The sequence below is a fragment of the Uranotaenia lowii genome, chromosome 2, assembly GCF_029784155.1.
Source record: "Uranotaenia lowii strain MFRU-FL chromosome 2, ASM2978415v1, whole genome shotgun sequence".
Lineage (NCBI taxonomy): Eukaryota > Metazoa > Arthropoda > Insecta > Diptera > Culicidae > Uranotaenia > Uranotaenia lowii.
In genome coordinates this window covers 288,141,968-288,394,925 of record NC_073692.1, presented here as the reverse complement: position 1 = coordinate 288,394,925, position 252,958 = coordinate 288,141,968, and the positions used below count along the sequence as shown (strand labels likewise).

Genomic DNA, 252,958 nt, shown 5'->3' with positions numbered 1-252,958 from the left:
TAAAATGTATGAATTGATATTCAATACGTTTTGGAAATACTGCAAATATTGCTTCATTGTGTAGAAAAAATAATAGGTTTATATCCAATGGGGTTGTTTTCAAAAGCGAACAAAAACAGTCGCAAATGAGTGAATTCACGTCACAAAGAAGTAAACTTCTAATTTTACAAGAAAACTTTGCCATTTTAAAACTTAAAAAAAATATCTTCTTTGAAAATAATGAGACGATTCTGAAACACTAAATTTCATGGAAATCGGTTGGAATCCAGATGAGTTACGACAGCGCGAATGAATTAATTCACGTCACATAATTAGATTTTATGTAAAATTTTATAAGGAAAATATGCTCTGAAAGCTGTTTCGACACCCAGATAGTCTGATTTTTACAAATCGAACATAATTTAGTTAGTTTTTTGATAAGTTCTTTAAGGGTAAATAAAAAAAAATAAAAGTATTAAAATCAAAACAAAAAATTGGATAATCGTCGAATAAAGACTGTGAGAAAAGTAGTAATTTTGCCACTTCCATCTGTACCGTTGAGCCGTCAACACGTACGCCGGAGCATCGTATCGTTGCTGTGTACCTGCAGGAACATTTTACATTATTTATTTACCTGTTTTTCAATCAGCACTTTCAGTGCTAAAATTATTTTCATTTTCTTTTATTCATAATTTTCTCTTTTCTTTCCAGCATGGGGAAGTCATCGGCCGGCTCAAGAGCCGGAAGAAAACGGATTGCCGAAACTAATTCAGGTCCATCGCCCAAAAAAGTTGAAATTTCTAATTCATTTGATGTCCTTCATAACATCGGTGATGAGGAATTATTCATATTTAATTCTGATAAGAGTACTAAGAAACCTTCTTCTTCTTATACTCTTAAAAACAAAAAGGTTTCACCAATTACGGTCACGATTCCGGACTTCAATGCCTTTCGGAAAGAAATCGTCACTTCCGTCAAGGATGTGAAGATTTCTTTTCAGATCGGTCAAAGGGTAACTGCTCGTATATTGGCGGAATCTTTAAAAGATTTTCAACAAAATTTAAACTATTTGTATAAAAAAAAACATCAATTTTTCACTTACGACACTAAAAGTAATCGTCCTTTTAAAGTTGTACTTCGTGGTCTCACCGGCGATCAGACACCGGATGAGATAACAACTGAATTATTTATATTCTTTGTTAGGTTTTCTCCGATTCAAGTAATTCAAATGAGGAAAAAAAACCAACACGAATAATATTAGTAGTGTTGGTTTCGCTCCTGAGCATTATTTGATCCATTTTAAAAAGGATCAGGTGAATAATTTGCAAATTTTTGAAAACGCTCGTCTTAGTTATGTTTCATTGTCGAGTCAAATTTGAACCTTTTCGTCAATCTTCTACCAATTTTCTACAAAATATTACGCAATGTCGTCGTTGTCAAGCTTTTTGTTAAAGGGTGATATGGTCAAAAATTGGTCAATATCAACTTGTCGTATTTCTTTCAATTTTGCATTTAAAAAACCTGAACGCCCCTCATTTTGAAGGTGTGTGTGTGTGTTGCTCCTATTTTGAATTTGGAATTCACTCTTCAGTTGTCAAAATACCGCCCAAGAGAGCAGCGTATCAAAATTTTGCTCGCGCATCGCGAAAATCCGAGCTACTCGCACGCAAAGCTGGCAAAATCGCTGAAAGTTGCCAAATCAACCGTCACAAATGTAATTAAAGTGTTTGGGGAACGTTTGTCGACAGCCAGGAAGTCTGGATCGGGGGGAAATCGAAAACCGGAAGCCGCTGAGACGACAAAGAGAGTTGCCGGTAGTTTCAAGCGAAACCCTAACCTCTCTCTCCGAGATGCCGCAAATAAGCTTGGAGTATCGTCTACAACCGTGCATCGAGCCAAAAAACGAGCCGGACTATCGCCTAACAAGAAGGTAGTGACTCCAAATTGCGATGATAAACAAAATACGACGGCCAAAGCGCGATCCCGGAGGCTGTACACGACGATGCTGACGAAGTTTGGCTGCGTGGTAATAGACGACGAAACCTACGTCAAAGTCGACTACAAGCAGCTTCCGGGACAGGAGTTTTATACGGCAAAAGGAAGGGAAAAGGTAGCAGATGTTTTCAAGCACATGAAACTGTCAAAGTTCGCGAAGAAATATCTGGTTTGGCAAGCCATCTGTACCTGTGGCTTGAAAAGCAGCATTTTCATAGCTTCTGGGACTGTCAACCAAGAAATTTACGTGAAAGAGTGTTTGAATAAACTTCTGCTGCCATTCCTGAAGAAGAGCATTTAGCGTCGGAAGACGAGCAGTACACCACGACGTTCTGCGGGTCCCAAACACGAGAAATACAAATCCGAGCCTCGGGAGCAAGGTGGTAAGTGTGAATTGTTTTCAGTCATCAGGCCAGCTTCATGGAGGGACGGTTTATAACGGACCAGATTTTCACACTACGGCAAATGGTCCGAAAATGTCGTGAACCCCAAATCCCTAGCCATCTATTCATCGACTTCAAAGCCGCGTACCACACGACCGACCGTGACAAGCTATGGAAAATTATGGACGAGAACGGCTTTTCCGGGAAGCTGATCAGACTGATCAAGGCGACGCAGGGGGATTCCCCAAGGCGATGATCTATCCTAAATGATGTTCAACGCGGCGCTAGATGGTGTTATTCGGTGAGCGAAATGCAGGGCACGATTTTCAACAGATACAGTTAACTTATCTGCTTTGTGGATGACAGCGCTACAGTCGGAAGATCATTGGCGGCGATGGAGGAGATCTCTCGCAAACTGAAACGCGAAGCAGGACGGATTTGGTTAATGATTAATACGTCCAAGACTAATGCTGGCCTGCGGATACGAGACCGACCGAGCTTGCTTGTCCAATAATAACAAGGTTACGATCGGCGGCAACGAGCTGGTGATAGTCGAAGACTTTGTCTATTCCGGCTCACTGGTGACCGCAGCAATGACACCAGCCGTGAGATCTGGCGACGAGTTATCAGCGGAAGTCGTGCCTACTATGGACTCCCCAAGCAACTGCGGTCGAGAAGACTTAGCCCTCGCAAGAAGGGTAACTTTTACACTTGTAGACTTATTGAATATTGCTCGAGGACCTGCGTACACTCTGACTACTCGAGCGACGAGTATTAAGAACCTTCTTTGGCGGCGTATCAGGAGAACGGAATGTGGATGCGAAGGATGAACAACGAGCTCACGCAACTCTACGGCGAACCCAGTATCCCAGCTAACATGAAATTGTAATAGAAATGATAATCCAAATCGAATATTAACCCGATCAGGAGAGCATATCAAAATAATAACTCAAACGTATCTCACCAAGATATTTACATCTGATTCAGTTATAAATAAGTACTACAAATTTTCGATTTTAAGTTCTTCAATCTGAATTATATCTTATTCTGATTGACAGACATGAATGGGGTTAACCCCATGAGCTCAATTGAGCTCATTTTCAAGGATCAAATTTTTTTCGGATAGTCCTAAAATAAAATGATTATATCTTATTTTGATATACGTACAACTTTTTCTGAAACACGGACATCGAAGTCAACGGCCCAAACCGTACGTTTATGAGTTTCGCTCAACAGATTCATAAAATTGAATCCAAGTTTTGGGAAACCAAAAATGGGGCATGGTTTTAGCAAATAATGTGGTTTATTGACATATTCCACTAGAAAATTTTCTCGAGGCACTCATATCTTGATAAGTTATAATTGTGATAGGTTTTGTTCTGCCCAATATCAAACTATGCTATCTAAACGAGATATAATCTTGATAGGAGCATATCTAAAATTGATATAATTTAGCTATGATCGCATATATTTTTTAATATAATTTGAGATATTTTAACATCCTACGAGTACTGAATAATAACTCATTTAGATAGGAAAAATATTAGTATCAAAATATCTCATCTTGATATAATTTAGTTTTTCCCTCCTGATCGGGAAGACATTTTCAATAACTATCGTAAACATGTTGGTATTGAGTGATTTTCTATCATTCATTTACGACCAGCTTTGCTCGAAAAAAGTTGAATCGGATAGCAGTTTAGTCAACTCGTAAATATGTCTCCAAAAAGTTGAGAATAGACTAATTCGACATTTACGATTTGAGTGAACTGATTTACGATAAATGGGCGGTCCTTCAATTGACACTCTCTCCGGTTTCTTCCTTTGGCCGGTTCGTAAAAAGAAAATCTCACCTATAGAGCTATAGCGAGGACCATATCAACTGATCAGTTGGCATCGTGGTAAGATACCGGACTGTGAACTCGGAGGACTGAAGTTCAAATCTCGGTCGAGGAATTTTTTTTTCGCTTTTTGTTGGAAAATCGAATCGTTGGAATCTTGTCATTGTAGATATATCGCCTCCACTTTTGTAGCTATATGCTTATTTGGTAAGTTTAATACAATCTTTTTATCTGGTATATTTGTTTGAATAATTCTGTTGTTCCTGCGTTATACCTTCATAAATGGTTGTTGGGATCCAAAAGGTGGTGGGCAGGACATGTTGCGAAAATGTCGTGCGACTGTCCTACACTCAGAAAAATACTATTATGTATGCCATAAGATTCTCTTATGAAGTGGCGCCATAAGAAAAATTAATGAAATTCATAAGATTGTCTTATGACGCGAATGAATTCTGAAGATGAACGCCTACTTCAATGAGAGGTTGTTGCTTTTCATAAGAGATTCTTATGGAAACAGTAAATCACTTTCTAATAAGAAGAATTCTAGATATTTCATGCTGAAAACATTCACTTTATTGTTTGCCATTTTTTTTTAAAATTTAATCATCAAAGTATTTTTTTTGGCGCATCATCGACCTTTCGTTTTTTGCCGATCACCTTGCTGAAAAGTAAACAAATAATGTATTTTAGTTTACTAATACATTAAACGTTCACACCAAAAACATCAAATCGAACTTACCATTCCGGGGATAATAATAACATTTAACATTGAAGGAAAACTATAATAACTATGAACTGGCGATTGCTTCGTATTGTTAGATGATGAAAAAAAAACTGATGCTATGAATGAATGTGTTCATCATTTTTTCACAATGCCGTTTCTTCTATTTTTCATAAGAACTTCGTATGAAAATTGAAAGAATTTCATAAGACTCTTATGAAACATTATTTTACACTCTAAGAAGCGGTTTATACGATGCATCAGAGATGCCATTCTCTACCGAGAAAAACGGAGAACGGAGAAAAAAACACCCCCGTGCGATAGTTGCAAATCACCCGGGTAAGATTTTTCGATCCTCTCCACACATTATTCGCACCCCGGTTTCGAAAGCCACACACACCTAAGTTCAATAGCTCCGGCGTGCGACGATTTGTCACTGTAGAGCACCCCGGTGAAAACGCAGAACCGACTAGTTAAAGCCACCAAAAAGCAAAGACAAAAACAAACACGACGGTGTGCATAATAATAGCATCAACAAACGATGAATGTTTCGGGCGAGTGGTTCAGCTTCGTATGTGTTGGTAAACGCAACAAGCCAGGCCAGCTGCCGTCGCTGTCGCTCTCCTTGGTGAAAACATTTTTTCACTGTAGTGTGTGTTAGCTCTGTCGTGTTGATTTACAGATTCTCTACAGAGGTTCGGTTAAAAATCTCTGCGGTGCGTTTCAGAGAATCTCTACCGAGAATCGAAAACCGAGCACATCGGTGATTCTCGTTAGAGAAATTGCAAGCCTGCGATGCATCTTATGAAGATTATAATAAGAATTTGCCTGAGTGTACAAAACAGGTGTTAGCTACAAATCCGGTAGGAACGAGACGAGCACGGGCGCAATGAGCGAGGTGGTTAGACCAAATAGAGCGTGATCTGACTAATGTCTGACTAAGAAATTGAAGAACGGTTGCCAAGGACCGAGTGAATTTTAGGGATTATGTTCATCAAGTTGGGTTGTGAGATAACTTAATGAACAATACTATGAAAATAATTCAGTCTGTATTACAGTCTGAAACAAGTTGAGCACCACTGATTTCCAGTGTGTGCTGCACGGCTAACTTTACCCAAAACACAAACACTCAAAACCCAAAACTTTGTAGCAATAACCATAATTTACTCTTACGATATTCTCAAAACCTAAGCTAGCTAAACATAATTTCTACTCACGGGCCCGTCTTCTACCATAACACCCAAACAATAACAACAATCATATCACAGCTCGGACGCACAGGTTTATCACAGCTGAATATCACGGGAATTTCTGGCAACCCTGCCAGGTTGCACTGCTTCACGGGCACGCACCACTTGCCCGGAAGCACCTCCGCTGTCTGCTTCCGGCTGGTTCTGTTCCGACTGGTTCTGTTCTGGCTTGGCCAAAAGACTGAGCTGGTCACCATAGTGCGTTAAGCTCCCGAACAACGACATGTCGTTTGACAATCATGACTTAGCACTCCCTACTTTGCTGTTCAACAAATTGTTATTAATCCGTTGGGGTCGTTGCCTTCTTCCAACCAAAGCTTTCACCATCAGTGCAGTGGGATGCTGACCAGATAATATTTATGTTCCGGTACTTAAAGGTCAACACGATTTCGACGCAATTTGTTGGGGAAAAACTTTAACTCGATTCACTCACCCTTGCGTGCGATGTTTTCTTTCACTTTCTTATTCGATTCCCAGGAACAGCACTTTTGGTCCTCGCTCGTTCTGGCCTTTCTTGCTACTGGGATTCAATTGTGTCGCGAACGAGTCCCCATTGCCTGAGAGTGGAGGGAATTGGCATTTTAATCTAATGCAATTTAGGCCGCTGTGCTATCTCACCTTTGCATCAACCGATACGATAGATCCTCCTGTTTTGATGGCTCCATTTAACTACAAGTACTACATTATAATTTGTTTATTTACTATTTGTTTATTTTTTATTTTCATCAACAGATCACATATTGATCAAAATGATAGGTTAAAAATTAAAGAAATAATTACACGGAATTTACCCTATACTATACTTGAAGCACTAAGGATTCTTCTTTGGAATAATTATTGCACCAATTAGCGCTGTATTAGCTCCGTAGTTATTCTGTCGAATTGAAGCAAAGAGCTGAAGATCACGATTCCTAAAGCCTTGAGATCGTACGCTGAGTTGAAGTGCTTCTAGCAGTGCGGGGCAGTCGGTTCTCGACAAGCAGATCGGCGACAATAGATGCTCGTGTTGCGGTTCGGCAGGCCTGCAGCGTGTCGATGTCGATAAGGCGACAGCGGCTTTCGTAGCTGGGAAATCGGAACGGATCTTGCCAGTTCATGTTTCGGAGAGCGAAGCGCAAAAAACGTCTCTGGATGGCCTCGATACGCTCCGAGCCATTTTGATAGTAGGGGCACCATACGGCCGAGGCATATTCGAGGGACGATCGAACCAAGCTGCAGTAAAGACTCTTGAGACAATAAATATCCTTAAAGTCTTTTGTCATGCGGAATAAAAGACCCAGCCATCTGAAAGCTTTATCGACGATGTAGTTTGTGTGGATCTTGAAATCCACCTGTTTGTCCAGGATCACACCAAGGTCTTTCATATGTTCAACTCGTGCAACTGCCTCATGTGCCAGAAAATAGTCAGCCGATAGCGGGAGCCGCTTGCGTGAAAACGAAATCACCGTACATTTGTTGCGATTCAAGGGAAGGCAATAAACATCACACCAGGCGGCGAAGATGTTGAACTGGCTCTGCAAGACGTTGACATCTTCGGGGCTGTTGATGGTTGAAACAATTTCAAGTCGTCGGTATACGCCAGTTTTGGTCCATCGAGAAGCAGCAGCACGTCGTTGAAGTAGATCAGGAATATTATGGGTCCTAGGTGACTCCCTTGAGGTACCCCAGAAGAGGCAGGGAATTGATAGGAAAATGATTCACCTGATCGTACAATAAGTTTCCGTCCTACCAGGTAGCTATGTAACCATTCCAGTAAAGAGCCGCAAATACCGATACCGATGCTACAAGTAGTCAAAGACTCCAGAATAAAATAAAATAAAAATTTAAAAAAAATAAATTTAACTGTAAATATGTAAGATTTAAATTTTTTGTTCATATCGATATTCTTTGATGGTCACCAGAATGGCAATAGATGTATGGAAAAAATGGGCGATTTTCTAAATTCGTCATGACCCATTTGGCTGCCTTCTAGTGATTACTGTAGTTGCGACGCAAGGTAGTTTGCCCTATACTTCTAATGTGAAATCTGCTGAATTCAAAAGTAAGGTACCTAAGTACAATGGTTTTACTGAAAGACTAACAGTAACAGAAACAGTATGAGTAGCTTTAAATGTATTAGTTCATATTTTTACTTGGATTTGGAATTCTGATTCTCAATTGTTCTTTAAACTCACATTCAAGTATTCTAAATTTTCGTTTGCCGTTTGAAGTATGTGAGACGCTAACGGGTTCAAGTTATGGTCTACCAACAGCTTTAGGAATATTGTAGTACATTGGCAACACCGTTTATCCGGATGGAGCCCGACCCAGAGCGTCATCACCAAAACCGAACCTTAAAGCAACCGATTCCGAGTGGGGCCCGAAGCCGACCAAAACATTATTATCGGAGGACCGGAAACCCGGCAAAAGTGACGAACAAGAAAGCGACGACGCAAACACTTCAACCGTACGCCGCCATTCGTCGCCAAGAAAAACCGGCTGACGAGTGCCTTATGTTGTAGCCAAATTTTGGGGTGGAATGGGGCCTCACTGACTGACTGAATGTGCTCCACTCCACGAGAAGCGGAGGAGTAACGCGAAAATAATGAATGAAAATTTCCCGATAGCCCCGGCTGACTCGGGTGGCGGCGTACGGGTGTTTGTAAACCGGTCAGATAACATTCAATTCCACGGACCCAAGTTAGATATCAAAATGCCGAGGTGATAATGCTGGCACCGTATTTATATATAGGTACCATTCCCATTCCAACGGCCAACCGTACCAACTTCAGGAGCCCGAGCAACTAACTTTGAATGGGCAGCCAGCAGATGTTATCGTTTTGACGGGGACGCAGCATCATTCGTCCATGGTGGAGCTTGTCTTGTGTTGAGTTGAGTGTTATCTGTTTTGCATTTATTTGAGCGAATGAAAAACGTTCACCCACGCGAATGCAGCAGCAGGTGATTTTGTCTTCCATATGTTGCTGGAATATTCTTAACATAGGTCAAAGTATGAGGTTTGCACGTTCAAGTATTTAGCTTGAGGATGTAGAGCTCTTATATTCAATTGCTTTCAAATTTAATCACAGGTTAGAAATGCATTTGGAAAGTTTTAGGTTTCAAGTTATGGTTGGGTAGTTCAGGTTTTGGATTGAAAAAAAAATAGATTTATCCCATTTTCATCAGAACTTTACGCTAATGAAAAGCGTAGTTGATTTAAAGCTTTTATATGGCATTCCAAGACATCACCTAAATAAAAACGAAAGGAGTAGTCGAACGTAAGGCCCAAGAAATTGCTTTGGTTTTACATAAACCACTAGCTGACCCGGCAAATATTGTTGAGCCGTTGAATATTCACAACAAATATGTTCATGATAAATGATTATTTTTTGTTCATGAAACTGGATTGGTACCGTGAAGCGAGCTGAGTAGGAACAGTTATCTGTAGACTGTTTTTTTTTGTAATGTTTCTGTCTCATATTGCAATATTGCAATTGCAATGTTGAATCAAGTAGTCAAATCATATGAGTATAACGAAACTGAATCAAAGAAAAAAACTAATTGACCATTCCTAGTGCCCCTCAACCGGAGAACCGATTTTTATTTTTCATTATTCAGAAATAAGTTGCACAGCATTGAAAAGGGTATTTCTGGAGCTTCTTTTTCCATCGAAAAATATTCAGTTACCCTTTTTTTAGAATTGAGTATGTTGTCGTTGAAATTTAAAAATTTTAGTACACAAATAAACTGATTTAAACAATTATTCTTAATTTGAAACATAAATTGGTCAAAAATTAGCTACATAAAAAAAATTATTGAAAAATGATTGTTAAAAAGCCATTTTTTAGGCATAATATTAGATTAAAGGGTGAGTCAAAATTTGGTCAAGGGAAAACGCGTATAAATCGGTGAAATTGTTTATTTAAAAATCAAATTAAATTTTTTTTTCAAGTCTAATTAGTAGGTATAAAATTCAGGAAAAATATTCAGTTAGGCTTCCGCTTTCCCAAATCCGAATGGCCGGGCCTTACGCTTAACCTCTGCCATCAGATTTTTTACAGCCACCTTGTTCACCTTCTTCGCCACAGAAAGCCAGTTTGCCTTGAACTGCTGCTCGTCCTTAGCAGTTTTTTGGTCTTCTTTAGGTTCCGTTTGACAATAGCCCAGTATTTCTCAATTGGGCGGAGCTCTGATGTGTTGGGAGGGTTCTTGTCCTTGGGAACCATCTGCACGTTGTTGACGGCGTACCACTCCATGGCCTTTCTACCGTAATGGCAAGATGTACGGAACAACCGTGTTTTTTCAGGAAAGGCAGCAGACGCACTCTTTCTCGTAAATTTCTTGGTTGACAGTCCCGGAAGCTTTGAAAATGCTGCTTTTTAAGCTACAGGTACAGATGGCTTGCTAAACCAGATATTTCTTTGCGAACTTTGACAGTTTCATGTGCTTGAAAATATCTGCTACCTTTCCCCTTCCTTTTGCCGTATAAAACTCCTGTCCCGGAAGGTGCTTGTAGTCGGCTTTGACGTAGGTTTCGTCGTCCATTACCACGCAGTCAAACTTCGTCAGCATCGTCGTGTAAAGCCTCCGGGATCGCGCTTTGACCGTCGTATTTTGTTTATCATCGCGATTTGGAGTCACTACCTTCTTGTAAGTCGATAGTCCGGCTCGTTTTTTGGCTCGATGCACGGTTGTAGACGATACTCCAAGCTTATTTGCGGCATCTCGGAGAGAGAGGTTAGGGTTTCGCTTGAAACTACCGGCAACTCTCTTTGTAGTCTCAGCGGCTTCCGGTTTTCGATTTCCCCCCGATCCAGACTTCCTGGCTGTTGACAAACTTTCCCCAAACACTTTAATTACATTTGTAATGGTTGATTTGGCAACTTTTAGTGATTTTGCCAGCTTTGCGTACGAGAAGCTCGGATTTTCGCGACAACTGAAGAGTGAATTCCAAAATCAAAATAGGAGCAACATTCTTCACACACACACACACCTTCAAAATGAGGGGTGTTCAGGTTTTTTAAATGCAAAATTGAAAGAAATACGTCAAGTTGATATTGACCTAATTTTGACCGTTGACCTTTATTCCAAGAAATGTTAGTTGTGAAAACTATCTTTAAGGACAGAAATTATCGAAGAAATTACCAGTTTTTATTTCTTGATTTTCAGCGAAATTGAAAGCGAATACATATGTCTGTATTGAAAAAACTAAATGAAGGTTTTTTCATGCACGTAAATCGAGGTATTTTATCTAAAAACTTGACAATATCTAGGTATTTCAAATTTTTAATCCAATATCCGGACAATATCCGAGCAAATTACGAAAATCAAGAAGAAAAACACTTGAATACTTTTTTTTATAGAAAAGCATCAGCAGAGTATTGAATCGTATTCTAAGCTTCCAGAAACCTTCCAGGATTATTGTTGAAACTTGCTAAAAAATCGTTTTCATTCTCAAAAATCAAAACTGATAATATCAAAATTAGAGCTTTTGGCTTGATTTCGAAAATAAAGTTATTAAATCCAGTCAAAATCTGGTCTTTTTTTTTCATTACAATCCGGGCAACCAGGCTGGATCGGACCACAAAAATTTGTATTAAATATCCGGGCAAGTCCGTGTAAAACCGGACAATCTGGCTAGCTTTGGATAGATCAGCTTACAAAATATGAAAGTTGCCTTGATTCTGAAGCAAAAATGACTATTCTAGGCAAAATGCTCCTTTTCCAGCTAATAGCGTTTTTTCACCTCATAAGGAAGATAACAATCATACAATCGATTAGCTCCACAAGCTCGTTCATGGATGTTTTGGTTAAGTTCTTTACATAGGAGCCATGAACATCTCTGTCTATAGCATTCAATAAATATTACAGAATGTTTTTCCATTAGGCTTCATTCTTCTTAAAAAATCTTAACAGGCAGGGAAAATATAGGATAGAGTATTACTAAACCGTTTTCTACAAACTTCACACCGCTGAATTACTTGACGTATCAAGATTTTTTTTGTCATACAACACATTTTTATTTAGGTTTTAGAATTTGAATAAGGTTTTGAAATGTAGAGCTAACTCTGTTGAATGAATTTTTGATATTTTCATTAAATATTTCCGTGAAAATTGATCCGAGAAGGTATCAAATTTGCTAAATTGCTTATTGAAACATTTCACATTGTATTCAGTTTTTGATTTATCGATGAAAATGCGATTATTCCATTAAAAAATGAGAATGCTTTCCTTAGAAGGATCAGGCTAATATGTATGTAATTTGTATGAATATTTGAATTTGAATATCATTTTTGTTTTGTTCTAGCCAAAACTATAAACCGTTTTTTTGCGAATGGTTTTCATGGTCCAGAAACTTGGTAAAATCTTTCTAAAATGCTAGTTACTCGTATTGAATGCTATTAAAATCATATCTATGAGTTATTTTTCCATTATCATTAAAAAAAGTTAATTTTCCATTTACTTGATAAAGTACTGTGAAACAATGCAGAAATTCAACATTGGAAAACCACTCTCCACTGTTTTCCCTTTTTGAGAAACGTCAGTTTTTCTCATGATTAAAAATTGATAAAATAAACAGTTTATAAAGACACAAAATTAATTCTATGTAAATTTCAAGCAAAAATATACTGCAGTCATAAAATTTGATGTGAGTTACCCTTTAAAATGTGGTTCTATAAGATAATTTCGATCTTTAAAAGATCACCATGACACTCGCATTCAAACTTCATGGCAATCTAAGATAACTACCTGGAACCACCAATTTAGTCCTCTTCCAGAAACAATCGATATTTTCAAAGTCTGTCAGTCAACGCCTGAAAGTAGTACCAAGACAGATGAAGAAATATTTGACATAGTTCCAAAATTTGTTGTAGTGCACCCCTTAGAATATGGTTTCATAAGTAAATTTCAATATAAAAAAAATCACTTTGACACTGACTTTCTAATTATATGGCAATTGTTACACAGTAGCTCTAAGCATAACTCTCTGGAGCCACCAATTAAACCCAATTTCAGAAACTTTTTCTCATTGTCCAAGGCAGCAATAGAAATTTAAGGTAGTGCCACAATTCGATGTGGAACAGCCTTTAGAATATGATTTTATAAGTTAATTTCAATCTTTAACAAACTCTATGACACACTGCAGTTGCGAGTTCTATGGCAATAAATGGTTACTTTTTGGCTCCTGAGATAACTCTCTGGAGCCACCAATTAAGCTCAGAAACAATCTGTATTTTCAAAGCTGTTCTAATCGACAACAAATCGTTATAAAATGCACGAAAACGCTCGAACTTGTATGTTTGTTTGTTTGTTTGATTTATTCATAGAGGCTTTAAATATTCAGTCCATTTGTCACCTTTGAAAGGATAATAAATTGCTCTCGATCTCTTCTTTGTTCCTTAAGACTCCGACAGGCAGTTTATTAGCTGTACGCTGAGACTCATAAACTGGATATTCTGCTAGTATATGCTATATACTTTCTCATTCCGGTCGATGGTTTGGTCCTGTATAATGACTGTGAATTAATTTTGTTTGTATGACACACGCCATTCTTGAAAGTGCACGCTGCTAAATTCTTTCACCTCGGTCTTGCCATCTCGAAATTGACCCTTTAATTATCCTTAGGAATAAATTTCTCTTTTGATTCCTAGATGATTCCCAAAAATGCTTCACTACATTGTCTATCCATTTCTTCTCCAGAAATCATTTTCAACTGGAATTTTTATGTGTATTTCAGAATTATTATCAAACACTTACCTATCTGTCTCAAAGCTTTGCTTCTTAAATCGTACGGTTCCAATTGAGAATCATAAAAAATGTTGTGAGCCTTGCACTGATCTGAAGAAGCTCATGAAAAATGAATAACTTGAATAGTGTTAGCTCCATTTCCTTCTATAAACATCATAAGCTTTAAAAAGCTCATAAATTTATAATTTTTTAAATTCTTCAGTAACACACATCACGAAAATTTTCGTTTTCATTAACACTTGCTCGCTTGAAATGCTAAAGATTCGCAGATTGAAGTTGTATTAAAGGACAGCGAAATAAGAACGACTTAAAACAACAGAAAAGAACACAAAGCGGATGTATGTTCACTTGCAACGCTGCAGCACATGAATCCGCACGTTTATGACTTGTGCGTTTGGATGAAGTTCGTGTTGCTTTTGTGGTTAAGCACAAATCAACCCAACTGCGGTTTAAAGAATGAGTGATGGTGCAGGAAGTAGCGCTCTCTGGATACGGTGCTCTCCAGGAAGAAGCCTTGTGATATCGGGTAGACAAATACTAAGCAAATTGCGATCCTGTCATGCAATGTGCGTATAATCTTCACAGCCATCGTCTCTGCCCGGGCAGGAGGAAATAACCATCACATTTTCAACCGAATAGCTGCCGTATCCCACAGAGTTTGGTCTTTTTCCGCCTGCATGCTGTTTTCGTCCTTACAGATTGTATGGAGCAAAATTATCGTTACATTGTTGGTTGACTCCCCGTATGAAACAGAAGTTGGGTAATTTGTGGGTGACATTTGTATACATCCGATAACGAATGTCTACATCCAGCTGGGTGTCAAATGACGAAAATGCTGCCTCGAGAATGGCAATAATCACTTTAACGAACATGTCTCAGAAACTGTTGGATACATTTGAGACCTCAAAAAAACATAGGAGCATTGTGGAAATTCCGAATTGCTGATTTAGTGGAAATTTACATGAGCATTTGAAATAAAAAAAAACCTTTCCTGAATTATATACATAAAACAAAACTTGATAAACGTAAAAACCTGAACATGTTCATTCGAAAAAAATAAGTAAATAATAAAAAAGAAAATAAAAATAAATCTAAACTCCCACCTAGAGAGAACGGAATTTTCGGATTAAAAATTTTTGAACCCACTGAATTATTCTACTTTTCAATGTTTATTCACGTGAAGAACTTTTATATAATCAATTATTGTACAACTAAGATTGAAATTCTAGGATTAGTACGAACATTGTCTTTCACTTAAAAAAATATGGTAGGTAGGTACATACATGCTTTCACTGTCAATGATAAAAACACTCCTAACCAATGAAGTTAAATTAAGATTAAAAAAAAATAAGCTCGCATTCATATCCTGCAGCATGAGTTGGCAGTCGGTGGGTGAAACTTTTAACTGCTGAAGTTTTTGCAATAAAAGCTACCTTCTTCTGTGAGTAATGAGAATGTGGGGCGAAGGAAACGCAGAGTAATAGATTATCCTGTTGGTTCTTTCAACCGTAAGCGTTTTTTCTCACTTCTGAAATCTCTCAACTGACTGGGTTTGCATAGGTTCATTTGTGCTTCTAGATTCAACTTTATCATTGTTGCTTGCATTTGTTCTTCCTCCAAATAAGCACAAATAACTAAGTTCTGTGATGTTTTTACGTGCGCTATGCTAACTTTGGTTTGTAAGGCACTTTATTGTCATGCTTATACAACAAGTGTGTTTGTTATAGAATTGGAAAGAGATCAACTTTTAAGGTAAATTTTCAATTAATTCGATTTGTTTCAGATTGAGCTTATAATTTGTTACCGAGATTTCAGTAATTTAAGGATCCGCAGAGGAGTGAAAGTGACTAGACAGTAAGAATCTCAGCAACTCAGAAGCTTAATACTTTAGCTGATTTACTAATACCAATCATATCTATATCTTCTTTCGCAAGTTCAGAATTTGTTTCTACCGATTTGCATTCGATCTGTTGTACTGTTCTTCAAGTCTTTCGCGCATATCGGTATTCATAAGAAGTTGCGTTTCCGGCAATCGGAGATAGTTTCCGGAATAGGTCTGTCCAGTTTGGAATGCCGAATTTCGATCCCGTGCCGGTGGAGACGAATTGTACTCCACGAAGTGGGAATTTGGTGATCGCGCCCAAATGTTCGTAGTTGCTGATTGCGAACGTCTGGGAGTAAATTGTTGGGAGAAAATGGCCTTTGCGCAAACTTGTCGACCGCCTTGCCATTTGCGAACAATGAATTTCATACGTTCTATGGCGATAACAACAGTTACAACGGCACGAAAAGAATGCTTTCTAGAGGAACGTTGTTGCTTTGTTTGGTCACTGGATTTATAAAAATTTTCCGGCAGTTTACAGTCTTGCAAAGATAGTGGTGAGTTTTGAGCCAGCAGCTGAAGAGCTTTGGATTCATTCTCCTCGTAGGTATTGAGTACGATTTGGAGGTAACGCTTCTGATGAACTAGCGCTTTTCTATGACTTTCGGAACGAAGATATTTGCCGAAAAGATGGTTGGCTCGTTCTTCCAGATCGTCTCTGTTATAGTGACTATTATGGACGTTATAGCGCTCTAGCTCTTGAATACGTTTCTGAAGAGCTTTTCGTTCTTCGATCATCATCCGTAGCGTTTCAGCTTGACGTTGATTTTCCCTGGCATTGGATTCAAGCATGCTATTAAGGTCTCTCAATTTCACCAGAAATTGTTCAGGTACATTACCATCGACCGCAGAATTTTCCCTGCTTAATGCTTCAGTGAGTTTTGCCTCGCGAAGCTTTCTCCTGTCAACTTCCGCTTGAAGACTTTGAACTATTTCCTGCAGACGATTTCGTTCCTGCTCAACACTTTCTAATCGTAATCGCAACTCTTGGAACTCCAAAGAATTTTGACCGGAAGTTCTGCGCAATGAGCGCATAGATTCAGCCTCCTGCAGAGCACTGATCCGCTTTTCTAGACTTTCGATTTCCTTGTGAGCAAGGATTTGTTTTTCTTGTTCGTGATCCAACTCCACCTCCAAGCGATCTTTTTCTTTTGTTACTCTGAGCAACTCTTTCTTAACACGTTCGCTATGCTCATTACGATCGGCTATTTCTTTTTCGAAACGATTCCGTTCTCGTTCCAATACGCGTTGCAAATCAACTGCCCGTTCCCGTTCACGCTCGTTTTGAGCCGACAGGAATTTGATCTCCCCCTCATAACGAGCCACTACTTCCGACTCAAACTCGTTGCTTCGGTTCAATCTGCGCAGAGGTGATTCCTGAGGAGATTTTGTCGACATCAACAAATAGTTATCGAAGGATTTAGTTCTTTGAACGCCTGCCATCAACGTTGATAGGCGGTCGTTCTTATTTTTCTCTTCAGCCAAAAGTTTTTGTAGAGCACTTTCATTGTCTATTGCAGCTTCCAATCGCAAACGCATTGCCTCAATGATTTCTGCATCTTGCATTTGTATAGCATTGGAATTGTGTTTCTCTTGCTCGAGCATCTCATGCAATTTGCCATTATTATCAATCTCCATTTGAAGTTGTTGCTTGATGTCATCTAAATTTGAAGCACTCTTCTGTGCTTTTCCGTTCGATTTATTGAGCTCACCCTCGGAATTTACATCATCGCTTTCGATGGCTTTCATAATACTAGAATCTAGCTGAGCAGAATAATTAAGTTCCTTTTCTATTTGCTCAGCAATTTCTTCGACCGAAAAAGGTTTTGGACTCGAAGAGTTATCGCTTCGTTGTAACTGAATCTTCAATTTATTCACTTCCGATTGAAGCACAGCATTTCGCTCTTGTTCTTCTCGCAATTTCTTATTCAAACTAATATTGTTTTCTTGCATTTTATTCTGTATGCCGGACAAAGCTTCATGCAAATTGTTTCCATCAACACCAATCTGTTGAATCATGCTTTCTTTCTCCTTTAGCATACACCTTAAATCTTCAGCCTCCCGTTGACAAGCACTCAAATCGATCTTAACGCGCTCTAGCGCTAACATTTTTTCTGTCAACATTGCTTTCGTTTCATCAAGCTCTTCTTCAAATTTCTCACAGTTCTGTTTCAAGAACTGTACATAGGATGGATTGAAAGGCAAACTAGTTGACGAGCTTTTCGCAATCTCATTCTTAAGACGAGTAATGTCCTCATTCAAGAATCTATTGTCCTCGTTGAGGATATCGATTTCATGCAAACGATCTTTGTAGTTGCCCTGTAGAATTTTTAACTCGGTGTCCTTTGCGTCTAGTACCTTTAGCTGTTCAAGATACTTTTCTTCATTTTTGCTGTAATTTAGAATGTCTTTCTCCAACTTTGTCAACAGTTCGTCTTTATGGCTGATTGTTTTGTTCAACGATTCCACCTGCTGTTTTAAAGTATCCAATAAAAATTGAGACTTCTGATAATCTGATCTTAGTCCTTGCGATTCCACCAACTGCTGTTGCATCTCTTCCTTAATCTTAGAATTTGAATTATTAAAATCCTCTACTTCCCCTTCCTTTAAAGCTAACTTCTCTAGAGCGTCTTTCAACTCAACTTCCTTTTTCTCCAATTTCTCCGAAACTGACTCTAGTTCAACTAAGCTAGCCTTCACTTTTTTGAGCTCTTCTTTCAAATCTTTCTTTTCCTGCAACAAATCCTCGTATAACTGATTTCGTGCAGCCAATTCAACCTGCAGATCAGATATCCGATCTATCTTGTCTTGCACTTCACCCTGCAACCGCTCTAAAGCTTCGTTCTTTTCATTGGTAACCCTATCTAAACTCATTTTTAACGATTCCAGCTCGTTTTCCAATTTATCTCTGTCTTCTGCAGTCACATGTTCAGAAATGTCCGATAATCGCTTACCTTGCTCGGAAGAAGCTTTCAACACTTCCGCTCCTTCGTCGTCATAGATTTCTTCGATGAATGCAGGCTCCCGATAGCCAGCGCCCGATGAAGATGATTGTTCCACAAGGGAAAAGTTTATCTGCCTGGGAACGAATTCAGGCGAATTGACCGATCCCTGGGAAGGCGTTGGCCTCGGCTGTGACAGGAAACCACCACCCAGAACCGACGACAGGTCCGGGAAGAAATTGGGAGCTTCAAAGCTACCGGCACCACCGGTACAAGGGAATGGTGTGGGTTTCGGCAGAGGAGCCCCAGTATGAGGCTTCATCAGCGGCGTGAATCGGTTTTCTCCGGCTGCACTGTGACTAGCCCCAGTGACGTTGAATGTTTGAGCCGGTTCTTTCGAGAGCATGGATGTGTCCTGGAACCACACAAAAAGCAGTTTTAGCGAAACGATAAATTCAAATGGGAAGCAATTTATAACATAGCTAAAATGTTTAAAATAAAGACTTGAGGCGTGGGTTTCAGTCCATTTTTTAAACAAAAATTACAAGGAACACAAGTGTAGCATGCACGCAACGATAGAAAGTAAGGTTTGGCTAATATTATCTTAGTAAGTACTAGAAATATGTTTTTGAGCATGGTTTATTTGTATAAGCACTAAAACTACCAACAAACAACGTAGCTTCGAATCAAAGTTTTATTTAAACAAGCTTTGTTTTAACTGATAATATTAATTATTGGACTGTATGATAAATTTAAGTCCATTAAGCCTGATATTTTTCTATTTTCAATTCATAGTCAATCCAAAATGTTTTTTCTGCATCAAAATGCGGTTGAGTCGACCAATAACAGAAAAAATCATAAAATATAGAATTATTAGTTAATTTAAAAAAAAAGCTAATTCGATATAAGCCCAAAATAAACTACAATAAAATCCACAGACGCTAAGTTTTAACGAAAACTCCAAGACACCTTTATCGTAAGAACACACATATCGGTCCAGAACATCTGTATCGAGCGCGACGGAGGGAGAATATCTGGGTTAGTTGTGAGTTTGCGCGTAGGGAAAATAAATAAAACAAATCAAACTGTGTGTCTGTGTCTTGTTTGGTCTAGGGGGGGTTTGTGGTTTGGTTTTTTATTTCTTTCGGTTTTTGGTTAATCAAAACAAATCACAATCGCGTATGATGTGGCTATCTTGAAACTTACCATCGGTATGCTGTTGGCGGCTGCCAGAAGTCCGGAATCGGCCTGTCCCGGAGGCATTCGTCGCATCACCATGTCGGATTCATCACAGTCCGTTATCGAAACGATGTCACTTAAGGTTCGCGCATTGTCATCTTCTCTGCCATGCGCTGTTCCTGTTTGCGGTGGATGAGGTGGACTAGCTTGTTGCAGAATGATCAGTTTTTCTCGCAGCTGATCGATTTCTTCATTTTTATCAGCCAACATGGTTTCCATCAGATCAGGGAGAGCCACTTTGTTGATCATCTCATGCTGGATTTTATGTTTAAGCTGCTGTATTTCGTCGCATTTAGCCTTCAGATCGGCTTCCAGTTTCAGCTCATACTGGCTACGATCGTTGTTAGCCTGATTCATGGCTAGTTCTTTCTCTTGACGCTCGATCACCTGTTGGCTGTTTTCTAGGAAGTTTTTCAGATTCGTAATCTGCTTGTCCCGCGTTTGCAGAGTTTCCTTCAGATTAATCAACTCGTTCTGAAGATCGTGCACCTTGACTGTCAAGTGTGATGTGCCCTGCCGATGTAACTCTTCGGCACGCACTCGCTGTTCGTCCAGCTTCGATTGAAGCGTGGTAATTTTGAGCGATTGCTCCGACATGCGTTCTTGCAGCACATCGCGCTCATGTTGCAGTTCCTGGAAGAGAGAAGAAATTATAAGAAAAAATTAAAATTATGAATAACACAAACATTTTATTATGTGGTCTAATTCGCTAATATAAAAATAAATGTTTTTAGGTAATATAACCATTATGCTGAACCAGTTCAGCTGATAAATATCATCATAATTATTATGGTTCTTTTTAATCTTACATAAAATTAATGACGTTCAGATATACATCAGCATTTTTTTAAGTAAGAACCTACCTATTTCTTATAAGAGAAACCAGTAAATTGACTTTCAGCCTCAGATGATATGCACCTTGTCAAAATGGGACACGCTCAGTGTCCCAGTTTTTCCGAGAAGAAAAACGATGTGTTGGTCTGATTTTATCTTTTTCATGTGTCGGTTGGTTATTGTGAGCCAACAATTTGTTTACCCCTTCGAAACTGGAAGGGAAATGATGGTGTTTTCATTTCGTTTTACATTTTCGTTTGTTTGCTCTTTGTGTTGTGCATTATGAACTCAATCTTTCAAATAGTCTGATTGAGGACAAGTTCGTAGGAAAAATAACCAAGCGAATAGGAAGTCTTTCTAAACCACACCACAACTATTTTCGAAAAAGACGGAAAATTGTGACCACATTTAGATTCTAGGAACTTTCATCCGTGATTCACTGAAACAGCTATGGTATCTTAAACATTTAACACAAAAACATTTAAAAAATCATTAAGCGTTTAGCAATTAGGAGAAAAATTGGTTAATTTAAAAATAGTGTCAACAAATTTCACATTCAACTAACAAAGAAATATTTTCATTTCTTACGAATTCAGTTGAATAAGTGGCATTGAAATTCGGTAGAAATTGGTTCCAGTTTTCCTTCGAAGCTTTTAAACGTGATTTGTGATTCCGAAGCCAACTACAAATGGATAATTTTAGCACTAAATTGGGTGGAAGTTTACGAAGAAAAGATGTGCTTTGAACAGCAGGATACATTTCTCAGAATTCTGAGAAGTTCATTCGTCACATTTGTTTCTTTTAAGTGTTCTTAAAAGGAAGAGAACAACAATTCCGCCAAACTTCAGTTACGGGTGAGAAAATTAACCTTTTAAAATGGAAATGATTACAATTGTATGAACTTAAAGATAAAAATAAGATTAATTAAATCATTGTCAACAATCGGCAATCAACTATCACTTCAATCCATAGTGCAGGTGAGTCTGATAGCATATAGTTACGCGGGTTAAATACCACATTTTTTCCTGTAGACCTGATCGGCTACAGGAAAAAAATTATGAAGTTGAAATATGAACATGTTTATAGACATCTCACAGTTCAGAATTAAGTAATTTTCCTTAGGATGAGTTCAAAATTGAATTATTATATCAATAGATGAAAGATTTTTATAGTCAAGGATGCAAATTTTCATCCATTAATACCATAGCCTTTGTTTGTATTTTTTTTTTCATTTTTTCTCATATTTCTAGTTATAGAACAAACAAAATAGGAGACCCAAAATATCTCAATCTTCCCTACAGTTTTTGGAAATACTGTAAAAGAATGCCAAGATACTCAAAGTGCAGATTTAAAACAGTCATTGATTTTCTTGGAGACCGCGAGTAAATTTGACTTCGGAGAAAAAAGTTACAGACGTTTTCCTTTTGTTTATTCTTTCGCATTGTAGGTAAAATATGGAAATTATTCAGAATTTACAAAAGAATTTCAAAATCTTAGTTATTTGCAAAAATATTAGTCGAAACTGTCTGCCTAATAATTGGTAACGAGCCTCTATAAACAAAAGAGACGAAATGTCACGATTGGAATTTTCGATTTTTTGTCAGTGTCATTCCAATCGAGCAAAAGACTTGTCAAACTGGAAAATTTGGAATTGCGAAAGCGGCGGTAGCGAAAGTATTATCATTCATATCTGTAAACAAAGGGTCAAAACACAGTTTTCGAATGCTCTATTTTGATAACAAGCTAGATTCTCAAAGACTTATTTCTTGGTACTTAAATCGTAAGTTATGTTTTTAATGACAAATATGTAGGATATTTTTTTTATTTTGAGTTTTCACTGCCAGCACAAGATGTTGCCGGATCAGCGGAGTCGAAAGGGAAAGTTTACCAATAAAAGTTGCGAATTCCAGTACAGAATCCCACGAAAGGTGGCAAAATGCGAGCAATATCTCCCGTTTTTATAGTTCAACCAGAAACTGGAAAAAAAAATATTTTTAAATCCGGGGCAGGTTTTGTTAGAACAATTCTTTGCCAAACACTCCATGATTGCACTTTTTCTATTGATGACAATAACAAAAAACAACTTAGTTAAAACAGCAGACTAGACCAAAAACCACTTCCGAAAAAAAAATCAACGTGACCAAAATTGGAGTCATGTGAAGTTTGAAGCAAAGCAGTGCTGCACTCAAATGAAAGCGGGGTTGCTATATGATTTATTTTTAAAAGGATCAGATTGCGTCTCTTTTGTTTTTATTACAGGCTCTTTAATAATTGGGATCTAGAATTAGGGTGACCATATCCTTCAACGCCAAAAAGAGTACATCGAAATTATATTTTAAAATATTTAGAAGAAACAGAAGAGACCTGGAAATTTAAATTCAAATAGTGACACGTTATGTGTTAGTTATGTGATTTATCTGACAATTATGACATTTAAAAAAATACTTTTACAAATTGAGAGTTACCGTTTTTAGTTTTTGTTCATTTTCTTGCAGATTTTTATTGAAAAGTTAAAAGGTCGTTGGATTATTCAAGAGATAGGGATAAGAACATCGCAAACATGAGAAAATATAACATTTCAAAAAGTGTTGGAATTGCTGTTGTGCTCTTTGCCAACTGTTTGGGCGCTAATTGCATATTCAAAGAAGCTGATAGCCATTCATGAATTCATATCTCTCTTTTAACGTTCTATTAACATTAAATTTTTTTTTTACCAAATTAATACGATATTTTTGTCAGACTCTTCAAGATAACTCCCCCAGTTTAAATGTTTTTCACATTTTTTTCAAGTTTCGTTTCAGCATAACGTTTTTTTCTGAAAAAAAGCTGCTGATGCTGATTCGAACATCATCAATTCTGAATTAATGTATGATAATTCCAATTATAAGATAAGGTGTTAAGCTGAAATCTTAGTTTTCGAGATGTGGATTCGATCGAAACCTGTCTGATTTCAACGTATGAATTTAATCAGAACTTAAATGTCGTAGCATTTAGATTTAAAAAAAAATTCTTTCACTTAATTCTTTATTCAGGGTTCAAGGTCTATTTTTTACAGATATTCGTAAAGAAAGTGCACAACGCTACAACATTTTTAATTAATTAACTCTATAAAACTCTATAAACAGTGGTGAAAACTTTATTTAATTAAAAAAAATAATAAAAAAAATAAACTGCAGTGCACTGCAGTGCGTGAGCTAAGAAATAGCTGATAGTCGAGAAATTTTTCTACGATGATTTGGTTGACAAATGTATGCGCTGAGTTCAAAAATCAATTTTTTTAAATTAAATTTACGACTATTCTCGGCATTTTACTCATGAATATAATATCGCGATATTTTCCCGCTATTGCTTCACAATCCTGAAATAAACGACTATGGATTTGTAAAGTTTCAGAGAAAAAGTTTCGCATTCAATGAAAGAATTTCAGGGTTTCATCATAAATAATTTTCCGGTTTTGATTTGAAATTCCAGTTTTTTACCCGGTTTTCCCGGTCCTTTTTTAAATTCCCGGTTTTTTCCCGGTTTTCCATTTTTTCCCGGTTCGCTGGCCACCCTGGGGGAATAAATAAGTTCGAAGTATTTAAAGGAAATTTCGAAAAAAAATATCAAATATCCGAGCAAAACAAAAATTGTGGAAGATGAGTTTTATCACCTTTGATATTCTTGAATTTATTGAATTTTCCGATAAAATATTACTTGATTTATAGGTTTTGTGCAATGATATAGCTAGTATGCAATTTTGTTGCATACAAGTTTTCGGGCAGTTTATTCCAATTTATCAGGTTTTGTAATTATTTTTTATTATACACCCTCCCCTTGCGATGTTCCAAGTTTGTTCCGCAAAACCAAAGTAAGTTGCTTAGATTCAACTCAAGACTGATGAATTTTAGAATTTTGATGCGTAAAACCAGGGCACAATGATCCAGAACGAGAATCCAGAACAGAAACAGATTTAGACAAAAGGTATCTTCAGAGACGTTTTTTTTAAACTCGAGAAAAATCTCCAAAGTTTGTTGATTTTCAGTACAAAATAACTCTGCAACTCGAATGACGTGACTTACGAAATTACCCTTTTTTGTTCTGACTTCAAGAAGTGCTTCAGGAAAGAAATTTTCATTCGGATGAGATCTGAAGACCGATAGCAGCTCATCCGCACGAAAATTTCGAGGCTTAAATAGCCTATAAGCCAGCAAAATGATATGAAATTTCGTAAATCACGTCACTCGAGTCGTAGAATAAGCCCCTAAACATTAGACTGACCCTTCAAAGGAGAGTCCTCTCATTTTTCGTTAAAAAGTCGCCTTTTTATCGTACAATAATAATAACAGTTTAAAGCAATAAAATAGTAAAATAAGCGATTACGCCCCATTTGTTACCATTTTGGCCAACTTTAAACAATTGAATTTCAAAAAAGGGTCTTTTTCCTTGGAAATACATTTCATAATCATAATCACAGTGCAAATTTTAAGTGTTGCTCAAATTGTTAGCGGCTATTAAATAGTGTAACAGAGGGGGACAGGTCATTTAATGAACTTGATGACTGTAACTTATATTATAATTTTTTTCGCAATTGTTTCTACAAGACTTTCGGTAGAACTCAGGTCTGCAATGTCAATGTTTATGAGATCTGTGTAAAATTTCAGCTCAATCGGATATGATTCAGGGGTGCCTCAAAGCGCTCAAAGATCCGGTTTTTTTAACCTCAAAAATCATCCCAAGTAAATTCGAAAAATCTAAAATTTTAATTTTGGTGCCCAATGACTTAAAAATGCACGAAACGTCGAGATCTAGTACTATAGTGTTATCTCGAAAACAAATTTGGCCAAAAATCTACTTTCTGTGACCAAGTCGGTTTTCTGAAAAAAGAAAGAAGTATGTAGTCAGCTTTCAAAATTCGATCATATTTTTCTTCTCATACATCCATTGTATATGTTGAACACTGAATCATTTGACGTCAAAAACTAATACCGATTGTCGAAAACTACTAAGAGTAAGTTTACTGGTGTTGGGAAAAAGTGGTAGAAATTTTGACACTTACGACACATTTTGAAAATTTTGCCATGTAAAAACATTTTCAAGATCTTATGGCCTTCTAGTTTTTTTTACAACACGTGTTGTATTTTCGCATGCTGTGATACAAAAATAGTAATATTTCTATCACATACGGCTGAAATAGAAACAGTGTTGTAAAAAAATACAACGCCCCAAGATCTTGAAAACATTTTTGCATGGTTAAATTTTCAAAATGTCAAAATTTCTACCACTTTTTCCCAACACCAGTGAACTTGCTCTTAGATCACATAAAACGTTATAAAAAGGTGGTGTGCTTCTTAACCCTCATCCGCATTAGATTTCAGTACCCTAATCAGCACTAGGAGTGTCAATTTGACACTCCAAGCTAAAATCGCCATAACTCTTTTTATATCGAACCGATTACAATGAAACTTATATCACTAGAAACCTTGTAATGTCAGTAAAATATGTTTAGAACATTTTATATAGCTTTAGCTTATAGTTTTCTTGTTATTCAGCATGAAAGAAAAAAATCCGAAAAACATGCTTCAGGAAAAGTGCTGTAGTTCATATATTACACGTCCAAAAAATATTTGCTTTATGCATATGAAAGCTGAAGTGAATGTCAACATCATGAAGCCAAGAAATTTTTTTTAATTTTTTTTTAATTAAATGGTCACAAAAAGTTTAAAAAAGTGGTCTGAAAACCCCACTTTTCATTAGATTGCTAGTAAAAACTGTTTGAGCGGTGGTAGAGGTTTTGAAAAAATATCATTACAAATTTTATTCTAATTCTGACATTTTGTTGTCTTTAGATTTTTGATGCAACAAAAATTGTATTAACGGGAATTTTTCAAAGTTGACTACTTTACGCGATTTGTATACAAATTGAAATATCATTTGTTTTTGTGGTCCCCCGTCAGGTTGTACCCGAATTTTCAGTGCTTTTACTTTGTTTGGACCAATAAAAAGTATATTCATTGGAAAGCAAATTTAATCTACATTCTAGTGAGGTTCAACAATTCATGCTGTGAGATTTCACAAAAATATGAAAATTATAAACGTAATATCATTCCTGAATTTCTAGAACCACAAAAAACGTCCAGCAAAACGTGTTTGTTTGCTCTCCGAGCAGGTACGGTGGGTGGTGATTTGGGCAGAGAGCGAAGCCGACAGACGAAATAATGATGCGTGTCGTAGGTACGTTTCTTGGTTGGAAATTTTTGATTGATACTAGTTCGCGTTTGCTTGTCACGACACGCATCATTATTTCGTCTGTCGGCTTGGCTCTCTGCCCGAATCACCGCCCTACCTACTCGGAGAGCAAACAAACACGTTTTGCTGGACGTGCTGCTTGTGGTTCTAGAAATTCAGGAATCATATTATGTTTATAATTTTCATATTTTTGTGAAATCTCACAGCGTGAATTGTTGAACCTCTCTAGAATGTAGATTAAATTTGCTTTCCAATGAATATACTTTTTATTGGTCCAAGCATAGTAAAAGCACTGAAAATCCGGGTACAACCTGACGGTGGACCACAAAAACAGATGAAATTTCAACTTGTGAAAAAATCGCGCAAAGTAGTCAATTTTGCAAAATTCCAGTAAATTCAATTTTTGTTGCATCAAAAATCTAAAGACAACAAAATGTCAGAATTAGAATAAAATTTGTAATGATATTTTTACAAAAGCTCTACCACCGCTCAAACAGTTTTTACTAGCAATCTAATGAAAAGTAGGTTTTTCAGACCACTTTTTTGAACTTTTTGTGACCATTTAATTAAAAAAAAATAAAAAAAAAATTTCTTGGCTTCATGATGTTGACATTCACTTCAGCTTTCATATGCATAAAGCAAATATTTTTTGGACGTGTAATATATGAACTACAGCACTTTTCCTGAAGCATGTTTTTCGGATTTTTTTTTCTTTCATGCTGAATAACGAGAAAACTAGAAGCTTTAGCTATATATAATGTTCTAAACATATTTTACTGACATTACAAGGTTTCCATTGATATAAGTTTTATATGAAATTCATAATAATTCAAACGACTTAAATAGATTTTAATTTTGGAGTGTCAAAATGACACTCTAAGTCGGAAAAGGGAGTTTTTTTTTGTCCAGGCTTCCAGGGTTCGTCCATAAATAAAGTAAATATGCAATATTAAAGAACTTTTGAATTCATTTAGGGTACCCGAAGAAATTTTTGTATTTAGAAGCTTCTGAAAAAAGTTACAAGCCTTCAAACTTGCAATAGTGCCAAAATGACACTCTAATGCGGATGAGGGTTAAACCAAACCTGACAAGCGCGGTAAATCTTGTCTAAGTTCGTAACCGTGAGCAACCTGGTGTGGGAAATCCTTTCTCTTTTCCACCTCAAAAATTCATCCTTAATCTCCATCCCTTACTGTTTCACTAATGGCAGCAACGGAAAGGTTTTAAATTTAAGTACATTTCACATAAGTACACATACAACCCTGGAACTGTAACATTGTCTAGGAACCGTCATGAGTTTTTATAAACCTCTCCGGTCATAACCAAATAAAGAAAAAAAATCATAGTTTGTTGATCAATGAACGGAAAAAGATGATTATCAGTTAAAATAAGTTATGAGACTGTCGAAAACTACTCTTACATTGAGAAATTATTTTTATAATATTTATGAAATTCCGTTGAAAATTTCCATTAGATGATGTTGGGTGATGTTCTAAAATTCCCAGTTTTTTTTTCTTTACCGATGAGGCAATGTAATTGATTTAATTCCAAAGTTTTCGGCCAGTTATGTGTTGGAATTGAAAATCCTATTTCATACGGAAAATTTTCAATCCAGATCTCAATAATAACAGTCAATTTTCTAAACTCGTTATAAAAATAGTCCAAACAATATAATTTTCTTCTCTGAAATACAGTTTGAATTCGATAACAAATAAAATAACTGAACACCTTCTGTTTCCACGAATCAGCCTTCTCCGTGATGGTACTCCATCAATAGAGCTGGAATCTAGCTAGACACCCCGGAAAAGCGATAGCCATCTTTAACTTTCTTTGCTAGGGCAAGCAGTCAGCAGCAGAACGTTATCGTTCGTAGTAATTTTCACCCCCCTCTGGGGTAGCTACATTAACTTACCCCGAATGGTTCCGGAAGGAGTCTCTTGAATCCATTGGTAGTTGGACCGGTAGAAGTGGTGGCAGAAATGGCAGTGGCAGTTGCAGTGGCCGCGGTAAACATCTCGAATCGGAAGCACCGCCGGAGATTACCGCCGTTCGAGTGTTTGCTCTTTTCTTTCTTCTTTAAATTGAGGCACTTTGGGTCGTCTTCGCCTTGCTGCTGGGGCAAGGTGAAATAGTTCATCTAATTGCCAAGGTGAAAATTTACTTGCTTATTTTTCTCGGTTCGATGGAAAAGCTGGTTTTCTTTGCTATGTTTTTTTCACGGAATCGAATCAAGAACCTTGAAAATGTTTTATGAACTTGTACATGTTTGAAATCGATGCTTGTTAAGTATACATAACTATAAAATATTTGGCTACAATTTCACGTTTTTAAGTTTCACACTGTATTAAATCCAAGAATTGTCGACATAGATATCATATCTTAATTAGTGCAAAAGTAATGAAAAGGCTATATAAATTCTTTTTTTTATATAAGTAATTAGCTTGTTTTGTTGAAAATAATAAGAAAAAAAAACTATAATTTTGTAGGACTATAAAAAAGTTAATTTAAATGATAGATTTTGTTCACGCCAAAAACCATCAGCGAGAGCGAACGTATCAAGTACCGATAATTGCTCATCACTCAGCCACAAGTACCTACGATCGTTTGCTATATCTCTGCCACATGCATCTGCATTGATGACAACGATTAGTGCGTGTGTGCAGAAGTATAGGCAAAGGAATGACCGATAGCAATGGATCGATGGAAAAAGCTAATTTTCCGAGTGGAGTCGCCACTAGCGCTCAGAGCTGTCAAACCTCATGATCAAAGTAACAGAAAAACACAGAAAAATCAACAAAACATGGCACTGTGTTACTATAAGATCTCACGCGGACAAAAATCGGAAAAAAATTCCAATTAAAGTATATTGGGAAGAAGACACTTTGTAAAAAGCTCGTATTTTAGAACTCTTCCATTCTTAAGATATTGAAAAATGAGTAAAAATTTCAAAGATATATATGTTTGATAAAAACTAGACAAATTTATGATCACTGATTACAAAACAACTTCTACGTACAATGCATTGATGTAAACGTGAATCTCTATGGAAATACAGTGTTGAGATACTTCAGAGTCACTAATAAGAATATAAAGTATGAGAAAATAAAGGAAATCAGAAAAAAAAGAATCATTTAGATCCGGCTGATTTTTTTCATGTTTTACGTGGATATTTAACAAGTTCTGAAAAGTTCAGTTCCGATCTCAAGATTTGAAGCTTTTTTAGAATTTCACCAGTCTCAGTTTTTTTTACCTATCCTCTATGAAATGTAATTATGAAACGATCAGATCAGTTTTCCAGATCTCCAGGTCACCCGTCTTTGACTATTAAACTAGGTATCCTAACGGGCTACCTATATTGTTCGAATTTTTCAAACGTGTTTTTTTTTGCAATTTAGGGTTGGCTAGAAATGTTTAAAATATAAAAGGGCAGCCACTGAAAGGATAGGGGCCTGAGTTCCGCTCAAGTATCTACATGTATTATTTTTCCCATTTTTTCAAAAAAAAATCTTCAAATTTTATTATTTAATTTCCAAAATGTGATCGTGAAACATAACCTTTTGATCTCCGATCGTATTCAAAAGAATTGACAGTCAAATTGTTGAAAACATTTCAATACATGTTTGTATTTCGAAATTTTTCGATGAATTTTAATATAAATCAAACAAAAGCTACTCTTCGAGTTGCTCGAAACGTATATACAACTAGTAAATTTTGTTTGATTATTATTAAAACTAACCGGACGTCGTCGATAATTTCGAAGTACAAACAAAAGCGTTGATAAAACCAAAACTCCAATTAATATAAGTTTGTCCGCATGCATGTATGACAATCTCTCATAGTGCGTTACCATAGTTGCCACAGGAATTGTTTTATTTTCATAATAAACAAGAATGAGCGCCAAGGATAGGCATGAAGTAAACACGAAAAGTTAGGCTGGCAGATTTTATGAGGTTTTAATTCATATTGAAATGAATTTCTTTTTCAACAAAGTAAAAATAATTATCTTATCAAGCGATTCAATGTACGTGCTTGTCTTAATGAATCAAGTGCGAGTGGTGCGAAAAACAATGGAATTTTATGTTATGCTTTCCAGAACTTTTCAGCATGTTTTCGAGCTTGGCCATTTTTTTTTCAAAACGGGTGAAAAACCGTGCATTCCTTTTGAAATTTTCAAATACAAATCCGGGTATTATCCGGTCAAATCAGAGCAAAATTTTTCCATTATTCAAACAAAATCAGAAAAAGATAAAAGAAACTTGTACCATTATTAATTATGATGAAAATAATTATGAAATATCCGATTTCAGATCAGAAATTAAAACAAATCATTGTTTTTTTTGGTAAATTCAACAAATTATGTGAATACATGCTTACAAAATCCGGACCATTGTAATAAAATCCGGAAATCCGGGCTGATACAGACTCGCCTCGACATTTTCCTTGAATATTATGGCACGCCCGGATAAAACCGGGAAATCTAGAATGCTATACGTTCCAAAAACCGTCGGTGTTAGAAAATTTTGGAATCGATTAAGATTAAGAAATATATTAAATTGATTGATAAACATAAGAAAAAATAGCTAAATTGAAAATCGTTATCATTGTTTTGAAGGTAAAGGTAAAAATGGACACTTATTAAAAAAAAAAAGCATTTGAATAGATTAATCTCGCTTAATTTCAATATAGCTGAATGTCAGTTGGAACGTATGAGAAGTTTTTTTTTATATTATTAAAAATAACCTTTTTCATTCCATTGAAGTAATTCAAAGGTTTATGACGGTTTTCAACAGTTAAAGAATGAAAATGTTATGGCCAATCATTTGATCAATTTACTAGCATTCAATTTACAGTTGAGTTGATCTGATAGATGTAAATGATTTCATGTCACCCTAACCTAATTTGCTTCAGTACCGCCATCTGATAAAAATAGAAAGGTTTTTAATAAATACGACAGATAGCAGATTTGTTCTCCCTAGCGGAAAACTACGCAGGAGGTGCTTAAAGAAATCCATTGTATCAACCCATTATTGCAGAGCCCTGTTGGTTAGCAGCGAGACGAAAATACAGAACCAATAAAACACCCGTGTCAGTCGGTTGGAATTTAATACAGTCCACTATTGTTTTGTATCGTTGAGTTAAGTTCTTAAGAATAAACGTTCCCTCGTGATTTTATCACCAACTAAGTGCCGTGTTTAATTAACCTTCGAGCCCTCAAACGTCTGGGAACTTTGCTGTGATTCCGAACCAGTTATTTAACGGGAATTGGCCCTAACAGATTTTTTCATAAGAAATAATGCTGTTTATAAGCCTATTCAAATTTACTTTGGAGTTAAATTATTAAGTCGAAGAGGCGAAGTTCATTGAACCCAAGCGCTTAGACGAAACAACAGTGACAAAACGGGATATCACATCGAAGGTTACGCTTCATTTTTAGTACAACATCCTGACCCAAAGGGCTTTTAGAATTTTTGGGAAAAAAAGTCACTGTTAAGTCAGATGTGTCACTTAGGATTGTTTGATCTTCAGGAATAGATCGATCTTCAAGTTCGATTCATATGAACGGTCGTAGGATCGTCTTCCTTAAAAGGGCTTGTGATATAGCTCAGTTGGCAAGTCTGTTGTCTCCTGAGCCGATGTCCGTGAGTTCGAGCCCAAGAGTAAACATCGAACACGGTTGTACCGGATAGTTTTTCAATAACGATCCGCCAACTGTAACGTTAATAAAGTCGCGAATGCCATAAAGATGGTAAAACGACTATAATCGAAACAAAAAAAAAAAAAAAAAAAGTCTTCCTTAAAAATAAAGACTTGAAGATACAGTGAGCGAAATAAGAATAGCACCACTATGTGTTTTGCTTGTAAAAACATAAATGATTGAAAAATACGAAAATTTTCTTCCACTATTTGTTCTGAATTCCTTAACGGATAAATCAAACATAAGATTACTTTTTTTGGACGTGGCAATTGGCGTTGAGGACCAAAAATGTGAAAAAACGGGTGCGAAATAAGAATAGCACCACTTGAGTTTTTCAACATCAACAAGATTATTTTTGAAAAAAATACTGTATAAAAGTGAATAATAATGCTTCTACGAATTATTTGAATAGATAATTGCATTTTAAGGAGTTTTCCAGAATTTCAAAGGTTTTCAAAGGTATTAAAAGAGGGTTTTAAAAGATGCTCCTCTAGCGTTAAGGAATTTGATACTTAAGTCTTAAAACTTTATCAAACTGCTTGATTTCTTCATTCACATTCATAAGTATGATGCAAAATGCTGAAACATAGATTTGAGGCTGGGTTTCAATCCAAAAAGAATAGAATTCAAAAATACTAATATTTTTTAATAGTCAAACACTATTTCTCTAGTTTTAAGTCATAGATGGCAGCACTATCTTGCCATTCAACCCAATTTATGCCCATTTTCGAATATCCGGGATTAATTAGGCAGTGCTGGATGATTTTGGTCAAGAAATAAATACATGTACCGTGTGAACGCTTCGGAAATTATAAGATCACTAAATCCGCAAAAAAATCAGAATTGCATCAAGGTCACTCAAAGTGAATTTTTTGGACCGATTATCAGAAAAAAGTTATACTTTGCGATAGAGCTTGATGGACCAAACGGCTAGCAGTATTATTGGTATGATTTGCAATTGAATCGGAAGTTGAGATGAGCAGGAATTGGGGCGGTTGTACATTTTTGTGCTGTTGATTCTTCTGCAAATCCGGAAAAGCTTTCTGCAGCGTGAACTTCCACAAAACTGTGATGAGAAAATACCTCAAAATGATGAATATGGGCCTAAATAAACCTGGAAAATCAAAATTGAGACTAAATTTGGTTTTAACTGCAAGATAGTGCTGCCATCTACGACTTGAAACTAGAAAAAGTGTGGTTTACTGAACAAAATCAAAGTTTTTAATTTCCAACCTATTTTTTTCTGATTCAAAATTAATCCCGAATGTTTGTTTCATCATTTCACGTCATTTTAATGAAAAAAGTAAGTAGTTTGATAAAGAATTACAGCTAAAATATTAAATTCCTTAACGCTAGAGGAGCATCTTTTAAAACCCTCTTTAAAAACCTTTGAAAACCTTTGGAATTCTGGAAAACTCCTTAAAATGCAGTTATCTATTCAAATAATTCGTAGAAGCATTATTATTCACTTTACACAGTAATTATTTAATAATAATCTTGTTTTTGTAGAAAAACTCAAGTGGTGCTATTCTTATTTCGCACCCTTTTTTCACATTTTTGGTCCTCAACGCCAATTGCCACGTCCAAAAAAAGTAATTTTATGCTTGATTTATCCGTTAAGGAATTCAGAACAAACTGTGGAAGAAAATTTTCGTATTTTCAAGTATTCATATCTTAACAAGCAAAACACATAGTGGTGCTATTCTTATTTCGCTCACTGTAGATCTCTGATAGACCTATCTTTTCCATTTGAACAAATAGGAAATAGGTAAACTACTTTTTGTAAAAAAATATACACTGGAGTTCAAAGATGAATAAACACAAATTGAATCGGTAGGAAACCTGAAGTTCTTAATTAAAATATGCTCGTATGCTTTTGGTTTGGCAAACGCAATTTATTTGCAAATCATAGCTTAAGTGAAATCATAGGCTACATAATGTGAGGTTTCTTGGGCCACCTATAGTTTGGTGTTTGTACACAAATTCATAACTTTAAAAAAAAATCCTTTCTGTTAAGTATTCTTATGGAAAATGAAGAATTATGAAAACTATTCTATCAATTTTATTGAATGCGATAGAGACGAAAATAAAGCTTACATAAGAAATTTTCACAAACGATGGCCAACAATACCTCACAATTTTTCGAAAAAAAAAGAAATCCTTTTTTAAGCAGTCAAAACTCGGGGAAATTAAGAAAAATAAAATTATAAAATAAATTTTATTACTTATCAAATGTCAAATTTTGTAATAAAGGAGGTCAGCAATTGTTATTCACTTTTGCATTCCATTATCTAAAAATAGTAGAATTAAAATTTGATAGTGTTCTGTATCCGATTTACTATTCAGGAAAAATCTCATTTTTGCTTTTAATTGGAAATCATAACTAGATTTTAAATATATATATTTTTTTATTCATATATGTTTGTCGGTTTATTATTGCCAATTCATTGATTGATTAAGCTCAGAAATGTTTATTTTCGATGTTCAAACAATAAATGTATCACCAAAACTGGAGGAGAAATCCGACAAAAGATTCGAATTTAGATCGCCTGATTTCAACTGCTGAATTTGAATTACAGGACTTTGAATTCGGTCAAACTTCTCCCAATGCATAATGGGAAAAAAGTGTATAAACCGCGAAAAACATCAATATCTCCTAAACAAACCAAATCTATGAAAATATACTTTACTTTAGTGTAAATTCAATATTATTTTGTAAACAGTCCTGAAAACATTAATTTAGACTTAAAAATTTTGAAAAACAATAGACCAATTCAGTTTAATACGAACCTGTTTCAAAAATTTTGGAGCCGAAGCTTCAAACCGTATAATGTTAATATGTATATGCATATAGGGGTACAACCCCGAACTTGCCATGTTCAATCGATGAGTGTAGGGTTCCACACCACATTCTTTTGCAGCGATGGCTGGCTTCGATACTACGAAGCAAGCGGGAATATGTGAGATAATTTTGTAGTAAGTTTGAAAAAGGACGAACGCGCCAAATGTAAACAAACCTAGCGTAATATTTCATAAGGGCGAAACTATCAGTTATCTCAACAAAAAAACGCTTTTGAAATTTCGAAACATCTAATCAAATCCTATTTTAAAAATCGACGCTATCTGTTGGCCCTACTCGGATACATAAAAATCCCATTTTAAATAGGCGTAATTTCGCGTTCCAACGAAAATGCATCAACAAAAAGTTTCACCCAATTCAATTTTATTGACTGTTTTAAAGTTTAAAGTGATTTTTTTTGTACAGACGCGTTAATTTCAAGATGTTAAATTCCCTGGACTTTAAAGTATTGCTGATTTTAAACTTTATTTAAAAAAAAATCGGGTCCAATAGTGAGTTTCAGATTTCAGATTAAAATCCAAAAATTCAGATGCAATCCAGCGCTAAACGATTAACAAAACAAATTTACAAAACCGGCATAATTGACAAACATGTAAAAATAGTCAATTTTTAACAAAAATGACATAATCATTTAAATTTTCTTAAATTACAAAGTGGACCAAATTTACATAATTGATAAAATTGATAAAAATTACAAAATAAACAACATTCACAAACTTTTATCAAGTTTTAACAAACCTGACAAATTTCGCAAATATGGCAAAAATTGACAAAAATTTACCAAAACTGAGGAACTTTGAATGGCTTGACATAAATGATAACATGTACAAAATTGGCAAAACTGGATAGATAAAATGAATATAAATCATACAACTGGAAAAGTTTTCAAAATATGCTAAATTGACAGAATCAATATAGAAAAAAATTAAACAAATTTACAAAACTGACATAATTTACAAAAATTTCAAAATAGTCTATAATTACAAAAATGAAATGATTGTTAAAATCGTCATAAATTACAAGTTGGACCAAACTTGCATAGTTGACAAAATTGATAAAAAATACAAAAAAAAAAATTCACAAACTTGATAAATTTTACAAACCTGACAAATTTTGCAAATATGGCAAAAAATGTGCCCTTTTCAAAAATCGACCTTACGTTGCGCTTCATTCGTTGGCATACCCAGTATCCCAATATTTTCTTCCAATAAGATTCTATGTTCCCTACTCAGCATGAGAGCAGCAGTGGTATCATTTTTTTCAAAAGGGCATGCGGCCAAATGTTAACAAATCGAATTGTCAGCTGGGTGAAAATGTACCGTTTGAAGACCTACATTTTAAACCTAATTACTTTCAACGCGATTTTCTCGAAACAGCTTTCGCCCTTTACAAAAATGAATCAACATAGAAATCAAAGTTTTTAGCATACATAGGTATTCAGGGGCATTCTTACTTGTATACTAGAAAGAATGCCTCTGGAAGGTATGCTAAAATCTTGTCATTTCTGTCATTTTTGTAATTTATCTGTTATACATCTATAGTTAATTCGATCGATTATTATAATCTACGTTGAAGCATCGTATTTGAGTCAAGCAGTTGTAAATTTACTTGATTTTTTCCATTTATTCGCTTCCTTTACTCGTCGAGAGTTTGAATTATTTGAAACACATGGTTAGGCATCTTTTTTAAAAATTATACTCTTCATTTTTAGACCTCTTCTATTTTATACACGCAGAGAAAACTAGGCTTTTGAACCAAAACAAAAATGATTTTGTTTCAAAACATTCATTTTTTTTAATCAAACCCCTGTTTTATTTGAACCAAAAACTTTTGCTTTGATTCAAAAAAATATTTTTTGAAACAAAGAATTAATTCTTTGAACTAAATATTTTTGGATTTTGAATTTAAGCAAATACTTTGATTCTAAATAAATGTTAATTGAGCTTATTTCTTTTAAAACAAAGTTAACTTTTTTTGAACCAAAGGAAAATGTTTTTAACTTGAAGAAATTATTCCTTTAAATAAAAACTTCAGCCTTTGATTCAAAAGATATTTTGATTTGCCTTGCAAGAAGAATACAAAACCGAAAAATCGAATCAAGTTTGGCCGGTCGTGTGAAGATGTAGGTCAGAGTTCACTATATTAGAAGGATTCAGGATGAAGTATGGTAAGTATGTAAATTAAAGAGTGAATATTAAAGATTTGAAGATGATTGCGTTTTTACAAAACCAGAGCCGAAGGATGGTTTCCGTGGATGTCTCAACCGAGATGAAAGCTGCGCACGATGACACCGCTCCAAATCCAGCGGTCGGATCGACAAAAATTTGGACCGGATAGATTTTAGTGAACTAGTTTGTGGCCAAGAGTTTCATCTGTTGTAAATAAAAACAAATTTAACATATAGATTTCTTTCTTTTTATTTTTTGAAATTCCTAATAGGAATTTCAAAACAACAGGAAATATGTCCTCCAATTGGAATAAATGGAAAATGGTTCAATGAACCAATATTTTTAAATCTAAATCTAAATAACATTGTGGCGAACGAAAACAACTTTGTATCAAATGAAACTGTTTTTTGTTTCAAAGTATTAAGATTTTGATTCAAAGATTTTTCAAAAGAAAAATTCTTTGAAACAAAGGAAAATGCTTTTGAATCAAAAGAATTTTTATTTGTCCCAAAACCAAAGGAAAAAACCCTTTGTTTTTGCGGCACTTTCCTTTGAAATAAAAAAAACCTTTTCGCTGCGTGTAGATATAAAATCATAATGTCATATAAACGGGATCATACAAGATATCCCAGAATTCAATCATTCAAAAATTTTCAATTAGTTTACAGTTATGTTATTATTTATGTGAAAATTATAATTATTTCAAAATACCTTAATCTTACAAAAAATTTTGAATCTTATTTTCTTAAATTCATTTAGGATTTACTACGTCCGAAATATTTTAATCATTACTCAGAATTTATAAATCTATCATTTGTTTATTATTTTGTGTCATGTGTATCCAAATATAATTTTTAGACTGTAAGAAAGGCTACAATCCACTGTTAAGTGTATTAAATCGGGTTTTTTTTATTTTGGCACTTATACATACCCGGATACCCCTTTGTCTCCAAACACATGCACTTATTTATAACCCTTTGCCACCAAATAAATTCACTTATACCCCTTTGCCATCAACAAATTTCCACATTCAGGTGTTTTGATCTTGTTGAAATGGGTAAGAAAACATAAATATTTATTACTACAAGAGTCAATTACATTTTGTATAATTTTTTTTTTGCTGTTTTGATGGGAAATATACTCTGGTACAGTAAGTTAACAGATTTGATGTCTGAAGATCAACCTGGTCTTGTCATTTCTAATCAATCTATCCAAACAATGAATTTTCATCAAAATAACTTTCTATGATAATTCGTGAAAGACATTTTTCCACTATTATGCATGTTTTGTGCGATTCGCCTGATCAATTGGGCATTGGAAGGAACTAGCAGTCACTATGAGTTGGTTTTCAAAACTGAATTTCCGAAAGGCGCTTCAATATTAACCCAATTATTTCGTACAAATATAGTAAGGCTTTTTTTCACGCGGTTTTTTTGCCTGGTTTAGCGTTTTTTTTTAAACGGCTTATTAATTAACGCGGTATTTGAGAGAAAATAGAGTCCATTTCAAAGGAAAACACTTAGAATCTTTTTGAGCCCTGAGTCCTGAGATTTGAAACTTGAGACCTGAGATACGAGACCTGAGACAAGAGACATGAGACTTGAGACCTGAGACCTGAAACATAAGACATGAGACATGAGACGTGAGACGTGATACATGATACATGTCATGTCTCAGGTGTCATGTCTCAGGTCTCATGTATCAGGTCTCATGTATCAGGTCTCAGGTCTCAAGTCTTATGTGTCATGTTTCACGTCTCACGTCTCGGGCCTCATGTCTTAGGTCTCATGTCATTGTCAATGTCATATCATGCCATTCATGTCAGGTCCTCCCTGTCTCAGCTTTAATTTTTTTACACGGTTTTCAATAGACCTATTCAGTGTAATTTTTTCCGAGAAATCGAATGAAGACTATTTGACCGAAGACTTTGGTGGCTACGCTTCAGAAGTTGGAGTTATGGCTGATTTTACCCTCTTTCCCCTAAATTTTTCAATTAATTATGAAAAAAGTAAGTGCGGACTTGAACATTATGAACTAAATGACACTTATTTTGTGTGATTTTTTACAAGAAATCTAATTCAGGCTGTTTGAACCATCGCACGCATTGGAAACTGGAGTTATGGCTCCGAATTCCACAACATTTTTAATACAGTTCAGGAAAAACATGTTCGGACTTAAAAAAAATGAATCAAATGAGACCTATCTTATGTTTTTTTTTTCGAGGAATCAAATGAAGGCTATTTGAGCTACCACACGCTTCGGAAAATGGAGTTATGGCTGAATTTACCTTCGATTTTACTATGTTTTAATATTAATTATGAACAAAGTGGGTTGGACTTGAAAATTTTAAACCAAATGAGACTTATCTTGTGTAATTTTTTCCAATAAACATAATGAAGGCTGTTTGAGCCACGGCGCGCATCGTAAATGTAGTTATGGCTGTTTTTACCCTCAAAGAGAGGATTAAGGTTGAATTGCATGGAGTAATCACGGAGGAAGGGAAAGCAGTTGCCGATGCGTTCAACCATTACTTTTGTAGCATTGGAACTCAACTCGCAGCTACGATTCCTCGAAATATCCAGAGTAGTGTAGAACATACCGCTAGCAGTAGCAGTATATTCCTTCGACCAGCAACTGAGCAAGAAGTTATAATTAAAATCGGAAAACTAGATCCTTCAAAAAGGCCAGGATGGGATGGAATTCCAGCTCAGTTTGTTAAAACCAACCATATAATTTTCGCACCATTAAAATGCGACATTTTCAACCAATGTATTCAAAACGCAGAATTTCCGGAGCATAGCACGAGTTATACCTATCTTCAAAGCAGGAAATAAAACCGACAGTAGTAACTACCGCCCCATATCAATACTGTCGGTTTTCAGCAAGATTTTGGAACAGCTAATAGCAGATCGTGTCTTGAAATTTTTGAAACACCATAGAATACTGTATAGTTACCAATACGGGTTCCGTGAAGGGTCGAGTACTCTGACAGCGGCAACTGAGCTGGTCGATACCATCCACGAAGCCCTTGACAATCGAAAGTTTCTAGGAGTCTTGTTTCTGGACTTTAAAAAAATTTTCTTATGCTCCGAATTGGATTGAATAAAATGAAGATATCTTCCAGGATTTTATCAACTCCAAAAAAACCATTTTTGTATAAGGGTCTACGAAGCGAAGGAAGAAGTCCAATATCTCAGTCGGAACCAGAACTACAGCCAAGGAAATTGCGAACAGTGATAGAAAAAAAAACCGAAAAACGAACAAGAAAAATATCAAGTTTAAGAAAGGAAAATCCAAATAATGTTAAACGTTTTTAACTATCAGTTTTTTTTTATAGAATAAGGATAAGTTTTAAAAAATTTAGGTTTCGAGAAAATTGTTTTTTTTTTGACAAATTAATATCAGCAAGGACCGGCGTGAGGGAACATCAGAAAGGCCCATCCATATATATACCACGTTAATAAATTGTTACAGAAAGCACATATTTACCAGCAATTCAAATAAAAATGCAATAGATTGAATGAATAGCCTCGGTCGAAGTAAAGGAACTGACTGATTAATATTTATTGATCAGCATTATATGAAACTGTGAACCGAAATCCATGACAGATGAAATTTTTACCCACTACGAGATCTTTCTTCACTTAAACATGTGGATTCATTTTTTTTAATTGTTGATAAGATATTTTCTTAAATCAGGCAATTATTACAAAGGTGGTCCATAGTCATCCCCTCTGAGGGGTGGGAATGGGCCAATTTTCTTTGTCTTGTAACTTTTTCAAAAAAAACAAGGTTTTTTAACCAAATTTTGTGTAATTGTATTTAATAACATTTAAGAACAAATTTGTTTTCATTTCTTTTTTAAATAAGCTTAATTACAATAGTTATTCAGAAAATACCTCAAACGCTACCATTTTTGGCCCATTCTCACCCCGCACGACGGTAATTCAGAAAAAAGCATGTTCGAACTTCAAATTTTTAAACCAAATGAGACCTATCTTGTGTTTTTTTTTTCGAGGTGCGGTGGCTGCTCAAACAGCCTTCACTTGATTCTTCGAAATAAACACACAAGATAAGTCTCATTCGGTTTCAAATTTTCTTGTCCGAACATGCTTTTTTCTAAATCAATTGAAACATGTAGGGGAATTGAGGGTAAAAACAGCCATAACTCCATACCACAATGCGTGCGGTTGCTCAAATAGCCTTTATTCGATCCCTCCGAAAAAATCACATAAGGTGAGTATAATTTGGTTCAAAATTTTCATGTCCGAACTTAAAAATAAAAAAATAATAAAAATAAGTAAAAAAAAATAAATAAAATAAAAAATAAATAAAATAAAAAATAAATAAACTAAAAAATATATAAAATAAAAAATAAATAAAATAAAAAATATAATATGAAATAAGGAATAAATTAATCATAAAAAATTTAAAAAAAAATTAAAAAAATTTAAAAAAAAAAATAAAAAAAAATATATAAAATAAATATTTTTTTCATAATTAATTAAAAAATATGGGGGAGTTCAGGGTAAAATCAACCATAACTTCATTTTCCGAAGCGTGTGGTAGCTCCAATAGCCTTCATTCGATTCCTCGACAAAAACAACACAAGATAGGTCTATTTTTGTTTAAAATATTTCAGTCGAAAAAAGTGTTCCTCTGTATTGTTTACAAAATATAGGGGAATCTGGGGCTAAAAAGGCACTGCAAGTTGATTTCATGAATGTTCCTCCACAATTTATCATTTTATGTTTATTTATTATATTGCCATTGAAAAAAAGGCGTTTACATCTTTTCTCGGGGTTTTATGTGATAAATTATGAAAAAGGGTAAAAAATACGCAAAAAAAAGTTTATCCAACCTCAAATGGATACTACGATTTAAGTGTATTTTACAAAGTTTTAGTGTGTAGCCTGCAGCTTTCTTGAATGTAAACATTCTGTCTAGCTGTCATTTAGCGCTCTTGAAGTTTTCGTTTCGTGTTCAAAATTGGAAGTAATTGGTTGCAAAATGCCCAAAAAAGCACACATTCCGATCAGCATCCGAAATTTGAATGTTAAACATCACAAAACCGGCAAAAGCTACCGTAATATTGCCGATATTGTCCAGTTAATAAAGATACGGTTGCTAGGATTGTTCAGAGGTACAAACAGCGTGGTTCAATCTCACCAGTTAAGCGATCGGGGCGTCCTTCAAAGACTACAGGCCGAATTGACAGAGCTATCGTGAAGAAGACAGAGCTAGACCGGGGACTATCAGCTCCGAAAATTGCGAAACAGATTGAAAGCGAACTTTCCATTCAACTGACATCACAATTCGTGCGAAATCGTCTTCATAAGAAAGGTCTTAAGGGCAGAGTAGCGCTTAAAAAGCCATGGTTGTCCGCAAAAAATATCAAAAAAAGATTGAAGTGGGCCCTGGACCACATTTCATGGACCAGTGATGACTGGAATAAGGTGATTTGGTCAGATGAGTCGAAAGTAATGCTATTTGGGTCTGTTGGTATCACAAGAAAATGGCGGCGAACCGGTGAAAGTTTGAAAAAGGAGTGTTTGCGGCCTACAGTCAAGCATGGCGGAGATGCGTTACTTACATACATACATTGATTTTTCAGCCAACTTAGCATAACTTTGATTTCCATTGGCAGGTAGAGTCATGGTGTGGGGATCTATGGCTACATCCAGCGTTGGAGAACTTGAATTCATCGATGGAATCACGACCAAGGAGGTTTATTTAGATATTTTGAAGCGGAAACTACCAGCGTCTGCACAAAAGCTAAAGTTGGGGCGCAGATATACGTTCCAACAAGACGGAGATCCGAAACACACCTCAAAGCTGGTTTAGCAATGGTTCAAAGAAAAGCGTATCAAGGTTATGGAGTGGCCAGCACAGTCTCCCGACCTTAATCCGATCGAGCATCTCTGGTCAATTTTGAAAATTAAGGTTCAGGAGCAAAAACCAACAAGCATCCAGCAATTGCGGCAGGTAATCTCAACTGAATGGGACAAAATCACCCCGGAAACAACTGATAAGCTTGTTGGATCGATGCCACGACGTTGTCAAGCAGTTATTGAAGCCAAAGGAGGTCACATGAAGTACTAAAGCTATGTGAGCCAGAGGGGTGGATAAACCTTTTTTGCGTTATTTTTTATCTTTTTTTTAACATCATATCTCAAATGCAACAGAATATGTTTTTTGACTTTGTTTTAACATAAACAATAATAAGCTGAACAACAATTAACTGCGTTTTAATTTTCCGTAGGGTTTTTTGGAATAAATCTAGTTTTTCGCTGGGGGTGGATAAACTTTTTTTGCATACTGTATGTCCAATCGATTTTCCGGACAATTTTACTAAACGAAAGTATATTTTCATAGATTCCCGATCAGAAGAGCATATCAAAATAATAACTCAAACGTATTTCACCAAGATATTTACATCTGATTTAGTTATAATTAAGTACTCCAAATTTTCGATTTTAAGTTTCTCTAATCTGAATAATATCTTATTCTGATTGACAAACTTGAATGGGGTTGAGCTCATATTCAATGATCAAGATTTTTTTCAGATTGTCCTTAAAATAAAATGATTATATCTTATTTTGATATACGTACAACTTTTTCTGAAACACGGACATCGAAGTCAACCCGATCAGAAGAGAAAAACTAAATTATATCAAGATGAGATATTTTGATATTCAATTTTTTCCTATCTGGATGAGTTATAATTTAGTACTCGTAGGATGTTAAAATATCTCAAATTATATCAAAAAATCTATACGATCATAGCTAAATTATATCAGTTTTTGATATGCTCCTATCAAGATTATATCTCGTTCAGATAGCATAGTTTGATATTGGACAGAACAAATTATATCAAAATTATAACTTATCAAGATATGAGTGCTTCGAGAAAATTTTCTAATAGAAGGTCAATAAACCACATTATTTGATAAAACCATGCCCCATTTTTGGTTTCCCAAAAATTTGATTCAATTTTATGAATCTGTTGAGCGGAACACGTTTATGTACGGTTTGAGCCGTTGACTTCGATGTCCGTGTTTCAGAAAATGTTGAACGTATATCAAAATAAGATATAATCATTTTATTTTAGCACAATCCGAAAAAAATCTTGATCAATGAATATGAGCTCAACCCCATTCAAGTTTGTCAATCAGAATAAGATATAATTCAGATTGGAGAAACTTAAATTCGAAAATTTGGAGTACTTAATTATAACTGAATCATATGTAAATATCTTGGTGAGATACGTTTGAGTTATTATTTTGATATGCTCTCCTGATCGGGAACGGCTCAAACCTTACATTAACGAGTTTCGCTCAACAGATTCATAAAATTGAATCAAATTTTTGGAAAACCAAAAATGGGGCATGGTTTTATCAAATAATGTGGTTTATTGACCTTCCACTAGAAAATTTTCTCGAAGCACTCATATCTTGATAAGTTATAATTTTGATATAATTTGTTCTGTCCAATATCAAACTATGCTATCTGAACCAGATATAATCTTGATAGGAGCATATCTAAAACTGATATAATTTAGCTATGATCGTATAGATTTTTTGATATAATTTGAGATATTTTAACATCCTACGAGTACTGAATTATAACTCATTTAGATAGAAAAAAATAAGTATCAAAATATCTCATTTTGATATAATTTTGTTTTTCCCTCCTGATCGGGTTTGGTTCGTTAAGGAAGGAGGATATTGAATTTCTTCGCCGTTTATACACTTTTTTCCCCATTGACTGGGCAAATGGTGTAATTGTACTTAATACAAAATGAGTAAACATTGAAGTCTATTTTGTGACTAATTGTATAGATTCCTTTCATGAGGAATATTGTAGATTATAATACATTGAATCCTTTGAAAGTTCTAACCCTACGTACGGATTAATTGCAGTATTTTTTTTTCCAAGTATCACATTTTCTAGCTCTACTACAAACATGTACAAATTCAAATAAATTTTTTACTCGTGTCGTTTTACGGGGTCACCACACATTTCTTTCGTCCCCCATACTTTCTCCTTGAGGTATCAATCAGAAGCAGCAACGCGGAAGTTCTTGTTTTCTAGAGCATCACCCCTCTCTGATGCCAGCATGGCACCGCTAAATTCACACTTTACACTTTACATCATCTTCACAATTTTCTCGTCCCACCACTCAAAAGCGTATGCAAAGTAAATAAACAACATAAGCAGCAATAGATTAAAGCCAGACGTGTTAGCAGTAAACGCTGCTCATAATTCTACGCTCCCAGCTTACATGAAGGGAATGTTTCCCTTTATGCTTCGTCTGCGATGAACTATGGGATCCAATTATGCGCTGCCGCATAGATATTTAGATCATCGCATATTTGTACTAAAATCACGAACATTATTTTCAGCTTGTGTCCTCAACTCTCGCCTGTCATGTACGAATAGAAGCACTATTTATAATTTTATTACGAATCTCCTATGACGCACGTTATGAATGAACTTCCTTCCCAAGCACCGAAATTCAACTTATTCCGAGATCATTCATCATCAACTTTAAACAGAATATGTACATTAAATTCGTCTTCCTCAATCGATAAATTATCTCCACTGATAAACTACGTAGGTATGTAGATCGATAAACGAACTTGGATCAGACTTTCGTTAATATCTTCCAAGCTCAAGAACTCTGGACACTTCCTGCGCGGTCAAAAGTCAACGACTAAACACAGCATACACAAATTCATGAACAGACTGAGGATCGCCTGAGCAAACCCGCCGCCAGTCAGTTAATCGTCTCGTTGATTTGGTTCTCTAAAATGCGCCTGCGCATCCGCTTTAACAAGTCACTCACTCACAGTTGGTAAATTACGTCTGCTATACACACAAACCAAATTGAGATTCATGATTCCATGGAGTAATGTCACATGTTGGCAAACGATTTCTGGGAGAGTTGGGAATAATTTTAACATGTTCAAGTAAAATATGATAGTCTTATTCATATACTTGTAAAATAACAGTAATCTAAACAAAAGGTGCTGATATTCCTCACAATTATAAAAATATCAAATGGAAAATAAAAACTATTACTTAGAATGAGAGCCTCTAAAACCCGTTTGTCTATTATTTAAAAAAAACAGCATTTAGATTGGGCACTAGACTGAGTCAATTTTGGGTCTTTTCTGAATTGTTGAACCAACACGAAGCCTTTTAGACCCCAGGGTTTGATAAATTCAAAAATGACCCAAAATCGACTCAGTCTATTGGGCACCCTAGATATTTATATACATATAATTACGCTTAGCTGTTTAACGACGACTAAATAAAATATTGAATGGAATCAAAGCAATCGAAAGATTGCCTTCAATTCAACCACGATATAAGAAAAGTTCAGATACCGGTATTTCGATAGCAAATAAATAACTATCGGCTTCAGTGAGCATTTTCGATTCGTATCAATCGAAAACACTCACCGAAGAAGAATGTAAGCTGCTATCGAAATATCGGTATGTGAACTTTTCTTATACCGTGATTGAATTAAAAGAAATCTTTCGATTCAGTAGAATAATTCAACCAAGTAGACTCACAACACGTATTCGAGAAAAAAATGAACATAAAAGGTTATATTGGAGTTATAAGTTTTAATGTGTAAGCTGAAGTTCCATCGGACAAAATCAAGAATTATTTATTGGCCGGTAAAATTGTCAAACAATGAAATTTTCTGCATTTTCAGTTTAACGTCCAATTAAAATCGGATTATATAAGTTCAAACAAGAAAACAGAACAGCGAATAAATGATGACATGGTCTCATTATCAACACTTTTGACCCATTGAATTTCGGTTGGCTCTTATCAATGTTTTAGTAAACTGATTGAAAAAAACAGTAGAATGAATGAATGAAATCATGGGCTCAGAATTCGCTCAATTTTTTTTTTTTCAAAATTGTCTGATTGTCTCTTTTGTAGGTAGAAAATCAATCCCAGATATCCTATTTTCTTACATTCCAAAATGACATATCAACATCAAAACTCTCTTCACATATGTGTTCAGATTCGGATTGTCTCTTCAGTGTCAATATAACACTATTGAAAATTTGTAGGCTTATTCGAGTGAATCCAAATAAAAATATTTATTTAGTTACCCCCAATTAATTCTTGAAATTTTTAATTTTGCATTATTACTTTTTTTATGGACGCACCCTGCGTCCATTTCCTTTCTGATGAATATAAATTTATTTTGCATAAATATACTCTTAATTCAGTGCAAAGTTGAATTTAAGTGCAAGAAAATCTGAAAAATTTCGAATTTTGAAAATGTGAAATTGACAAATATGTCAAATTACGTCAACTTTTAAATCCTCTTATCAAAATTTATCTGGTGTGATAAAAACAATTTTGACGATTCATTAATTAAAATTAATTACCACTTTTTTTACATTTTTTGTGGTGATGATCTTAAAAAATTTCTTGGCTTTGTTGGAAACTAAGTGAATTTTTTTTAGCATTCCATAGCTGATCTACAGTCTTTTTTCCAAAGCATGTTTTTTCGGATTTTTTCTTAGACTTTGAACAATCGAAAACTAAGGTGTCGTAGCTGAAAAATGTGTGAGAAACATATTTGAGTTACATTACGAGGTTACCAAAACTATAAATTTCCAAAACTATAGAAGTTTCCAAAACTAAAAACACTCCAGGGACTGTAACGGGTAACAATTTCAGGGAGAGATAGGAGTTCATATTCAAAATTCATATAGCATTCGATATTTAACTAATAATTAGCACTTAGTATAAAAAAATATTCAAAACGAAGAAGTTTTTGTTTCACATTTCAATGCGCAGTTCTTATCCCTATTTCTGATGCAGAATTCAAACATTTAAAATCATTATAATGATGGTCCAGAATTGAAAATCAGAATCAGATCCATCTTCCGGAATTTTCATCCAGACTCACAAGATGGATTGGAAACAAAAATACGAAAATCGTGAACCAATTCTAAATTCAGATTTTGGATTCATGCTCATTATTAAGATTTCAAGTTAGAATACAAAATTCAGATTCAGCTCGTAGATTTGTTTCACAAACAAGATAAGAATATCAATGTGAAGTTTTCGTTAAGAAATTCTAATCGCAGACTCATAATTCCTTGTTGATTCATAATCCAAATTTTGTATAGTCACGAACGCTACGCCAGTGTCATAAATAAACCAAAAAAAACCCAATTTTGAAGATATTTTTTTCTCAAGGGATTTTAGGCGACACTGGCTTATATTCATCCCAAGAAGATCAAATTAAAGTCAGTTTAGATGGACAATCAGCTGAACGTCACAAATTTAAAATAAGACGTAAGTTTATTATTATTTTAATTATTAAATCACCTTTAACGAAAATCTTTGTTGATAAAGAACATGCTATCTTCAATCAAAAGTTCCGCTGGAAATAATTTCAAGTAGTTTGTTGTAGGGTGGTCTAACCGGTTTTACCGAAACCGGTAAAACAGGTAAAACCGTCCATTTTCCAATACCGGAAATACCGACTATTGAGACGGTAAAAAACCAATATTTCCGGTAAATTTTTCATTATTTTTTTGCTTTGAAATAAAATGGACACAGCTAAATGTTTTTTTTTTTTTTTTTCAAATATGTATGAGTGCAAATACTCAAATTTTGTTCAATCAGCTTCAAAATCTAAGCTCAATAAACCTTACTACAAGGTTTATGTGAGATTGGATTATTGCTAAAACTTGTCGATATAACTTTTGTATGAAAGCTATAGTGGCATTCAAAAGAGCATTGCCAAGGTGCCATCTCTCTCTTAGAAGATATTTTTTCATGAAACTTTACACATTTCAGTTCAGCTATCGAACTAACGCTCCACAACATTTAAAGATTGTTCAAGTGTACATACAATGACTGAATAAAAGATAAACATACAAGAAATTTAAGATTACTTCACAATAATCACTGTATTTTTCATTGAAAAACTGGAATTTGGTCAAAAGATGTAAAAATGAGTAATCTATAAACAGGCCAAGTTTATCAAGTTCATCAAGTTTCATGCGGTTATCAAGTGGTGCCGGACTTTCACAAATTTAAAATTTAAAACCGAAAATATTGAAAACTGATTAGAAACTTCATACTTTGTTTCAAAACATTAAATTTTCCAACAGAAACAGCAGTTAAACACATGTTAAAATGATTGTAAGAAATTTTTCTGTCAATATTTTCAAGGTAATTAATGAAATTCTGTTGTTTTTATTTTTAGCTCTGTTGAAGCATTTCCTTTTTCCAGCCAAAGCAGTAACAAAGTTTTTATAAATTTGCAACAGTATTATAATAAAATACGTATGGATCAGATCGAAACAACTATATTTATTGCTGAACTTTGACTGGATTTTGAAAAGATTTTTATTTCTATTTATTCGTTTTAATGTTAGAAAGGCAAACTGAATGCGATCACGACCTATGTTACGGGGAGTCAACCAGAAACTTTGTCTTTTTGTATATCAAAATATATATATTTTGTATATCATTTTCTAAAGACGTTTTAAAACTGTTCCCAAATCTGTAAAATCTGTTCTTTCCCCAGCTGCGATAAATATAAGATGATAAAATCTGTTATTAAATCTGAATACTGTACAACAGAGTACGGGACAAAAATTCGTTAAAAATTATATGAAACTTCTATAATCTCTGCAACCTCACAGCGAAATTATAATAGTGAAATTAAGATGATAAATATTATGATTATCATGAGGATGATGATAGATTTATGACAAAAGGATAATTCGAAGACACAATACCATATTTTTCAATCGAAAATGTTGCTAAATCTATTGCGTTATAAATTCTGAGCATTTTATGCCATTACTACTGTAATTAGACGGAGCTTTTTCATGAATTCGATATTATTTGAAAAATACCGGTTTTACCGGTTTTATCGGTTTTATAAATTACGAATACCGAAATACCGGATTTGAAAAAAAAAACGGTAAATCCGACCACCCTAGTTTGTTGTAAGTCCTTCTTTAGAGCTTCACAGTACAAATTTGTGAAGGAATATTTGAAAAAAAAGTCATGTCTCAAAACAATTATGTTTTTAATGGACAAAAACTCAAACATCAATCAGATAGTATCACAAATTATATTTTTACCAGTTTACCTAATGCTTGCATTGTTAAATCAAAATATCACAGAAAAAATTCATTCACGAAAACCAAAAGTAAAATTTATCTTTATCATAAATTAATTTACAGAACAAATTTCTGATACTATTTCATTTCTCCTGCAGATTTACAAATGCAAAAATATAGATAGAATGACACAAAAACATGTAAACCGGAATTATTTTTTCCTAAAGAGATCTTAAATTGTCATATTTCTTCAAACCAAAATTATCCATTCTCAGATACTGAAACATTCATATTTTTCGTTGAAAATACATTTTATGCATGTCTGATGTCCATGAACTGGCCACGGTTGAAATTCGAAAAACTATCATATAACATGATTTCGGCCATACACATATTCTTTTACATCCATCACTTTCTGTCTGCTTCAACCAAATCCAAGAGTAAGACATTCTGACTCGGAATCAGTCTAAGGCTATGGTCATTTAGAATCCGAACATCGAACATTTAGAATCCAGTTACAAACGTGTGTATTTTAAAAACTATTCATTTGAACGAAAAACTTTCGATGGAGGAAATAAAGGTGTTAATATGATATTCAATGTAAAAATATATAAAAAAAATTATCACTGATTGCGAGAAATACTCTCACTTTATCATAAAATATCTTTTTTTTTTATCTTTGCACACTTTTTTTAGACATGTATTGCTCTATTATTTTTACCACAGAAGCAAAACCTTTGCAAAATCATGATATTTTACACAAATTGATCTGGAAATACCAATTGGAATCTGGTTGGAACCTTTGGTGAGTAGGCATCTCGAAGAATTTGACCTCTTAAATTCGGTTTTGTCCATCAGTGAGAAAGTGGCTTCTTATACATCTTAACCATTTAAGCCAAAAAAAAATTCAGAAAAAAATCAACAGTTCATGAGTTTTCAAATCAAAAATGAAAAAGTTCCAAGGCGATTGTGCAATATTATTTTTATCATATCTTTTTGCATCGTAAATAGCTCAAACATACGTAAATTCAAAAATTTAAAAAAAAATAGGCAAGATAGTAATTTTTATAACTAACACAACACTGCTAAAGTTTTGCATATCCGAGCTCTAGTCACGTAGCTGTCTGTCACCGAAATAAAGTTCCCGGATACTAAATGATCATAGCTTTATTAGCCTCTTTAACGTTTCCCAGTTTGCAACAAAGAGTTCTAAATACAAAGTTTAAATGTAACTCACTTGTTTTTATATGATTGATGGTTTTTTAATCATTTTGTAATGACATACTATCCATGAAAAAATTTTAAGTGTATTTCTTACCTCGTCCTTCGAGACAGTTTTGAACTGTGGGTTCCGGTAAAAATTGAGTTTTTTTTTTCAATTCAAAGGTAATCTAAGAGAGATCAGGGTAGTTTTAAAATTCAAAACTTAGGATTGTGAAACTTATACCTACATATGATTTTTTTTATGTTTGAGTAAGTAAATTCATTAAAAAATACATTGAAAGGATATGTTGTTTTGTCAGATTTTTTGCCAAACGGCTTTTGGGTCACCAAGTATCATTGCTAAATACGAGATGATTTGTTTGATTCCTGAATTAGCGCACCAATGAAAATTCAAACAGGATGTAAAATGTCCAAAAACACTTACCGAATATTCAGCTCGCACACCAGCTATTTGCATCTCCAGATCGTTAATGCGTTTGATGGCAACCTCTTCGATGCGCGAGTGCCGATGAAGTTTATCAAATATTCGTTGCACTTCATCGACAGGCAGCGGAGGCGGATTTTGTTTTTCGCCAACCAACGAACTGGCTTCACTAGATTTCTTTCTATGCAGCGGACTTTCCTGGTTCATGGATATGTCTTCCGAAGGACTGCTACACACGAGCGAAGCAGCCGAGTTGGAATGCAGGGTTTCGAGATTCTTAGTTTTGCGCTCCAACGTTTCCTCGATGTCGCGTAATTGAACCGTCAAAGCTTCGAGCACCATGCTTTGCTCGAGACTTGGCCGCGACAGCCGAAGTTCTTCCTCGAGCTTCGCGATTTTTTCCTCGTAGCCTCGATCTGCCTTGAGACTTTCCATCTCTTGATGCAAAGATTCCTTCTGACGGTCTTGCGCATCGATGTAGATCTCAAGCTCCTATTTGCGATAAAAGATAAACAGCAAAATTGACAAATTTTAGAACACTAACTCAACTTAAATTTTCATCAAATCCAACCTTTATTTTGGCTTCCTGGACATGCTCGTTGATCGATTTGCCTTCGACGTGGGTTTCTAGTTCAGTAATGATTTCTCGAAGCGTGAATCCTTTGTCGATGGAATCTTTGAGGTCCGATTCTAGCTTCCGGATTCGATCATCGCGGTCGGAAATCTGAACGCTCAGTTCCTTGTACTGTTGCTCGGCCGCTTCCAGCTGTTCAATATATATTCATACAATTCAGGATTTAATTTTTTTTACAAATTCCGGTCTAGGGTGCTACAATCAATCATTTACGATTCATTTGCGTTCTGGTCATGCACGTATGGGAGCACTAAGTTCAAATTTGGTGGAATAAAAATGGGTTTTCATTGTTCTTACAAAATACCGGAGAATGTTACATTCTCCTGATTTTTAACAAGTGCAGCGGCATATTTAACAGCATCGGTATTGCGAAGCGAAGTGTACACAACAAATAAACGATCCTTTAAGGATTATCATAGTAAATGCAACATAAAGAAGGCTACCAGGCATCGACAGTCGTTGGCGATTCAGAACTGAGAGTATTCTACAATAAAATAAAAAAGAGAAAAGTTCGGGAGGAATGTAGCTCTAGATTTCACCTGAGTTGTACCGAAACCGTATGTGCCAAATATTACTTTATACGAGTTAAGTGAACAGTTTTCCTTTTCCCAAAATTTACAACTTCATAAATTAAAACGCTGTTAAATATATTCACAACCTTTCCAACGCAAACATATATATTATTATATTTATTTATTTATACAAATTATGTATATTTTACATGGGTTTAAAAAGATTTCAGTTCATTTTACTAAATCCGTTAAAGCAAATGGCGATGCAAGACAAGCAGTAAAGTTCAAACATTTCAAGCAACAGAATTCCTATTTTAAGCTCAAAAGACCACAGTTTTGAGTAAAAAAAAACAAATTATTGCAACTCTATCAAAATTTGTTTTCTTTTTTTTTTGTACGGGATTTCCATACTCTGGGATGATTCATTCCTAGAAATATCAAGATTGATTTATGCGGTTTAGCTTAGTTTATGCAAGTTAAGATTTCAGTTTCTTTTAATTTTTTTTAATAAAAAAAAAGTCTAAAATGATGAATTCTTACGTTCACACTTAAAAGAGCGCCTACCCACAAAATATTCCTATTTTTTAGTTAACAAATTTAACTTTTTTTTTAAATATAACTCCCCATGATGGTCCAAAAATGCCAAGAAAAATGTTCTTCTCAAACCAAAAAATTCCAAATTCCAAATAAAACTTTGATGAACGATTAAAACTATTCAATAGTAACAATCTCCACTCAGTCCAAAGTCCAAACTTCGAAATTTTATCCCAAATTAGATTCTACTACAGTTTTTCAAAATAAGTTCTAAATCTTCGATAAAAAATTTAGTCCGGAATATCGAATTCCAATAAGATTACCTTTCCAAATCGCCTAGATTTTGCCCGAATTTTTGTATTTCATTTGCAAAATCCAACAAAAGTTTTAATTAGTCATTTAAATTATTTTTTGCCGTCTAAATTTTTTGAATAAATTATACAAAATTATTGTGAACAATTTTTCGAAAATTTAAAAAAGGATTTTAAATTGTATTTTATGTATTTCGATAAAAAGCCAAGTGTTTTTCTTCATGACTTTTATTTAATAGTTTTGGTATCGGCGGATATTGGAAAAAACATCCAGAATTTCCACGGCCCGGAGACCTGGGGAAAAATATCTGGAAAGGAAAGGCTAGAATAATTCCGGATTTTGTGGTTCCAATTTTGCTAAAAACCATTAAAATTCGAAGTCTGTGGTAAGAATTCGGATTCTGTATTCCGTTCATTGTAACTGAACTTCAGTTTGGATCATCATTGGGAAGAAAATCCTTATTTGGATTTCGTTTCTGCTTTTCAAACTTTCATGTTCGAAACTCAACCTTTCGGAATACGAAAGTTAAATTTCGAATGTATAACTGAAGAAAGAATTCACATTGAAAGCCAACAATTCAGAGCTTAAATATGAAATTTTTGGTTAATAATTCTGATCCAAATTTCGCAATTATTTGGCTTATAATTAGTAAGAATTATTAACTAGAACTTAGATTAGGGAATCGTTTTCGAATTCGGAATTCAGATTAAGAACTCAGGATAAAAAGGCAGTACTTAGATTCCGAATTAAGTAAAGTTAATCAAGATTAAAATATCAATGTGAGAGTTTTCACCAGGGATTCAAATTACAGGCGATCATAAATTCATAATTTTGAATCTGGATTCAAAATTAAAATTTGAATATTCAATCAATTACAAACCAGAAGAAAATCACAAATGAATAATAAAATTTGGATTTTTGGGAAACCTACTGAAAACATACTTTACTGTTTTTTTTTAACATTATTTAAATATATTGCAGATTCTTCTTTAACAATGTTTCAAACTTGAATATTTAATTTTGCCCAGTTTTCAAGAGTAGAAAATAAATCTGATTTAAACCGTAAACTTAATCCCTTACTTTTATTTCTAAATATTTGAAAAATGATTACCAACGCCTCCAATGTTCATGCTTGTGGATGAAACGAACTAGCTTACTTCTTTCTTATTAAAGTAAATATAAAAAGTTTTACCTTTAAATGAAAGCTTAAAAATCCTAATTTATTTTTTAAAACTTTTTGAAAAAAATGGCAACTTCTAGGACATATTTTTGAAAGTTAGAATTAAAAAAAATTTGTTTACTCTTCTTTACGTATGGCGTTCAAGCAAAAATGTTATAGGAAAAAAATTGTCAGGATCATGATTACCACGATAATATTTCTGCCTTGGTAAAATGAACGACAAGAAGTTTTATTAGATTTTCAAATGAAATAATAATCACTCTGATTGCGACATTAGCGCTCTTTTTCCTTAATTCGTTTCACTGTTATGTCTTCGACAAAGTTGTAGCTGGGGAATTTTACTATTAGATCATGTAATTGACATATGGAGTTGGAATAACGCTAAAGATAAGGTAAGTGTTTTAACAGTGAGTAGTATGGTTTTGCCTTCGAATAAACCATTAAAAAATCTTCAAAAAAAAAAGATGTTCTAGACCACGCGACGGATTATTTCAAATTTGGGCTCAAAAGAAAGGGAAAAGGCCCAGCTTTCGAATGTTGCAAAAATTAGCGATGTTAATTTTAGAAGAATACAGTATTTATCCAGCCAGAGACACCGTGTATTCTAATCTTCGATCCGTCTATAACCTTTTAATTCTTAAATATTCTTTCTCAAAGAATATAACATTTCACCGATATAACCGATAAACAAATTTCAAAATTAGCATTAAAAATACTGAAATCTAGGTTTAGGATTTAGGTTTAGGAGAATAAGAATACCGAGTAATGGATTCAAATCCCAAGTAACACAGATCAAGCCAATTGGCTTTTTTGAGTTTTAATATTGTTTTATGAAGACTTTTCGATGGCATCCCATTTTTAAAACGGTTTTGTTGTAACATAGGAAATGCTTTATTTATCGTGTGTTTTAAAAGAGCCCTGAAAGTTTTGCTAAAACTTGAATAAAACACTATCTTAAGAGTGTTGTAAAAAAGTTGCAAAAGTATTGCTAAAGATTCAATAAAACACATACTTTCCTGTTTTTATTAGAGCTTTGGTAAAGGTTTTAATAATGTGCTCAATGCGCTTTTAAAACTAGCGTTCAAGCCAAGTTGAAAAACTGATTTATTGGAACATTGGATGTAGGCATGATAAAACTAAGTGACAGATGATTTGACAATCGAGAAGAACGTATACACGCTTAAACTTGTTAACCTCTTTTTGAGATAGCATAACCTGTTTTGAAAGGATTATCACTCAAAATTGAGAAAAACGTGCTATCAAAATGATATAAATTAACACAGCTAAATTCATCTTAAAAATAAAAACAACTTTGTTGTATCCGCATTCAAATTTCAAAACAACCGCAAATCAGTCCACATCATTATTCGCTCAATTTTCAGGGTTCGAATAAAAGCCCACTGAATAAACGGTTTTTGTGATTCGATAAGAATAAATGTGTTAGAAAATTCATTTACAAGTACGCCTATTAAACTACTTGTTTTATTTATCCATCTCTGTCTCTCAATGCGAAGTTGATCTTTATTTACGTCATCCAATCCAGAACTAACCAAATTATTTTCAGATAAACCGTCCTTGAAAATTTCTGGAAGACTGCAGAAACCGGCTTCAACTCAGCAAAGACGGAGAAATTGAGTTTCATCACAAGCGAAAATGCTCATTCTAAATCAGCCTCAACAAGTTTCAGATGATGTATTCAGAATGAAGACCACTAGCATTGGCCGATCATTGAAAATAACGATTTATTTAAGGCGTAAGGCAGTTCTGGTAATAGTAAGCGAAACATCCGAAAGCATAGAAGCCTTGTATTCAAAGAAGTTTTATCGCTTCCAATTGTTTTCCCATACAACTGTTTTTACAGTTTTTAACTGTTTTACATAACCTAACTACAAAATAAAAATTTTATCATTTCGGAATTCACGATTCAGGCAATGTTTTTAAAATTTCAATTATCGTTTGCTAAACGTTTTATTACGCTTCGAAAATCATTTGGTTATAATCCTCATTTATGCGGGTTATTATTTAGCTTTGAGGCCAGGGTTTTGATGACAGAAAATGTTCTATTCCAAAATAGTTTGAGATTATTTGATAGCAATATCTATTTGTTATGAGAGAGATGATTGACCATCCTCATAGTCAAAAGGAAACAAACAAAAAGTTGCATGAATGCCTTTTGCCAAGCAACAAATCGAAATGTTTTCATTTATTGCGAAAAACTTCTCTTTCTCAAAAATGGATAAATCCATCATGAGCGTGTATTCCATTTAGAGAAACGTCAAACGAAGCTGTGATTCAAGGTCTCTTAAAACCATTTAAAAACTGTTTATTGAAATTGTTTTATTACCACATTTTTCTAACCGTCATAAAACCATCTTAACACTGTTTTACAACTGCCTTAAGATTTTCAATATTAATTTACTGAACGCCATGTTGATTGTGAAATTGAATCGAAATTACTGACGCCATGTTGCTGTAAATAATACTTTAATACTAAAAACTAGACATTTTCATCAATTTGACAATGTTGACGGTACTATTTGTTGTATAGGTGATGAATTTCAATGTAAAACAAAAATTGCATCATTTGAGCCAATTTATATTTTCCTTTAATTATATTTTTTTTATTTAAAAAATGCTTAAAATATGGTCAACTTTGATTTTATTTGAGGCGCGCTTAAGTTTTGATGCTATTTCGTATATACTTCACCAGAAATCTGAGGTTGCAGGAAGTTTCTTGCTTAGATATATTGAAAAGGAGAATGAGAATATTTTTAAAATATTTTAAATGGAATCTTTACCTATCATCAAATGCTTGGGAGAGTAAGTGATAAAACGAGAAAAAACGGAACAGAAAGCTCCCACAGTAAAATTTCTATTAAATTCCACAGCTGCCACAGTAAAATTCCTATCAGATTTCACAGATCCCACAGTAAAATTCCTATCAGATTCCACGACGTAGTTTTAAAAGAGCTGTGGATAGTCTGAACAGGGCTCTGAAAGGTTTCTTAAAGCTATGTCTATAAGGTCGAAGCTTTAAAAACGTTAACAAAATGGTCCCTTTTGGCCATATGTTAACTTTAAAGTAGTTGTGCTAATAGCGTAGAATGCGCTTTGGCTTATAAAGTAGCTTTAGGAAATAGTCTTAAGCGACCTGTTAAGGTTGGAATAAAACTTAAATTGTTACTTGGGATATGTTTGGTCTCAAGTATCTGAATCAGAAATCACAGTGTTTCAATGTGATTTCTGATTCAGATACTTGAGACAAAATATGAAGAAATAGAAAAAACATAAGAAAGAATAAAATTAAAGAAAACAGTAAGTATATTGGTAAAAAAAATCAAAAACTAAAATTCAATTTAAAGTTCAAAATTTGTGTTTCGGGATAAGTTTATAAAATGTAAATTAAATGGGAGAACTCGAAATCTCGTTTCCTAGTTCAGAAACAATATCACATAAAACAGAAATTAAAATTCATAAATTTACATTCAAAATTCAGCAATCCTAATCAACGAAATTAACTTTTTGTCAAATTTTTTTTTTTCCCGGTTTTTGAATTCGATTGGAAATTACTAAAAATAAGTATAATCAAAATAAGAAGAATTATAAGAAAGAATCGAAATTAGAAGAATAATAAGAAAAAAATCCAAATTAGAAGAAAAATACTTGAAACCCTAAATTTATAATAAAAACTGAACGTAGTCAGCCAATTTTGCTCTCGATTCTTCCAAATCAGTGCGACTCAAAGTGGTCCCTACCGCCCCCTAGGGGCGTTGAGAGCCTCCAGGGGGGCGGTGAGCTCAATTATGAAATTTGGGGGGCGTTGGAAGGGCTGAGAGGGCGGTGAGGTCGAAATTCACATTTTTACAAATCACGAAACAACGTAGCTTCGAAATAACAACGAGTAAATTCCATTCGAAATATTGAAATTACGTTACTGTTGTATCTGCAAGCAAATTTTTGTTCCAGTATCTTAATTTTGTTTCTAAGAATATATATAAAAGATTATTTTATATTGTCTCAGATTTTGTATACGCTCTACATGTTGATCTTATTGTGTAAGATTATTTTGGGTAATACTAAAAAGGATTAATTTCAAATGGCAATGTTGGACAATTTTGAAATGTATTGCCTCAAAACATCTGCAAAACAGAAAAACCTTCGAAAAAAATCTTTTTAAAAAGGTGTCATCTGTGAATTAGTGATAGTTTTAGGAAAGAACATATGAATGATTTTTTTTAGGCAAGAGAATTTCTTTTGAGTTCTTAGTTGTTCATTTTTATCTAAACCGGTTAAAAAATTCAAATGTGCCTTTTGTAATGGATAAACTTTCAATCTATTCGGTTGTCGCAACATTTTAGGAATTCAGTTATTAGAATCTAATTTAAACTTATATATTTTTACGTTATTTCACCAGATGGACAGTAATTAGTTTGTTTTCTATAAATCAAATTAATAGTCAATATAGAATTTTGTTTATAAAAATTAAAAAAATATTATTTTAATCCAAATCAAACTAAGAAATCAGTTTAAGTGATTGCCCAGAAAACTATATCTACAAAGAATTAAGTGTTTACTGTAAGTTTAAAGCAATATAAGGCCCTTTGTGCGAAAAGAATATAAGAGAATAAAAGCAAATTCGAGAAAACACGCTTTTAAGTTTTCACGTTTGGTCATTTTTCATATATTTTTCGAAAGTATGAATTTTTCTTTAGGACCTAATGGTATGTAAAAAAAATTCTAAAAATCTGAAGAATCACGAAATATAGTTTGAAATATGAAAAATCGTTTGACATTGTTAAATCGAAATCGACCATTTTTAAACCACCCCCTACCCCTTTGGCTCTGAGGGCCTCATATAAATTGGAATGAATTTTAAGTTTAGTCTAACTACAACATAAAGCCAAAAGCTATTGGTTTTTCAACAATCCAGATAATATTTTTCTTAATTTTTTTTTATTTTTCCAGGGGGACGTTGAGCTCGAAAATTTTGCAAAAGGGGGCGGTGAGTGAGTGAAAACCACTGTTCCAAATGAATCATCTGATTTTTAACAATTTGATTGCACTGCTAGTCGCAGAGAGAACAACTAGGTTGTTTTCTCACTTGAATCCCACGCGGGAGAACAAATTTAGTTTAGTTTATTTTATTAGAGAGGCTTGCTTGGTAGATTCGCCTCTACAGAACAAATTTAAAAACATGGCGGACTTTTTATAATAGCCAATTTATACCGAATTTAAGTAGCCATTTTTACGATCGTTCACGTTATCAACGACTAAAGCTATCATTTTTAATGCGATTTTATGTTCGCTGGGAAATAACAAAAAGGCGCATTTTAGGACGATGTTAAAACAATCTAGTATCCTGGTTTTTCAGTCTGAGATGAGAATTTTAGAAGTTAGAAAGGAATTAAGCAATTTAGGAAAGAATCAAACAATATTAGCACACAACATACATTAAATTGCTGATTTCGTATCAATTGGGGTTCTAAACTCGAACCTGGGGTCATTTTTTTTTTTCTAGAAAAGCATGGGGTGTATTAGAGTCTCTAATTCCACCCAGGTTTTTCTAGGATAAAAATGACATGATTTTATCAAATTTTCACCCATAATTCTCAAAAAGTTGAACCTGTAATAATCAACAAGTAAGAGATAAAATTTGGAAAAAAATTGTAATATTTATTGTGTGTACTCAGCACACCCCTGGGTAGATGATGACGTGTGTCATGCATCAACAGTATAAATACGTCATGACAGTATAAGTATGTCATGAAAGTATTGTCAGTCTGGACAAAAAGGAGGGATTTCCTTTCGCAAGCAAATTGACAGATATGTACGATAAGGTCTACAGAACCCGGTAGATGACGTGTGAAGTACAGAAAAAAAAAGCATCGTGAGAGTATTTACAAGACTACATGTGAGCTGTTAGTGGGTCTTGATGTAACTTATCAATTACGAATATTATGAAAGTGTGTAATATCGATATGAATTATGAGATTTCGAAACAAGTATTCTAATATAAATCTTTTCATTCTTGGGACGGGAAGGGAGATGTGTGTACTCAGCACACCCCTGGGTAGATGATGACGTGTGTCATGCATCAACAGTATAAATACGTCATGACAGTATAAGTATGTCATGACAGCTAACAAGCGTGAGCTCCGAGGTGGTTCATGCTCTTTCGTATTCCAGCCGCCGAACCGTGTGGACGCATAAAGCTACTGGCCGATCTGCACATTTATGACACAACAAAAGTAGCTTAGTGAAGAGAGTTTTAATCATATTTATAAAAAGCCTTTGAAATCCCGGATCAAAATTTTATGAACCTACCGTGAAGGACCCAATGGCCGTGCATTTAAGCTATGATGAATGTTCTCTGTGCCGTACAAAAATCGTTTTTTGTGCGATTCCGAAAAGAAAAGCACTGACACCTAGTAAAACTTACGTTCTTTCAGGGAAAAATTTTGAAGTGAGGGATTTTTCATTGTAACGTCACAAAAAACGCGAATTTATAAAAAGTGTTGGTGTACCAATGGCCGCGCACGCTTATGATGCTTGTTCCAATCGCCGCTCACAAGTGTACCAATGGCCGCGCGCTTCTTAATTTGGTTTAAACAGTGAATAAGCTTAGCTTAGCTTAGCTTAGCTTGATTGACTACTCACATCCACCTGAATGATTGTACCCGAAATGCTCTGTTAATTTTTTTACAAAATGGAATTCATTGAAATGGTTTTTCCTGATTCTGATTGTTATTTAATGATATGAACTTTGTTAATTGTTTTTTTTTAAATAAATGCATTTCGAGCACCATGATCGCAGGCGTGGCTCAGTAGAAAGAATTCCACATCGCCAATGGTTGCTACTCCGTGATTGACCGAGGCTATCAATTTTGCGCAAAGGTCAAAAGAACGATGCTTGGGATTAGCGACTCACTCTCAATACACAAAACTGATACTCTCTCTTTAACCATCAATAACGGCGCCGGCCACGTCCTAGTAGTCAATTGATAGGTAGGAAAAATATAGAAAGGGATGAAAGAATCAAATTTGTGCTTTAGGACCGAGGTTACCTCTGCATCCTAGCAAAAAAAAAGTGTTTTGGGAGTGTGGGATAAAGGATATGATCAGGAAACACTTTTGACAAGTGCGATGTAGTATATTTATTACCTGCTAAAACTGAAAGCCATATTTGTTGTCATTATTTTTAATTTTTTCATTTTCTAACACGGCTCTTTTTTAAAGTAAAATATCTAAAAAAAATTTTGCTTAGATTTCCTAGAACTATCTCGTATTTCCATCCATATATACATATAAAGATTATGTGGTGCTTAATTTTAATACATTAACTCCTCTGACCAAACTAGCTAGCTTTTCTGATTGTTTCATAAAACAATAATAAATTTCTACAACGACTTTATATTAAAGTTCCAGAATCAGTTAGAATGTTAAAGAAATAAAAGAACAAGAAAAGGACAAATTTAAAACCTGATATAAGAAGAATTAACATCATAGTCATTCTAACAACTTCTCAATGATTCTCTAATTTTGGCCTTTTGTTAGTTTACTCATTTGAAATTGAAGTTGTTTGATTGGATAAACAAACGTAATAAAATCATTGTACGCGGCGCCAAGTGCTAGAAGCACATACAAATTTGAGTATTTCTATCGAACCAGTTATTTCATGAGTTCTTTAACATAATAGAACTTTTAATGAGTGAAATTCTCAATACATACATGTAAGGAATTCAAAACAATTTAGTTATGCTTCCAAGAAAAACGAAGTTTGAAGTTATGTTCAGAATACTTGAATATAGCTATCTCTGCATAACAGAAAAAAAGACCTTTAATAAATGTATTCTTTCATCGCTCTTTTTTATTGCTTTCGAAGGTACCAACCCTAAACACAAATTCACATTATTTTCTTAATTTGGTTTAAACAGTGAATAAGGTATAAAAACAGTTTAAAATGCAGTTTACATGGCTCTCAGGCTCATTGCGATTATTAACAGGTAAGGATTTTCAAGATTCCCTCATCAAATACCGATTTGTCGTCATTGTTTTGTGAAACTAGTCTAGTGCAAAATAAGTTTGAGGCGCCATTTTTACAAAGCATTATTTTGCCGAAATATATATTCGAACAATGTTTTCGGTCCCGATTTCGATAAATCATCACAAATTCGGCGAGCTATCTGAAAATCCACGAGGAAACTGACCAACTAAAACTAAACAGATCCGAATCGCTATCTAACCTCAAATTTCCAACACTTTGTAGCAATTTTTTTTAGATAATCGTTTCTTCTGACACTGTTTCAAAAATTGTGTTTTTTCAGCCGGTTATGTGAAGGAAAACATTGATTGGAAAACTTGCTTGTGAATCTTATGTAACCTTTGTAAAATTCCGAAGAAGTTCTCTAAGTTTCACTGCTGATAAATACTAGAATACTTTCCGTGCGCGGCAATAGAAACATTCAAAAATCAAGTGTACCAATGGCCGTGCACAACAAAATTGTCATCTGTTCCGCAACAGAACCTTATATAAACCTTATATAAAGAACCTTATATAAATAAAAATTTAGAATGAGGAGTACTTGAAGAGTTAATGAATGTCTAAATACTACCTACCTACACCAATAAAATTTTAAAGAACATGAGCAAGGGCTCGTATATACCTAACAGAGCCTTTTTTCCCACAAACTTTCATAAAGATTATTTTCGTGAAAAATTTATGGCGGACAGATTGAAATATTCAGAATTTAAACACTCCTAAAATGTAATTTAACCTTTAAATAGACGTATCAAATCAAAATCATTTGTTCAGTTCAAAGAGATCTGCACAGTACGGTTAACTCGCAATGATATTTATACCACAGATAATTTATACCATCAACAAAATAACATAAACCTATGCCCCCATATGTGCAAACACCATAGCGTAGCTAATTAATCCTTTAGAAGCACAGCACGCAGCAATAAATCGTAATAATCTACAAAGCCAACCAACAACTACGAAAAAAAAGTATACGAAAAGCAATAAAATCAAAATAAAAACAAAGTCTACACTTACTTTTCCGATAATCGCCTGTACATCTCTATCACAACTACAATTGTCACACAAAAATCCATCCTAATAATACAAGAAACAGGTGTATTTATAATAGAGTTTCAAATGATAACCAGCGGCAAAATGGTTGTGTACAATAATGATGATGATGATGGTAGGTGTTGGGGTGCGGGTTGCGTAAAAATGACATGTGATAATGAACGAAGATTGATTTCCGTTTGCAGTATTTGCGGATATGCGGAAAGTATTTGGAAGTATACAGCCGAAAAGCCGAGGTGAGGTAAAAGTTGGTACACATTTGCGGTCGTTGTTGCAAGGTGCGTCGGTTATTCCATACGGTGCATGAAAAGTGAAAGCATTTATTGGAGAAAGAAAGGATATCAAATTTGTTAGTTTTCAGAATTTACTACACCTGAGCCGGTTTTCCCAAGTTTAGTTGTACAGGGAATTTGGTTTCCACATTTTGTATTTTATTGTAATAATGGAAAATTTTATTTGAAAATTCAAGAAAAAAAGAAAATAATTTCCCTAGAAAATAAGTAATCTAAAATGAGGAAACCAAAACTATTGAGATTGAGTCTGTAAGAGGCAATTACTTGTGTCGTTTGAATCTACTGAGTTTCCATACGTTAGTGCGTGGTTCTGAGAAAGGTGTTGTTCAAATTATTGAGAAGAAAAGCTGTACATATGAAAACCGTGTCATGTGCCGTCGTGAGTATTACTGATTCAATCGATTTGCATTGCTCACATACCTCTTTCGTAACTCGTTCAAAGTTCACTTTATCCTTATCCTTTTCACGTAGTTGCACCTTGAGCTTCTCAATCTCCTTCACAAACTCGTCACGTTCCTGTTCACGTTCGACGGCCTGTTCATCCAGGAACTGGCGTGTCATTTTGAGTTGCTTGTCAGCGGCATCAATCTGCAGTGGACACATTCGCCCCCCGGGAAGGATTTGTTTTGTCGTTGCAAGGGTATGAAGCGTTTATTTTTATTTGCAAGCACGGGTTTAACGGTGAGATAAATGATGGTACGCAACGAGAGAAAGCGTTAGGATGAAGGTCCAGCGGTCGGATTGAAAGGTAAATGGAAAGAAGGAAATATGTTTTTAAAGTCAGTTAATGTATGTTTTATAAAATCATGTTCAGAGTTAAAATTATTTGAATTACATATGTGTCTCTGACCACGGGTATAATTAAAAAAGGAAAGGACGACACAATTCATATTATACAATCATTGTTGTCAAACAATAAAAGCACACAAACAATAAAAGCTAACAAAGCTGGAGAACCTGAGTTCTTTCTTAAACGAAAAAATAGGTTGACTCAAGATTTCTCAAATGACGATAATTCAAAATCTCAATGTACAAATTTAAAATTAAAAAAAAAAGTTTGATCTACAGTATGTACGACGAATAAAAAAATCTACTTGCCTGTGCCTGCAGGTCCATCTTGTCTCGTTTTCCATCCTCCAGGTACCGTTCGCCCTCCCGGCAGAAGTCCTCTACCAGTTGCAGCAAATTTGCACTGTGGTCCAGGGTGTTATCGGGGGAAACGCTTTCCAGAAATGCTTTCGCCTTATCTTGCAGTTCGATAAAGCTATTGGGAGGTTTCTGGGCACAAGGAAGCAGTGCGTTTGTGCCGTACCCTTCCCTAAATTCAACCCGCTGGCTGTTGATTTCCAACAAATGATTTTTTGTCTTGTTAAGCTCAACCACCAAGTTGTTATGTTTACTTAAGGTATCAGCCAGTTTGTTCTCCAGCAGCTGCTTTTCATTTCTAAGCTCGTGTATCAAAATGTGCAGCTCACCGCTGGATTGCACCGCGGCCAGATCCGTTGGAAGACTAGTGGTACTATTTTGATTATTCTCTGAAGCAGAATTTTTACGCCCCATGGCGTGGTCCAGTGATCGGGTGCTAGCGTTCTCTTTCTTAACGGTTCCACGTTTCAGACCGTCTTCTTCTTCGCAGCTATCACTTTTCTCGGAAACTTTGTCCAGATCTTCGTCCTTAGATTCCGGCTTTTTCACGAGTCGTTCAGATAGTTTCAAAATCTGTACCGCCTCACATCGTAATTTGTCCAAACACTCTTCAAGATTGAGAGACTGATTAAATTTTTCGTGTTGTCCAGCATCCTTGGACACAAACTCCACAAACGAAGGATCTTCAATGATGGAAATTAAACCAGACACATCCGGTGTGAATTTAAGGAACTTTCTTGTCGAAAACGTTGACACATCCGATACGTTTAAATCTAACGTCGATACATCCGGCAGTTCACTTTCCGGAAGAATTCCATGCTTTTGAAGCTCATCGAACACTGTGTTATTCAAATCATCCTCACATATCGAAACATATTTAACCAGCTCACCGAGCACATTGCGCAAAGTCGACGAAAGCTCCCGTAAATTATCACGCTCGCTAATGATTTGATCAAAGTCCCGCGTGGAGTCGAACGTAGTTTGACGTTTCAGCTTCCACTGCAATTGCTTTTCGAAATCAGTTTTCAAGCGAGCCATCTGTGGGAGGAGAAAAAAGTGAATTATTTTCGTTCCGACACATACATAAACAAAACACCTACTTCCTGTTCATGTTTTATTTCTATCTGAGCAATCTCCAGTTGACTTTTAGCGGTAAACTTTTCCCGGAGAAGAATCAACTCCGGCGGCCAGTGGCTATCTTCGGTGATTCCGTCCGTAAGCAATGCCTGAAACGAAAAAAAAAAGAATTGCATTCAAAACTCTACCCACGTGTATTATTAGTTGCACATTATTATAGTTAAAATGGGTGTTACAAAACATATAAATAATATACTGTTATACATTTAAGTTAAATTTAAATTTATTGAACTGAAACTCCTGAAGGCATGTGCCCTTTTCCGTACTCTATGGAGCCACTGGGGAAGCATAATGTTCTTTGATAATTTGAGGCCTTTAGATACACATTTCAAACTAAATTCGGTTAACTTTTCAGATTTTTAGCATTCAATTTTCATACGAATATGTTCAGTACAAGTTTCGAAAAATATATGGAAAACAGAGAAACACGGAAACTTAACAACAAATCAAGAAAGTAACTTTGAACAGAAAGAAAAAAAAATCATATGATCTCATTTTTTCAATATTAATTAAAAAAGTGTATGAACATATTCACAGCACCCGTGTTTTAGATCTTCTGAACCAGTGAAGTTTCGAAGATTCAATGTTTAAGGTAATTGTTGAAAACAATTACTAGACAAGACAAGAAAGAATCTATTTTCGACAACCCAAACGGAAGCAGTATTTCATACTCGTCAACTGAAATGATTAAAGCGGCAAAGTCTTGTCTGAATAATATGCTACAACTTTGACAAGCACGCGCGTCAACATGTCTCTTCTCCGTCCGTGTATGATTATGCTACTGTTCTGTGCGTATCTTATTTATGTTCGGTGTTTTGTTTTATCCTCCAATTCTAGCAAGAGGAAATACCTACCACTACATTGCATTGCTGCTCTACACCACATGGTGTACTAAAGTAAGAAGAAGCTTTCCTCTGCTCTTGCCAGAATGCAATGCAACATGATGGCGACGCCTCGGGATAAACAAAGATTAATTCGGTAATAGGTACATCTTTTCTCGCGATCTCTATCCATGCAAAGGATGCTCTTGCTGTAGCATAGATATTGTGCTGTACCAGGCTATAAATAGATTAATCAACATAGGCGTGCGGGTTAGCCCAGCCGATGATCTTTGGTTTGGATGCAACGACGCAGCCAACGAACGGATGCGTGTTGTTTTATATTTTAGAATATAAATAGAGATGCACATTGCGAATCGCAGGATTTACCTTTTGCTTCTTGTTTTCTCATAATTAAAGAATATCCCCTTAGAAGTTTCAAGTGGGCTGATGAATTTGAATTTGCATGTCTGTATTCCAGGCAAATTAAGCAGAGTATTCGATAAAAATTAAACACTTCGTTTTGTAAATAACTTTTGGATGCAAATTTCAGGGAAGCTAGTAGTGTAATGTAAACGTGTGAATAATTTAATTATAATCAAGTGGTTTTTGAGATAGCGTTGATTACAGAAGTCCCAGTGGGAGACCCAAAAACAGCTAGAAATCAGCTATTCCACCTTCATATAGCAATTTATTTAAAGAGTTCTAGCGGATCTAACAGTTAGCTTTAATTTGAATAAAAGTGAAGATGATTGATCCCATGAAGTTCAGGAATGTTAGAGGTTTCATAGAGTACAATAAAAAAAATTTAATGGGGGAAGTGAAAAAAAATTGGCTTGATTTTTATTCTAGAAGATAGAAAAGCTCCTACCGAATAAATGAATGAAATACGGTGGTCATACCGTGCGCAAAATATTTGGACCGCTAGAGGGGCGATATTTAAAAAAATCGTTATGGACAGCAAAACGAACGTTTTAGCGGGCACCTGGCAGGTTTCGTTGACAAGTCTTGCCTGTATTTTCCGGAGAAACACAAGGAAAACAATTGAAAAAAAATTATTTCTAGTACTCGAAGAGGCTGAAAACCTGTGGAAGCTGGCAATCAGTCAATCTTTCATAATGATTGACACGATGAATGGCCTAATTTGGATTGGGAGGGTATTCGTGTACGAAAGATGCTCAGTTGGTAAGTCAGTTGCTTCCTGATCCGATGTCCGTGAGTTCGAGCCCAAGAGTAAACATCGATCACAGTTGTACCGTAAAGTTTTTAAATGACTGTCCGCCAACTACATCGTTGATATAAGTCGCCGCGAATGACATAAAGATGTTAAAACGACTATCATCGAAACAAAAAAAAAAGTGGTGGAGTGATAGGAAGTCAAATTGTTGTTTTGTTCCGAAGGTGGGCAATCGGCTAAGTTAGTCATAACTTCGACAGAATAAAAAAATTGAGTTATTTTAAGCTCCAGGAAAAAGAAAACGTAATCAAAAATAGTCTTGATTCAGAAAAAAAGTAGTTCATAGTACATTATAGATGACGCGAGTTGTGCCCAAAAATAAATGTTGAACAACTTCTTTATGGGATGCCATCTCGAAAACCACTTGAGAGAACGTCACAAAAATTTGTGCAAGTAAACATTACATTAAAAGACCGCTTTGCTGAAATTTCCATTCAAATTTCCATTCATGCATTGAACATTTATTCACAAAATATACACTCCTCACACAAGGAATATTTAAAAAAGATAGTGCCAAGGCAGCCTTGCTCTAGTATTGGTACAGGCTGAGACGTCACAATCACGAAAAATCTTTTAATTTACTAGAAAACTTTTCTTTTTCGATGATAATTCGAAGAATCTGCTTGAGATTTTCCATTTTGAAAACATGTTTTTTTAGAAGGATTCTTGCTCTTCAAGATGGGTTCAAAAAAAGTTGCATTTTCGAAAATCTATATATATAAAAATGAATGTTTGTCTGTCTGTCTGTTCCCTATAGACTCGGAAACTACTGAACCGATCATCGTCAAAACTGGCATCTGAGGGTTTTTGAGGCCGGGGATGGTTTCTGTTATAGTCAAAACTCCATCCGACTTAAGGAAGGAGAAGCTTCCATACAAAATTTGTAGTTTTTCGAAACAAATTAAAGTCATGACATCCATTTTCTTGAGATTTTTTTTTCCTTTGGGCGGTTTGTTTTTCGTCTCTATGGTCGAGGCGTCGCGGCCAACGTCGCAAAAGGATAGTAACCCAGGCATAGCATACTGATCAGTAGGAATATTTTGGCGCGTATTTCTCAACCAAGCATATTTTCTTTGAGGGGTTTGTTTTTCGTCTCCATGGACGAGCAAACGTCGTCGCAACCTAGATGTGTTTTTTTCTTGCTTATTTGATTTGTACACAGCACGTGGTAATAAATGACGCCTAGATGTGACACGGTTTGGTATGTTATCAATAGAATCAAAACCAATTGAAAGATTTGCAAAAATACTTCCATATTCAGTTCGTGTTAATGTAGGTAGCATTCGACTTTTCATTCAAGGAACATTAGAACATGTTCAAACGTTCAACTTTTTCTGTAAAAAAAAAATTAAAAATTATGTTTTCTTCTAGAAATTTTTACTTCGGCCCAAATACACAACTGAAACGAATTTAGAAATGAAAATGGGAGCTTTTTATTTTAATTAACTCTGAAAAAACCATCGTACTTTTTGCTTACATATGAATTCAAGTACGTACTTAACATGAAAAGTGTTTTTGTGTTACATGGCTGCATAAAAGAGACTTTTTATCCGCTTCGTTTTTGAAAAGCGAGACTTTAGAACAGATATTCAACTGGACGCAAAATTTTTAAGAGAAATTTTTAGTTTACCCTTAAAGTGTTAAAAACAATATTCCCTTCTGTTAACTTACACGGTGGGGCAAGGGCAAACGTCGAACTTTTAAGAAATTCATCTTCAAAATGATTCAATATGTTGGAAAGACCAGAAGGGGTATTCAGAATGTTAAAATTGCAGCGGATATTGAAAATTCTTAAATGTCTTTGTAAATGAAGGTCATTCCCTTTGAACAGCATTCGATTTTAAAGCCATTACTCTGACGCATCTGTAAATAAGCTTTGCATTGACACTTGCCCCAATATACGGGACCAATGTAAACTTAGAAATTTGTTTTTGCCTACATTTTTGAATATTTGACTTTCAAAGAGAAAATAAAAAAAAAACGCTGAGAACTTATTTAGTGATGCAACTGATATTTTTTTAAATATTTATATGTTTACCGTAGTAAATTTATTTAAAAAAAAAGAAATTTGCACTGTATTTGATACATAACTAATTTAATATTTTTTTCATTACCACGATAAGTGCTGTTTGGGTATCGAGCCGGTTAAATTTGCCTACCTTCTTCAAGCAGTGGGGGAAAAAACTGAAAAATGGGAGAGCTCCCATGTAAATTTAAGATAAAGAGCTTTTCAAAGAAGGGACCATATTTAAAAAGGTTTTTTTGGGTACAGAGTACAAATTTCAGATCTTGAAAAACGAGTTTAGAGATCAAGTTTCAGTAAATAATATACCATCTTTGAATTGCAATTCAGGACTGCAGTTGCAGCTCTCATTTCAAAGTTGTTGGTTCTGAAGTATGATGAGGTTTGATTTAAAAAAATGCTCTCTAAAATCTAAATTTGAATAAATTTTTACAAATTACATTTATTTCCGGAAGGTGTAGCAAAGCACAACGGGTCAGCTAGTTTTTCTATAAAATAGACCATCGAAGTTCGAAAAAAGAATGAATTTTCACCACTGAAATTTGCAAAACTTTAAAATTAGTTCAAAGTCTACCATGAAAATGTTCAAGTCAGTGCAGTTAAGGCTCCTCTTTACAAAAAAAATATCAAAACACAATTTTATATACAAAACCACCATCTTTTATTAGCATTTTAGTAAACTGAGTAAACTATCACGAATTGGTGTTAATTGTTCTTCATAAGAATTGTATATGGTAAACCGGTTGGATTAAGATCATGACAATCAGTTGAACACTCAATATCGACTCGCTAGACCTTTTTGAAGCTGATATTTTCTTCATTTTTGCTCGTTTAAGCTTCAATGCGACATTGCAGCATTTCTTAATAAATTAAGAAAAAAAAACATTATGCAATCTTCAAAGGACCAAAAAACCTCATAACATAGTGAAATAGAGGCCTTACAACAAAATCAAAATGAAATTGGAATTCGATTTAGTTCTAAAACGTGTTTTTCTTTGAAATTCCTACCATTCTCACATACATTTTCGATACAATCGTTTTAGTGACGTCTAAAAAAAAAAATCCAACATGGCTCTCGGCACTACCTTATTTAAAAAATCCTTGCTCCTCACTCCTCACATACGAATACACTCCTTGGAAAAAAAAGAGCACAGAGAAAAATAAAAGAATAAAATAAGACTTGGGCAAAAATGTATGAAAAGTATTTTCTCGGATTTCCCAATTGAGATTCAAAGATTTTTCCTGTTCCAAAATGCGCTAATAAATATGTTTATCTTTTTTTTACCAACAGTGAAGATATTTTTATGAAAGTTGAATGTAAAAGTGTGAGAGGACTTGAAAATTTTCAGTAATTTAATCTTGAAACTCAAAGCTTCAGATTACGGTGATGATAATACGCTAAGAAAATAATTCTAGTAAATTTCCACCTTATTTTCAATCTTTCACGCCATCTACGATTAAATACAGGTAAATGCTTTATTTTTTTATAATGAGCGGTGCATTTCAGATTGATTAAACGATTCATAAATCAATTTAATTCCAAGTTTGGGTTCATAATTTAATTTTTAATTTTAATTTCTGTCGCTTATTTTATTTTCGGACTGCGTTTTAAAAGTCTGAGTTCTAGATACTCTGTGTTTATCAATAAACCAAATAAAATTATGACATCCTTATTTAATTTTTTCCCGCATTTTTCCTCACATGGATCAATTCCCGATTCTCAAGTTAAAATTGAGCTGAATAATACAAAAACATTTTTTAAACTAAATAAGATAAGTGTCTCGAGGTTATGTTGTTTGTCAGAAATTTGATGTTTGATTTCGAACTTATGTTTTGATGTTTTAGACCATTTTTAGCTTTTCAGTACATATAACACAAACAAAGAAATTTGAATATTTTTTAAGGATATTCAATATTTTATTAATCTAATGAAAACTTGAAGTATCGTTATGATTATTTTTGATTTATGATGAAGGTTAGAAGGTATCGTAAACTTAATATAGCTAAAAATAAATAAAGTCGCATTAAAACTTCTCATTGTTCAATTTATATTAAAACAACTATTGATCATAAGATCTTGTAAAACTTAGCTTTTGAAAAAGTTCGTTGACCTACAGATGAATAAGGACTTTATGAATGAATTACAGGATTCATATCTCTCTTTTAACGGTCTATTATGTTAAATTTTTATCATTTTTATCAAATTAATTTGTTATTTTAATCGGATTCTTCAAAATATTTCCCTTATTTTAAATGTCGTTGTTAGATTCCCGCCAATTTTTTCATGTTTCGTATCAGCATAACGTGTTTTTCTGAAAAAAAAAGAGCTCCTGATGCAGATTTCTAAATTATCAATTCTGACCTAGTGTGATATAGTTCCAGTTATAAAATAGATGTTTAACATGAGTGTTTAGTTTTCGAGGCGTGGATTCAGTCAGTGTGAATTCAACGTATGAGTTTAAGGTCTATTTTTACCAGATATTTGTAAAGAAAGTGCACAACGGTACAAAAAATAAATATCCTTGGTTAATTATTCTAGAAAAGTTGATTAAGAATTTAAGGTCTATTTTTAACCAGATATTTGTAAAAAAGTGCACAACAATACAAAAAATAAAAATCCATGATTAATTACCGCTATAAAAGTTGATTACCAGAACTTAATGTATTTTAAAACGTTATGAAAAAGAAACCTATTAATTTCAAACTTTTTTCATGGTCGAGTCAATGACGTTTTTTTTTGCTCGACAAAGGCATGGTGAGGTAAGCTCCAAAATCTCATTTAAAAAAAAAAAATCCCGACTTTTCCCGGCATTGCATTGTACTGAAATGAACGACTACAGATTGTAAAGTTTATGAGAAAAAGTATTGCCATAATCGAAATTCCAGGATTTTCCCGGTTTTCTCGGTACCGCGGGAGAAAAACGTTATTAAACATAGAAGTTGTTTTCAGTTTAAATCAGTACAAGTTTTGAAAATTTGGCCAGAATGGGAAATTTTGTTTTCTGATGTACACGGATGAGCAGTATACGGTTTGAAAGATCTTGACGAGACTAGAAAAGTTACTATGAGGTCAAGAAAAATCTGCCGTGGGAGAAAAAAAATTACTGAATTGACGAAGTTGTATTATTTCGATGAAAATAGTAGCAGAAGCGATAACTGAACATGTTTTCCACTTTTTTCTTCGAAATAATAATCAATTTCCATGCACTGCTTATTGACGATGACTCCTGGCACGACTTGGAACTTGTGTGGACCCGCATCGATCTTGGCAACCGAAAACTCTATAATCGATTTCCATGCACTGCTTATTGACGATGACTCCTGGCACGACTTGAAACTTGTGTGGACCCGCATCGATCTTGGCAACCGAAAACTCTACGTATGCGTGCTGTACCTGCCCCCTGATCGCACACGAGATGTCGCCCTGGCGGAGTCTCTTTCTCGCTGCATATCCAAAGTGAGTTCTCTCTGCGCCCCCGAAGACGATATTCTCGTCATTGGTGACTTCAATATGCCCGGTTTGAAGTGGTGCTCAAACCATGGTAGCTTTTTGTACCCGGATCCTGTGCGCTCTACATTCTCGGCGCCTTCAAACATCATACTAGACTCCCTGAGTACGGCAACCTTGCGTCAAATTAACAGAGTTACTAACGAAAACGGCCGTATGTTGGATCTCTGCTTTGCTAGCGATGGGTCTCGCGTTCCGACCATTGAATCGGCTCCTGCTCCGTTCGTTAAGGCAGTTCAGCATCATCCAGCTCTAATGGTTTCGCTCGAGGTCACCGGATTGCATGCTTCTGTCGAAAAATCAGCACCCTTCTATCTCGACTTCAAGAAAGCGGATTTCGATGCTATCTCCCATATCCTGGTCACCATCGACTGGGAATCTGAACTCAATCTATTGAATCCCAATGAATTTGCGGACTCCTTGGTTTACGAAGGAACTGCGTCGACTGAAGACGGCGAAGAGATGTGCTCTTAGAAATTACCATAAGCTCAAATCCTCCCAAACCAAGGATGCATATCGAAGACTGAACTCCGCTTATAAAAAAGCTAGTAAGCGTTGTTACCAAAATTATCTTTTTCGAGTACAACGTAACCTCAAGTCCAACCCAAAATCGTTCTGGAAGCATGTCAAAAGTCAGCGGAATGAACCTGGTATTCCAACTCAAATGTTTCTGGATGGCAACACTGCGAACTCTGATGGCGGAATCTGTGCTCTCTTTGCTCAAAAATTCTCGAGTACCTTTGCTACTGCTTCAACATCCCGAGAACACGTGGAGAATGCTGTTAGGAATGTTTCGCCACTCGGCTTCAGCATGAGCACGATTGTTGTAGAGGATGCGGTCATATCTAAAGCAGCGGCAAAGCTCAAAAATTCCCTCTCTACTGGCCCGGACGGCATACCATCTATCTTTTTAAAACGATTTATTCCTGTTTTACTGACACCGGTTAGACTCATCTTCCAAGCCTCTCTTGACAGAGCCACCTACCCTTCACTGTGGAAGGAAGCCTACATGTTTCCAGTCCATAAAAAGGGGGACCGAAGAGATATCAACAACTATAGAGGAATTTCTGCTTTATGTGCAATCTCCAAACTATTCGAATTAGTCGTCATGGATCCGATTTTCTCGTACTGTAAGCAAAATTTTTCAATCGATCAGCACGGTTTTATGCCCAAACGCTGTACGACAACTAACCTGTTGACATTCACCTCCTATGTACACGAAAGTTTTGCTGCTAAGTCTCAAACTGACGCCATTTATACCGATTTGTCAGCAGCGTTTGATAAGGTGAACCACGATATCACCATTGGTAAGCTTGGGCGCTTAGGATTTTGCGGACCTTTACTTGGCTGGTTCCGCAGTTACTTAACTGGACGCAAATTGACAGTTCGCACTGGAGACACTCTCTCCAGCCAGTTCTCTGCTTCCTCTGGTGTGCCCCAAGGTAGTCACTTAGGACCGATTATCTTCTTAATCTATTTTAACGATGTGCTCACACTCCTTAACGGCCCGAAACTTTGTTATGCTGACGATCTTAAACTGTTTTACGCCATAAACGGTCAGGACGACATTGATTTTCTGCAAAACCAGTTTAATCTTTTCGCAAAGTGGTGCGACATCAACTGCCTGCCTTTGAATCGCAGTAAATGTGCAGTCATCAGTTTCTCACGAAGACGGCAGCCTTTTTGCGCGGAGTACTTCTTAGGAGATGAGTCCATTGCGCGGGTGGACCACATCAATGATTTGGGCGTAATACTCGACCGTAAGCTGGAATTCAAAACACATACGAACTACGTCGTCGATAAAGCTTCTAGAAGCCTCGGATTTTTATTCCGAGTGGCCAAGGAATTCAAGGACGTGTATTGCCTGAAGAGCCTGTATTGCAGCATACTTCGATCCATCCTCGAATACGCCTCAGCTGTCTGGTGTCCTTACTACCAGAACGGTAATGAGCGGCTCGAGGCCATCCAGAGGCGCTTTTTGCGTTATGCCCTCAGACACCTTAACTGGCAAGACCCATTCCACATGCCAAGCTACGAACATCGATGTCGTCTTATTGACATGGATACTCTTCAAGCCCGAAGAAATGCAACACGAGCTTCTTTTGTCGCCGATCTACTGACATCGCGTATCGATTGTCCTACGCTACTAGAAGCTATTCCTCTTAGTGTGAGACCTCATGGACTGAGAAACCAGGACCTTCAACTGTATGTTCCCATTCGATTGAACAACTATGGAGCCAATAGTGCATTCATCGGTGTGATGAAAACGTTCAACCGCTTTTCCGAACTCTTCGACTTCGACGATTCGCGGAATGTTTTTCGAAGAAGTGTTTTAAGATTATCAAGAAATCATTAATTAGATGTAAATTTTATGTAACTTTAACTTTAAGTCGTCATTTGGACCTATACTTGGTCCGTTGATTGAATAAACAAACAAACAATCAATCCATAATTTCTTTTGTTCCACAGTCGATTTTCTTGACTTATAGCTACTTTTTCTCGTCAAAATCTTCCGAACCAAATGTAACTTATACGTGTACATCGGAAAACCAAATGGCCCATTCTCCTTTACCAACTTACTGGGGTAAATTTCGAGGTAAATTTTACCTTTTTTTTTCATTCACCTAGGAAACAGGTGAATAAAAATAATCCTTGAATTCCTCAACCCTGGTAAAAGCTAAAATATCCCGGAAATTCCTGAAGCCAATAAAAAGTGCCTAAATACTATAATTTTAAACGTTCTAAATTGGAAAAAATGGATCAGATTGATAAAAAACGATAGTAGTTCCTTGATACATGGTTTAGATTTAAACATTTTTTTTCTTTAAGTTGATTAATGCATTGAATTTGATAAAAAAAAAAGTTTTTACGTTCGAAAACTTAATATGAAGTGAAAAACGGCCAAGAATCTATAAAACCAAACAATAGTGTTGTTTTTGACATTTCTTACGCACACTTGCTTAGCGATTACAGATGAGTCGAGATAATTAACCTCAAAAACTCTCGGTATAATGAACGGGCACCCGATCGACAAACATGATCGTTTTTTATGTTGATTTTCCTAAAACTGAAAAGTGTTGGTTAACTAACCAGCAAAATTTCACGAACACTTACAGCGAAAAATAGGACTATTCCAATAAAGAAATGCTACGAAATGAATCTGAATGTTCTATTTTAAAACACTCATCACACTTTAAACCTCCCGTTTCGCAAACTTTTGACAGTAGAGCAAAATTCTCGACAAATAAATGTCATATTTTGAAACACGCTCCTTTATTTTTCAAACACAAAATTAAGTTGTTTTGGTTCGAAACAGCGCTTCAGTTGCAGCCCTCAACTTTGAGTTCGACTGAGCTATCGCTAAACTAAGTTCGGTAGCCGAACTGAAATTTATCATTTTTGTTCGAGGGCTGTCAATTTTCAAGGAGTTAAAGGATGGTTAATTTTTTTTTGTAGCCAGATGTTGCTGTTCCGGTACATTGCATTGCTATTAACTAACTTTTAAACTTTTAAATTAAAAAACGGTCAAAACTACAAAGGAAAATTTCGGATGTTACTTCCCACGGGTAGCATATAACATTCGGAAGTTTCCGGAAATTCCAAGCCACTCGCCATATGATGACAATTACGGACACATTTGCACGCTGACAACGGCGAACATTCCATTATAACGTTCTTTCATAGTCTTCCGGTAATTGATCAAGAATGACCAAATTTTGCTACGTGTTCGTTGGTTGCTGTTCCGGTTCGAAACGAACTCGCTAAGTATTTTCAGTCCAACAAAGAAAGTTCAATTTTTAGTTCATGAGGTCGAACTCAGCTTTGCTCCCTCGCCGAAGTAAACAAAAAGGGATCGGTTTTGAGTAAGCAGTTCGAACTCCGTTTTGAACCATCGCAAGGGGGAAAAAGGGAACTTAACTTTGAGTTCATAGAATCGAACTATGTTTTGAACCTCGGTCAAACTTATTCTTGAGTTTAAAAAAGAAGCGTGTAGTTATCTGAAAATTTACGAGATTTGATGAATAACCTGAAGTCTAGCTAACCAACTTCGATAGTGAAAAATCTTTCTACATTATTTCAAAATTTTGCTACAGGAATCAGTTAAGTTTGACGGTTTAAGTTCTTAGTTTTAGGGTCATGCGTTTAATAATTGCCAATTGATTGTTAAAAGCATAAAAAGTTTGAAATGTTTTGCAATACTACTACCTCAAAATTCAAAAATATCATATTTTGTATGCAGTAGAGTGTTAAAATCTTCATTTTCATTTTTTTCCCGGGATCCCAAGAACTCTCGGGAAAAGTATCGTCAGATTTCCTGATTCCCGGGAACGCTAAACTGGCCAGAAAATGGACACTCTATTCCGGTCAGGTGGCGTTTAACGTTGACTATGCTGCAGCTTTTCCGGAACGATGTGGAAAAAATCTGCAAGCTCACTTCGGCTACCCTTTTTCTTGGTGAATTATAGCTTTTTTCAGGGTTGCTAGCGATTTTTCGTTTCATAATTCCAAAGTTTTTCCCGGTTTTTGTCAGGTTATAAATGATGATTTTCTTATTTACTATACTCGTTTTTTTTTAAATATAAAATCATGGTGAGTAAAAAATTTATTAAAAAAGGATTAGATTGCAGGGAAATACTAAGTTATTTTCTGAATGCAGTTATGTATATTTTTTTTGTACAAAGACATGTTTAGAAAAAAAAATGGTTTTTTTTTCAATACTAAACAATAAATAACTTTAGTAGTCATTTTAACTCAAGATTCGTGAGAATATAGAAAATCGTGTATAAGACAGGGCTGAACTTTAATCGTAAGATGTTATTTTGTATCAGGGTAAAAACCTTATATTCCGACAGGAGCTTGTTTTCGATACAATTTTCACGTATATTCCAGCTTCCAGCGATCACTTTAATGCATTTGTATGTTGCTGGCGCTCTATAAAAGAAAAGCTGGTTAAGTTAGAAACCTCTTTAAGCGAGGAAAAAATGTTCAGTCCTGTGAACTCTCACTTATCCAAGCTCGACTGTAGTTAGTTTTGTGTTTAGTTTTGTTGATAATAGTTTCATTATTAAATTTACAATATTTGGGTTATACTTGTAAGTATAGCACACTTGCTGAGAGCGAAAAAATGAGATCTCATATTTTCATATTTTTCCGCAATTTGTTAAAAAGCAATTCGAACTTCGTTTGTTTACTCAAGAACGAAAATAAGCGTTTATGAGATAAACCTTTATCAAGACTGCCAAAAACTATTCTTAAAATTAGAAATAATTTTGAAAATATTTTTGAAATTCCGTGACAAAATCTCAAGCATGACAATTTTCCCGTTGAGATGCCAGAATTCCCGGTTTTTCCCGGTTTCCCGGTAACGAGATGAAATTCCAAAGTTTTTCCCGGTATTCCCGGTTTTCCCGGTTCGCTAGCAACCCTGTTTTTTTTTATCTTGATTCAAGTAGAATGTACATCGTTTTGAGGTGAATTTTTAACTCGAAGAGGTAGAAGTTACCTTTTTGGTAATTTTATTATTTTACATTGGGTGTTCAAACGTTGAAGTTTCACAAATACTGGTGTATGAATTGAAACTTATAGAAAATTATGAACACTTTATCAAATAATCCATTCATCATATCGCATTCCCTAATTACAAAATGTATGCACGTAGTTTGCCAGATGCCTAACGTTGTATAAAAAGATAAACAGTTAGTTGGGAAAATGTTTTAAAGAAGACATCTTTAGTTTGTATTGATACGCTTTTGGGAGCTCTAAATTCAACGACCCGCGTCTGGGTGGATTAGAATTTTCGACTGCCTGTGTAAATAGTTTCACTTGAATGTACACTGCCGGCCAAAAGTTTGGGATCACCCGCTAAAAAACATGCAAATTTTGATCGTTCATATCTCAGCCGTCTTAGGACATATAGCAAATCTTCTGAACTCATTTGAAAGATAATGAGCAATAGCTATTTCGGAGTTATTTTGCCCAGAAATAATGTTTTAGTTTTGCACCTAAAACTTAACCTAAAGTTAGAGCATTTTCAAAAAAACGCACTTAATATTCAAAGCCGTGCCGTGGACCAAATTTCAAAATTTGAGTTGCATTAGAATCCTTATTCTATACTTCTCAAAACACAATCAAAAAATTTTGTGCAAAAATTTAAGAATGTACTATTAATTAATAAAATAGACACTTAAGTTATCGTCCAAAAGCTTGGGATCACCCCTAGTATGGTGTATCGACCAAAAGTTTGGGATCATTTTTTCAAAAACATGCAAATTTATCTCATTCATATCTTTCTCATCTAACATCGTATTGCAGATCTGAAGGGTGCATTTGAAAGCTTAGAAATTGTTGTTTTTTCATAAATTTATTAAAAAATTATATTTTAAATCCATAACCATAAAAAATTCACAATCATAAGTGTGAATTTTCAAAAAACAATTAATTTCAAGTAAATTGTTTATGGTTATCACTTTAAAATATAATTTTTGTATGAATTTATGGAAAAACAACAATTCCTAAGCTTTCTAATGCGCCCTTCCGATCTACAATACGATGTTAGATGAGAAAGATATGAATGAGATAAATTTGCATGTTTTTGGCCGATACACCATACTGAGGGGTGATCCCAAACTTTTGGACGATAACTTAAGTGTCTATTTTATTAATTAATAGTACATACTTAAATTTTTGCACAAAATTTTTTGATTGTATTTTGAGAAGTATTCTAATGCAACTCAAATTTTAAAATTTGGTCCACCCTATCGCGAGATGATCGGCTTTGAATATTGAGTGCGTTTTTTTGAAAATGCTCTAACTTTAGGTTAAGTTTTAGGTGCAAAACTAAAACATTATTTCTGGGCAAAATACCTCCGAAATAGCTATTGCTCATTATCTTTCAAATGAGATCAGAAGATTTGCAATATGTCCTAAGACGGCTGAGATATGAACTATCAAAATTTGCATGTTTTTAGGCGGGTGATCCCAAACTTTTGGCCGGCAGTGTACACATCAGCAACAACAGCAAGAGCGAACAACAAGTAGAAAGATTCCAACGAGAACGGTCTCGGTGAAGGATTTTCCTTATGTTGTATGTAAATAGGAATGTACTTGCGGTGCATTAACATTAGAATGGGGCCAAGCACAGGTACGGCTTCGATTATGGGTTGACTGAAAGATTTTCCAAATCTGAATATGTTGTAGATGTAGGTATGTATGTAGCAAAATGTTGGACAACATGGCATTTCAGAATGATTATAAATTTTTAATTTCTGCAAGTTTAAAAGAACAAAATTGACGAGTACTACAAAGAACAACAATCCTCGTTTGCACTATGCAACGAAACTTTCAATACACTTTCAAAAATACATTAAGTACTATTTATTCAACTAAAAAAAAGAGTTTTTTGCTGTTTAACCTTCCACAGCTCTGCCGTGATATGACGAAGTGACGAACATCCATTTTTGACGATTTTGACTTTTTGACATAATTTTATTCAGGTTTTTAATAGCTTTCAAATGCTTCAAATGCTGAAATACCGAATAGTTGTTGAGTAAATTAAGAAAAACGAAGTGACTAATGTGCCATTTTGAAGCCGATGTGACTAATATCCATCCATCCATGAAAAAGTTACGGAAAATCTTCAGCAGTTCTTACAATTTCAAAGCGATTTTCTTAAATTTGAAACATACATATGTATGCTTTTCTCGATATGATGATACTACTTTTTTTTTCAAATAAAATGAGACCCTTCCTGCCTCAGAAAATGAGGGAGCCCTTTTCCAAATAATTGTTGAATTTATTATGTTGATAATTTTAATTTTAGAAAATTTAATACAAAAATATGCAACGTCCTTCAAAACAACAATGAAGGAGTTTTGCTTCCTTAACGGCTTAATTTCACATTTAATGTAGGTACTTTAATGCGAAGTTTTGCAGCGTATTGCTGTATGTTACCAGGTATATACCACGATAAATCTACACATTTAAAGAAATGCTCACTATTTCATACCTTGATTTTTGTTCCCAACAACTCTTTTAATTTGTCCGGTATCTTCAAAAAGATCTTTCCCCTCGCTCAAATATGCTTGAATAAGTTTCAACGTCCTGACTATTTTAATAAAACAGCAACAATGATTCATTTCTTTGATTCGAATACTTACACAAGCCTACTAACTACCATAATTTGTAGGACATTAGTCACTTCGTCGTAGAATCTTTAAGAGAAGATATACGTTTTTTCGCCGAAGTGATTAATGTGTATTTGAAGCTAATGAAGGCAAAGTAAGGAGTTTTAAAACGAAAGGCTTAATTTAAGATACATTTTTCAAGTCGCGAAGTTATGAATAATAGAGAAAAAGTGAAAAACGCTTTTATTGTCAAAAACCTAAAATGGTTTATTCGTCACTTCGTCATAACAGCTGCTGTTCGGGTCAATATGTCCCAAAGCGCACATTCAAATCATCATAACTCTTCGAAAAAAAATCGCAAAAAATTGATTTTAAAAACCTCCCTGGTGAATCATAAAATACACTATCAAAGCAGCGATGAGCAACCCGCGGCCCTCGAGACATGTTTGTGCGGCCCACGAAGCTTATCTCAAATTAAATTTATTCCACGATTTTTTTTTTCTAAGATAGATTGTTAATTATCATTAAATAGCAGTCCATACTGAACCAAAAATAATGTATTAATTACTTGATCAAATACAACGTTGCTTATTTGCAGTTGCATTGGCCCCAGAATCATCCAGACTGTTGACTTTTTTGTAGGATTTCTCGACAAAAACAATATCTTTAATTCTGTGATTCGACCCAATAAGCTTGTAATGATTACTCAGGGAAACAGCATTTCTGGAGCCTTTGTTTCAATAACCGATTTTGTTTGATTTTGGCGTCCTGAATTTAAATTTTGTTTACAGATTTTGTCTATCACTTCTGGTTTCGGTGATATAGCGTGTTAATTTTTTTTTTTTAATTTATCAGTTTTTGGTAAAATAGATCTTTTATAAGTGATAAACTAATAAACCTTCCTAAAAACCAAAAGCTGATTTAAAATCAATTTACTATCATTCATTCAATCAAGGATTCAGATATTGCCATGATATTCTTGTATAAGAGATACAACGCTTTCAAAAAATTAATTTCTATAATTTTTAGAAATTCCAAAGAATAAGATTACATCTTCCTCTGACATCATTTCAGAAAGTCATTAAATGATGGATATTAAAGATTTTTACTCATTCAACAACTTTGTTGTCTTAATATATCGAAGATTCAATTTAGATTAATTTTTCCTTGAAATTACGTCAAAACTCCCGTTTTTGCAGGTTTGGAAAAATAACAAAAAGAAAACTTCCCAAGTAACACAGATTAAGCCAACTAGCATGAGGAAGTTTTATTATGGTTTAATTATGGCATTTTTTTGTGCAGCTCCTTTTATGACTGTTTTATTATGGTCATGCAGAATGCTTATATTTTTTTCGACCGTATGTTTTCAGATGGTTTTGAAAACGCTAATAAAACTTTTATAAAACATACTGTTTTAATTATTTTGAAAGAGTTATGAATGCTCTTTTTAAACTATAATAAAACACAAACTTAGAAGTTTGCTCCAAGCTTTCTTTTGCATGTTCTATAATAGCACTCAGTGCATGATTATTAAACCGCCATAAAACTTAGGGACAGTTCTCGATCAAGATGTCAAAACAGGACACGCTCAGATTAGATAGCACATAATTGAATTAGAACTCCCATTTTTACACATTTTTGGTAAGTTATGCGTGTTGGTTTTGAGCTAAAATAAAAAAAAAACATCTTTGAAAACTTGAAATCAACGAAAGTGGTATGAATATCTTTACAATATGAGTATTGAGTGAAAAGGTTCAAATAGAAGGAAAAAAATTGTTGCTTGACGCCATCATTAATTCAAGATGGCGGCTTCCGCTTTTATTTTCAAAGCTGTAAATTACTGAAAATATCGTGAAACCTTCACAATATGGTTATAAGGTAAAAGTAATAAACAAGTAGAAGTCAAATTTCGTTGCCCGTAGCCATCTTAAATCCAAGATGGCTGCTACCACTCAACTTGAAAATACTGTAAATGACTGAAAATCGCATAAAACCCATATTATAGGGGTATAAGTTGAAAGAGATCAACCGGTAGAAGTTGAATTTCGCTATCTGACGCCATCTTGAAATCCAAGATGGCGGCTTCCGCTAACTTTAAAATGTAGTAAATGACTTAAAATGGCATGAAACCCAAATTGGTATTGGGTGAAAGAGCTTAACGAGTAGAAGTCGAATATTGCTATCTTGCGCCATCTTGAAATCCAAGATAGCAGCTTTCGATAAACTTTAAAAATGCTCTAAATCATTGAATATCGCATGAAACCTCCAAAATACGGGTATTTGTCAATTGGGATAAGCTATAAAACGTTTATTTTTGCATTCTGACGCTATCTTGAAATCCAGGATGGTGGCTTCAGCTGAACTTAAAAATACTGTAAATGAATGAAAATAGCATGAAACTCGCAAATAGATTGCATTTGGTGCTAAGGCTAAACGATATAAGTCAAATATCTCTTTTCGCGTTTCTCTGAAAATCTGTAAGTGACTAAAAATCCCACAAAAACCACCACAATACAGACCCCGTTCGTTTTTGGCAACATTCGATTTTGATAACATCGAATTTGGCACTTGTGCCTAAATCAGACGGTTAACACAAACAACATAACCTTATAGTTTTCCTTAGAATAAGACCAATACAATTTAGACATAATAGCATGATAGGAATAATAGAATGACATAAATGGCAAAAAAAATCAAAAACTATAAACAAAACAAGAAAAGTTCTAAATGCATTAGAAACATAATGAAAAAATAATAAAGGTCTGGTTCTTCTTGTTTAGCCCTGTCACTTAATACCATTATTGTAAAGCTTTCGAGCGATTTTAAATCATTTACAGTTCAGTGGAAGCCGCCATCTTGAATTTCAAGATGAAGTAAAAAAGAGGATTTCAACTTCTACTGGTTTCGCCCTTGAACCCAAAACAAATATTGTCGGCGTTTGATGCGATTTTTAGCGAATAACAGTATATAACAGCTAAGCGGAAGCCGCCATATTGTATTTCAAGATGAAGTTTGGTAGCGAAATTTGTCTTCTCTTGCGGAGAAGGTTCAGCGGAAACCGCTATCTTCGCATTTAAGATGGCGTCAGATAGTTAAATTCTACTTCTACTCGTTGATCGCTTTGAAGTAATACCCATATGGTGGGGTTTTATGCGATTATCAGTCATTTATAGTATTTTAAAGTTGAGCGGCAGCCGCCATCTTGGCTTTCATGATGGCGTCGGACAACGATTTTCGACTTTTATTTGTATAGCCCTTTCACCCAATACCCAGTATTGTGGATGTATCATGAGATTTTCAGTTATTCACAGCTTTGAAAAGAATAGCAAAAGCCACCAGGCGTCAGATAGCGAAATTCGACTTCTTATAGTTGAGTCGTTTCACTCAATACCCATAATGTGGTGATTTCATGCGGTTTTCAGTGATTTAAATCATTTTTAATTTCAGGAGAAGTCGCCATATTGGATTTCAAGATGACGTTTGATAGTAAATTTGGACTTCTACTCGTTTGGTCTTTTCACCCAATACCCATATTGTGGTAGTTTCATGCGATTTTCATTGATTAACAGCATTTTAAAGTTCAGTGGAAGCTGCCATCTTGGATTCCAAGATGGCGTCGGAAAGAAAGAAAATCGACATCATCTAGCCTTTTCATTCAATACCAGTATAGTGGTGGTTTAATGCGACTTTTTGTCAGCATTAAAGCATCAAAAGTTGAGCGGATGCCGCCATCTTGGATTTCAAGATGGCGTTTGATAGCGAAATTCGACTTCTACTCGTTTAGCCCTTTCACCCGATACCCATTTTGTTGGGGTTTCATGCGATTTCAAGTCATTTACACCATTTTGAAGTTCAGCGGAAGCCGCCATCTTGGATTTCAGAATGGCGTCATACAACGAAATTTGACTTCAACTCATGATTTATTTCACGGGTCATTCACAACCAATCAATTTTCATTCAAAAAGTCTGTCCTCATTTACTGTACTAATGATTAACAACCCAGAAATGAGGAACTTATTCTTGGCGTGTAATTGGTTGGCTTGCGAGAGAAACGTCAAATCGTAGCTTTTTTGGGGTCATCATCAAACCATAATAAAACTATTAATTGACTCACGCCATGTTGGTAAAATCGAAGGGCACAAAATGACGTCATGTTGATGGATTCACAATGCAAGCATTGGAAAATATTTTTTCAGGCCTTTTTTCCATCAATTCCATCATGATTGACCATCAGATTTGACGAGGCGCATTTATTTTAAGATACTATTTCATACACATTTTACCTAAAATCTTGACTGGCAGTAGAAAAGACGCTCATTATATGGTTAAAACATTGGTTTTTTAGCTATTAATTTTACCAGATCATATCTGAATAATGCAATCATCATTCATCAACCATTATGGTTGCTGGAAAAAATAAAAAAAAAACTCCAAGAACTCACAGAATCGGAAAAAACAAAAATTCCTAACATGTTTAATAATAGCTTTTTAAAAGCTTTGGCGACCAACATTGATGACCAACAATGATATGTCATGATGACGTTTCTAGGGTAGGGCCAAATAGCCTAATTTTGGCTTTATTAGAGTCCAGGTGATGTTATAGAATGCGCTTTAGCTTTTCATGAAGATTAATGCTATAGTCCAAACGAAATTTTGCTGACCATAATAAAGCTAAAATTGTTTCTTGGGTTCCATTACATTTTTCTCAGAATTCAAAATTACTCGCGGTTTTGGGAAAGTTAATCATTGAGTCAATAAGTTTTTTTTACAGTTTTGTCAAATAAGTACAGAAATTGAATCACTTATTTTTTACCTATTTTTTTAAGTTATTTCGAAAACTATAGAGCTGACGAAAAAGAAACTCATTAAATATTTTGATTCAGCGCCTCCGCATAAGTCAAAATAAATTCTGAGATTCCTTGGTTCTTGGAAAATGTGAATATCTGAGTGTTATCTGAGATGCTAATTTCAGAAATTTCTTTGGCAAATAATGCCAAACATCGATTGAATTGAGTCATTTTACATATCCTTTAGTTACATATTTAAATTAAATTATCTAAGAAAATTTATTAAATCTGTAAAAAACTTCTTGAATCGAAAATTTAAACGGTAACATTGACTAACAAATCTGGATTACAATTTGTGAAATTATGAATTTTTTCATGATTTTTAAACCTTGCTCAATATCTCAATGCAATGAACTCATACGGAGCTTCTAATGAAAAATAATCAACGTTTCTAGAAAAAAAATTAGGCTTCACGACAAAAAATCACTATGGTTAAGCTCTATGAAACATTCAAATGGAAGTGATGACGAAAAATGCCATCGCATTTGTTCGAACAAAAACGGGGTATTCTAAGAAAACGATTCAAATTTTTTACGAACCATAGGAAGACTTTCAAAATTTTTCGTTTTGAATAAATAAAAGGGAAGCAAATGATGTTTCCCTTTCGTCAAAAAGAATATTCGCTTAACATTGTAAATCAATTTAAACAATTTAATTAAAATTTAGTGGTTATTTTATTTTGGCTGGTTTAATCACCTTACAAACATTTTTATGCAAGTACATGAATTCGTTTGTTTATCCTTTTTCAGTTTTTTTTTTTTAAATTTGTCGTTATACAAAAATACGTAAAGCTCTGCAAACTAGTTTTACCTAAATGTTGTTTTTAATGCGGCCCGCCGAACGAATTTCAAATCAAATGTGGACCGTTGCTGCAAAAGGTTGCTCACCCCTGATCTAAAGAAACCAGGCAACTTCCTGTGACCATCGGAAATGCTCCGTAATTAGGCTGTTTGGGTCAATATGACCCGAGAGAGTTTGCGTGAGTTCCCCTGGCCGAAAATCTTGACGGATTTCGATGATTATCGTACAAACTTAAACTTAACAAGTGTATAAATAATTTTTTTCTTGTCTTAAATGATTAGTTGATGTTTTTAATAATTAGTGTACATTGTAAATAATCATCAGATTTGATCATTCAATGCATTTAGAGAAGTAGATAATCCTTAAACGAAGACAAAAAATTGCAAAGCAATTGCACGATTATTCCTCAAAGACAAAGCTTGCAGAATATTGATATGAAAATGTTCATCCGATGAGAGTGCACAATTTAGTGAGACAAAAAGTTTTTACGTTTTTGTGCCATTGGTGACAGTTTGGTGAAGTAATTCGTATTGTCCGGCCACCCAGCAAACATTTATGAAGGTATAACGCAGGAAAAACAGAATTATTCAAACAAATATACCAGATAAAAAGATTGTATTAAACTTACCAAAATAGCATATAGCTACAAAAGTGGAGGCGATATATCTACAATGACAAGATTCCAACGATTTGATTTTCCAACAAAAAGCAAAATAAATGAAAAAAAAATTTCCTCGACCGAGATTTGAACTTCAGTTCTCCGAGTTCGCAGTCCGGTATCTTACCACGATGCCAACTCATCACTTGATATTGCCCACGCTATAGCTCTATAGGTGAGATTTTCTATTTACGAACCGGTCAAAGGAAGAAACCGGAGAGAGTGTCAATTGAAGGACCGCCCATTTATCGTAAATCAGTTCACTCAAATCGTAAATGTCGAATTAGCATATTCTCAACTTTTTTGAGACATATTTACGAGTTTACTAAACTTCTATCCGATTCAACTTTTTTCGAGCAAAGCTTGTCGAATATGAATGATAGAAAATCACTCAATACCAACGTGTTTACGATAGTTATTGAAAATGTCTTAATATTCGATTTGGATTGTCATTTCTATTACGATTTCATGTTAGCTGGGCATAGACAACACTTTTGGAAATGAGTGAAAACTAACATGAAATGATTTGTCTTACCACATGAATATGTTGTAATTGTAATTTTTTTTTCTAATATAGTTAAGTGATCATAATATTGATTTTCTTCAAATCAGTAGAGGAACCAATATTTACAAAAATCTATTTTTGAAGTTATTGCTTAAAAACTTTAAGTGTCCGGTAGTAGACAACTTCCCCCTACTTGGAGATTCATTAGAACCTGCTCTTCTAATCAATATACTTTTTACGTAAATGTTCGGAAATTTGTAGTAACGTTTTTCGAATTTAATGAAAGCTGTCAGATTTGAACCAGTTTGGCCCACATTTTCAGCAAGTTGGTGTACAAATCTAACCCACAATTTAAAATAGGGAAAGATCATTTGACATAATTGAACCATACTTCTTGAATCTTTTTAGTCATTTTCACTTATCGTAATTTCTACAATTTTGAACCGATTTTCATTGCAGAAAAACTTCTTAATTTTTTTGATTTTTTGTTTTAACTCAAACAACAAAGGATTTTGAACTGTTGTAATTCATCTGACTTTTGAGTTGTTTGATTTTTACAAAAACGGCTTTGGAATTCACACAAAAAAAAATCCAAACCGCTAAACTTTTCAAGTATTGTTAATGTTTCGTATTGAATATAAGTGAAAACAGTAAAATATCTAAAAAAGAATGGGCGAGAGAAGTTTGAGAATGAAAATGATTCAAAAACCAACAACACCAATATATAAATGGACAAAAGTTAGACAAATATTTTTTCTAAAGTAAGGCAGTATCTTAACATTTCAAAACTCTGCAACCGACATCGGTATTTTTTTTTAATTGAAATTTTTGAAGAAAAAAGGACTATCCTGCTTTATCGTTGCATTACAAAACTATGATATCTTGAGACTTTCATTCGTTTCAACCCAAAAGAAAAATTTTTGGACTCCAGAGATTTAACAATAAAAAAGGGAAAATTTTACACCCTAAACTAAAGCTTAGTTCTTTTAGAAATGGGACACTTACGAATGCGTGTATCTCAAATACCATTTGTTTGATCGAAATGCTTTCTATGAAGGAAATGAGGGTAATTTTATGATTATTCAAAAAAAAATTTGAAAAAAATATTTATCGTTTTTTTGAAAGAAAAAAGTCTTCTTCAATACCTTCCTCCCATTGGCCGGCGCACACTTTTTTCAGTCATGATATCGATCAGTTTTTCAAACTTAGACCTCGTCTAATCTGTAGTTTAGATGACTTCATCCTCCTTCTTCAATTTCTGCTACTTTTTGGTCCAATAATACTCTATTAAAAGTAACAGAGAGCAATTTAGTGGATACAGCTGTTTCGAAATTAATAAAACTTAATTGTTTTTGAGTCATTTTAAAGCGTTTTTAGTGGAATTTCTGGAGGCAAAATCTGTCAATAACGAAGTAAAACCATCATGAGATTGAACTTAAAATATAATCGGTTAGTATAGATTGCAGGTTGCGAAGGGTACACACAAGATTACTCTTTTAAGGCCTTTAAAAACAGCGGAAACCATAGGTTTCGTTTTGAAAATTGTTGTTTTTTTTCCACAGGAGCAGATTTTTAGCAAATCATTATATTTTTTACAAAACAGCCACCAAACACATACTTTAATATGCTTAAGACCTTGCCACGAACAGACATGGTAAAGGATTCAAACGCTGGAATTTGTTTGAAAAGGGTTTTTCATAAGTTTTGTCGTTCATCAGAAATCATCTGTTGCATAGCCTCGATACCGGCTATAAAGATTACGAGTTCTGGAACTAGCAAAAAATTGTTGTTTGAAGTTAGGTTTGAATGACTCATGACTAGGCAACACTTTCAGCTTATCAAAGTTAAAAACAATTTGGACATTTCAGCGATCTACACTTAGATTTTCGCTTATTCAAAATTAAATATGCTGGTATTGGACTTGACTTCCCTGATGACACTTAATCGTAGTTGCCGATCCTGTACTTCACTCCAATGCTTGATTTGAACTTTGTGGACATGTTTGACAGTGTTTGCATACTTTTCCACTTATCACACATAATAACTTTTTGAACAATCAACGGTTTTGTCAGCTATCAATTTGATAATGACGGATTTTGAAGAAAACTGTGCAAAATATGTTTTTTTCTTTTTCTCTTACATCGTAAATATCTCAAAAACACGTAAATTTTAAATTTGGACAAAAATAGGTCTAAAAGTGCTTTTTACAGGCAGCAAAATACTGCCAAAATTTTGAATGTCCGATTATTAGTAAACGAGCTATAAGCAAAAGAAAGTATCCCATTTCTAAAAGAACTAAGCTTTAAGAACTTATGTTCATGTTTTTCAATTCCAAAACTATGGCAATTAATCTAACATTAATTTGCCAAGTCAAAATTTGCTATATTCCAGTTCATTAAATTCAACCAGAAGAAAACAACCACTTCAAAATAGGGGGAATGATCGGTTTTCAAGTTGGCAAAAATGGCCTCCATTAATGGTTGCTCTGGTTTTGCTCAAATCATATGGCAAAATGATAAATTGCGAATGAAAAGCTGCGGCTGTAGAAGAAAACCGCTTGAGATGCATTTGCCTATTCTGGTGCTTCCCATATGAAATGGTTGAAAAATGGTTTTCTTCCGCTGCATCACCGAAAAAAGAAGCGTTTTACATTCGTCGATGAAACATTTTACGACCATTGACCTTCGCTGATGTAAGTTTTCCCTACGGCTTACGAGAACGGCAGCAAAACATAAACTTTCTCGCATTTCCGTATTTTTGTGTTATTTTCGGTAACATTTGACCAAAATAAGCTCTCACCCCACCCACAGCACCGATTTCGATACGCTAAACGATGCGATGTTGAGTTGTTGTTGTTGTCGTTTATGGCACTCTTCCGAATAATGAAAACAGCAGCGTTACCCCTCGAGACGCCGAAAGAACCGACCCAAGAGGAGTTTGAGTATAAGGTGACAACGACGCGCATATGACGGACATCCTTGAAAATTGAGACTTTCTCTCAACCAACCGTATAGTAAGTGGGAGGGAAATTAACGAAGATTTTTAATGACTCTGCTTGGATGTGTTAGTCTTTTTCCAAGTTACTATTACTACCACCAAAAATCTACTGTGGATGATGGAAAATGTAAATTGTGCACGAAAAAAAAAAGAAACAGTGGAAGTTTTTATTTATCAACATGAACCACGCGAATTGAGTGGTGTTATGTCTTTAGTATTGCACAAATTTGCTTTCGAAAATTGTTTGTAAGTCGTGCCGTTTTTGTATAGTTTTATGGTGTAAGCGATAATGTTTCGAAGGTTGAAAATGTATCCATCACGTACGTATCAAAATATGGAAAACGCTTGAATAAATATCTTAATTTTATTTCTGAACCTAGAATCTGCATTATGAGTTATGCGCTGCAGACTAAAATTGATCCTAGACTTACTACAAGATCTCATTCCAAATTTGGGCCAGATCGGATCACGGGAAGGGGTCGCTTAACGAGCCTGAAATTTGTATGGGATTTTGAGACATTTTGTTCGGGAGAAACATGAAAAACCAGTTTTTCATCAATAACTTTAGTTCCCGTCGGCCGATTTCTTTCAGAAACGGTTTTTGTTACAGCCTAAACCATGAAAATTATTTCATCCGAAGACTACATTTCGATAAGAGTTAAGATAAAAAATTTATTAGGCTTCAAAAATGGGCTAACTTTTTTTGTACGGTAATATTCATCGCTGTTAATTAGGCGTCAATATGTTCGACCGCCCCGACTTATTAATAGTGATGAATACCATCCTTACAAAAGTTAGCCCATTATTGAAGCTTAATAACTTTTTTATCTCAACTCTTATCGACATGCAGTCTTCGGATGAAATATTTTTCATAATCTAGGCTTTAAGAAAAACCGTTTTCAAAAGAAATCGGCCTACGGAAACCAAAGTTATTGATGAAAAACTGGTTTTTCATGTTTCTACCGAACAAAATGTCTCAAAATCCCATACAAACTTCAGGCTCGTTGAGCGACCCCTTCCCGTTATCCGATCTGCAGGGTGGCCACTCAAAATCAATTTTTGATTTCCCGCATTTTTCCCGTTTTTTTCCCGCATGGTCTCACGAAATTCCCAGGTTTTATACAACAGGAAACCAAACAAAATTCCGAATATTCATTTTTGAAACCATATAAACGAAAATCGATTAAGCTTTCTTTTAGTGGTAAATGATCTTTGAATGGTTTTTGTTTCAGTTAGTTTACCAATTAACCTACATATCATTAGATTGATACGCAGGTTTTTTTCTTAATTTCTAAAACTCGATTCTAAAATGTTAAGCACTTAAGTGATGCTTGTCAACAAGTACTACTAAATACACACAGGTTTAAACGTTTTTTATTCAATATCTGGATAGTGTGCAATCACATCGGGATTAACGCACGATAAATATCGAGTAATTGGATAAGACAAGGGAGATCGTATAGCCATTTTTTTTAAATATTTCTGCTATTTCTGAATACAAGGATATCCTTGTCGGAAACATGACCAGACTCTTTTGCTTTCTTAATTGCCGATTCAGTTGAGAATCCAATTTACACGCTTCCAGGAGGTAAAAGATTTATTTCTGAGAGTTCAATTCCAATACGTGTTTTTGATTTTATGTAGTCTTTTAGGCTTTCCAACTTTCTCCATCAATGCTCTTACAAGCCCGGTTAAATCATCGAAGAGAAATGGCACCATCGGTGCTTCTGTCTGATATTCGCATAAAAAGGACTCAACAGTCGAAGCGGCCGTAACAAAAAAAAAACTCAATTTTGGTCCCAGCAAATTATCATCTACAACTTTAGCAACAATGTCGAATATCTTCGACCGGAAAATCGATGAAAAACTCCGCTTAAAATTTGGATGGTTTTCCTTAATCTTTTCTCCTCTTGTTTTTTTGCCTATTCGACAAACCGTTTGAGATACGGTAGCATTTTGGCAGCACGTTCTGCAACGCGTTCATTTTCCACCCAGCGAACGTCACCAAATTTTAACGGAAATGTAGTTGAACTGCAGTATAATCTGCCCTTCTAAGTGGAATGTTTTTGAACAGGCTAACGCCCTCAAAAATTCATCCAAATTCCATTCACTTTTGCTCAGCCCTCCTTAAACGAGTTATGAACAGTGTGAAGTCCACAGCTCTAAATGGTGAGAATATCGTACGCCGGATAAGAAGCAAGTTCTTGAACCCCGCTAGTTAGTTCCTTGAGCATTTTCCAATTTACTGCTGGACCATCCATGGAACACTAGATAACTCGTTTCAGTAGATCAGGATTCTTTGAATAACATAGTTCTACGCCATTCAGAAGATCATTCGAGCGCGTCAACGATAAGAATGTAAAACCAATATACCTTATTTAACTAGGTTTGTGTTTTGATTCCAGAAGCGCACACCAATATCCATTTGTTGCTTCTGCACAACCTTATTTAACGTTTCGTCAAACCCTAATGCGAACTCGCTGCAATTCTGTAGTAAATTGAAAATTTCATTCAAAAAAAATAGGGCATGTGTGGAATCAAATAGCTTATTTTTGTTTTTCCCATTTCCATTCGATTAGCAATCTGGCTGTCCGGGAACATCCTTTTGTTGTTCATTGAAACAAGTTCAAACTAATCGAACCGATCCAGTTCGTCAGGAGGATTCGTTTCGACCTGGTAGAAATCGGACGAAGTCAGTTGGAAGGAGATTGGTGATCAACTGTCAATCCATTTCCACATGTTTCAACCTATTTCGACAAAACTTCATTGAACAGACTTTCACTGAGCCAAAAATTCCCGACTTTTCGAAAATTTCCCGCTTTTTCCCGTTGGATTTCAAATCCCGTCTTTTTCCCGCTTATCCCGCTTTTCCCGAATGGGTGGCCACCCTGGATCTGGCCCAAATTTGGCATGAGATCTTGTACTAGGCCTAGGATCAATTTTAGTCTGCAGCGCATAACATTTTACAGGTTTTGAATTTCCCATAAAAATTTGGGGCAGTCTAGTGTACATGTATCCTTTTTTTATGCAGGTTTGAGTGTGTCGATTTTTTCGAATTCCAAAAAAACCTGTAACCTTAAAAGTTCCCTTTATGGTCAAAACGAACGACAGATTTTGTGCAGGTTTTTCAAATGATATTTAGGTACCCGGGTTTTGATTTGAAATTTTGTATGAAAAACGCGTAAATTTGTGCGGAGAAAAACATTTCTTTGATTTATCTTGAATATGTTGTTCTCACGCAATGCAAATGAAATTCCAATGTATGAAGCTTGCTGGAAAATTCTCTGGCTACAACTTTGCCGAAGATGGCAAAACGGTAGAAGTAGCGAGAAAATAGTTATAATGTCCCAAACAGTGTATTCTTTTTTTCATGAGAAGAGAACTAAATTTTCCGTCCTATTTTCAGAAATAATATTTTAAAATGAAGTTACTGATTTTCGAGCATTGATAGGTTCTGGTAAATAACCTCTATTTGATTATCTATTATTTGAAAAAAAAAAGTTAGGGTTACCTGAAATTTAGAATCAACAGATGCAATGGTTTGCAAAAATTAATCTAAAATTGGGTGGAGCTGTCTTTTCTTCTTCTTCTTCACCTATCCGCTACCTACTCCGTTCATCACACCATTCGCTGCGTCATGCTGCCATCGTACCCCTATGGCTCCCACGGCGTTTGATTACTACAATCCGGTAATGTATGGGCAATATAATTTTCTGCCCCAACGACGCGTGCCGATTTAGGTACTAGAACCTTTTCTTCCGCGGAAATATTAGTATATTGCCAGAATGTTAATCAAATGAAACTTCTGGCCTCGTCTTATAGAGTAATACTGTTTACTGAAACAAGCTGGGACGCTAGCGTACACAGAGAGGAAGTTTTTGGTTCAAATTTTAATGTTTTTCGCAAAGATAGAAATTTAGCATTGTCCAAAAAAAAGTCAGGTGGTGGCGTTCTCGTTGCCATCATAGACTCTTTTTCCCCTCAGAACAAATTGCAACGCAAACATGCACAGAATTTGATTATGTTTTCGATAAAACATCATTGGCAAAGGAAGTGCACATTTTCGCTTCCGTGTACTTCCCACCTGAATATGCCACTTCTCACTATTTGATTTATTTTTCCAAATTCTTAAAAATACAGTAGCTGAAAGGCTTGTGATATAGCTCAGTTGGCAAGTCAGTTGCTTTCTGAGCCGATGTCCGTGAGTTCGAGCCCAAGAGTAAACATCGATTACAGTTGTACCGGATAAGTTTTTCAATGACTTGTCCGCCAACTTCATCGTTGATATAAGTCGCGAATGACATGAAGATGTTAAAACGACTATAATCGAAACAAAAAAAAAAACAGTAGCTGAAAACCTGGAAGCAAAACTACACATTTAAAGCATGGATCACTACAAATCTGGACGCACTATTTATTTTATCATAGTGCTCCTAGTTGTCGGATCTGAAATGTTTTGGCAGCACTTTGTAGAGGAATGTTTCTTCTACCAGTGCTGAAAATTTCATTACGATTCGTTTTGTTTCAAAAAAGTTACACGTGATGGAAGCCGCGAGATGAGAATAAATTTTGAACACCCACGTCAAAAACCCGACGTCGTCGGGTTAAAAAATCGCGAAATCGTTAAAAATTGTCAAATCAACCGTGTGTAGCGTCCTCAAACGTCTCCGTGAGATGCGTACTATAGATCGGCAGGTTCATACCAAGCGTTATAGTGGACCTAAGAATCAGAAACTGCATTTGAAGGTGTTGAGAACGATCAAGGAAAACACAGGGTAGTCGGACTATGACATTGCCAAGAAATTCAACGCCGACCGGTGCACCGTCAGAAGGATTCGTCTACGCGAAGGAATACGATCCTATCGGACCAGTAAGCAACCAAACCGGACATTGAAGCAGAATTTAGTAGCCAAAGGACGTACCCGCAAGTTATACAAGAAGATTCCAACGAAGTTCGACGGATGCATCCTCATGGATGACGAAACGTACGTGGAGATGGATTTTGGGCAGCTTTCTGGCCAAAAATTATGTAAAGCCACTGCAGTGGTGCACTGCACTGGTCATGGTGATGTCCCCGGCAACTTCAAATTCGTTTTTGCTTATAAGTGTGCAAGAAAGTGTTTGATCTGGCAAGGTATTTGCAGCTGCGGACGGAAAATTCCGGTTTTTGTGAAAAACAAGACCATGGACTCCGAAATTTACGAGGAGGAATGCCTGAAAAACTTTTTTTTCTTACATTAGATCTCACAAAGGACTAGTTAAGTTTTCGCCAGATTTGGCAAGCTGCCACTACAGCTAGGAGGTTCTACAGTGGTATTGGGCCAACGGGTGGATTTTGTCGAAAAGGACATCAACCCACCCAACTGCCCTCAATTCCGCCCTATCGAAAAATTTTGGGCAATTGGGCAAGCAGAAGATGAAGAAGAATGGTAGGACGACTCGGGAAGCAACAGAGATGAAGAGATTGTGGAACAAAATGGCCGCTGAGGTCAGCGAATAGGGTGTTCAAACTATAATGAGTGATACTCAACCAAAAGTTCGAAAATTCATCAAAACAACATCGGAATAATTTTTTTATTATTTTTCCTTTAAAGTGCAATAAAAACCCTACATTTCAAGTACAAAACATTTTTATTTCGTTTACATAGCTCCGAGATAGACCTGTTTTAATGCGTCCAGATTTGTAGTGATCCATGCTTTATGGCGATTTCAATCAACGTAACGCTGACTTTATTTTGGATGATGAAAATGAAGCAATTTTACCCCCAGTTATAGGGGAGAACGAAACTTTACAACTAATTTTTGACAACGCTTCTATTTTAGGCTTTAACCAAGTAAATCATGTAAAGAATAGTAACAATACGTATCTTGATCTTTTATTTACAAACTGTACAGAAGACTTTTGTGTAAATGAATCGGCAGATCCACTATGGAAAAATGAAGTATTTCACACAGCGATCGAATATTCGCTCTTTATTCATAACTGTGACAAACCTCGCGACTGGGAGTACGAGGAAATGCCAGACTATCAAAATTCAAACTACGAACTTTTAAAACAAGAACTGAATAATATAGAGTGGTCAAGCATATTGAAAAATGAAGGAAATGTCGATACAGCAGTAGAAACCTTTTATAACATAATGATTAATCTCATAAACAGTTATGTACCTTCAAAATTCAAAATGAAGTGTCCATTACCAGGGGACTCAGTTGAGTTTTTTGGTGTGGGGGAGTGTGGCGGGCCATTAAAAAAAAAAAGAAAAAAAATTAAAAAGACGGTCCTACAACTCTAAACACCCTGTCTGGTATAACAAAGATTTGAAAAACTTACAAAATAGGAAGCAAAAAGCTCATAAAGTCTACAGAAGTGATAGAAGTGTTACAAATCATCAAAATTATATAAATTTATGCAACCAGCTTAATTCATGTGTAAAAAGTTCTCTTTGAAAATTACAATCAGAAAATTGAAAAAGAAATTAAACAAAACCCGAAAGCTTTCTTTGGCTATACTAAAACGCAGATGAAAAATTCAAACTTTCCTACTCAATTGACACTTGACGGAAGCATTGGAAATAATCCACTGGAAAACTTATTTGCAACTTTTTTCCAAGAAGTGTACACTTCTTTCACTGAGGTTGACCGAGATGGAGAGTACTTTTCAGTCATTCCAGATCTAGCGTGTGACATTCAGGTCAATGAAAATGATTACAATAATGTTTCCGAAGGACTTAGAAAACTTGATGCTTCCAAAGAAGCAGGGCCTGATGGACTTCCCCCATGTTTCCTCAAAAACTTGGCGGCCGAATTGACAGAGCCTCTTCTGATTCTTTTTAATATGTCATTAAATTATAGAAAAGTTCCCAAATTTTGGAAAAAATCTTTTTTAATTTCGATTTTCAAGTCCGGAAAAAAATCAGATGTTCGAAATTATAGAGGAATAGCTATTTTGTCTTGCATCCCAAAACTCTTTGAATCAATAATAAATCAAAAAAATTATCAACAAGTAAAAAATATTATAACGAGTAAACAACATGGTTTCTTCAAAGGACGCTCTACAGCATCAAATCTTCTCGAATTCGTTACATATGTTATCAATTCTATGAGCAAAGGCTTTCATGTTGAAGCTATTTATACCGACTTTAGCAAAGCCTTTGATCGCATTGACATACCCCTATTAATCTTCAAATTAGAAAAAATTGGCTTTCATCCAAATCTCTTCTCTTGGTTACAATCATACTTAACCGACCGAACACAAAACGTTCGTTTCCAAAACGAATTATCCAAATCTGTGGTTGTAACCTCTGGTGTGCCTCAGGGGTCTCATTTAGGACCTCTCCTTTTCATACTGTTCGTTAATGACATTTCTTTTATTCTTAAACGGATTGAATACCTAATATACGCCGATGATATTAAACTATTTCTGAAAATAAAAACAATCGAAGATGTTGAAACATTTCAAAACGAAATCAAGGTTTCCTTTGAATGGTGCAACAAAAGTTTACTTTAACTGAATGTTATAAAATGCAATTCTGTATCATTTAGCAGAAAACAAAGTTACCCTCTATCATTGAAACAAAATTAGGCAGTCAACCAGTACAAAAATGCAAAATTGTAAGAGATCTCGGCGTCATACTGGGTTCGAAACTCACGTTTGTAGAACATCAGAACAATATCATGCTAGGATTCGTAAAACGTTTCAGCAAACACTTTCAATACCCATACACCATAAAATTACTTTATATATCATATGTTCGTTCGATATTGGAGTATTGTAGCATCATATGGAATCCTTATTCAAATATTCACGAGCAACGTCTCGAATCTGTTCAAAAACAATTTTTGTTATATGCTCTTCGTAAAATAAATTGGTCCACTTTTCCTCTCCCATCGTATGAATCTCGTTGTAAGCTTATTGATATAGAACATCTTAGTAAACGTAGAGATTTTTCTCAAATTGCATTTGTAAATGATGTTGTTACACAAAGAATAGACAGTCCTGAATTACTTTCAAAACTCAATTTTAACGCTCCCTCCCGTCCATTAAGGAATAAAAATTTATTCTACATTAAACTTTAAGACTATGCAAAACACCAACCTATTAATCAAATGAAGTACACTGCAAAAAATCGACATTTAGACTGTATGTTTCCCCCACACATACGATTATAAAATTGTTCAACACATTGATTTAATTTGAATCTAATAAAAACTAACAGTTTTACACATAATTTCTATGTGGGTAAAAATACTTAGCTTGCTAAAATAAAATGAGCGTGCGGAACCTGTCGAAAAACATCGAATCCGCTGTCGATGATTTGGGTTTTCTGTTTTTTTTTCAAAATGGTGACTTGGAGTTAGGATCCTCGAGGATTCAAAACGAATTAATTGAAAAATACCCGAAATCCTGCTCGAAATGCAGACTGCAGAAAAAAAATCTTTCAAGCAACCAATGTTGATGTTAATGCAGGTAAGTTCAAGTTTAGTGAGCACAGAAAACCAAAAATGATCGGAAATGTTATTTTTCCCTCCAGGCTTTGGACTCTATTGAAGGAGGTCAACGAAAACGGCGTTTAAAAAATGATTGCTCGAGTTCAGAGACCAGATGTGATTCGGAACTATGCACTTATTATTCAGATGCACTATCCGGGTTCAAACATGCAAGGAAGATACTACCGGAAGGCTTGGGATGCTCCCCTGGATCGACAAAGAGGATAATCCAATTCAAGATGGTCGGAGGCTCGAGCCGCTTGCCAATCCGGACGGTTTTTGAATGTGTTCTTTACATAAAATGAGCTAAACCAATAAATATATTTAGTTCTAAAAGTGTGTAGTGCTTTAATACATTGATGATTTTTCGTTTTATAAATAAATTGAACTGATAAACAGCAGAAAACTTTATGAATCTAATATGCCTGACATATAGCCTTTGTATGCAAAATTTCATAACTTTTATTTGTTACACATATGCATTACAAGTGTCGCCTCATATAACCATTCTATGTTTTTGGGTATATGTGGGACACATATTTTCCAATTGTTCAACAAATTGCAAAAATCTATATAGGCCTACACATAGCGTTAATGTCTCGAATTCGTTGAGTGTACAAATACAACTCACAAAGTGAAATTATAGACTTAGCTATGAACAAAACATAATTTAAAAAGACATTCAAAAATAACTTCATACAACAACAAAACAATAGCTTACATTAGTTTTAAATAGTTTTAAGTATTTTAGTCTACATAGTTTGACTTAATAAATAAATAAATAAATCCGGTGTCCAATTTTCGTACGGATCGATATATTTCACCCAAGAAGGTTGAGGATGTTCTAGTCTAGAGAATGTGAAATTTAAGTTTACTACCAAGCATCTCGCCAGATCCCTGGTAATTGGAGTGCTTGCTTTGAATGGATTGTAAAAGTAAATATTGAAGTCTACACATTTTGGAGATACAAGTGCTTCTGTGGTCTCAGTAAAACCTCGATGGAGCCCATGCCATACCTCGAATAGGACCCAAACCTGGCTGGAGGAGAATTTGAAATTTTGGCTAAAGATCTTTGGCCTCCGAGCAGCCTGGATTTGAACCCTCTAAACTTTTTGATATGGGGGATCCTCTGGCTCAAGTGTCGATTTTCTGAAGGCTTCCATATCTGATGCGTGAGCTTCAATGTCTGAGGCTTATAATGCGAAAGTATGCTTCCTATTCAGGTCTCGCCTGAAGAAAGTAGTTAAGAACGAAAGTGGACATATCGAGGAAATGTTTGAGATAATGTTCTATAGCTTTGCCAAAAAGTGCACAAATATGTTTCATTTAATCATCTCGATGCTCAGGCAAAAACGGTGGATGTAGAGTTGGAAATTGCCAACCTGATATCAGCCAAGCCGTGTACTTTTGTCGTTGAACCGTGCGACATCGAGTCAAGCACCTGAGTTTAATGATCGACGATCAATACGGCCTAGGACAGGTAGGGAACTTGCGGATGCTTAGTAGTCTACAAAGACTTATGAATCAGATACCAGATAGTATATCGTAAATGGCTGCATGCCAATCTCGAAGCCATTCTAGTGAAGCACTAGAGGAGGAGGATTTTCACTGGTGGGAAATTCTCTCGAAGTCACGGCGGTAACTTTCAATTTAGTTTTCGATCTGTAAAGAAATGTTTTTTCGCGGTTTTGAGTGGGATAAAGATTAGAAAACCCAGGTGGATTTCAGGGCATTGGGGCTTTACGACGAATCGACCGAATGTACCGAATGTGTATTTAGAGTAGCAGACCGGAGGGACGTGGCGCTTGGCGTTTTTATGGATACAATTTGCAGAAAAAATTAACCACCTCGGTAAATAAACACAGAAATAAAATTTTAACAATTCCGTGCATACTTACTATATGGTAGAGTAAAAAATACTTATCTGCATCACACGATTCTATTTGCAAAAGTGGTTCAAATGATTACAGATTAAATTAACAACACTACTTTCATAATGGTGATAGCTTAACACATTTTGAGGCCATCTGTTAAGTTGTTATAGTTATGAGCCTCTTCAAACAACACAGCAAAAAAAAATGTAACGATGGACGATGTAATTTCTGGAAATGATGTAGGTAGTATTAGGGATTTCTGTTGCAATATTACATCAAAACGATGAACACAATGCGAACACGTCGCGTGATGTAATATCACGAATTTTCATGTGATATCTCATCAAGTAGTCAATGTTTTCCTCAATTGACGTCTTAAATTTTATTCATTTCCAAAAGTTTGAAACAGATTACGGAGCTCAGCAATATTTGTTTTGCTTGTACAGTGAGCGAAATAAGAATAGCACCACTATGTGTTTTGCTTGTTGAAATATGAATGTTTGAAAATCACCAAAACTTTGTTCTATAAATTGTTTTGAATTGTTTAACGGATAAATCAAGCATAAGTTTACTTTTTTTGGACGTTGCAATTGGCGTTGAGGACCAAAACTATGGAAAAAGGGTGCGAAATAAGAATAGAACCACTTGTGTTTTTTCAACAAAAACAAGATTATTTCTAAAAATTTACTGTGTAAAAGTGAATAATAATGCTTCTACGAATTATTTGAATAGATAACTGTGTTTTAAGGAGTTTTCTAGAATTTCGAAGATTTGCAAAGGTTTTTAAAGGGGGTTCCAAGAGATGCTCCTCTAGCGTTTAGGAATTTGATACTTGAGCTATAATATTTTATCAAACTGCTTTATTTCTTCATTATCATTCATAAGTATGATGCAAATTGACGAAGCATAGATTTGATGCTGAATTTGAATAAAAAAACAGGCTTCAAATTCAAAAATACTAATGTTTTTAAATAGTCAAACGCTATTTCTCTAGTTTCAAGTCGTAGATGGCAGCACTATCTTGCAATTAATCCGAATTGATGCTCATTTTCGAATATCTGGGATTTATTCAGGTGTGCTGGATGATTTTGGTCAAGAAATAAGTACTTGGTATCGTGTGACCGGCTTGGAAATTCTAAGATCACAATATCAAAAAATAAGAATTTCATCATGAACCCATAAAAGTGAATTTCTTGGACCGATAATCAGAATAATTTTGTACTTTCCGATGGAGCTTGATGAACCAGATAACTAGCAGTATTATTGGTATGATTTGAAATAATCGGAAGTTGAGATGTGCAGGAATTTTGGCGGTGTTATATTCTTGTGCTGGTGTTTTTTTTTTTGCAAATCCGGAAAAGATTTCTGCAGCGTGAACTCCAACAAAACTGTGTTGGAAAACTACATCGAAATGATGAATTTGGGCCTAAATAAACTGAAAAATCAATATTGAGACTTGATTTGGTATTAACGGCAAGATAGTGCTGCCATCTACGACTTGAAACTGGAAAAAGTGATGTTTATTGAACAAAAATCTAAGTTTATGAATACCAACCTGTTTTTTCTGATTTAAAATAAACCGAAAATGTTTGATTCATCATTTCACGTCATTTTAATGAAGAAAGTAAGTAGTTTGGTAAAGAATTACAGCTCAAATATCAAATTCCTTAGTTCTACAAGAGCGTCTCTTAAAACACCATTTAAAAATTTTCGAAAATCTTTGAAATTCTAGAAAACTCCTTAAAATGCAGTAAACTATTCAAATAATTCGTAGAAGCATTATTATTCACTTTTACACAGTAAATTTTTAGAAATAATCTTGATTTTGTTGAAAAAACACAAGTGGTTCTATTCTTATTTCGCACCCTTTTTCCATAGTTTTGGTCCTCAACGCCAATTGCAACGTCCAAAAAAAGTAAACTTATGCTTGATTTATCCGTTCAACAATTCAAAACAATTTATAGAAGAAAATTTTGGTAATTTTCAAATATTCATATTTTAACAAGCAAAACACATAGTGGTGCTATTCTTATTTCGCTCACTGTAAGTACTACCAAATTCAAGTAAATTTCTAAGCAAAACTATTGCTTTAAGTTTCATTGCACTATTTCTTATTTTTAGGGAATTTGGCCCATTGGAATCAGCAGTAGAAGATTTTATGATTTGATACACCCGGATGATAAGGGGAGTATTTTATTTTATTCATCTGTCCTGTGATTTTTTCATTTATAGCTTGATAAAATGAGGTGTTCCGGCTTTCCAAAAAAGAAGTGACTCAAACCAGTCGATTTGGATACAAAACTTGGGAAGATAAGTGTCCAGTGATCGTTCCAACATGAAGTCTGAATCCGAAAATTGCGATGATCCAACTTATGGCCCCATATTCGGGCAACTCCAGCATGGAAGTCCTACTTCAAGATAAGGGGAATGCTGCACAGAAAATGTTGATTAAAGTTTGTATAGGATAAGTATTTTTAACAATTATAAACTAAACACATCAACTGATAATAAATTTTTAGTTTCTTCAAAGTCGTTGGCTCAGTTTGTTTTTGATTTGAATTTCGACAACCCTTTCGACTTGATAAAAACCCCTAATTGAATGCTGAGTCAATAAATGTATGATAAAGTCTAGGGAAAATGATAAATGATAGCGCTTAGAACATTATTCTGATACTCTGATTTGTGTACTACGTCACATAGTACGGAGTAGCTGATACATCAGAAAAATGTAATATTAGGTACCATTTGCGACTCAAGTTATGTGCACGTTTTTGATGTAATATCGCAACACTTTTTTTGCTATAATAAGTTACCCAGTGGCTAGTATATAAATATGATCAAATAACTAAAAATATTAAATTTATATCTACTCGAATTGACGAGTATACCATATAAAACTCCTATGGATATAATGAAAAATCACAGTGCCGTATAACCTGAGAAGGTTTTTACTCACCTTTACACAATATTTGTATTTTGTACAAAACCCATCCACCAATAGACAATTCAACAATCTTTTGGCATCGGACGCAAAGTCAAAGTTCTTACGTGCCACATAGTTTATCAGCAAGCGTTCTTCAACTCATTCCCGTTGAAACGGTGATTCTAATTATAAAAATATTCACTACCACGTTTTTTGAGTACTAAAAGCAGCGTAACATGTTGAAAACCGTATACTTTACGATCACAATATTTATGTTTTCTGGCTACACGTTATCGTTTCTATCTTCCGAGTTTTTCCGTTACACTCTTCATTGACATTAATCACCCACGAAAAATAAACACAACGAATTTCATTCATAAATGCAATTTGGCGCGGCAGTTTTATTTTTCCACAGTCAAATGAGAACCAATAAGCAATCCTTCTTCAACCGAATTCAAATCTCAACTGACGGTATTCAATACGATCTAAAAATATGGTACTCAACTTAATTCTTTGCCATCTCAAAACCGTCTGCACATGCGCACTAACTTTAGTATACCCATTCTAGTACCACGCACTAGATCGATGTTCTAAATTCTGACGACAACACCAGTTCACTTAACGTGAAATGCATCATTCGAAAAGCGCCGCCGAGAGATTACTGGTGTGAGCAACACATTTCGTCCGAGAAAAGTGGGATTGTACACCACAGTTGAGTCGAGGGCGCTCTGTTTTGACTGGCAAATGTTGAGTCTGCACAGGCAACATGTTGGGTCTACAGAGATAGAAAAACAACAACTGCTACTGACTGAACCATGCGTGAAACGTGCGTTTGTGTGCTTAAGTGATGATGATTGAAACTAATCATGATCAACTGCCTGGCCTGGCTACTCCAAGCGCCTATCATTTTGCTGACCACTTCTTATCAGATGAAGTTTGGGAAAAAAGGGACGAAAATAGCAGCATAAGATAATTAGAGCGAACGAAATTTAGCTGTATCTTCCTATTCTTGAATATAGAGATTAATGCCATTTTTGTAATGGATTGAGTTTTTCCTCAACTAAAGCGATAACATATTGGTATCAGGAAAGGTCTGCCTACCGTGGTAAGATTTAAGCAAATGTGATTAGTTTTCAATTGCTAGAGTTGCTAAAATTTCTTCCTAACCGTCCTTTTTTGTATTTTTTTTGTTTGGGTAAAATGGAGAGAGAAACATTAGAAATTGGAAAAAATATGTGTATGGGCGGGTATTATCGGGATAATAATAACACAATGCAATAAAATAAACATTTTTCCGAGGTACAAAAAATTAAGGAGCAATGATTGACTAATTTTAGGCGCTGATTTCAAATATGAAATGAGATTTTTTTTCCCTATTAGTGCTTGTTTTCAAAACAACTTTTGAAAAAAGGTATTGCACTTGAAGTTCAATTAGCTCTTCAAAAAAACCCTTAATTTGAGGAACTTTGTTTAGTTTTTGTCAAGAACCAACACAAAAAATTGCGAAATTATCCTGAAAGGACTTTCGCGCGGTCTTTTATAAATTATGCAAAGTAGCGACATATAAATTGAGCAAACCCTTTACTAGACTGATTCGGTTTTCATCTTTTTCGCAGATTTCTAGGGTTTGTTTTGATTGGGTCGTATAAACCAATATAAACAAAATGGAGTTATTTGCTGCGAACGATTGACAAACATGTCTTTTATCTTTGGTAGAAAATTGGTTTCATTCTATTATTAAATAACTTTTACACAGTGATTTGAATTTAGGACGAATAATGACTTTCTCATTTTTGAGTGTGTGGTAGATTTAAATTTAGAAAATATTTTATATTAAACTAGGCAATCGATGTGATTCGGGAGAGTTAGTTGTCAACCAACCAAGCAAATTGAGCAATAAAGATTTGTCCATTCAGGCCAATTTCTGATGAACTTATTATAATGATTCTTAGGTTACAACATTGGTGACGAGTCGAACCCACCCGGATACATAATTAGAAAGGTGTGAAATATAAACCAGTTCGGTGCCAGTTATGAATATTAAGCTGTTTGAAACATAAACATGTCAAGCCATGAACAAGGTAAGTGAAAGCTCTGTTCAATTATTGAAAACGTCTCAAAGGAGACATTAATAAAAAGTCTCAAAAAAGCCGACAAAAAAAAAGTCTCAAAGGAGACTATAAAAAAGTCTCGAAGGAGAAATAATAGAAGTCTCAAAGGAGGCGGAAAAAGTCTCAAAGGAGTCTATGAAAAAAAGTCTAAAAGGAGACGTGAAAAAAGTCTCAAAGGAGACGGCAAAAAAAGTCTCAAATGAGACGTTAAAAAAGTCTTAAAGGAGAAATAATAAAAGTCTCAAAGGATACGCTAAATAGTTTCAAAGGAGACGGAAAAAGTCTCAAAGGAGACGTAAAAAAAGTCTCAAAGGAGACGGCACCAAACAATTCGGCAGGTTGGTTTTTACGACGTAATGCTTCGTTGCGACAAGTTCTGTGCCAAGTGACCAAAGTGATGAAAATTCGAGTAAATATGAAAGAAAACTGTTTCTAGGAGAGATCATTATTGTTGAATAGAATAAATGGCTCCGTGTGTTGGGTGAGTACCATAAGCTTCACTTTTTACTGTGCGGATAGTCAGTATTATTATTATTATTTTTTTTTTTCATTACAGAGGCAAACAAAATAATAAAAAACGATGGATGCTTTTTCACACTCCTCGAACGGAAGTCCGGGTGGACTTCCAAGGGCCAGTCCCACAGTGCAATATTTACGAATGCCATCGATCATACTAACTGGATAGGCAGGGCCGGATTAAGCCTTCGAGGGGCCCGGGGTTATTTTTCTCGGGGGGCCCCTATAATTCGATTTTTTTTTCAAATGCTACCCAGAAAATACCAAACCTTTCAAACGTGTAAAAAAACTGGAGATTAGTGCAGTATATACTATTTTCAAATAGCCATGTTGTCTGCGTAAAACATAGTTTCTGGTATCTTCAAATAAAAATTGGTAATCAATCACGAGCAGGGTCCGAAAATCGTTCCAACACAAACATTGGGGAAGAGTTTAGAAATTTCTTAGAAATGAAAACTCTGATTTGAGCGGCAAAATACAAAATTTAATTCTAATTTTTTTAAACCCATATCACCAACTAAAATTTTCTGATTTTAAAAAATGACCGGATAGATTTGAAAAATGATTTTCATACCATCATTGATCGTTGGGTTTGTGCTTATTCGAGAAATATTTACCTAGTGACAATTAGGAAGTATCATAAAGATTTGAAACATAGAAAACAAAAAAAAAATTAAATCCATATTCCAGAGATACAGATATAAGAGTTAAGTTAAAAACTTGAAATCACGTTAATATTCAGAACCAAAATTTAGTGTTTCCAATCTAAATCATAATTTCAAATCAAGTTTTGAGAAACAAAATATGAATTGAATTTTAAAAAAAGATACAAAGTTACAATCAGAGCAAAAGCAGAAATTGCACCAAATGTTAATTTTAATTCTATGTCTTTGAAACACAAAAAAATCTTTTCCTGAGATGTTTTTGAATATGATTCTCATCAGACACTTTTTTTTATCAAATTGTTATTCTAGATGGGACGAAAGTTTCATTCGATGCCCTCAAAGCCAAAGGATGATCGGTTGAAAAAAATTGAGAATAAAGATTAAATGTTTAAAACACAGAATCAGTTATCATTGAAAAAATTCATGTGGCATAACTATTTTAAGCGACAGTGTAAAGTCGCCAAGCCATGCAACTTTGTTTGCAGGTTTGTTTAATCAAAAATGCGAGCCACCCAGTTGGCATAAACATCCGCTCACCAACTAGGTTGCAGCGTAAGCAAAAACAGCGCGCGTTCTCGATGGGTCTCGCAACTTAAATTAGTAGAATAAAATTATTCTTTTACCCAATCTCAAACGCGACACACGCGTAGTGATTTAGTTTTGCCTTCTCCTATCACAAATTAATAACCCCACATTCAGATAAGGAATCCAAATGCACATACGGAAATTTTTATCAAATTTTTTATAAGATCATGCCCACAAAAAATGTAAAAAAGTTGTGTAAAACCCGTACTTTTCAATCAATCAACCGCCAAAGCTGTTCCTGTTACAGTAGAGAAAATTTAATTTGTCGCATTTTGGCATCTTTAGATTTTGTGAAATACGAAATACATAATTTATGACGACTTTTCAAAGGTAGCTGTTTTTCGAACTTTTTATCAATTTGGATTTTTGATAGAATTCCTACACCAAAGCTCAGCTTTGCACTGGAATTTGAGTACTTTAATGTAAGGTTTAGGCGATAAAACTATATGCAAAAGAAAGCTAATTTCATACCGGTTCTAGTGGTGTAACTGCATTGGCGGTGCAATGCTTAGCAAAAATATGATAAATAAAACAGTGAACTAGTTTCTGAATTTTGAGAAGTCAGCACAAAGCATAGAAATATTCATATTAAGAAAATCACTCAATGATACCAGCAACTCAACTATCAGATCGTTTTTATGATAATTTGAGAATGATCATTTGGAAAATTATATACTGAATTTAGAATATTTACTTCAGTAGATGATAAAATTTTGGTTAAATCAGTTGAAAATGTTCCAATAAAAATTTCATGTCTAAGACAGAAAATAGGATGGGAATTCAATAAAGAAACCCTGTACTGTCGATTGGTCCAATTTAAGCAACTACAGTTTTTTTTTATTTTACTTTCAAAAATAGGGAGGGAAAAGGGTTTAGAAATTATAAACCAATGATAATTTCAATAATAATGATATGAAGGTAAAAATTTATTATAATACACAGTATTAACCCGGATACTGCCCGGGTAAAATTCAGAAAAGTTTAACATACAGCGAAATAAGCTGCTATTTTAGTGCAGTAAACTATAACTTGGAAACTTAACGTAACAATAAACATTATTGTTGTGCAAGACGTTTGAATGTAATGAAAATGAGGAGATGTTTTTTCTTTATTTTACCTGTTCTGTACAGAATGTCGTACGTAACTGATATGTTTCTATAAAAAATGAAAATTTAAGGTACATATTTTACCTCATATTTTTCTTAATTTTTTTTTCGAATTCGGTTTTGTTCAAAAGATTTTGATATTCTCAGCTCGCAAAATGTGGGAGAGTTCCTTAACTGCTTATTCTAGGGGGACTTTTTTAAGATAAAAACTAAATCTAGATATTATTTCACGGGGGCTCTTACGTTTTTATATTTTAAGTTTGCATCCAGATTTTCTAGTTTTGATTTATTTTCATGGTTTTGAAGAAGTTTAATTAAAGTAATGTTAAAACTTGTTTTCCCTCGGGGGGGGCCCTGAGTCGGGTGGCCCGGGGCAATTACCCCTTTTGCCCCCCCTTTAATCCGGCCTTGTGGATAGGATTATCAATGAAAACCTTTCTTCAATCAACTTCGAATGAACAAGTGAAGATTTCGGCCAAACCAATCAACAAAATCTGAACTGAACGCAACTGTATGTAGAACTGTTTTAAGTAATGAGTTTATTTTTAACTGTCTTTATCGTGAAAAAGTAGTTGAAAAATAAAAAACTTCGTATGATTAGAAAGGGTTTTTCATTTCCTTTCTAATGATTTAAAAGTTTTGTTGGAAGACGAAGAGTGAATGTCCTTAAACTTAAGATAAAGTTTTGAGAATATCCTCGTTGAAAGTGAACACATTCGAGCAGCGCTAAGTGATATCAAAGCGCGTGGCCGGCAGGCCTACACTCGGTGTAAAAATGTCGTTGACCTCGACGTGTAGTGTGTGCACAAAAGCAATAAGAGATGAATCTGCAAGAGTGAAATGTTATGGGACGTGTGGCTCAATCTTGCATGTGAAATGCTGCGATGGCTTAGATGATAATGGGCTGAAATGTATGGAAAAAAATCGCGCAATGAAATTTGTGTGTAAAGATTGTCGTGAAAATCGAATCGGAACCGATAATGTGATGAAGAAACTAAATGATATCATGTTATTCGTAAATGAAAATTTTAACACTTTGAAAATTGAGATTGATCAAAAGTTGAAAGAAAACGAAGAAAATTTACAAAAAATGATGAAATCAGAGGCAGAAAAAATCATTGATTCTGTAAAAAATGTGCTGAATGAAAATCTGAAAAATCTTGCAAGGCAACCGGCAAAAGTTTTAGATGTTTGTACTCCTTCTGGTCCTAGTTCAAATTTACGATCCAGAAAACGAGCACGCTTAGAAAAAAATCCAGAAGATGATCCCATTGTTATAGATAGCAGTCAAACTCCTACATTTGCTGATCTTTTGAAAGGTAAAAATCGATTTTTTTTTGTTAAAACACCAATGAAAAAACGAGAACCAATGGTTATAGTAAAGCCGAAAGAAGTAGAACAAACCTCTAGAGAAACTAAAGAAGATTTACGTTTGAAAGTAGATAGATCTGCTGTAAAAATTCAAACAGTAAGAGAAGGAAATAATGGTAGAGTTGGTGTTGATAATTCCGATAACTTAGAATCAGTAGTCTCAAACGTGCAGGGTTTACTAGGACAAAAATATGATGTTACGATATCTAAACCAAACAAACCACGTCTTAAAATAACAGGATTATCAGAAAAAATATCGGCAGAAGACTTAAAACAATGCCTTATAGACCAAAACGATTATTTGAAAATCGATAATTTGAATCTTGTAACAAGCTATGCCAGTAAATTCCTGAATTATACGCAATATACATTAATCATAGAAGTCGATTTGGCCACACAAGAAACTATGCTTGAAATGGGCCGTGTAAATATTGGTTGGGATAGATGCAGAATTGTTGAATGCTTCAGCATAATACGTTGCTTCAAGTGTTGTGCTTATGGACATAAAAGCATAGACTGCAAAAACGATGAAATCTGCTCACGTTGCGCTTTGAACCATAGAACCTCAGATTGTAAGTCCGATTTTAGAAGCTGTATTAATTGCAAAAATATCAACACGGAACGGAAAATGAATTTGGCTATCGATCATTTTGCATATAGCGAAGATTGTCCTGTTTACAAAAAACTGGTGGCAAATAAGCGGCGTTTTGTAGAATACACTCAATAGCAATCATTAAAGCCTAGCAAAAGTCAATCAACGATCATTTACTTAAATTGTGGTGGTATGACAACCAATTATGAGGAAATTCGATTAATGATGCACACAATTAGCTTAGCTTAGCTTAGCTTGATTGACTGCTCACATCCACCTTAAGTCGTTGAACTTGAAATGCTTTATCAACAAAACTCAATTTATAATGCATGTATTTTCTCCCTCTTTCCAAAACCTCGCTCAATAAAAAATAAATTACCTTAATGAAATCTTCATAACACGCTATGCATTTCAAATCCCACTATCGCAGGCGTGGCTAAGTAGAACAAGTTCAACATCGCCAATGGTTGCTACTCCGTGATTGACCGAGGCCACCAATTTTGTACAAAGGTCAAATGAATGGTGTCTGGGACTGATAGCACATTCACAATGCCCAAAACTGATGCTCTCTCTTTAAACATCAATAACGGCGCCGGCCACGTCCTAGCAGTCAATAGATAGATTGGAAAAAAAGAAGGGATGAAAGAATGATTTTGTGCTTTAGGACCGAGGTTACCTCTGCATCCTAGCAAAATAATTTTGGTTTGGAGTTTGGGTATAAGGATATAATCAGGAGACACTTTTGACTAGTGCAATAGTTTTGGTTGTAAACCTTATCTAATATGGGTCTGTTGTTTAATATAGTTGAACAAATAATCAGAACTATTATAAAGTTTTGTTTTTTTTATTTCTTACTGTTTTCCTATTTTGATAGAACAAGATTTTATAGGTATTTTTACTGTGTTAAAGTTAAAAAAATAATAAATTCAAATCTGATCGAATTCATTCAAACTTTAAAATTAATATAAAAAAACTGATAAAAAATATTTAAATATAACATTACATGATATCAATTTATGAACCCCTCTAAGCATAATTTAAAAGAAAATTATAAACATTATCAAAATATTTTCTTTATTTTTGCTCTAACCAAATAAAAAAATATAGATGTACATGTTGAGCTTGAGCTTGCTATCAACTACGGTCCACCTGCGGCCAATGGCATAATGGTTGCACTCCGTGATTGGCTCAAGATAATCAACGTTGCACAATGAACCGAACGAAAGATTGCTGGGAACAAGTAATACAATCTCACTGTACAACTTTGAGGATCTCCTTTTTTTTAAATGAACCAATAACGACGCTGGCCACGTCCGTGTAGTCAATAGAGGAAAGGAAGTGCAGAACATGTGATGATTTGTTTTGCGAAGACCGGCTGTACGCCATCCCTCCACAAATCTCACGCTGATTGTTAAGGGGTAATGGTGCTGTGGCATGGAAATCACTTTGGTAAATGATGTGGCCACTTAAAAACTATTCTCCTAATCTCCTGGCTGGTAAACGGTGGATAATGTGCAACACGAGACCCCATAGTGGTCATATCACCTCTTATTCACAACTCCTATCTCTACCTCCCCGCGGTGCCGGCTGGGGTGCGAGTAACCTAAGCGGAGATCGGGTACCCAACCCCGGTGGATGCTTTGGTCGCATGCAGACTGAGAAGGTGGCCGCACGCGTCTGTTCCCCAGGTCAGGGGCGGCGTGCAACAACAACCGAGCGTCTGTTCTCCAGGTCAGGGGCGGCTCAAACAGCGTCTGTTTTGCAGCAAGCGGCTGAATTTAAGAAATGCGGCTCCCGCCAGCTAAGTCCAAGATGGCAGCCCCATCGCGGGATAGGGACTTTAGGCTAACAACCTACTGCTCCCGATTTGAAATTGTTACGGAATCCGAAAGAAATGACCGACCTGGAACTTTGGCGACGACTTTTAGCATGAAAACACGGACACGAATTGGAACTTGGAATGTTTTAACCCTTGCCCAACAAGGCAAACTGGAACAACTTGCTAGAGAGGCTAGCCGCCTCAAGATTGAAATTCTGGGACTGAGCGAAGTCCGTTGGCCTAATACTGGAGAACACAAGACACAATCCGGGCAAGTCCTGCTTTACTCTGGCATACGAGGAGAACATGCTACTCGGGAACGAGGAGTTGGTCTCCTGTTAAGCCCGCAGGCCTACGCGGCCCTCATTAGATGGGAACCGATAAACGAAAGAATAATCGTAGCCAGATTTAGAACACGGGTTAGAAACCTTACAATGGTCCAGTGTTATGCGCCAACTGACGTTGCCGACTTGCAGGAGAAAGAGCAGTTTTACAGTCAACTGAACAGCGTGGTTGAGAGAATTCCGAAGGGTGACATTCAAATCCATTTGGGCGACTTCAACGCAAAGATTGGCTCCGACAATCAGGACCTTGAGCGCATCATGGGGCGCCATGGCCTAGGACAGATGAGCGAAAACGGAGAGCTGTTTGTAGAATTTTGTGGCAACAACAACATGGTGATCGGTGGATCGCTCTTCCCCCATCGACCAGCACATAAGGTCACTTGGGTATCCCGAGATGGCCGAACAGAAAATCAAATTGACCACATCTGCATCAGCCGAAAATGGAGAAGGAGCCTTCTTGATGTCCGCAACAAGCGAAGCGCAGACATTGCATCTGACCATCACCTCGTCCTTGGCGAGATACGACTGAGAGTTGCACGTGTCCAACGGCGCGAGGAGAAAGTCGGGTGTCGATACGACGTCCGCCGGTTGGAGAATCCAGAGGTGAAAAGGGCATACGTCGAACAGCTAGAATCCCGAGCCTCGGAGCTGCCGACAGACGGAACAGTCGAAGAACAGTGGTGTGGAATCAAGAATGCCTTTATCACGACGAGCCATGGTACTCTCGGTAAAGTTTGTGGAAGAAGGAGTGAATGGATGTCGGATGAAACTTGGAGGATGGTCGATGATCGGAGAAAGGCGAAAGTCGGAATTGAGCAGGCATGTACCGGGTCAGCCAAAGCAGCCGCCCGCTTACGATATGCGGAGCTGGAAAAGGCAGTTAAACGAGCTTGTAGACGAGACAAGAGAGCCTGGACAAACTCCCTAGCCGAAGAGGGAGAAAGAGCCGCCGCCAATGGAGATATCCGATTACTTTATGACATTTCTCGCCGCCTCAGTGGTGCAAGGACTAATGCGAGAATGCCGCTAAAAGACCGAGCAGGTCATTTATTGACCGATCGAACAGATCAGCTCAAACGATGGACTGAGCACTTCGAACAACTCTTCCGAGTCACGAATAGCGATGGCCAACAGAATCTGCAGCTCGAAGCGCCAACAGTAAGTCGCATAAATGGCGTCAACTCGGAAGCGCCTTCGCTGGCTGAAATAGAAGCGGCAATCAAAAACATGAAATCCAACAAAGCACCTGGGATCGATTGCATCCCTGCTGAAATGCTGAAAGCCGACCCTGCCCTATCAGCACAAATGTTGCACCGTCTTTTCGCTGACATCTGGGATACTGCAACATTCCCGGCCGACTGGATGCAGGGTATCCTCGTAAAGGTCCCGAAGAAAGGAGACCTGACAGAGTGCGGTAACTGGCGAGGCATAACGTTGATCTGTACAACCCTCAAAGTACTCTGCAAAGTGATTCTGAACAGGATCCAGGAGAAAATAGACGCTACACTCCGACGGCAACAAGCTGGATTCCGATCTCGACGATCATGCGTGGACCACATCACAACGCTACGAATCATACTGGAACAAATCAACGAATTCCAGGACTCTCTTCTGCTGGTGTTCGTTGATTTCGAAAAAGCATTCGACCGACTTAACCATGAAAACATCTGGGCGGCTCTAAGGCGACGAGGGGTCCCAGAGAAACTAGTCCATCTCATCGAAGCACAGTATGAGGCATTTTCGTGCAAGGTCTTGCACGACGGTGTCTTGTCCGAACCAATCCCGGTAACTGCTGGCGTGAGACAAGGATGTATTCTATCACCGCTACTTTTTCTAATCGTAATGGATGAGATTCTGATTGGATCGATTGACTGTGCACCGAACCGAGGATTGCCGTGGAATCCTTCAACAATGGAGCAACTGAACGACCTTGACCTGGCTGACGATATTGTTTTGCTCGCCCAAACACAACCAGATATGCAGAGCAAACTCGACGACCTCACCGAAAGTTCCAAGGCAGCAGGTCTCAAAGTCAATGTCGGAAAGACCAAGTCGATGAAGATCAACACAGGAAATCCCTCCAGTTTCATGGTAGCTGGGCAACAAGTTGAGAAAGTGGAGTGCTTCCAATATCTTGGTAGCCAGATTACGCCTGATGGTGGTACCAGAAAAGACATCGAAACACGGATCAGAAAGGCCCGATTTGCGTTTGCGAGTCTCCGAAACATCTGGCGGTCACGCCAGATCTCTCTACGAACAAAAATCCGATTCTTCAACTCAAACGTCAAATCCGTATTGCTGTACGGGTGCGAAACTTGGTGCACATATGCGGTAACGACGCGAAAACTGCAAGTATTTGTAAACCGCTGCCTGCGGAATATCATCCGCGCTTGGTGGCCTGGCAACTGGATCTCGAATGAGGAACTACATCGCCGGTGTCATCAAAGGGCGCTAGAAATCGAGATTCGGGAACGTAAGTGGAGATGGATTGGGCACACGCTGCGAAGAGATGAAAACGAGATTTGCAGAGAGGCGCTAGATTGGAATCCAGAAGGTCATCGAAGAAGAGGCAGACCCAGAAATTCGTGGCGGCGAAGCCTAGCCGCTGAAATCCGAACTGTCGACGAGAATCTTGACTGGGACCAGGTGAAGACGCTGGCTCCGGATCGTCAACAGTGGAGGTCTTTTACCACGGCCCTATGCACCGGAGGATCGGCGCGGGATCATTAAGTAAGTAAGTAAGTAATCTCCTGAATGTCCTAGTTCATCATTTAAACTATTGATTAGTCGTTGAGAATTTAAAAGGTTTAAGATATCTGATTGTTAACTAAGCGGAATGGTCAAACGGACTGTTAGACACGTAAACTTGAATCCCTGTTCTGATCAGAAGCCTTATTCAGAATTTATTTTTCCAATATATATTAAAGTTGCAAGCTTATTGAGAATGTCTGTTCGAATGGCCTCATCAAATTTCTTTAATCGATCATAAAAACCTTGAAAGTATAAAAATTATATTCTCTGATCAAAACAAAACAAAAATTTACCTTACAGTTAAAGCGATCAACCGTTCGAAATGTCCATTTGAAAACAATTCCATATTCTCAAGTTTTTTCATTCAATATTTTCATTTTAAAAAATTTCAGTGTTTTTGAAATGTTTTCTTCGTCTTTTTCAACTCAGTTGATATTATGTCAACAATTCACGTTAAGAATCTTGAAAACCATTTTTAAATTTTCTTAACAGTTTGAAATTTTTCTATCTTTTTAACACTGCTTTTTCCTGGTACAATATTTGATTGTCAAGTGAATGCAATTAATTACATCAATTTTTCCAGATCTTCTGTGTTTGAATGTAGTGTTGATAGTGTTTCATCATTTAAAATTATCTTTAAATTAAATGATGATTTGCTCAAAAGCTACTTCTTTATCAAATCTAAGATGATTTAGATTTTCAAGTATGTTTTTTCATAATCAAAATAAATGGCAATACTTTTCAAAGAAACTAAAAAACCCCTTTCCTTAAAATTGTACACAAACCTCTATCAATTTGAGTATGAATGATAAAACCCCTGTTATTAAAAAAATCCAAATATTTATCGATTCTTTTCGTTTAAGGATCAAACCAAATTTATCATTGTCCAGAAAGTTGGGGGCAAGTGCATTAAATTGTTTGAAAAAACTCGCCTTGACCGAGAATCTGACATTGAACGACATGGAAATCTCTGATTTTTCACAAAACTTAATCAGAATAATAGGCTTTCAATAGAGCTGTACATTTTTAACACAATTTCATGAAACTCGTGTAAATAACCATATTTATGTACTGTATGTTTATTCCATTCTATGTGGATAATCTTAATGTTCCTCAACAATTACCTACTGAACTTATTTAACAAAAAGCAATTTGATTTTATGTACTCGGTATACCAATAACAATATTGAAAGTACTTAGCTTTTTCCGTATTCCGACGTCTGTTCAAACCTTTGAGCCATCATCAAGGAGGACAATTTAGTTCCAATTGTTCAGCTGCTTCTATTTTTCGAGCTATTCCGGGAAACAGTGATCTGGTTCTATGATCACCAATTTGGCGTTCGATCCGAATAAAGTTCCAAAAATACTCTTAATTTTCTCTTTCTTGAATTTTGCTGCCAAGAAAAAAAACACACCTGTCCTTCGATTAATGATGCACACAATTCAACCGAAACTTGTTCTGCTCTCTGAAACGCATGTAACAGAAACATTGAGCGAAAATATTTTTCAAATACCCAATTTCCAATCCATGAGTTGTTATTCTGATTCGAGACACACAGGAGGCGTTATGATATATATTCACGAAAGCATAAAATATAAAGTCCTACTAAATGTACAAAAAGATAAAAATTGGTTTCTCGGAATTGAAGTTTTAAGTGGAATAACTGCAGGTCGATACGGTATCCTTTACCATTCGCCAAACGAAAGTGATGCAAATTTTCTGAAGGTTTTGGAAGAAAACTGGCTTGATGAATTTGTTGATTTGTCTAAATTCAACATAATAATCGGAGATTTCAACATTGATTGGTTGAATTCGAATGATTCTTCAAACTTAAAGAATATTATGAACTCGTACTACCTCAAACAGCATGTAAAAGACTACACTCGTATAACACGTACTAGCCAAAAAATGATTGATTTGGTATTCTCGAACTGTGATATCAATGTTTGTGCTGTCAATGATTTTAAAATATCTGACCACGAAACTTTATGTCTGTCTGTTGAAAACAAATGTGATGATGTTGATGATATGTCCATAAGGGTAAAGTGTTGGAAAAACTACTCTCGCGAAAGTCTGCTCGCTTTGCTGAGGGAACGCCTTCAAGAAACAATCTTAAATCGGTCGTTCAAGGATTTGCATGAGAAGGCGGATTGTTTAATAGACCATTTGAAAATATGTGTAAATCAACTGGTAACTGTTAAACATAAAAAAGCCCAACAGTCAAGTAAATGGTATGATATTGAACTTGTTCAAATGAAAAGAAGAAGGGACAAGTCATACAAAATTTTTTGAAATTAAACACAGACTTTTCATGGTTAGTTTACAAAACGTACAGAAATGAATACGCATGTTGCCTGCGGAGGAAAAAACGAGAATTCATTCAGCGTACTATTGATGAAAACAAAGACAACAGTAAAGAGCTGTGGAAAATTCTTAAGAGCCTTATAAATCCAAAAGTATCGAAAACTAAGTTTATCCAGTTTTGCGGCGAAGATGAGCAAGATGAAACTAAAATTGCCAATAAATTTAACGAGTTTTTTGTTCAAAGCATCGAAGATATAAGCAATTCAATAAAGATAGAGCCCGAACCAATACCACTTGGCGGACCTTACACTCAAAACCAGTTTGCCAATTTTTCACCCATCACGCTTGATAATCTGAAAAAAATAGTATGGACAATGGGATCATCTTCTGGTTCAGATGAGGTGAACTGCAGAATATTAAAAGATGGATTTGATGTTATTGGCCAAAATCTTTTGAACCTCATAAACGAGTCACTGTTGACTGGAATTGTTCCCCACTCTTGGAAAAAATCTATGGTTGTTCCAATAGAGAAAGTTAATGGAACATCGAAAGCAGAGGAGTTTCGTCCAATTAACATGCTACCGGTGTACGAGAAAGTTTTGGAGATAGCAGTAAAAGACCAATTGCTTGACTATATTGATATTAATAAATTGCTTGTCCCAGAACAAAGTGGGTATCGCAAATACCACTCTTGTGAAACCGCTCTAAACTTAGTATTGGCAAAATGGAAAGGAAAGCTGGAAAAAAAGCAGAAACTTATCGCAGTATTCCTTGATTTGAAACGAGCATTTGAAACGATTTCACGCACAAATCTGATAAAAACTCTGCGGAAATATGGTATAAAGGAAACAGCTCTCAATTGGTTTCAATCGTATCTAAAATGTCGATATCAATGCACAAAATACGCTACTGTGATATCTAATACCAAAGAAACCATGGTCGGTGTACCCCAGGGAAGTGTTTTAGGACCTTTGCTTTTTATTTTATATATTAACGACATGAAAAGAATTCTTAAACACTGTAATATCAATTTATTTGCTGACGATACTGTGATATTTATTGCTTGTGATAGTGTTAATGTTGCTGTAGAAAAACTGAACTGTGATCTTAGCAACTTAAGCAAATGGCTGGATTTTAAAATGTTGAAACTCAATGTCTCGAAAACAAAATGTGTGATAGTCTCCAACAAGCCTTTAAACTGTGATATTATCAATGTATGTATCGATGGTGAACGTCTGGAAATAGTCAAAGAAATCAAGTATCTTGGTGTCATCATCGACGAAAGATTGAATTTTAAAAGCCACATCAATTATTCTGTTAAGAAAATTGCCAAAAAATTCGGTATTTTGTGTCGTCTTCGTAAAGATTTGTCGCAGTGGAGTCTCATTTACCTGTACAAGGCAATCATATCACCACATTTTGACTTTTGCCCTTCTATAATATGCTTTGCAAACGATCAGCAAATGGCTAGATTACAAAGGCTTCAAAATAAAATTATGAGACTGATTCTAAAGTGTGATCGAAGAACCCCTATACGGGATATGTTGGCTGCATTACATTGGCTTTCAATAAGGCAGAGTTACGTACCATACTATGATCCTGATATTCAAAATAGTAAAAAAAAATTGCACCAGAATATCTACAAGAGAGAATAATCAGAGGAACTGACCTGCATCGTTATGGAACTCGTTTTGCCAGTGAAATAAGAGCTGCATCATTTTTGTTAGCGTCTTCACAGAATTCGCTGTTCTACCAAGGAATAAAATTGTACAACACTTTACCAATGGACATTAAGAGAGAAGAAAACTTGACTAGTTTTAAAAATAAATGTTGGGCGTTCGTGAAAACTAATATAAGTATATAGTTTAAGTTAGTAATTAAACTACTTGATGATGATTATAACAACTGAACAAACGTCTCTGGGCCCCACATGACAAATTAGCAAAAGCAACGCGATCTGGGGCGCGGTAAAACCCTGAAAATGGACTCATGTGTGTGTGGGAAGGGGTTTTACCCTAAAATGTCCCTTTTCTCAGATGGTCCCTGTTCAAAAGTTGAATATAGCAAGCAGCAAATACAAGGAAAAAATAAAAAGGCAATGATGGACGTACATGGGAATAACATTCAGAAAAATGAAGCAAATCAACAGATCAAAAAGTCAAAGAGACATAATTAAAAATATCTTTTAAGATAATCCAGCCCAAGTTCCCATGTACGGGGGATAGTGGAGGGCCATCATCATCATCATCATCAATTTTGCTACCAAACTTATCGATTTATCAAAAGGACGTTTACGCCTAATGACAAATGAAAAATGTCGTAAGTACATCTTCATTAATAAGAACTGAATTAATGTAAATTTCAAGTACATCATCATGTTCTGCAATCAGTTTGACATTAAATTTCGCATTTGCGGGCAAATTTGACCAGCAATCATAAAATAAGAATTAAAAAGGTGTTTCAGAGCTTTAACATCGATTTTCTCAAAACATGGCAAGTGATTCTAACGACCTTATCAAAACAAACTTTAGATTTGTCTTTTGGGCTGCCAAATTTGGGCTCAAGAGAACGAGTTTCTTCGCGCAAAAGTTATTTGTGTTATGCTCCATAATGTTAAAACAACACTAAATTTAAATCCAAATATCTCGGAAACGCGTGAATATTTTTGAGTTAAGTATTTACAAAAATACGCTTGAGTTTAGAAGAAATTAGCTTCATGGTATCTTTTTATATGTGTGAGATATCGAAGAATGTATTCAATAAAATGCAAAAATAAAATTCATTAATATTTTCCAACAAATTTTTTAATCTCACTCAATCACAAACATCTTCCGGCAACTAATAAATAATGTTTTGAACAAATTTGCAAAATCGTTTTGAAATAAATCAACAATTTCAAAAATTATTTTTTCAACTTTGATGAGCCAAACCCAAAAATCACAAAAACAACGACTTCAAAACTGTTCAGTTGTGTCATTCGAATTAAAATGTTACTATTTCACTGACTGAATAATTGCTATTCGCATTTGAAAAAAGTCTTTAAAATCCTATCCTAGAGAATTTGAACTATCTTGCTGTTCAATTGAAAAACTTTCAATTTATGTAAATAGATGGGATTATATTTTTGTAGAATTTTCATTGATTATATTTCGTACAAAGAAAAATGGTTAAACAGATCTAAACTTGAGTTTTCAATCAATATTTCGTGATTCATTTAATATTTCGTGATTTTGTTAAAAATCAATTTTCACAACTGAACGATCATTTTCGATGTAAAGCACTAAAATTTCATCGCGTTCTTTCTGTGGGTATCGACTCTTAGCTCTTGAATGCACTGACGTTTCGAAATTGCGTTTATATGTCGAAATCGACTGAAAAAAGGCAAAATTATTCGACTTTCAAATCGTATTGACTTGAACAAATTGAAAGCTCATCAAAGTTGAAACACAATTTTCGAAATTGCTAATTTGTTTCTATTGTAAGATTACAAAATGTTTTGTTAGATTACAAAATGTGTAGAAATAATTGCGATTTTCCAAAAAAATATTTTCATCGGAAAAAATAAATTTGTTTTGTTTTTTTTTTTAATTTTTCTGCATATCAGCATACACTCGAATAATGTGATAGAAATAGCATTAGTTCTTTTAAAATCTAGGATATTTTTACAACAATTTAATGTGTTTTTATACTTTTAAAGAAATAAATATGTTTTAAAAATATTTTTAGATAATGAAATCCGAAATAAAAAAAATATGCTAAAAAATAATGCCCGCAGACAAGTCAATTTTTTTTTATTTGGCCAGCTGGCTGAAAATGTTGGCCACTCATGGCTTAAATGATTGAAAGATATGCGAATCTATCGACACATTAACACTTATTTAGGGAGGAGGAAAACATCATTAAAGCAATTTAGTCATCAACACAAAACAATGATTCGACCTTACAGATTATAAAATAAGAAGACAAATCATACTCTTTTCGTAGACCATCTACAAAAGCATCATCATGGGAACAGAAAACCCGGTAAAATGAAGGTTAGACTGTATTTGAAAACAACATCCTATGCAATTCTTGCATACAATTTGCATCCAACATTGAACGCAATACTTGCACTCAAGAAAGCCAACCATTCAAAAACCGTTGAACTCCACTAAGCTTACCTGTATCTGAACTTCAAGTTCATGCAGGACGTCTTGCCGGGCCAGGGCCACCTGTTCCTGCAGCCGCCGTTCGTAATCGGCAATGATTTCCTGCAGATCATCAACTGGCTCGGTTCCCGCATCGGTGGTGGTTGTTGAAGTAGTTGGATTAGTCAATGTGCGGTTGTTGGCGGCAGTTAGTAACACACCAAGGGACTGTTTTTCAGACTCAGTCTCAGTCTCATGTGCTGTTGTTGGTGTTAGATGGGATGCAACGTCTTGGCTCACCGGCTGAGCGTTGTTGTTAGACTAATGATAGTGAAAACGTATTCGGAAAGCGTGGGTCACACAATTGAATGAAAATAAAAGTATGAAGAGAAAGTGAATATTAGGGTGGTGATATTATTTTTTTTTTTTGTGTTTAGTCAATGTTTACATGCTACAAAAAATAATTAATTTGGAAATCTTACCATAAACTTTTCGCCTGCTTCCTTCTCTTCGAAGTGCTTGAGACGGATCCGCAGCTGCAATGTATCCTCACTATGTTGAAGCTTCAACTGGCGGATTTTGTTCTGATAGAACTCTCTCAACTCTTCGGGGCCCAAGTGTGAATCCTGGTGAGGAAAGTAACGTAATAGTATGCAGTTAGTGTTGTGTTATGTAAAATGCAAACTTGATCAGGCTTGGTGTGCCATAGTTGCAATCAATTAAAAAAACATAGCTTCCCTTTGAAAGTTTAAATACAGTACACGAAAAAAAGTACTCACTTGCTATCAAAATTACCAAATCCCTTAATTTTTTTTTTCTTTGGAAAAAAAATTTGAAAAAATCAAACCTTAAAATTTATTAAATTATTCATTTCTTTGGGAAATTTTTTTTAAAAAAAATCAAATCCTAAAATTTATTAATTTTGAACTGAAGATATAAAATTTACAAATTAGCATTCAAAATTCGCATTCAATTCTGTATTCTTCCGAGATCATAAAACCCCTTTTTTTAAAGTTCAGAGTTCAGTATAACAAATTCGATAATAATTAAGAACTCAAAATCACGAATGTATTCTAACGACTTTAAATCGAATTTGAAGATATTGGTTTTCGGTATATTTCGATAGCAAAACAACGTTTTAGTCCATGGTCCTTAGACTAGTTCACTTTTCGGATTTTTTCGCAGATCAAAGCCGGACTCATATGGGTTGTTCCTAATGCATTTTCAAGTATTTCTGCCAAATTTGAGAATTATCGATCTAATCTCTGTTCTGCGCAATGAGTTCTTGAGAAAAAAGGCCTTTTTTCTTGAAAATTCTCTTATGAGAGTTCTAGCAAGAAAGATTAAAATCTGCAGTAAATCAGAATTTTTTTTTTCAAAAAATCTTTGCTTGTTAAGAAAGCCCTGTTTATAATCATTCATTTGATGTTTAAAATGTAATTATCACAAGAATAGGAGCAAAGTTATTCAAATATCTATGCATCAGTTATTAAATTATAATTGTGTTTCTATTCAAGTTTTAGAATCATGCAACATGAAAAGCGTGGCATCAGGAGGACTTGCATAACACTTGATCAAAGCGTGCGCTTTTTTCAACTCCTGGCCCAGTCCTGGGGTACTTGATTGAAAAAAATATTTTTGCTCTTGCACAAGTTGGTGTGGAAAAAACTTGTATGAAAAATATTTTATCGATTCAAATTTGTTGCAATCATCTGTAAATAACTTGACCGCTATACTTCCAATTTGTATATTTACATCAAAAGAAAGATAATAAAAAGGGCTAGCTTTCCAAGACAAGCTTTTGTGAAAAATATTTTTTCTGATTTACTGCAGATTTGAAACTTTCAACCTTTAAGTAAAATTTCTGTACAACTTGGTAGTTTATGATTTTTTTGAGCAATTATCTAAAACAGATCTATAAAAATGCTAATAATACCAACCACCATGCATAATAACATTATCGTTTTATATTAACAGTGGCTTGCTAGAGCTCTCATAAGAAAATTTTCAAGGAAAATGGACATTTTTCACAAAAACTCATTGCGTAGAACAGAGGTTAGTTCAATAAGGAACAATCCATGTGTACGGCTTTGATCTGCGAAAAAAAGCCGAAAAGTGAACTAGTCTAATGGTCTTACGTCGTTTGGCATAAAATCATTTGGTATGATGCCGTTTGGCATAAAAGTCGTTTGGTATAATGACCATTTGTCAGAATGGCCGTTTGGCATGATGGTCATTTGGCATAATAGTCGTTTGGGATGAGAAATTTCGTAAGATAACATAAAATATTTTAAAAAATTTAAATACATTTTTTTTCTATTTAACGAGTTTGTAAGTTTATGCATAACCCTAGGAAGGCCCCGTGTTTCTAGGATTATACAAAGCTAGAGACAATCCTCTAGCCTAGTCCGCAACGCGAAGCGTAAGCGTACTGTAGGGATGAGATGAAGGATATGCAGAAAATAAACCAAATGTAATTAAAAATAAAATAAAATATAAGTTGTATTCAGCAACACTGAAGATAAATAAAATTAAAAAAAAAATCTATGGCAACGTTTGCTATTTTGGCAACACTACACGCAAAATAATCCGCACGTCGTGGCTACGTGAAAAAGTACATAATTTTAATCCAATTGATTTTCACGTAGCTAGTACCATTAAACCATGTGAACGCATCTCAATAGGAATTCGCACGCTATGAACTTCAGCTACAATTTACGTGAATTTTAAGTATGTTCGACACGGTGCGATTATGAAAAAGGCATGAAATAAATTTGGTTTCGAAATTAAATTTGGGTCGATTTTCTAGTTGCTCTTTCTTTTTTTGTAATAAATAACAATGAAACTATATTTATAAATATAAATTTATTTTCAAAATTATTTAACATTCAGACACAATCACTATCACAATTATTATGAAATTTATGGATGGAGTACACGAAACTGGCATTCATTTCTTTTAGGTTTGTTTCAGTTTCGATCACGTTGACTTGCCTAAAAAAATATTGAGAAATAAGATACCGAAACATATTTCAAAAGATATCTTTAATCGAACTTGCCAAAATGCAAAGGGTAGTCTACCGAATATGACGAAACTTTGAGCGCCAGAAATCACGGCCACGGTTCCAGGTATCCGGAAATCCACGAGATTTCCAAAAAAACAAACACAAAACGTTCAACACGATTTTTCAAAATTGTAAATAAAAGCTACTGACTGATGGCAGCTTCTATTTTTATTAGAATTTAATAACACACGCTCGAGAAAAAGTACTGTAAGCCATCCACTTAGACTTTACGTGAAATTCATGAGTCAATTATGTGGAAGTAAAGTAGTTACTACCAGGGCTTCCGTTATACACTGTGTTTACTACAAGACACACGTAGAATCGATATTATGCAGCAAAATCTTAGTTTACGTGAAAAATCCCGTATAAATAATTTCTTTATTATTTTGGGTGTAGACAAACAAACAACGTGTCTAAATGAATCTCTGAATTGAGATTCGTAAAATCAAGACAAAATGGCGTGGTTGGTAGAATAAGCACGAATAGCGCACATATTTAAGGTTGCTGCTGCTGATTGTTTTGATTTGGCTCTCCGATGAAATAAGACGAAATTGACTATAGAAGCGCAGATTTTCAAAGTTGCTTCTGCTGATTGTTTTGATTTGGCTTTCCGATGGAATAAGACGAAATTGACTATAGAAGCGCATATTTTCAAGGTTGCTTCTGCTGATTGTTTTGATTTGGTCTTCCGGTGGAATAAGACGGAATTGACTATAGAAGCGCAGATTTTTAAGGCTGCTGCTGCTAATTACTTTGATTTGGGCTTCCGGTGGAATAAGACGGAATTGTTCTGTTATGTTTGTTATGATTTGGCCTTCCGGTGGACAAAGACGGAATGGATTTTGAAGTGCAGATTTTTAGGCAGCTTCTGCTGACTTCCGGTGGAAAAAACGGAATTGGCTTAATAAGCACAGATTTTTGATTGGGTGTTATGATTGGGACTTTCGGTAGATAAAGACGGAATGGCTATGGAAGCGCAGATTTTCAGTACTGTTGCGGCTGTATGTTTGTTATGATTTGACCATCCTGTGGAAAAGACGGAACGGATTTGAAAGCGCAGATTTTCAGGCAGCTTTTGCTGATTGTTTGCTTTGATTTGGCCTTTCGGTGGAAAAGATGGAATTGGCTTTAGAAGCGCAGATTTTCAGGCAGCTGTTGTTGATTGTCGGCTTCGATTTGGCCTTCCGGTGTTTGTTTTGATTTGGCTCTCTAATGGAAAAAGACAGGATTAGCTTAAGAAGCGCAGATTTCTAAGGTTGCTGCTTCTGAATTTTTGAATTTGGATTTTGAAGGCTACTGCTGCTGATTATTTGTATTGAATTAGCCTTCTAGTTGGGTAGGCTGTTTCTAAGAATACTATCGAAATATTCCAGCTCTGGTAAATAGAGACAGAGTGACAAGAAAAGCACAGTTTTAGAAAGCTGTTGCTAAGAATGTTTTTTTTTTGCGGATTGTTCCGGCTCCGGTAAACAGAAGCAGAGTGACAGGAAAAGCACAAATTGAGAAGGCATTTGTGAAGAATATTTTCGGATGGGATGAAGAATATGCAGAAAGTAAATGAAATTTTAAGATTTGAAAAGCTTTTGCAGAGAATGGAATGTAGAATTGAGATGAGGGATATTTGGGATATAAAATTTTGTATATTTGAAAAAAAAAAAAACAAAAGTCTATAAATTAAAGATTCTATTGCGTAAAGCGTTGAGAAAGAATTGGAGATGAGATGAAGGATAAGCAGAAATTTGATAAAATTTGTAAAATTGAGAACGAATATATGGAATATGGAATAAAAATTAAGGATATTTGGTGAAAAACATTTTGTTCTAGAGGAAAAAAGGCGACGCATAAAAAGTTTTAATTGAGAATAGAGATGAGAAGGAATGTGAGGATGAGATGAAGGATATGCAGAAAATAAATTAAATTTAAATACAATAAAATATTAGTTGTATTCGGCAACACTGAAGAAAAATAAAATTTTAAAAAACTCTATTGCAACACTAGCCAAACAAACAAAATTCTTGTGAGCGAAAGACGTATCTAAGTAAATCTCTGAATTGAGATTCGTAAAATCACGACACATATATCATTTTAGTTCGAACGCGAAACGCGAGGAGGTTTCCTCGAAGTTTTGATCCATCATTTTAGGACGGCCCCGTCTTTCTAGGTTTATTCAAAGCCCTAGAAAAGCCTCGTGTTTCTAGGTTTACAATAACCTAGGGACAATGTATACATCACCTTTTACTTTATGACAAATGACCATTATACCAAACGTCCATTATGCCAAATGACCATTATGCTTTACAACTTGTATGACAAACGGCTTTATGCCAAATAACTTCATGATAATTGGTTTAAAATGTTAGTCAATTGATGTTTATCATAATATCAATCAATACCAAAAAAACACAATTATCTTATTTTGCTTACAATGAAATAATTTAATGAAAAACTTGATTATCTACTCTGCATTCAAAATTAAAAATCAATACCTAACTAAAAATGCAATATGCAATGTAATTCAAAATATGTAGTTAAGGTGTTATTTATAAATTGAAAACGCTTCAATTTGTATCGAGGTTTATTGAGTCGTGCACTTTCACTTGGAATCAACTGCAAACTAAGATTTATCGAAACATGAAAGGAGAAAAAGAAATATAACCAACCTTTTCTGATTCCACCACAACCACTTCCATCACCTCATCCGCACTACCTTCGGTGGTATCGATCGTGGTGGGAGTGATCTTCCGATGAGTCGGGCTAAGATAGATATCATCTTTTAGCTTTCGCTTGGGACTGCCATGCTTTGATTGATAGCCGCCGTTCTCTTCCGGAAAATCTTCCTGATCCGATATATCCGACGCGGTGTCGTCAGACATTCTTCTACTGTGCTGGGAAAATACCTCTTCCGAGTATTGTTTTTGCAGCTCGGCGCATGTTTTTTCGTAATAGGTGCGAAGATCAGTCATTTCCTGCTGATGGCGTGCTTCGAGTTCCTTTCGAAGATCCATAACTTCCGTTGATCCGCTTTTTACATTGGACAACATTTGCCTTAGGCGACTCACTTCGGTTTCGTGGTCACTTTTCTCCGATTCTAGGCGTTCTTGAAAAATTTTGATTTCATCATCATGCGTCTCTTTTTGTTTATCAAGTTCCTGTTTTATATATTCGTCGAATTTTCGCTGGACCATGTTGAACAGCCTCAGTTCCTCTGGGATCAGATATTTCCTGAACTGTTCCAACTGTTTGGTCAAGGTGGTAGTTGGGTGGAGCGGATTTTGATCGCTGTAATCGATATCCAAATCGATGTCTAGCTGTCGTTCCCGAGAATTTCTGTTGGAACGCTCTTCATACAGATCAGGAAAATCGGATAAGGCATCATCAGTTTCGCTCACCAGATCGATGGATATTTCAGATATTCTCTGGCCAGTACTTTCCTGATCCCGTGGCATCCACTGAACTTTTTGTTTTATTGCCTCGACATTATCCGCCACCTGTTTACGCAATTGGTTTACTTCAGTTGCCAGGCGTAGTCCTTCAGCTTCCAAACGGTCGCGAGCTTGGTTTGACTCCTGCAACTTCTCAGCCAAAACAATTATCCATTGGTTTTGTTCGTTGATATTGTTGTGCAGTTCTTTACTGGAAACAACATCTTCGTTCAGTGGACGATATTCAGTGGAGTTGGTAGCGATACTCGTTGAATCCTTGAGCGATTCTCTTCGAGAAAATCCTTCCAGCATAATGTCCTTGGTAGTGATAAGCTCCCGCAGTTCTTTGATTTCATTGGTCATAGCTTGAAACATGTTCAAGCTGACAACACTATCGAAATCGTAGGATTTGTTGAACGACAAAGAATCCGGTATGTTTTCTTTGTTGTCCTCGTATATAGTGCTCCCGATACTAAGTTGTTTGTGAAGAACTTTTTCCTCCAAAATTTTACGGATTTCTTTTCCTTTTTCGATAACAGCACTTGAAGGACCGGGCTCATCTTCACCACTTAATTTATTTTCTATTAGATTGGGGTTATTCAAATTATTTTCCGATTCTTCTGATATATCTTCTAACGCTTCCTTGAAATCTGTTACTTTTTCCATTTGTTTCACTGTCACTGGTTTATCATCTTCGGTTTTATCACTAGGCACTTCTAAATCGTGTTGAGTTTTCACTTCTTCAAAGGATTTGCTAGATGAGAGGATTTTTTCCCTTAAGCTATCAGAGATATTACTATCAGTAGAATGTTGTTCCCCTTCATTGGCGAATAGTTCTTCTGGTAAACTAGCCATTTTGGGACCCGCTGCTGATGTTTCAATCGAATGATTCGATACGAGAATCTCATCAATTGAGTTATCATTTTCGGAACTTAGATCTTTGGCTTTCGAGTTTTCTTCATCAACCGATTTGATAAAACCGAGACTCGTAAATGGTGCTTTGCCTCCCGAACCCCCAGGAGCGTCTGGTATCTCAACGCTTTTGCTTCTTGTTTGTGCAGGTTTTAAAGCTGAATTTGCTGCGTCTAAATCACTCATTTTTGACCTGAACTGTTCTTCACTTTGTGAGCTACGATCGTAATTATCACTCATCACTCTATCACTTTCCGTGTCACGAGCAAGCTCTGAAATATCATTAGTCGTGTTGAGACTGTTATCACCACTGTTATCATGCACTGCTGACTGCTTTTGAATTTTTTTCAGAGAATTAAGGCTCACTTTACTATTATTGATCAACACATCATCTTCGTTCAACGGTGATAGCTCTTTTGGTTTGTGAACGATTTGATTCAAATTGGGATTAGACTTCGTCAAAATTTCTTCATTTTCACTGTTTGAGGCTTTCCCTAAATCCTCCACCTCCGAAGATTCAATTTCATTTAGTATTTGATCCAACGAATCTACATCATTATTTTGATGTAGCAACTTTTTCTTGTTGGTCACTTTAAAACTTCCCCCCTGAGATTCATCTCCATCACTTAACGGTTGAAAATGTTGAGCGATAGCATCTGCTGAAAGCTGGAGTTCATCGATATCGAACTCTCCTCTTCCTCCCGAGCCACTTGGAACAAAATCCGTTTCATCACCAATGTCAAACAGTTGCCTTTTCCGGTCAGCGCCTGTCGGTTGACTGCTAGTAGTAGGTTTAATCGCCCCGATATCCAAGGGGGGTAACGCTTCTGAGACACTGCTACTGTCTCTGGCACTGCTGTCCTCGTCCTGCTTACTACTACCATCGATCGCCTCGATTTCTTCCATAATCTCTAGGCTGTCTTCATTGTGGCTGGCACTGCTACTGGCAACACTTGCACTACTGGCACTAAGGCTACCAATAACTTCGTCCTCGAGGGCAAATCGCACCGATGACTGGTGCCTGGAGCGCCCCGAGCTTGATGCGGAAGATTTGCTGCCACTGGTGCCAGCCTTGGGTCCCGTAAATTGTGCCGAACTAGCGGAAACCTGAAAGCAGCACAGAATGACAAAAATACCGGGTTAGTTATGCTTGTTCTAAGTCGTTTATTTCAAGCTGCCATATGAATGGGATGGTGAGGGCGTAAACTTAAATACGACACTACCTATGCACGCGTCTTGGTCATCGACATTCAAAACAGATGTTATGGAGAGTCAGGAGAACATATGCTTCACATTGGACCGTTGTAAAAGATATGGACAATTTGTCAACATACATGCCTGAACAAACCATTTGTAAATTTTACATTATGTGAAAAGTTTTTTTTTGAATATGCCAAGAAGTGTTTTTCCTTAAAATGTTTTTCAAACTATCTAGGCACATCGGAAGCTACAAAAATATTTGTTGTTTGCGAAACAGTTAATCCAACAAATCGAAATGTGCACGCATCACGCTCGATTCTACACGACAATCCTTCAACTATCGCTTTTCTTTGCCTAAGCACAACAGAAGCAACAAAAAATTAGGCATTTCCCATCCTTCGCGTTTACTCGAACTATAAATAAGCTGAACTAGCCTTATAGGTTCCTCGATAAGCGAAGAAACGCCAAGTGTAGGATATATAGGTCATAGTACAAAGCAACAGAAGCAAAGCAAATTGCGATGTATAACCTTTGATCACAACAAAACTGAAATTTCGCAAATGGGCCCAAATCGAACGATGAACATAATTTACATTTCCCTTTTTTTAGGGACTGACGGACTGAAGGTTGTAGGGAATGGGCTTGTTATATTGCCTTTTGTAACAGGAGTTAGAACTTTGCCAATCAGCCAAACCACCAGTAAAGAAAGGAATTTTGCTGCGAGTCTTCTTTGCTTACTATCATCACAGCCGGAATGTTTAGTGGCAACCGCAAATATTTCTACTGCTGGATTTATTTAGCTACATCACCAAACATTACACAGTTTGTTTAATCGATAGCGAGCGCGCTTTCGAGCGCACGAAAAAACAAAGACTAATTTAGTGCTAATCGTAGGCCACCAAATGAATTACGAAGCCATTAATTAGCAGGCAGTTTTATGATCTTCTATCCCATTACAAACACTATCTGCTGTGGCAAATGTGTTATTGAATCTCGAGAATTGGATATTATCGAAAAAAATGAGGTTGAACTAAAATTTTCGTTGTGATTACAGTTAACTTTATGCCAAAAAAAATTGAATGCGATTTTTCAATCAATCGTAGTATTTCTAACGGAAAGTTATCACATGGAAAATTTTCATCTGCTTCTTAACAGGCCGACAGGGAAACGAAGAAACTCTCAAAAGATAAATAATCTATTATCTATCTAACATTGCATAACTTATTTTCCCTGCGGAAACACTCGTTCAAACGGATGTTTAAAATTCATACAATTTAAACACCTTACGAAATGGTTTGTGAAGCGGCCGAGTAAAAAAAAATAAACCCAAAACTAACCCAAGACGTCCGTCGTGTCTGCTCTGCGGCTAGATTCGAAAAAAACGCAGCTGATCAGCAGCACCACGCACCAACACGACCTACTTAATCGACACTTGTTCTATACCGAGCAGCGAAAGATCACTCACGCGGAAGCACGCACGACTGCAGTCACAGGCGGCTGCATACAGAGCACGGTAGCACGATGTGCACGATTCGACATCGCAAGAAGCACTGCTGCTGTTGGCTCTGTCTGTCTGTGGTTTGGTTTGGCGGACTAGAATTGAAGACCTACGGGTAGATTCGTTTTTATGTCTGGTAGCAGTTTCGTGATGAAGATGCACCAACTATGTAGTGAACACAACATTTAATCGATCTAATTTTTATTCTTATATTCTCTAGAAAATGATGAAAAAAAAAATTTCAAACTGCCAATGAACTTTTTTCATAGTGGTTTTGGTTAACAATCGGTGGCATTGAGTTGCACCATAGCATAATAGAATGCCTCATTTTAGTACGGGAAAAAGGAAATAGTTTCCTGATCATCATGGTGTCCCAAGTCCCAAAATTGCCTAATTTCTGGGAATCTTGAAGCTTAATATTCTAATGATAAATGAAGTTTTTAAATATGGACTTGTGTACGGGATTAACTAAAAAATAAGTTTAAAAGATCCACCAAGGCAATTTAAAATATGTTTTTCAGACAATACTCAGCTACAACAATTCAGTTTTTCGTTATTCAAAGTCTAAGAAAAAAATCCGAAAAAACATGCTTTGAAAAAAACACTGTAGATCAGCTACGGAATGCTAAAAAAAATAAACTTAATGTCCAAGAAAGCTGAAGTTAGAAGCTATACGTTGCAAGGATATATTTTTTGATTTTTTTTTTAAATCAAAACCGCAAAAAATGTAAATAAATAATGTAAAAACCGTACTTCTCAATCAATGGACCGTAAAAATGGTTTACAGGGTGGCCACAGAACCGGGAAAACCGGGAAAACCGGGAAAAAACCGGGAATTGAAAATCGAACCGGGAAAACCGGGAAAAAAACCTGGATTTCAGACCCAAAACCGGGAAAATTCACAAAAGGAAACCGAAATTCAGTTTTGGTTCTAAGACCAGGGATTCAACCCAAAATTCAAAATTCAATTTCCAAGCCGGAATTCAACAGTTCAAAAATGTGTATGAAGAATACCATAAGCTAGGAAATTTTATAACTGCTCACTGATTTCTCTTCAACTACTCCTAAATTGAAATTAACTAATTTTACCTGAACCTAGAGTTCAAAACAACCTCGAAGAATGGGATGAGAATTCAAAAAGGGCGACATATCCAAATACACAGTTTGATTTTTTTTTCTGCTAGCTCTAGTTTTAGAGATTTAAGGGTTAACTAAAGATTTTTTAGCCACATTTTAGCACTTTTCCAAGATACTCAAATCGTAAGTTTCGAATCAAATATCAACTTTTACGAAGATCGCGAATAGTTGAAACTTTGACGCGTACTTTAAGTTTATTTTTCACTGTCTGGTAAAATATGAGTATTTAAGGATATTTTGAATTTTTTTTAAATTAATCAAATATTTTTTTAAAAGTATAAGTCAATAAAAATTTGAAGTCTTCAACAAAGCTGTAAATAGAATTTAAATATTTGATATCTTTAGCTCATAAATGTTACGCAACACACTTGCTAGAGAATTTGGTAATTTCATGAAATGTTTTTGCAAAGGTTATATACATTAATAAATTCTCTGGCTATGCATAACGGTTTTTTGAGATTTTTTATTCTCATCTTACAATTACCCAGCTTTTAAATAAACAGGTAAAAACGCTAAAATTAAAAAAAAATATATAACGTTTATATAACATCGAATATCTTTTCCAGGGTACAAGTTAGGTTTATGCTTTGTTCACATGAATTGTACTGCAAGAATCAAGAAATATTTTTCATTTAAATTTATATTTTTTGGAACTTCCAGTACAACTCTGGCGATTTTTGAATGAAAAATTTTGTTTCCCATACAAATTTCCATACAAAATCAAAACTCCTTGCGCTGATTCCGGACTGGATGGATCGCTTCCAAAATTTGTATTGCTGTTTCTGGCAGCAAAAACAACCATAAAAAGTTATGGGAGATGAAAAAATTTAGAAATTTAAAATTTCAAAATTTTTAAAGTTTTTAATGTAATCTGCATTTTATAACTTAGCTCATAATTTCTGAAAATTGTTGAGTCTTTACCTTATTTATCCACTTTTCAACTTGTTTTTTACAAAAATTCTTAAAGTTCATTTTAGCTTAGCATGTATTTGAAGAAATTTATAAGATTTGTTTTGCTGATACAGTGGTTGTTTCCAAGCAAACATTACAAAATACGTTATAACTCTATTATTAACCGGAACAGTTCTAATTTTCATAATTTTACCCCGAGAAATCGACTCAACATTAAAATATATGTTGAACAATTAACTGTTACTTTTTCACTGAAATCAAATCCGCATTTTTTGCATAACAAAGCTCATCTTCTACTGAATGAAAAATGAAAACGTTGAGAGTTTTTTTTATTGAAATATTTTTAATGCCGAAAAATAGATCTTTTTTCAATAATTTTAATTGTTAAAATAATGACGAATTCAGTTTATTTCAATTATAAATATAGTTTGCAATGTTTGACTGTTGCTAAAAATATTAAAAAAAAAATTCGAACCCAAATATGGAGTCATATGCAGTAGAGATTTAAAAATGTTTTTTCAAAACTTTTTATGGCTACTTCAAAAAATCACATTGTTCCTTTTTCAACTTCTTTTAAAATTTTCAATTCTACTCGAACTCAAAACCCATGAATCTTGCAAGTTCAGATTTTTTAAATAATAGTATAGGTAGTTTAACTCAAGTATCAGTTAATTTTAACTTCAAAATTTAATTTTACTAAGCTTTGAAAATCAAAAATATTAATGTGTCTTATTTTTGTTAATTTATGATACTTTTTTTTTATTTAGGACCTTTTTTGTCATTCGGATCCAATGATACTTTTGATTTTATTAAAATAAAGCTAGATATCATAATTTTTAATTCCTTTTGTAAGTTCTTTTCTATATTCATTTCAAAACTCAAATTCCTTAGTTTATAATAAAAAAAAACAATTGGTGAATCTGAATTGAATAAATGTTTTAAATTTTGTCTATATCTTAAACTTTGATATGTTGTTGAATAATCCTCAAAACTGTTTAATAAAGATTGTAACTTGTTGCCCATATTTTTTTTAACTTTTGAAGTCAGAATTCATGATGCAGTAACAATGTTTGGTGAATGGTTTCTTATCAGTTATTCATTGCAAAAAGCTATTTCTTTAGCACTAGTCGTAAATTTATCCAAAAGGGTCTTGCCGAGTTGAATCATTACATAGGTTGCTGAAAAAATCGAGTTTCAAAATTCATTCATTTACCTACATTAATTGGCATGTCAATGACTATGCCATTGACTGAAAATTTGTGATGAAGTATTCGATAATGTTTTCAGTGTCTAAAACAATTATAATAACGACTGAAAAATTGAATCAGGTTCTTTTTTTTCAAATATTGAGTTTTTCAATATTTAAAAAATCTGTTCTGAATTGTAAAGAGTATATTTTGAAAACTAAACCTAAACCAAAGACAAGTTCTTCGGAAAATGGTAGGGTCAACTAAAGTTATCATGAACAAAGATCATTCTTTTTTGTTTTTATATATGTTCATAATTACCGAGGTAAATATGGGGTAGTAATAAACACTGTTAAGATATATGTTACGTAAAAATTTTTAGTGTTGGCAATATTTCTAGAAGAATCTAAACATTGCGTTTAGATAAGATTTGTGGTCTTAACAAATTTACCCTTTATTAGTCGGGGATTTTTGTATTCACAAAGCAACACGGAATATTGTCCATACAGATTTTAGAGACTGATAAAGTTATGAATAACGGTTTATTTTCAGATCTTGATAGTTGTTGGTATTTTAAGCATTACAGATGAGTTCAGATAATCAAACAATGCCTGAACACAAGTGTCCATAATTGCCCCGTCTTCTGAAAAACATGGGCAATCATAAACAGTCCTCTGTGAATCAATATGACAAATCTTTAGCAGAAATTTGTATTACACTTGAAGATATATTTATCACTGACTTAAAAAAAAACAATATTTTTATTGAATTTATTGGGACAAGGGAGTTACATGATTGAACGCACTCAAAACAATTTTAGATCCTAGAGACGTAGATTTTGTTAGCTGTAGTAACACAATTGATATCTATAACACATAAAAAAATTGTAAACATGATTTGAAACCCTATAACGATTTTGTGTAGGATGTTTTTTCTATCATATTCATAAACGTTTTAAAAACCTTAAAACAGAAACGATTTCGTCTAAGTGTTCAATTTTCTTAAGTCTTATGAAACAACCAAATCAATGAAAGAAGTTGAAAATTTTGCTATATGCCGACGAAAATAGACAATCAAAGTCTGGAAAACCTTGAATTTCTGTCCGGGAAAACCGGGAATTTCAAAATTGAAAAGTTGTGGCCACCCTGGGTTTAGGTCATACCAGATAAATTTTGAAAAGAGGATTAAAAAGTTGACGTAATTTGGCACATTTTTGCGTTTTTAGATTGTCAAAATACAAAACATCGAATTTATGACGAATTTTCAAATGTAGCTGTTTTAGAACTTTTTGTAAATATGTAATTTTTGCAGATTTTCTTGCACTAAAATACAACTTTGCACTGGGTTTTGAGTATATTAACCAGTGATTGAAATCCTAAACCATTTTCTTATCAGAGGCATTCAAAATACACACTTTGAGGCCTCGTATAGTAATACAGGAGACGATACATATACATTCATTCAAACCTCCCCCCATGAGGAGGATCTGCTCCGAGAGACACTATCCGTTCGCTGCTCAGAACTCTCTCAACGTTCGGTCGCTACATGATGCATGAAATAGACGAGGCACACATACTCATTTACATTATTGAATTTGATGGACTCAAGCCGATATCTGCGTTGAGGAGAACATCTTCAACCTCGCCGCAAAGGTTGAGGCAACAACGACAACAACCGAACTTATTGCATTGCATAGGCCCGCAACGTATGGAGCAAGGAGAGGGTGGGAAAAGAAACGAAAAAACTAGCTGCCTGCGTGCGGTTGCTGTGCAATAATAGCAATAGCAGAAAAACCTCGGGTATTCGATCCAGGCACAAACGAGGAGACTCGGGTTTGCTCTGCCTTTTGAATTCGGTTCCGTCAAGAATGTAACAGGAGATGAGTGAGAGCCATTCGTTTGGTTTTTTGGATTCGCTGCCTCGAATGTATTGCTTCTTGAAGGCGGGCCATGTGAGAGCGTATGCATCATCGGTTTTGTCGTTTTCGCTGCCTCAAAGCAACCTTTGCTTCCGAGTAAAGTGTTGAGCGAGAGATGGTTGATCAATTCATGCTCAGCAAAATTCAATCACTGATATTAACTCAAGATTTCCACTATAAATTTAAACTCACCAGAAATCCAATTTTATACAGCTAGAGTCAATGTGAATTTTGTTGATTTCAATGTATGACATATCAAAAAATTGTACAATTCAAAATAGTATTTTCAGAAAGAATTGAAGGTATTGATTGGTGGAAAGGTCAAAACTTCGAATACCCGGGATTAATTCAGGTGTGCTGGATTATTTTGGTCAAGAAATATGTATTTGGTACCATGTTAACGCCTTGGAAATTCTAAGATCACTAAATCAAAAATTAGAATTGCATTAAGGTCACTAAAAGTGAATTTCTTGGACCGCCAATTAGAATAATGTTATGCTATCCGATGGAGCTTGATGGACTAGACGGCTAGCAGTATTATTGGTATGATTTGCAATTGAATCTGAAGTTGAGATGAGCAGGAATTTTGGCGGTGGTATATTATTGAGCTGGTGATTTTTTTTGCAAAACCGGAAGAGCTTTCTGCAGCGTAAACTCCAACAAAACTGTGTTGGAAAACTACCTCGACATGATGAATATGGGCCTTAATAAACCTGGAAAATCAATGTTGAGTTTTAATTTGGTATTAACTACAAGATTTCATCTACAACTTGAAACTGAAAAACGTGTGGTTTATTGTAAAGTTTTTGAAGTTGTTTTTGTAATTTTTTGAAATCCAACCTGTTTTTTCTGATTCAAAATAAACCCAGAATGTTTGTTTCATAATTTCATGTCATTTAAATGAAGAAAGTAAGTAGTTTGGTGAAGAATTTTAGCTCAAATATTTAATTCCTTAATTCTAGAAAAGCAATAATAATAAAAGAATAAACTCTCTTTTAAAACCTTTGAAAACCTTTGGAATTCTAGAAAACTCCTTAAAATGCAGTTATCTATTCAAATAAATCGTAGGAGCATTATTATTCACTTTTACACAGAAAATTTTTCTTATTTAATTTTTGGCATTTCGGCGAGTTGTGAAAATTCAAGGTAGAATATTTAGAAAGAACATGAAAGTATTATACACCGAAAAAATTCTTCTCATGAACGCTACGTGAAAATGTACATAGATTTTTGCCACCATGAAAATCACGTAAAACCTACGTGAATTTCAGGTAGCAAACAGTGCTCGCAAACAAATTGTAAAAGAAAATTTTGATGATTTTCAATCATTTTTATTTACACAAGCAAAACACATAGTGGTATTTCGCTCACTGTATGTGTACATATTTATGCGCTTTGGATTTACCACAACAACATGTTAATAACATGTATTCAAACAAAACAATATTGAACACCCTGTAGGAATGTACTGTAGACTGAGTCTATTTGGGGTCATTCTTGAATTTCTCAAACCCTGGGGTCTAAAAACCTTCATTTTAATTAAATGTTTTTTGTAGTAATTTATAAATTCTTTTGAGGGAATCTTCCAGTGAACAACTTTGTCGAAAATCATAACTTATGTCTTTTGGCATTAAAAAAAATAAATTCAACTGACATCACTGCTGAGTGCCTAGCGAGGTATGTCATGACTTCTTTTTATGCAATTTTTTGTTTTTCAATGCTATTTGGCTGGCAAATGGTCATATCACCTCTTATTCACAACTCCTATCTCAACCTCCCCGTGGTACCGGCTGGGATGCGAGTAACCTAAGCGGGGATCGAGAAGGTGGCCGCACGCGTCTGTTCTACAGGTCAGGGGCGGAGTGCAACAACAACCGAGTGTCTGTTCTTCAGGTAAAGGGCGGCACAAGCAGCGTCTGTCTGGCAGCAAGCAGCTGAATTCAAGAAATGTGGCTCCCGCCAGCTTAGTCCAAGATGGCAGCTCCATCACAGGATAGGGACCTCAGGCTAACAACCTATTGCTCCCGATTTATTAAATTGTTAAAACTGGGACAAGAAATGACTGAATTAGAACTTTGGCAACGACTTTTAGCATGAAAACACGGACCAGAATTGGAACTTGGAAGGTTTTGACCCTTGCATGGCTCAAATTGCTAGAGAAGCTAGCCGCCTCACGCTAGAGTTATTGGGACTGAGCGAAGTCCGTTGGCCTAACTCTGGAGAACACAAGACACAGTCTGGGCAAGTACTGCTTTACTCTGGCATACGAGGAGAACCCGCTACTCGGGGACAAGGAGTTGGTTTCTTGTTAAGCCCGCAGATGGGAACCGATAAACGAAAGAATAATCGTAGCCAGATTTAGAACACGGATTAGAAACCTTGCAATGGTCCAATGTTATGCGCCAACTGACGTTGCCGATTTGCAGGAGAAAGAGCAGTTTTACAGTCGTGGTTGAGTGGTTGAGAAAATTCCGAAGGGTGACATTCAAATCCACTTAAGCGACTTCAACGCAAAGATTGGCTCCGATAATCAGGACTTTGAGCGCATCATGGGGCGCCATGGTCTAGGACAGATGAGCGAAAACAGAGAGCTGTTTGTAGAATTTTGTGGCAACAACAACTCCCCCCATCGACCAGCACATAAGGTCACTTGGGTATCCCGAGATGGCCGAACAGAAAAACAAATTGACCACATCTGCATCAGCCGAAAATGGAGGAGGAGCCTTCTTGATGTCCGCAACAAACGAAGCGAAGACATTGCATCTGACCATCACCTCGTCCTTGGCGAGATACGACTGAGAGTTGCGCGTGTCCAATGGCGCGAGGAGAAAGTCGGGTGTCGATACGACGTCCGCCGGTTGGAGAATCCAGAGGTGAAAAGGGCATACGTTGAACAGCTAAAATCCCGAGCCTCGGAATTGCCGACAGACGGAACAGTTGAAGAACAGTGGAGTGGAATCAAGAATGCTTTTATCACGACGAGCCATGGTACTCTCGGTAAAGTTCGTGGAAGAAGAAGTGAATGGATGTCGGATGAGGATGGTCGATGATCGGAGAAAGGCGAAAGTCGGAATTGAGCAGGCATGTACCGGGTCAGTCAAAGCAACCGCCCGCTTACGATATGCGGAGCTGAAAAAGGCAGTTAAACGAGCTTGTAGACGAGACAAAAGAGCCTGGACAAACTCCCTAGCCGAAGAGGGAGAAAGAGCCGTCGCCAATGGAGATATCCGATTACTTTATGACATTTCTCGCCGCCTCAGTGGTGCAAGGACTAATGCAAGAATGCCGCAGAAAGATTGAGCAGGTCAGTTACTGACCGATCGAACAGATCAGCTCAAACGATGGACTTAGCACTTCGAACAACTCTTCCGAGTCATGAATAGCGATGACCAACAGAATCCGCAGCTCGAAGCGCCAACAGTAAGTCGCATAAATGGCGTCAACTCGGAAGCGCCTTCGCTGGCTGAAACAGAAGCGGCAATCAAAAACATGAAATCCAACAAAGCACCTGGGATCGATTGCATCCCTGCTGAAATGCTGAAAGCCGACCCTGCCCTGTCAGCACAAATGTTGCATCGTCTTTTCGCTGACATCTGGGATACTGCAACATTCCCGGCCGACTGGATGCTGGGTATCCTCGTAAAGGTCCCGAAGAAAGGAGACCTGACAGAGTGCGGTAACTGGCGAGGCATAACGTTGATCTGTACAACCCTCAAAGTACTCTACAAAGTGATCCTGAACACGATCCAGGAGAAAATCGACGCTACACTCCGACGCAACAAGCTGGATTCCGATCCGGACGATCATGTGTGGACCACATCACAACGTTACGAATCATACTGGAACAAATCAACGAATTCCAGGACTCTCTTCTCAGCATTTGACCGACTTAACCATGAAAACATCTGGGCGGCTCTAAGGCGACGAGGGGTCCTAGAGAAACTAGTCCATCTCATCGAAGCACAATACGAGGCATTTTCGTGCAAGGTCTTGCACGACGGTGTCTTGTCCGAACCAATCCCGGTAACTGCTGGAGTGAGACAAGGATGTATTCTATCACCGCTACTTTTTCTAATCGTAATGGATGAGATTCTGACTGGATCGATTGACTGTGTACCGAACCGAGGATTGCCATGGAATCCTTCAACAATGGAGACACTGAACGACCTTGACCTGGCTGACGATATTGTTTTGCTCGCCCAAACACAACCGGACATGCAGAGCAAACTCGACGACCTCACCGAAAGTTCCAAGGCAGCAGGTCACAAAGTCAATGTCGGAAAGACCAAGTCGATGGAGATCAACACAGGAAATCCCTCCAGTTTCATGGTAGCTGGGCATCAAGTTGAGAAAGTGGAGTGCTTCCAGTATCTTGGTAGCCAGATAACGCCTGATGGTGGTACCAGAAAAGACATCGAAACCCGGATCAGAAAGGCCCGTTTTGCATTTGCGAGTCTCCGAAACATCTCCGAATCTTCAACTCAAACGTCAAATCCGTATTGCTGTACGGGTGACGCGTAAACTGCAAGTATTTGTAAACCGCTGTTTGCGGAATATCATCCGCGCTTGGTGGCCTGGCAACTGGATGTCGAATGAGGAACTACATTGCCGGTGTCATCAAAGGGCGCTAGAAATCGAGATTCGGGAGCGTAAGTGGATATGAATTGGGCACACGCTGCGAAAAGATGAAAACGAAATTTGCAGAGAGGCGCTAGATTGGAATCCAGAATGAAGATCATCGAAGAAGAGGCAGACCCAGAAACTCGTGGCGGCGAAGCCTAGCCGCTGAAATCCGAACTGTCGACGAGAATCTTGACTGGAACCAGGTGAAGACGCTGGCTCCGGATCGTCAACAGTGGAGGTCTTTTACCACAGCCCTATGCACCGGAGGATCGGCGCGGGATAATTAAGTAAGTAAGTACTGTTTGTTGAACATAAAATATTATTTTTATATGGAAACATTCGTTCATAATTCTACAGAAATCGCATTTTTAGGTTCATGCATGAAATATTGTACGTCGTGTAACTTTTGATCCCAAAGATAGAACTTTTCAAAAACTTCAGACATGCTAACTTTATATTTCAACAATCACTCTGTAAAATTTCAGTAAAAAGTTTAGCGTAGTTTATGAGATATTGCAGTTTGAATGGTAAAAGTCCAAAAAGTCCGATTTTCGTAGAATTACTGTATCTCAGTCCACACAAACTTTATCAAGTTCAAATTTTGTGATATAATAATGTAATAGTTGATCTATCTTACACAGAAAATTTGATCGACAAGTATCATCAGAGTAAAAAGTTATGGAAGTTCAAAATCCAAGTGACAGTGCGCGTTCCTAAAATTTCTATACAACTATGAACGGTACTGTATTAGTTTTAGTCAGGAGTGTCAAATTGACACTCCAGGGACTGTAACGGGTAGAATTCCAGGGACGCATGAGGGTTAAGGGTTCCAGCAAGACTTCCAAAATTTCTTTTTTAACATCACATCCATTCAACTTGTTGTGAAAAACGACCACAAACCTTCAATAGTACTCATATTGGAGCTGTAGGTAGATTGTAGATTGTTGCTGTTTTCTATGCTGTTAATTCTATGCATAGATTCATGTTTTCTATGCATAGATTCTTTCAAACTTTCTCACGAAATTTCGAATAAAAAAATTTAAAAAAATGTTTGATGGTAAAATGATCTATAAATTTCAAGCATTACGATGCATTCATTGGAATTAGAAAAGATTTGGCAAAACTCTATCTTACAATTTTTTTGTTTAGAAAGGAAAGGGGTGGAATCTTATTTTTGTCGGTCACTGTACAGTAGACTGAGTCGATTCAGGGTGATTTCTGAATCCTCAAACCTTGGGGCCTTAAAAGCTTCGTTTTGGTTCAAATCTTATCCATGATTTTTTGCAGGATTTTTAAGCAACGTTTACATGAGTAAATTTAAACTTTCAGGTTCGTATGGGAAAATTTAATATTTTGTATTGAAAAATCTACTTATGGTTTTTGTGCCAATTTATAAAATCTAAAGGAAATTTTCCGCTGAATAACTTTGTCCAAAGCGTAACTTCGTATCTTATTAGATAAAACAAGTTATCAGCTGTTTAACAGGGGTGTTTCTTTTGGCATTGGCAAACAACAATAAAATTGTTCAGCGGAAAATTTAATAATCCTTCGAGAATTTATAAAATGGCACAAAAGACATTAGCAAGCTCGGTTACACAGAAGGAACAAAAATGATTTTTCAGTACAAAACTTTCAATTTTCTCATACAAACATAAAAGTCTAAATTTACTCATGTAAACGTTACTTAAAAATTCTGCAAAAAATCATGGATGAGTTTTTTTTTTTTTTTTTTTTTTTATGGCGTTTAAATAGCTCGGGGAGCTGACGCTGGAAATGAAAATTAGAATAGTTTGGAGAAGAAAATTTAAAGTTTAGAGAAGGCAGCGTAGAATAGTAAGCGATCTTGAGACGTTGGTTAAACCATCAAGCACTTCATTATATCCATGGAATATGGATAAAATGCAGTTCAAGATAATAAATCAACCCCTCCCGATACCAGTTGGAGGAAGGACAAGGGTGGGTTCGAGACTGGCCTCTACATACTCCCCAAGCATCTACATACTACGGTTTATAAGCGCATTGAAAATATTAAAAATAAAAAGGAAGGATCTCACCAAGTTACAGGACACCATCTTCAGCAGTTGATTTATGGTTAGATCCTTGGGCTGGCAACCATGTCATGCGAAAGCCAACGTCTGGGTCCCATGATATTAGGGGATGGCTTGAAGGTTCGCTCAAGGTCATCATTGGACCAAATGATTTCTCGGTAGTACATGCCACGATACATGAAAAGAAAACAGAAAAAAAAAGAAAAGAGAAAAAAAAAAGAGAAAAAAAAGAGTTTTAGTTCATATCATCTATCAATATCTAAGAAGAAGCCTTGCTTAAACTCATAATAAACCGAGATCAAATTAATAGTAGAAGTAAGCTACATTGTTCCTGTCATATCATAGAACCATACTATTTTACCAAAATATGGATGTGAGAGCCTGTTTGCTTTTTGAAGCAAGCCTATTTCAAACTAATAAAAATTCTAGCTCAAATTAATAGTTGAAGTAAGCTACCTTATTCCTATCACAACATCATCACAATCATGCGAATTCACCAAAATAAGGATATAAGAGCCTATCTTACCGTTTGAGCATTGCCCTACACTACCTGCCTCACATAGTTGAATGCCTACTTTTGAATGAGATTTAAAAATTGCCAAGACTGTTTGCTTTAAACTATAATACTATCAAAACAACTCAGGTGACAGATCCGTTTCACAAACCTTAAACCACAAAATATCATTTCCATCCAATTAGCCCCCAGTGATTGAAAAAAAGCTAGATTTAAGAATAAGCCATCGTAATTCATAAACCGCAAATACACATCCACTGGAGCATTGGGGAGGAATATGGTATTTGAATATGTTAACCTACTCCTTTCTAACTTTCCAACTATTTGAATATATCTGAAGAGAGAAAAAAAAAACTCCACCTCCGAATGATCTGAAAAATAGAAAAGAACATTAAGAAAAATAGAAAAGAACATTAAAATGACAATAAAAGGTCAAACAATCATTTCTGATCGGACCAGATTGACCATGTGATTGAGCTTTAGTTAAAAGCCGTGGGACCGACATCTAGGGGTTCCGTTTCACTTATGGTCGGAAGTGATCCGTTGATGCCTATAGCAACACTGAACTGTGATACTCTCACTATTCTATATTTAATGTTGCTATACGTCAAGGTATACCCATTTATATCAAAGTGATATAAAAGAGCACTCAATCACGCCCACGGCAAAAAATCATGGATGAGTTTTGAACCAAAACGAAGCTTTTAAGACCCCAGGATTTGAGAAATTCAAAAATGATCCCAAATCGACTCAGTCTGTTGTTCACGTCATTTATTCAGTCTGTGAAGCCTAAATCAGCTAAGACGATGACATATGTCTTAAAAAAAAAACATTTTCAAAAGTCAAATCTACGTTTTTTTTTCGAAAAATGTTACAATCTTTTTTTTTCAAATATGCAAACATTCCCAAAACATTTTTTCCAACAAAATATCTCTTCAATTTGTTTAATCTTCATTATTTCATTGGAAAATACATAAATTATAGGTGTAGGTTAGCGTTTCTCAAGAAGAGAAAAAGCGGCAGTATCTTCATCAATCACACCGTTTAAAAACAACTCACTTATTTATTGCACCGACAAAACAGCTCCACTACCGGTAGGACATCATTTTTAGGCTACGCACCAGAGACTTTATTTATAAATTTAAACATCACTCATCTCTTGGGCGCGTAATAAAAAACCACGCACCAGACACAGAACTTGGCGCGGAGCTCCCCAAAAACACAACACTACTCATCGGTGGCGGCATTCCACGCGTCCGAGCGGCTTTTCATTTAGTTTCATCTCCTCAACTAAACTACTGACGGATAAACTAGCTAGTAGGTAGGTAGGTATGGTTGCGCCAGGCGTATGTGAGTCGTGAGCGCATAAATTAAATTCAAACACCAAACGTTTCCACCGACCGGCACTTCTTTTCTATACCACTAGTATCAAGAGTTTTCTACCATACGCGACATTTTAAAAGAGGAAGAAGGAAACCTCAATGAAAATCGAGCATCCTACTCCAGTTTTCCTTTCTGTTTAAATTTCCCCCCCAATATTTTCTGTATACATAATCATAATGCCGGGGGATAGCGATTTCAAAGATCTGTTTCCCCGATCAGGAGGGAAAAACAAAATTATATCAAAATGAGATATTTTGATACTTATTTTTTTCTATCTAAATGAGTTATAATTCAGTACTCGTAGGATGTTAAAATATCTCAAATTATATCAAAAAATCTATACGATCATAGCTAAATTATATCAGTTTTTGATATGCTCCTATCAAGATTATATCTCGTTCAGATAGCATAGTTTGATATTGGACGAAACAAATTATAACAAAATTATAACTTCGAGAAAATTTTCTAGTGGAAGGTCAATAAACCACATTATTTGATAAAACCATGCCCCATTTTTGGTTTCCCAAAAATTTGATTCAATTTTATGAATCTGTAGAGCGAAACTCGGTCATGTAAGGTTTGAGCCGTTGACTTCGATGTCCGTGTTTCAGAAAAAGTTGTTCGTATATCAAAATAAGATATAATCATTTTATTTTGGAACAATCCGAAAAAAATTTTGATCATTGAAAATGAGCACGACCGTCCGAAGGAAACTGAGCTTCGCGACTATTTCACATTGATACAAAATTAATTGAATGGAGCCATATGTACATTTTATGGGAACGTCTGGGAAATCGTTACATCTAACTTATAACGATAATTGTTAGGAATATCAAGAATTTTAAAAATAACTATTAATTTTTTTTAAATTGAGAAAAAAAAGAGAAGAAAAGAGAATAACAAACCATACTTTTTTAATTTTTCGAGACTCAAAATTTAGATTGGAAGGATTGACCGTATTGTTCAATTTTCCGCAAAAGAGGTTAATCAATGAACTCTTGAAAAAATGTCAAACTTGAGGCGTTAGTGTTGTGACACTTTTTTTACGAGAATTTACAATTGAAGCCCTTGCAGCCAAAGGGGTATAAGTTAGGATTTGTTGATCTTGGATCGATCCTTGGGAGATCGATTTTTTGCTATTGCCCGCATACCACTTCAGCACGTCCGTGGCATGAGGCCAAATTAGGCAGAAGATTGTTGGGACGTTGTGGGTCTTCAGGAGAGGAAGCAGCAACTTCTGGAGGCACTGTTTCATGTACACCTGTCCGTTCATCGTGTTCTGGGTCACGAAAGGTGCACTCCGCTTCGCGCACGTGCAGATGACTTGCCAAAGCAGGAATTTATTCGCAAATTTGGACATCTTCTGAGTGCGGACATGCTCCGGAACGCTGAACTTATCCTTGGTCGTGAAAAATAGGTTGCCGGGGATCTGTTTGAAGTCGGCCTTCACATATGTTTCGTCGTCCATGATGCAGCATTCAACTTTCGTCAGCATGTTGAGATACAACTTCCTGGCACGGGTTTTGGCGGACTAGTTCTGCTTCTCGTCGCGATTAGGGGCCTTTTGTACCTTGAACGTTCGAAGCCCAGCCTAAGTTTTGGCCTTTTGGACAGCTTCAGCTTCTTACCCACATCCCGAACGAAGGCGTTCGAGTTTCGGTTGAAGGCCCCAACTACGCAGTTGTGATTTTTGTTGTTGTACGGAATACTTTTTCCCACTTCTGGGCTTCCGATCGGTGGTCAATCGTTCCTAGAACCGCTTTATCACTCGCGACACCGTGGAATTCGCGATTCCCAACGTTTCAGCAATGGAACGATTCGAGCGAGAGATCCTTGTTCTCGTGATGAATGCGCAAGATTTTATCAGGCACGAGCTGTTCTTTCGACTCCATTTCCGCCAGTTTTGATCACAGGATCTTAAAACTAGCAGGATGAAAACAATGCATTTTGAACTAAATCCACCCAAATTTTAGTTAATTTCTACCCAACGGTTAAAAAGTAAGAGCAATTTCATAGTGTGGCAATTCAATCGTTCACCCTTTAGATCGATTTATTTTCGATTCGATCTTTGTATCTTTTTTTATGTAAATCTGGAGATATTTAGATACGAGTATTTTGAGTACCGATTTAATATCTGTTTTGCTTTTTGTCGGAATCGGTACTCATGTCAATGTCATATCATGCCATTCATGTCAGGTCCTCCCTGTCCCAGCTTTAAGTTTTTTTACACGGTTTTCCGCGATTAACGCGGTTTTTTACGCGATTTTTTTTAAAGCGGTACGTATTAAAATTCTACATTGAAACAATCCTTACATTCACACAGAAAAAAAATCTGAATCCTTAACAACACTGAAATTGGCAATCTTTAATGTTACATGACATAGAACGCGATTTATTAATGTAAATTTACAGACTAAAACAAGATTGAATCCTTAACAGCACTGAATTCTAATGGCATAAATATTACTTGACACGGAACGCGATTATTTGATGGAAATTTACATCACATATGATGTAAATAAAAAGAAGCATCACATATGATGGAATTTTCAGTGCGAATTGAATATTACACGTCTTTGATATTTTACATGTCTTTCAAATTCCACACGCCTGTAGATGTTTACAGGCGTGTAATATTCAACTCGCACTGAAAATTCCGTCATATGTGATGTTTTTTTTATTTACATCATATGTGATGTAATTTTACAACTTTTTTCTGGTCACACAGAATTCTTAACAGCACTGAGATAGAAATTTCTTAAAATTACACGACATGGAATGTTATAGGACATTGAATTAATATTCAATGAATATTTTAAAACACTGAACGCGTTAATGTCATGTAAAAATACAGACTGTCAAAAACAGGCACACACAAATGTCAACAAAGTGTTAAGTCAAGTCGTGCACCATATATAATATTTTATAATATTTTATTGAAGCAGTTTTCCCGCGAGTGAGTTTATCGATCTTGCTGGTTGCTAGAGATCTTTGATGCGGATCTGGAAGTGGCTCCACGTTATTAAATTTAGGATCCGATACTTCAGGGAAGAAAAGAAAAGTATGGATGTAACTCCTAAAGACAAACAAAATTTGTGAGATAAAAAATTTTGTCGTTTAATAAAATGAATTTTATTAATTATAGAAAGATTTTATTTTTTATTAGGAAATGAGAAAATTCCATTATTGAATCATATTAACGATAAATTAAATAAAACAAATTCCAATTGGAAAGTTTTTATTCCAGTATTCAGTGATTTTATAATTTACATCATTTTGATTTTACACGTTGCAAAATTTTACATCACTTTTATTTTAGACGTTGCAAAATTTTACTGGCGTGTAATTTCCAACTAGCACTGAAAATTCCGTCATATATGATGCTTCTTTTTATTTACATCACATGTGATGTGATTTTACAGATTTTTTCGTTGTGTGAATGACATGAGACCTAAGACATGAGACCCGAGACGTGAGAGGTGAAACATGACACATAAGACTTGAGACCTGAGACCTGATACATGAGACCTGATACATGAGACCTGATACATGAGACCTGAGACATGACATGTATCATGTATCCCGTCTCACGTCTCATGTCTCATGTCTTATGTTTCAGCTCTCAGGTCTCAAGTCTCATGTCTCTTGTCTCAGGTCTCGTATCTCAGGTCTCAAGTTTCAAGTCTCAGGACTCAGGGCTCAAAAAGATTCTAAGTGTTTTCCTCTGAAATGGACTCTATTTTCTCTCAAATACAGCGTTAATTAATAAGCCGTTTAAAAAAACGCAAAACCAGGCAAAAAACCGCGTGAACAAAAACCATACTATATTTGTACGAAATAATTGAGTTAATATTGGAGCGCCTTTCGGAAATTCAGTTATGAAAACCAACTCATAGTGACTGCAAGTCCCTTCCAATGCCCAATTGATCAGGCAAATCGCACAAAACATGCATAATAGTGAAAAAATGTCTTTCACGAATTATCATAAAATTTATTTTGATGAAAAATCATTGTTTGGATAGATTGACTAGAAATGACAAGACCAGGTCGATCTTCAGACATAAAATCTGTTAACTTACTGTACCAGAGTATATTTCTTATCAAAACAGCAAAAAAAAAATATACAAAATGTAATTGAGTCTTGTAGTAATAACGGCGCGTTCGTAAACTGATTTTTTTGGTGATGCATCGATTTGTTTGGTAGATGTCAAATCACCTTCCAATGCTTTTGCATACAGTTTGTTTAATTTACGAACGCCAGCATCGATAAAAAGAATCACTTCGATAGAAAAATCAATTTACGAACACGCCGTAAATATTTATTTTTTCTTACCCATTTCAACAAGATCAAAACACCTGAATGTGGAAATTTGTTGATGGCAAAGGGGTATAAGTGAACTCATTTGGTGGCAAAGGGTTATAAGTGCATGTGTTTGGAGACAAAGAGGTATGTTTAAGTGCCAATATAAAAAAAAAGTGTCGCCCCAATTAACGTCAAATAAACGTTGTTATTTGGAAAAAAATGTTGTAAAATGCTTTGTTTTCATTTAAGAAGATTATTCTTACGAAAAAAGATTTAACTTTTTTTTAATGAAATTTACTGGAAAACAGCTAAGTTCGAGTGCTTTTTTCTCGAAATCAGCTTTTATGCACTTATACCCCTTTGGCTCCAAAGGGCCTCACTTGTTTTGACCATTATGACATTTGTGTACATTTCTCCAATTTCCCGTTCTTGCGAAGGATATAAAACATCAGTTTCTTCTTACAAATTGTAGAGGAACAATTACACGTAATTGAATTGATTTTTTTTTCACTAACTATTATCCTTTCTTGAAAATCATAGTTTTTTAATTATAAATCATATTCGGTTCCACATCACTCGCCACAAGCGGTAGTGTTTCGTTGCTCCTGCTAGTGTTCCGTAAATAGCATAGTGTGTGAAGAATTTTGCCCTGATCATCCGGATGTGTGTTCCGTTAGGGCACTCTGTTATCAGATATACCCGAAAGTGATAAAGTTTTGTGCGCGGCATCGCAGAAGACCATCATCAGCCGAAAACAAAAGGCCCCGCTGTTGTATACGATTGCCAGCCAGCAAGGTCAATCGTCATAATAGACCGATAGGAAACCACGTTGTTCGTTCGAAACCAGTTGTGTTAGAGTGGTTCGACCAACTAGGGTGGCTCGAAATAATTTTTTTTTGGTTTTTATACTTTTTTCCAAAAAAGTTTTTTTTTCTTTTTGGTTTTATTTATATCTTTTATTTATATTTTCCTTTTCTTTTGTTCCTACTATATTTTATATTAGTTTTTTTTTATTCTTTTTTCTCAAACAAAATTTTGTTTGAGTTTTTTTTTATAAAGGTTTTGACTCTCCACTCTTGCCCGTTATGTCGGAAAGCAACCGACTAACGGATGACGGCGACGAGGAAGGCATGCATCCTCCTTTTAGAGAGGACGATCTCTCCGAAGAATATCTTTTGGAACAACAGTCTTCCCAAAATATCATCATTCAACCGATGTACCTCTCGGACACGGAAGATACTCCTTCCCCCCTCCCACAGACCCCTTACCCTCAAGTTCCCTTTGTGTTTGGCAACTCCCCACCATCACCAGCCCCTCAAGAAGTTAACGAGCTGCCTAAACCGCCCCCTCGCCGTCGGGTTTACCAACCTGAATCGACGGGGCCCTGGGTAGTTTATATCCGGTCCAAAATGAACGGGAAATCACCTAATGTGATTTCCATCGCCCGAGACCTCGACAGATCTTACCCTTCCGTAATCAGCTACCAGCCGATGAGACCGCACAAGATGCGCATTGTTGTTGGTAGCCTGAAGGAAGCAAATGCCATTGCTTGTGACCCGAAGTTTACGATCGAATACCGCGTATACGTTCCCGCTCGTGACGTGGAAATCGACGGAGTGGTAACCGAAGAGGGTTTGACCGTCGATGATCTTGTGAACTCCGGGGTTGGCCGATTCAAAGACCCTGGTCTTCCCACGGTCAAGGTGCTGGACGCGCGTCAGTTGAAATCAGCATCAGGCGAGGGGGAAGAACGAACATTTTCCCTGTCGAACTCCTATCGCGTTACCTTTTCCGGCACTGCACTTCCTGATTACGTTGCGATCGGGAAGGTTCGTCTACCTGTGAGACTTTATGTGCCTTCGGTCATGTTCTGCCAGAATTGCAAGCAGTTGGATCATACGGCCGCTTACTGTTGCAATCAGGCACGCTGCTCTAAGTGCGGGGAGAAGCATGCGGAAGCTTCGTGTGAAATACAAGCAGTAAGCAAGTGTTTGTATTGCACAGGCGAGGAATCTCATGCTCTCTCGGCATGTCCGAAGTACATATCGCGCCGGGAAAAAATCAAGACTTCTTTGAAAACTCGCTCTAAAAAATCATATAGAGACATGCTGATGAAGTCTTTGCCAATCGTCTCAGAGAACCAGTTTGGCCTTCTAAGCGACTATGAATCCGAAGGGGAGGATCCATGCGAAGGAACATCAGCTGGGCCATTTGTTAAAAAAAATGTTTCACAGGCTCCAAAAAGGAAACGCACAACTAACACACAACCCAGATTAGCTGCCAGCAAAGTTAATAAAACTAAAAATCCTCAAAGTGGGAATAGTAATTCTACCCCTCCTATTCAGAAACCTCCGGGTTTAAATCCCTCCCCGAAGGACTTCCCCCCACTTTCGAGGAAGTCAAAACCCCAGACTTCCCTTCAGAATTCAGGACCATCAGTAACTAACAAGGATGTAACAATTCCCAGAGAAACTGCATCTGATCCATCGTCGAACAGTTTGCCCAGCTTTTCGTCTGATGGTAAGATGAAATTTTCGGAAATTGTTTCGTTCATCTTGGACTTTTTCAGTGTACCAGCAGGTTGGAGGACTATGATTAATATGTTTGTACCTCTTTTGAGAGAAGTCTTGAAAAAGAAAGCTTGTACTATGACCCTCATCGCAGAAGCAATTTCTTTTGATGAATAACTCGTCCACTGAGGTAAGAGAAATTGTTTCTGTATTGCAATGGAACTGCAGAAGTATTTTACCAAAATTAGACTCCTTTAAAGTATTGGTACACAATTTGAATTGTGATGTGTTCGCCTTATGCGAAACTTGGCTCTCTCCAAACACTGATTTCAACTTCCATAGCCACAATATTATTCGCCTGGATCGAGATGGGCAAAGAGGGGGTGGTGTTCTTTTGGGGATCAAGAAATGCCACTCTTTCTATCGTATTCCATTACAACCATCTCCGGGTATTGAAGTCGTCAGTTGCCAAGCTAGAATTAAAGGCCAAGACCTTTGCCTAGCCTCGGTATATATTCCGCCAAATTCAAGCGTGAACCGGAACCAATTGGCGAATATTATTTCACTTCTCCCAGAACCCCGGTTAGTTCTGGGAGATTTCAATTCCCATGGCGTGGGCTGGGGTAGCTCACGTGATGATGATCGTGCTAACATTATTTATGAGCTGTGCGACGACTTCAACATGACTGTCTTAAACAATGGGGAAGTGACTCGAATTAATGGATCCCAATCACAGCATAGTATTTTAGACCTTTCTTTAGCTTCTTCCTCTCTGAGCTTGGATTGTACGTGGAAGGTAATCCAAGACCCTCAGGGAAGCGATCATCTGCCTATCAATATTTCTATCACCAGTGGTCGTAGTCCACCTGAAGAGATCAATATTCCTTATGACCTCACAAAGAATATAGATTGGAAAAAGTATGCATCAGGTGTCATTGAAGCCATCGACTCAACGGAAGAACTGCCTCCGGAGGCAGAGTACAGTTTTATGTCCGGAACAATTGTGGACTGTGCAATCGGGGCACAGGTCAGACGGAATGACAATTCGACGATACAAAAACGACCTCCCACTCCATGGTGGGATGGAGACTGCTCACGTGCGCGAGGAGAAAAGTGCAAGGCGTTTGTTGAGTTTCGCAGAACTGGATTGCCAGAGAAGTTCCAACGTTACTTGTCCTTGGAACGCAAGTTTAAGAACTTGATCAGGGGCAAGAAACGTGGGTACTGGAGGCGATTCGTGGATGGGTTATCTCGAGAAACGTCTCTGCACACGCTTTGGAAAACAGCTCGAAACATGCGAAATTACACACCTTCGAACGAAAGTGAAGAAAGCTCGAGTCGTTGGCTGACACAGTTCGCGAAAAAGGTCTGTCCGGACGCAGTACCAGCTCAGAAAAACTATCGGGATACAGAGAATAGTTCCGAAACGGAGGATCAATTCTCGATGGTCGAACTTTCACTTGCGCTCTGGTCATGTAACAATTCAGCTCCCGGACTGGACAGAATCAAATTCAACTTGTTGAAGAATCTGCCAGATACCGCTAAAAAACGCTTGTTGAATTTATTCAATAAGTGTTTAGAGATGAACATTGTGCCGCATGAATGGAGACAGGTGAAAGTTATCGCCATCCAAAAACCGGGAAAACCAGTTTCTGATTACAATTCGTATAGGCCGATCGCAATGCTCTCGTGTCTCCGGAAACTGCTCGAAAAAATGATTCTCTTTCGGCTGGATAAATGGGTTGAATCAAACAATCTCTTGTCAAGTACACAATATGGATTTCGTAGAGGCAAGGGTACGAACGACTGTCTAGCATTACTTTCATCAGACATTCAATTGGCGTTTGCCCAAAAAGAGCAGATGGGGGCAGTATTTCTGGACATCAAAGGGGCATTCGATTCGGTGTCCATAGAAGTGCTATCTAGTCAACTTAACTCTTGCGGACTTTCACCAATTTTGAATAATTTTCTTTATAACCTGTTGTCTGAAAAAATCATGCATTTTAGTCATGGAGAAACCAAAGTTGAACGAATTAGTTACATGGGTCTACCCCAAGGCTCGTGTTTAAGCCCCCTGCTATACAACTTTTATGTCCGAGAGATCGATGCTTGTATGGCACAAAATTGCACGCTAAGACAGCTTGCGGATGACTGTGTTGTTCATATCACAGGTAAAAAAGGCACTCAAATTAAACCTCCGTTACAAGAAACTCTAAATAATTTATCACATTGGGCCAGGAATCTAGGCATCGAGTTTTCGCCTAGTAAAACCGAGTTAGTAGTTTTTTCAAGGAAGCATTCCCCTCCTCAAATAGAGCTCCTTATGATGGGTAGAACTCTAACTCAATCTCTTAGTTTTAAATATTTGGGTGTCTGGTTCGACTCTAAATGCCTCTGGGGAAAACATATTAGGTACTTGACACAAAAATGCCAAAAGAGAATCAATTTTCTTCGAACGATTACTGGAACCTGGTGGGGTGCTCATCCACAGGACCTCATCAGGTTATACCAAACAACGATACTGTCGGTCATAGAATACGGAAGCTTTTGCTTTGGGTCCGCCGCGAAAACCCATTTGATTAAACTAGAACGAATACAGTATCGTTGTTTGCGTATTGCCATGGGTTGTATGCAATCAACACATACGATGTGTCTCGAAGTACTGGCGGGAATAATGCCGTTGAAAAATCGGTTCTTCGATTTATCGCTACGTTTCCTAATTCGAAGTGTAACTATGAATCCTTTGGTGATAGAAAATTTGGAAAGGCTTATGAATATTAATCCGCATGTAAAATATGTAAACAATTATAAAACTTTTAGACAGTTAGAAATAAACCCTTCTTTGTTAAATTCGGACACGAGTCACTTTTACCCGATCAGTAGTTCCTTAATAAAATTCGATCTGTCCATGACCGCTGACTTAATAAAATTCGATCTGTCCATGACCGCTGACGTGAAATTGACCCTACAAAAATGTTCTTTACTGATGGTTCCAGAATCGACGGCGCGACTGGTTTCGCAGTGTACAATGAGCGCTTTGAAGCTTCGTTCAAGCTTCGAGAGCCATGCTCCGTTTACGTTGCTGAATTAGCCGCAATTTATTGTAGCTTGGAACACATTCGCACACTGCCCGTAGACCACTATTTCATCTATTCGGATAGTCTCAGCTCCGTTGAGGCGATTCGATCGATGAAACTGATGAAGCGCTCTTCCCATTTTTTGCTGGAAATTTCAGGGATATTGGGCGCTTTGATCGAAAATTCGTACAGGATTACCTTAGCTTGGATCCCGTCTCATTGTCTTATTCAAGGCAATGAGAATGCGGACTCATTGGCTAAGGTGGGCGCGTTACAAGGTGAAATTTTTGAGAGGATAATAACTTACAATGAATATTTTTCAATACCTCGCACTTTAGCGATTAACGCTTGGCAGTCTAGCTGGGATAATGGCACAAAGGGACGTTGGTTCCATACGATTATCCCTAAGGTTCCGACGAAGGCATGGTTTAAGCATTTTAACATGAGTCGCGATTTCATTCGCGTGGTTTCTCGGCTCATGTCAAATCACTGCCGGCTTGACGCGCATTTGTTTCGTATACAACTAGTTACAAGCAATGTTTGTGTTTGTGGGGATGGCTACCACGACATTGATCATGTTGTGTGGACGTGTGAACGGTTTGATCGATCGAGGGCTTGGCTACTGGATACCCTTAGGGCCCGAAGTAAACTACCTGGTGTTCCAATTCGAGACATCTTGGCAAACTTAGATCTTGAATATTTGTACCCTATATACAAATATCTTAAAATGTCTGACTTGGTCGTTTAGTCCTCTTCCCCTCTGTCTTTACTCTATCTAATGCTCTTTTCGTCTATTCATTAGAACAACCTCTCGTCCGACCGGTTCGATAACACCGGAAAGAAGGCTGGCCAGGAAGACAATACCTGAGGTAGCTAACGAAACCACGCTACAGGAAGCCACCACCAACCCAAGACGGAAATCTGTACTCGAGAGTGACCCTACACAATCCTCTTTCCTTTCCTCTAGTTAAATTAATTAACAGTTGAGTAGCCGCGACGATTACGGCCCCCCTCTTACTAACATCACACAAAAGTGAAATCAATACTCGGCACAAAAAAACTTTATGAGTTAAATGCCTTAATAAAACTACTTGTTAAAAAAAAAAAAAAAAAAAATCATATTCACATTGATCACTTTCCTTCTTTCAGAATGTTGTCAATTGACTGTATTTTCTATATTGAGCTCAAACCAGTTGAAAATTTACTCATATTGAGGTTTTTTTTTTGCTTTAAATAAAATATGATGACAAAAACGATTAAAAAAAGGTCATAACATCGGGAGTAGTAAAAATTGGTTTGTGTCAAAATCTTGTTTTCACTGTACATGTACGTATCGCGTATAAGAAAAAAAATCATGCAATAAAAAGCACGATAATTGCGGAAAATCGCACTTAACCATAATCCGCTCTTGAGTGTTAATATGACGCTCTTGGAAGTTTGGCAGCTTGTAACTTTCTTCGGGGACCTTCAATGAATTCACGAAATCTTTAATTTTGCATCATTAATTTTTTATGGACGCACCCTAAAAACCCAGAAAAAAACTCCCTAATCAGACCTTGAGTGTTAATTTGACACTCCTCGCTCTCTCTCTCTCTTTTAAAAAAAAAATATAGTTTTGGAAACCTCGTAGTGTAACTCAAATATGGTTTTCAGACAGTATTCATCTAAAACTTTTCAGTTTTGCCGTTATTCAAAGTCCATGACCACAAAAAATGTAAAAAAGTTATGTAAAAACGTAGTTTTAAACTAATACATCTTCAAAATTGTTTAAGTTATACCTGATAAATTTTGAAAACACGATTGGAAAGTTGACGTTATTTGGCACAACTTCGCAAATTAGCAGATTATCAAAATACGAAACACAGATTTTTTGACGAATTTTCAAAGATAGCTGTTTTTAGAACTTTAATATCTGAGACATGGAACCTGCAATATGAAACCTTATACCTGAGACTTGAGACTTGAGATCTAATAAAACCGTTTAAACCGTGTTAAACCGAATACAAACTTCAACATTAATTTACACAACAGAGTGAGACTTTTAATTGGTTTTGAGTCACGATTGTCACGGACAAAGAAGACAAACAACATAATATTATAATAAAGATTTCATTGGTGCTCAATTTATTGATTCATTCTAAAAACATGAACTACTGCGCAAATGATTTCTACTGTTAAAGCCGAAAGAATGTTAATAGTTCGATTAAGAAGTTGCACTCCAATATATTTACGAAGCCGTATTTCAAATGCAGCTTAGCTAGACGCGCGACAGTCATCATTTCTCAATCTTCTAAGTGACATGTCGAGAAGATGTTCCAAAACAACCTCCCAAAGATGTTACAAACATATCCGTCGGGCGCTAATGCAGTGATGTTTATTTACGTGTAAAACATCCAACCATATCGTGCGTTTGACGGACAGACAGACAGACTATGAAATAAATAGCAATGGCTAAAATGTGTCTCTTTCCGGCGCTTATTGTTGTTATTTAGGGACGCTGAGCACATTATAGCAGTGATTATAGTTACTAGATGAATAATTTGCCTTATTTATCGGCAGAGTGACGATTGTATGAAAACTGACAACTGAACAAATCAAGCGATAGTTGAAGATTTGATTGACAATAAAAGTTGCTTTGTTTGTATAGAGTCAAATCATAACTCAAAATCGAGAATATTGATTCATAACTCAGAATAAGAATCGAAAGTCCTAGGTAAAACCCTATATTTTGGACGAGAATTTAGGAACTATTTAATTAAAACTTAAAAATCTAACCCTTGCCTTGGTTGATACACACTTAGTACCTTACTTAGGCTCTCAGGGCTCACGTTTATTTTACAACCTTCATATTTTGACTAAGATGTTCAGACAAAATCTTATTTTTAGAATAATTTAAATATTGTTTTTAGATCAAAGTTTAAAAGTAAAAATTATTCGGCTTCAAAACTGCATTGTAAACATTACCATTTTTAATGTGAGCAAAAAAGCAACCTTAAAAAAAATCTTCTAGATTTTAATTTGTATCCCGTAAAAGTGTTCTACAAACTGAAACGAGACACTTCAAGTGAATCAACAAGGCCAAATTAGTAAAAAATCGGTTCAGTTAACTGAACTGTTTTAATTGTTAGGACCAACTTTTTTAGGGGTCAGGTCTTAAATGTTAATGACAATTATTCGAATCGGACGGATCGGAACTTCAAGTTACTTTGAATTTCGGAATTCTGAATATCCTGGTTCAGATTCCGGATGGAGATAAAGAAAGAGAATTCAAAAACTCATTTAGGAACAATCGGAAAAATAGCGAAAAAATTAAGAATTCGAGTCAAGAACTATCTTCAACTCATAGAAACAAAACTTGTAATCTGATTACGATTACATTTCAAGTTTAGAATTCGGATAAAAAATTCAAAGTTTGCAATCATATTGGAAATCAAATTAAAGAAAACAATCATTCGTAATAAAAAAGAAACATTTCAAATCAGAATTTATTTATTTATTTATTTATTATTAAATTGAATTGAGAATTGAAAATTGGAATTGAAGAATCAGAATTCCAAATTCAATTGAAAACCAGATTTCATAATCAAATTAGGCCCGTTTCAAACGGTTGTTGAAATTTGTTCTCGATTTTTTTATTATTTTTTTACAGTTGATATTGTTTTACAAGAAAGGTATAAAAATTGAAGCCGACCAGCCTATTATTCGATTAAATGTTTTAGCTAGACATTTTTGGCTAAGTTTCGATGGAGGGTCATGTCGATATAGACTATATAGACTATATCATATAGTAAATATGGTAACCCTAACAGCTCCATAAGGAATCTAAAATTAAAGACGTCCAACAAAGTATTATTTCTTAAACAAAAGCTTACCTCAGCCAACGAAGAAATGCTGCTGTTTTTGCTGCCGGAGCCCGCAGTTGCCGATGCCGTCCCGCGGGGTTTCAACTTCAAACGACCGACATTCATTTTTACGCTTTGGTTACACCGAGACCTCAATTCTATTTTCGATGCAGTTTCACATTACATTAATTGTGGTTCCACCATATACCTTTCACATACGCCTGAAGCAACTTATTTTTTCGAACTAAAAATGCACATTCAAATGATCTCAAGCCATAGCTATCAAAAACTGCTAAGCACAACACATTAACAAGCCAAAAAGCCACTTTTTCACTCGAAATTGCGAACAAAAATCAACTTTACGCGACCCGCGACGGATTTGTTTTGAAATTCCGATTTCGTTTTGGTACTGCTGCTCGATGAACGACGTCGCGGGGGGTGATGCATGTTCGGATCGAGCGTTAGTTGTACACGTTTAAAAAAAAGTAATTTACTTCGGTTGATATTAAATCATGTTAAAGTTTTTTATACAAAAGAATACAAGTTGAAATCCTTTAATGATAATCTTTTATTAATTGTCAACACAATTTATAGGAAACTTCTTTAAAATAATGATCCTTGTTTATTTTAGCTATCGTGGACGATTGCTTCTGCAGTGAGTAACTGAAAATTTAATGTCCTTTCATGTGTTTACACGTTCTTTCTACCAACATAAAAGCTTGTCTTTTTGCTCAGTGTATTTGTTTTGATATTCGTTTTCGCGTGCATCCGCCAAAGTTGGCTTTTTCATTAAACGTTTGAACGAAAATCTGTCTATTTATTGCCAAAAACTGCGGAATCCTCAATTTTGCAACCTTATTTTTGTGATTTAGGGGAAGACACTCCCTTTTACAATGACTCGTCCTGGAGAAAACGGGTAAGTAGCCTGGAAAATAAAATCCGAATAACATCCAAGGTTATGTACCATGTTTGTTTACATCATCTTTCAGCAAGGATCGCCGGAGGTCCCGAAGTCGATCGCACACTCCGGAACGGAAGAAAAAACGTTCACGCAGCCGCGAGAGAAGCGACCGGGGCGAACAACGCGGAGAACGTCCGAAAACGTCCTTCCGCTTCAAGGAGATTCCAGGCCGGAATTACCGGGATCATCGTGCTAGTCGGGAACAGCGGGACCGGGACCGGGAAAAGGAACTGGAAAGGGAACGATCTCGGGAGGCGGAACGTAAACGCGAACGTGAGAGGGAACGCGAAAGATTGAGGGAGCAAGCCACGAAATAGTAAGTTCTGTTGTGATCGTTTTAAAAAATTTGGATTTTACTCCTATGAACAACTTTAGAGTTACTTATATTTGACGCGCATAAACTTTTTGCAGTGCTCAAAGTGTCAGCAGTTCGAGTGGTTCCGGTACTACTAGTGGAGCCCCAGTCCGGCAGTCCAAGTTCGACCAGAAACCCCCGGGCTATGTTGAGAAGGAAATCAAGAAACCGGTCAAAGAAGAACCTAAAGAGAAGGAAGACACCTTCGACTTATCGGCTCCGATGGACAAAGAGGAAGAGCAGCGCCGTTTGGAGCAGGAAATGATTAAACGAAGGGAACGTATCGAGCGTTGGCGTGCTGAACGGAAACGTAAAGAAATCGAAATTAAGAAGCCATCTATCTTGACCGGTATAAACATACCAAAGAAGTGGAGCTTGGAGGACGACGAAGAAGATGATGAGGATGACGATAAAGAAAAAAATAATAAAAATGACGAAGAGGAAGATGATATCGATCCACTGGATGCTTTCATGAAGGAAGTGAATGAAAAGGTTCGCACAGTAAATAAACTTTCCAATCCTGGCCCAAAAACTGAAGGCAAAGCTTCAACAAGCTCGGGAGTTACTATTATCACTGGGGTGGCTAAAAAGAGTGCGGAAACCGTCAAAAAGGGCGAACTTATAGAACAGAACCAAGATGGTTTGGAATATTCTTCTGAAGAAGAACAGGAAGATATAAAAGACACGGCTGCAAATCTGGCCAATAAACAGAAGAAGGAACTAGCCAAGATTGATCACACCGGCATCAATTATTTGCCTTTCCGTAAAGCTTTCTACGTTGAAGTTCCCGAAATAGCCAAAATGAAACCGGCTGAAGTTGCTGCTTACAAATCCGAACTTGAAGGTATAACCGTAAAAGGAAAAGGATGTCCGAAGCCGATCAAAACATGGGCACACTGTGGGGTTTCCAAGAAAGAATTCGACGTACTGCGGAAGCTGGGTTTCGATAAACCCACCCCTATTCAATGTCAAGCAATACCGGCTATTATGTCAGGACGAGATTTAATTGGAATAGCCAAAACTGGAAGCGGTAAAACATTGGCATTTATTTTGCCAATGTTTAGACACATTTTAGATCAACCTCCGCTTGAAGACGGAGATGGTCCGATTGCTATCATTATGACTCCAACACGCGAGCTCTGTATGCAAATCGGCAAAGATATCAAGCGATTTGCAAAGTCCATCAATCTTCGCGCAGTTTGTGTTTACGGAGGTACTGGAATATCTGAACAGATTGCAGAACTGAAGCGGGGCGCAGAAATCATAGTTTGTACTCCAGGTCGAATGATTGATATGTTGGCAGCCAATTCTGGTCGGGTGACAAATCTTCGACGGGTCACCTACGTAGTGTTGGACGAAGCAGATCGCATGTTTGACATGGGTTTTGAACCTCAAGTAATGAGAATCATTGACAACGTTCGACCTGATCGACAAACCGTTATGTTCAGTGCAACATTTCCACGGCAAATGGAAGCACTAGCAAGGCGAATTCTCCAGAAGCCTATTGAAATTCAGGTCGGAGGTCGCTCTGTAGTTTGTAAAGACGTCGAACAGCATGTTGTTGTTTTAGAAGAAGACGCTAAGTTCTTCAAACTGCTGGAACTGCTCGGTTTATACCAAGAACTTGGTAGCATCATAGTATTTGTCGATAAACAGGAAAATGCGGATATTTTACTGAAGGATCTGATGAAAGCTTCCTATCCATGCATGAGTTTACACGGTGGCATTGATCAATTTGATCGTGACTCGACTATTATTGATTTCAAGCAGGGTCGTGTCAAACTGCTTATTGCGACTTCGGTGGCAGCCAGAGGTTTGGATGTGAAGCAACTCATTCTCGTGGTTAACTATGACTGTCCAAATCATTACGAGGATTACGTTCACAGGTACATGATAGAAACACATTTATTGAAATGAAAAATTTAAGGATTAGTTTTGTTATTTTAGATGCGGACGAACAGGTCGAGCTGGGAATAAGGGATTTGCATGGACATTCCTAACACATGATCAGGGGCGGTTTGCCGGTGAAATTGTAAGGGCTTTAGAGCTTTCAGGCGGCACCATTCCAGACGATTTGCGAATTCTCTGGGAAACGTACAAGACGGCTCAAGAAGCCGAGGGTAAAACCGTCCACACCGGGGGTGGTTTCAGTGGCAAAGGATTCAAATTCGATGAACAAGAGGCTGCTGCTGTCAACGAACGTAAAAAGTTACAGAAGGCAGCATTGGGTCTGCAGGATTCAGATGATGAGGATGACCTAGAACAGGATATTGACCAGCACATCGAGAGCATGTTCGCTACCAAGCGAATTGTTAAGGAAGTAGAAGCCCCAGTTATAACGCAAACGATTGCAGCCCCAGTACCAACCACGACTAACTCAGACAAGTTGGAATTGGCCAAAAGGCTGGCTTCTCGAATCAATATGCAGAAAAATTTCGGCTTGGAAGCCAAAGGCGCAACTCAGCAAGCTGCAGAAGCTATTCTCAAAGGTGGCAATACTCAGCAGCTTATTACGGCCAAGACTGTTGCTGAACAGCTGGCAGCAAAATTGAATAACAAACTAAATTATCAACCCAAGGACGAAGAAGAACCGACCCCTGAATCAAACGAAACGGTCTTCCGAAAGTACGAGGAAGAGCTGGAAATCAACGATTTCCCCCAGCAAGCTCGATGGAAAGTCACGTCAAAGGTAGACTTTTTAAGTTTTCTCCCGATGAATCTTTTAATCTAAATTTGTTTCCGCTTTCAGGAAGCGCTGGCTCAAATTTCGGAATACTCCGAAGCTGGTCTCACGGTGCGCGGTACTTATGTGCCTCCAGGTAAGAACCCACCTGAAGGCGAACGTAAGCTTTATCTGGCCATCGAGAGTTGCAACGAGCTGGCGGTGACCAAGGCGAAGCGGGAAATTACTCGACTAATCAAGGAAGAGCTGCTTAAGCTGCAAGCCTCTTCACATCATATTATCAACAAATCGCGGTACAAGGTGCTGTAGAGGGATGTAAGTATCTCATAAATTTTCAATTAATAGAACTTCAACATGGGAAAACAATATTTAAAAGTTCGCAAAATATTACATTCAACTAATGAAAACGTTACTGTTTTCCTTGTGCCGAAACGCCTTGCCAATTTCCAGCTGATGAAACATGAAAAATAAAAAGTGTGTCATTTAGACAAAAGTCGTTTTTCGACTTTTGATTTATTCACGACTCTATACTTAAGATTCAATTGGTTATTTAGTATGATCAACAAAATTCGATATAAAAATTATTGCTTTTAATTTAACTACAGAGTGCTACAGATTAGACCCCTGGAAGATGAATCTTTTTATTGCTTTTTAAGCAGTATATTCAACCAAGAGGTTTAGATGAAATTATTTTTTTAAACCGGTAAAAATGTTGTTTTTAAACAACAATAATTTCACCTAAAATGTTTTCGAATCAGATGTTCAAATTTTGTGGTCATTTCAATCATCACACAGACATATTATCCTACACCTCATATTTAGGGAAAATCGTTGAACGAAGAACTAATTACTATTTTTCAGAAAACAATTACGGTTGTACTAAAAACTCGAAGCATGAGCCAAACCAGATAACTTGCAAAAATAACTTATCTAACCGATGGTCACAATCAGCTGTATAAAAAAAATAGTTAAAATGTGCCATCTTTTATCGACCATCCCTAGGGAAGAATGACCCTGGTAGTTCAACTCCCTTGAAAAAAAAAACCAGCCCTATAACCGAATTTGCCCAACTGCAGATTGCTGCCACTCGTCGATTTATCCAACAAAAAAAAACAGCAGAAAATATCAGCACAATGTGTTAAAGATTGACTACAACAATAAACAATCAAAAATACACAAGTCCCTGACAACTAACGAAACTGACTGATTATGACAAAAAATATAAACTAGGTAGGTATATCTTTGATTTTTATTTAAATTGAAAATCAACAATTCTATCTCAAAGGTAAACATTAAGCCCTGGTTTCATAATTGGACCTGAGTCGGGATTTTATTCGAATATTTCCTGTCTCATCTTCAATCATTGATCTTTATATACGCGGTACCTATTTTTTCGATCTTACCGGCAGCAATTTATGTTGTTGTGGTCAAAGTTACTATGACCAATTCAGTAGATTCCATCCGGGCTCGCGGAAATCACTCCATGCTCCAGTGAGAGATGGGCTAGCAGTTCAAGACTTGGACTGCATTTTGGAAATGTATCATTTCCTTTTTTGAATTTTTCTTTTCAAAATTGTTGATCTAAGCAAGACGGTTGTCAAACTGAAAAATCAAATTTGGATAATTGATAAAATCAATAAAGACACTCCTAAAAACCCCAAAAAGGCATTACTTATATAAAAAAGTATTACACTCAGGTTCTTTTTTTTACGCGGATTGATTTTGCTTAGTTTTTCTCACACGGCTTCTTTACATGGTTTTTTTTCCAAGGGTATGGCTCTTCTACACGGCTCTCGCAAATTAACACGTCTTTTGAGCGAAAATATTCCAAGTACTATTATAGTACTTGGAATATTTTCGCTCAAAAGACGTGTTAATTTGCGAGAGCCGTGTAGAAGAGCCATACCCTTGGAAAAAAAACCATGTAAAGAAGCCGTGTGAGAAAAACTAAGCAAAATCAATCCGCGTAAAAAAAAAGACGTTAAAGACGGATTTCATACCGCGTAAAATAAACCCTAGTGTATTTCTCAATCTTTACAAGCGGAATCGTCAGATAAGACGAAAGTCTCTCATTGCGGAAACAATGCAATCTAGACCAAACTTCAACTCTTCCTTTTTCAGCTCCCTGCTTGCTTTTCAAAGTCCTTCCAATCGTTGCCTTGTAAATCATTGATTCCAGAATTATTTAAAAACTGTCGTTAGTACGGGATTTGGAGGGTGAACTCTAGTTAGAAGAAATACTCAAAATTGGTCCCTTCATCTCCCAATCCATATGCCTTTTGTTTTAGCCTTTAAGCTGTTTCTTTCGTTTAAAATTCAAAGTTTAAAATAGTACATACATAAATGTGAAGTGTGATATAAGTAATCGAAAATTTAAAAAATATTAACTTTTTGTTCAACTAAAGGTTTGCTTTATTTTCTAAAATCAGTGTGTTCCGTGTGGATAGCTTAGTAGGATTGGTTCAGCTTCATCTCATCACTGTGGTAGACCATGACGTCCTTGAAGTACATGTTCTTGGTGAAGAAGTAGCTGAAGTTGATCTCGCGATCGAAGGGGAATCCGAATGGCAGATCGTCGATGTACTTCGATCCGGATCCGACTCCGCAGCTGTAGCTGTGCTCGTAGGTCGAGAACTGTTCAGTCTTGGGGGCGTAGTATGGGGTGACGATGAAGTAGAAGGTCATTTCATAACCGCTTGGCAGACCCTTTGGCAGCAGGAGACGGTCGGGGAATCCGCAGTGAGCCTCAGACATGTCAAGAGCGAATTTGTCCTCACCCTTGTAGGCAGACATGACCTTCTTGTACAGCTCAACGTAGCTGGTGCGGTCGCGCACGCTCCAGTAGTAGTCGCGAGAGTTGCGAACGATGGTGTTCTTGCCAGCAACAAAGTCGTACACGTATTGGTCCAGCTCAACGAAGTATTGCTTGTAGTACTGGAGTTCCTTCATGTCGTAGAATTTGGGTCCCATGAACATGCGGACAACACCCTTGCCAGCGAATTCAGAGTAGACATCCATGGTGTAAGTGAATGGCTTGTGGTTGATGCGCTTTTGACGAGCGTAGATGGAGAAGTCGAAGAATTTGTCGGATGAGAAGCCCATTGGGAAAGCGTTGCTGATATCGGCATCAAAGTACTCGAAGTAAGTCATCAGTTTGTCGAAGGCAACGTTCTTGATCTCGAAGCCCTTGAAGTACAGCTCCTCGAAGGTGTAGTATGGCAAGTAGCTCTTGAATTGCCAGTAGTAGGACATCAAACGGTAGTACAGCTGGTAGAAGAAGGGATCGCGCATCGAGGTTTCGAAATGCATCAAAGCACTTGGCCATACCTTTGATCCTGAGTAGTAGAAGTCGCTTCCGCTGTACATGAGACGAGCAAAGATTTCAACATATTTGTAGAAGTCATTGTCGACGCTGTCTGGGTTGGCATTGATCATGTTTCCAAGGTAGTCAATAGATTCAGCCTTGCGGAAATCAATCTTGGTTCCATCGTACAAGTACATGAATCCTTGGTCGATAACCTGACGAATGCGGGCTTCGTAATCCTTAACCAGATCGATGTTGTAAGAGTACTTCTTAGGAATGCTGTAATAGTCGTTGCGTCCATAGAATGGCATGCCATTGTAGTAGCTCAGTTTTGGCCAGTATCCGGTCTTGATTGGTTCTTCCCAGCTGAATTTCTCAATTGGTCCCATGAAGTTAGCTTGACGTTCCAGATAGTAGCGAGCAATCAGTTGCTGATACATGTACAGGTAGAGTTCTCCGCGACGGTCCTTGAATAGGCTGAATTTCTCTTCTCCCAGGAAGAAGGGATAGTCCATCATGAAGTAGTAGTAGTAAGCGTTCAGACCAATATCTTCGGTGAAGTAGCTCAGCTTATCTTCTCCGTAGTAGCTCATTGGGTACACGGCAGTGTAGTTAGAGTAGACTACGTTGTACTTTCCATTGCTAGCGAATCCAAATTTGGGTTCGTACATCTTCTTGTACATGGCCTTGTGCATCATGTCGGTGTTGAAGAAGTAGTAAGGATAGATTTCGTAGATGGCTGGCAGGACAATTCCCTTCAAGTCCGGACGATGGAAAACAGCCAGGGTAACAGCATAGATGAACATGCCTTCGTTCACATTCTCGCGGGCCCAGACAACGTTCTTGTAGAAAGTGTCCCAGTCAGCCGAGTTGTAGAAGAAGTTGAACAGCAGATAGGTCTGCTTCATGTAATCCTTGTTGTAGATGGTGTACATCTCACCCTTTGGCAGGTAACCGAACTTGAAGTAGTCGAAGAACTCGACGACTTCCTTGTAGTTCTGCGAATGAAACAATTACAAAATGACACATCAGCTTCATTGAGGATTTTGCAAACTATGGAATACTTACGGTGTACTTGGTTTCATCGCTGACCCAGAATTTAGTGTATGGCATGTACTCTTCGAACGTCAGAGGAAGATGGATGTTGCGGAACACTTCGAAGAAGAATTTCTGCTTGTACAGGAATTCCTTATCGGCTGTGGATAAAAACGGAAAGACATTGCATTAGGAACTTTTCAATGTTCTATTTACTCTTGAAAAGAAACCATCAAATGTTTTTTTGAACCAAGGATACTTACCATACTTAACTCCCGTAACAGACTTGTCCACTGGGTAATAAGCTGCGCTGGCCAAGCCGACCAGGCATAGTGCAACCGCTGCTACCATCAGTCTCATCGTGTTCTCTCCTATTCGAGCACTGCTCTGAGCATGTCCTTTCGAACGGACTGGCAGCAGCTTTTATAGTGCCAATTTCGGGTAGATTATCAATATTCGGGGTTATTGGCTCCACAAAATAAAAGAAAACGATTATCAAAAAACACCTTGCCCCACCACGGATGCTGCGAATGCAGTTGCGATAATGGACCCAATGTTCTTATCACGGCTAACGACAACGAAGGTGTTTGTTCTGTGTTCCTTTGCAAGGAAAAAAGTTCCACATATGAGGTTAGAATGCGGGTTTGTCTAAAGTTAGCTTTCATCACAAGTTTACGTGGTAGTTTTCAAAGATATGCGATTCTCTTGTATAGCAATAGAAACATCATTTGGATAACTGTTTAGAAAATAAAGACAGAATCTTTTAAAAATTGGGGTGTAGAACTGATTATGATTAAGCGAGGCTATATCGGTAACCGCGCCATAGCTGTTTGATTGTAAGTTTTTGCCTATGCTTTAAACATACATTTATGGATTTTAATATTAAGTGATTTTCAGCTTACTTTATAGCTTGCATTTTTATATAAATTATAACGCTTTATTTTTATCTCTCTTAACTAAATTTTGTATTGAGAACATTTTGGCATACTTTATTGACTCTATTTATAGAAGGACGACTTATGTTACAAGAAAAAACATAAGCTGTAATACGGGTGAAGAATGCTTTTCATTATGTTTATGATTCTGAATTAAAATTTTTGACAATAATTTAGAATTGAAATTGTATAAAACTCAAATGAGAAATTATGATTCATAAAAATAATTCCAATTTATCCGATTCATAGTTTTTACAGTAGACAATCCTATTCAAATGAGATATCCTGAAATATTTTTTCTGATCATGAAACTTTTTTAATAAGTCTAATTTAAAAAAATGAACAGAATCGCAAAGAAGGAAATTTAAATCAGAAACCATAATTTCAACTGATTTCTCTAAATTTAGATTAGATGAAAATCTAGAATTAATTTCTGAGTTCAAAGCCTACAATTATAAACCAAAATTTAATTACTTTAAAAAAAATAATCTTTCTTTCTTATCTTTTCAAAATTTGTATCCAAAACTCGTAAATCAGAAAACATATTTCCAATTTTAGAGTTCAAAAACAAAGCTGAGGGTTGGGAACATATTTGCAAATTTAAATTCAAATACGATTAAGGAACATTCAACATTTTTAAATAAACTCCTAATTTCAATAAGGAATTTAAAACGTCTACTCCATCACTATAAACTCTATAAATTTCAAGTTAATATTTGAAATTTAAATTTGAATGTTTAAATTTAGTGTGAATACACTTTTTGAAAAAGGAACTATAATTTAAAAAAACAAACACAAAGGGAAGAATTTCGTTGAAAAGTTGTCAAATCGTAACGATCTTTAAGCAGGAACTGAAATATTGCTTTCCAGAATTCAGAAAAGAATACTGGTTGGTTGTTTTTATAAAAAAATAGTTAAAATCAATTTTAAAATCCCAAGCAATTCGTACATAAACATGAATTGATTCCGTTGTAATTTTTATTATTTAATAACTTATCGCATGGAAAAACTTAACCAAATCGATACAATATAGACCGATTTGAAATCAGCCTTCGATCGTGTCAACCGTAAAATTTCGCTTGCTTTGAGCCGCAGCCCGTGGCGTAGAGAATAGCCTTCAAATCTTCTAAGCTAGCGGGTATGAGATCGAACCCCGGTCACGGCATACATAGTACACTTTCTGTGGGTTGGAGGTTTTAGCATTTGTAAGATGCTAGCCATCATATCCTCGAAAGATGTACGCTTATAGTTAAGAAAAAGGAATCTCTTCGAGGAAACATCAAGTTTCATTGAGATTCTGTATGTGTTTGTGTTCGTAATTTTTTTTTTTTTCAAAGAAAAGAGCATTTTACATTGATAGTTTTTTTTTAAACGTTGCTTTGGCAAATACGTTCTGAAATCTTTGAAATGGAAAGCTAAATTTGTATAATGAATGACATTGAGGACCGCAAAGAAATCTAAGCCCAAAACAACAAAATTTGACATTCTCTATCTCAGAAACGACTGGACCAAATTATACAAATTATGTATCTTTGATTTATCGAAAGTGATGTACACAATTATTTATGAAGAATAAAGGTCCTTGATCCTATGCTTTTCAGTTATGTGCACTCGCGTCAAGGGAAAAAACGGGATATCTTGAATTTGGTCCGCAATGTGTTAAGTAACAAAAACGAGGTGTTACTTTCATCCATGGTTAATATATTGGATTTCACTCAAGAGTTTGTTGGGTTTAGCTTATTTCATTTGAGCATAGAATACGTTTTTTTTTTAACCCTCCAGAGCTGTTCGGGTCAATATGACCCGAAGCGCACATTTCAAACCTCTATATTTTCATTCAAATATACTGAAGAACTGGGAATTTTGACAGACCAAGTATGTTCTATGAAAATGATGATCAAATTAACGACAAAAAATTAAAATTTGAGTTTTGAAAATCGGTTTATTGGTAAATGAAATACAGCTGAGCAAAGCCAAAACTGGATGACGTTTTTTTAAAGTTAGATTTTTTTCTACCCGAAGATCCGAGATCGCGGTCAAAACTCTCATTGGACCCCAACATATCTATACATTGTCGGATAGATGGATTCTTGCCGATTCCAAACATCAACGAAAGACTTAAATACAAAGAAGCTGTCAGAAGTTATGAGTATTTTAAAAATAAAATTGATTTTTCGGACTTTTTACTTTCTGAACCAGTTTCTGATAACCTGGTAATACTTATCGATTTTATTTTGAAATGTTGAGTAATGAGATTAAATTACCTACACAATGAATATAATATTATCAAAATCGATTAACATTTACAACCAGGAGAACGAAATCAAACTACAACTCAAATTTCCTCGAAACTGATATTTTGCGAACGGCTTTGGAAGGTTAAGAAAGCCTTCAATTTCAAATAAGCTTAATTTATCAAATTCTTAAGCAGATTCAATGATTTCAATCATAGATGAAAATAATTAAAATTTTCAAAAGTAAAAGCACTGACCATACTGACTGGACACTCGATTTCGTTTTCTGGATAATTTTTCCAACAGTACGCAATGTCGATTTCAGACTGCGCATCGATCGATTTGAAGAAATGCTATCCCAGTTAGGAAATGCCACCCAACTTTAAAAATAAAACACGCAATTTCTACGATAAAATCGGGCTAAACAGGACCATTTTTTGTCAAATTTTTCAGGTTCGCCACCTGCCGTCGATATTGCGAACCTGCAAAATCTGACAACATTAGACAGAAAATGGTTGAATTTTTGTTCTAAGTGTTCATGAGTGTGGTCAGTGGTAAAAGTTATAGTTATCTTTTTGAATTGATATATTTTGGTGATGGTTGAATCAAATAGTAGGCCAAAACGTTAAGAAATTGTTATTTTTTTATTCAACAATCACCGAAAAATATCAACTTAAAAAGATAACAACAACCGGCGATGATAAAAATTGTTTACATTAGCAAAGTTAAAGTAAGAGATAAACATTTTGCGGTTCAAATCTGATTCTTGCAAACTCGTTCCAAATTAAAGATTTAAATTTGAATTGTGAGTTTTACAAAACTGTAATATAATAATACTGTTGAACAATAAACCGCGAAAAAATCAAATTCCTTGCAGAATACATGATTCTTTATCAGCAAATATGTTTTCAACATTGATTCCATAATTAAATGAAATCCTGTGGATCAATCAAACTTTATAGTTTTGGATTTCAGTTGAATTTGTATCAAAACTGGTTTTGATTTGAAATAATTTGAAATTTTTAAATGGAATTAACAACGCATATTTTTGGGTCGATTTACTTTCCGCCAGAATATGCCACTAAAGAATATTTTCAAAAGTTTCTATCTGTCATTACCGAAATGTTCGCAAATTTTGAGCCCGAATTTAAAATTCACCTTTATGGCGACTTTAACCAATCAAGTCTCCAATTCTTAATTGATGAAGAGAATGAAAGCATTCTCTTGCTGGTTTGTGGTGATAATGAAACACTGCAAATTCTTTTTGATAATCTGGCTTCGTTGTGTCTCAATCAAATAAATCATGTAAAAAATGCCTGTAGTCGATATCTGGACTTATTATTTTCAAATCTGACTGATGATTTTTGCATTGTAGAAGCTTCAGATCCAATTTGGAAAAACGAGGTCTTCCACACTGCAGGACCTTATCCATTTCAGTAGGTGTGAACTGAATCCTTGTTTATTTAATTTAAAAATTAACATGGGGATGTCAATGCTGTCAAAAGCTTTACTGAAGTCCGTGTATAAAGTATGTACAGAATTACCGCGATCCATACAGCTAATATTATAGGTAACAAACTCGAGTAAATAAGTGGCTGTAGATCTTCCTTTAACAAATCCATGTTGCTTTTCAGTAATGAGAGTTTTAATTTGGTTATATATTTTTTCATTCACTAAAACTTCGAAAAGTTTTGGTATGCACGATAAAATGGCTATGCCCCTTTAATTTTTCAGATTTTTTTCCTGACTTAAATATGGATACAAGAAATGATTCTTTCCATACTTGAGGAAAAAACACCTGATTTCAATGAAGAATTAAATAGAAGAAATAATGGCAAACTCAGTTCATAAACTAGATTTTTTAAAAGAAGTTGAGGAATTCTATCAGGCCCGGGCCCTTTAGTGCTGTCTAAGGAGGAAATGGCTTTACACATTTCTTCAAAGGAAATTGATTCTACACAGATAAAAAAATGTAACCTTACAATACAAGTGAATTTACATTTTTACATCGCCGCCTGAAAAATTTTGAAAAAGAGTATAGCAGCTCAACCATTTCTATGAAAATTACATGTCAATGCATACTTATTCCAGCGTCAGTGTCAGTTTTGTTTTGTTTTCATTCCTGTTCGTTTCCCGTCCCATGCTGCGTCGGCAGAAGTTGTTAGTATTTTTTATCAATCAGGCCGTGGTTGCTGATTGAAGGTAAATCAATATTGAAAATAACTGTGATTGACCTCATTATTTCACACAAATTGCTGTTATTTACAGGAAATTGATGCTGAATCCCCAAAACATCATAGCCTCTACTGTGCGACATTAAATTTTCTGCTGTTTTATCGCACCAGCCGTCGTTTCCGTCGTCGGGGGAATCGGCTGCGAAGATCAGTGCAAGTGTTGTTAATCAATCAGCAATTGTGATCAATGTGAAATAAAAGTTTTTTTACTGCATAAAACCGCTGACTTTTTGATTTTGCGAAACCACTCCCTGACCAATAAGATTCGTGAGATGTGCTAAATAATGTAAATGTACAGTAAACAACAGCATTGAATGCTACCGGGAATTCACATGAGATGTGCAGTATTATCACTTGTAAATAGCCGATTCCTTTCTACCCATGTAGTTGCATGTAAATCTACGTAGATTTTTCTAACTGTGTACATTATTTGAACATTTTGCCACGTTAAGTTTGAGCAGACTTTTAATGCACCATTTGTTAAATACATTAACTTTCTTTTTGAAAGATTCTGAAATCTTCTTCGCTATTTACTTTCATATAAAGCTTCATATCATCAGCATAAATTAGCACATTTGACTACACAGTTAGAAAAATCCTTGTAACATTACATGCAACTGCATGGGTAGAAGGGAATCGGGTATTTACATGTATCAATACGGCTTAATTCATGTAAACTTCCCATCGCCTTCAACAGATTTGTTTACTGTAAACCTACATTTCCAATCATTCTTTTTGGTATGGTTGTTTATCCAATAAGAAAAGCATCGATATTTGTCGATAAGAGATTTTAATATCTTAAACATACATTTTATTTGATCCACCTAAGAAAAATTGGTATTCAATAAATTTTCGCGAATACCGGTTTTTTGGCGCTATTCCCCCGACGACGGCAACGGCGATTGACACGCTGGTAGGAAAATAAGTTGTCATGAACTTGGGGTAGACCGAGCTTTCGTTGAATTCAAGTGACATTTTTTCTGGAACAAATAAAATTGACCATTTGATATAATAATTACAATAATTAGAAGGGTATTAGGTTTTATTTCTCACTTACTTGCTTTAAAACTCAGAATGCACCACCTCGGTTCGAACAGAAGCGAACAGCACACGAGCAGGTACAACAAAATACGGTCGAACGTTGCGAAAGCTAAGATTTACATGAAATTGCAAGCTAATTGATGAAGTTCGCCTTCGTTGGGAATCCAATTGGAACGAAAACAAAACAGAATTGGCAAACTGACGTTGAAGCTGGATTTCGCATGCGGTGACATGTAAAGTTCATCTTAGCCTTTAAATGTTATACTCTTTTTCATATTTTTCGTGGCGATGATGTGAAAACGTGCAATGTAAGATTACATTTTTTTTCTGTGTATTTACCAGAAGAAAATGTCAGTCATATGAAATTGTCAAATTGGGAGATGATCCTGTCGAGAGAGTTAATAAGATTAGAGACCTTGGAGTTATATTGGACTCAAAACTTACCTTTGTAGATCACTATAACTCAATAATTCAGAAATCGAACAGTATATTAGCAATTATAAAACGTTTTAGTTATAATTTCAAAGACCCTTACACAATAAAAACATTGTACACAGCTTATGTCAGATCCATTCTTGAGTGTGCAAGTGCAATCCTTGTTCCCTTGAAAAGATCCATCCACATGCATATGTGCTGAAATCATTGAGGCGTACAATTCCAAGGTATACCCGGCTAGCATTTTATTAATACTAAAACCGCCAACCTTCATCATACTATGTATGCCAGGTTATTTCACAACCGAGATTCGATCTCATGACCGTTGGCTTAGAAGACAAGGATGCTATCCTCTAGGCCACGATCCGCTGGCTTAAATGAGTTATAATTTTCAATATGAAATGCTTATAGACTCCCTTCAATGCTGTCAGAAATTATCGTAATCTTATCTATTCCAATTTATTAAAACCTGATTTAATACACTTGACAGTGGATTGTAGCCTTTCTTACAGCCTGTAAATTATATTTGGGTACATATAAAATAAAATGAATTATGAATTATGAATTATGATTAATGAATTTCATACGCAATAAATCCAAAATGAATTTAGGAAATAAAGATTCAAAGTTTTTATTAGGATAAAAGTATTTTTGTATAATCATAAATTTCATATAAATAACCTTATTTGCAACTAATTGGAGATTTTTGAATAACTAGATTCTGGAATATCATGTATGATTCCGTTTCTATGACATTATAATCTAACTCAATTTACTCTTTTTGGAGTTACAGCATATGATATCTTCCAAATGGAAGGGGTATAAAAATTAAAAATACAATTTAAAAAAAGATACCTGACCATGTATTTCAAATAATTCAACCCCTCAAGTAGAGGAAACAAATACATAGATAAAATTATTGGATAAAATTTAAATTGCTAGAGTAAAATACGATACCAAAATGTAGAAAATCGGTAGAATAAATTTTGAAAATTAATAATATTGAAAATTTTGAAAGCGTAGTATTTTTAATTTTGTTATTTTGAGATTTTTATTCTGTTTTGTTGATTTTGTCTATTTCGTTAATTATGTTAATTTGGTCATTTTTTCCATTTTGTCAATAATGTCAATTTTATCAATTTTCATGATATTGTCAGCATTGTTAGTAAGTAAATTTTGTCAATTTAACCAATTTTCCAGATTTTGTCGATTTTAACAATTTTAATGATTTTGTCAATTTTTTCAAATTTGAAAATTCTGTCAATTTTTTCAAATTTGTCAATCTTGTCAATTTTGTCAGCTTTGTCAATTAAGTGCATTTGTCGATTTTGTCATTGTCAATTTGGCCAATTTTCTCAATTTTGTCAATTTTCTTCGATTTTGTCAAGTTTGTCAATTTTGTCAATCTTGTCAATTTTGTCAATTTGGTCAATTGGGTCAATTTTGTAAATTTCGCCAGTCAATTTTGTCAATTTTTTAAATAAAGTGAATTTTGTCGATTTTGTCTTTGTCAATTTTGTGAATTTTGACAATTTGGTCGTTTTAGTCAATTTTGTCAATTTTGTCGATTTTTGTCAGTTTTATCAATCTTGTCAATTTTGTCAATTCAGTGAATTTTGTCGATTTTTTCATCGTCAATTTTGTCAACTCTGCCAATTTTCTCGATTTTTTCAATTTTATAAATATTATCAATTGTTATGATTTTTTCAGCTACGTGAATTTCGTCAAATCAATGAATTAAGCCAAGTTTGTCAATTTGGTCGATTTGGTCAATTGTGTCAATTTTGTCAATTTTGTCGATTTTTGTCGATTTTTTGTCAGTTTTATCAATCTTGTCAATTTTGTCAATTTAGTGAATTTTGTCGATTTTCTCATCTCTTTTGTCAATTTTGTTAATTTTGTCAATTTTGTTAATTTTGTCAGTTTTGTCAATTTTGTCAATTTTGTCAATTTTGTCAATTTTGTCAATTTTGTCAATTTTTTCTATTTTGTTAATTTTGTCAATTCAGTGAATTTTATCGACCAATTTTCTCGATTTTGTCAATTTTATAAATTTCATCAAATTTTATGATTTTTTCAACTAAGTGAATTTTGTCAAATCAATGAATTATGTCAAGTTTGTCAATTTCGTCAATTTTGTCAAATTGGTCTATTTAGTCAATTTTTTCAATTTTGTCATTTTTGTATTTGGTCATCCTGGCGAAAATGTTTTTTTCTGTTTCTTCAACTTTGTCAATGATGATTATTAGAACAAGTTTACTGGTGTTGGAAAAAAGTGGTAGAAGTTTTGACATTTTGAAAACTTTACCATGCAAAAATGTTTTCAAGATTTTTGGGCGTTGTATTTTTTTACAGCACTGTTTCTATTTCAGCCGTATGTGATAGAAATATTGCTATTTTTGCATCACAGCATACGAAACTACAACACGTGTTATTAAAAAACTTGAAGGCCACTGATCTTGAAAATGTTTTTGCATGACAAAATTTTCAAAATGTGCAAAAAGTGACCAAATTTCTACCACTTTTTCCCAACACCAGTGAACTTGCTCTTAGCATTTTAGCTTTATATGCATGTTCCAAAAAAAATCCCAAATGCTTCAAACTCTACTATGGAGGGCTTGGTGGCGCTACTGTTTGGTTGTCATCTTCCATTGGCTTCAGCAAGTGAAAGTTCAAATTGACCTCCAAGCAGTCATCGTTTTTGCAAGACACCAACCCCAACAACAACAACGCAACGTTAGATCTGAAGAGAGGAAGAGAAAAGGGAACAAAAAAACAAGCCCGAGAGCTTAAAGCTCGAGAGGATTCAGTAGCATTTGTCTTATTAGATTTAATTTGCTTCCACGGGCGAAATACTCTCCTGTCGTTGCTGCTTAAGAAAAAGCTTCGTAAGCACGAACGGCATGTGAGAAGATGAGAGGACATACATCGTCTGCGCACCCGTGTTGTTTTCCCCTTCTCAGAGCAATCTGTGCCTGAATATAATGTTGGGCGAAGTTACTATCGCTTCCGTACCATGCAGTGTGGGCATGACGTACTCATCAACGACTTCATCAATTTCGGGGTAGTACCCCTTGGTGAAAACCATTTTTATGATTCTACATTCGGGGCTTCGGTTCCGATATTTTTGCAATGGATTGGTATCAAACTGATCCATAAAAATTTAAAAAAAAATCATTGGCCGGGAAAGTTATAACTGTCTTCTTCCTCCCATACGGTTTCTGTCAGGATGACATCAAAACTTGAGTGGGAGTGAATTCTGTCTGTTCTCCCTTCCACACATCGACAGGTCCATACTTTTAGATAGCAAGCGCGTATCTATGACGTCACGTATAATTTGACGTCATATATACGATAATCTTGAGTTTAGTGATTGCTGGTTGTGGCTAGCCAGCCATATTGACACGTTTTTGGAGTGATGATTTGATGATAATTACTATGAAAATTTATTTTTCAAACTATTTTGTTTTTTTTTTCTTTCTTTTATACATTGAAGAGGGAAAAAAATCTAATTTTTTAAGACAAAAATCATTTTTATTGTACTTCCCAGTTTCGCAAAAACGTGTGGACAATGTTTACAAAAAATCACACCAGCACACACAAATACACTGACATCGTCTGAACTCGTCGAGCTGATTCGATAGGTACCTATAAAGGTATATCTAAGACCCATAATTAAGGATCTCCCAAATCGACCGATAACTATACCTTTCTGTAAGAAAGGCAAAAACGTAGAATTTAATTTTTTTAATCGTTGTATTTCTGAAACTAAAATATGGTCAATAAACCGAAACTTTAAGCATGCACGAATGCACGAATTTTAAGACTTTTGCGAGACGCTGACACTGAACAAGAAACGACATCAGAATGCAATAAGGAATATTCGTTCTTATTATATTGCGGTTACTGGGAAAATTTCTAACCGTGCGACGGTAGCCTTCCGTGCGGTAGGCTAGCCGGAGCAGTAAACACAGTTAAAAAAATCACTCTTACTCACTAAATTCATTGAAAAGTTTAGAACAACAATAATGATTAACAAATCATTATTTTGCACGAGAGGGCAAAACATGAAGTCATCGAAATGAAATATTATTATTCTTAGTATTCATTAAGATTGAATTAATTACGAGATACACACAGATTTTTGTATTTACCTGTTTCATTTCATTCAAGGTTATTCGTTATCTTCATTCATAACCACACAAATGCGTTTTTTAAGGAAGTTATCTCCTCTTCTGGGAGCGAGGATGGAAGCTTCTACATTATTAACAGAGAAGAATAACGTGAGAGCGTTGAAATCTCAGACAAAACAAAAAACAGTAAAAACAATCTACATTATTGACAACACATTTTTCCTGAGAATTAACGAATTTGGCATGACGCAGATTTTTGATGCGATAAATGCGTCCTTGATACTTATCTTGATTATGTTGTCGTTAAAATGTAACAAATCGTATATGAGAAGTTAAAAAAAGGAGTTTTGATCGGTGAATATCTATTATAAGAAATAATACCATTCGCATCGCAAAAAATCGGACTGCGCACTCATAACTGCGAAATTTGTGTGATCTGTCTAATCAGTATAAAATCTGACGGTTTTTTACACGCTCACCGCTTTTCAGTTAAACTTTATACGGATAACTGCGACTGCAAAACATAGCACGAAATCCAACTTTCAATGAAATGGACAATATTCTTGAATATTTTGAACCGACTCGTGTTCAGCAGACACTTTAATTTGCAATTGATGTGGTGAATGAAAAAGAAACATAATAAATTTTACCACTTATTGCATTTGATCGCTACCGTGTCGTCGAAATCTAAACTTAACTAAACAACTACAGGTTTTCATTTTTTTTCGTGTTTTTTTCCGCTGATTGACCCCATCGCAAACAAATTTTTTTATTATTATTCATTTTTCCCGTGATTTTGACCGCTGATTGACCATCTCAAGGCAAACACAATTTTTTTTATAAACAATTGATAATCCATCGTTTGCCGGAATCCAGAGACACGAAATCGAAATTTGCGTGAATTTCATCTGGCCATTATCATCGGTGCGAGTGTTGCCGCCATCGGGAAGTGTTAATTATTCCCCCGACAAACCCGAGTGTGGATAACGTGGTAGCTGTTGCCGTTGGTTCCGGTGCTGTTTGCCGTGGGTAGCAGGATACAGGACGTCTCGGTGGTTCGGTCGTTTACGTCAAGAGCGTTATCAGCAAATCAACTAGGTCGCCATCTTCTTCCAAAGAGGACCACGTGGTTGCTGAACAATACAATACATGCAATTGAAAAGTGCAAGAACCTTTGTAAGTCTCTTTTTCATTTTTTCTCTATTCTATTATCTATTATTTTCCCTGTACATATTTTGAACATTGATTGCTTCGGTTATATTTTAACCACGGGCGACATTCGTGTTCCCGTGCAAAAATATGAACGAAGGCGGGGGGTTAAACTCGTCATCGGTGGACGAAGAGGAAGCCATGTACGAGAATGAAGAGCATTTGGAGGATTCAGATGATGCTGGTCCCTCAAGTGCTAATCATTCTCGTACGTCTAATAATTCTTCATCACCCACAGTTGACAGTGTAGCTCCTCGACTCCGAACCTACACAGATGGTTTGTCTTTTTCTGGGCCATGGGTGGTTTTCATCCGGCCCAAAGCTAACGGCAAACAGCTCAATGTAGTGCAGATCACTAAAGATCTGGCGAGGTGGCCCTCCGTAACCTGCGTAACGAAGGTGCGACCAAATAAGTTGCGCGTTGTCGTGGACAATCATAAATCCGCTAATGAAATTGTTGCCAGCAAATTCATTAACTTAGAGTACCACGTCTACGTTCCGTCTCGAAACGTAGAGATAGAGGGCGTGATCTCAGAAATGAGTTTGGAGGCCGGGTACGTTAAATCCCACGGCGTTGGTAAATTTAAGAGCCTTGATTCGACTTCGGTCGAAATCTTGGATTGCCGCCAACTCAACACTACCACCGTCGTGGAAGGAGTTAAAAAGTACTCGCCTTCATCCTCATTTCGAGTGACCTTTGCGGGTACCGCCCTCCCTCACTACGTCTTGATTGACGGAGTTTTGAGGCTTCCTGTACGGCTCTTCGTGCCTCGCCCAATGGAATGCAAAAATTGCATTAAATTGGGGCATACAGCTTCTCATTGTTGCAGCAAGAAGCGTTGCCCCAAATGCGGGGAGGTTCATGGGGAAGGAGCGTGCTCAGCAATAGAACAGAAATGTGTCTATTGCGGGGGCTCACCCCATGACATCTCCTTGTGCGAGGCATTTAAGAGCCGCTGGGATAGTCAAAAGCGCTCTTTGAAGGAACGTTCAAAACGTTCCTATGCCGCTATACTAAAGGGCGCGGCGCCTCCGACTCAACCGCAGTCCAGTAACATTTTCACGGTGCTGCCAGTTGATAACGAGGATACAACAGATGAGGAGAATCCATTTATTTTTGTAGCGAACTCACGAAAGCGTGCTAAAACAAACACCAAGACCCCCAAGATTCCGAATAAAATCCCAACAATCAACCCTCTAACCAACATCACCAAGAAAGCGTTTTCTGCAGAAAAGAAGAAACAAATTCCTCCTGGATTCCGAGCGACCTTTTTACCACATAATAAATCAACAGCAGCATCACCTCCAAACGCACCCATTATTGATGCGGTTTTACCAGAATCAACTCCTCAACCGGGACTTTTCAAGTTTTCTGACATCCTTAATGGAATTTTTTCGTTTTTCAACGTACCTGAATCCATGAAAAGCATTGTTAGTGCAATGCTTCCTTTTGTAAAGACACTTTTGAAGCAATTGATGCAAACTTGGCCCCTTCTTTCAGTGTTTATCTCTCTCGATGGCTAATTTACGCCGAGAGGTCGGAGATATCACTGTTCTACAGTGGAATTGTCGTAGTTTAACTGGATCCGTTCAAATTTCTTCTTCATGAAACTAGTTGCGATATTTTTGCCCTTTCCGAAACATGGCTTTCTTCTCAATCAAACATCTCCTTCCACGATTTTAATATTATCCGTTTGGATCGCAACGATTCTTATGGAGGGGTGCTTTTGGGGATCAATAAGCACCACTCCTTCTATAGAATCCACCTCCCTTTATCAGGAGGAATTGAAGCTGTTGCTTGTCATACAACTATAAGAGGTAAGGACTTATGCGTTGTCAGTTTGTACTGGCCTCATAGAGTTGCAGTGGATCGAAGTCACCTAGAGGACCTGTGTTCAGTTTTGCCTGAACCAAGGTTGATCCTGGGTGATTTCAATTCACATGGAACTGTCTGGGGAGAACAAATTGACGATAGTCGTTCTACTCTTATCTATGACATTTGTGACAGTTTCAATTTAACAATTTTGAACACGGGTGAAAAAACACGGGTTCCTAAACCTCCTGCAAGACAAAGTGCAATTGACCTCTCACTCTGCTCAAACTCAATATCATTGGATTGCCAGTGGAAGGTAATCTCTGATCCCAATGGTAGTGATCACTTGCCAATCAAAATTACAATCACCAATGGGGCCAGTACTTCAAATTCAACAAATATGGCATATGACCTTACAAGACACATCGACTGGAAAAAGTACTCGGACGAAATAACAAATGCCATTGATTCTATGAATGTTTTACCTCCTTTGGAGGAGTACCACTTTCTTTCACGTTTGATCCATGAAAGTGCACTTTCCGCTCAAACAAAACCCATCCCAGATGCATCTGTTCTTCGAAGGCATCCAAATCCATGGTGGGACCAGCAGTGTTCCAAGCTTTATAAGGACAAATCAAAAGCTTTCAAAGATTTTCGAAAACATGGAACCCTCGTCCTTTTTGAGTCATATGTTTCCCTTGAAAATCAGTTCAAAAAATTAATCAAAGGGAAAAAAAAGGCGTATTGGCGAAATTTTGTGGGTGGTTTATCACGGGAAACATCCTTGAGTACCTTATGGAAAGTTGCACGAAGCATGCGTAATCGATCATCTACAAATGAAAGTGAAGAATATACACATAGATGGATATTCAACTTCGCACGGAAAGTTTGTCCAGATTCTACACCTGTGCAAAAAATAATCCGGAACGTGCCTTCGGATAGGTGTGGTCTAGATTCCCGCTTTTCGATGGTCGAATTTTCACTTGCCCTCCTCTCTTGCAACAATTCAGCTCCGGGAATTGATAAAATAAAATTCAACTTGTTGAAAAACCTTCCGGACGCCGCTAAATTTCGCTTGTTGAATTTATTTAATCAATTCTTGGAGAACAACATTGTTCCCCAAGAGTGGAGACAAGTAAGAGTTATCGCTATCCAAAAGCCCGGAAAACCAGCGTCCGATGCGAATTCGTACCGTCCAATAGCGATGTTGTCTTGTATACGCAAATTGATGGAGAAAATGATTTTGTTTCGTTTGGATAAATGGGTAGAAGCAAATGGCCTCCTTTCAGATACTCAATTTGGGTTTCGAAGGGGCAAAGGGACAAACGATTGTCTTGCTCTGCTGTCTTCAGAGATACAAATGGCGTACGCAAAACGTGAGCAAATGGCTTCAGTGTTTCTAGACATAAAGGGAGCTTTTGATGCTGTCTCAATAGAGGTGTTGTCAGACAAATTGCACTCCCGGGGTCTGCCTCCTCTTTTGAACAACATCTTATACAGCTTGCTTTGTGAGAAACATCTGAACTTTGCTCACGGAGATATTGCAGTTAGAAGAACCTCTTACATGGGCCTCCCGCAGGGTTCATGCTTGAGTCCACTTTTGTACAACTTTTACGTAAGTGACATCGACAGTTGTCTCTCTGAAGGCTGCACTTTAAGACAACTTGCAGATGATGGCGTAGTATCTGTAACAGGTGATACTGAGTTACATCTGCACAGACCTTTACAAGATACTTTAGACAGATTGTCTTCCTGGGCTTTGGGGCTTGGGATCGAGTTCTCTCCAGAGAAAACGGAGTTAGTAGTTTTCTCTAAAAAACATAGACCAGCTCAACCACAGCTCCAATTTCTTGGCAGAACGATCACTCAATCGAGGTGTTTTAAGTATCTTGGGGTTTGGTTTGATTCCAAATGTACCTGGAGAGCACACATTGAGTATCTGAAAGGAAAATGCCAACAGAGAATCAATTTTCTCCGATCAATCACTGGCACCTGGTGGGGAGCCCATCCAGAAGATCTTTTAAAATTGTATCGAACAACTATTCTTTCAGTGATGGAATATGGTAGCTTCTGTTTCCAGTCGGCTGCCAAAACTCACCTCATCAAACTCGAGCGTATCCAATACCGTTGTCTTCGCATCGCTTTGGGCTGTATGCCCTCAACGCACAACATGAGTCTTGAAGTTTTGGCAGGAATACTCCCTTTGAAAGATCGATACAATCTACTATCACTTCGGTTCCTCATCAGGTGTGAGGTCATGAACCCATTGGTGATCGTTAATTTTGAAAGGTTACTAGAGCAAAATCTTCATACCAGATTTATGTCTATATACCATGTCCTCATGTCAATGCAGGTAAACCCTTCTTCTTTCTCTCCAACTCGTGTTTTCAGCCCAGACTACGATAATTCTTCTGTCCAGTTTGATTTGTCTATGCAGCAGGAAATTCGTGGAATCCCGGATTCGCATCGCCCACTTCTGATTCCAAAAATTTTCGAAGCTAAATATAGACACGTCGATGCTGACAAAATGTACTTTACCGATGGGTCTCTAATTGAGGAATCAACGGGATTTGGAGTTTTCAACGAAACAACTAGCGCCTCTTATAACCTCCAGTCACCATGCTCTGTATATATAGCAGAGTTAGCTGCTATTCACTGGGCCTTGGACAGCATCGCCTCACGGCCTGTTGGGCACTACTACATTGTAACGGATAGTCTAAGCTCAGTTGACGCAATACACTCAATACGACCGGGAAAGCACTCGCCGTTCTTCCTAGAGAAGATACGGGATATTTTGAGTGCTTTAACAAGACGTCGCTTTTCAATCACCTTTGTTTGGGTTCCCTCTCATTGCTCGATAGTGGGCAATGAGAAGGCAGACTCTCTGGCAAAGGTGGGGGCGACGGAAGGCGACACGTATCCACGTGAAATCGTCTTCAACGAATTCTACTTCTTGGTACGAGGGAACTCTCTTGTCAACTGGCAGCGCAAATGGGACGAGGATGAGGATGGTCGGTGGCTCCACTCGATTATCCCAAAGGTAAGCCTTAAACCCTGGTTTAATAGATTGGACCTGAGTCGGGATTTTATTCGTATATTTTCCCGTCTCATGTCCAATCATTGTTCCTTAGACGCGGTACTCTATCGTTTTGACATTGCTGGCAGCAATTTGTGTAGTTGCGGCCAAGGTTACCATGACATCGAGCATATTGTTTGGTCGTGTGAGGTCCATCTTGTCGCCAGAACGAATTTAATAGACTCCCTTAGGGCCCGAGGAAAACCACCTAATGTTCCAGTGAGAGATGTACTAGCTGTGCTAGATTTGGACTATATGTTCGAAATCTACCTTTTTCTAAAAGCTATCGATCTACGTCTATAATTTCTTTTTTATTTTCATATTTCCCTTTCTATCTTCCTTTCTCCTCTCACAAAGTGTTAAGTTAAGAAATCAATTGTAAACAACCAAAATCGATTTTGGCTCCTTAAAGCCTGAAGGTATGAGCCGTTTCAAATAAAGAATTGTAAAAAAAAAAAAAAAAAATTGATAATCCGAAAATATATTTGGTAAACACGTTTTTCTTTTGACAACTTTTAATTAAATCATCTTTCAATGTTTTTCCCTATAGTTCATCCGATTTAATTTCAGTCGATAAATAATCCTTATGAAGAACAATGCTCATTTTTTTCTTGAATACTGTAATTTTTTTTACAGTGGTACCCTACGGGAGCCCAAATCAGCTATCGCAGAAATAGAAAAAAAGATTGGATCAGCAATAACTAACAGATTTGGATGGAGCCTTTACAAGCGTTCGTTTACCGATTTATTTCCTCATTTTCTTGATATCAAATCACCGTTCCCATTCCTATCCCCGTGCTAATAATTTGCGCGCAGTTGCTCACTGACGCATACATGGACAATGACACAAATCGATATGCTGAACATCTTTGGATTAAATTTATTGAAAAATGATTGCGACAGCTGTGTCAATAAAAATAATCGACGATTTCCTAATTTTTAACCGATTTTTCAACAATTCAAGAAACGCTCGAATAAGCCATAATGAAGTTGAACTACCAGCGTTCTGGTACTGCATGTATAAAACGCATTCTGTTTTCTGTTTGTTTCTTTTCATGTGTAGGCCGGTCAACTTTCATTAATTAACTCCTTCTTTCGCATTTTATAAGAATTTTCTTCAAAAATAACCCAGCAAACACTTAAGAATGTACATCGCTGGAACAACAGAATTATTCAAACAAATATACCAGATGGAAAGATTATATTTAACTTACCAAAATAGCATATACCTAGCTACAAAAGTGGAGGCGAGATATCTACAGGGTTCGGCAATTGAAGTGCTACATTGAAACGAATATATAAATTGATCAAAACAACAACTTTTTATGTTAATTCAATTTCTCTTGAAAATAAATTATTTTTTTCAAAATTCACTGGTAAATTTCGACTTGTTCGCCCTTGAGTTTAACCACTCGCCGCAGACGGTCGAGGAACGCATCTTATGATCCACCCAATTCCTGGAACCAAAATATGTATTTTGGTTGATCTTCACTCCTTCAGGGACAAAAACCAGCGGAGTCAAGCTATCACGGGTGATTCCGGCCCAAACCATCACCGATGGGTGGCCGTCAGCTAGTCTCTGTCGTTCTGCTTATTCACGAACTACTATGAACGGTGAAGAGTTTCTCGTCGGTAAACACGGTATTCCTTCCTTCCGCGGCCTTCTCCAGCAGCGCCTTCGCTTTTTTTACCCGTTCTTGTTTCTGCTTCACCGTAAGGTCTTGAACCTTTTGGATCTTGTAGGGCTTGGTTGTTCGTTGTTCGTTGCTTCTGTTTTTTGTAGTCACGGGCTCGCAAGGCCTGCAGCTAACCCCACTATCTCGCAGGAGGACCGTCGTGATGTTGCTGTTTTGGGTCCCGAACACCACAAGGACGTTGTTGCACTCCGCACGCCGCCCCTGACATGGAGAACAGACGCGTACGAAGCCTCCTGACTAAGTTTGCATGCGACCAAAGCATCCACCGGGGTTGGGTACCCGATCTCCGCTAAGGTTGCTCGCACCCCAGCTAGCACCACGGGGAGGTAGAGAATCGGAGTTACTTTTTATTTGTTTGTTTATTTGTGTAAAACATCAACGGATCACATGTTGATCCTAATGATAGCCTAATAAAATAATAAATTAAAAACTACTTAAAACTACAAAGTTCTCGAAACCATTAAAATTTTTCTTCGGAAAGTAGCTCTTGAAACGTCGAAGTCAAAGTACTCAGCGAAGCGGTTGAAAGTTCTCAAAATTCCAACTAGAGCGCTGTTGGCTCCGTAGTTATTCAGCCGGATGGGAACATAGAGCTGCAGATTTTGGTTCCTTAATCCTCGGGGCCGCACACTGAGGGGAATAGCCTCCAGCAGCGTAGGAGAGTCGATCCTCGACGCAAGGAGATCTGCTACGATTAAAGCACGTGCAGCGTTTCGACGATTTTGAAGCGTGTCTAAATCAATTAGGCGACAACGGTTATCGTAACTGGGTAAACGAAACGGATCTAACCAGTTCAAGTGTCGCAGGGCATACCGTATGAAGCGCCGCTGGATAGCCTCTATTCGTTCAGCTCCGTTCTGGTAAAATGGGCACCAAACTGCAGATGCATATTCGAGAGTTGAGCGGACTATGCTGCAATACAGGCTTTTCAGGCAGTACACATCTTTAAACTCCTTGTAACATTTTGAACATCAAAGTTCAGCTTTGATTAAGCACCCTATTCAAACGACGAAAAACTCATACGAAACACACTCCAAAACGAACGAGCAAAACGCCCGAGCGAAAACCTTGAGCGTCGACCAAAACTGTAGCAGCATCAACACCAAACTGCACTAGATCGGAATCGATAAAAGGGCAATGATTGCTGCGATCGAGTTTCATTCCGTTCTTGGGCCTTCTCCCGTGTGGTCGGTGAGTGCGACCGAAAGTTTTGTGCGCTGCTGTTTCGCTGTTTCGCTGTCGCTACGACCGATATTCTCGTGCCGATGCTGTCGTGTTGGACGTTTGGAGGCCGTTCGCGTCCAAGGTGCGATGTTGCCGTGGGAGAAGAGTGCGGGAGCGATCTGGGTGTCAACCCATCACCCGTTTATAGACCGCTTTACGCGGAATCGGCAATTTTCATTGCCATTAATTGGATAATGAAAGAGATCCAATCTTCGTTCGATCGCTCTCGCCAGCCGGAGCAAGGAAATCCAGAAGGGCCACGTAAGTTGTGAAACAAAGATTAATAGTGCAATGCTAAGTTAGCCGTGGTATTCCCCAGGAAACCAGTGGCCCTTTTTGGTGTTATCTTTTACTTTTGCGGAACGAAACGCTGGAATCCGGTTGAGCCGACGGAAGCTGAGGCTGACCGTGAGATCTCACGCGAGTGTGTTGTTTTTTTTTATTATACTTGGCCAATTAGAAAAGTTGTAATCTTTATGTAATTCTGTGAAAATTAAAAGGGTGTAAAATCTAAGCTGAACCTGTGTTATGAACCAGCTGCGGATCCACGACTTCCCGCTAGCCGCCGGGCATCTAAACGAAGTGTTGGAAAATCTTTAAAAGGTTTGGCGCTTAAGCCAACATTTTTTTTAAAGCCTTGTTTAGCCGAATTGAACCTTTTTTTTTTTGCAACATGAAAACGTTACATCCTTTGTTACGCGAAATAAGAAGCCAAGACTTCTAGATGCTTTATCAACGATGTAATTCGTATGAGTCTTAAACTCCAGCCGATGGTCTAGGATAACTCCCAAATCGTTGATGTGTTCCACCCGGGCGATGGTTTCGTTCCCGAGAGTGTACTCTGCGCAAAGAGGGTTCCGCTTGCGAGAAAATGAAATGACCGCACATTTGCTGTGGTTCAGAGGCAAGCAGTTGGTGTCACACCAGTGAGCGAAGGTGTTGAACTGCCTTTGCAAGAGATCGATATCGTCTTGGCCATTGATGGTGTGGAAAAGTTTGAGGTCGTCGGCATACGCAAGTTTTGGACCGTCCAAGAGAGTGAGTACATCGTTAAAATAGATGACAAAAATTATCGGTCCCAAGTGGCTTCCCTGAGGCACACCTGAGCAAGCGGAGAACTGTCTTGAAAAGTTATTTCCAGTTTGCACTGATAACTTTCGTCCTGTTAAATAGCTCCGAAACCAGTCCAGGAGGGATCCACCGAATCCTAAGCGTTCGAGTTTTGCGATTGCAATATCGTGATTTACTTTGTCGAAAGCAGCAGACAGATCAGTATAGATGGCGTCAGTTTGGGACTTCATGGCAAAGCTATCTTGCACGAATGATGTGAAAGTCAGCAAATTCGTTGTCGTGGATCGTTTTGGCAAGAATCCGTGTTGATCGTTGGAAAAGTATTGCTTCGAGGACGAGAAAATCGGATCCAGAACAACCAATTCGAACAGTTTGGCTATCGAACAAAGAGCTGAAATTCCACGATAGTTGTCTATATCTTTCTTATCTCCCTTTTTGTGAACAGGAAACATATAAGCTTCTTTCCAAAGCGAGGGAAAGATTGCGAAGTCCAGCGAAGCTCGAAAAATATGCCTAATGGGAGTCAGTAGATGTGGCATGAAACGTTTCAAGAAAATAGCTGGTATCCCGTCCGGACCCGTAGATGATGAATTTTTAAGCTTGGCTGTCGCCTTCAGAATGGCTGCGTCATCGAATGAAATACGGCTTAAGGAAGAATCAAGAGGTGAAATATTTCTTACAGCCGTATCCAGTTGTTCTGAGGAAATGGATCCCGTTGAGAAAACGCTTGAAAATTTCTCAGCAAAAAGATTACATATTTCAGAATCGGTGTTCGCTGTGTGGTCTTTCAAGAACATTTTAGACGGAAGCCCGAATTCTTTCCGCTGATTTTTGACGTACTTCCAGAAAGATCTCGGGTTGGTCTTAAAATTGCGCTGTAGCCGGTGAAGATAGTTCTGGTAGCAACGCCTGCTGCTTTTTTTGTATGCCGTGTTTAGCTTGCGGTATTCTTCTTTTGTGCAGAGGGACTTGTGCTTGCTGAAGTATCGAAGAGCACGGTTTTTAGCCGTCTTCAATTGTCGCAGTTGATTAGTGACCCAGGGAGCTCGTGGGTTGGACGGTAAGCTTCGTTTCGGAACATGACGATCGATTATGTAGTTCAGTATGTTTGAGAAAGTCGCAGCAGCAGCATTGGGATTAGAAAGATCGAGCTCATTCTCCCATTCGATAGAATCCAGGACAAGTGAGATAGCTTCGTAGTCGACGTTTTTGAAGTCCTGGTAGAAAGAAGCAGTTTCCTCTACGGGGGCGTTAATGTCAGTGACATCGATTGAGACCACTAAAGCTGGATGATGAGAAACAACTTTGACGAGAGGGGCGGGAGCTAAATCTATAGTCGGATTCCTGAAGCCTTCGTTTATGAAGCAGAGGTCTAGCGTACGACCGTTTTCGTTTTCGAAGCTGTTGATCTGGCGAAGAGTCGCGGTTCTCAAAGAGTCCAGAAAGATGTTGGAAGGAGCCGAGAAATAGGAGCGCATAGGATCTGGGAACAAAAATGCACCATGGGAGGGGCACCATTTCAAACCAGGCATGTTGAAATCACCGATAACAAGTATGTCATCTTCGGGAGAGCAGATTGAGCTTATTTTGGAGAGGCAGTGCGAGAAAGACTCAGCTACAACAAGGTCAGTAGAGCGGTCAGGAGGCACGTACACTACGCATAGGTACAGTTTCCGGTCACCGAGATCAATGCGAGCCCAAAGAAGTTCCAAATCGTTCCAGGAACTGTCTTCGATCAGCTGAGCCGTGAATCTGGACTTTACAGCAAGTAAAACTCCGCCTCCAGTTGATTTTTTGCTGTTCAGGGGGCTTCGATCGCAACGAAACACTACATAGTCTGGGCCGATAATTTGACTGGATAAGGTGCGGTCGTTTAGCCATGTTTCTGTTAAGGCGATGAATTCGTAGCAGGAACATGACGTGGCAAGGAGGTAGTCAACCAGACAGGAATTGACACCACCGACGTTCTGATAGTAAACGTTGATAGGCTCAGCAGTGTCGGGTGCAGAATAAGAACGTGGATCCCTGGAAATGCAAATTCCACCACGCGGAGAAGAACTATCGATAACAGCATACTTGCCTGAAAGCGCAGGCTGGAGAACCCCTTCACCACAGACGAACTCAGGGCCGGGACGACTGTTGTCGGTGGCAGGAAACAGCGCGACTGAGTCGAAGGGCTCAGGGGTCTCCGTAACTCCTGATACGTTGCGTCCCGGTGCTGGAGGCCCAGTAGATTTAGCGGAGTCAGGATGAATTTGCGGGTTAGATCTGTGGTGAATCGGAAACTGGATACGCGAGGAAGATGTTCTCATCATAACGGGGTACTTGCCTGTGAGAGCGGTCTGGAGAACCCCCTCGCCTCCATCGAACTCAGGGCCAGGACGACTGATGACGCAGGCAGGAAACAGCGCGACTGAGTCCTGCCTGCGTCAGTTGCAGACAAGAGGTGATATGACCATTACCCGAAGGTTGGGTGTATGGGGTCTCGAGTTGCACATTGTCTACCGTTCACTGTAGGGCTTGGTCTGAAGTTTATCTTTCAGGATCCGACGGAGACTTTGATCCGATATGATGAGATCCTCTGCCAATTCAGTAGCACAACGACGAGAATTTCTCTTAAGGCGCTTCTTGACGATCTTCGCCATGGCAGGTGTCACCACAGTAGGTCGGCGACCCCCACCCTACCGTTTTTTGGCACTTCCGGTCTCCAGGTATCTTTTAAATGTACGGTATACAAAACTTCTGCACACACTTATATCGGACAGCTCACGAACTATGTCCTTCTGCCGTTTGCCAGCTAGGAACAAGGCAACCACAGCGCTACGTTTCTGTTCGAGATCCATTTTTCCGGATAACACCTGATTAACACTTGCATCCAATGATAGCTAAGACTTAATGTAAACCAAGCGACGAGGGGTCGTTCAATACTGTTTCGTGTGCAACGAAATAATTACTGTTGAAGTAATGTAGCAGTTCAATTGCCGGACCCTGTACAATGACAAGTTTCCAACGATTCGATTTCCACACAAATAGAAAAATAAACAATTTGAGTAATTTGAGTACAACAAAAAAAACTCTTCGACCATGATTTGAACTCCAGTCCTCAAAGTTCGCTGTCCGATATCTTACCACGATGCCAACTCATCAGTTGATATGATCCACGCTGTAGCTCCATAGGCGTGTTTTTTTTTTACCGAACCGATCAAAGGAAGAAAGGGAAAGACCGGATACAGTGTCAATTGAACGACCGCCCATTTATCATAAATCAGTTCACTTTTAGATAGCTCAAATCGTTAACGTCGAATTAGCATTTTGTCAACTTTTTGGAGACATATTTACGAATTGACTAAACTGGTATCCGATTTAACCTTTTTTGGGCAAAGCTTGTCGTAAACCAATCACTTAATACCAACGTGTTTATGATGGTTATGGAATGGTGTCTCAATAGTCGATTTGGATTCTCATTTCTATTACGGTTTCATGTTAACTGGAAACAACGATAGTGTTAGAAATGTGATTTGAGAATCAGAAGCGAGCAACGGCTTATTTTAAAAAACTGTCATCGATTGTGCGTCTGTGTGTGCGTCAGTGCGACAATTTTACTGCGTGGAAATTATTTGCACAGGAGTCTAAATAGGTACAATTTCCGCAATACCATACCTTGAGAAAAACCGACTTCAAGGACCTCTGAAGAACTAAACCCATCTTGTAAACAGACAATTGTTTTCTATTAGTTAGATCACTACAAATAACATCATTAGCGATGCCTCGAATTCAATAGCGTCCTATAGTTTAGGTACAATCCCCCTACAAGTTTTCTACAATCAATGTTTTAGTTGGCAAGAGTTTCTTGGAACCAAAATTAAAATCCGTTGAAGACGATTTACGATACAATATGATATGCTGAAACATTATTATACATAGGTACCTACCTATAACTCAAACTGCCTCAAATTAAACTCTGCTCACTGGTTGTTGCGCTTGTTATAGCTCGTTTTTTTCTGATTATGTATTGCGTTTAATCTATTCCAAAATTATGAAAAATGTATTTTATTTAATCATTTGTGGTACGCTTTTCTAAAGATCATTTTTACCCATGCCAGAACAAGCCAAGTTTTTTTTCAAACGAACAGAACTTGCATCGAGCTCATAACAATAGCATACCTAGTTAGTTTCAAAAGATTCGCCAATCGCCAAACAAACGAATTCATAAGCCCTTATCAGTTGCAAATCATCACGAATCACAACGAGAAGCGGCAATGCATATGCAGAAATGGGCATTTTAAGTTGAATAGTCCTACTGGATTGATCGTAAAGATGGTTCAACATCGCTTGATTTTCGTTTTATTACTTATTGCAATAGAACATTTTATTTCCTCGACATCTTCAGAGGTGCCTTCTGATGCTGAAAGCGTGAAATATGGTAGATAATTGAAACATTATAAAACTTGCAAGTTCTTATATATTTATGAAACATCCAGCCAACAGGGAGCTGCTTCAGAAGCAAAAATTCTGTTTGGAAATTTTACGACACCCTTATCAGTCGGAAGTAATTCCTGAAGAATACCTAGCCTATACTAAAGAATGGATCAGTGATGAAAGCAAGTACTTGGTAGGAATAAAATGTTTTAATAAATCCTGTTAGATGATTTATAATTTAACACGTTGCAGAAATATGATGAAGTAAAGCAGTTCTTTGCAGTCTTCAAAGGGGAACACCTAGGAAAGGGTGAAATTTTTACCATTTTCAATGAAAATTTGCTCGAGCAAGCCAAATTGCTGTTCAGATTTTTCTATAATGCGATCAACTGGGACACGTTCTTCCGCAATGTAATCTGGGCTCGTGCAAACGTTAACGAGGGTATGTTCATCTATGCGCTAACCTTAGCGGTTATCCATCGGCAGGATTTACACGGAATAAATCTGCCAGTTATTTACGAATTGAGTCCCCACTTCTTCTTCGACGCCGGTGTGATGAATTACGCTCGAGTACGAACTATGGAAGATCCAGATTATGGCTTTCATCCTACGCTTAGAGAGTATATTACCGTTAACAAATCAGCACTATCTACCGGTTACAACACGGAAGGGCAGCTGGCGTATTTCACCGAGGACATTGGCTTGAATGCGTATTACTACTATTACAAGCTAGAATATGCAGCATTTCTCGGTGGAGATGGCCTCGGATTGAATAGAGATCGACGAGGAGAGTTGTTTTTATACATGCATCAACAACTTCTAGCACGATACTATCTCGAGAGACAATCGAATGGCTTAGGGCCAATTGCTGAACTGGCATGGGAACCACTAATTCCTACAGGATACTATTCGATGTTGCGTCACTGGAATGGTATCACTTTCAAGAAACGTGTTAACAACTTAGGACTAGCTGTTGGGGATGTTCGGAAGTTACAGAAATTGAAGGATCTTGAATCGTCTCTGAAACAAACCATCGATCAAGGACACCTGGTACTTGCGAACGGGACAACGATTGATCTCCGCTCTTTTGATTCAGTGGATTTTCTAGGAAACATGATTGAATCTAACGCCGATAGTGTCAATTCATCAAACTTTTCGGAGTCTTTGGAAGTTCTGGGCCGTTTGATTGTAGAACAAACCAGTTATAACGACTCAGTGGGATCTCTGTGGAATGGAGCTTTAGCTTTCACCGAAACAACAATGCGTGATCCAGTATTCTACCAAATGCTCGAACTAAATTTAGGCGTCTATTGGCAGTTCAAGAATCAACTCAAACCATACACACAACAAGAACTGAATTTCCCTGGCGTCCAAATAAAAAGTTTCAGAATTGAAAAATTAACTACATATTTCGAGAATTTCGATATAGATATAAGCAACGGTTTACCATTCGCGAATTCGGAGAACAGAACAACATGGGACTTCAAAGTCTTTGCCCGACAGCAGCGATTGAATCACAAACCGTTCAATTACACTTTGAGCGTAGCATCCAATTACACCGGGAAAGCAATAGTGCGTATGTACATGGGCCCAGCCATTTCAGGATTCGAAAACTTGCCGTCGGTGAAAAAATATTTCGTTGAAATGGATCAATACATGATCAATCTGATTCCCGGTGAAAATCTCATTGAGCGCAACACAAGTGACTTCTATTTCGACATAGCAGATCGAACCATATACTCCGAGCTGTACCAAAGAACTCTTGATGCATTAGACGGCAGGAAACCCTTTGCCCTGGACATGGCTGAAGCAATCTGTGGATGGCCAGATCGATTGTTGCTACCACGGGGGCTTCCTGATGGTTTTGACATTTCTCTGTTCTTTATAGTTAGTCCTTATCGGCCACCGAAAGTACCACAGTTTTCTACGTTCGATGCTTTTAAAAGTTGCGGTGCCGGCTCCGGATCAAAATATACAGAAGATTCACCCTTCGGTTTTCCACTTGACCGGAAGCTTGATATGGACAGTTTTTTGGTACAGAACATGCTATTACAAAATGTAACAATTTATCATTTAGACAGTTCACCGAATGAGCAAATTTGAATTTCAAATTTTTAGTTGAATTATTAGTAAAAACCAATATTTCAATAAAATAAATAATATGATTTTTTACTTGATATTGAAAAAAAAATCTGAAGATCTGAATCCAAAATTTCGATCTGAAATCTGAATCTCAAATCCAAGTCTGGGATATGAATTTGAATCAGAATCTATTCATGAACTCCGAATCCCGAATATTAAATAGATATCTATTCTTTCTGCATTCTGAACAACAAATCTGAAACTGAATACTGAGTTCTATACTATAAAAGTGATTTCTGAATCTGAGTTCCGAATTTCAATTTTCACACAGGTTTCAGATTTCAAAAACTAAATTTATATTTGATTTCTAATTCTGAATTCTTCAAATCTGAATCAACAATATGACTGAAATCTGAATATGAAAAATCCGCAATCTGAAATCTGAATCTTATATTTAAATTTGAAACCTGAATCTAAGCTCTTAAATCTGAATCTAACATCTGAATTTGAAATCTGAAATCGGAATCTTAATATGGCACTAACTCAATCTATAAAATGAGATATGGTTGACCCAAAGCCTACATGTGGTGAACATGTATACTCCGGAGGTAAGCCTGATAGCCATCCCGTCCGGAGTTCCAGAGTATCCGGAGTTCCGGAGTATCCGGAGTTCCGGAGTATCCGGAGTCCAACCACATCTCATTGTACCTTCAGGTTAAGGTAGTGCTACCTCTATCCCTGTCCTACTTCTCCTAAATAACGATTACTCTATAAAACGTTTGACCAACATCATTTGCTAAGTGTTAGTGAATCTCGTTTTTAAGCTTTTTTATCAGATTGAGGCTTCTTTGCCTTGATAAGTAGTATTGAAGATGAAAGTTTAAATCTGATAAAAAAAAGATTAAATCTGACCTAAAAAGCTTAAATCTGAGAGATGTGCTCCACACGACTTGTATAATCCAAGTAACACTGATTGATTTATAAGGCCCTTCAGGCCTCTTATGTAACATAAATTTGGTTTTGGAGCCGGTTATAAAACCTTAAATGTTGCTTGGAAAAGGTTGCATCCCTCTGCTAAAAAATGAGATGTTGCGGGGTTATGGTGTATGTACGTTAAAAAGTTTTCCTCGCAAAATGCTCTTATGCACTTTTCAACATCTACAAAAATTGTCTAATGTGTCTACCCATCTTTAAAATGTTCAGTTCTAATATTCTTTTTCCAAGAATATTATTTCACCGAATTAAAATTTTCAAAATCATCTAAACGGTGGTTAACAAATCTTAAAAACAATATGAAACCTGAACCAGAAATCTAAACCTGAAATTCTGATCTGAGTCTGAGTCTAAACTCTATCTGTATCTACCAAATTTGGTATGTGATTGTGAATTACTATAGGGTCCGGCAATTCAAGTGCGTTGAAATAAACATATAAATTGATCGAAACAACAACTTTTTATTTCATACTAGCTGATTTTACCCGGCCTTGCTCGGGTTCACAAAAAATCTGAATCGAAATGAGCCGTTTGACTTTTTGAAATATTGAAAGCTTTTTGTTCATCATCATAACAAATTGGACCATGTTTGGCCATGTGAGCTTTGTAAGTTTTGTTAGTCTTCTTAAAGTTTTAATTGGGATTATTAGCAATGTTTATCGTTTTCATATTAGCTTAGCTTAGCTTAGCTTAGCTTGATTGACTACTCACATCCACCTGAATCATTGAACCCGAAATGCTTCTTTATCAATTATTACAAAATGATTTTCACTGAACGAGTTTGCTTCTTTTAATATCAAGTTGACATTATTGTATGACTCTCTTTTTTAATCAAATGCATTTCGAAAACCATGATCGCAGGCGTGGTTCAGTAGAATGAATTCCACATCGCCAATGGTTGCTACTCCGTGATTGACCGAGGCCATAAATTTTGTTCAGAGGTCAAATGAATGGTGCTTGGGACTAGCAACTCATTCACACTGCACAAAACTGATGCTCTCTCTTCAGACGTCAATAACGGCGCCGGCCACGTCCTAGTAGTCAATGGATAGATTAGAAGAAAGAGAAGGGGATGAAAGAAATAAATTTGTGCTTTAGGACCGAGGTCACCTCTGCATCCTAGCAAAAAATTTTGTTTTGGAAAGTGGGTGGAAGGATAAGATCAGGACACACTTTTGACCAGTGCGATTTAATTTTTCAATCCTATTCTTGACACTATTATTTGATGGACATTTTCAACTGAAACCCTAAATGATGGACATTTTCAACTGAAACCCTAAATTATTACCACATTTCTTCGTTTTTCGAATGATTTCCGATACATCTTTCTTGGAAATTTAATCGTGAAAACTTCTCATGTCTGATACTTTATTGACTGAACTCTAAAAATTATCATTATTGCGATGGTATTTTGCTTTTGATAAACATTAATATGAAATAAATTTTGTTTCTTGATTGTCGTTGTACTAGGTTATTTGCATATTGAACACTGTCATGCTTCTAAAAGTTCAACTTCTTGCTAAGCTTTAATAAAACTCCTTCTTGTGTCATACTAGTGCAATTAATTCTCCAATTGCTCACCTGTCAATGTGTTATTTTAATTTGCAATCTTAGATTTTAAATTTAAAGGCGTAGTTCTAAAGACAGTGTATTTATCGGTTTATCGTGATACCTGAGAACTAATTGAATAATTAAAACAAAAAAATGTCTGCGATTGCCGGAAAAGAATCTGTAGTTTAGCATTAATAAACATTTCACATTTTCGAAATAATGTTACATAACTCTTGAATCAAATAGTATATTTTGTGAAAAAAAAATATGAAAAATAAACGAGACGCAAAAATCAGAACTTTAACTTTTTCTCTCAATCTACACAATATATTAATGATAGGAACGTCAAAAATTTTCATAATCAAATGATCATTATGCCTAGCAACGTGTTATTTTAATTTCAGTTTGAAATTTTAAACAAATCATTAGCGTCCAAATCACAAATTAAATATTTTTGTTAAGAATATTTAAAACATGCGTTGATATCCATTCTGAAAGAAAATTGTTGAGGTTCTGGTGTTAGTTATAAAACTTGATTTTATTCTGATTTAACAAGCTATAGATTGAACTCATTATTTTATTTTTTTTGCTTAACTATGTTCGATTTGCTTATTAAGGTTGCTCCCGAAATTTTAAATTTAATTGTGTTTTACAGTTTAAGATTTTCAATTTACATATTTTGTACTCTCATTTTTAATAAACAAATTAATTAATAATAATTTTGTTATTCAAACCGAGAATCATACATATCAGAAAAAAAATCTGCAATATTGAATGAAAATGGCAATGATGTGATCTCACTATCTTATCTGAACATTACTGCTTCAAATGTGTTAAACATTAATACCTTACATCTTTCAATTAGTTCCAACATTTTTTTTTTGTTTTATCGTCTTCCAGATAGCAAGAAGCTTCGGGTTATAACATAAGGTAACCCAAAAAAACAATATTTGGTCCCCTAGAAACGCCAAATGAAATCAATTACACACAAATCACCCTCATCACCCTCTAAACAAAACATATTATTTTAGTCAACATTACAAATTACTGTTACAATTACAATTACTAAAAACCCTGGTTGACGAGAAAAGCAACTGTATACATAGCTCAATATTCAACTTCGATCAACGACAAACATTTTCACTGTCAAAAATCAAATAAGAAAATCTCCTGTCGTCATGCTGACTCCATGCCACATACAATGTTGCATTCAACAGCTACCATTCAACTTTTTCCCACGTAACGCGCGTTACATCCATTATCTTTAATTTTCTTCTCAATAGTAAATAGATCATTAACACTATTTTTAATCATTTTCTTCAAAAACTCAAACTCAAAAGTAATTTTTCCTTGCAGTTTAACATTTACCTGTTTATGACTGAGAACTGATACAAAGGTAGGAGCTCTGAAGGGGGGAAAAATTAACAAATATCCCAGCCAACTACGATTGCGGAATCATCATGAGTGAACGAGATAGGATAACACATTTCATTTCCAGAATGTCTGGCCGGCCATCACTGGTTATCATCAAAGATATTCTATTCTATCAAGATACAATGTTTATCGTTTTCATATTATTGAATAACTAATAGTTTTAAGGTTTGCTAATAGAAATTTGAAATAATTTCCCATGAATGCTTATCCATTCTATCACGAAAAACATTTCAATCTAAGGTTTGCCAGGTTGCCCGGATATATCCGGATTTGCTAGAACATTTGAATCAAAATTTGAAATAAGTCCGGTCCGGTTTCCCGGATTTTGTTGCAAAAAGCCCGAATTTTGCCCGGATTTTTTTCACATCATTTTAAAACGTAACATGAACTGTGATTTTATAATTATTATAATTTTTCATTTTTATTTTCAAAAAAAAGTTTGGCAACAAATGGCAAGTTTTAGAAATAATCATGACTCGTGTTTGGAAGCTCGATATACAATTTAAAATCTGCTGATGTGGTTTGTTGAAAAAAATATTGCAAGTATATTTTCGTTATTTTTACTGAATAATTGCGCGGTTTTGACCAACATTTCCCGGATATTTTGAACATTTTGAAATCAAATGCTGGATTTGGCCAGGTTTTACGATAAAATAGGCTGGATTTGTCCGGTCCCGATACCGCAATTCTGGCAACCTTATTTTACACCCCCCATTTTTATGGAAGCTTGAATTGAATTGCCATTTTTTAATCAAATAATAACATTTTTTTATCTTTTCCATGGGTTATCTATTGAAAATCCCATGGATTAAGCTTGTAAACAAATGTTAACGACTTCTTTTCAAGATCCCTCCGTAGAATGGAACACCCATTTAAGTTTTATTTTGTACTTAGAAATTTCTAAATAGATATCAGCTGAAACCTTATGAAAGACTTCCTCTGCATTTTTTCAATGTGCTTTTTAAGTTTTCTTATAATTGGATGGTAGAATTGAACACATCGATGATCAATATTGAATAGCTTAAAATTTAAAAAATTACAAACAAAGTTGAATTCTACAAAACTAAAAACTTCAGAAAAAAATTACTAAAAGTCTCGTGCGTTGGATTTGGTTTTAATTTTTGACGTAGAATTACGTCTTACGGCAACACTATAGGGGGGCAAATTGAAATTCGCGAACGGATCTCGCGTCACGAAAAACGCCTCTTTCAGAGACATCTTTCTTGAAAGACATAACAAGCCTGCTCAACGTGGATTGGCTGTTCGAAAAAAAAAAAAACTTGGACGCCCCGCCCCTTCATGAGTTTTGGTTTTTCCTACTAACGAAAGTTATAGAACAAGGGGTCGCCGAACGGTTTGTTTCATTTGATAAGTGAAATTCAAAGTAGTCACATGGGCAGCACACACACACACACACTCACACACACACACACACACACACACACACACACACACACACACACACACACACACACACACACACACACACACACACACACACACACACACACACACACACACACACACACACACACACACACACACACGCACGCACGCACGCACGCACGCACACACACACACACACACACACACACACACACACACACACACACACACAACTCCCATCACAAAAAAAAACACCTCCTAAATTCACCACCCGCCACCCGCCGCCTATTTTCCCCATCACCCACCGTACTTCCCATCCTCACCCTTCGCTCACCACCCACCTATCGCACGCTACCCACCCAAACCACAAACCCATCGCACAACACCAGCGGCGCAGTGTGCACCCATAGCTTATTTTGCAACATTGCTTCAAAGATAGATTTATCTAGACAGGTACAGATTTTTGAGCTCATTTTTGGTACAGAATCTGTACGTACAGATGACAGATTTTCAAAATTTGGTACAGATTTGTACAGATTTTTGAATTTTTTGACTTTCATCCAGTTTATTGAAAACTTGATAGAAAATAAGTCAAAAGTTAGCCATTATTATTCTGACGATAGGAGCTCCTTACTGGGAAGTACACGATGGAACAATAAGATTTCCAAATTTGCTACAAATAATTAAATATCTGATTATAATCCCCAACTCGTCAGCAGTGGTTGAGCGCATTTTCTCGTAAGTAAATACCAATAAAACCAAAGATCGTAATCGTCTGAGTGTTGACACATTGGAATCTATCTTCAAAACGAGAAGTTATTTAAGATTAAACGGTGGATCAAAAAATGTTGCATTAAATTTGACGCTCTAGAATCGTTTTAATAAAACTATGTATAAACATCATGAACATTAGAAAGTGTTTATTATGAAAAATATTTTTTAATGTCAGCTTTTTCAAGAGAGAAAATAAAAATGATTAAATGAGTTTCACAAAAAGACCTGAACTAAAAAACTGTACTTAGTGAAATAAAGTAATTTATTTTTTTTAAAGATTAAAAATAAGGAAACAAAATCTTCACATATCATTCACATTCATGACATATCAACATATTTAATGTAGAACTTTTTTTTCTTTGGTACAGATTTTGGTACAGATTTTTGAGTTTTCGGTACAGATGAAGAAGATTTTTTCGATGAGCGGTACAGATTTGGATGTGGTAACACTGCCGAGAAGAATACATGGCGAGCAAGCTCGTGCGGGAGCCGAAGCAACAACGAAAACCACCCGAGAAAAAACCACTCGCGTCGAACAAAAACTGCATGAGGAAAAAGTTGATAAAAGACGTGACGGCAAGATTAGCACGCTCATTCTGTTGTTGGACCTTTTCCCGAGTGCACGAAACCGACCAATTTGCGTCCGAACCTCTTTGTTGCTGCTGTTGTTCTGATACTATCCCTGCCACTCCAACCCGGTCAAGGCTTGGCTCTTGCTAGTAACTAGCAAAATTCCACTAACTGTTGCTGCTGCGGCTGGCCCGGCAGCGGCGCTTAATATTGCTGCTGTTGTCCGGTCTATACCAGCCCGGATTTTTTAAGCAAATCCGAAAAATCTGTTGTTGCATGGGGCGGCTAATAGTAGCATAGTATTTCGCATGCAGATTGAGACACAAACAGTCCTTTTCAGGCCTACTACTTCATCAGTGCTACTACGCAGATGAAGAAAAATAGTTAACATGTTTCTATATTGTCATATTTGCTTCGTAATTCTACGTTAATCTGGTGGTCGTGTCTTATACACAACCTCTTCAACTTTTTTCATAAAATGGACGTTTAAATGTCTAGTTCCTACACAGCAAAAAAAGTATTGCTATATTACATCAAATACCTGCACATAACTTGAGTCGCAAATGGTACCTAATTTTACACTGTCTTGATGTACCCGGTTGTTTGGAGACAAATAATTTGTTTCGTACCGCTGATCCATATGGGCCAAATTTCCTAAAAAAAGGAAAAATAATGAAATTTGTTTTGAAGCAGTGGGTTTGCTTATATTTTAAATTAATTTTGGAAGTACTTACAAGCCAAACAAATACAGATGAGGTCCATAATCCGTTTCTTTATTTTTGAAATGAAATCAAATTCCAACGTCAACAAAGGAAAACATTGACTACTTGATGCGATATCACATAGAAGGTTTTGATATTACACTCCACGACGTATTCACGTTGTGTACATCATTTAGATGTATTATTGCAACAGAAATACGTAATCCCCAGAAATTACATCGTCCATCGCTACATTATTTTTTGCTGTGTATTGTATTTTAAATTCATAAACGGCAATCAAAGTGTTGAGATCGCAGCCTTGAACTTACAACCCTCAGTTTTATTAATTGTTTCCCTATGAGGAGTTCCGAATGTATGAAAATGGATCTTTCCTAAAAGCTGGAAAATTAGTTTTCAGTCCAAATAGTTACTCAACTGAAGAAGTCAATTCATAATGAACATTAACTAATGTATCCATCCTTTACACACTGCATATTCTAGTAGATTCTCAACCACTGTTCTTCTCTATATATTTCCAACAGGCGAGTAGTTTTTTCTATCCTAAATGAAGGCTCATTATTGCAATCAAATGCCTCGCACCGGTAGCACGTGCTTTGAACAGTAGAAGGAAAAAACTACCGAAAAAATTTCTCCTTCCAAATTTTTTATGCTCAGCAAGCTTTGATTTGTTTTCCAGTACACGTGAACTTTGGATGGTCGTTTCTAATGCCTGGCCCATGGTGATGGTGAAAACAATCCCGCCAAAGGAAACGAAAATCGGTTGACAAATGTAGTGGTATGAATAAGGTTTAGCAATTGCTTCGGTAGCTTTTACTTAGCTCGAAATCAATCAAAGCAAAAGTCCAAAGCATTTGCTTAGTTTGGTATGAATAAACATTTGCTTAGCGGATGTGTACTAAAGTCTTAGAACATAGCTTTTGCTTCGAAAAATAGAGCTATCCAACCAGCAGAATCTGGAGTTTTCTAAAGTAAAATGAAAGAAGACGATCAGAAAATTGAAAAGTACGGCAAAAGTAGCCTTGAAGTCGATGAAGCGGGTGGTGGGTGTAAGAACGACCGGATTTTTTTGTTAATGCGTGCTAGTATGTTGATGTTTAAAAAAAATGAATACATATTCGAATATTGACAAACAAAAAATGGCCTAATTTTAAAATTTATCATAAGCTCTCCCACATGTATTCGGATCGGGATAATCCGATGTATAAAAAAATAGGCAAAAGGCGCGCATTTTAATTTAGATTTTTTATTTTAAATCTTAGGATTATAAAAAATTATATAAAAATGAGAGATCTGTATAATGTTTTAAATTATTACAATTTATTTCTTACTTTGAGCCAATTGGGACTTCTTCCACTATAGCCGGATTTTTTTTAATTTGAAATATTTACTAATTGATTTGTTTATTGTCATCTTAGACGAATGATTTTATACAACGACAGGAATATGAAAAAAGTTGGGTTATCACTTCGACTTTTCTTTATCCATGTTGAAAATACCTTTTTGAATTGTTTTGAAGTGAAATATTGCTAATTTGATAAGTTCATGACGTTATTAAAGATTTTTTTATTGGAAAAGTCTGCTACCGAGTATGCTTAGAAAATAGAGCAATTGCTATGAGATTTGTCGAGCAATTGCTTCAGATTTGAGCTTTATTCATACCAAACTAGCTTGTTCTAAAAGTAAAAGCTCCTGACTGAGAAAACAGCTGTCAAAAAAACTTTATTCATAACAACCGAAGCAATTGCTTTAAGCGACTGCTCGACTGCTCGATTCAGTTTAGCAAAAGCAATTACTAAGTTTTTTTCATACCACCCATGGGTGCCATGACTTTTGGTTCGTGGGAATAAAAACTTAAGTTGTATGGGAGGGTCCCTTTTCTTAGGTGGGAGGGGCTCAAAACTATTACCTCGACCTTTCTCATGTCCGTTTACACCACTGTACCAAATTTCAAGCTGATCGGTTAAGCGGTGTGGATTTGTATAAGGTGCATATATATATATATACAAACATATATAGCCCAACCAACCCCCTGGCAACTTGACAGTTCTGGCGAGTTTCGTGTGCCTGATTCAAAATCGCAGATGTCGCATGTGTACCGCTTGTTTACGTACTTTTCGAGCCATGCGTATGGAAAGGGCCCATCATCAAATGTGGTGCGAATCAGGCAAATTCATAACTTTCGAATGAATGAAGAAAAGATTCAACCGAAATTATTATACACATTCAATAATCTACCTATTCATTTATTGTATAGAAACAGGTTTTCCATAAAACAAGAAATGTTCTGCTATAATGTGAAAGTTTTACCATTCTAAAATTTTTATATGTATCACAGTTTATGAAAATCACTTGATGATTGTTGTGATAATGTTTTGTTTTACATTTATTGTGTACGATTGTCCACAATAGTTTCGGTGGAAGGGATACTTGTTCCGAAAAACTGCCGATTATCAGTGGATTATTTTGAACAGTCCAGAAGTTTTAGACCTAATAAATGACACAAAGATTTACATCTGTGAGTCGTTTGCATCGACTTTACTTTTGAAAACAGATCGTTTTTACATAACTGAGCTAAAAATTTTTAAATTCGAATATTTTTTTCATTTGTTGAATCAATTGAAAGAGAATATATTTCAATATGCGTCCTTCCGACATGTTAAGTCGCTTGATTTTCGATTTGACAGAACCAGAGAACCAGAAAAAACTGGCACACGCGATTTGTATGGGAAACGTCAAGTTGCCAGGGGGTTGAGCCCAACTCATCTTTATACACTGTGTCAAAAAATTGTCCGTACCGCACGTACCTTGAAATCCAAACAATCAAAAAGTGCACTTTTTCAGTCAATAAAAATACTACAATTACATCATTCGCTGCAGAAACTAGTCCTTTTTGTAGATCAGTATTAAAAATGTTTATGAATTAAACCTTAAAAATAATACAATTCATTTAGTATAGAAAGTCCCAAAAACGACATCAAAAAATTGTCCGTACACTGAGGCCTTTGTCAAATATTAGTCAAGTAAACAGTTATATGTCAGTCTGTCAAACGCAGAAACGTGAATTGAATTTCAGCGAAGACAATTTCCAGTGGTCTGAGCGATAAATACGGTAAAATGAACTTTATTTAGCATAAATCAGTAGATTTCAACAATTTGTGGATTATGTTAACAGGAAAATGTTTGCTCCTCACAAAAAAAAACCCCTTGACATCCGGAAACTGATTGTTGACCTGAAGAATGACGGTAAAAGCTTGTCCGAATTTTTTTTATTTACTTGTCTTCGAATTACGCATTGAATAGTAAAACGGCCATGATCGTCGGTTCAGTATGTCCTTCAGAACTTTAAGAAGACTAACTCCCTGGAGATTAATCGTATAAGCTGATGGTTGGTTTGATCGTAATTTCGGGTCAGAACCAAACAATCATATTTATATTCCTGTAGACGCGTAATATGACTGATAAATCTATTTATTTTTCTCCGTAAATGAATGTCAAGTTTCCGGTGCCATTTGCGCTGAAAGCATACCACACCATTACATGGCCACCACCGTGCTGAACTGTCGGTCACAAATTTTTCGGATCCAATTCAGTATTTGGATTACGCCATACTCTTACATGTCCGTCAGACCCCAATATTATTAAATTAGCCAGTGAATATGACGTTCTGCCAGAACTCTTCCGGTTCCAGGACATACTTTTGAGCGTAATTCTGCCGCTTTTTCTTATTTTTAGCAGATATAAACGGCTTCTTAAGACCAACATGACCTCGGTATTTTTTCTTATGAAGTATGTTCCGTACCGTCTGAGGATCAACCTGTATGTTTTCAAAATTCTTCAGGCTGTCTGCTAGTTTCAGGGCACTGATTTTAGGATTCTGACTGATTTCCATGACAATGATGCGATGGTGACGATCCGTAAGCTTCAGTTTGCGGCCTCTTCCTGGAGTGGTCTCCAGGGAGTTAGTCTTCTTAAAGTTCTGAAGGACATACTGAACCGACGATCGTGGCCGTTTTACTATACCTGCAATTTCGGACAAGCTTTTTTCATAAGGTGATTTGACATCTACCAAACAAATCGATGCATCACCCAAACAAATCTGTTGGAAAACTGGCCACCGTGCCAGTCCGCGGTTGTTCAAAAGTCGCTGAGAAATAACAGCGAAAACTAAACGTCATCGTTGCCGCCAAAAGGGACCGCACGAGGAAAATTTTCACTTCTGTCAGCCATTTTGTATCGAGTTGCGTACTGCGTAGAAGCAGAAAGTTTGTATTTGTACTGAAAGCTAAATTTCGAAGTTCCGTTTTGTTTATTATCGTTGATTTTTGGAATCAGGAGCGTAGAATCATGTAGGTATACATGTAGTTTGGAGTGGCTCGTTATTAACTTTTGTATTTTAGTGTCAGGCAGAAGCGCTGATATTGGGTTGAACATCTCTGTTGAACAGAGTGCTTAAAGTAGCAAATCGGTAATTTTTAATAATTTTATTGTATAACGCCGCAAATTACCCAGAATATTGTCCACAGGACTCTTTGCTCTCGATACGAGGTTGAACTGAGTTGTATTAGGGCCTGAATAGCTAGGGTCACTGATTTGTAAGTTCTAACCTATAAAACCATTTTGAACCATGTTTGTAATAACTCATCTTTTATTCCATAGAATTGAAGCACTACAAAACTATAAATATAGTCTGCTATCAGTACCAGTGCATCGCTTTTCATTTGCCGCCCTATCACAACATTCTTCAATTAAATCAAATTGAAGTCGAAATTCGTCGATCAACTGGGAATCGTCGAAGTACTTTACGTTCGAGGTTCGCCAACAAAGATGGAACGAGAATTTCAATCCAAGACCGGACCTGGTCCGGAAGCTGACAACGACACCACTATTGTCGATCAAAACTCCAGCTGCGTGGCTTGCAGCAAACCAGACAGCTTTGACGATATGGTTGCCTGCGACTTGTGTGATTCCTGGTGGCATCAGTGTTGCGCGGGAGTAACCAAGTCAATTAAGGACCGTGATTGGACATGCCCCAGATGTTTGCCGGTTCCAAGTCGAGCAAACTCGATCAGATCCACTTCGACGGTGCGTAAGGCCCTCCTCGAACTTAAATTGCAACGACTCGAGGAAGAGAAGGATTTGAAACGGAAGCAGTTCGAAGTGGAACAGAAGCAGTTCGAAATTGAGCTAGATCAAAAGTGTTTAGACGAAAAATATCGTCTGCTGGAAGCTGCCGCGGTCGATGATGACATTGACAGCGAAGGAAGCCGCCAAGAATATCACCGTAGACGGCAACGAACGGAGGACTGGGTGTCCAGCAGAACAAGCAACGTTTCGGAAAGGCTCGAAGGAGCTGTTGGTGGTGTCGACGAGGGGCGTACCGACGCCCAGCCGATTGAAGCTGAACAGATTCAGCAAGTAAATAGTGTTGTTCGCGAGCTCAATAGCAAGGTGGCAAACTGCCAGAAGGAGCCGGATCCATTGTATGCGAACTTGAAAGTTATCCTGAAGGCGTGCCAAATTCAAAATAACGCTTCAGTGAGTGGCACACCCTACACAGGCACAGTGCCAAAAAGCACCCGAATGCTGGCTCCGCCGATTGCTCCCCGTACATTCGAGCAGTATGAGCGTCGAGAAGAAAATGTCTTTCCTGACAGCACGGAATATTCTATGCAGAACCAATGTAGTTATCGGAAACATCCGCAGGTGGAACCCGGATATAACGCACCGGTGCCGCAACACATAGCACCCGAACGTGATGTAATGCCAAGCAATTTGACACCCTCGCCACAGGCAGGCTTGTCTGGCAATCGAATTCAACATTCGTCAATTGTTTTGAGCACACCATCGGCATCGCAGATTGCTGCCAGGCAGGCACTTTCGCGAGACCTCCCAATATTTTCCGGCAATCCAGCTGATTGGCCGGTGTTTATCGCCAACTACAATTATACCACAGAGGCGTGTGGTTTCAACTGCGGAGAAAATATGATCCGCTTACAGCGTTGTCTGAAAGGTCCTGCCTACGAGGCAGTCAGAAGCAAGCTAGTCATACCGTCATTGGTTCCTGCGGTTATCGACGCGTTAGAGATGCGGTTTGGGCGTCCCGAATTGTTGATCGAGACTTTCATCAACAATGTGAAATCTACGACGCCACCCAGAGCGGATCGTTTGGAAACCCTAATAGATTTTGGGGAGAAGGTGCAGACTCTTTGCGACCACATAATTGCTGCTGAACTGACTGATCATTTGGCCAACCCGCAATTGATGAAGGATCTAGTTGAAAAATTGCCTCCTGACTACAGAATGAAGTGGGCTGAATTCCGTGAGCCACTGGCGAAAGTAAATTTGCAAACGTTCCGAGAATTTATGAACCGGATTGTCAAGAACGCTTACCGTGTAACTGGTGCAAGGTCGATTGTTGAGGAGGTGAAATCAGTGAAGCGCGACCGAGGAAAGAATCCAAATCGCATTTATGTGCATACCGAAACCGGGGGGAGCGATCCCGGCCGATTGAATACACCCGCTGCTAAGGAGCAGAAACCAATCGAATGTGCTGTTTGCAAGAAACTTAATCACCGAGCCAGAGAGTGTAAAACATTTCAAGCGCTATCCGTAGAAGATCGCTGGAAACGAGTGAAGGATTTTGGTCTCTGTTTTACGTGCCTTTTTGGACATGGACGTCGACCATGCAAGAACACTAAACGCTGTGATGTCAACGGCTGTGAGAAACGGCATCACCCGTTATTGCACTCCGATCAGAAACCCCAAAAGCCACCTACGACGACCGTGGAAACGCTAAACGCTGCTATGAATCATCAGACGGCTGGTTCTACTCCATCACTGTTCTACCGCATCGTACCTGTAACGGTCCATCAAGGTGAACGATCCATCGACACTTTCGCCTTTGTCGATGAGGGGTCGTCTGTTAGTATGCTAAATACCGATCTGGCTGACAAGCTTGGTTTGCAAGGACGCAAGAAGCCACTTTGTATCACGTGGACGTCACAAGTAACAAGAACAGAACAAAATTCCCGTCGAGTGTCTTTTGAAATCTCCGCATTGGGTAAACCGAAAAGATTCCGAATGTCCAATGTGAGTACCATCGAGTCTTTGGATCTTCCAGTTCAAAGCCTACCCATCAGCGACTTGCAGAAACGATACCCACACTTTCGAGGTGTTCCGGTTGTGGGCTACCAGAATGCAGTGCCAGAGATACTGATTGGCGTGGACCATCTGAGATTGGTCGTGCCACTCAAAGTTCGAGAAGGAAGTAAAGGAGAACCAACCATCGTTAAAACTCGGCTGGGTTGGAACGTGTATGGAGGACAACGAAATTCGATGCCTTTCGCGTTGAACTTTCACCAGTGCGAATGTAATTGCGACGTGAATCTTGAGGATTCAATCAAAAAGTATTTTGCAGTCGAAGAAACAGGAGTTAAACCCACCTTGTATCAGGGGTCAGAAGAAGATGCCCGTGCGATGTCTATTTTGAAAAACACCACAATCCAAGTGGACGGTCGCTATGAATCGGGACTATTGTGGAAACACGACATGGTTGAACTTCCCGATAGTCGCCCGATGGCACTCCGACGGTTAGAGTGTTTCGAAAGGAAGCTCCAAAGAAATCCACAATTGAAAGCTAATGTTGAGCAACAAATCGACGAATACCTGAAAAAGGGTTATGCGCATCGCGCCACCGAAGCCGAGCTGGCAGCAGCGGATCCGCGGAAGACGTGGTATCTGCCACTCAATGTTGTGACCAACCCCAGGAAGCCGGGGAAATACCGCCTAGTTTGGGACGCTGCCGCCACTGTGAAGGGCGTCGCCCTGAACACGATGCTGTTAAAAGGCCCGGACCTCCTGACGTCATTACCGGCAGTCCTATTTCGTTTCCGGCAGCACACGATCGGCGTGAGCGCCGATATAAAAGAAATGTATCACCAAGTGCGGATCCGCAAGGCGGATCGAGATGCCCAGCGATTCCTCTGGCGTAGGAATCCAACCGATGAGCCGGAAGTGTTTATAATGGATGTGGCCACTTTCGGGTCGGCTAGTTCCCCAGCAACGGCCCAATATGTGAAAAACACCAATGCTCTCCAATTCCGAGATGAAGCACCGAGAGCAGTCGCTGAGATTGTTGATGGGCATTATGTTGACGACTTTGTAAGCAGTTTTCCGACCATTCAAGAGGCACAGCAAATTTCGGCGAAGGTGAAGGAAATCCACCAGAAAGGTGGTTTCGAGCTGCGAAACTTTTGCTCCAACAGTCCGGAATTGTTGACATATCTGAACGAACAAGCTGAGACAACAACAAAGGTTCTTGGTGTTGATAAAAACGACGATACTGAGAGAGTGTTGGGTATGATGTGGGTGACAACAAACGACACTCTCCAATTTTCCACCACGATGAGCGCGGATATTCAAAAACTGGTTAAAGAGAACACAAAACCAACGAAGCGTGAAGTTTTGAGGTGCGTAATGACGCTTTTCGATCCGCTGGGCATACTGTCTCCGTATCTGGTCCACGGAAAAGTTCTGATCCAAGAGTTGTGGCGCTCTGGTGTAGGATGGGACGAGCAGATTAGTGATTGTAGCTTCCAGCGGTGGCTCAAATGGATCGATATTGTGGATCGAATCAACGACATCAAGATACCTCGCTATTATTTCGGCAATTTTGAAACGCCCGGCACCATTGAGATCCACACATTCGTGGACGCGAGTGAGGTGGCTTACGCTTGTGTGACGTATTTCCGACGAATAAACGAAGATGGTACAATCAATGTGGCTTTAGTATCGGCGAAAACGAAGGTGGCTCCTCTGAAGCCCATGACAATACCACGGATGGAGTTGATGGCGTGCGTGATCGGGACGAGGCAGGCTCAGTTCGTCGTAAATGGGCATTCCTTCTCCTTTACGAGGCGGTTATTCTGGAGTGATTCTAACACAGCCCTCAGTTGGATTAATTCCGACCCCATGAAGTTTCAACAGTTCGTTCGTTTTCGTGTGGGAGAAATTTTGGAGTCAACGCAGCGACAAGAATGGCGATGGGTTCCGACGAAATTGAACCCAGCAGACGAAGCAACTAAGTGGGGTGTGGGTCCTTACTTTTCGGATTCCAGCATCTGGTTTCGAGGCCCAGAGTTTTTGTATCAGGAAGAAGAACTGTGGCCAACAAGGAAAGCATTAAGTGAACCAACCGAAGAACTTCGTCATTGCAACATGCATGCAGAATCAATCCGCTTAGAAGACCCGATCGATGTGGGAAGATTTTCGCGATGGAGCAAGGTGCTGCGAGTGACGGCATACATGTATCGATTCTCACGAAACTCGAGGAAGAACAGTGTTCGCAATTTTGATAACTTGACCCAAGAAGAATTGCTTCTCGCAGAAAATTGCCTTATTAGAATGATTCAACGTGATACGTATCCGGAAGACTTGAAGATACTCAAAGAAAACTCCGAACTCCCAAGACAGAAATGGAAGGCTTTACCGAAAACCAGCAAACTTGAACAACTTTCGCCGGTCCTAGATGAGTTCGGGATTCTCCGTGTGGATAGTCGGATCGTAGCTGCTAAACGTGTTTCAAAGGAAACAAAATACCCCATCATATTGCCAGGTAAACACGTACTTACCGAACTGATAATTGATAGTTATCATCGTAAATTTCTGCACCGATTTGATGAGACTACGGTCAACGAAATCCGACAGAAATATCACATCCAGAAACTTCGATCCTTGGTGAAAAAGATCTCCAAAAGGTGCGGAATATGTAAGATTCGTCGTGCTCAACCGGTGGTGCCCAGGATGGCGGCACTCCCTCCGGCTAGATTGTCTCCATTTGAACGGCCATTCAGTTATGTTGGAGTGGACTACTTTGGACCCATCCATGTGAAGGTTGGACGTAGCCAAGTAAAGCGGTGGATAGCGATCTTCACGTGCCTCACTGTCCGTGCAGTACATGTCGAGATAGCGTACAACTTGTCCACGGAATCCTGTGTGATGTGTGTTCGGCGTTTCATCGCTCGAAGAGGGTTCCCGATAGAGATCTACAGCGATAACGCTACGAATTTTCAAGGAGCCGAACGACTGCTGTTTGAACAAATCAACAATAAGTTAGCTACCACTTTCACCAGCACAACGACATCATGGTTCTTCATCCCCCCTGGCGCCCCCCACATGGGTGGTGCCTGGGAGAGAATGGTCCGATCGGTGAAGACGGCCCTGTATGCTGCTTGCGAGAACGAGTTGTTAGATGATGAAGCCCTTTACACTTTTCTGGTCGACGCAGAGTTAATAATTAATAGCAGGCCACTTACATATATGCCGTTGAACTCAGAAACCGAAGAGGCATTGACGCCTAATCATTTGATCTTGGGAAGCTCAAATGGTGTGCGACAGCCTACGATTCCGGAAGAATGTACCCACGATCTCCTGAAGCGAGCATGGACTAAGGTGCAGAAGAAACTCGACCAGTTCTGGCGAAGGTGGGTTTTGGAGTACCTGCCAACACTGACCAAACGTACCAAGTGGTTCAATGAAACGAGAGATATTGCGGTCGGAGATGTGGTACTCATAGTCAACGAAGGAAAGCGGAATTCCTGGGAGCGAGGGTTGATCGTGGAACTTATTGCTGCATCGGATGGGCGGATTCGACAAGCCTGGGTTCGAACGGGCAATGGTGTGTATCGGAAGCCGATTGCTAAGCTAGCAATCCTTGAAGTGTCGTCTCAAGATGGTGGTTCCAGAGAGTTGCCTGACTGCGTAGGTGGCTCCAGAGTGAGCAACGATGAAGGCGTGAACGAGGATTCCGGAAGTGATGAAACCGAGGCCAGCCGTAGGTTCCATCGGGGGGAGAATGTTGGAAAACTGGCCACCGTGCCAGTCCGCGGTTGTTCAAAAGTCGCTGAGAAATAACAGCGAAAACTAAACGTCATCGTTGCCGCCAAAAGGGACCGCACGAGGAAAATTTTCACTTCTGTCAGCCATTTTGTATCGAGTTGCGTACTGCGTAGAAGCAGAAAGTTTGTATTTGTACTGAAAGCTAAATTTCGAAGTTCCGTTTTGTTTATTATCGTTGATTTTTGGAATCAGGAGCGTAGAATCATGTAGGTATACATGTAGTTTGGAGTGGCTCGTTATTAACTTTTGTATTTTAGTGTCAGGCAGAAGCGCTGATATTGGGTTGAACATCTCTGTTGAACAGAGTGCTTAAAGTAGCAAATCGGTAATTTTTAATAATTTTATTGTATAACGCCGCAAATTACCCAGAATATTGTCCACAGGACTCTTTGCTCTCGATACGAGGTTGAACTGAGTTGTATTAGGGCCTGAATAGCTAGGGTCACTGATTTGTAAGTTCTAACCTATAAAACCATTTTGAACCATGTTTGTAATAACTCATCTTTTATTCCATAGAATTGAAGCACTACAAAACTATAAATATAGTCTGCTATCAGTACCAGTGCATCGCTTTTCATTTGCCGCCCTATCACAACAAAATCAGTTTACGAACACGCCGTGAATCTGGAATTTCTAATGTGATATCTAAATTTGGAATCTTATTTATGTGTTTATTTGATGTTATCAGCAATTTATATTCTGCTTCCACTGAAAACTTTACAGAATCTTCAAGTTGTCAGCATATTCAACTCGAAATAAAAAAATTGAGTTTGCAATTAAGTTAAGAAATGTGTCGGCTTTTTAAAAATGTGCTATATCTTCTCTCTGCTATATCTTCTCTCTGCTATATTTTCTCTCTGCTATATCCTTTAAACATAGTTTAGTAATGTTCATAATTTTTATCTAAAAACTAACTTTTTTCGTCGAGTCCACTTTTGTTTGCTCAACAGCTTTCGTTTATTAGCAGTGGCAACCTAGTTATCCACGAGTTTTGCCCTAACTGCTGTCATTGTGTTTGTTTATTAATTCAGAAGTCCACCAGTTTTGCCCGAGGGTTGAACCTCAAGCAGGGGGTTGCAAACCGTAGAAGTCAGTGTCAGTGTTGGAGGTAAGCATAAGGGTGAGTATAGCAACCATATATTTGCATCGTCCCGGGTGACGATTTTGTTTGTTTAATTACATTATGCTAATGCACTCTGCAAGAGCCTCATTTATTCAGACATTTTATTTGCAATTTTAAAAATTGTTGTGAAAACAAAAGAGCGAAACCCAAACGGACAGGAAATACTTTAAGAAAGGTTCAAATTAATCAGAAAGTGGTTAGACCCGATGAAGAGTGTACTAGTTCACGAACGCGAGCGGCCGGAGGTTTTGTATTCATTTTTTTACAATAAGAACACGAATTCCTATTAGCATTCTGTCCCATTGAATACGGTTGTTTAATTGATTCAGCGGGCTCAATCATACATAGCTGTGCTTGTAGTATCGCATAGACGGCGTCACAACAAAACAAACGTTATTACTTCTGAGATTTGTTGTTGCAGGTAATTCGTCGTGCGATGACACTCGAAGTGCCATATATTCTTCTAAAAATAGTTCAAATCTGCAATAATTTTGGTTTCTATAAACGCGTATAGATGATCTCCCGAAACGGGATGAAACATTCAGCTGGGTGAATTTGGTGTTATTTTTTGCAGGAAAGTGACAAATAAAGGTAAAAATGTTTATTTCGTCAGAGACACACGATGCTTTAAGTAGTTTTTTTATATCTTCGGTAGAACCACGTCAGTTTTCTTCCCAGAAGAATTCAAAGTTGTATTTATTGAGGCCGGTTTCCAACAATCCACAAAAAATGCAGATTCCGTACATGAAGGTGGCGATCTATTCGTTGACGTTTTTGACCTACGCCTATACCGGATATGGCTCCAATATGCTATCAAGTTTGCGGGATGCAATCATTGCGGCCGAGGCGGTTTTCGGGGATGTTCTGAAGAACGTAGTGCATGTGGCCAAGAAATTCAAGGTCGTCCACGAGGTGTTTGATGCTGCGGTGGAAGAAAATTGTGTCTACAAATGTCCTGGAGGTAAGCCAGTTAGAAACTTCTTTCTACGATAGGTAACTTTTTTTTAAATGAAATTTTGATAAAATATTATGACTTCTGACATTTCCAATCTTGAACGAAATGCTGAAAATATGGAAGCTTGATGATAGGTTGAAAAATAAATTAATAGTAACGTTTTATTGCCCTCAAAATAAATCGCTGCATTGATGCAGTGATAAGCGTATGTAAAATAACGATTACCTTTATCAATTCCTCAGTATAAATGTTGATAACATTCTTCTCAGGGTCAACACCGTCTCGAAACAAATTCTACATACCCCAGTCGGATGGATGTGGTTCTCTGGGGCTGAAAATTGACACCGAATACTTGCCAGCAGCCGAGATGGAAACATGTTGCAACGCTCACGACATTTGTTACGACACCTGCAACAGCGACAAAGAGCTGTGCGATCTGGACTTCAAACGGTGTCTGTACAAGTACTGCGACGAGTACGAGAAAAACGTTGTCGGAGACATCGTTGTGAAAGGTAGTCTAGTTGGACTTTTTAGTTCATGTATTATACGTTACTTTTTCAACGATTGTTTCAGGTTGTAAAGCAGCCGCCAAAATGCTTTTTACCGGTACCATTACACTGGGTTGTAAATCGTACCTGGATTCGCAAGCGCGTTCCTGCTACTGTGTACCGGAGAAACCAACAGCTGGTGCTGGTCAACAGCAGCCGGGAACGAATCCCAATCAGGACAAAAGTGCTCCCAAAGACAAAGCCTACGAACGTTCCGACAAGGCGTACGACCGAGCGTACGAACGATCGGATAAATACTACGACAAAGGGTACAAGGAAAAGGATAAACCGGGCAAGTACGGCTGGAAGAATGATCTGTAGACTACCTAGATTTTTCCTACCGAGTTCTCTAGTGGTGTGTAAATAGATCTGTGATTGGTAGCAGTTACCAAATATCTACTTATCACAAAAAAAGGTGTTTTAATAAAAAGAAACGCTGTGTTTCAAACAATAAATCTTAGCATTTATTATTCATATAACGTTACCTAGCAAAGTTGCAATGACATGTTGTGATAATAAAAAGGAGCATTTGAACTTTCTTGTTTCCGGTGCGCTCTCTAAGCTAGCATTTTTTCTAATCGACCATCGGAATACATTTTTTTGATGTCAGTGCCTCCACCGACGAATTGTCCGTTAATGAATACCCGGGGAACCTGAAAAGGTGAGGAAAAAAAGGATGTTGCAATTATTGATGTATGAATTATATGATTCGCGAATTCATTGCGCAAATGTATAGATTTTATTTGATGCTTAAATGCTTATCACTAATGAACTACATTTAAGTTTGACGTTTGTTTAAACAGTGTTCTTTTCTTAGATGAATGATTAGTTTTTTTTTTAAATACCTATGTTTAAATAGTATTATGAGGCCATCAAAGCCTAACAATATGAGTTAAGTAAGTGATGCAAAACGAACCGTGCTTCTCGAAGGTAGATTTTATCCTCTTATACCTTTGTAGCTACGCTCTTCATGAGTTTTTTCTATCAATAAGTAAATTTAAATGGCAATAGCCAGAAATATCTACTAACAACTTATCGCATATCACCCATGCTTGAGCGACACCGGATGTCAGGTACGATGTCAGAAGATGTAATTTAAGGTGTATAGGTATATTTACAGTAAATGACGTAAATAACATTCGTGTCACACGCTTTAAAAACTTAAATCGCCCACTGAACTCGAAAAGAAACAAACTAACCAATTTCGCTAGTTGGAAAGTGTCGCTAGTCCAACAGGCGCCATTCTCTACGTGTGACGTGTTATTAACAATCAATTGATTTTTAATTCTCCATTGTTTTCATTAACCTGACTCAGAAGTTATTGTAACTAACAGGCTACAGTTGATAAACAATCACAATTCAGTTTGGTGCCATAGGCTATAGGTAGGTACCAAATTTATAAGTTGCATCTTGAGTCAGGTCACGACTTCTAAGAAAAGATGAAGTTTTATAGCGAAATGGAGTGAGATGACTCATGTTTGCATTAACCAGAAAAATATGATTCAAATATTTAAAACGTGTCATTTTTTGCGTAGAAATTTGTTTCTCTTCTTTTTTTTTAATCCAAGTTCAGTTTTTCGTCTTTACGAAAACGTGATCTGGAATTTTTTTTAATACTCACTGTTCTTGCTCCGGTCATTTCGCCCAAAATCGATTGTATCTCATCTCCATCGTTGCGTTTGTCCAGCTCGTATGCCGTGTATTCTTGATTTAATTTCTTAAATGGCTGAAATAGTGATAAGAAAAGCAGCGATCAGTATGTATGAAACATTCCCTAGTATGTATGAAACATTCCCTGTGCTGCCCGTTCGCTTACCTCCTTGGCCATTGTGCAGTAAGGACAGTAGGTTTTTGAGAAAATCACCACTTTATCCTTGGCAATTGCGCTTTTGACAAACTCGGCTACTGGACCACTCATGTTGGCTGGCGTTGTTCTACTGACGAATGAACCCATCGACTGCGAATCGAGCTGCTAACTTGATGACAGATCTGCGAACTGATTGTGTAAACCCTATGCTTATGTTGATATGTAACTTTCGATCTTATACAGATGCCCTGTTGGCGATGATTGAGCAGTTCAAGGTGTTGTTTATTCTCAGGTAAAAACAGGTTAAAAGGATTTCGAACTTGTTGTATCAATATAACAATTTAAAAACTTATTCTTCAGTTTTAAAATACCAACAGGTATGGAAAAGTATAAAAAAAACCCCAATCGGAAACTGGTTCGCGAATCAGTGAAATTTCTAATAAGAATTTAAAATTAGAGAGTAAAAAATCCAATAAGCTTACTACTCACAATCAAATGAATCAACTCTGGCATGTGCATGAACTTTGTCAATGCAGGTAAACCCTTCTTCGTATTCTCCAACTCGTGTTTGTAGCCCAGACTACGACCATTCTTCTGTCCAGTTTGATTTGTCTATGCAGCAGGAAATCCGTGGAATCCCGGACACGCACCGTTCACTTTTGATTCCAAGAATTTTCGAAGCTAAATATAGACACGTCGATGCTGATAAAATGTACTTTACCGATGGATCACTTATAGAGGAAACAACAGGATTCGGAGTGTTCAACGAAATCTTCAGCGCCTCATACAGTCTCCAGTCACCATGTTCTGTGTACATCGCAGAGTTAGCTGCTATTCATTGCGCTCTGGATAGTATCGCCTCACGACCAGTTGAACACTACTATATTATAACTGATAGCCTCAGCTCTGTTGAAGCGATCCGATCTATAAGACCAGGAAAGTTTACGCCGTACTTCCTCGAAAAGATACGAGATATATTGACTACATTATCAAGACGTTGCTCTTTCATCACCTTTGTCTGGGTCCCCTCACATTGCTCAATAGTAGGCAATGAGAGGGCAGATTCCCTTGCAAAGGTGGGTGCGATGGAAGGCAACATTTACCAGCGTGAAATCGTATTCAACGAATTCTACTTCTTGGCTCGGAGAAACTCTCTTGTCAACTGGCAGCGCAGATGGTACGAGGATGAGTTGGGTCGGTGGCTTCACTCGATTATCCCAAAGGTAAGCCTTAAACCCTGGTTTGATAGATTGAACCTGAGTCGGGATTTTATTCGTTTATTTTCCCGTCTCATGTCCAATCATTATTCCTTGAATGCGGTACTCTATCGTATAAATATTGCTAGCAGCAATTTATGCGATTGCGGCCTAGGATACCAAGACATCGAGCATATTGTTTGGTCGTGTGAGGACCACCTTGTCGCCAGAGCGAATTTCATAGATTCCCTTCGGGCCCGAGGAAAACCACCTGACGTTCCAGTGAGGGATGTGTTAGCTGTGATGGATTTGGACTACATGTTCGAAATATATCTTTTCCTAAAAGCTATTGATCTTCAGCTGTAATTCTTTTTATTTTCATATTTCCCTTTCTATCCTTCTTTGTCTTCTAAACAAGTGTTAAGCTAAGCATACCAATTGTAAAAATGCAAAACGAGTTTGGCTCCTTAAAGCCTAGAGGTATGAGCCGTTTCAAATAAAGAATTTACAAAAAAAAAAAAAAAAAAATGTGCATGAACTTATTGTCATTTCATTTGCCGGTATGGGTTACACGGTAAATTTAAATTATTCAGACACGGTATTATTTTACACAGCAAAAAATTTCTAAAAGTATACGCAATCTAAAATACGAGTGATCTACTTTTTGACCAGTGTAATTCAAAACTGATGTAATTTTACACTCTTTTTTATCTATTTTTGAATCGTTGGTATAAACTTAATTTTGTATGATGTATGTTTACACGCCCTGATCTAAAAAATATATCTCAATATAAAATTACATCGAAAACAATGTAAAACACGACAGATCCATTGTTTTCCTTTTTTTCGCGGCATAAATTGTTCTGTTTTTATCCGAGATGGTGGTTTATTGTGCAAAAAGAAAAAAAATCGCTTCCGCAGTTAATTTTGTATTAAAACCAAACCAAATTCTTTCAGAATTGAATTAAAAAATGGTAGGTTATAGTTATAGACGAAATGAAAAAAAATGCAACTTCAAATTCTCTTTCGATTGCAGAAATTGCAGTTTTATAAATGGATCAAAAGCCGAATCAATGATGAATGTTTCTAATGTTTAAGGGATTCCGATTACGATGCTGTTCCGGAAGGATTCAAGAATGCTGCCTGACGCCGATCGGCAAAACATCGCCCTGCTGGGGATCATCGGACACAACCACAATTCCAGCTGCCAGTGATGGTGGGTGTTTTTTGAGTTTGGAGTGTCGGTAATATATGTTAAATAAAGTGACACATGTGGCATATTTATATTCATAAACAACACCCAAAATCTGATTATTTAAGAAAGATTTGTAATATTAACGGTAATATGTTTTGAAATTTACATCATTGTGTATTTTTACACGACGGTTTATGTCATCCGTTTTCGTGCATTGTTTTCGATCTAAATTTACACGCCTCAAAAATTACATTGTTGAGAAAAATACACCGTGGTAGAATTTTATATCAAAATCGATGTTCCGTTTTCGTGCATCGTTTTCGATCTAAATTTACACGATTTTTTCTTGCTGTGTAGTATATACACACTCAGGCAAATTCTTATTATAATTTTCATAAGATGCATCTTATGAACCGCTTTTTAGAGTGTAAAATAATGTTTCATAAGAGTCTTACGAAATTCTTAAAATTTTCGTACGATGTTCTTATGAAAAATAGAAGAAACGGCATTGTGAAAAAATAATGAACACATTCATTTATACACTCAGAAAAATTCTTATTATAATTTTCATAAGATGCATCTTATGAACCGCTTTTAAGAGTGTAAAATAATGTTTCATAAGAGTCTTATGAAATTCTTTCAATTTTCATACGATGTTCTTATGAAAAATAGAAGAAACGGCATTGTGAAAAAATGATGAACACATTCATTCATAGCATCAGTTTTTTTCATCATCTAACAGTACGAAGCAATCGCCAGTTCACAGTTATAATAGTTTTCCTTCAATGTTAAATGTTATTGTTACCTCCGGAATGGTAAGTTCGATTTGATGTTTTTGGTGTGAACGTTTAAGATATTAGTAAACTAAAATACATTATTTGTTTACTTTTCAGCAAGCTGATCGGCAAAAAATGAAAGGTCGAAGATTAAGATGCGGCGAAAAAAAAACTTTGATGCAGCCGTCTGTTGATGCGCTGCTGATGGTGACCATGAAGGATTTAATTTTAAACAAATTTGGCAAACAATAAAGTGAATGTTTTCAGCATGAAATATCTAGAATTTTTCTTATTAGAAAGTGATTTACTGTTTCCATGAGAATCTCTTATGAAAAGCAACAACCTCTCATTGAAGTAGGCGTTCATCTTCAGAATTCATTCGCGTCATAAGACAATCTTATGAATTTCATTAATTTTTCTTATGGCGCCACTTCATAAGAGAATCTTATGGCATACATAATAGTATTTTTCTGAGTGTAGCATCAGTTTTTTTTTCATCATCTAACAGTACGAAGCAATCGCCAGTTCATAGTTATTAATTATAGTTTTCCTTCAATGTTAAATTTTATTGTTATCTCCGGAATGGTAAGTTCGATTTGATGTTTTTGGTGTGAAAAACGTTTACTAAAATACATTATTTGTTTACTTTTCAGCTAGCTGATCGGCAAAAAACGAAAGGTCGAAGATTAAGATGCGGCTAAAAAAAAACTTTGATGGAGCCGTCTGTTGATGCGCTGCTGATGGTGACCATGAATGATTTAATTTTAAACAAATTTGGCAAACAATAAAGTGAATGTTTTCAGCATGAAATATCTTGAATTTTTCTTATTAGAAAGTGATTTACTGTTTCCATAAGAATCTCTTATGAAAAAGCAACAACCTCTCATTGAAGTAGGCGTTCATCTTCAGAATTCATTCGCGTCATAACCCGAATAGCAAAGACCATGGTATTAAAATAAACGTACAATGATTTTCAATTTCACAATGAATTTCATCGTAGTATCTAAATATTTTTCAACCGCTTTTAATTATGAAACCACCATAATTTTTAAAGTTACCGTACAATTCATCGTGAATATAAAATATTTCATAGTTGTCGAAAAAAACAGAAACACGGTATTACAATATTTTTTTTTGTGATTATTATTGTTACAGTGTACTTCATTGTGAAATGAAAATCCAAACCATAAGTGAACATTGGTAAAATTTTGATAGTTTTACACATATATATTTTATCGTGTAGACCTTTTTTTCGAGCGCGCGCCATTTTTGTCTTACAATTTTTCGATAAATAATTTTTTGCGAAAATGCTGTATGGTAAGTTCGATTTATGAATAGCTATAGGTTTATTGAAATTAATGTATTCACTCTCTTTCTGAAAGGTGAAACAAATAGTACTTCCTTTTGGGCGCCGTTCCTGGGGCAGCGGAAAAAGCTTTCGGTGAAGTGTGAGATCGGGAAGATGCCATCGGAAGGTACGATTGATGGAATTCCTTGTCCCAAACTGCCTGGTATTAGCTCAACCCAGCTCAGCTCCTGGTCAACGGAAAGAACAGCGAAAACTTTGGTGGTGAGTACATTTCAAGAATAATTGTTTATATTTATTATTAATTTGTTTTACAGTGGACATTCCTAGACGGGCAACTTAGTTCCGGTAAATTTGGCTCGGAAACGGGTATGACCACACGCCGTATCGTACTGCTTCAAACCTGGATCACGCACACCGGAGAATGCGCCGCTTCCAGCCACGGTGGAAAAAAAACCCCGACAGAAAACCGAGAATGGACGGCAACTCAGACATTTGCGAGTTATTGGGAACGATGACGGATTTGCTGCAATATATAGATTCTTGACAATTTAAGGAGTTTTGTTTTTCCACCTGGTGTTAGAAAAGTGCAAAAACAGTATTATTATAGAGCATTCATAAAATTTTAAAATTAAATAAAATTATTTCGAATTTCTATTTTAAATTAAACAGTTTGCTTAAGTTAATTCTTGTTTTGAGGAATTATATTCCTGATTGGTTGTGCTTTTAAATAAACGTTTATCATGTTTATTACAAAGCATAACTAATCATGAATAAAATTCCTTGAAATAAGTATTAACTTAAGCAAACTATTCCAATCCATGAAAGTATAAATTATTCATGGTAAACCATGAAAGATTATGGTTGAAACAATACATACATACCATTGAAAAACCTTGATTTCCATCTTCGTTTAAACAATGGAAATAAACGGATTTTCATGGTTTTATTGTGAAAAAGTGGAAGCTGTTATCACCATGAACTTCATATTTTTGAGCTTCCAAATGTATGGGAAATCGCCATTTTTTTCATGGTCACGCTGCATAACAATACCCCTTTTTCATGGTTATTTTCGCCAAAACAGTGAAATGTATGGTCGGAAACTATGAATTTCAATGTACATTCACGGTATCGGAGACGATAATATGCATTGTGTAGACCATAAAACTTATGGTTTGTGATTATGGAATTCATGGTTTTTTCATCGTACAATTCTATTCGGGAAGACAATCTTATGAATTTCATTAATTTTTCTTATGGCGCCACTTCATAAGAGAATCTTATCACACATAATAGTATTTTTCTGAGTGCAGTACCGTTAATAATTGTATAGAAATTGGAAGCACGCGCACTGTCACTTCGACTTTGAACTTCCATAACTTTTTACTCTGATGATATTTTTTGATCAAATTTTTTGCGTTAGATACATCAACTATCAAACTATTATATCACAAAATTTGAGCTTTCTGAAGTTTGTGTGGCCTGAGAAACAGTAATTCTACGAAAATCGGACCTTTTGAACTTTTCCCATTCAAACTGCAATATCTCTGTAACTATGCTACATTTTTTATTGAAATTTTGCACAGCGATTGTTGAAATATGAAGCTAACATGTTTGAAGTTTTCGAAAAGTTCTATCGATGAAATCAAAAGTTACGCGAGGTGCAATATTTCAGGCATAAACATTGAAATGCGATTTCTATATATAGAACTTTGGACGATTCATGAGAACAATATCGTTTCCTCCACCAATCAGACAAAAATGTCTGGCAAAAGCAATGAAGAAAAGAAAAAATGGAATAAATGATCCATTTGTGTTTTGATATATCAGAATCTCGCGATATTGTTGTGTTTTTTCGGTTGAAATAGATTTACTGATTCTTAAACAGAGATTATGATTTTCCTATGGAAACATTCGTCCAAAATTCTATAGAAATCGCATTTCACTGTTCATGCCTAAAATATTGCACCTCGCGTAACTTTTGATCTCACCGATAGAACTTTTCGAAAAATTCAGACATACTAGCTCCATATTTCAACAATCACTGTGCAAAATTGCAATAAAAAATGTAGCGTAGTTTCAGAGATATTGCAGTTTGAATGAGAAAAGTCCAAAAAGTCCGATTTTCGTAGAATTGCTGTTTCTCAGGCCACACAAACTCCAGAAAGCTCAAATTTTGTGTTATAATAGTGTGATAGTTGATCTATCTAACTATCTTGATCAAAAAATATCATCAGAGTAAAAAGTTATGGAAGTTCAAAGTCGAAGTGATAGCGCGCTTCCCAACAAACATTTTTCGCTGAACAACCGCTGAAACACTATTTAGTTCTACCTTCAAATCAGCTATCTTGCTGAAAGAAGGCAACCGAAATTCAGGGAGAAGCTGCTGTTCAGCTCTTAAACATCGACATTTGGAGAAATTAATCAGCGAAGTTGCCATGAAACGTCAATTGACGGATCAACAAAAAAAAAAACAAAAATAATGATGACCGATGTATGCCCGATGTTTGCCAGCTATTTTTCCCCTCTCTTGTTGTTTTTGCTTCATTGAAACTTGTCTCGAACTCTGAACCTTCGACTTGTTGGTCTCATGCCGCAGAACGCAGAACCAACTATGGATTCTGTGGAGCATAGGAAAAGTGTCGTTCTTAAGCGACCGAAATATCTCCCAACCAAGGTCAATTTCACATGAAGAAATTGAAATAGAAATGCTTCGAAAATAAAAAGAAAATTTCCCGGCTAGGCCATTAATCAAGCAAAGTGAGAAACTACTAATAATTAGACGATTAAAAAATCCTCATTTCGATCCATTCGCTATTATGCATTGGTTGATCAATGACAACAGAAAGTTTGATAAAGCTGAAAGTCGCTTTCAAAGTTACCCTTGTACAGCTGACGCCTGTCAAATTTGAATGGTGTCAAAAATGGTTGGACAAAGGCTGAACGAGTTATTCTTCAACCAATTTTCCCCTACTTTCTATTGGCTGAAATAAAACTTCCTTACATGTTGAAACAGCGCTGAAGTGTTTCGTTCTTCAGCCAGAAAGCTGAAACAGCAATCAGCACCTTAACACAGCATACGATCAGAGAATTGGCGTTTTTAATCAGCAAAAATGTTTGTTGGGTTGCTTCCAATTTCTATACAATTATGAACGGTACTGTACAATCGAATCAAAGCAGAAAAACCAACTGGGTTGGCTTGGTTATTTATGCCGTATTTTATTTTTCACCCTGGAGGTCCACCAAAGGTCACCAAGTTCTGTCAAAGCGTTTTTATATGAAGATGACATCAGTTGGTGCACAACCGGTTGGCCACCAGATGAAAACAAATACGGCATTACTTAAGAACTCCGCACCGACTGTCTGGCACGTAGGGCCGTGGTAAAATACCTTCACTGTTGACGATTCAGAGCCATCGTCTTCACTTGGTCCCTGTTGGCGTAGGAAAGTCAGGAAACAATAAAACGGGTGGATTGTCGAGTTCCGATAGTTTGTTTTGCGATTACAATTAGTTATAGCACTTCAAGACTACAAATGAAAAAGCGAAAGTTATGATTGGAGATAATGGGAAAACAAATTCTGACTTACATTTTAGTCGTCTTTCCCGTTATTTTGAACTCCTGATCGTAGAGGGATCTGTCGAAAGCGCCAGATGTTTCGGAGGCTCACAAACGTGAATCGTGCCTTTCGACGTCTCTATGTCTTCATTGGTATCACCATCAAGCCTTAGGCCGATGACATAGTGAGTGCGATGCGATGCGAATCAGCGGAAAATTTACGGACGCAGCCTACGCGAACTCGAGCGGCGGAACAAATTGACATCTGCTTCGCCGCGTTGAGTATGTCAGGTTTAAGCGATTCACATACATTTTCATCAAATGTGGTTCACCGCATTGAATCGCATTCACCGCATCGCATCGCATCGTATTCACTATGTCATCGGCCTTATTTGACTACCACTGGAAGCATTCCACATTGTTATCTCGTTGCCCAGCTACTACGAAATTGGAAGGATTTTCTGTGTTCATTTCCATCGACTTGGTCTTTCCGACATTTATTTTGAGACCTGCTGCCTTGGAGCGTTCGGTGAGGTCGATTACACGTAATTTGTTAACGATCCGTTGTACAGAAGTAGAGATTGCGATTCCTGTCGGTGAGCCGTTGTATCTTTTTCGAGGAATTCATGATATTTGCGGCTTATGTTCTTGCATTTCTTTGACCCTCATGTTTCTCTAAAATTTTCCCAGACAAATCAACAAACAAACATTTAAAATTTTCCATCACCTTGAAAATTTCATAATTTTAGGTTACGAAATGTCGACGACATAATCATAAGATTTGACTTGAAGTCGTCGAGTTTGCTCTGCATATCCGAATGTCTTTGGGCAATGTTGGTTTTGCTCGCCTATCGCCATATCATTATCGTCAGCCAGTTCAAGATCGATTATTTGTCTCGTACTGTGCTTCGATGAAATGAATCAGTATCTCTGGGACTCTTTGACGACTAAGGGCACCTGTACCCGTGGTTTATTCTTGGGTCTAATTTATACAAGAATTGGACCAAAGAAATTAGATCCGATCCAATGAAAAAACTGGCAACTGCACTCGTGTTCCATTAACTGTCAAACGGTTTAGAACTGCGTCAAATTGGATCCAAATCTCACCAGTTTTGGATCAATCCTTATACCAGCTCTAAAAAAAGTTGAGTTGAAACTGGTATAATGGATCACCAGTGCGGTTGCTTGGGTTGGAATTTGGGTCTAAACTGGCTGTTTGGACCACGGGTACAGGTGCTCTAAGCGTAGCCCAGATGTTTTCATGGTTCAGCCGGTTGAGTTTTTTTCGAAATCGACGAATGGTTGGAATTAATAATAATTCTCATTTCAGCAGTTTGGATTTGATTTCAATGGCATTTGGTAACCAAAACATCAGTAAGGACTTCTGTTTTGATTGCTCGTTAAACTCAATTTTGAATTTGAACACGGGTAAAATATGAAATTAAATGAAATAGTTGCAGGTAAACAGTTTATGTTTGTGGGCAACTATTTTTTAGCATGTCCATTTAAATGCCAAAATACTGTTCATTTGAAAGCACACATACTTACGGAAATTGAAGAAATACGACGAGAAATACCCGCAAGTGAACACCCGTGAACACGAGCCTTATTTTGCTTTTGCCTTTTGTGAATGAAAAACGATAGGTACACGTTCTTCACTAACACTACAACGTGGAAGCTCACACAACTACCAAGCCGCTGAAATGCCGACTCGGCTGCCTGTCTAGCAGACCGACGGTGGATGACTTTAATTGAAAATCCGGCGTCCTCCATTGCCAATCGTATAGGCTGCAGGTTAGAAGTGCTTTCTTGTGTGGAGCAAAGTCAGCTTCGATTTCCCTCGGGAGGTCAGGGATTATTTTTGTAGTTGGAAGTAGGTGGACATTTCGGTTGAAGGTAAGTATTTTATTGAAAATTCGAATTCAGTGAGTGAAAGTTTTAACTGCATTGTGAAAGTTGGTTGAAAAAAGAGTTCGAAATTCTACCGATTAGTGCATGTGAAAAGTTGGAACTTTCTGCGACGGCCATTTTTCTTTATCCCAGACAGCGAATGAGCATAAAATTGAAAGCGTGGCCGGACATTGAAAAAACGGGATTTAGCTAGAAATAAGATTTTTCAGGATTATAGTTTCAGTTGGTGATAGTCGTTTTCAAAGTCTATATTTGTGTCCCCGTAGATTTGCCGTTTACCGTGCGAGTAAAACGAGTCGGTGATTTGACCGGAAGTACGCGTGTATAGGAAACCAAGAATATCCAAAATGCCAGGTTCCGGAACCTTTAAATTATTCATTGGGAATGTCGACGAAAAAACGGTGCCGACCGATTTGCGGCCATTGTTCGAAAAGTACGGAACCGTAGTCGAGTGCGATGTAGTCAAGAATTATGGTTTCGTGCATATGGAGAACGAAGAACAGGGACGAGATGCAATTCAGAACCTGGACGGGTACGTGGTCAACGGTAAAGCGATCAAGGTCGAAGCTGCCCGTAATCGTCGCGCGCCGAATACGAACACCACCAAGATCTTCGTGGGTAATCTGACTGACGTTACACGCGCTCCGCAAGTCCGCGAACTGTTTCAGAAATACGGTACCGTCGTCGAGTGCGATATCGTCCGAAACTACGGGTTTGTCCATCTGGATCCGACCGGAGACGTGAACGAAGCGATCCGTGAACTGAACGGGATGATCGTTGACGGTCAGCCGATGAAGGTGCAAGTGTCGACCAGCCGGGTCCGTCCGAAGCCTGGCATGGGCGATCCAGAGCAGTGCTACCGTTGTGGTCGCTCCGGCCACTGGTCCAAGGAATGTCCGCGTCTGATCTGGTCCGAATCCAGGTTCCGCGATCGGCCAATGTACGCCAGAGATCCGTATCCACCGCCGCCGCCGCCACCGTTCCTTCGCGATCGCATTATGGATGGATTTAGGGTAACACGCTTATGTTTCATTTACTTATCTATTTCCTGTTCCTTCAATATTTCTCTTTTGGTTCCTAGTTTAAATTTTCTTTTTTGGGGTTAGATTTCAACGATACTTGTTTTATGTAGTTATACCGTATGCAGGACATCGAATTCTTTGTTACAAGTCATATTTTATCCACTGATTAGAGTAGTCAGTGCTAAATTTATAATGTTTGATAATCAAGTCCCATTTTTTTAAAGCTTAGAGTTAGTTGTATAGTTTATTCTGGTTTTAAATAATGAACCAATTGCATTATTTTTATTGTATTGTAAAAAAAAAATAGACTAGCGAGAAGTAAACATTCATAATTGCTTATTCTGAAAGTCATGTTACGTGACTCCCAAATGTCACCTTGAAATGTTGACTGAAGTAAATCCCTTCATGCTAAAAATATTAGCTTCGAAAAGCTGTGATCGGTTTCCAGAGCACACCTGAACTACCGATTCTATTCTGAAGCGTTGACAGAATCAGGACAACGGTTTCCGAGGGTCACGCCACGCGGCATGCAGAAAAAGCGTTTAACTCTCAATAATAGAAAGAATTTTTTCCAACTTCTCTTTGAAGTTCAAATATGTCATGCAGAAAATGAAATTTTGAATTACAGTTCACATGGAGAAGAAACAAGAGTTTCAAATTTTATGATTTATCTCGAGTAAGAATTCCATAGTATTGAGGCATAACTTTTCAATCAAATTCATTCAATCATGAGCTTTTGGGCTTCAAGACATTCTAATATGATCTTTGCCGGAGACGTTAACCGTCTTTGTCGTCCTTTATGTGTTAACATACGAGATTTGGGCTTGATCTGATTTTGTCATACGATTCCAACATTTTATAATTCAACGATCTCTATGTTTTTCTTTTGAAATCACAATTACTAGGATGGGTTGGTTTCCAGCCGTAGAGAGTAGTGTAATATATACAACCTCGTGGCTAAACAAATCGGAAGTTTTTGTCATGAGTTTAACATTGCTGTCTGGTTCTGTATTCGCAGGATACATTCGACTACTATGACCGCTACGAAGATCCACGCGATTTGTTCGAGCGCCGTTACGGCATTCGAGGTCGCGACTTTCCCCCCTTGAGGGCCCGTGAGCCGATGCCGCCAATTCCACCGTTGATGCGTCGTAGCGGAGTAGAGAGCAGCCGCAGCAGCAGTGTTTATGATCCCATTTTCAGTCGCCGCTCGCCACCACCATCCAGTCGCAACGGAAGCAGTATAAGCCGGTTCGGTGTATACGAAGACTTTAGCCGCGATTCGTTCGACGATCGCCGACAGGGATTGCGGGGACCATCGCCAACCCATCGGTACGCTCCGTACTGAGACGAGCACCTGCATCCCGGCAGTGACGGCGGCAATGGGCGTCGTTTCAGGGCCACCGGATACTATTATGAAATTCAATGAGACAAGCTAGGAAGAGCAGAGTTAAACAATGCTAGTGGGATGGGATTATTCACGGTATGGCAAAACGATGCAATGCTACATTATCATATGTGTAGCTTCTATAACTCCGAATTGTAAGCACTAGGTTTCTGTTGAAATGTTTTTAGAAACCGTACCATCATCCATTGTGTGTCATTTACAGGCTTTCATGATCCTTATTTTAATTGTAATCCGATCGGTAATATTTGTTCATTATGTTGATTCCAGCAGCAGTTATTCTGAAACAGGTTTTTAAGACTAATTTTAACCTAGTTTGTATAAATTTGACTCCACCTAACCAGTTACAAAGAATATTTTCAAAAACATCAATAAAACGACAGGTTTAAGGACGAAAATGGGAAACGAGCAAATGACACTCAATAAAAATCAATGAAATCTATATATATTTATCAACTGATAAAAATTGAAATGAATAACGTTATTGTTGATTACTGTTTTCGAAAATCCTTTATCTCTGTCGTTCTGCCTCCCGTAGCAATTCCCGGATCATCTGGAGTATTCGGTCAACGTGCTCGTTGCTTGCTAGAACCATCTCGAAGTCTTCATGGCCATTACCGGAAGCATTGCTGCTATCGTTAGGAAGACTCTGGCAGGTGCAGTTACACCCATCCTCTGGTATTTGTTTGTTAGCCTCAGTTGTGGCAGTTTCAGGCGGCCCTACGATCACTATGCAGGGTGGCCACAGAACCGGGAAAACCGGGAAAACCGGGAAAAAACCGGGAATTGAAAATTGAACCGGGAAAACCGGGAAAAAACCGGGAATTCAGACCCAAAACCGGGAAAATTTACAAAATGAAACCAGAATTCAGTTTTAGTTCCAAATTCAGGGATTGAACCCTCTTGATTCTTGATATTTGGTTAAAAATAACTTCAACAAGATTTACAGTGGAAAAGATTTATTAGCAGCTTGGTGGAGAGCTTAATGTAGACTGAGAAAATTTTCACGGTTGTTTATTAAAGAAAACTTCCGTTTCCATAGAAGTGACCGGTAACCAGCATTCTTCGATTGCCGATTATTCCAACACCCGCCCTGAATCGGTCAATCCCAGGAGGGGCCGCAGGTTGCAGAAACGTCCAGGTTCCAGTGCTTTGGTGAACGCATCTGCAAGTTGGTTTGCTGTTCCTATTGGTACGACCTGCAGCCTTCCATGTGCCACATGATCTCGCAGGAAATGGTGTTTCACATCAATATGCTTCACACGCTTGTTCTCGGTGTTTGTGGCCATCGCAATGCAGCCACGATTGTCTTCAAAAATCTTGAACGGTTTACCAGGGGGAGCTTGCTGCAGATCTTCTAAGATTCCTTGTAGCCACAGTCCTTCGGAAGCAGCTACGCTTAAGGCTGCATACTCTGCCTCACAGGATGACAATGCAACGGTTTGTTGCTTCCTACTGGCCCAGGACACCGTATTGCCGAACACCTTGAAGACATAACCGCTCACGGATTTCCTATCTTCAGTATCCGACGCCCAATCCGCATCAGCGAACCCGATCAGTACTTCAGCCTTTTCGTCTCGCTTGAACTGGAGCTTGAGGTTCTTCGTGCCTTTCATGTATCGGACCACTCTTTTCAGCGCTTGCCAGTGTGCTTCGCCAGGTTGACTTTGGAAACGTCCCAAGTATGCAACAGCGAATGCAATATCGGGACGGACACATAGCATTGTGTACATGAGACTTCCAAGTAGCTCACGATAAGGATGACAGACCGAATTTCCTTCATTCGTTGGTAGAAAACAGGCCTTCTCCATTGGTGTCTTTACGTTGTTGCAATCTTTCATGCCGAATTTCGTCAACACACGATCCACAGCGACTTCTTGACTCAGAGACATCAACCCAGCAGTACGATCATATCGGATCTTGATTCCGAGAAAGTGGTTCACTTGCCCAAGGTCTGTCATCTGAAGGTTTTTGGGAAGGGATAGCTTGATCTGCTTCATCAGCTCCAGACGATCGCCAACGATGAGCAGGTCGTCAACGTAGATGACGATATACACCCGCCCTCGATCGTCGATTCGGGTATATAAGCAGTAGTCATGGCAGGAACGCGTAAAACCGAAAACCAGAAGGAGATCATTCAGTATATTATTCCAACATCGTGGGCTTTGCTTAAGTTCATACAGTGACCGTTCCAACTTGCACACCAGATTCGGCTTTGCGGTGACTCCATCGGGTATGGATAGATAGACGTCTTCTTCTAGTTCACCGTACAGGAACGCCGTCTTGACATCGAGTTGATTGATGAACATCTACCGGTGCACCGCTACAGCCAGAACGGTTCGTATTGTCGCCAACTTAGCAACAGGGGAATAAGTTTCGCTGTAGTCGACGCCAGCCTTCTGCAGGAAACCTTTAGCGACTAAACGAGCCTTGTATCGCACAGGTTTTCCATTTTCGTCTTGCTTGACCCGGAACACCCATTTGGATTTGAGAGGAACCACGCCAACTGGTCGTTCTACCAGCCGCCACACGTGGTTGTCAGCCAGGGACTTCAGTTCTTCATCGACCGCTTGCCTCCAGAAAACCTCATCGTCTCGCCCAGCAATGTCCTTATACGCCTCAGGAGCATCGGAAATGGAACGTTCAACCTCATATTGTCCCACAACAGCATCAACGTTTGGAATGATATCTGTAGGACAGGATTGCGCGGCAGTGAAAAGTTTTCCAACAACAAAGTCTTTTAACTTACCGGGGAGCTTGCGCTCCCGTTCGCCGCGCCTCGGGGTTACCATATCGAGGTTCGAACCACGGTCTGTTTGCGAAGGGAGCGCTCCGGTTTCGTCAACGTCATCGTCTTCGTCGTCAGTCATGATGCTTCTGTTCTGATCCGGCGGGGGCACCTCTTCGCTTTGAACGGGGTTTTCATGTGGCCACACTTCTTCAGCTTGGACATCGTATTGAACAGGGACCACACTCGACGGACTTTCGCAAGGAACCTTAGCAGCAAACGGAAAACTATTTTCATCAAACTTGACATCTCTTGACAGGAACAATTCCTTCTTCTCTGGATTCCACAGACGGTAAGCATTTGGAGCATAGCCAACCATCACAGTCAGTTTGCTTTTCGGGTCCAGTTTTCTTCTCTGTTGCGCCGCCACCCAAGCATACGCTTTGCAGCCAAAAACTCGAAGTTTGCTCAGGTCTGGCTTGTGGCCTGTCCACATTTCCGCAGGGGTCTTCTGGCAAGATAGAGCACTCGTTGGACTTCTGTTGGTTAGGTACACCGCAGCCAGAACCGCTTCGTTCCACAGGTACTTCGGAGTTTGAGATTCGGACAACATCGCACGAACCTTCTCGATGATTGTTCGATTGAATCGTTCTGACACACCATTTTGCTGTGGTGTATACGCTGCAGTTGGCTCAACCTGGATCCCTTTGGACACGTAAAACTCCCGCTGGTCTTTGGAGCAATATTCTCTGCCTTGATCCACAGTCAGCTTCGAAATCGAATGTCCTAGAGCGACAGTTGCCATCGCTTCGTATTCTCGGAACCGTTGGAATACCTCGGACTTCTTCTTGAGGGGATACACTACTGCGAAGTGCGTGAAATCGTCAATAAACGAGACAAAGTACCGAGAAACATCCCAAGCTGCCGGTGTGATAGGACCACACACGTCGGAGTGAACTCTCTCTAAAGGTCTTGAAGCACGGACTCTTGTACCCGAGAATGGTTCTCGGCACTGCTTTCCAAGAACACATACATCACAAAAATCCAATTTACCTGGTTCCTCGGAAATACCTGTTACCATGTCGTGCTTTACAAGTGCTTGCAAATTCTGGATGCCCAAATGGCCAAGTCGACGGTGCCATAGATTACCGCTCACAGCTCCACACAAGTTGGCCGCCACAGTATCGAGGACCAAATCAAGCTCGTAAAGGTCACCACGAACGGGACATTTTCCGATCAGCTTGCCGTCGTAGCGCACAGTTGCTTCCGTTTTCTTGAAAGTAACGTCCAAATTTGCTTTCGCCATCTTCTTCACAGAGAGAAGATTTTCTCGAAGATCAGGAACAAACAGCACATCTTTCAGGACCAGCTTGACGCCTTCCTTATTGACGCCCGTAATTGTTCCTCGATGCCAGGATATCAGCGACTGATCATCTTTCGCCACATTGATGATCACCGGTGCCTTCAGCTTCGTAAGGTCAGCGAAACAGTGTTTCACGTTCACGAGGTGGTCCGTGGCCCCAGAATCCAATTTGAAGGTCACGACACCCGTCGCTCGTTCGGAAAAACTCCTTCCAGTCATGAAGGCTATCGCTTTACCTCCACTTGCAGCATTAGCTTCAGCTCGTCCGTCTGACGCAAGCTTGACACGACAATCTTTGGCCTTATGTCCCTTCTTTTGGCAACGTCTGCACTTTCCCGTGAACTTAACGAACGCCGTCCTCTGTTTCGATCCTTGAAAAGCAGCAGGTTTTTCTTGGTTGGAATCTGCAACTCGGTCCGTTTTCTTCAATTCCTCTGCAAGAAGGCGCTCTCGAACCACGTCCAGTTTCAGATTTTCCTCTCCCAGATTCTCCAAGGCGGTAACTAAGGGATCAAACGATTCGGGAAGGGTAGCAAAGAGCTGAGCAACAACGTCGTTTTCTTCAAGTTTCGCTCCGGCCAACTTCAGCTGACGAATAAGGTCTTCGAAGATCTTCAAATGGTCCTTCACTGACGATCCTTCAACCATTTTCAGCTTCGCAAGTTGCTTTCGGATGAAGGTCTGCGACGAAACGGATTTCTTGGCATAAACGTTCTCCAGGCTTGTCCAAATTTCCTTTGACGTCTCCTTGTCCCGTACAAGGTCCAGCAGGTCATCGTGAATGAACGAAATCAGCAAATACGTCGCCTTTCCGTCCTTCTCCAGGAACTTAGCACGTTCAGCCGGAACCGCCGGGGGATCGTTCTTGACCACGTCCAAAAGATTCACCGATTTCAAGTAAGCTTCCACCCTGAAGCGCCAATTGTCAAAGCCGGTACCCGAGAACTGCGGGATCCCGTGGACCGGATCTTTGCGTGAGTCGCCCATAACCTCTTGATTCTTGATATTTGGTTAAAAATAACTTCAACAAGATTTACAGTGGAAAAGATTTATTAGCAGCTTGGTGGAGAGCTTAATGTAGACTGAGAAAATTTTCACGGTTGTTTATTAAAGAAAACTTCCGTTTCCATAGAAGTGACCGGTAACCAGCATTCTTCGATTGCCGATTATTCCAACAAACCCAAAATCCTAAATTCAAGTTCCAAGTCAAAATTCAACAGCTCAAAAATGTGTAAGAAGAATTTCATAAGTTTGGAAAAATTCCCCGATTTCTCTTCCACCACCTCTAAATTGAAAAAAAAACTCACTAATTTCACTGGAACCTAGAGGGACTGCCTCGAAGAATGAGATGGAAAATTCAGAAAGTCTCTTAAAATTTTTTCAAGTATCGCACATCAGAACAATTATTTAAAAAAATAATATCAATCATATGAAGCAAGCAAGTTAAAGTTAAATTTCGAATGGAAATGTAAAATAATAGTATAATTTTTTTAGTGATAGCGTTTAATTTAAGAGTTAAACACAAGGCAATCATCTTTATGCACGACACGGTGTTTTTTTGTAGCATAATAATAATAATTTTGACATCGCTGAAAATTGGCTTAGTTAAAAAGGAAACATCTGTTTGGAAAATTAACTTTTTTGGATCACTGGTCATAATTTATCCAGAAAATTTCAAATTACACTTTTAAAAGCTTGAATAAGTTAAGATTCCTTTAAAAATTTGCAAAAATTTCGAATGGACTGTTTTCTAACCTGATTCGTAACGAAAATAGAAATTGAATTCTGAATAATCCAGTGAAAAATTTTCCGTTTTTCATAAGTGTTTGTTCATGTCGATAAAAGATACTATGTAAATTCTTCAAAAATTTTAAAATGATTCAACATGGCATGTTACTTTCCTCAAAATATACATGATTCTGTTTTTGAGTGAAGCATTTAAGAAAAAAAACTCCTTGAATTTGAATGTTAAAAAAGACCTATGTCAAAATAACAAGATTATAGCAATACGTAATATTGATTATTTTTAGTTTATTTCTTTTCGATAGCATAAGTCCACCTAACTTACGTTTTTTCGTTTGCCCGGGGGGTGAAATTTTTTAGTCAAATTTTAGAACTTTTCTAATATACTCAAATCGTAGGTTTCGAATCAATGATAAACTTTCACGAAGACCGCGAATAGTTGAAATTTTTGAGAAAACTGAGGTGTCCTTGAAGTTTGTTTTTCACAGTTTGGTGAATTATGAGAATTTAAGGATATTTCGGAATATTTTTTTAATCAAAAGGAAACAATTTTTTTAAAGCATAGATAAGGCAAAAAATGGAAGTCTTCAATCATGTTGTAAATAGAATTTAAATCTTTGATATCGAAAGCTCATAAATGTTCTTCAATGATGTCACAAATAGTTACATTTTTTTGCTATTGCATTTTAATCTTGAGGATTTTTTTTCAAGCCGTGTTTCTTTGAATCTAGAATAGTTAGGTAATATCTCAATCCTATATCAAAACTTAATAATTTTTAAATTTCAAAACCCAATATCACCAGAACTAGATCTGACAGAACCTGACTAATGATTCGAATTCTGGACGGCACAATCAATTTGTAAAACAAAGGATTTACAGATTTGGAAACATGTACATATCATGTTTTTATTGTAATCTGCATTTTATAACTTACTAGTTGACTCGGTAAACTTCGTTTTACCTTTAAATTCTCAAATCGTTAAAAATGTTTAACTTTATTTAAACGTCCTTAACATTTGTGCTCTAGAATTATGAATTTTATGAGCATTGTATTGAAATTTTTTCGACAAGTATCCATTTAAAAATGATTTTGTGAGTAATTTTCTTGAAAGTGTGAAAAAATGAGATTTTCGAAACTATTATACAAACCATCTCTTACCAAAAAAACCTTCGAATACCAAATTTCACTTCATTACGACCATCCGTTTATACGTGATGGTATTACAAAGCAAATGCCTCAATTTTTATTTATAACATTTTTTGTTTCCAAATCCAATCTAATCCATTTTTTTTTGTTTTCATCGACTTTTTTAAGCGAAAATTAGATACCAGTTGGTTCATACGTTTCGAGCTACTTTTGGCGTTTCGCTCCTCCTCAGTAGACTTTATCTAGCGATCGTCGTACTGTTATTCGCTTTTAAGTTATAGTTTATAGTTTCTGAAAATTTTATGATTTTTAAAACCTTATTTGTCCACTTTTCAACTTGTATTTTTTGCATAAATCCATAAAGTTAGTTTTAGCTCAGCATGTGTTTGTGGAAATTTATAAGATTTTTTTTTCCTGATACAAGGGTTGTTTTCAAGCAATCATTACAAAATACGTTATAACTTTATAGTTAACCGGAACAGTTAGCTAGTTCTCAAAATTTTATTCCGAGAAATTGACTCAATATAAAAATATATGTTGAACAATTAACTGTTACTTTTTTCACTGAAATCAAATCCACATTTTTCTACATAGCAAACTTATCCTCTACTGAATGAAAAATGAAAACGTTAAGAATTCGTTTTGATGGAAATATTTTTATTGCCAAAAAATAGATCTGTTTTTCAATAATTTCAATTGTTATAATAAAGTACGAAAACCATTTTTTTATTACGAATATAGTTTGCAATCATGCTAACAATATTAAAAAAAAGATCGAAACTAAATATGCAGTAGATGATTTTGAAATGTTTTTTAAAACTTTTTATGGCTGCTACAAAAAATTACATTGTTCCTTTTTAAATTTCTTACAATGTTTGCAATTTCAATGTATCAACATGTTATCTTGAGGGCTTGTGATATAGCTCAGTTGGCAAGTCTGTTGCTTCCTGAGCCGATGTCCGTGAGTTCCGGATGAGTTTTTCAATAACGATCCGCCAACTGCAACGTTGATAGATTCGCGAATGCTATAAATATGGTAAAACGACTATAATCGAAACAAAAAATAAAAACATGTTATCTTGAACTCAGAATCCATGAGTACTGAAGTTAATATTTTTTAAAAAGTATAGGTAGTTTCATTCGAGTATCAAGCAATTTGAAATGCGAAATTTAATTTTACTACGCTTTGAAAATCAAAAATAAAAGTTTCTTAATTTTATTGATTTACGATACTTTTAACTTTAATATAATAATAAATTTAGATAGCATAATTTTGTATTCCTTTTGCAATGGTTTCTAATTTGTTGTTCATTGCAACAAGTTGCAAAAAGTTTATTTTTTTAGCACGAGTCGTAAATTTATCCAACAGGGTTTGTCGAGTTGGATAATTACGTCGAGTACTGAAAAAATCGTGTATTGCAACGAGTGGCATACACAATTTTATGAAAATTTGGAAAAACCTTTGAAAATCCATTAAATGACCTACAAGAAGTGCATCTTGCAAATAACCACATGTCTTTGACTATGCCAAATGACTGAAAATTTTTGATGAAGTAGATCGAGGACTGTACTTTTGCAGGCAAAAAATAGTTTGTATTAAAATTTATCGCTTTTCGATAATGTTTTCAGTGTCTAAAAGTTAACTTTTTAGCAATGAATTGCAGAAAATATAATTATAGTAACGGTTCAAAAATTGAATATTTTTTTTTTGCAAAAATTAACTTTTTCAATATATAAAAAATCTTTACTGAATTCCGAAGAATATGCTTTTAAAACTTAGCTTAAACAGAAGACAAGTTCTTTTGAAAATCTTCGGATATCTGTTCATAATTAGCCAAGTTAATATAGGGTAGTAATGAACACTGTTATGATTCTTGTTACGTAAAAATTTAGGGTAGCCAATGTTTCTAGAGGAATCTAAACACTGCTTCGAGATGCGATTTGTGGTCTTTAAAAAATTACCCTTAATTAGTCATGGGGAATTTTTGTATTCACAAAGGGACAAGGAATCATGTCCAGTCCATACAATCTCATAGTCACAGATTTTAGAAACTGATAAAGTTATGTATAACGGTTTACTTTCAAGATCTAGACGGTCATTTATTGGTATTTTAAATATTAAAGTTAAGTTTAGATAATCAAACAATGCCTAACAACAAGTGTTCATAATTGCCCCGTGTTTTGAAAAAAAAAAAAATGGGTAATTATAAACAATCCAATGTTTAGTAAAGATTTATATAACTCTTGAAAATACATTAGCTACTGACTGTGAAAACGTCTGAAAACAACATTTTTACTGAATTTACTGTGACAAGGGAGTAACATAATTGTACGCCCTCAGAACAATTTTAATTGTGTATTGATTTCTGTAAAAAATCAAAAAAATTGTAAACATGATTTTAAACCCCATAAGTGTTCATTTATTTCAGTGTTAAGAAACAACCAAATCAATGAAAAAAGTTGAAAATTTTGCTATATGTTGACGAAAATGAACAATCAAAGTCTAGAAAACCTTGAATTTTTGTCTGGGAAAACCGGGAAAAAACCGGGAATTTCAAAATGAAAAAGCTGTGGCCACCCTGACTATGGGTTGCTCCTTGTCATATTCATCGGTTGGCGTTTGAGGTGTTTCAGATCCACCTACTGTTTCTTCGTCTAGTTCCCATAGTTCCTTTGATATCGAATCTAAAAAGTCCCGCATCCTTCGAATTATGTTGTGGATGCGTTCTGTTGATCGAGTGTTTCGAGATTGTAATCCTGAGCTACTCGATAGGACCGTAGCAGCTTGAAGCAGGAAGAGGAATACGAAGAAAACGGCAAATGACATTTTGAAATAAATCTCTTATTACCTTTGTTTTTTTTTCGCTTGCTACGATTTGGGTAATAACCACTTTTCACCCAAATCGGATAATTCTCCAATTCCTAGGGTCAAAACATAGTACTTGGAAATAAAACAGGTAGGCTGTTGCGCTTAACCTCACTTGACAGTTTTGTGTATATACACAGCTTGCACAATACAGACGAAAATAGTTATGAAAATTGCTCAGTTTTCTATAGAGTTCTAAGAAAATATATTAATTGAGGAGTTATTTGTTGTGTATTTTTTTTGTCAAAACCGTTTAAAGTTGAAGAGTTATTCTTAGCAAACCAACTGATACTTTGAATCAGTAGGAATTTTTTTATTCTGGTGAGTAAATCGAAGAATTCAGAATGAAATTGTTTCATGTTTATTTTCCCATATTCGATACAGGCAGTAATGTCGAAGTGCCATGTTCCCGGTTGCTACAGCAAGAATTTTTCAAAAAGGAAGGACGGAACTGGCCAACAGTATTCCAAGCAGAAGTTCAAGCAATTCTAGAATGCACTTTAGCCTGTTTGAAAAGAGGGTACAGATACACAAATATCTATATATTCTCTGACAGCCAGGCCGCTCTCCGGGCACTAAGTACGTTTACATGTTACTCCAAGCTAGTATGTATTGTTGCACTAAGAAACCTGGCCATACGGAACAGAGTATTTTTATTCTGGGTTCCAGGCCACTGCGGTATCCTAGGGAACGAAGAAGCAGACCAGCTAGCTAGGGAAGGATCTCAGGGACTGTTAATTGGACCTGAACCTTTCTGTGGAGTATCGAGGAGTGCCTTGAATATGGAACTCAAGAACTGGGAAAGCACCACTATTGTCTCCAATTGGAGAACAGCAGAGGGAGCAGCTCAGGCAAAAAGATTCATTGAACCAAGCGCACGACTCTCCAAAAACATGTTGAACCTAAGTAAGCATGAGTTAAGTACTTACACAGGTCTCTTGACCGGACATTGTCCAACAAAACAACATCTCAAACGGATAAACATTATTCAAAACGATGACTGCCGGTTCTGCGGGCTCGAAAAAGAAACTGCAGAGCATCTTCTATGCAACTGCTGCGCCCTCCTAAATAGGAGAGAGCGTGTACTTGGGGCAAAGTTAATAAGCGCACAAGAAATATGGTTGCATATCAGCCCTAAGAAGGTTATATCATACATCTTTGATATCATACCCGATTGGGATAAAATGCTTAGTCAGCAATCAACTGTCACTTCAACCCATAGTGCAGGTGAGCCTGATAGCATATATTAACGCGGGGTAATTACCACAATAGATCAACTACTGGTCGCAGTGGGCTCTCCCCTACAAGGAAAAAAAAAAGGACGGAACAATACCATCAGAAGTTTCTTTTCATAGGTTTCGCCGGTTAAAAAAATTCTCAGGACACGCTGGCTCAAGTTTTTTGGACAAGACAACAGCCTAGAAACCAAAAATATGTTTGTGTGCTCCAAACATTTTTCTATTGACTGCTTTAATTATGAAGGAAAATATCGAAAACGTCTCAAATCTAGAGGTAAAACATTGTGAAATTCAGCATTTCAAATTTATGTTCAAGCATCAAATTCATATACCAGTTTACAGACTGAGATTTAAGATTCAATTTTCATGTTCACATTCAGGACTGAGATTCTAATTTAAATTCGAGATTTAGATTTAAGCTCCAAATTCAGATTAGATTTTCAGTTTACAGATTTCATTTTAAATTAAGATCCTATACTGTGATCCATATTACAGATTTAAATTGAAAATGCTGTTTGATTTATTGCTCACTGAAATAAAATGTTCATTGCTTGCTATCAATTCTAGCTGTTCCATCCATCCGATGATCATCCATCACCTTTGCAAGCTCTTCGACGATTGAAGGTGATCATTCTGGGAAAAAGTTTGACCAAGATATCAAGCGGTCAGAATACGAATGACCAATATATCGGTGAAGAGTTTGCGGTTATCGAAGTTTTGCGATCCAAAAAAGATTCCGGAAATGATGTCACTATCAACGAAGAAGATTTAGACCATGACGATGAAGTCTTAACTGAACGTTCCCCAGAAAATGATGATAGCTTCAGGACAGAAGAAGATGGTTTCGAATATGTTGCTGGGGCGGTAGCTAGAAAATTCAAAAGCCAATATGCTTATGTTGGTGATTTTACTCACAAGCAATAACCTGAACAACTATAGCCAATCCTGATCGATCACACTTACCATAAGGGATCCAGATTTCTACCATCCAGCTTCGTAGACCATCTATCTCTAGGAGGTTTATGTAAACCAAGTGACAGATGGTTGGAAGGAGCTCGGGAGCTAGAAAAGGAATTCAAGGTTTACCACAATTCTATATCCAAAGAACGCAATGTTATTTCTAATGTTAGCAGAATTCATCACCGAAGAAACCCACATATTCCACTACCATTAGTGAAATATTTCACACGATTGCGAACGTACATCCGGATAAACAAATTGAACAACTTAATTAAGGGGAAAAAACTGGCCAAACTTTGCTCTCAGCGTTTGTCAAAACCAAATACCAAAAAAGATAGAAAATTGAAGAAAATAATTTTAAGTTAAAAAATATTAATAAAATGCTCTGATTTTCTAAAATGACTTTTGATTTCGATATTATTGAAAACAATAAAATATTCGAATCATCCTCGCTAAAATATAAGCATATATAATAGCATTATCTATGATATAAATTATTCATGATATTTAACAGAGTTCTAATTATTTGATTGGATTTTAATCAGCGATAGAAAAGGCTATCGCACTTAAGTAACATTTTTTTTTAAACAATTCTTTATTTGAAAAAGTAACATTTTATTGAACATTAAAAAGAGAAATTCATCATCGTCCCCGAATGCAAGATAAAACCAACGAAAAAAATTCCTGCATTCTTAGCAAAGATTTTATGAAATAAGAAGTGTACATAATATTTCGATGCCTATAAGTCGTTTTGTGAGATGACTTTGGAAATTTTCGCAAGAACTGACTATCACATTACGAAAATCGACAACATTTTTGTTTTCCAGTCGCCAAAAAACCCACCAAATAAAACTTTTTACTTATTCAAAGAGCCAAACATAGTTGATGGTATTAAAAAGCATAAGCTAATATTTTTTTCATAATTTTATTACTAACCAGTTCTTCAAAAAGTAAGATTTTTTGATGAATTCCATACATTTGCTAACAATTCTCATAACTATTTTTTAGCGCTATTCACCAACACAGTTAAAGAGGGCAGAATAGCCTACCTTGTCTATTTCAAAGTACTATAGGGTTAAAAAATCAATGTTATTATTTGTTTAATGTAAGTATATAGACTCTTGGTACACATACATACAAGAGATCTGTTGGGCACATATTAGAGGTTTTTGTTCACAATTTTTATGAAGTTCAACTGAAATGTTGATTTGTTTAAAAATCTATGCGATTTGTGTCTAAGAAACAGCCAGTGAGTGTAGTTTTAATCATCTTCTTTCAAATAGAACAACAATTTTTATTTTCTATATCCTCAACTATAATAAAACTTTCTGTCGAAATTTCTTCATGATTTGTGGAAGTTAGATTTAATTAGTGTCCATTCGAGTAATTTGAGTAATTTTAGCTGATAAATATCTTTTAAACTAAACTATTACGAGTAAAATAGTAAGAAATTTTGTATTCATTTATTCATATTTGAAGGCATTTGCTACGAAACTGAATAACTGAGCCGTTACTTCAACATGGGTGCACGGAATGGCAACAAATTCGCCGTAGTAAATTACATAGAATAAGTTAAATAGTTCTCAACTTGTTTCAGAATTCAAAATATTTTTGAGTCAGACGTTGGGAAACGAGAATATTTAAATCAGTTTAAATGTCATTTTATATACACGGAAATTAACAGTACCAAAAAAACAATACTTAAAAAAATGTTTTGAAAAGTCAAAAGAAAGTTTTGTTTGTATACTTTTTGATCAATAATTGTGATCAGGGGTTCTTGTTCAGTCCTATATCTGATATGCTTACAAATCAGATACATATGATAGGTATTTGAAATACAATATAGACCAATTAAAAAACTTTTTAGGAAAAACAAATCAACATGTAAATTTAACAATGTTGATTCATTATTTTTATTTTCACAGTTTTCCGTCACACGACATAACTTGATGCACATATTTCCTAAAATTCACTCGGCCCATGGCAACCGTTCTCCAATTTCTTGGACAATGATTCATTTACCATCTTATCAGATAAATATACGATTGCAAATACCTGTATTTTAATAATGATTAAGCAAATGTAAACTATAAAACTATAAATAAAAATCGTTTATTCAAAATCATGATGAGATATGGTTTCGGGTTTGGTATAGTTAAGATGGATGAATCCGTGTACCCATGGTAAATTGCTCTACTTATAGAAAAACCATGCTGTATAATTTTTGTACACTACCGGAGGCGGTCAAATGACGGGTTTTGAACTTTGAATGATGATTACACCTTATATAATTTTTTTTCGCAAATTTAACGACAGGACAGGATTTTCAAAATGCAAGTATTTTTGCGTTTTTTAAATATTTCTAAGTACTGTGGTTTTAGAATAACGCATGTGGTATACCTATTCATACACACTGTTTTCGGTAAAACTTTCTTGTTTCTCAACCGATTTCTTTAAAATTTATAGTTTTGAAAAGCCTATAATGTGACTCAAATATGTTTCTCAGACAATTTTCAGCTACAATCAATTATTTTAAAGTTATGTTAAGCCCAAGAATTTTTTTATGAAAAAACATGCTTGCTATAAATTTGTTCATCAGTGCTCGAAAAAAATTTCACTTAGTGCATGAGAAAGCTGAAGTTAGAAGCTATATGTTGCACATACGGAAATTTTTATCGAATTTTTTTTAAGATCATGGCCACAAAAAATGTAAAAAAGTTGTGTAAAACCCGTACTTTTCAATCAATCAACCGCCAAAGCTGTTACTGTTACAGTAGAAAAAATTCAAAAAATGAAATGAAAAGTTGACGTAATTTTTTTCACATTTTGGCATCTTTAGATTTTTTAAAATACAAAATACATAATTTATGACGAATTTTCAAAGGTAGCTGTTTTTCAAACATTTCATCAATTCGGATATTTGATACAATTCCTACACCTAAATTCAGCTTTGCACTGGATTTTGAGTATGTTATCGTAAGGTTTAGGCAAAAAAATTATATGCAAAAGAAAGAAAATTTCATACCGGTTCTAGTGATGTACTGAGCACTGATGAACAGATTTATAGCAATTTTCCTGAAGCATGTTTTTTCCTAAAAAATTTCTTGGACTTAACATAACTTTAAAATAATTGATTGTAGCTGAAAATTGTCTGAAAAACATATTTGAGTCAAGTTATAGGCTTTTCAAAACTTTAAATTTTAAAGAAATCGGTTGAGAAACAAGAAAGTTTTAGCGAAAACAGTGTAAACCGTTATTTGACCGCTCGCGGTATGAATAGGTATAAGGTACACCGGGGTAAGTGTGGACGATGGCTATTAAAACAATACTGTGCACTATTTTTTCAAACTTTGAATGCAGAATGTTCAATTTACTTGTCATCTTTCCAATAACTGTGAAAAAGATACGATACCGACAATAACGAATGTTTACAGTGACTTTTTGGGAATTTTCTATTTTCAACTACGATGTCGAGGTGATGAGCATCTTTTTCAATTGCAAATTTTTCGTAAACTAGCTGGCTCTTGACGAAAAACTCTACATTGAAACAATCTTTACATTAGAAACAACCAGTTAGGAAAAGAAACGGCGATTAAAAATGAAAAATAAATAGTTTATTCACAAAAAACTAAAATTTTGTCTTCAAACCCTACCTGGGGTAAGTGTGGACGGCTTTATACAGGCTTGACATTAACGTATTTTTTCAATTTTTTGTCCTCCATCCAATACATTTTAGCTATATTTAGCATTCGGACCATGAAAAGTTGGGTTGTTCTGGAATAAGTATATATTTTCGATAAAATCGGATCTCGTGTGTTGCAACATAAATTACACACAATAATCATTGAAAGATTCCTTATTAATAGCACCATGAACTTTTTTCAAAATTTTGGACGGCTCGAGCAATAAAATAACGTATTTAACCAAGAAAATACAAATTTGTAGAAAATTTTCTGAGAAATCAAAGGGAAAATCTACCGTCCACACTTACCCCATAAAGCGGGGTGAGTGAAGACACCAGCAGTCCATAACAAATTATTTGATAAATTTTCTCGCTTTGCTTCTTTCAAGCTGATCTCTTCAGCGTTTGTAAAAAAACATGTTCTGCATCACATTGAACGTAATTTCTCCAAAATTGATCCACTGCTGATTTTTTAATGATTTTTTAAAGTTGAACTATACGAAAAACCGTCCACACTTACCCCGGTGTACCTTATACAAAGTGTCGGTATGTTTTAAGTGTTAAGAGACTAACTACAAATACAAAGCTACACTGAACTTAGAACACAAAGAATTCTTCTTCGGAATACAACCTTCGAAACGTCAAAATCAAAATGCTCTGAGAAAAGGGTAAAAAGTCTTGATGACGCCAATTATTGCAGAGTTGACCCCGTAATTGTTTAGTCTAACAGGAACGAAGAGCTGAAGATCCCGATTCCTCAAACCACGAGGTCGGACGCTAAGTGGAAGAACTTCCATAAGTGCGGGAGAGTCGATTCTTGATGAAAGCAGCGACGAAAGAAGCACGAGTGGCGGTCCTGCGTGCTTGCAGCGTGTCGATGTCGATCAGGCGGCAGCGGCTTTCGTAGCTGGGAAGTCGAAAATGGTCTTGCCAGTTTAAGTGTCGAAGGGCCTACCTCAAAAAACGTCGTTGGATGGCTTCGATGCGATCATAATCGTTTTGATAATATGGGCACCAAACTGCAGAAGCATATTCGAGGATCGATCGAACCAGACTGCAGTAAAGACTCTTCAGGCAGTAGATGTCCTTAAAGTTCTTTGTCATGTGGAAAAGAAGACCCAGGCTTCTGGAGGCTTTGTCAACGATATATTTGGTGTGATTCTTAAAATCCAGCCGCGCGTCGAGGATCACACCAAGATTTTTCACGTGTTGAGCTCGAGAGATTGCATCGTTTCCAAGGAAATAAACGGCTGAGAAAGGGCGTCGTTTGCGAGAAAATGATATTACTACACATTTATTACGGTTTAAAGGTAGGCGATTGGCATCACACCAGGAGACAAAGAGGTTAAACTGGTTCTGCAGGAAGTTCACATCTTCGGAGCCATTGATAGAGTAGTACAGTTTCAAGTCGTCGGCATACGCCAATTTTGGTCCATCGAGGAGTTGCAGCACGTCATTGTAGTAGATTAGGAATACTAACGGCCCTAAATGACTTCCCTGAGGCACGCCTGATGAAGCTGAGAACTGCCTGGAAAAACAGTTACCCGTACGAACTGTCAATTTACGTCCAGTAAGATAACTGCGGAACCAGCCAATAAGAGATCCACAAAATCCTAAACGCGCGAGCTTTCCGATGGCAATATCATGGTTCACCTTGTTGAATGTGGCAGACAGATCGGTATAGATAGAGTGCCTATAAGAAGAGTGACGCCAACAGGCAAAATTTGAATAGCGATGAGCTGTCAGTGTCATTCCAAACGAACAAATGACCTGTCAAATTCAGCCTTCTCAGGCTGAATTTGACCGAATTTGACAGGTCATTTGTTCGTTTGGGATGACACTGACAGCTCATCGCTATTCCAATTTTGACAGTTGGCGTCACTCTTCTTATAGGCACTCTAGGTATAGATGGCATCAGTTTGGGATTTCTTTGCAAAACTTTCATGCACATACGAGGTAAAGGTCTGGGGGAGGAAGACTGAAATTCGCTGCATCGTTTTCTGTATCGTTTTTTTTACTGTTCGGCAAAAATCCAGCAATTGTTGAAAAGATTTGTAATCGTTCAAATTTCAACTTTCGATTATCAGTTTTGTGTAGCGAGTCATCTAACTCAGTTGTTTGGTGCTACATTTAAGTCTTCTGGGTTAATTGCTGCAAATTGAAAAGTAAACATCGAAATCGAATACACCAGCTAGATTATCCAATACCAGTCTGCCAACTTCGTCGTAAATATAAACTTTGAACAATATAAAAATGTTGTTCGGTCCATGGGAACTACCTAAAATCTAATTCTATTATTTTAGCTATTTTTAAGAACAACCATTGATCAAACAATTTTTATTTATCAGCTTCGAAAACTGCAAAGAAATTTGAGCGACTTAATACGCCTGAACATGCAAGAATTTGCCAGAGTGAAACAAAACCTAATTGAATAATTGTTCCATGTAAAACAAGTGCTTTTCAGCATCAAAAAAAAATTATTGGAAATCTCTAAATAATAAAGTAAAATTTTGAACCTTCGGACTGGTCGGTAGATTGATGAGAGAAATTTGACGTTTGAAAGATTTTTTCTATTTTCATTCAGTCTTCCTCCCCCAGGTAAAGGTTAGTAAGTTAGTTGTAGTTGAGCGTTGAGGCATAAATCCATGCTGGTCGTTGGAGAGGTTTTGCTTGCAGAACACGAAAATGGGATCTAAAACCACCAATTCAAAAAATTTAGCTATAGCACACAGAGCTGAAATTCCTCGGAAATTATTAACATTTTTCCTATCTCCCTTTTTATGAACCGGGAACACGTAAGCTTCTTTCCACAGTGAGGGGAAGGTGGCATGGTCAAGCGAAGCTTGGAAGATAAGCCTGATAGGAGTCAGCAAAGAAGGCATAAAACGCTTCAGGAGGGTAGCTGGTATCCCATCCGGGCCCGTAGAGAAGAAGTTTTTGAGCTTAGTGGCTGCTTTAAAGATGGTTGTGTCTTCGACTGTAATACCGTTTAAAGAAAAGCCCAGTGGTGAAACACTCCTGATGGCACAATTCAGTTGGTCGTCGGTTATTGAAGATGTATCAAAGATGCTCGAGAATTTAATTGGCAAAGAGATCGCAGACTCCGGAGTCAGAGTTCGCCATGATGCCATCCAGGAACATGCAGGACGGTGTTCCAGGTTCATTCCGCTGATTCTTAACGTGATTCCAGAAAGATTTTGGGCTAGTCTTGAGATTTTACTGAATTCGACTAAGATGGTTTTGATAGCAACGTTGACAAGCTTTTTTATAGGCGGAGTTGAGTTTGCGATATTCTTCCTTGGTATGCGGAGATTTGTGCTTGTTGAAATTTCGAAGGGCACGCCTTTTTGTCGCTTTAAGTTGTCGTAAAGCTGCTGTAGCCCATGGAGTCCAAGGATTAGCATTGGCGGTGCGTTTCGGCACATGACGGTCGATTACGTAGTTGAGGATGTGCGAGAAAGTTTCGGCTGCAGCATTAGGGTTAGCCAGTACGCGAGAAATGAAATCGAAATCGGCGTTCTTATAGTCCAAGTAGAAGGGTGTGAGTTTATCAGCGGGGTTATACAATCTAGAGATATTTAATGTAACCTACTACTACTACTACTCTACTACGACAAAATTGAAGTGAAACCGTGAACCCATGGTCAATACCCATAACCATTTAACATGATTTTCTAATTATATTGTTAGTGTGTTTTTATTTTTTGATAATTTTTTGAAATATTCAGTTCATGGCTTATACGCAATCGTCAACTATGCCAAAATGAGGTGATTCCGTGCACCCATGGTGAAAACATATTTTCATTTTTTTTTCCTTTTTTTTTGTTTTTTTGTGGCGTTTAAATAGCTGTGAGAAGCTGAAAAGGAAATGTGGGTAGAGGGGTCAGGGAAATAAAAGTTTAGAGTAGGCAGCTTAGAATAGTAAGCGATCTTGAGGCGTTGGCTATACCATCTTGCACTTCCTTAAGTCCACTTCGGAGGAATATCAACTTAAAGCAGAACAAGATAGTGAACTAACCCCTCATGATACCAGTTGGAGGAAATACGTTGGCGGTTTGAGACAGGTCGCTTAATTAATCCCAACGAAACTAACTACAGTATTTATATATAATTTTAAACAATAAAATAAAATAGAACGCTCTCACCATGTTATAGAACA

General features: G+C 36.7%; 11 protein-coding genes across 18 annotated transcripts; 7 read left to right on the top strand and 4 right to left on the bottom strand.

Annotated features, from left to right (window-relative positions):
• Positions 1-15,058: 15,058 nt before the first annotated feature.
• On the bottom strand, positions 15,059-162,404 carry LOC129749551 (A-kinase anchor protein 9). Of its 6 annotated transcripts, none has more exons than XM_055744552.1 (13): positions 162,034-162,404; positions 130,178-132,958; positions 124,935-125,078; positions 124,486-124,773; positions 67,323-67,448; positions 66,175-67,260; positions 65,497-65,664; positions 64,748-64,807; positions 53,089-53,283; positions 52,518-53,009; positions 19,928-20,593; positions 19,691-19,726; positions 15,059-19,136 (listed from the first exon to the last, which is right to left on the bottom strand). In XM_055744552.1, the coding sequence occupies exons 1-13, from the start codon at positions 162,127-162,129 to the stop codon at positions 15,846-15,848; spliced, it is 9,429 nt and encodes a 3,142-aa protein (XP_055600527.1). In that variant the 5' UTR covers positions 162,130-162,404; the 3' UTR covers positions 15,059-15,845. The 6 variants fall into 6 exon arrangements, with proteins under 6 accessions (XP_055600527.1, XP_055600533.1, XP_055600528.1 ...); XM_055744558.1 differs by lacking the exon at positions 162,034-162,404 and adding an exon at positions 134,389-134,579; XM_055744553.1 differs by lacking the exon at positions 19,691-19,726.
• A 353-nt stretch (positions 162,405-162,757) lies between these two features.
• LOC129744548 (probable ATP-dependent RNA helicase DDX46) lies at positions 162,758-166,409 on the top strand. Its single transcript, XM_055737127.1, has 5 exons — positions 162,758-162,919; positions 162,993-163,280; positions 163,376-165,205; positions 165,267-166,008; positions 166,069-166,409. Exons 1-5 carry the CDS (start codon positions 162,897-162,899, stop codon positions 166,309-166,311), a joined length of 3,126 nt encoding a protein of 1,041 aa, XP_055593102.1. The 5' UTR covers positions 162,758-162,896; the 3' UTR covers positions 166,312-166,409.
• Positions 166,410-168,390: 1,981 nt separating this feature from the next.
• LOC129745427 (hexamerin-1.1-like) lies at positions 168,391-170,764 on the bottom strand. Its single transcript, XM_055738499.1, has 3 exons — positions 170,605-170,764; positions 170,375-170,502; positions 168,391-170,304 (listed from the first exon to the last, which is right to left on the bottom strand). Exons 1-3 carry the CDS (start codon positions 170,699-170,701, stop codon positions 168,451-168,453), a joined length of 2,079 nt encoding a protein of 692 aa, XP_055594474.1. The 5' UTR covers positions 170,702-170,764; the 3' UTR covers positions 168,391-168,450.
• Positions 170,765-190,305: 19,541 nt separating this feature from the next.
• On the bottom strand, positions 190,306-193,755 carry LOC129742765 (uncharacterized). The gene is made up of 3 exons (XM_055734706.1): positions 193,653-193,755; positions 191,803-193,523; positions 190,306-190,491 (listed from the first exon to the last, which is right to left on the bottom strand). Exons 1-3 carry the CDS (start codon positions 193,753-193,755, stop codon positions 190,306-190,308), a joined length of 2,010 nt encoding a protein of 669 aa, XP_055590681.1.
• A 1,969-nt stretch (positions 193,756-195,724) lies between these two features.
• Positions 195,725-197,993, top strand: LOC129746158 (hexamerin-1.1-like). Its single transcript, XM_055739670.1, has 3 exons — positions 195,725-195,866; positions 195,925-196,055; positions 196,115-197,993. Exons 1-3 carry the CDS (start codon positions 195,761-195,763, stop codon positions 197,963-197,965), a joined length of 2,088 nt encoding a protein of 695 aa, XP_055595645.1. The 5' UTR covers positions 195,725-195,760; the 3' UTR covers positions 197,966-197,993.
• A 12,205-nt stretch (positions 197,994-210,198) lies between these two features.
• Positions 210,199-216,285, top strand: LOC129742764 (uncharacterized). The gene has a single exon (XM_055734705.1). The coding sequence runs from the start codon at positions 210,199-210,201 to the stop codon at positions 216,283-216,285; it is 6,087 nt and encodes a 2,028-aa protein (XP_055590680.1).
• Positions 216,286-217,606: 1,321 nt separating this feature from the next.
• On the top strand, positions 217,607-219,351 carry LOC129748542 (group XIIB secretory phospholipase A2-like protein). 2 transcript variants are annotated; one of them, XM_055743195.1, is made up of 5 exons: positions 217,607-217,814; positions 217,908-217,984; positions 218,049-218,354; positions 218,618-218,860; positions 218,922-219,351. In XM_055743195.1, exons 3-5 carry the CDS (start codon positions 218,123-218,125, stop codon positions 219,215-219,217), a joined length of 771 nt encoding a protein of 256 aa, XP_055599170.1. In that variant the 5' UTR covers positions 217,607-217,814; positions 217,908-217,984; positions 218,049-218,122; the 3' UTR covers positions 219,218-219,351. The 2 variants fall into 2 exon arrangements, with proteins under 2 accessions (XP_055599170.1, XP_055599171.1); XM_055743196.1 differs by having other exon boundaries at positions 217,648-217,749; positions 217,815-217,984.
• Positions 219,338-221,117, bottom strand: LOC129748544 (uncharacterized). Its single transcript, XM_055743197.1, has 3 exons — positions 220,713-221,117; positions 220,518-220,622; positions 219,338-219,549 (listed from the first exon to the last, which is right to left on the bottom strand). The coding sequence occupies exons 1-3, from the start codon at positions 220,848-220,850 to the stop codon at positions 219,454-219,456; spliced, it is 339 nt and encodes a 112-aa protein (XP_055599172.1). The 5' UTR covers positions 220,851-221,117; the 3' UTR covers positions 219,338-219,453.
• Positions 221,002-223,147, top strand: LOC129742763 (uncharacterized). Its single transcript, XM_055734704.1, has 2 exons — positions 221,002-221,926; positions 222,998-223,147. Exons 1-2 carry the CDS (start codon positions 221,234-221,236, stop codon positions 223,145-223,147), a joined length of 843 nt encoding a protein of 280 aa, XP_055590679.1. The 5' UTR covers positions 221,002-221,233.
• A 1,952-nt stretch (positions 223,148-225,099) lies between these two features.
• Positions 225,100-225,784, top strand: LOC129742799 (uncharacterized). Its single transcript, XM_055734739.1, has 3 exons — positions 225,100-225,187; positions 225,253-225,440; positions 225,494-225,784. The coding sequence occupies exons 1-3, from the start codon at positions 225,178-225,180 to the stop codon at positions 225,692-225,694; spliced, it is 399 nt and encodes a 132-aa protein (XP_055590714.1). The 5' UTR covers positions 225,100-225,177; the 3' UTR covers positions 225,695-225,784.
• A 4,689-nt stretch (positions 225,785-230,473) lies between these two features.
• LOC129744556 (RNA-binding protein lark) lies at positions 230,474-233,550 on the top strand. 2 transcript variants are annotated; one of them, XM_055737137.1, is made up of 3 exons: positions 230,474-230,629; positions 230,911-231,657; positions 232,685-233,550. In XM_055737137.1, exons 2-3 carry the CDS (start codon positions 230,992-230,994, stop codon positions 233,012-233,014), a joined length of 996 nt encoding a protein of 331 aa, XP_055593112.1. In that variant the 5' UTR covers positions 230,474-230,629; positions 230,911-230,991; the 3' UTR covers positions 233,015-233,550. The 2 variants fall into 2 exon arrangements, with proteins under 2 accessions (XP_055593112.1, XP_055593113.1); XM_055737138.1 differs by lacking the exon at positions 230,474-230,629 and having other exon boundaries at positions 230,643-231,657.
• The last annotated feature ends 19,408 nt before the right edge of the window (positions 233,551-252,958 follow it).

Excerpts from the sequence above, each read along its gene's own strand:
- LOC129744548 (XM_055737127.1), top strand. The coding sequence starts at position 162,897 with ATGACTCGTCCTGGAGAAAACGG. Across the intron at positions 165,206-165,266 it reads TACGAGGATTACGTTCACAG|ATGCGGACGAACAGGTCGAG; the intron begins GTACATGATAGA and ends TTGTTATTTTAG. Across the intron at positions 166,009-166,068 it reads GATGGAAAGTCACGTCAAAG|GAAGCGCTGGCTCAAATTTC; the intron begins GTAGACTTTTTA and ends TTCCGCTTTCAG.
- LOC129742799 (XM_055734739.1), top strand. Across the intron at positions 225,441-225,493 it reads GAACAGCGAAAACTTTGGTG|TGGACATTCCTAGACGGGCA; the intron begins GTGAGTACATTT and ends TTTGTTTTACAG.
- LOC129748542 (XM_055743195.1), top strand. The coding sequence starts at position 218,123 with ATGCAGATTCCGTACATGAAGGTGGCGATCTATTCGTTGACGTTTTTG. Across the intron at positions 218,355-218,617 it reads TGTCTACAAATGTCCTGGAG|GGTCAACACCGTCTCGAAAC; the intron begins GTAAGCCAGTTA and ends CATTCTTCTCAG. Across the intron at positions 218,861-218,921 it reads CGGAGACATCGTTGTGAAAG|GTTGTAAAGCAGCCGCCAAA; the intron begins GTAGTCTAGTTG and ends CGATTGTTTCAG.
- LOC129749551 (XM_055744552.1), bottom strand. The coding sequence starts at position 162,129 with ATGAATGTCGGTCGTTTGAAGTTGAAACCCCGCGGGACGGCATCGGCA. Across the intron at positions 65,665-66,174 it reads AGATGGACCTGCAGGCACAG|ATTGATGCCGCTGACAAGCA; the intron begins GCAAGTAGATTT and ends TGTCCACTGCAG. Across the intron at positions 53,010-53,088 it reads TCCAGGAAGCCAAAATAAAG|GAGCTTGAGATCTACATCGA; the intron begins GTTGGATTTGAT and ends TATCGCAAATAG.
- LOC129742763 (XM_055734704.1), top strand. The coding sequence starts at position 221,234 with ATGCAGGTAAACCCTTCTTCGTATTCTCCAACTCGTGTTTGTAGCCCA. Across the intron at positions 221,927-222,997 it reads TTCACTCGATTATCCCAAAG|GGATTCCGATTACGATGCTG; the intron begins GTAAGCCTTAAA and ends CTAATGTTTAAG.
- LOC129744556 (XM_055737137.1), top strand. The coding sequence starts at position 230,992 with ATGCCAGGTTCCGGAACCTTTAAATTATTCATTGGGAATGTCGACGAA. Across the intron at positions 231,658-232,684 it reads GCATTATGGATGGATTTAGG|GATACATTCGACTACTATGA; the intron begins GTAACACGCTTA and ends CTGTATTCGCAG.
- LOC129746158 (XM_055739670.1), top strand. The coding sequence starts at position 195,761 with ATGGTTCAACATCGCTTGATTTTCGTTTTATTACTTATTGCAATAGAA. Across the intron at positions 195,867-195,924 it reads TGCTGAAAGCGTGAAATATG|CCAACAGGGAGCTGCTTCAG; the intron begins GTAGATAATTGA and ends TGAAACATCCAG. Across the intron at positions 196,056-196,114 it reads GTGATGAAAGCAAGTACTTG|AAATATGATGAAGTAAAGCA; the intron begins GTAGGAATAAAA and ends AACACGTTGCAG.
- LOC129742765 (XM_055734706.1), bottom strand. The coding sequence starts at position 193,755 with ATGAGAACATCTTCCTCGCGTATCCAGTTTCCGATTCACCACAGATCT. Across the intron at positions 193,524-193,652 it reads TGGGCCTCCAGCACCGGGAC|GCAAGTATGCTGTTATCGAT; the intron begins GCAACGTATCAG and ends CTGCGCTTTCAG. Across the intron at positions 190,492-191,802 it reads TAGCCAAACTGTTCGAATTG|ATCGCTCCCGCACTCTTCTC; the intron begins GTTGTTCTGGAT and ends GTTGACACCCAG.
- LOC129748544 (XM_055743197.1), bottom strand. The coding sequence starts at position 220,850 with ATGGGTTCATTCGTCAGTAGAACAACGCCAGCCAACATGAGTGGTCCA. Across the intron at positions 220,623-220,712 it reads ACTGCACAATGGCCAAGGAG|CCATTTAAGAAATTAAATCA; the intron begins GTAAGCGAACGG and ends TCACTATTTCAG. Across the intron at positions 219,550-220,517 it reads AAATGACCGGAGCAAGAACA|GTTCCCCGGGTATTCATTAA; the intron begins GTGAGTATTAAA and ends TCACCTTTTCAG.
- LOC129745427 (XM_055738499.1), bottom strand. The coding sequence starts at position 170,701 with ATGAGACTGATGGTAGCAGCGGTTGCACTATGCCTGGTCGGCTTGGCC. Across the intron at positions 170,503-170,604 it reads TGTTACGGGAGTTAAGTATG|CCGATAAGGAATTCCTGTAC; the intron begins GTAAGTATCCTT and ends TTTTATCCACAG. Across the intron at positions 170,305-170,374 it reads GCGATGAAACCAAGTACACC|AACTACAAGGAAGTCGTCGA; the intron begins GTAAGTATTCCA and ends TTTCATTCGCAG.
- LOC129742764 (XM_055734705.1), top strand. The coding sequence starts at position 210,199 with ATGGAACGAGAATTTCAATCCAAGACCGGACCTGGTCCGGAAGCTGAC.